This window comes from Rousettus aegyptiacus, unplaced genomic scaffold (genome assembly GCF_014176215.1).
Source record: "Rousettus aegyptiacus isolate mRouAeg1 unplaced genomic scaffold, mRouAeg1.p scaffold_m13_p_6, whole genome shotgun sequence".
In the NCBI taxonomy this organism is placed as follows: domain Eukaryota; kingdom Metazoa; phylum Chordata; class Mammalia; order Chiroptera; family Pteropodidae; genus Rousettus; species Rousettus aegyptiacus.
Window position 1 is genome coordinate 101,710,072 of NW_023416309.1, and position 258,661 is coordinate 101,968,732.

The window sequence follows — 258,661 nt, forward strand, 5'->3', positions numbered from 1 at the left end:
GTGGCGGTCTGATATCTGGGCTCTGAGACAACCGATCAGACAGAGGGTATCCCTAGCCAGATACATGGATTCCTATTTAGGCCTCACCTGGGAGCTAAGGTGAAGAAGCAAAGGAGGTGAGTTTTGTCAGGTGTGGGGCAATGACAGACAGACCTGCCTATGCTTGGCCCAGACGGAGCCACCTGCTCCTGGGTCCCTGCTGGTAAGGTAGCTCTGAGCCCATTGCCAGACCACTGGGCCCCCAGACATGCATCCAGGCTCCCAGGACCCAGGATCCATCCTGAGGTTCCAGCAATGGCTGCTGCGGGCTGCACTCGTCCATGGCGGAAAAATTAGCTGGCAGATCGCTGAAGGGTACAAACCAGGATTTGCCCAGAAATTTCTGCACAAGATAATTATCTCCAAAGTTAATATTGGGCTTGTTCTATCCCATCTCCCTAATGTGCTCCCACCAAAGTCTTCCCCTGAGACCCCTGAGATGAAAAGAATCTTCACAGCTCTTTGTTTTTAAGGAAACATTTATTTGATCATTTGATGGATAGCTATCTCACCAGCAGGGCCAAAACCCGGCCTGTTTTTGGTCACCAGTGCTCACCTTGTGTTCAATGAATATGTGCTGAATGAATGAACCATCACCCCACCCCTGAATACACAGAACACCTACTGCGTGCAACATGTGTGTTGGGGGAGGTTGGATGGGTGGGTTATTAACAAGAAACGCAGGCTTCCAAGGATAGATCATTCCTCCTCGAAGCTCAGCCCTAGGCTTTGCCCACAGCAGGCACCAAGTAGAAAATCGGAAACCCTTCCTTGCCCTTGGAGCCAGGCGAAGGGGAGCCTTAGCTTGACTGAGGTTGGAGAGAGAAGAAACCAGGGATAGCCTTAGGCTACATGCAGGGCTCTCCACCTCTCCTATGCCTGGCTATGTCCCACACACCAGGGAGTGGAAGGAAAACTGGGAGCGACAGGCCTGACCAGGAGGAACCAAGAGGAACTGCGTTTCAGCCACACACAGACACTCAGAGGCCAGGCTCTACTTTCCAGGGAAGGAGCACCTCCCAAGCAGGAAATGACCTTGGGTTAATGCCCCAAGGCCTCAGGCCGGCCAGCCACACCCAGGTGGGGGCTCAGAGATCCGAGGCAAAGGCAGAATAAAGGGCATAGAGGAAGGCGAAAAAGGAAGGGCAGCACAGGCCCACCAAGCCCCAGGTGCCCTGCGCAGCAGGAGTTCCAGACAAGCTGCTAACCCCTGATCTCACCCCACTCGGGACAGGATAGGTGTCATCTGAGAGGGAAGCAGGAGTCCAAAAACAGAGTGCGTTAGCTGGGGTGAGTGGGGAGCTCTAGGGCCCAAGGTCTACCCGAGACCCCCAACAGCTGTAAGGAACCCAGACACGAGACAGTGATCATCCCTTCTGAGGCCTCAGCCCCTGTTCCTCCCTCCCTCCCTCAGCCAGTCATCCATAGTGTTTGTAAGGGGCCTACTATGTGCCAGATGCTGCTTTGAGCATTGGGACTTTAGCAGTCCCACCAGGTTTAGATTTTAGAGTAGGAAATGGACATTAAGTAAGCAACTTAACAGGTATATTCGATGTGTCATATATGTAAGATAAGGTCAGTGTTAAGGGCTATGCAGAAAAATAAAGCAGAATAAGAGGCCCAGAGGGATGGGGTGGGAGAGTTGCTGGTGGAGGTGGGGGAGTCTCTGAAGAGATTTCGAAGTAGGTCTCCGGTGGGGATGTCAGACAAAATTTCCATGGGTAAATCCTCCTGGAGAAGGCTCATAAGAGCATGAGGATGAAATGCTTAGCAGAGCTGACAGGGGTAGAAGGAAGGACTCAAGAGAGAGCAGGCTGTTCCTCAGCCTCTAAAAGAAGAAAGAAACCCAATATTTATCATTCACCATCCTGGGTCTGGCATTCTGTCAGCACCGTTCTCATTTAGCGCTGACAACTCCCTATGAGATATAAAATATTATCTCCACCTCATTCGGAATAGAGGAGGGTCAGAGATAACTGGCAGCTGGCCAGTGGTGCCCCCCACTTCTTTCTGTTGCTCTCTCCCTTCTAAAAGACTTTGACCCAAATCACTTTCCAAAACGCCCTTGGGGAACTAGAGATGACTAAGACTGGAGGAACTACTGTGACAGGGAAAACCCCTCACGTTCTCACAGGTGGCACCTGTGATTCTGGGGTGCGGGTGGGCCAGGCCAGGAAGGACTCGGTGACTTCACCCTGCCGTTTGCAGCCTCCCATATCTCCACAACACAAGCCTGATACAGCCGAAGGAACCGCGCCTAACTGCCTAGGAGTGCGAGCCTGGGACCTCACATCGCCTCAGCCTGCCCTCGTTCTGTATCTGGGACCTGCCCGCCCTCCCAAGGGAGCCACCTGGGTGGGGAGGAGAGGGGAGCCTGAAGCCACGCACACTTTATCCCTAACTAAGCTCAGGGATTGTGAAGTAGATTAACGGCATTCAATCACGAGGACGCTTACTTAACCTGGATCCCCAACGGTCTGGGCTGCTCACCAACAGAGGCGCAGGCTCCAGGCCCACGGGTGCGGAGCGGGGCAGGACTCCTTCCGCGGCAAACTTCCTGCCTTAATATCAGCACCGCCGCCAGAGGGCGCGCCGGGGCCGAGCGATGGAGAGGCTGGCAGGCTTCGGGGCGCCTTGGTGTGCTCCATTGACGTTTGTTGCTTCGCGATGTGCTTACCCCGTGCACGCTACTGGCATTTACAGGACGCTACCTCTATGCTGGGCAGTTTAAAGAAATCTTGTTTGATTATTTCCTGTGCCCATCACCCACTCTATAGCCAGCCTGCGTCCAAGTTGCCCAGCTTTCTAGTGGCCTCCAAGGAGCTTGCCTGAAACCGTTCTGCGGCTCTTATAGCTCTTAGCAGAAAGTTCAAAGCGCCTCTCTCCAGGTGAGAGAGTGCGAAACCCCCACGCTCCCGCTCGGTGCAGTTCCCTGCGTGGGTCGCGTTGCTTTCGGCCTCCGGCTTTCCGCACTTGCTGCTTCCCGCGCCTGCGGCAGCTTTCCCTCTCCCTTCATCCTACCGAGGCTGGTCCTGGCGCCCGGCTCCAGGGCCCCAGCACCCAACAGCCATCGAGCATGCTCTCAGCAGAAATGAATGGCCTAGCTAGCGCTTGATGGGAGATTTCCTCCTCCCTGCGTGCGACAGACAGACGGGTAGCCCCCTGCGGGCGGGCGGGTGCCAGGCGGCAGAGTTCTTTGTCTCCGCGGCGCTGCCGCAGGGGGCGCGGTCGAGCGGCGCTGAATCCACAGCAGCCGACAGCTTGTCCCGGGGGAGCACACATCAAAAGGAACCTAGGGGCAGCTAGAGAGGTGGGGGTGGGATGGGATGGGCAATCCGTCTGGAGATGGGCAGGTCTGAGGTCCCCGATGTTCACATACATAACACAAAGTGCTTCCCACGTGTCAGCCCCCAGCCCCAGGCCCTCGCGCCTTCTTTGCCCTCTTCAAGAGGCCACCCTCCCATTCAGGGAGGAGGCCTCGGGGGCCACCGCATGAAAGCCTCCACCTCACCCGCTCCAGCTGGCCTTGGAGTGAATTGAGCCCGTTCTCCATGAAGTGCAACCCACCCTGCGGCCCGGGGTGTCCATTAGAGAGAGGGCGTTTCCGTTTGTGACTCGTGGCCTGGCGCGGGGAGGAGGCACCCCCTCCCCACTCCCCAGGCCGGGACCATTCCTGTGTTCCCAGTGGCAGCGCTGAGCCGGCTGGAGGAAGGAAATTAAGCCTGTGTTGAAGGAAGGACACCTGGCAGGGGAGGGGAAAGGGCTCAGGAATCCCCTCCTCTGGGGAGCTTTCAAGTGGGGGGGAAATCCCCACACATGCTTCCATTCTCCAGGGGCCATGCAAGGCCACCAGCAAGTTCCCACACCGCCTCTTCAGGCCTCTCCTTTACTTCCTTAGGCTGTGCGGCCAGCACGAGTCTAGATTCCACTCTCCCACCCACTTGTTTCCCTGCCTTTACTCCACTGCCTTCCCTGGGCTCATGCCCTGGGTCTTGCAGTGCTCCTCGGCTGCCTGGAGGAGGCATCGGATAGGAGATGTGACGGGGACCTTCAGAGAATGGCCAGTCTTACCTACATGGCCCAGAACTGCTGGTTGAGCATGTCTCGGCCACCCCCCGCCCCCACCCCAACCCACAGCCCTTAACTCTTTTGCCCCGACTGCTCAGGGCTGCGGAATTTTGGGGCCCAGAAACAACCCCAAGAAGTCATCTAGTCAAGGCTCTACCTCCCAATCACACTGACTCCACATTGGTGTCTTGGCGGCAAGGGAAAGTAGCCCTCTTCAGCTTACAAAAGATGACTATGGGGCTTTGCAGCCCACCCTCCACCACCCCCGCATTGTCAAATAGGATTTGAGCTCCAGCAGATACTTTTGATCAGAAAACCAGCTAAGAGCTCCACTGGGTAGGACAGAAGTCCAGGTGGGACCTAGCAGGATATGAAGGGTATGTGTGGAGGGCTCTCTACCCCTAGAGCCGGGGTCTTGGGGCTCCGCAGTCAGGGACAATAGCAAATCCACTGTGACCCTCTTTCCAGATGAATCAGAAACAAGGTGCCCAGAGTCAGCCCACCATGGGAGCATCTCTAAGGATTCCCATCTCTGCAGTTTCCACCTTTTCCACTGTCCCTGGGCAGGTTAGGGCATTTTCTCCACTGTGCCTGTCCTTCTCCCTCTCAACCTTTCTTCTTCTCCCCTTCTCCCTTCTTTCTCCTTGGGCCTCCTCTGCTAGTCTCCCCAACTCTCCCTCTTCTCTGTCTCTGCTTCTCTCAGTCTCTCAGCCTCTGGAGCGCGCGCTCTCTCTCTCTCCTTCCTCCCTCCCTCTTTTGCACTGTCTTCCCTTTTCTCCCCTTCCCTCCTCTCTTTCATCTCTCCCCCCACCCCGCCCCCTCCAGTCGGGCTAGGAACGCGGCAGAAGCCGTGACAAGCCCAGGCGGCTCTCCCGACCCTTGGTGCCCCGGGCCAGTTCCCCGAACTCCCCGCGCCCGCAGCAGCCGTGTGCGGAGAGGGCTCCCAGGATGCGCAGGGGCAGCGGGTTGGAGCTGTGGGCACAGGTGGCTCAGATCAAAAGCCAGAAACGTCTGCCCCCTGGCATGGACTTCCACCAGCCATGCCCCCCACCCTGGGAAAGCCCCCGCTCCAGGCCTCAGCAGGACTTGGGGGCCGCTTTCGCTGCCCCCTTCTGCCGCGGTGCCCTGAGCAACGGCCCTCGCCCCCTTTCACTGGTCTTGCTTTTTTCACTCCAGGTCCAAGGCTGCTCCAGGGTCCCCAGTGCCTCTTGGGGGTTCGGGTGTCCGGGGAGGGGGATTTGGGAGGCAGGCGGCCCAGGCAAGGGCGAGTGACCCCAAAGTCTGCCCTCCATCTCAGCACCACTCAGGGCTGAGACCTAATTCCTTGACTCTGGAGAGGCAGAGAACAGAAAGAACCCACGGAGGTTGGAAGGACTTTTTACCTACGGTAAAAGAGGTAGGGTATGTGGGTGCATTTGGTGTCCACAGAGGGAAAAGGGGCGTTATCGCCAAACCCTAGGTTGAAGCAAAGGGCTTCAAGCAGGAAAGGTGGGGGGGGGTGCCTGGAGAGAATAGGATCTTCCAGAGGACCCCAGCTGCTCCCTGCTGGGGCCGCTGCGTTTCACCCGCCCCCAAATGGTTCATCTACAAGATCCAAATTGAACTGCGGGTCGTGCTTCCGACTCGAGCTGGAGGCCGGGTCTGAACCCCTCGAGGAGGAGAAAGTGACCCGGCTCCAGAGCAGGAAATGCAACTGGCCGCTGGTGTCAGTTGCAGGAAATGCAAAGGCAGCAGGAGGTCCCGATACCGATCTGATCCCTCACAAAAGACTCAAATGACACTCGGCTCTGTCCCCCGGCGCCGCCCGCAGCCAGACCTTCGAGCCTCCGCGGACGCCTCTGCGCCCCTCTCGGACACTCGGGAAGCGACCTCCTGCGGCCGGGTCGAGTGGCGGGTGCCTCGCGGGCTCGGGAGGCTGGAGGCTAAGAGAGGTTGCATTTCCCAACCCCCTCCGCGACCCTCGGATCTTGTCCTGCCCGAGCGAGGCTTCGGAAACATTTTTGTGCTTTCTACTGTCGATTCCTCACGGGCCCAAGTCCCAAGGGGTCACGGTCCCCCGAGAGAAAAGAAGCCACCCATCCATGCCCACGCCAACAGGGCACCACGTGAACGCCCCCGTCAAAGCCCCAGCTCCCAAAACCTGGATGGCGGGGGGCCGCGGCAGTAGCGAGCCAGCAGAGGGTCCATCGTGCGTGTCCCCCCAAGTTCTCACTGTGTCCGGGGCGCGGGCTTTACCCAAGTTTACTGGGCGATGCCCTTCCCGGAGCCCGACTCGTGGGCCAGGCGGGAGGGGCGCGTGATTGACAGGCTGAACTACAGACTCATCTCTTACCTTAGGCCGCGGGCGCTGATTGGCTGCTCGCTGACATCCTCAAACCCGGCTGCTCCGCGCTGGGCTCGGGAGGGGGGAGGCTGCGGGTGGAGGTGCGCTTCTGACAAGCCCGAAAGTCATTTCCAATCTCAAGTGGACTTTGTTCCAACTATTGGGGGCGTCGCTCCCCCTCTTCATGGTCGCGGGCAAACTTCCTCCTCGGCGCTGCTTCTAATGGAGCCCCACCTGCTCGGGCTGCTCCTCGGCCTCCTGCTCTGTGGCACCAGGGTCCTCGCCGGCTACCCAATTTGGTGGTAAGATTCTCCTCTTGTCTGCCCGCGGCCCGATTTCTTCACCGAGTCCCAGGGTGGTGGGGGGCGCTGGCTGGGGGTGGGCTATGGCAGGGCTGGGGCTCCTTTCTCTGTGCCTCCTTCCAGCCCCCCCCCCCCACCCGACCACCCCTCCTGGATTTTCCGCTGGTGTCGCCTTCAAAATCCAACTCCCGGTTTCTCTGATAATCACCATTTTCCCTGCTACTCGCTGCAGAGGCTAAAGGACTTCCTTCCTCTCAGGAGGTCTCTTGTTTTTAGATCCTAACCATCCACCCATCCCAATAGAGGGGGCCCCCCCGAAGACCCTCCATTTGCTTGCAGTTGGGTTTCTGGAAATCCAGCGCAGCCCCTGGGGCCCAGCCACTCCTTTCTCCATTTTGGGGTCTTCATGGGCAAAATCATCCTGTTCCTTCCTTGCTACCCCCACCTCTGCCGGCATCTCCATCAAGAGATCTCCCCACAGTAACCCCCATTTGCCTTCATATTTCAGACCCAATGGCTTCAGGGGCAGGGGAATGGGGGGGGGTTCATCAGACTCTCCCCACTCTGCTCTAGATTAATCTTGAGCCTCAGAAGTGAATGCGGTATTTGCTGATCCGAGATGCCATTGAATTCGGATTTTATTCCTTTCTTGCTTGTCCATCCTGGCGAAAGGAGGGAGCCTTGAAAATGTAGTTGTTCAGAAGGGGGGTGGATTTGTTCTTTGACCAAAAACCCAATTCTCCATGTCAAATTCGTTCCTTTTTGGAAAACCGAGGATCGAGGAGAAAGGGAGAGAGGGAAAGGAGAATTCCATCCCCGAGAAATGCGGATACAATAGACATTTTTAGTAAATAAGGCCGGGAAACCTAGCACGGTGGTTTTTGGGGGTGTGCGTGTATGGGGGAGCCGATCGAGGAATAAACAACCCTTTAGGAGCTCCAGTTCCAGGGAGTCCCCTTGTTTTCCAAGCAGCCCCATCGCCCCCCTTCCCCTGCAGGTCCCAGAGGCCAGAGGGGAAAGACACACTGAAACCAGTTCTCTCTAAATTACACCGCCTCTCCTCAGTCTCCAGCCCCCTGCATTCCGGAAAACTTTAATTAAAGAATCTTCCCCTCCTGGATGTAGGAGAGCCTCAGCCTGGGGGGTGGGAGGTGAGGAGGAAGAATTTGGGATCCGTGAGTAAGGAAAGGGGCTGTGGCCCCTGGGGTGAAAGTCAGAGAGGAGTGCCACCAGCGTGCCGTGCCACCCGCATGTTCCTCTTTCCCTGCCTTGCCACCCCCTCCTCAACCCAGGATAGAGGAGGCAGAGACAGGAGATTGGGGGGCCACACCCTGAGACTGCCTCCAGTTGTTTGGGGGGGGTAGTGTTTGTGTCTGGGTGTTTGGGGGACGGGATAGGGGCAGGAGCAGGGCATAGCCAAGGGTCTCTGGTTAGAGGGTGCCGAGAGTTGCTTCCAGGACAGACACCCAAGTCTTTCTTCTGCCCAGCCCATCCTTCCTGTGGTGCTGGGCTGGCCTGAGGCCTCCTGTACATAAAGAAGTCTGTGGGGGTGACAGGGGCAGCTGGGATTCTGGGCTGGGGGCTTTGCCGGTTGTGAGGAAGGCCGCTGTGAAAACCAGTCCTGCTGCGTCTCTGGCCCTTCCTGACCCCCGCCGGCTAAGGACGGCTAAGGATGTGCTGTTCTTCGCCTTCACAGGGACCCTGGCCATGGGAAAGGTAGGAAGAGAAGGCTTGGAATGCTGTAGGCTGTCAGGATGAGGAATAGAGACCAGGTTCCCCTACACTATGAGCTGGAGGAAGTACCTCCTGGGCAGCGTCTGTGGGGAGGGTGGCAGTCTGGTGTGTCGTGGTGTATCGGGGAGCATCTAGATAGGCACACCCTATAGAAAGACGTTAGAAAAACCTGGAAAGAAAGGGCATTGGCCCTAACGTAATGCTGGACACATGGGTTGTTTGGGGGTTCGGGGACAGGGATGCTGCTTTGTTTGAGAGGAGAGACCTGTGTGCGTGTGTGTGTGTGTGTGTGTGTGTGTGTGTGTTTTCTAGGTCTGTGAACCTAAGGGGTGCCATCGGTACACGAGTGTTTCTCTGTGTGCGGGAGTATCTGTGCCTGCAACTGTGTGACTGTGGACATGAACTCAGGTGAGATGGCCTGGGGGGGTCTGTGGCTGGTGACAGGGTGTGCTGTGTCTGCATACAAGCGTCAGCAAGTGGCTAATCCTATGAGTGTGTGTGTGTGTGTGACAGAGAAAGTCTAGAATTATCTATGCCCATGTCAAGGTCAGCACCTGTGCCTGCTCATGACATTGCATGACTGTGTTCATGACTGGGCATGTGAATGTTGCGTGTGTGTGCGCACGCACACATTCCTTCATGGCAGCGGAAGGGAAAAGCCCCGCAGATGTCTTTGTGCGTGGATATCAGTGCTCGTGCCCATGACCTGATTGTGCTTGTAAGTATGAGTGTGAGGGTTGTGTCTGAGTCTGCCTGTGACCCTGTCCTCAAGTGCCAGTGATCATGGCTGGGCCTGTGGCTATGTTTGCACACATATGACCCTTGGGTGTGAATGGCATCCCGAGATTGGGTGCTTGGTGGGTGTTCATGGTCTTGGAGGGACAGTCCAGTAGGAGACAAAGGTCTAACAAGGTTCTGCAAGGGGCACGGCTGGGCGGTAAGGGGCAGGGTGTGCAGAGCCTTCCTTGGCACTAGATCATCCTGTCTTCCTGAGAACTGTGGTCAGCAGCCCTCCTCTCCGAGGCCGATTGCCTTTGCTCTTTGAGCTGGGGTGGAGGGTGAGTCACCTCAGGACTGCGGCCAGGGCCAGGGCTGCTGGGACAGGGGTGGTAGAGTGGATAGGCTTCAGATTCCTATTCCCACTCATTCTGTCCTCCCATCTCCCCCTCTTGGCAATCAGATTCCAGTCCTTTTAGCATCTGAGCCTGTCATGGCTGCCCTTTTTGGCCCACCCAGATCACACACTCCCCAGGAGAGACTTATAGGGAAAATCCTTTAGCTGGGATTTCTGTCTGTGCCACCCCTCAAGAAGGCGTTTCTATCCCCATGTCCTGCACTGGTCAGGCCCCAGCCCTGAGAGAAGGTAGACCAGAAGGTAGAGCTATGAGAGGGCTAAGACAGAGAGGTTCATGGAAGGAGATGTGCTCCAGAGCCCTGCAGCCAGGTCGTGGCAGCGCTGGGACGGGACGAGGTGACGGCAAGCCCTGATTTCTGTAACTCTTCTTGTCAGTTGCAGTTAGAGCCTGGTGAAGGAACTTGTCTTTCTTCTCCTTCTTGGGGGGGAAAATGAATTATCTTATTAGGGCCCAGCCCAGTGTCTGCTACATTCCAAAGGCCCTGATGGAAAGGGCTAATGATGGGGGTCAAGAGCACACTCCACCTCTGTGTGACCACCCATCTGGGGCCTCCGTTTCCTCCCTTTTCACCCAGGAATCACCAGCCTGCCCCGACTCACAGCTAGAGGCGGGGAGTCTTCTACAGAAGTCAAGGGCAGTGAACTGGGAAATATACCTGAGAGCCATTCCCCAACGCAAGAGCCTGCCTCAGTTTCCCCATCCATCAGATGTCCTTCTGCCTCCCCCACTCACTCCTAGCTCCGCCTGCCTCTCAGAGGCTTGTGAACATGTTCAGTCAAACCCTGTGGGGGTCAGTGGGCTGGGCCCAGAGAGGCACCTGGAGACTGCGGGGGAGGAAGGCCCCCAGGCCAGGTGTTAACACTTGTAACAGGCAGGAATTACAGCTGGCTGGGCTGGGGCTGGTGAGGAGCTGAGCTGGCTGGAGGCTGTTGATCCCACAGACAGACAGACAGACAGATGGGCAGATACCAGATCGAATGGCCAGGCTTTAAGCGGGTGGTCTCCCTTCCAGGGAAGGCCTTTCCCTGGGGGAATGTGGTGGGGAAATTAATCCAGGTCTTTTGGAAGTGAGTTAACTGCCCTCCTGCCCACCCCACCCCCATTGTGGGTGGAGCTTGATCCAAAGGGAGCAAAAGTGGCAGCTGATCTGTTTGTATTATTCCGAAGGGACCACATTTTGCTTTAAAAAAAAAAAAAAAAAAAAAAGCCAAAACAGGCCAAACATTATAATAATGCTAGGTACCTGTAGCTGAGTTATGTTTTTGGAAGAACCTGCTTTAGTGTGTGGGCAAGGCATGGGGGAAGGGGCAGCTGTCAGGGAAAGTTATCCCAGAATCTCACAGCATTTTGCCAACAGCTCCAGGGCTAAGAGGTAAATCATGGGTGGAGTCTGGACCCTGAGCATCACCCCTGCCCCAGGGATCCTGAGGAGCTTAGGTGTGGGGTGACTGCCCGTGCGGAAGTCCTTTGGGGGGAAGATCCAAAGAGATGGAGGGTAGACCATGGCTCCCAGTCCCAGTGGGCACTCTGTCCTCCATCCCTATAGCTTTCCCAGTGGCAAACTCAGCCAGACCCCACCAGCGCCCACACTCTCTGGCACCTGAGTGCATACTCAGTCACTGATGAAAAGAGAAAGGGCTCTAGGTGGAAATCCCCAAAGAGCAGACTCAGCCAGGCAAGTGTCTCTCATCCTCCTTTCTACAAAACTTAGTGCTAGTAAACCTGAACAGCACTTGGGCAGCCGTAGAATTGAAAAGGTGATATGAACATGAGGTGGGGGGAGGGAGCTATGACCTTGGGGTTTTCTCTCAACTTTAAATACGTCTCTAACTTAGTCTGGGCAGGGACAAGGAGCAGGGGGTTGTGGCGAGAGAGGTGACTCTTCTCAGAGGAGGATGCAATTAACAGATGCTTCCGGGGAGAGTGGGAAGGACAACCTTTCTGGCTTCAGAATGGGGTGAGCCCAGGTCTGAGGAGATTCTGGTCTTCTAGTCTTTTTTATCCACCCTCCTGTGAGCCACAGAATCTATCTAAAGCTACCAAGGAGAGAAAGACATTACCTACCCTCTGTCCTTAGGTGGGAGAGGAGGTGTGCTTTCCTCAAAGGTTAAGGCCAATCTGATATTACATCTATACATTCATATCATCTTGTGTGACAGGAAGTACTTAGAGCCGAGAGTGGAGAGACGTATGTCCGAGTTATGAGCTTGCCACCGACTGGCTGTGTGACCTAGGATGAGTCCCTTTCCATCTCTGTACTTCAGGTCCCTGCCTCCCTCTGGGCTTCCTTTTCCTAGACCGTACTGAGGGGTCGCTCCTGCCTCCCAGAGTCCACAAGGCTATGACCTGATTGATTCATTGCTGTGAAGCATGGAGCTCCACATGGCCCCTGTGAGTCTGCTTTCCCCACCCCTCCACGACCCATTCAGGTATTCAGAGCTCGTCTTAGGCAGCCCAGCCCTTGACTTGGAGCCCCATCTGACCTAAATCCCAGAACTGGCAGCTCCACTACTGCCAAACCAGCCTGCTTGCACCTCTAAACCTCACTTCTCCCTCAATGTTCACATTCACGTCTGGCTTTTTCAGGTACTATCTGGGTAACCTACCGCAAGTTAACTTCTCTGAACCTCAAGTTCCCTATATGTAAGATGATAATAAAGACTGATTCTATCTCTTAGAATTGTTATAAAGATTAAATGAGTGAATACATATAAAGCTCTTAGAATAATGTCTGACATACAGGAAGTACTATATAATGTTATTTTCACCCCTATCTGCAAGCTCTTTTGACTTCTCTAAGTCCTGGATCTAAACTTGCCTCTTCTAAGAAGTCCTCCCAGATCGGCCCCACCTGGCTTAGTTTTGTTCTTATCCTCAGAGTCAGCTTGCCACACTATACTTGGCACTGGTGACTATGAGCATATAGCTCTATTCTTAACTTGAGGGAGCTAGGCCAGGCTGACCTGAACTCAGCTCTTTGCCTGCCCAGAAAGGAGAAAGGAAGGCAGAGAGGACATTGGAGTCTCTCCTACCCTCCTCCCACCCCACAGTTTGCCAGACTCTTGCAGCCACTGCCATTTCCAGCTGGGACCAGGAGCCACCTCAGGCTGGGCCAAGGAGGGGTGGAGGAGGCAGGCTTACTGGAGGGGGGGAGTGGCACTGGGGCCGCCTGAAGCAGCCCGAACAGAAGTTGCTCCTCCAGGAGCTGAGAGATGATTCAGAAGGTGATTTATAGACGGAAGGCAGAAAGCTTGGCTCCTGGCAGAGGCCTGCTGCTTAATTACATTCTTTGGGGGGTGGAGGTATGAGTGGGGCTACAGCAGGGGGACTGACTTCTACCCCCTCCCCCTCCGGGCCTTGGCCCTGTAGCTGCCCCAACTCCAAGCAGGGTCCCTCTTTCTCCTGCACTGAAGAAGAAATTCTCTGTTCTCAATGAGGGACTAGGTTGGGAGAGCAGGAAGGGTGGAGGAGGTAGAGAAAAAGGAATAGGTGAGTCCCATCTCCTGGGACTCCTCCAGGGGAGTCAGGGGTGCAGAGAGTGCTGGGACATAGGACCGGCCTGGGAAAGATCACTTGGTCTCCTCCCACCTGGACAGAGGGTTTCTAGAATCTTCCTGAGGGTGGCAACCTCACACTTTCTCTCCAGTGCCCTATCCAAAGGCTGCTTCTGGGTCCTTCCTTCAAATGTGCTCCTTTTCTGTTGTTGAATTCTCAGTGGGCCACAGGCCGGTGCTGGGGACTGAGCTCTGTGCTAAGAGGTCAAAACCCAATTCTTTGCTATTAGGCAACCTGCGGTATGTGGGCACGATGGCTGCCTTAGATCTAAAAGGGTCTCCAGGCAGGATCAGCCTTGCATTGGAGGGAGAGAAACTTTCCCATCCACATGTTAAACTAACATCTCGGGGAGTCACCGCAGTTCAACGGCTAGAGCCAAAATCACTCACTTCTGCGCTGTTGACAAGCAGCCCCATTCTGTGCAGTCACCTGCTGGAGTGACATCTGGATTTCCTCTGTGCACACTGACCTATGTGGCAACCGCCCCACATCTCTCTACCGCTTTGTTCTCAGGCAGCCTTCTTAGAGGCTTCGAAACCTCAAAACTCCGCCCCTAGTTCTTGAGGCTAGAAAGGTGTGTCGGGGGCAGGGGGTAGGGAAGCCCAGGCTGATAGGGTCTGTTTATTTGTTTGCAGCTTGGCGTGTACAGCCGGGAGGAGTTGGCAGGGGTCAAGATGGGGACACTAGACAGCTCTCTGGTTCCCCCTGAGGCGGGCCTTCTCAAAATGGCCTCATTATGTGTGTGGAGTGAATTCCAGAAATGTTAGGCACACCCATCCATCTCGGGAAGCACGGAGATGCAGAAGTACGCTCGGAGACAAGAGGGGCGGTGTGGGGTGCTGGGAGGCTCTGGGCAGGGAGTGAGGGGACCTAAAACCTGGCTTTGCCACTAGTTATCAGTGACATTAGGCAAGTTAATTCACTGTTCTGGGCCTCAATAAAGAGAGGAGCTGGACAGGCTGCGGGCCTTGGGCTTCCAGCTCTGAGATCTCAACCCCAGATTCTGGTCATCTGGCTATTTGGATTATCCGTGCCTGGTAGGGGGGTGGCACTGAGGGCTGCCCTTAGGGCAGGCTGGGGAGTGCCTGGGCACAAAAATGTACACTTAAACAGCTGTGAGATCATGGATGAGTCTCTATTCCCCAGGCCTCTATGTTTTCATCTGCAATATAGGCGATGATGATAACACCGACCTGTAGGGCTGTTAAGAACTTAAGAGGAAGTACTCCTTAGGAAAGCCCTCGGAAGAGTGTCTCATTCTTTCTAGAAATGTTAACGCCATTGCCGGTCCTACCAGAAAACAGGCGTAAGAGCCAGCCTCTGGTCAAAGGGTGCTAGAATGGACCCATCAGGATGCTCTGAGCCTCTGAGCTTGAGGCGTTAGTATTTCCAGATGAAGAGGAAGGAATGGAGCCCGGACAGGGGATTTCTCAGCTCCTTTTGTGGGGGTCATGAGGCACAGTGGGGAGCACCCAGTGGAGAGAGCAAAGGTTTGAGGCCAGGCGGGCACAGGGCACACCCAAGTTCGCAGCTGAGGGCATGGGGCTTGAGAGCCCTTCTGACCTGAAACAGAGATTTCGGGCCTCACCTAGGCTCAGCCAAACATGGAATAGGATTTCTAAGCAAGGATGCAATGGTGGGAGATGTGGGTAGATGTGAGGAGGGCTGAGGGTAAAGAGCTGGAGCTGGAAGGGGCTCTCCCGAGGCCTGCGGTCACCTAGATAAGGACTTGCAAACTGGGAGACCATTCACTTGAGTTAGGCTGGAAAAACAGAGACGAGAGAGAGAGAGAGAGAGAGAGAGAGAGAGAGAGAGAGAGAGAGAGAGAGAGAGAGAGAGAGAAAGAGAAAGAGAGAGAGAGGGAGAGAGGGAGTTGGGGTGGAGGGGGGATGGGAGCAACAGGACCCAGGACCCAGGTCTGTGGGGAGGGCCATTCTGCAAAACCTGCCCCTGGGCACAGAGTCCCACTTATCTGCCAGAGCCAGCTGGGCCAGTGAGGAAAACCAATCTCTTCGAAGGGCCCATTAGGAATGCAAATACGGCTGCGGCAGTGCGTGAGCCAGCATCCTGCCGCCGGTCCGGCTCCTCACTACTTCCCAGCCTGCTTTCCTGAGCTTGTCTCTCCCCTGCTCTAACACCTCCCGTGGCTCTCCACTTCTTGTCTGGCTCTGAGATTCCCTAGGATTGGCCTCTACCCACCTGTGAGTGGCACGTTTCATAGTCCCCCACGAACCCCCCAACATCCCTTTGTGCCTGTGCATCGAGCTATTCTGCCAACCCATCTCTCCCTGCCCCACAAGCAACTGCTGAAATTCTACTTTGCCTTCAAGACCCAGATCAAAACCTTCTTCCATTGGGAAGTTTTCCTAGATTCCTGAACTGCTGCCCTCAGAGCAGGGAAGATGTCATCACTCCCTCCTCCTCTCCCCCACGGGACGTGCTGCCCTGCCTTCTACCATGGGCTTTGGGGGTCTTATTTTCTTCTACTAGACTGCAGATGCCCTCCCCTTAAGGGAGAGTCTGTGTTTTGTCGCCTCGGTCCCCCTCCCCCGGTGTGCAGCATACAGTAGGGGATGCTAGTAAATAAGAACGCAACCCTGTGTTGCACGTCGCACGCCCTGCAAAGGCACGTGGACGAGGGCAGTTTCCGAGAGTGCCCGTTGTACACTTGATTCAGTGTCACGGACAGACTGAGCGAGCAGAATGAAAAAAAACCTCATCCCCGGGTGTAACCCGAGGCTCGGGGCACGTTGCTTCTGCCGACTTTGAAAGGCACCTGAACCTGGTGCCCGCTGGCCCCTGACCTGAGTAGGCTGCCATCCCAGAGGTTGAGGTAAGCCTTGTCTCCTTAGACTCAGCTTCCCTGGGATTATTTTCTCCGTCCCAGCTCCATTTGCAAATGTTTCCTATACGTGTACTATTTCTAACCCCACGTTCACCAGCTCACACCACCCTCAGGTGTCTAAGCCTGTAGTCTAAAAATCCCATTGGGTGGAACTTGCTTCTCCAGGCAGAAATAGGTCAGTATGTTTGTATCTGTGAGCTGGTCCCTAGTCACACATCATGATTCAAAACCAAGCTCTGCCCATGTTACAGGTGAGGACTTGGGTCACGCAGCCTGCACTCCGAATCCCTGCCCTGTTGGGCCCAAAGCTCTTTCCTTCTAACACCAGTCAGGCTTAAAAGGAGAATTCTTATTTGGGGTAAGAACTTACTTACTTATATTCTACCAAAGGGTGGCTTTGAGGCAACATTGCATTTGGCCTTCAACTTGAGGGCTGCTGCTTTGGGTTTCATAATTCTATTTCTGAACCTCTGGGTGGAGGTATCTTATTTGGGAACATGTGCAAGTCACTGGCAAACTTTCCATATGTCCTCAAGCTGGCAGTGGTGACTAAGTGACCACTGTGTTGCGGGGGGCTAGGGTGGGGTAGCCTTGGGCTCCATTTTCTCCCCTGGGTCTCCATTTTCTCACCTCTGAAACAGGAGGGAAGCAGAGTGCATGACCCCTGCCATTATTTCCAGCTAGAAGCTTTATCATTCTATTCAGTCCACTGTGTTCCTTTGCCTCCAGTCTCCATCCTGCGCATACCAGCAAACAGTTGGAATGCTCTTTCTTGCCTAAACCAATTCTTGTGTTAGTATCTCTGATATAGATAACTTTTTACTTGACCTTTCCAATTCAATATTTAGCTTTATTTCTTCCTGAAAAACTAGCATGTTTTCTCCTTTCAGATAAAGTTTCCCAGTTGTTAGAAAACCCTGTATTGACCTTGATTTGGCTTATTTGTCGTCCCCTTCATCTTCGTGATGATTTTCTATTTTATTTTATTATTTAATCCCACGTATTTTATATGATAAGATCTTTGAGGGCAGCCACTGTCATGCATAATTCTACATTCTCTGTGCCTGGCAAGTACATAGCAGATGCTCAATAAATATTCAGTGTATTTGCTGTCAGCCACTTTAAATCCTTTCTGTACAGAGGCGAGGTACATGTAAATTAAAAACAAAATTAATTTTGCTATATTGGGGAGTTGGCCCTGACTGGATAGTATTGGGCTGCAAGAATTCTAATCGGTTTCTTTCTATTTTTCATCGGCTTTCTCCTCAGGTGTACAAAAGTCTTATCTTCAAGAAGTCACCATCTTTTCTCCATGATCTGCTTCATTCTAAACTTGAAGTCGGAACATCATTTTTCTCTTGAGAAGCTCTCTTGTTTCTGGCCAGCAATCTTGCTTCTCCCCCTCCCCGGCTCCCTTCACATCTGGTTCCTTGCCCTGAAAGCCAGCCAGAGCTAGTGCTGCCATTGTGTAGGTGACGTCAACCGTGTTTCTCCATCTGGACTGCTTCTGCCCCTCCCTCCATCTCAGCAGCCGTCACGAGGACTGCTGGCACTGGAGGGTACAGGCAGGAAGGTAAAGCAGAGAAAGGCTGGGCCCAAGGTCACAGGGTCCCTCACTGCCAGCCAGGCCCTTCCCATTAGCAAAACCCTAGAGGAGCACTGGCTTGGCTTGGGAGGTGCCAAGCACCCATCCACGGATGGAGCCTCAGTGAGGGGCAGAGGAAAGCGGCCAGCCAGGGAGCCCAGGTGTCCTCTCAGCTCTGGGTAGCTTCTCACCTCCCCTCTGTTCCTGCCCTTGGAAGCACCTCCGGAGACCACCCCACCAGCCCTTGACTTCAGGAGAGAATGCCCAACCACAGGCCTGGTGTCCTCTATCTTAATGGAAGCTTCTGCAGAGGAGATTCCAGAGCCTTCCCCGGCTTTTAGTAAGGATGGAGTCTGTGACCACAGCACCATTCTTGAACTTAAAACTGTCCTAAGGGGGTCAGCCTCTTCATTCCCCATTTTACCTGTAAGAAAATCAAGGCTCACAGAGCCCAAGTAAGGAGATGGGAGGCAGAATTTAAGGGCCAGTGACTAATTTGTTGTGTGTGGTACATGCCGAGGAAACATAACACACACATTAACTCATCCTCCAGCAACCTCAGGAGGCAGGTCCTCTTGTTATCCTCATTCTACAGATGAGGGAACTGAGCCCTCCCCACCCCCAAAAAAGCCGTGTTATTGCCCAGGGTTCCAAAAATCCCAGAGCTCCAACCACAGCATGAGCCACCTAAGGCTCCCAGCCCTCTTGATGATGACACAGCCCATGGGTTAGGAAGTTCCTTTTTAGGTCTGACTGCAATCTTTCCTGACTTAGTCCAGGCCCTGATTTTCTTGTTTGGTCCCCTGGGGACATGAGCATCACTGTAGATTTTCAATTTACACTCAAGGACCCATCTAATTCCTCACTGAGTCTTCTCTTTTCCCGAAAAATCCCTCTCAGATGACCTGGCCTTCCGCAAACCCTTAACTGCCTTGTTCTCCCTTTTTACCTGTCACTTGCTTCTCTACATCTTTTTGCACATGCGGCGACTCACAGAACAGTGTTTAGACCAGGACCAAAGGGGTCCTGCTGCAGGCACTTCATTTAGAGGGCTTCACTCTGGTATCTTAAGGCCATGCTCCTCCTCACAGGGCAAGGATTCTGGGGTCCAAGGGGTCGTATCCACTCAGGCCTCCAGGTACTCAGGCCTCTTAGGTGTCTTGCTCAAATGGCCATGAGCCAACTTCTGGGCTGTGCAGACCTCCGCCCGGGGTTCATTCCATCAGAGCAGTCCATGCTGCTGGTTTGGGTGCCCTTACAGCTAAGAGGTATCAAGGGGAGGCTGTTTACAGGGCCTGTGAATGGAGCTTGGGGGTTCAGTGGGGCATCCAGTGTGGAATGGAGCAGGGGTAAGCAGATTGTAGGTTTGGAGCTGATTCTCCCATGTCATTTTTCTAGCACAGAACTCTGTGGAGAACCTCCCCTTCCAGGTGGCGAATGGAGTATTTTACCAAGATAAGATGATAGAATAGATTTTTAAAATTACTATTGAAATATACATATAGGAAAATACATAAATAGTAAGTGTACTGCTCATTGAGTTGGGTAGAATATATTATATTTAACAGTTTGTTAACATGACATGAAACTTTTAAATACTGGGCACACTGTGGATGAATCTTTATTTAGTGCTCTTGCCCCAGGCTCTCTGAATGTTCCAGCCAGGCCTGGGGTCTTGGATGGGGAACGGGGTCTCCCAGTGTCCTTCTTCAGAATCCAGAAGAAGGCTTGCTTTCTCCATCTTTGTATTATCTCACGTTCCTTCCTGAGCAGAGTCACACTGCCTTCTAAGACATCAACACTTCTAGCTTCTTCACAGTGTATGGTCACCTCTTACTTTCTAGTCCCTTTTGGTTAAACTGGGGCTTCGTCTTACCCATTCTCAGCCTCAAAGGATCTTTCTTTGTGTCTGGTGGGGTTTGTCGTTTTTAAATGGCCCAATCGGAAGAGCATTCAGCTAGCAGCTCTGTGTTGTTCCACACTCCTTTGCATGGCCCATGGTGATCTAGCCCCTTCCCAGTTTTCCACTCTAACTCATCTCCTACCCCCATATCTTCACCCTAAGACTTGCTTTCACTCTTCTGGAAAAAGAGTATGGGCTTTAGGAGACATCGGTCCTAGGCTCTGGATGGTTCTGTCCTTAATACCTGGGTGACCTGAACTTCTCTGAGCCTCAGTTTTCTTTCTGTAAAACAAGGGCTACTGTGAGACCGAGCACAGGGCCTGGTGCCCCCATATTTTGCTATCATTAGTCTCGTTTTATAATTTGTTCTTGTAGGACCTCCCATCTCCAGATCTTTGCCATTTGCCCCTGCCTTCCCTTGGAATGACTTCTGTGAACTCCCATTCATTCTTCGAAGGACACTTCAGACTCCATTTCCTCTGTGCGGCCTTCCCTCAGCACCTGGCCCCGGCTCACCCCCTTCTGGGCATATCTGTTTCATTGACTGGACTGTGAGCCCTCTGCAGGCAGGTCCAGGTCTCTATTGCCTTGACACCCACATCATCGCACATAGCATGGGGCACACAGTGAGTCCTCTAAGATGGGTCACTGGAGGAAGGGACACTGTTGAGAGTCACCTACCCATCACAGGCTCAGTTTTCCAACTCCAGCTGGATTCCCATTATCCCCATGAGGTCCTCCTCCTGGGTGGACCTACAGGCTGTTGTTTAGTTACCTCTTCGTGCCCATCTGTCTTGTCTTCCCAACTACAGAGTCAGCCTCTTGGGAGCAGGATTCCGCATTATATGTCTTTTATCCCTAGTGAGTCTCACACGTCATCCTGAATATTGCAGGAGTCCAGTTGGTGATTCTTTTGGTTCATTGGCCAATGCACCAGGCTCACATCCAGGCGCAGCTGGGTCTCACTCTGGGACAGTATTTTGTCTCACTCTGTGATTCCCCTGAGGGTCTAGCTCTGATCTTCTAGCCTCTGTGCTGGGAGTCAGCCTTGTGTTCCATAAAGAGGGTCAGCTTTGGGCCTAGACAGGCCTTGGTATAAATCTCAGATGTGCTACTTTATAGCTGTGGAACTTTGGGTGGTTTCTTAAAAATATCAGTTTGTTGATCTGTAAAACAAGAGTAAAAACCCTAATCTCAGGGTAGTTGTGAGGAAGAAATGAAATAATACACAAGAAACTGAGTTAAGGGTGAATAGTACTGAATGAATTAAGGATTTCTAAAGGTCATCCCAATGTCACAAGGGTTATAAAAATATTCTATCCCAGGCCAGGCTTCTTTGGAACAGAAAGAACTGAATTCCTTCCAAAACTCCAGGAAGCCATACACTTTATCTTGATTTGTCCTATCTAACTAATCTGTGTGAAGAATGAAGTGAGTGATGATGGCATGCGACTCAGTGGATCAAGACAATGTGGACTCCGGCCTGACCTTGTGTCCTGGTGTCCTGTTCAGCCAAAATATTCACAAAGGCCTCTAGTTCTCAGAAAGGGAAGGGTAAATCAAATGTGGTAGCTATTGGAGTCTTTATTGGGGTTCCAAAGACTGGTGCATGCAGGTTTAATATGGCCCAGTTAATGACTTAGACCTTGGCCCTTTCAGCCCTGCTAAGCACAGTGGGTAAATTTGGCTGGGGCTACAGTTTGCCTGGTTGGGATGCGGGCTGGTCCACAGATGGTAGTTATGGTGTGCATCCAACCTTCAGGTGAGAGGGGCCTGCTAAACCACAAGAAAGAATGAGAGGAAACTGAGGCAAAGAGAGGCCACATAATACATTTGGTTCTTTTAAATATTTTTATTGTAAACTGCTAACAATTTTTTTTTTTATTATTATGTGATACCTGACCGACACAAGAGAGAAAACATACCATATACTAGGAAGGACATGTTAATGAGATGAAAACCTGGGCCTCATCACGCCCCTGAAGAACCACAAACCCAATCCTGTCTGCCCCTCCCCTTCCCATCCCCCATCTCTCTCCAGACATGACTGCATCCTGAATTTTGCATATTTATAACATTACTTTAAAATAGTAGTTTTCCCAGCTAAGGCTGCCTAAACAACACATATTTCATTTTGCTTATTTTTAAACATTATAAAAATGGTGTTATACTATATGCGGTCTTCTATAATTTGCTTTTGTCTCTCTGTATTATGTTTCTACATTTCAGACTACGTTATCGGATATTACTGGAGTTTCTTCATTTTCACAGCTGTATAATAGTTGATCATCTGTCTATTCCATCTCCTGTTGATGGATGAGTGTCTCGATGTGTTCGTGTGGGAGAGTGGCTTGCGGGGTACCTACCAGGAGTGGAACTTTGAGTTGTAGGACGTGCGAATGTCCCGTTTTGCAAGTTGATGCCGAACTTTTTTAAAGAGTCTGTGCGCATGTGCACCATCGTCTTTGCGCCACATTTTCACTGACGCTCGGAATCAGGTGACTTCATTTTTGACAACCTGGCAGATATAAAATGTGATCTGTGGTCTTCGTTGGCGGAGGCGGGACTGCTTTAAGGTTCCGGAGCTGGGAGCGACAGAGGCGGGGCTGGGACCCTGGTGTTCATGTGGGCACGTGCATTTGGAAGAACACATGGCCCTTGTCTATGTGTCTGGTGGAAATCCTCCCTGACTTCAGCTTTCGGTCCCTCAAGCTCCTCATATTGTCTACTTAAGGGCCAGAGGGCATCACTGGCCATTTGATGACAAGGGCAAAAGTACCTAATGGAGCTCCAGACTTCTCTTCCCTGCCTCACCTCCCCACTTTCACCACCGCTTCCTTTTCTGCCCCTTAGATGACTCTCATGGGCGATGAACATCCTGCCCGCTATCCAGAAATAATGCCTCTCCTTCTGGGAGGGCCCATTCCACCAGGGCCGGGGCACAGCATCCTCCTGGTCCTCTTCCTGCCTGAGTTTCAGCAATAACATCTCTCAGGTGCCACTTCAGAGAACAGAGATGAATCCTTACCTTAAGTCTTTATCCAAACACTAGACTCCTCCCATTTGTAAAAAAAAAAAAAAAAAAAAAAAAAGCCCTCAGCTCCTCAGCACACATCGGAAACCAGATGTGGCAGCCATCTCCTGCTTGGATCTCTGTAGTGTGACTGGGCCCTTACTCTTCCTCTCTTCCTGCCCTGGGGCAAAACTCCGCTTCCTCTAGCTTCCACTGTAAAGACAGTTTTCCCTATGGAAAAAATCTTTCCCGTTACCGGTCTACCTACCCATGATCTACCTACCCATGACCTTCCCAGGATTTCCCCCGAATCCCGAATCTAGCTCAGAGCTGCCACCTTCCTGGGACTCTTCCAGCCTAACTTCCACCCTTTCTCCCAGCAATTCTGTACGTATTTGGGGGCCAGAGCAGGACACCGCAAAGTGCGCTTCTTACACCAATCTCATATAATCCTATTGAGAGGGCTGATAGGGTCAAATAAGTTTGGGAAGTGCCACCTGCTACTTTCAGCCTCTTAGTGTTAATGGTGCTCATTAGCATATTATGATCTCATTAGCATATTAGCAACACTGAGAGGCCCTGCAGGGATGACCCTTGTTTTGTTTTGGTTTGTGTTTTTAATTTAATCTGTTTTCCAAAAGTATGTAACCTCAAGCCTGTTTTTTTTTTGTCCCAAGTAATAGCTGTTACTCATTTGGGAAATGTGATCTGGAAGATGCTCCTGTTCCTCTCACATGTGTTTGTCCTTGTGGACTAACTCGTCTCAGCAATGTGGCTGTGATTCCAGACTTTTAAAAATCATCCTATGTGAACTAGTTCAGTCCACAACTCCCATTCCAAAGGAGCTTGGATGGAATGCATGTATGCCTGCATGCCTGCATGCCTGCATGAATGAATGAATGCACGAATGAATGAATGAACGAACAAACAAACTGAACAATCAACCAATCAGCCATTCGTCCAGCTGAATCTCCTCCTCTCCTGTGAGACAGTCAGAAACCAGTCCCAGCTGGTCTTCGCACCCTGGGGACGCGGGTCTATCTGGCCAGTGTCAGACCCTCTCTCCGGTATTTCCACGAAGCCTGCCCCCATCGCCTCTGGTGGAATGAATCACTCCTGTAATTTTCTTTTTAGGCATCTATCTCGCTGTGAGACTGGGAGCCCCTGCAGGGCAGGGACCCTGTCACACTCACCTCTATGTGCTGCCATAAGTGGGTGCTCAGTCCCCAGCTGCTGAATGATGGATCTCTCTTCTGACTCTTCCCAGAGGGATTTAGAACACTGTGGTTAAGCCTGCAGGCTCTGCAGCCAGACTGAATGTGTCTCTAACTACCCGGGGAACCTCAGGCAAATTACTTAATCTCTGCACTTCAATTTCCCTGTCCAAATGGGGATGATGATAGCAGTATCTTCCTTACAGAATTGTTGGGAGGATTAAATGAGTTAATATGTGTAAAGCACTTGAAACAGTGCCTGGCACAAGATTGGCACTGGCCTGTGTTAACAGTTATAACAATAGTGGCCACCATTTATGTGCCAAGACTGTGATAAGAGCTTCGCCTGCATTATTTCATTGACTCCTCCCTCCAGCCTCTTTGAAGCAGGGGACATTTCCATCTTTCTGATTAGGCAGCTGAGTCCTCCCGAAGGAACACGGTAGTGGGTGGTAGCAGTGGGACCAGGACTCAGGCCAGCCAGACCAGCCAGCCCCGGCCTGTGTGTTGGCAGTGCTGCTTATTACTCAGAGACTGGGCAGCTCCTCTAATCCTTCCCACCAGTTATTACCCCACTGAGAACCTGATCAGCTTTTTTCTTTTTAATCCTCTATCCTTCCCAAGAAGATACAAACCCATGGCACTGCATGGTTGGGTTTATGTACACGTACGGGCGTTAGCGAGAGTGTGTGTGTAAGGAAGCGAGAACGAGTTATTTGAGAGGCCTAGGGGTTGTCTGCTTTATTGGTAGACCCAATAAGTTAGATACTGAGGCGGGACTCACGTTGAGATACATGGTAGAAAAGTCACTGGTGAGTCCATAGTGCTGCAGAGTGGGCCGAAAGGTCCTGGCGTTCGGCTTGGTGTCATTGTCCCCAACACCTTTCCCAGCACCCTGTGTGTGCCCAGGAAATGTTTGCGGGCAGGACACCCATGGTCGCTTTTACCCAGGCAGTTTATCCAGGCGAAATGTGGAAAAATTCCTAAATATAAGCAGGGATGGTTATAAAAGGGTCCTCGGGACTGGGGGCCCACTCCTGACCCCCCACGGGCCTTCTGCCCTTCTCAATTCCCATAGACTGACTCTATTCTTCCCCACTTAGGAGAAGAACTCCAGAAGTCACAGGACCCACTGTTACCTTCTTTCCATATTGGCCAGGGCTTTATTCTAGCACCATCTCAGTCTGGCTACAAATAGAAGTGAGATGGCGGGGTAATCCTTTGAGAAGGGTTAAATGCAGTGATGTGAGCATAGGGGTTTAAGACGCACATACCGGAGGCTGTTTATCTTGAAGCAGAGAGGTTGGGGGCCTTCATTCTAGGTAGGGGAGCAACTATCCCCTTAGCACCTGAGGACAGACACAGGAGTCTCAGAAAGACAGAGGTGTCACCAGGCAAAGGCACCCATGAGTGGAAGCAGCCGGTGAATCTGGTAGAGGGAGTGAGAAGGGGGCTGAGATCTTTCCGGCCTGGAAAGGAAAGTCTCAGGAATTTATAAACTACTCTATCAAAAACTTGACTAGTGCGAGAATCTGGTTAGTAAGGTGTTGAATTTTAGATTTTTATCCTCTCCATGGTGGTACAGTGTGTTCTGTGAACAAAGGAGACTCTGAATTCCATAAAGACATGGCAGAACCCCTTCTCGAAGTTGGCCAAGTTCATTGGCTCCTCAGCCTTACGGGATCCCAAGTGAACTCCCAGACTGGGGCTACAGACAGAGCCGGCGGGTGTGAACATGGTCCTACCACCTCTCATTGGCCTTTGTTTTGGGCCAGGTGACCCCTAGTTGCCTTCCAGCTCTGACGGGCTCCTTTCTGAGGGGTCTTTTTCTTTCAGGCCCATGGTAGTCCCTATTTCACACTGCCTGTGGGATCTAAACTTATCATCTGGTACCTCAGGCCCTGGCCGCCTTCCCTCTGTGCTCCTTGAATTCTGGTGTTTTGTGTCACATCGATGTCCCCGAAGTGCCCTTCCCCTTCCTTTTCTTTCAGGGCACAAAAATCCACTTCGAAGCCCACCCCCCGCTTTGAGGTCTCGTGGAGTATCTGTTCCCCTTCCCATTCTATGTCCTCCTTCACTCGGCCCCCCTGTCTCTGCCAGGACGGGTTGTGAGCTGGTCTCCTTGCTCATGTCTTCGTTCCTGTGCGCGTGGCTTACTCACCAGATCGTGCCCTCCTCCAGGGGAAGGACCGTGATGCTGTCCTGGTTATTCCCCTTCATGCCCGTTCAGTGCAGAGCACACCGGGAGAGCCAAATAAATGCATTCTGCTGGAACGAACCTGTTATCACCGGAGGGTGGGACCCGCACAGAGCGAAACAACAAAAATAGTAGGGATTCGGGTCAGACAGATGGGGAGTAGGAGGTCAAACCCCGCTTCCACTTACTGGCTTATGGTTTCCTGTCTGAACCTCAGTTTCCTCACTGGCAAAGAGACACTACCTACCTCTCAGGGCTGTTGAGAGAAACGGGTGTGGGGAAATGCTTTGCAAACTGGAAGGTGCTCAAACCTATGTCATTCGCCCTGACCTCTCTTGGGAACTCGATGCTCACATCTGTCAACATCTGCTGGGCGTGGCTTCTTGGAAGAGGTCCTGAAACCATGCGTTCTGTCTCACACACGAATCCCTCCCGCCCTCAGTAGAGGTCCCTTCCCCGTGTGTCAATGTCTTGAGTGGGGTCTGGCCTCGTATGATATAACAGAGAAATAAACCTCAAGTGTGGAGGATCCGTGACAACATTCAAAAGTAAAAAGTTCAGTTGGCAGGGGCCCTGGCGTTTGAATTTACAGGGCTGTAAATCTAGAAAGCTGCCTGAGGAGCAGGACAGACCTGAGTATTTCCTTCCCCTCCTCCATCAGCCCTCCACCAACATGCTCTGCTCAGACCTTGTCCTAATAAAAGTCTCCCCTCAATGCTTTATTAGCCATCTCAGCAACTCTATTTCCTAGCTGTGTGACCTCAGACAAGTTACTAACCCTCTCTGAACCCATGTCATCACCCGTCAAATAGGGATAATAATAAACTCATAGGGTTCTTTGGCAAATTAAAAGATATATTCTTTGTAAAGTGCTTTACGTGGCTCCTGGCACTAGTAAAGCCTCAATAAATGTTAGCTATTATTAATAATAATAACCATTCTGAGTGTCCCAGTAAATTGGTTCCCTCAAGAACTTACTTATAGCAGAGTTCAGTAAATTATTTCCTCATGATCTTATTAACCACTCTGTACCCAAATAAATACAGCTCACATTACATTATTCGCCAGTGGGTATGCTCCTTTATTTCATTTACAGCTTCGAGTGTCCCTATTACCTCATCTCCCCAGTGTTTTCTGGGCGCCTCCTCCTGTCTGTGGTGACGTTGGCCTTCTCTTAGGCCAGGGTGATTCCCGAGGAAACTTTAACTGAAGCCAACCTGCTTTGACATTTTGCCCCTTGTGTTGAACAGATGTCCTATTTGTAGAGAAATTGGCCATTAAGTTTTTTATTTTAAACGTTTGCTATTTGTGTGTGTATATGGTGGTGGGTATGGAGGATGATTTTAATGGGGAAAACAAAGCGTGTTTCCCCGGAGGAAGTTCTTTTCAATGTTTGTAATGGATGTGACTAGAACACGGAACCGAAAATATAGATATTCCCTGTGACACTGCACTCGTATGGGGACGAGCCTGGTCTGATGGGGTGACAGGATGTTCTACACAGTGAGGGGAGATGAGGCAGCAGGAAGTGAGTACAGACCAAGGAGAGGGGAGTGGACAACAGGGGGCTTCACCATGGACTTGTGGAGAGAAAGTGTTTCCTGTGAGGGATGAGTGGGGAGCTCAAAGTCCTAGATATAAAATATGAAATGGAAAAGTAGCTGTGGGCAAGAATGGGGAAAGATGCGGAACCCCAGTTAGAGAAAGGCCTTGGTAACTTGACCCCCAAGAGTGTTTGTTGGCATCCTGCATCTCTGCAGAGAGAGTTTCTGCTTTCTCCCAAACACATATGGCCTGCCCAGCTGCAAGGCTAAGAAAAGTGAGCTGGAAATCAGGAAAAAAGGAAATCAGGGCAGAAACACCAGAGGACGCGAGGGTTGACGGCTTGGGCAGGGGGTCACCAGATAAAACGAACATTAGGTTACGGGAGGAAATGGTTTCTTCTGAAATAGACATTTTCCAGGACGTGTTAGCATGTGTTGTAATGCACGTGGAACGTAAGTGCAGTGGCTGGTGTGTGATTTTAGACCTAAGCGTATGTAAATGGCGGGGCATGCCCAAACACTGCTGCTGGGCCCTGGATCAACAACGTTTTGCTTCCATTGCTGTAAAGATGGAGACTTGTTGAGAGGCCAAGAGAGAGACAATGAGGGAGGGCTACTTCATGAGAGTAAGTGGACAAAACCTTGGCTGGAAAGGATGGACTGGTCCTGCCGGAGGCAAGGGGAGGTCGTGCCTCAAGGGCACGCATGGCAGAGGGCTGAGGAGGCAGGCTGTGCTCTGCGCCTCACCTTACCCCTCTGCCCCGTGACCATGGGCAGGTTCCCGAGCTTCTTCGCCTGTGACCTAGGACAATGCTACTTCTCCCTGCCTCCTCTTCAGATGGTGAAAGGTGGATACCACAAAGAGGTGGGGGCACCCAAACCAATTAAATCCGTTTCTCTGAGGGTGGGGGCCCACGCATCAGTAGTTTTAAGCCACCCCCTTGTGGGGGGAGTGCTATTTGTCGCGCAGCCAGGGGCTGAGAACCAGTGACCTACCCTCTGAGTGCTGGAACATTTAATGAGGTCCTGCCTGGACCCGGAGTACAGCTCCTAATAGGTGCTGAGTAAATGCTTGCAAAACCCAGGCGCCTGTGGTAATGAGCCCTTGAGAAGAAAGGACAGAGGGAGTGACTGTAACGACGCTGCAGAGGAACTGGCGGCAGGCAGGCCTGATGAATTTGGGGGAGCGCAAAGGAAGATGTTGAGGCTCGCTGCAGCTGCCTCGCCTGCGGATGAGGAGGGGGCCGGGAGGGAGGGGCGGCCACCACTTTGAACTCGCGGGGAGCCTCCCTAAGCCGAGCGGGGAAGTCCAGGTGCCGGGCAGGGCTGCTCTCACCTGCGCGTGCTCAGCGCCGTGGGGGAACGAGGCCGAGCAAGCGCTCGCGGGAACGCGGGGAAATACCCACCTGGGAAGGCAGCGGGCGGACGTCGCCCTGAGCGCGCGGCGGTGGCACAGCGCCTCCGCCCGGCCCGCCGCCGCCCCTCCCCACCCGTGCGCACCTGCCGCCGGGCGGGGTCCGGACACTCGCCCGCCGCCCCGCCCGCCTGCCGTTAAGACACGGGTTCGAGTCCTGTGTGGGTTCAACCCAGAAGTCCCCAAGAGTTGTTCGGCGTTTGGGTTGTTATTGTTCCTTCAAAGTTTCATTATGAAAATTGTCAATCAGAAAAACAGAAAAAATAGCATGAGTACGTATATACATTTTTCCTAGTTCAACTGTTTTAGCATTTTGCCACGGTTACTCCTCTTCTCCCTCTCTCCCCATCCCCAACACACACACACACACACACACACACACACACACACACACACACACGTGCGCGCGCACGGTTTGTTTTTTGATGAACCATTTCAAAGTAAGTTATAGTCATCATGACTTCACCCCCATTTCCAAAATTTAAGGATGACCCCCATGACCACATTCCATCATCACACTTAGCAAAATTAATGATTCTTAATGATTGAAATTCCCCCAATTATCCTCAAAATGCCTTCATGGCGAGGACTTTCAAACTCCGTTCCAATTTTTTTTTATTGTTATGTCTCAAGTTAATATTAATCTAAAACACTCCATTCCTCCCCGACGCACACATATTTTAAAGAAATGACACTAATTTTTTTGAGAATTCAGGCCTGTAGCCTTGCGGACTGTTCACATTCTGAATTTGGTTGCTCTCCCATTTGCTCTCTCATTTGGGTTGTTGATTCCTCGTGTTTTTCCTGACAACTGAAAATTACCTCTAAAAACTTGGAGAGATTCAGGTTAAACCTCTGTGGCCAGAGAATTTCCTAAATTCAAAGTACCCTGGTGGATGCTGGGTATTTTGTATTTCATTATCTCATACTGTGCTACTGTCGGGCTCTGGGGGAGGTTTCTAACGATCTAGTTTCCTGGACTCCTCTCCAGAGTCTGATTCAGCAGGGCTGACTTTGGAGACCAGGTGCCTGTCTTTTTTCAAAACCACCTCAAGTGACCTGAGCATCATAAAGCCACAGCCTGCATCCCCGACCCTAGCAGGTGCTGGTAAAAGACATGTCCTTGGTCTACTGCAGGGCATGGTATAAGGGAGTGGATCGGACAGTGTAGGTAGCTGAAGTCCTCAAGGTTCCGACCGACCCTCACTAGGGCCAGTGGCTAGTGCTGTGTAGGGGTGAGGAGGATGGGCTACCTTAGGGCAGTCCCCAGGCTGAGCCGAGAGTTCTTATAAGACTAGGAGTGCCCCATGTATATCTCCGTGCTGCCAGCACCCAGTGCAGGGCCTATCATAAATGTTTGTTGAGTGAGGACACACACCAGGTGTTGGCTTTTCAGAGAGTCATCTCCCAGCTGGGCAGCCTTACTTTCCATGTTCCCTCCTGAGCTAAGAATCAAACAAAGGATTTCCAGACTGTGGAGCCAGCAGCTGTGTAAAAAGCCCCGAGAACTAGTGGGGCCGTCACTTGCCCTTAGCTTGTTCTGGAGGTCGCCTTGGGATCTGGGGGAGGTGAGGAGGATGGCCAGGGTGACAGGTGGAGCTGCTCAGTATGGCAAGAGGAGCAGGAGTGCTGTGTCAGTTGGAGAGCCAGGCACTCTGCTCAACATACAAAAATGGATGAAATCATTCTTCCTCTCAAAAAAGCGTTAGTGGACAGAGAGCCAAAGGACAATTCAATTGAATGTGTTTAAGGTTATCCTGAGGTATGTGTAAGAGCTGGGAAATGCAGTTTAAACTGGACACAATAAGAGGGGATTTTAAGATTGGATTTTGATGGATGAATAGGAGCCCAAAGTGAACACGAGGGCCGTGCAAACTACGTTTATCTTGTACCAGAACTGGGCTCGAAGGCTATGGCAGTGTGGGAACCTAGCAAAATCCTGGCCCAGGAACCAGCAGACATGGCTTCCCAGAACAAGCAACCGAACCCTGTAAGGCCTTCATTTCCCCATCTGTAAAATGGGAGACTAAGTCCTGCCTTATATAACTTAGGGAGGAGTTGAGACGGGGAGAAGTATAAGGCTGAAATGAGCTACAGTTGCAAATGTGGTTTAGGAACAGGTTAAATTAGAATCTGATTAGCGGAGTGGAAGGCTAAGAAACTGATGGCAGGCCTCTAAGGCAGAAGATGTCAGCTTCAGGGCCCAGCTCAAATGCCACCTCACAAAAGAACTCTTCCTTGCTTTTTTCAGTCCTTCTCCCTTAAGCGTTCCCATTCCTTGTGGTTTCCACCCCGAATGGGATTTCTCACAGTCTGCCACTGACGGTGGTCACCTGTGGCATGTTTCTCTTGCACTCAGCCGGGGGGCCTCTGAGGAGGGCGGAGCTGTGTCTTACATACGCTAGGGGCACAACGCTGTGTACTGAATGAAGCTCCGGCCCTCAGATCGGAGGCTTCAGGAAGGAACCGCATGATCTCAGGTCAGAGGGCTGCCCTCTGCTGCCTTCAACCAGCAGAGGAACCCTGGGTAGGTCGCATCGCTTCTCTGGGCTGTACTTTGCCCAGGGAATTGGACTGGATAATGCTCAAGATCTCACTGAACTTGGACGTTCTATGGCCTGATACTGTGACAGAATAAGCAATGCGTGTGGCCATTTATATAATGCTTCTAAAGCCTTTCTAGGGCACTGTTATGTCATCGTCCCCCCAAACTCCCTCCAACTAGCAAGAGACCAGCAGGACAAGTGTCTCAGGTGGAGACTTTTATTCAATGGGCTTTTTTAAGCATTTATCTTGTACTCAATGAGCTCTCCAGACACATCTGGCCCCACCATCGTTTCTAGAATGCTCAGTATCTCTCACTCGGAAAGACTGGGCACATTTGGAGAGGACTTTGAGAAAGTTACCCGGAACTGTTGGGCAGCAGAGTTGTGATCCCAAGCCAGTCTTTTAATGTCTTTGGATCTCAGTTGCCTCATCTGTAAAACAGGGCATGATAATCCTTTGCGTGTCTGAGGGTGGAGGTTGGACCGCAGCTTTCTGCTCCGGAGGGCAGATCTCTACTGAACAAGGGCGAGACCATGTGGGCTCACCCGTGAGTTCTGAACTGCTCAGCAAAGCGAATGCACTTGGGAGGCGTATCCCCTCTGTGGTCACTTGTAAACATTTGTCCCCCTGTGCTCTTGGTGCCTCTCAGGTGACCCCGTGGGGGTCTCAGGCGTAAGGCCCCAGGCCTGGGCCCTTTTCACTTCTCTCTGGGCTCAGGCCCTTCGGTGTCCCCCTGTGAGTCTTCCTGTGCCAGTACCTGCCTGAAAGCAGATAGTCACAGCTCACTGTGTCCTCTCAGGGTGCTGAGGGACCACACGGCTCTGAGGAGGATCCACACTAGAACCGCTGACAGGCCAGACCTGCAGCCCCCACACCCCGCCCCCTTTCTCAGGCCTCTTTCCCTCTCCACCCGCTCGTTCTTCCTCTCGTTCTTCCTCGCAGTTCTCACCCTCCTTTCCTCCTCCCCAGGTCTGACCATTCTGCTCTGCGTCCTGCCTCCCCATTTGGCTGAAGGGGACAATCCCTCTCACCCACCCCCTCCCTCCCCTGCTCTACTCTAATCAACTCCACTTTCCTATGAAATTGAGAGGAAAAAAAAAAAAAACCTCATGCTCACAACACAACAGAAAACAGGTTTAAACATTTTACAGGTTTCAACATTTTTCAGGCCGCCTTGTCACATCTTATCAGATCAGCCGGGAGCCGCGGGCCAGGCGCGCTCTGGGAGCTGCTCTGGAGAACAGAAGCTGTTAACATTCCAGCGGGAGGCTCGGCCCCGCCCTCCTCTCCCCTCCCCTTTCTCCCCTCTGCTCCCCAAAGAAACGTTGCACAGGGCTCCCCGTGATGCAGTGCAGGGCCAGCACCTCCACTCCTTTCTCTCTGACTGAGAACTCGGGTCTTTGACAAACTCTGGGCGCTGATCGTCCGCCCACACCCTTCTCTTGTGGCACGCTAGGTTCTCAGGTGGTTAGCCTTCGCTCGTCTCCTCTGAGCCCTCCCACCCCCCAGCCCTAAAAGGTAACCTCTAGAAGTCTGGCGTGGGGGGTCCGGAAGGGAATTGTCAAAACCACTTACGGATGCAGAAGCAGCCCCATGGCCAGTAGGACCAGTAAGTTGTCAAGCCGTGTTGGAGAGTTTAGGGAGGGAGAGATAGATGAGAACCCCCTACCCCCAACTCTCCTGGCTGGTCCTCAGGTCCACTGCCCCATGGGGGTGGGGAATGGCTTTTTACTTTAGTTTCATTCTTTTTTTCTTTTTTTTTTTTTTTTACAGATGTTTGGGGTTTTTTTCCCACTCATGGCTCTGTGACCCACTTTCCCTCATTTCCCCTCAGCCCCCTACCTTCTTGTTTCTGCCACTGTTATGGTGACCTTGTACACACAGTACAGGTGACAGATCTAGGAAGGGCTGAGCTAAGTCCAAAGGCGCAGATTTCAGCCAAGCCAACCTGAGGGAGAGACCCAGACCCTGGGTCCTAGGCAAGAGGGGAGAGTGGCCTTTGCCCCTGCTGGGTAGGAGAAGACAGGTCGGGCTGGGAGGTCCCACTCTTGTGCACAGAGAGCCTCCTCTATGCCCCCCCCCCCACCATGGGAGGACAGGCTGTGGACCAAAAAGTTAGGGTGCAGGGAGGAAGGTGGGGACAAAAATGGAAGAGGGAAGGAACCGAGGAAAGGAAGAGCGAGGTGACTCACTGTCCGAGTATGTTGGCCTCGAGCCTCCCTGGGACCTGATCAGGGAAACAGAAGCCAAACTTGGGTGCTTGGTGCCTATGTTGGCAGAGCCAGGCCAGACCAACCTGCCTCCTGCACGGTTTCAGGAGAGACTTGCCCACCTCTTGGCCTGAAGTTCTAGCCCTTGGGTGTGAGGTCTGGCCCCCAGCCCAGTGCCCCCCCCCCCTCCCGGGGAGCCCTGCGTTCCTCAAACCACCCCTGGGGCCCCTCCCTTGGCACATGGCACCCAGTGCTCCACTGTGAGGCTTCCAGTCGTCTCACCTTTTCTTATGTGTTCAGTGGGGATGATGAGGCCTCAAGTATCATTTTACTATTAGCTCCAGGACAAAGATTCCCAAATCTGAATTTCCAGCCTCCCTCTTGGGCTCTAGCTCTGCACCTTCAGTGCTGTTGGGACATGGTGCCTAGAAGTCTCCCCGCCCCCCACCCCCAAAGCTTCCTTCTCTTTGTTTCCAAATCTGTTTCACCTCTTTCTTGGTTGATGTCATCTCCATCCTCCTGGTCATCCTGGCTCAAAAGTTTGGTCATCCTTTCTTCCTTCCTCTTGTTTCCCATGTGACCAAACAGCTGCCCGTCCTTACCCACTGCTTCTTCTCCGCTCCCATTCCCACCATCCGGAGACCCACTGCCGCAGACCCTGCTAACCTAGACACGTGGTGGTCAGCCCCGGCCACACAAGAGACTCACCCTGGACCAGTGAAACCTGTCCCCCTGGTTGGGGGTGGGGGGCGCTGTAATGTGTCGCCAGGCCTGAGACTCTCCTTAGACCAAACTGTCACAATGGGCTCTGGAGTGCTTTCCCAGCCTTCGGTCTCTAGTGCCCAGCCCCGGGCCCATTCTGCAGTTAGTGTTTGCCTGACCTTCAGTGGTTGCCCAGGTTGCCGGAATTAAGTTCAGCATTCGGGGGCCTTTTCCCCTTCTCTGCTTCTTTGCACAGTCCTTGGACTACAGCGGGGGTGGACCAGCTGCTGTTCCTGCTCTTGACTCTTGCCCGGGGCTCTTCCCTGCCACCCCTGCTCCTCCTGAGGGAGCCCCAGCCATCCTCCCAGCCACCCTTCACCAGCTCAGCAGCTGCTCCTTCACAGCGCCTTCTTGATCACCTCTGGCTGGGACCCTCTCTCCTCTCCCATCCAGGTTGTCCTCACTCCGACAATGCACTCTCTGGCATGGCGGTTGCTAGGGTTTTAAGTTACAATGGCCTCGGGACCCTCTGTTACTCATTCATGCTGCATGAGTGCCGTGAGTGAATGACAGACCTAGCAGGTGCTGGAAAGGTACTTGTTGGTCTGTTATTGACAGATGCCTCCTGGTCTGGGCACTCCACGGGTGTGACTTAATTCATCTCTGTGTTCCCAGGCCTGGCACTCTGCCCAATTTAGTCATCACTCAAATGTGTATTGAGTGAATAGGCAGTGGTGGATGTGTTTACCAAAGGAAGACTTTAACCTGCTCTCCCAAGGGCAGACACCTCCAGTCACTCCACATAATTATTGCTCTCATGGGGGCCCTGGTCTGCATGTCTGGGACTGAATCAAGATGGGAAGTCCAGCGGGACCCGGGCCTCCCTGGGGTGAAAAGCTCTTGCAGTTGCTTCTTCATTGACTCTTCTCTGGATCCTGGGTCCTAGCTCAGAGTGTGGACCCTTTCTACCTCTTCCCTTCTCTTCTTTGCCCTTCTCATACATAAATAAGGGTGCCCCAGCCCAGCTGGAGACACATGAAAACCAGATGGCCCATATATGCCTGTTGAGTGAATGAACCAATGAGGAAAGGTCCAGAGAGCTCTCCCTGCTTCTTTGATAAAAGGCATCTGAGGGTTATCTAGGCCTCATCTGTGGACCGTGGGACCACATGAGCTTCTTTGTACTCAGAAGCAACTCCCTCCCTACCCTTGTGCTGTACTGAGATGGGTGTAGCTAGCAGGTTGGGTTGGGAGGGCATAGAGCTGTGCTCAGCACCCATGGGGCCCATGTCTGCTCCAGGGAGGACCAAGAGACAGATGAGGAAACTTGTGAATCTTGACTTAGGTCCCTCCTCACACTTCGTCATAAGCTCCCTGCTAAGATACCAGGGTGAGTGGCCCCAGGTCAGAAGATGTGGCCTCCCATGTTAGGACCAGTGATTGCCTCCACTCTGGGTTTCGACTCTTTGGAAACTCCAGGAATTGATGCATCAGGCCCCCCAGGTCCCACCCCTGTCCTTCCCCAGTGGACACATGTTCCTTAACTCGTCAAGTTCCCCTCATGACATTCACCAGCCCTGAGCGGCCTCTTCGCCTAAACTGAAAAGTGGTCATCTTGAGTTCCAAGGCCAATGCTTGGCTCTTCACTTCATGCCCATTTTTTCAAGTTTGTCCTTCCCCTTTTGGAAGTTTCTGTCATGCCCCAGGCCAAGGTGGGGCCCCATCTGAACCCCGGAGCAGGAAGGGCATCGGTCCGGTACTGCCCAGGAGCCAGCAGGTGGAGCACCAAATACTGGGCTAGTGTAAGGTTTTCAGAAACATGATGGTCACTCTGGGGAAGAGACAAATGACCACAAGGGAGGTGGTTTCTGATGCCTTCCCCTTTCCATCACCCTCCCTCCCTTCCGTCCTCCCTCCCAGCCCCCATGACAGTCATTTTAAGAGACACAGGTTCTTCAGGCGAGAATCATAAGGTGCTGGCAGAGATGGTTAGGCCTTGCTATGGGCAAAGGTGAGGGCGAGGGAACCATGGCTCCAAGAAAGACATGACTGAGGGAGGCTCGGCCATGGAGCTTCCGCCCCCATTCCCCGCCACCTCCACTCCCCCACCAGACTAGAGGGAGGAGAAGGGAAACCCTGGAGCCTTTTTCTGGGCTTTGTCCTCTGAGTCACTTTCTAAAGCCCCACCCATATGTGGCCCTGTGACCTGGCAAAGTGACAAACCTCTGGGCCTCAGTCTTCCCAAATAGAGAAGGAAGGGATTAGACTAGCAGTTCTCAGACTGCATACTGCAGAGGCATCATGCATGAGGGTGAGGGTAAGGTTGAGGGATGGGACTCCGGGCCCCTGCCCCACCCCTCACCCCCACCCCCCGTAACCAATTTAAGTGTACAGCTCGGTGGTGTCAAGTATGTTTGCAGTGTTGTGCAATCACCACTATCTCTTTCGAGAACTTTGTATCATTCCAAACAGAAACTCTACACTCATTTAATAATAACTTCCCCTCACCTTTCCCGGCCTCTGGCAACCTCTAATCTACTCTGACTCTTTGAATTTGCTAATTCTAGGTACCTTATATTTCACGTAGCATAATGTCGTCAAGGTTCATCCATGTCGTAGCCTGTGTCAGAACTTCATTCCTTTTTGGCGCTGAATAGTGTTCTGTTGTATGGATGTATATCGCATTTTGTTATCTATTCATCTACTGATGGACACTTGGGTTGTTTCCACCTTTTGGCTGTTTTGAATAATACTGCCACGAACACTGGTGTACAAGTATCTTGTCTGAGTCCCTGTTTTCAGTTCTCTTGGTCTATACCGAGGGGTGGAATTTCTGGTCATCGGGTAGTTCTATGCTTAGCTTTTTGAGGAACAGGCCCCTCTTTTTATCTGTGTTATGTATACAGGGAGGGGGGAGTTTGTGTATTTGGAAAAAATGGCCAACAAATAAGAAACACCCTCACCTAGATGACTCCTGAGGCCCCTTCGATCTCTAAAAATCCTGTAACGTTGGAAGGGTCCAAGGTCAAAAACACAGACACGTGTGGGTGCAGGAGAGGCTAGCTGGTTGGGTCTTCCGTGTGAATGGCTCCTTAAGCGAAGCGTGGTGGGGACAGCACAGTGCGCGCCCTCCTGCAGCACACGGCCCACGGTCAGCTGGCAGCGGGGCACGCCGTTGCCGGGCGGATGGCAAAATCCCCGGGTCACCGGTGCCAGTGTCCCTGGACAGGACGCACTGCACGGAGCACTCGTTGGCGTCTCACCATGTGTTACGTGCATGAGTCAGTTCGGCATCTAGACTGACCTGAATTCTTCGGTGAATAGTTTTATCTCGGCCCTGTGCTCACCGTTCAGGCCTATCTTCGGCCCTCTGGAGACAGAGGTGTCGCTGGGGGAAGGTGGAGAACTTAGGTAAGGGTGGGAGCCCGATGAGGCTGTGCACAATGTGTCGGTCTGGCCTATGTGGAGAGAGGCTTTTGCCCTGAGAGGTCAATGTCAGGGTCTCACGAGCAGCCTGTTGCTTGTTGGCACCTGCTGCCCATCCGCTTGGCTGCCTGTGTCTGTCTTCAGCCCAGCTGGGTGGTGGGTGGTTGGGGTGGAGGATGAGCTGTCTTCAGGGAAAGGGTGGCAGGGCCCTTGGGCAGGGCAGGGCCAGGAGCTGGGTATAAATAGCACCGCCCAGCTGGGAAGGCACGGCAGTGCCCTCCACCCTCCTCCTCACCAGTTGCTCTTGTCGGGCGGGTCCCTACCTCCCTTGGGAGCCTAGCCATTGTCTCAGGTCTTAAACGTAGGAACTTCCTCAGCGGAACCAGGAACCGAGGAGTCTTGTCCTGTGTGTAGGCAGAACCTCCGGATGCCTGGAGGCCTGGGGAATGGGGATGAGGGGCTGCGAGATGGGGGGTGAGCAGATTAGCCTTCTGGGGAAGGACTCATTCCTTCATTCCTTCCTTCAAGAATCAGAAAATAGCCATCATGTGCCTAGCCTTTTGGTAGACCAGGTGTGCGTGTGTGCATGTGTGCATATGTGTGTATGTGTGTGCATGCGTGCGTGCGTGTGTGTGTGTGTGTGTGTGTGTGTGTGTTGTGGGGGAAGGTATTGGGGCAGAATGGGAGGAGACACAACCCCTATCCTCAGGAGAACTTACGTTAGCACAGCCAGATAGAATTGGCAACAAATCGGTTCAGCGCTTGGAGAGAAGTTTCGAATGAGGCAGAGGCAAAATCCAGAGGGAGGAGAGGTTACTCCGGTGACGAAAGTCTTTAGATTGGAGGGGACGCAGGAATCAGAGGTTGAAAAATGAGCAAGGTGTCTGCCTGGGCTTGGGCAGCGGGGAGGCGCTCCAGGTGGAGGGCTCAGCACGTGCACGGGCATGGAGGTGTGAAGCAGCAGCCTGCGGGTCATTCAGCACCCTGGACTTACCCAATCTAAGTCGCCCACACTTTGGGACAAGAATTGAGGAGAATGAGGCTCGCTGTGTGACGTTCTCTAAGGGACTGTGCACTTCAGTAATGCGGACAAGAAGCTTTGAGCTAACACGCGTCTCTGGTGCTGGAATTCCAGACGTGAGCCGTGTGTGGGTAGGAGGCTCAGGCTCAGGGGTGCGGCGGGGCATGTGTGGGGGAGGGTAGCTGTCCTGCAGCAGTCAGTCCCACGGCCACAGTCTCATTAGCCCCCACACCAGACGCCCTTGCTAATTACTGGCAGGATGTCCAGAGCTGAGCTGAAAACCTTGAATGAAGAATCCTGAAAACATCCTTATGCCTTTGCCCTTGCCCTTTGGGTCAACTTTAACACTCAACCAGATCACGCATCTATTCGGCCACCCTGGTTAGGACTGAGCTGCTGGGCAAGAAGTCAGCTTTGCTCTGATCCAAGGCATTTTTCCTAGTGATGCATGGGAAGGGGCTCTGAAAATTCTGATGTGCTTGCTCTACGAAGTCAGAGATGGGAGGGCAGGAGGAATGAGGTTGATGACAGGCAGGAGACAAATTGCTGGGGACGGCCCCTAAACACATGGTAACCCCTGGGACCCCCGTTCACTGGGGGCTTGCTGATACCAGGCACTTTATATCATTTATACCTCCCATCGTGTCTATTGTACAAATGAAGAAACCGAGGCATGAAGAGTTTAAATAAATTGCTTGAGACCAGCAGTCAGCAAATGGCAGAGCCGGATTTGAACTGAGGCAGACTGGCTTCTGGGAGCACAATTGGTTGGACCTGGTGAGCAGGAAGGAGACAGTTTGGTGGGAGGAGGGAGATGAACGCATCATCACTGAGGCCAGGGGTTATTCTCAGAGGACATCATACTTGGAGTCAAAAAAAAAATCCCAGGGTCTGAATTCAGGCAAGTTCCTTCTGTAAGTCACCCAACTTCTCTGTGCCTCAGTTTCCTCATCTGTAAAATAGAATGACAGCACCCACCTCACAGAACTGTTGTGAGGATTAAATGAGAAATATGTGTGGAGGAGAGACGGCAATTGCACCACAGGAAGGACTCAGCTGGCGAGGGCTCGGTGACCCTCAGAGCAGTGGAGGGGACTGTGGCATCTCCCTCCTGGGAGACATTAAGGGAGCAACTCTGGATTGTGGCCGAGCAAAGCATGCCAGCCAGGGCGCAGTGCTCAAGGCTCCGCTGGCTGGGCAGGCTACCTGGGACCCTGCGGGAGGGGATTGGTGACACCAGGGAGCAGGAAGCCCCTTGAAGGGTTGGGATGAGGAGCAGCCTCCCCAGGTAGAGACGATTAGCGAGCAGGGACTTCCCGATGCCTCACCCCGCCTTCCGCGTCTCTTCCATGCAGCTGCAGCCAGCTGACCTGGCTCCGTGGATCTGGTTGTGTGGCCTTAGGCAAGTCACTTCTCTCTGGGGGCCTCGGCTTTCTCATCTGTATAGTGGGCCTTTCGCTCCCTCAGGGTTCCTCTTGTAGGTTCTGATTCTGATCCAGGGCTCAGCCTCCCACTTAGCTTGAGGGTACTCAGTTCTGCAGAGGTGCCAACAGGTGCAGGGCAAATGCTGGGAGAGGGAGGAGAAGGAGGAGGAGGGAAAGTAATGGGGGCGGGGAGAGGAAGGCTCCCCGAGTGCTCCATGGGCTCCTCTTTCATCTCTCTGAGCAAAGGGAGGCTGGAGGCTTAGGAATCTGGCGTGGCTGGTGAGCAGACCAATAAATGTGGGGTGATATGAGGCAAGCACCCCTGGTGCCAGAGGTGATTGTGGGAGAGGCCTGCCCCAGTAGAGCGTGCAGTGGGGACAGGAGGCCAGGCTAAGGGGACAGACAGGGATATGGCCCTCGTGGGGAGACTGGGAAGTAGTCTGGCCAAAGGAGAGGGATACCGAGGCTGAGAGGTTGGTGCCAGGTCTCTCTATGCTGCTCTGGGACAGTCAGAGACCAGATCATGGTACGGGGAGAAAGGAGGCAATCACCACCGCACTCCTTTACAGGCCCTCATGGTTCCACACTTGGGAAGGAACGCAGGCTTGGCCGTGGGGGTGGTGGCATCCTCTACCTCAGCTCCTCTCTCCAGCTGTCCCCATAGAGGGCTGTGTGTCCTAAAGGTCAGAGGAGGAAGTGGAAAAGACCTGGGCTCCTCCTTCCCAGGGGAGCCCCACTCCCGAGCCTCCATCCCAGCATGGCACCATGTGGCTGAGCCATCTGCACTGAACCCTGGCTCCGTTTCCCTCCCCAGTGATTGCAGGGCTGCTAGTGCAGCTGGTTGAGAGCACGTGAAGAGGCAGCCTGAGCGGGGAGAGAGGCTCAGCTCTGACACTGCGCAGCCCTGTGGATGGGCAGGTTACTTAGCTCCCTGACCTCGGGTTTCTCGTCTATGAAATGGGATCCTGACAGTGATAACGAAGTTCCTACCTCACAGACTCGCTGTGAGGATTACGTCATGTGAGCACTCAGAACCAGCCCAGAACATAATCAGTGATAGGGATTTGCCTGTCATTATTCCCACACAAACCTGTTTTGAACTATAAACAAGGCAGGGCAGGGGCGAGTGACTTGCAGGGCCCTGTCAAGGGCTATGTGCCATGTGCCCATCTGAGCCGACCCGCTCCATCCCATCCAGGCATGGACTCAGTGCTAAGGCTCAGGGTGCAGATGCGCCAGGCCTGCAGCCACCCCCACCCCTCAGGAATCAGGCAGGCATTGCCTAGAAGGAAGGGTTGCACAGTGGTCTGTCCCACGTGCTTTGGAGTCAGACAGCCTGGGGACCAATGAGCGCCTCCTTAGCAGCTCTGTGGTCTGTGCTGGTCTAAGCCATCGGAACACGGCACTGCTCTAACAACCCCCCTATGTCATAGAGTTGTAAAGATTCAGTCAAGGAAAAGACTCGGCCCAGTGCTGGCGCTAGGGAGTTCAGGAACGGCCATTCCCAGGGGGAAGTTAGGCCTGCAGGTTGCCCCTCCTCCTTAAAAAGGCTTGACATTCAGTATTTGGCCATATCTCATAAATGTTCCCTCCCAAACTTCCAGATCTGGTTCCCTAATCCCTGCCCCCAGAATAAATAAGCACATGGAAAAATGAGAGCCCACCTCATCTCTCTGACAACAGAGCCGAGAGCCGCCCCTCCGTGGTGCCCATCACGGGCACATCGTGGAGCTGTTAAATGACAGGTGTTTGGTTCATCCCTGTGTCTAGTCCAGAAAGCTTTTGTGTGTTTTTTTCCTGATTTGTCTCCTGGATCCTATTCCCAAGGCGTCTGCAATCACTTTGTGTGGGGGGACTCAGCTAAGGCTTTGGTCAGCGCTGGACAGAACAGGAGAGACGGACCTCGGCGTGCTCCCTCTTGCAGTTCACACTGTCGCTGATTGCAGGGCTGATTGGGATTGGCCTTGAAGTTGACAGTTTCATTGCTGCCATTACTGTGCTAGGGGGAGAGAGTAGAAGAGTTAGCACTTTGATTTTCTGTATTTCTTGTTTAAACTACCGGCTCTCCAAAAGCCTTTCCTTCCATCGACTCATTATAAAACTGGGGAGGTTGATAGGATATTGATTTAAAAATGGGGGGCAGAAGAGTGAGGTGACTTGACCAAGGTCACATAGTGTTGTGTGGGGAAGTATGATCTGAGGTCCTCTTCCTCCTGACCCTGAGCTAAACAAAGCCAAGCTCCAGTCTCTGGTGAGAGGAGAGATGGCACTCTAGAAACTTCTAGGGAGCTGCAGAGTTGGCCATGGAGGCCCTGATGGACAAAGGACAGAGGACCTGGTACAAGGCACCAGTTCCCTGGGGAGACACTGGGAGGCTCTGGGCTGGGGAGGCAGTGTCCTGGGGAAGAGGCTGAGAAGCACTGCCATGGGTGTGTGTGTGTGTGGAGGCACACACGCGTGCACATAAACACATGTATGTATGTATGTACAAGCACCCTCCTGGGACTAAGGCTTGCTTTTTCTGAGATAGGGCCGTGGTCAAACCAGCTCCTGCCATCTCCTGTTTTTAGGTTTGGGTTGCTTCCCATCGGTTGTTGGAAGTTTCATGTGGCCCCAAAAACCTAGACTCCCTAGGAGGTTGCCCAGACCAATCTCTTCAATGCCCATCAGGGAAATTGACCCAGAGCCTGGGACGGGCTTGACCTGGCCTCCGATACCATCTTTCCAGTCCTGGGTTCATGTCATGGTACTGCAATGGCCCCGAGGACCCCCATGAGAGGTTTCTGGTCTCCAGGCCTTTTCGAGATGGATGTGCCCGTGTCAGAGGGCTGATGTTGCCTGGGTCACACCTTTGCCCTTTGAGGGCGGCATTCAGGTGCCCGGTTTCTCAGAGCTGTGGGTTCAGGCTCACGGGTTCTATTATTCCACCTACCCTAGAGGGCTCATGGGAAGAAGCAGCGCCCATGATAGGCCGTGTGCTTTGTGCTTCCAATGTCACTGCCCTCTGTGTGCCCGCAGGTCCCTGGCCCTGGGCCAGCAGTACACGTCCCTGGGCTCTCAGCCTCTGCTCTGCGGCTCCATCCCAGGCCTGGTCCCCAAGCAACTGCGCTTCTGCCGCAATTACATCGAAATCATGCCCAGCGTGGCCGAGGGCGTGAAGCTAGGCATCCAGGAGTGCCAGCACCAGTTCCGGGGCCGCCGCTGGAACTGTACCACCATCGATGACAGCCTGGCCATCTTTGGGCCTGTCCTCGACAAAGGTACTGTCTTTGAGCCGGGCAGGAGATGGATGAGGGGTGGGTTGGGGGAGGGCATTTGGACACAGTGACTCTTCCATCTCAGCATGCCTGAACCCCGAGCCCAGGGTCCCCAGGGGAGGGCGATAAAGCTATGACCAAGGGCTGCACGGAAAGTGGGTCAGGTCTTTCTCCGGATGGAGTCAGGCTGTCACCATGGCTGCCGCACCTTCCCAGGTGCTGCTGGGGGCTGGGTAGCCTTGAGATGCTCTAGCATCCTGAGATCCAGGGCAGGCTAGGAGGCTGCAGCCTTCCTTCCCCTTCTACTTGCACTGCGGTAGCCCTAGGCTTTGATGTGGACATTTGTGACATTTCACCAATGCTGTGTCAAGTGTTATGCAAATCTAGATTTAGGATGCTGTGGGAGCATTGCCGCCCCAAGATCCCTTCCATATAGAAAATTCTGGAGCTGAGGAAGCTGCTTGTTGCTGGTGGCATTGTATTGCCCTCAAATGCTTCCGCGAGAAGTTTCTGCTGGTTCCCACGCCCCTGCAAGCTGGATATGCCCATGGGCTGTGATGGGGTGAGAGGGCATAACTTCTGGCCTCTGCGGAACTTCCACGCCATCTTGCAGCCTGGGAGTCTGACTGGCTGCGCTTCAAATGAATGAGAGTCACACAACTTGACTTTGAACATGAAAGCCAGGGTGAGAGAGAGGGTCAGCTGCTCCCAAAAAGGGGACCTTTGGGCCAGTGAGTTCTAGGCTGAAGATGGGCAATTCTTGGAGAAACCACAGTGTCCAGGAATTTAATAATCCCAGCTGCACCCACCACTCCTTTGCTATAGCAGCTCAAACCCTCCTGCCACCAACAGGGTTTTGCCGCGGAAACCGGCGAACCCTGCCCTACCTCCTTTTAGAAGAGGCGCATTTATAGCCAGAAAGGAAAGGGATCTGAGAGCCAGGGAGACCTTGGTGGGGCTAATGGCAAGGAACGGGTTGGGGAAAGCCGACGCCCCCCACTCCCCGCACCTCCATTTTGGAGTGCAGTCCCCCTTAACCTGTGCCTCAAGAGTGCTAGGTACGTCCGACCTACAGGCTATTGTTATGGGACCGAAGGGCAATTATCGAATCAATGGATGATGATTCTGTTTACGCTTCTGTTACCAAAGCTAATTATTCCTTGTTTACATAAAAGGTTTGGCCTCTAATTGGGGCCAAGTGGCGGCGGTTTGCATTTCAAACCTGATCTTGCCGGCGTGTCAGTCTCACCGCCTTCCGGTGCCCCACCTCGGGCCAGGTAGCGCTTAATCAAACAGCCTGGCGTCTAGACGCGCTCGCTAAAAGCGAGACTCACCTTCTGATTGCTCTTGCCCGCTCGGGACATCAGCCAGTGAAAATCGGGTCCTTAAGCTTATTACCCATTTACGTCTGTGTTTCACGGTTTAAATCACCATTGTAGGTTCTAGAACATGCCTTCATCTCCCAACTGCAAGAGGGCAGTTTTGTGTGTGTGCGGGGGGAGGGGGTCATATGTCAGAGCCTCTGGGAAGCTGATGAAAGCTGAGCGGTCCCGGGAAGCAGGCCCCCGCACGCACACGCGCGCCGGCGTCCAGCGCCGGGCCGCCCCCCACCCCCGCTGGGTGGGCTGCCGGGGTTAATCTCTGCCACCGCTCTGAGACTGAGGTGGCAGGGAGTCGCTCTGCTCGGGGCGCGCATCTTCCGCGGAGGCCGGGGACCGACGCCCCAGGATGGGGCGCTCCCGGAGCAGCCGCCTGGCCCCGGGGCGGGGGGCGCAGGGCTTGACCGCCGGCGGCCGGAAGGCTGGGCGGGGCGCGGGCGGCGGCGCAGCCAGCCCCGGAGCGCCCTCCCCGGGCGGGGCGGGGCGGGGGGCGGGCGGCCCGGAGGGGCTTAGGCTGTTTGAAAAGGGCCCGAGCGCCGCCCCCCACCGCGCGGCCCGGCCCCGCGCCCGCTGCGGCCGCCGCGCCATTCACACGCCCTCTGGCCATTCGGCGCTGCGCGGGGGCGGGGGGCGCCGCTTCAATGGGGATTTCGCGGGCCGGCGCCGGGGCCAGGGGCGCGGCCCGGCCGCGGGAGCCGCCCGTTGCTACGCGGTGGCGGCCGGCCCGGCGGCCCGGGCCCGGCGGCCGCATTATGCGGGTAATGCGGTGTGACACCGCGCGAACAAAGGCGGATTGAGCGGCCCAGCGGGCCCCGCCGGACGGGGACCGGCACAGCGGGGCTGTCAGCGCCGCTCCCAGGCTAATCCCCGCCCCGCCCCCGCCGCCCCCGCGTCCCCCGCGTCCCCGGGGCTGGGAACCGAGCGCGGCCCGGGCGCGGGCGCCGCGGCAGCCGCGAGGGGCCGCGAGCTCGGCCGGAAGCGAGGTGTCCGACCTCGGCACCCCCGTCCCCGGGAGCTGACGGTGGGAGGGAGCAGGGATTGGGGCGCCGTGCTTGGGGGCAGGGCGCAGCGTCACGGGCCGTGGCCGCCCCCTGTCCGCAGTCCGCCCCTGCTGAGCGGGCTCCGCCGCGCCGGCCGCCCCGCCCCGCGCTCCCCTCGCGTCTGGTCGGGACAGAAGACGGGTCCTTTCGCTGCAGGTGTCCCGTGAGGGCGCCGGGGCCTCCGAAAGAGTCAACAGTGGCTACCGGGGGTTACCAGACTCCCTTGTCTGCCAAACTGCCATTTCCCGCAGCGCTCAGGACAGGAGCCCTGGCTTCTAGGCCAGCCCGACGTGTTGCCACCTGCGTGGCCTTGGCCAGGTCACCACCCTGTTCTGGGCCCCTCACCAGTAAGGAGAGAGATGGTCGGACTGCAGGCCTCTCTGGCCTTTGCCTCCAATCGTCTGTAGAATGGGCCTATTAGACTTCCTGCCTCCTGGGGTTAAGAGGATTAAATGGGATAAAGCACACGGAGGGCAGAATCCGGTGCCTACCCCGCACCCGAAGGTAGTTACAATGAGGTGCGTGTGGTGGGGCGACTCCTGGGAATCTGTCCTTTTTCTTCACTGGACCCTGAGGCAGAACCAGGGGAACTGCCCTATGTCCCCCTCCTCCCAGGAGGGGCTTGGTCTTCCCAGCCCCAGCCCTTAGAGCCTCGTCTGGGTGGACAGGAGAATGGGAACGGGGGCTGCTGGCTCCCACCCTCCTGGTCAGGAACTCTGGTGCCAGAAGGAAGTTGTTCCCATTCTATGAAGAGGGTAACTGAGGCTCAGAAACGGGGACTGCCCAGGTGCATCCAGGTGGGGAGTGGAAGGACTCGAGCAGGTTTAGGCTATAGGTTCCCAGGCCTTCCTCCCCGCAGGCCTCTGGCTGTCAGCACTGGGACGGGGCAGGCCTGTGCTGGTGTCGCTGGAGTTTGGGAGGGAGAAGGGCAGGCGTGCCTGGGGCCAGGAGGGAGCACGCCACCTTCTCTTTCGCAGTGTGCCAGAGCTGTCCTTCACGGGCCGTGTCCTGCTAGCTGTCAAGGCCCTGGGTTAAACAGCGGCCCAGGGGTTCAATTTGCTCATCCATAAAGTGGGGACACCCAGGAGCTGGGCCAGCCGAAGAGGGTCTGAAGGGAGTCTGGGTTCCTCCCCCTCCCCTCGCAGCTGGTGAGCCCTCCAGGAGTCTAGGATGGGAAGGCGGAGGCAGGGCGGCCGCGTTCCAGGACCTTGTCTGAGCGACGTCTCCCCACTCTCTCCCCGCAGCCACCCGCGAATCGGCCTTCGTTCACGCCATCGCCTCTGCTGGCGTGGCCTTCGCGGTCACGCGCTCCTGTGCCGAGGGCACCTCCACCATCTGCGGCTGCGATTCGCATCATAAGGGGCCGCCCGGCGAGGGCTGGAAGTGGGGCGGCTGTAGCGAGGACGCCGACTTCGGGGTGCTCGTGTCCCGGGAGTTTGCGGACGCGCGGGAGAACAGGCCGGACGCGCGCTCAGCCATGAACAAGCACAACAATGAGGCAGGCCGCACGGTGAGCCACGGCCGCCTTCGCAGCCACCCTGCCCGGGGCCCCTTCCCGACCCTGGCCTGGACTCTCCTGGGCTGGCTTTGCCCTTGCCCCTGCCCCGCCTCGCCCCTTCCAGCGGTCCTCGTGCCTCCTGGGCTTCCTGCTGTCCTCCCCGCCCCGTACCCCACAGTCACTCCTGTTCACCCTCCTTTCCCCTTGGACTGGACCTTGGTCTTGCCTGCCGCGATATGCATCAGCCTGTGAGCCAGTGCAGGCCGCATGGAGCAGGTCCCAGGCAGCCCATCCCGTGAGCACACGGTCCCATGGGCCTGGCTTTGAATTCAGCCTCTGCTCCTTGCTATGGTTGTTTGACTTAGGGCGAGTTGCTTAAGCTCCCGGTCTCAGTTTCTCCATCTCTTGAACATGGATAACAATCCCTATTTGCTATGGCTTTGAGAAGTGGATGTGATTTCTGCCATTGCTGGGAGTGTGAAGGGGAGGGAAACAGTGGTCACCATTCTTTTGGTCCATGCCTCTGTCCCCCATCAGTTCTCATCCTGGCCCAGGGTAAGAACAGAGAAGGCTCCAGGGATGGGGGTGGGCAGAGGCGGAGCCGCAGGGTCTAGGTGTGTTCCCAGGTGGGATCAGTCTGGGGGCCAGCTGCTACTCCTCTTCCCCAGACCATTCTGGACCACATGCACCTCAAGTGCAAGTGTCACGGGCTGTCGGGCAGCTGCGAGGTGAAGACCTGCTGGTGGGCCCAGCCCGACTTCCGGGCCATCGGTGACTTCCTCAAGGACAAGTATGACAGCGCCTCTGAGATGGTGGTGGAGAAGCACCGCGAGTCCCGCGGCTGGGTGGAGACGCTCCGCGCCAAGTACGCCCTCTTCAAGCCGCCCACCGAGAGGGACCTGGTCTACTATGAGAACTCCCCCAACTTTTGCGAGCCCAACCCTGAGACGGGCTCCTTTGGCACCAGGGACCGGACTTGCAATGTCACCTCCCACGGCATCGATGGCTGTGACCTGCTGTGCTGCGGCCGCGGCCACAACACGAGGACGGAGAAGCGGAAGGAGAAATGCCACTGCATCTTCCACTGGTGCTGCTACGTGAGCTGCCAGGAGTGCGTCCGCATCTACGACGTGCACACCTGCAAGTAGGGAGCCAGGTAGGGTGGCGGGGTGGGGAAGCTGGGGGGCCTCGGTGCAGGGAACCGGGTCCGCCCATCTCTTCCTGATGACTCCATTCTGTTTCCAAGCAACCCAAGACGCGAGTTCCCACAGCCAAACTAGGAAGCCAGGATTTCCCAAGCTCAGGTGGGAATGGTGGTCCTTGGTAGACTATACAGAACACAGGTAATAATAACCAAGTGTATGCATATGAGGCCTCAAGCGAGTGATGAAAATTCTTATCCAAGTCAGCCAATTATGAGCCAGGTCAAATTTTTGCACAGCTACTTGTTCTCATTTTTGAGCATCTGTGGAGCCAGAGGGACACTGTGGGGTTGGAGGCTGGGGCACCTAACTTCTGGTCCCAATTTTGCACCAAACTTCTTGTTCTTTCAATTCTCTGGGCCTCAGTTTTCTTGTTGTAAAATAAGGGAGTTAAAATATTTGCAACCGTAGGCTGAAAAGTCTCTTCTACCCCTGGAGCAGAGTCATTGTGCATCCACCTAGAACTTAGAGGACAAGTTTTTGAACAAGCATAAATCCTACCAACCTCAAGGAGGTGGGTGGGGGGAAGCGGTGTATAAGCCCATATCCTGACAGATCTGAAGCTTGGGTGGAGTGGGGTGCACTCTCACTGAGTTTATGGATGGTGATGGGGAGGAGGAAGGAGTCAAGTTCAGAGTGATGGTGATGAGTAATCAGGAGATCAAAGGCTGGTGGATTATGTTGCCAAGCTTCCCAGAGGTGGCCAGCGTGGGAGACACTGTACCTGGCTCCCAGATCCATAGGTCCTCAGGATAGGTCAAAATTGACATGGTCCTAGGGTGGTCCTAGTCTTGGAGGTGCAAAGTGTCTGAGGTCCATGTGCTCTTTCTCCCTTTTTTATGCCCTAAGAGGGAGCCTGGCATACAGAGGCGTGAACCTTGGTCCAGCGTCCACCGCTTGCCAACCGTTAGACCCAGACAAGATAGTCTTCACACACTTGTCTCCTCATCTGTCATCCTCCCTAGAGATGCTGTGAGAAACAAAGGAGAAAGCACTGAGGACAGTGCCTGGTTCATGGCAGAAGACTCGCTTGCCTGGGTCCTCATTGGCTGGGGCTGTGTTGGGGAGAGCAGCCCACTGGGTCATGCAGTCCTACCCAGGGCACCTTGGAGCTGGGGCACGTGTCTGTGCTGCACGGGGGTGGGGGCGAGCCTGACACCACAGGCAGAGCTCTGGTTGAGGGGTGCCTCACCCAGCCCATCTGGGAAGCCCCTCTATGTAGCTTGTTATATCCCAGCAGAGACAGAGTCTAGAAATGCAGGACTAGGCACCACCTTTCCTGGTGTCTGAGTAAAAGCAGTGTGGTGAGTAGAAAGAGGTCAAGGTGGTTCCCAACCTGCCGCTTACCAGCCGTGGAACCCTGAAGCCTGGTTTCCTCATCTGTGCAGAGGTGGTGATACTGGCAGAATTTTTATGAGGCTCAGGTGAGCCAACAGTCGTGCATGCTTGTCTGAGTTTAGTACTAACAGAAAGTGTGATAAATGCCATCAGGGAGCTGTGACATGAGACAGTCACGGTGTGGTGAGATGGTGTCCTCACTTGGGCAGTTTCATTTACTAACTTTTAAAATGTTAGAAAAAAAAAAGCCAGCCAATGAGAGAGAGCTCACTGGCTCATTAAGGGCGGACAAGGTGGAAGGGACTATTTGAAAGTACAGTGGCCACCTTCCTCTGATGTCCACTGTGGCCAGAGGCAATGGTGTCCCCACTTACCAGCAGGACATGGCTCTGGCCAGTCCGAGAGGGGCTGTGGATGAACCAGAGTTCTAGAACACTCACAGTGGACAGAGGGCCATGCATCTAGCACAGATAGGGACATTGAGCCCAGAAAGCCCATATATGAGTCCTGCAGATGCCCCATCAGTGGCTCGAGGGGGATCTAGGGTATCACATCACAGATTCAGGCCCCCAGAGCTGTGTTCCGGCACTCCCCTCCCTGGGTGGGCAGCGGAGATAAGCCCTCTGCCAAGTGGGGTAAGAGGTGCTGAGTTGGCTCTCAGCGTCCAGAAAGTCCCCCACCTGCAACCCCTGTACTCATGCTGATCCTAAGAAGTCAGTGCTTTCCAACAGCCCTCGTCTCCCCACTTCTGAAATAGAATTGTGTTTTTCCAGTCTCATGGAAAGTGCTACACAGACGTGGTTTTAAGACACCACAAGGCCCCCAGGCTCCTCCTACGTGGACACTCTGGAGCCCTCGCTCTGGGACAGGTGGAGAATTTGCTTCCAGTGGGGTGCCCTTTTGGTAAATACTCAACTTGCTGAGTGATTTTGGGCAAGATGTTTTGCCCTCGGAGCCCCAGTTTCCTCATTTGCAAACTGAGGATAAGTAAGGACCATGTTCCTTGCAGAGACTGGAGGCTCTGGCACCAAGAACCGCAGCACAGGGTTCAAGTGCTCTTGAGGAGGGAACAAAGATTCCTGGGCCAGACTGATCCCAGGAGCAACTTTGCCGCAGGCATGCTGTTTGGTCCCTGGCCGCAGGCTGAGACCCTTCCTCCTGTCCTTTCATCCACACTGACATGCTGCAGGCAAAATGGGAACTCTCGAGACAGGCTGGCAGGGACCACATGGGGCAGAGCCTCTAGCGTTTCTCTTGGCGACCCTGTGTGCCTCAACAGCCAAGGTAGGAGAGAGAAGGGAGCCGCAGGGCAGGACATGCCCTCCACACACTGGGAGCGGGAGGGAGCCCCAGTTAAAATGGCTTTATGCCACAGGAAGGCCAGACTCTGGCCCTTTCTTACGGGGAAAACATCTTTTCCATCACCTGTGGCTTTTGTCCAGTGTCTCAGGATAACCACTGATTTCCTACTGAACAAATACTAGGTTTGCTCCTTATTCAGATGTTAGGAGCAGACTATGCTTCGAAGGGCTCTGAACAAGAGTCAGGTGGCCTGGCTGACCCTGGATGCTGGGTCTGTCACTAATTTGTTGTGAGACTTTGGACATGTCCTTTGAATCGTGCCGAGTGCGTTTCTGACCCTGTGAGACCATCTTCCACGGGCCCTGTCAGCCCCCAAGGAGCGAAAGTTCATTAGGATTGTCCAGAAAGCTTGGGCTCCAAAGCCTTTGTGAGATGCAAATATACACAATGAATAAAATATACAAACACATTGGTGTCCCATGAGCAGAAATTACACATAATTATGTAATTAATAGACTTTTTCCTGTTCGGACAGCTCGTTATGAAATTATCTGGTATGACACAAAAACCCAGGGCTCAGGAGTCTGCTGAGCTGCCAGGTTTCTCCCAGTCTCTGTACAAAAGGGATTCCTCCATTAGGGCAGTTACCTGCTACTGGGCTTCCTGTCACCCGCACCGGCAGCTAGAAGGTGGGGGAGGTGAAGTTTGGACCACTCACCCCGGTCCATGGACACCAAAGCTCTACTGTTCCTGCAGAACCACAAGCCCTTCCTCAATGTTGGACCCCCAGAATAGGAAGGGGCATGGAAAAGCCACTCGAATTTCCTCCCCATTGCCTCCAAGTACCAAAGAAGCACTGAGATCTGTCAGCAGCCTCTGATCTTTGCACCCTTATGGGTGGTCTCCCTGGGAATGCAATTACGTTTCTAATTCTTCTTTATTTTCCAAAGGGCACTGGGAACGGGTGAAGTATGTGGCTGGGCAGATTCACTGAAGTCCTGTGGGGAGCAGTACCTAAGCCAGGCTCGGCTCTCAGCATCAGACAGCAAGGAATCCGGACTGTTGCCAGATGCACGTGTGGTAAATTACCTGGACCCAACCCGCCCGCTGGCTGGGAGGCCTCCCTCCCTCTCTCTCATCTTAAGTTTCTCACCCTACTCTGGATGGTGTGTGGTTTTTAAAGAAGGGGCTTTCTTTTTAGTTCTCTGGGGTCTGATAGAACAGACTCAAGGCTTATCTTTGCACATGTTAAAGAAAATAAAAATGGAAAAAAAATTTCTACTTCAACAGAACAGGCTGGGCTAATGTGAGCTCTTTGCCTGGTGGTTAAGACATCAGCACGGGCAAGATTCTGTCTCCAAACTGCTTCTCGTGGTGACATTCCAAGATGCCTGTGAGGCGGGAGTTATGAAGTAGGACAAACCCCCGCAGCCTCCTTTTCTCTGTCTACTCCCATTCAAATCTGATACACTTTCACGTCCTGATAAAAGCCATAGGTTTAGCTAGGATAAAGTGGTTGGGAGGCCCAAGGCAATTGCTAAGTAGGGTTTTGAGTTTTGAAGGCCTAGGAGTTCTGCGTGACCTGGTAAGCTGTTTGAAGAGCAGCTGTGTGTTCTTCTCAGCCTCCTTTTCTCTGTAACCCTGTTCTGTATGAGAGGCTCTTGTGAACTGCAGTCAGATCTCAAAAATCCTTTTCTACCATCTGCAGTTTCCACCATTAATGCAGTACTTTTTTTTTTTTTTTTTTTTTTTGTAGTGGACGTTGTAAATAGGTTGTGTATGGGGGAGGGGGCCAAGACTTCTCCGGCCCAAATAGTTTCCTATAGAAATGAGTGGTATCTCATGAGTGGTATCGCAGCCCTGGTCACCTGCAGAATCTCCATCAAGACAATGCTAGGGAGCACAGGTGGGCTCTAGGTCACCTTAGTACAAATTAGACAAAAGGTCAGTGAGAGAGTAGCAATCTGTTTCTGAAATTTCCGTTTTGAGACTAGTAGATGGGGAGGTTAAAACCTGATTCCTCTGTTCCTCTCCAGTAAGGGCCTGTCTTCCTGCATCCTTTTCTTGCTTTGTTCTGTGTGAGTAAACTGAAATGTAGAGTTCCTTAACACAGCTCTTCCGGCCTCACCTGCATGCTGATAGCATCAGTCCATGCAGTTACCGAGGATCAGGATTAGGTGTTCAAAGGGGGACAAGCAGTCACCTGCTCCCTTGGGAAAAGCACCTCACAGCTGCGTTCTCCTTGATCCACACTGGTCCTCTAGAGTGTCCTACCGGAAGCTAGCAAAACGGAGGCAAATGGATTTGACGGTATGACCCAATCCAACAACTCTGTCTTACAGAGAATCAGAAAGAGATGCAGCGGAGAACAGAACGAAATTTTCCCCTTTCTTTTCTCCCTTCCCTCACTGGTCTACCTAACTCTGACTTAAGATCCTGGGTCAAGCGATCTTCCCGCTTGCTCAGGCAGGTTTGCCAAGACGGTCATCTAGAAGCCATGCCTGCCCTCTTGAATCTGCTGGCAACGAGCCCTGCTAAAGATCCACATCCATCCCTGCCATAGAATCTGAAATGCCCCTCCTCATCTCACCTTAGACTGAAAAGTTTTAAATCACATCAACCGGATAATGCTTGCTTTATGTGAGAATTATTTCAGCAGAATGGATACAAATTTTCAAAACAGTCTTTTCATATCTATGTATTCTATATTAAAAGTGATAAAGTCATGTTTCTGGGGGCGTATTCAAGTAGCTGACAAGTAATTATTTAGTCTGTGCTGCTGAAGCGAGCACAAGTAATTAATTATTTAATAATAGTACATTGAGTGCATTGTAATCATTCTCGCCGTAGTCAGGTAATAGTATCCAATGGAAATTTCCTACCAACCTGCTGTATCCAAAGTTTTGTAAAAAGTTGTAGAAGTTGTTGATCTTTTTGATTTTATATTCAAAAAGTCTCTTTTTATAAATATTATTTATTATACAATGTATATACCTTTGAGTTAACTAAGATTATATATTATATAAATATATATATATTTGGAGAAAATATATTTCATCATGCAGTTTTTTTCTGTTAAGTCATTAAAGAGAAGGTAAACAAACTTAAAATGGATACATTGTACAATGTGTGGAGTTTCCAGATTAATGCTCAGCAGGCCGAGAATACCAGGTTCGGAGTGTGGTGGCCTCTACTTTCACTCTTAAATTAGTGGCCCAAATTAAGGTCGTTTCCTCTGTTCTCCAAAACGTATCATCTGAGACGTCATGGGCAGTAGGTCTGATCTACTCTAGGACTTTCTTACGGGCTTACTTTGTTCTAAATCAACTTCTAGCAAAGCATTTCCAGTTTTAGAAATAAGTGACATAGGCTCCAGCACTCCCGACACATGAATTAATGTCACTGACACTCAGAGATGTGGCTACAGGCCAGCGGACATCGATGTTGACCACTGACTTAATCCCTTCCTCAACTCCATTTATTGGGAAAATAGGATTTGCTCTATAGAATTTGAAACTTGACTGGAAATGGCTCTCCCCTGCTCGCTCCACTTGAGAGCTGAGCTGCAGAAGGGAAAGGTTGGCTGGGAAGAGGAAACGGTGTGCTCCGAGCTCCGGGAAGTCTAGAAAAAGTGTCACATGAGGTTGTAGACTGGTCTGGGCAGAAGGGACCCGCCAGTGGGCATGCTCTGGGGACTGGCATTCTCCCCTTGGACTGCTGCTTCAAAAGGGCTCGCCTGACGCTCACAAGAAATGCCTTCTCAACAGTGAGATGCTGTCACTCAGTGTTATGACCATAGACACAAAGTGTCTCCAGACCCCCCCGTAAATTGTCATCTTTGGTTTATTTGGCACAGAGAGAATGTTTCCTTTTTCTCGCTTTCTCCTGATTTATCTCTATTAGAAACAAATCTTATCAATCTCATTTCACAGACCAAAACAAAACAAAAACAAAACACACACCACAGAACAATAAAGCGGCCTCCCTTGTGCGGTGCGGATGGACTGCTTGTGCTCCATTCAGACCGCCGGTCTTAGGTCAGAAATGGCTACTAGAAGTTTGTGAACTTTATTTTGCCCGTGACGTGTCTTTACTTAGTCCCTGAAAAGCTTAAACCACACAAGCGGTGGTTTCGGCTGTGCCGTGACTCGGACGTGGCACGTGTACCGATCCAGCTCTGCGTCCTGCAGTGCCGCTCGCCCTGTCTTACGCTTTTACGTGAAGCCCGTGCTCATCTATCCCAGCATTCTGGGTGCTTTTTTTTTTTTTTTTTTTTAACCTATAAGATGGCCAAATATTTAAATGGTTCCTACTAATACTTACCAAGGCCATCTGTAATCCTGATTAATCATACTCTATAAAGAGAATACGGTTTATAGCAGTGCTTGAACATTTAGTTCCTCCATAAGCATATGAGTGAACATCTAAAAACAGCAAAGTTTAAAAAAAAAAATCCGAAAGAAAGAAGAGAGATACTTCAAGGAGATACCTTTCAAAGCAGTATTATTTTATGAAGAAAGAAGGGAAGGAAAGTGTGTGAGAGAGCTCAAGGATGAGGGGATGAAATGCGAGGAAAGAGGGTAAGGAAGAAGCAGAGGAACGCAGGGGGAAAGTGGTGGTGAGATTCTTCTGGGCGTATCCGGCGACAGTGTCCGGGGATTCGACGCCACCCGTGGGCCTCTGGACATGTATGCGCATGGCTGATGCACACGCACACGCAACGACGGCGGCTGCACAGTCGGCTTTTCTCCTAGCTTAACAGAGAACTTTCTAGGAGGCAAAAAAAAAAAAAAAATTTACCTAACCATTAATCTTAAACTCCCAAAATAGTGAGGCGAAGTCAGATGTGCGGAGACTGGAGGCTGGGACGGTTTCAAACATGAATCCTCCTTGCGAATTCTGTCTTCCCTCCTCGGGAATCTTGCCGATCACAGGCGCTAGCTCCTATCTCCTGCATCTATCTATCTTCAGGCCGTGGTGTCCGCGCGCACACACACACACACACACCCTCCACTGGCCCAGCTCCAGGGCCCGGTCTCGGCACCGCTTGCCAGCTGATGAGAAACTTCAGATCGTTTTGCAATAACTTCTGAAATTTACATGCTTTTTTGAACTCTCATCCACACCTTTCCCCGTCACTGGTTTGAATCAGAGGCTTATGGATCAAGTTGCCAGGCAAGGAAAACGAAATCTTGCCTTCACCTTCTGTGTTTGGGCTGGGTTGGTTGTTTAGAGCTGACTCAATGCTTCCACAAGTCTGTTTACTGGGATTTGATCATGATACACACCTGAATCTGTTCCGTGACTTCCTGCTGAAACTTTAAGGGGAGGCTGTTCACTGTGATTCTTAGGATATGAAAAAGACAGCATTAAGGCCAAACACGTTTCAGATTTTAACCATCATTATACAGTTTTCTGTTACATTAAAAGAAGTGTTTCGGCAAAGATGTGCAAATTTAGAAAGGATAAAATAACCTCATTTTTTTTGAGGTTTTAATTATATCTTCTGACAAAAAAAAAAAAAAAAAAAGCCTGTTAACAGTTGAAGAAATGTAAGGCCGCAGCTAGTTGGCGTCTCTTTTGTGTTATCAGCAGACCAGGCTGTCGTTGCGTATGCGCTCTGCCAAGCATCAGCTTTGGAAAGTACTTGGGTGGCTTAGAGACTCCGCCTTTTCAAGGCTACCCAAGGACCACGATGGCCTCAGAGTCCTGAGTCCTCCTCGCAGGAGGATGTGGGCAGCTCCTGGGGAACTCTGCTACCAGAGAAGCTTTGAAGTTGGCCTCTTCCCCCAGAGCTTTGCTGACTTCTTAGGCCACCTTTAGGCCTAACCTGAACCAACACTAAGGATCAGGGTTTAGGCTAAGAGATCTGATAGCTCAGAAATGTACAAAAAGGATGAAGGATACAAACCATGCCAAGCAATTTCATGAAGCAATTTCACCAAGTGTCTTGGTTTGTAAATTTCACAGGAAGGAGTAATTCTACTTGAGAAACAAGTTTCCTTTCTGTTTTAGCTCATGTATGGCTTTAGTACTCTTCAGTTTTTAAAGTTAACTTTAAAACACATGCTATTGATCTGCTTTTTCTTTTAAATAACTATACTTTCAAAATAATTAAAATCAGAGTTTTTAAATAAAAATCATACACCTCATGTTAGTTATAACAAAACATCCAAGAGGGGCTTTCCTGAGCCCTCTCTTCTTCACACATTCATCAGTTATATATGTTGTTTTTGTATAAAATATTGGTCCACACAATGTTTTCAAGTATATATACTCTTTATTGCATTCCTTCATTTGCATTAAACAATATAATTATATTTTTCAATATAGTTTTGAACAAAACATAAAGACATTAAGTTCATTTAATAAGAGACATAAGTTAATACAATGTATGCTACTTTCACAGGAAAAGAGGCAAGATCTAAAACAGATAAGGGAATCCAGGATACTGGCCACCAGGAATCAGAGAATTTCACGATACAATCTACTTTTTGAAAAGCCACAAAATAAGCTATGGATTTAAATCTGCAACAAAGTAGATATGACATACAAGTCTACCAAAAATAAACAGATCACAAGATCTGGAGATAATTTGCCTTCTCCAAAGGGGACAGATGACAAAGCTACACCCAAGTGCCGCGTGGCCACGAGCCTCATGGGCAGTGCGAAGCACGTTCGGATGGCTTCCGACTGCTTGTCCTCACATTTTAAGCAGCAACAAAGAGAGAGTGGCATGCTCCATCACTCTCTCTCATCACCGACCCTGATGACCTATTTAAGTTCCTTCTAACTCAGTTATAAGACAAACCACCCGTTCTCTCCCTTTGGAAGAAGTGGGTGGAAGCTAAAGGAAATGCATTAAATGTGTTGGAATGAACGCTGAAGGACTGAGGGGGGAGGGCTAAAAGCGGTTTATTCTCTTCTGGAGAATAGTGTTTTATTTAGATGCTAGACTGTACAGAGGATTTAAAAGAAAGATCCAATCTAAGTAGGTAAGCTAAGGAAAAGTGGTGATGCTAATAAGCCTTTAATATTATACTAAGGAATTGACCCATTTAGAGTTGGACACTAATTAGTGCTGAGAGGTTTGTCAATTACTTTATTTTAATGACTCCTTTCTTTTTAGGGGTGTACGCTTCCTCCATACATATTTTCCACAAGTTTTTAACAACATCTACCAAGTGGTAATGATTAGCATATCTCTTACCGCAGAGCAAATTAGTTAATTGAGGAGATGTCACAGCCAACACACTAATAATTTGACCTTCTATTAAGAAAGGTCTCCTGATTGCAACTTGGAAATATCTCAGAATGATTGAGAATAGCATGTTAGAAATCCAAAGCCCTGTTTCTTCAGGCAAAGGTAACCACCAGCTTTCTGAGAGAGCCTTTAACCAAATGCTCAGTTACCTTTAGTGTTAGCACAGGGAAGGTGTAAGATCATTCCTCTGGGCCCACATCTCTACCCACTGGTACTGGTTGACCTGTAGAAAGTCTTCCTTCTAATAGGCCAAGTTTTGCAACATCATCACATTTATTGAGAGCTTCTGGGTGGTGGTGGTCATAAGAGAGCTTAAAATGTGTAGTGTTCACAAGTACAGTATACCTCCCACACTTACAGACTGAGGAAGAAGGAAGCAGCTTGCATGGAAAGGTGAGCACGGCACTCTAAAGCAAATGTGTACCTTCCACAAGACGGTAGAGTATCTCAGTAAGCACAAGGAAGGGAGTTTTATTGCACTAATCATGCAGCGTGAGCACGTGGTGAAGGCAGGGAACATTTCGCTTCGTCCAGCATCTTGAGTAAATCTAGGGAAGATCCCAGGCCATCTTTACTTTGGTCACTGTGTGTTTGCAAATAGTCCACTTTCAAAGTCGAGGGGGCTACTGAAAAAGAAATACCCAAAACACACAAAAATAGATGAGGGTCTGCAAAAAGCTGTGGATCGCGAAATCACTAAAAGCTTCTTACAGGCTTTTCTAAAAATTTCACTATGCATTTGCTATTAGATGAACATGTCACAAAAGAAAATGGTCACGGCTCCATGCATTTAAAAGTAGGTTCCAACAAATATGTACCATTGAGTTTTTTCTTGCATTGTGACAAGGAAGTTTTGCGAAACAGGACAGGGAGAGCAAACCAACAGTACAACCAATTTCCTTGCTTGGTCTCTCAGACCTACAACACAGTGAAGAATTCTAATAAATGGAAACAAAGTTGTCCAAGAAAAGCTGAGAATTTAAACTTTCATGCACTGTAGAGCAACTCTTAGAAAAGGTCCTTGGGTCTAAGAGTGGTTACGTCTGCCTGACAGTCTTAAGTGTTACATGTACTTACGCTCCTTCTTCTCTTAAGAGAGCCAAGAATTTTCTCACACGGTATTCAGGATCCATCTAAATACATCGGAAGAAATAAAGACAACAAGTTAATGGCGCCTTCTAATAACTATGCACTTAAACTTCATGCCAAGGAAATGCTCGGTTTCATACTTTCATCAGTGCTCTGCTGAGTCACAGAAATGTGTTACCTGTTCCTTGACCAGCATTCTGATACACAGCGAAGCAGATTACATCACTCAAGAGAAGTGAATGAGATTTCCTAGCAGAGAAAATTGCTATATCTGAGGTTCCAAATGACCCAGCTGGTTTTCAACATCTACCAAGGCACCTCAGCCACGTGCTCCCTTAGCTAGTGCTGTGCAAGGAGGTAGCCCTCCTGCGAGGACCAGGGTGAGACTAGATGGTGGCCATTCGCGGGGGTTCAAACGGCTTCCAATTCATAGGGCTCATGTAAACTTGAAAGAATCAACTGATATTGCTTAAATCTAAAAACAGCTTATTAATTCTTCATGGGTGACAATTTAGCTTTTCTTAGCCTTGGTCTTCCTTGCATAGTTTCTTCTTTGCAATTAATGAAAAAAATTGTGATGAAACTGAAAAAAAGTGAGTCTGATCCATCTGACATGATCTCTGCATGATATGGCTGTCCTGTGACTGAGAACCGTGTCATGAGGCTAAAAAAAGATGGAGGAGCTTTGGTTCAGGTTCTAATCATTATGATTATTTATTCATTTTCATTTTATATTCATATTTATACTAATTTGTTTAACTATATATCTTCTTATTATTGGTCTACCAGAGATGCGAAGTTATCCAAAAAATGATCATTAAAAACATCTTTAATTCCTTAAAATGAATTTTTATTATAAGAAACACACCTAACTTTTAAAAAATGTTCCAGGGCAGGAGTCTGTTTCTTAAGAGGGAACTCCCTGCCCTCCAGGAATAGCTTTCAAATGCTCAGTGCAGCTGTGGGTAAATGTACAACTGGATTCCCCCTCGAACCATTTTTTTAATAAAGATTTCTTCTCTTCTATCCCAGAAAAACATTGAACAGAAGTTTCAAATGTATCAAAGTTAAGAGGTCAGACTACAAAGGACTAAGAAAAAGTGTGAACAGCTAACAAAAGAAACAGTTTTCCTCTTTGGGAATAGAATTACATATGAATCAATTGTCAAGTTCTTAAAAAAAAATGGAACTGGCTTGAACGCAGTTGTAGTCAGTACTTGCAGGTCTTTGCCCATTAAATATATTTAATATGTGTGAGCAACGACTTACTGACTTGCCTGTAGCTATGGAATTAAAAGTCAAGAGAAAGGGAGGAAAAAAGTAATCTAGATAAATGACTTTATTCCCTCAGGTGACATCCAGTCAGAGCAGATCCTCAGCACTGTGCAAGTTTTAACAGAATTGTGTATAGTGAACAGAGAGGTAACATGACTTATATTCTGCTAAACTACATGCCTCTTCACTTAGGCTCCGTCTCTCTAAGGGAGATCTAAAGAGAATTCACTCAGCTGCACGAAATCCATTTGACATGAAGAGGTTCAAACTCAGAGGCCTATGAAGTGTCAGTCGCTGAAGATTAGGCCTGAGTGCCCCACTCTCACTTTCTACCCCACATGCATAAGAGACATTAACTTGATCACTGACCTGCAGGCATGAAAGGAAGAGGAAGAGGTAGGGATTGGGGAGAAAACCTCACATAGTTTCTTCTATGCAATTATAGAAAAAAAATTGTGCTGAAACTAAAAAAAATGCAGAGTAGAGCTGACTATCTGACAGGTTTATCTTTTTCCAAAGAAAGAGCCAATACATCTGTATCTGCACCTTTACCCAGAAAAACTCGAAGTGATTAGTCTGTAACTTTAATTTACTGCTCAAAATGGAAAATAAACTGGCTTCACAATAGTCCAGCTGCAAGTGCAAGAGATTAATCTTTAGGTTTCTGAAAAACATAATTTTAAAATCAATTTACTAGCAAAGATTAAAAAGCATTCACTTTGGGTTTCTAATCTGTTATTTGGTCCAAGAGCCTCTTTCAGGGGTAACCGGAACCGCATCTCTGCCAGCACTGCTCAGTGATCGAGTGGGCGGACTGAGCAGGAATACACGACGCTCAGAACGCAGCCTAGGACCCAGGACAGAGTCACTTAATGCAAGTTTACTGAGCACCCTACTATGTGTCTGGCTCTGTTCCAGGGGCTGTGGATTCAATAGTGACAGCCAACGTCCCTGAACTCACAGAGCTCACAGAACTCACATTTATTATCTAACTCGTAGGATATCAAATAAGGACAAGATGACACAGGATGGGTACGTGGAGGGGTGGAGTTCCAACAAGAGGAAAGGTAAGTTGCCAGTAGACACGAGAAAGTCCCAAAGAAGTTTCATCTGTCTTTGCCCAGGCAATAGCCAGGGGCTCAGTTTTCTATGTGAACTTGGAAGCCTCAACCCTACAGTAAGTAGTTGGCATGAAATGTCTTGGAGCCCAGTCGGGGTAAAATATACAGTGCCTCAGTCTAATCTGCACGACTCAACTACCTGGTCCCTTAAAACAGTCTCCCAGGCTCCTCATGGTAGCTTCCTGACCTCTGATGGACCTCACTCCCCTCCTCCATCAGTTGGTTGTGACCTTGGATAACTCACCAAGAACTGTGGGACACTCGGGGTTCATATCTAAAGTGAGGGGCAGCGGAACAACTATTCTTTGAAGTCCTTTCAAGTTCTAAGATCTAGTGACTCCTGAAATTAAAAGTTAAAGGAACTTTATAATCTTTTCTTCTATTTTTGAATTTTAAGAAGCGGGAAAGAAATGTACCAATGTTATTGTTTGATCTCAGAAGCAGGCTACTGATATCGACTTGAGTTTGAAAATAACATAAGAGAATTATAACAAATCAAAACCTCAGCAAAAGGAAATAATACACAACCTCTAGATATGTTACGAAGCGTCTCTATCTGGATCATATGGAGAGGGAAGCACCTCACCTGTAGGGACATCTCGATCAACATTAGCAGCTTCTTGATTCCTATCCAGACCTTCTTCCCCTTTACTTGCTGTGCAATCGTGGTACGTTCCTTATCCTTGAAGTTGCCCAAAAGCTACAAAAACAATAATGGCAGCATGTTTATAGGAAGCACATTACCATTATAACTTAATTCTCACATTCATCCTTAAAAGAATAGTGATAAGGACTAGCTAGCTAGCTAGCCGGTTCCAGTTGACAGGATTCGCTCAAATTTTAAAATCTAGCCTGACCTTCCTAAACCCATTAGTGTAATCATGAAAGTGAAAACTGGTATCCTAAATCCTGTTTTCCTATAAGCCCCCATTATAATTTAGAGATATATTTGCTGGGGGAAAAGATAGCTCCAATCCATAATAAATATCAGTTAAAATTTTTAACATTCCTTTCTAGGAACAATCTGTATGTGTCAAAGCAGCCTAAATTTAATTCTCTTACCCAACCCCAGCACAAAAGCTGCTCGAGCAGGTAACCTGAAGACATTTATCACATAAATAATTTCAATTCTGTTGGGAGTATGTACCAATTTTAAGAAGCCTTCACCACTGTTGAACTAGTCACTAGATAATATTTTCTAACATATCAAGTCATTTGTGCACACTGATATTAATCAAAAGCTTAATGAAGGATTTTAAAAAAGACTTCGTCATCCTCAAAAATATTGAAGAAAACATTTTTTTATGATGAACTATTGATAGAGCAGTTCCTTTTACTTCTGTAGTTTTTTTTTGATGTTTCTAAGGTTTTAATTATTGTTCCAATTTATTAAATAAATACAAATAAACAGGCCGAAAGCTACTAAAAATGACTGCTTTTTCTATATACTAATTACTTTATCTCCCTCGCCTCCATCCCAAATTTCTGGCCCATGTAATCTACATGCATTACTAACGCTGGGCAGAGAGCAATTCACTTCTGACAGTTTGTATGCTGCTGACCATGAGAAATGGGAAATTCACTCTTATAGTCATCTCTTCTTCCATTAATGACTGAAAACAACTGCAGGTATAGCCCAGGTCCCATGTTCTAGGTTAACATAGAACTAAACACCAGATGTGATGCCTGGCACCCCTCAGCATTATTTCCAGCCTCAACTCCTTTCTTGTAAACAGTGAGCAATCCATTGGCTCATTTTTACCTCCAGAGCTTCCAACAGCTGCTCTCCTGTGGCAATGTTGGGCACGTGGATGGTGGTGCTGAAAGCGTTGAGCATTTCCATCTCCTGAAGGACGTCTTTGCGGCTCGTGGTCCCAATGATAAGAAGCTTGCGGCCCTGATCATGGGAGAAAACATGTTAAAATACACAGGATAAAATTAATTAGGAAACTAGGGCAGGCATGAAGAATATCCATTTATTTAATTGCAGAAATGCAAATGATTCGGCAATAGAGAAAAAAAATTCAGAATGTTCCTCTTGAAATTTCCCAAAAAAGTATCGACAACAGAAAAAGGCAACAGCTCTTTCTTAGTAAAGCAGGGAGGTACATAAACCAAACAGAAAGACACTTCCGTGTATGTTTGTTATTCATTTTTCACAGCCAACATGGTAGGACTTGGAAAAAAATGAAATGAGTAAAAACTCTGTGTTGCCCATTTAGCAAAACTCTATTACACTTTTTAGAAAAAGTAGGGTAATAATAGTTTATATTTTATGTAACACTTAACTGTAAAAGGCATAGTGCTGCATGCTTTACACAATTGTCTCATTTAATATTTTTAAATTTCATTTTTATTTTTAATCCCCAAACATACAAAAAATGTTAAAAACTATACCAGGCTTATGCCACCATTCCTGAGTCCCTCTCTCCAGGGACAACCATTTTCGATCTTAGTTTTTCTTCTGGTAGTTACTTCCTTATCTTTAAAAAAGTTTACACTATTCTTTTGAGATTTTTTTCAGCTTTAAATATTACTGACTTCCTATTATGGAAGATGGTTATTTAATATTAATTTTGTACTCCTCCCCCCATGAGAAAAGGGAAAAACCTTTTCTCATCCTTCCAATATAGTCATTTTATAATCTTCCGTTAAATCTATATTGTGTTTATTATTATTATATAAATGTGATTTATAGCTAATCCATGTAGTATACTACTATTTCCTTTCTTGAGCCACCTTTTGTTTTTAGTAGAGTAATTGCCATTTTCTCCCTTTACTGTTTACCAGACACCTATCACAAGTTCAACCCCAAATACAACTCTGAATATCCTTTCAATACGTTCAAACATGTTAGAGAATTTCGAAGACTTTTGTTTATGTTTTTGTTTTCTCCTTGAACACAGTCCCCTCCTGAGGTCCTCTGTTCTCAGAGCTCAGTCTGAGTGACGGCTCTCTGGCCTGATGCACAGCTGCAGTTCTAAAACTTCCTTCTCTCCTCTGTCAGAACCTCTGTTCCCAGCCTTTTTTCTTCATTTATTCTTTTTTCCATGGTGTATATACTTCAAAAGCTTCCTGAGAAGTTGGTATATGGGGTGCAAAAATTTAAACATTTCCTTGAATGTTTGGAAATGCCTTTATCTACCCTTAATACTGCATACTCTATTTATACTTGATTGTTTGGCTAGGTATAGAGAACAAGGTTAGAAATGATTTTCCTCTCAGAATTTTGAAGGTATTACTCCATTGTCATTAAATTTTCAGTATTGTTGGCTAGCAGACTGATGTCATTTTGATTTTCTGATTAACTTTTTTTAAAAATATAAATTTAAAGGAATCTTTTCTTTATCCCTATGTTCTGTAATTCCAAAATTATGTACTTCGAGATAAGTCTTTCTTTACTCATTTTTCTGGCACTAAATGGGTCCTTTCTAAACTGGAAACTCCAATCATTAGGTTCTAGAAAATTTGGGGGGGATTTTCTTCCACACATTTTCTGTCCCCTGCCATCCTCCCCCTCCCCACCTCCTCAACACTCCAGAATCCCCATTAGTTGGAGACTAGTCTACTATTACTAACCTACTTCTCTTTTCTGTTTTTGCTCTTGTTTTTTATTTCTTTCTCTAGTACTTTATAGGTTAGTATCAACTTTATCTTCCAACTTTTATATTAAGCTCATTCTATTACACACACACACGCACACACACAAATTTCTTCTATCTATATATATACATATATATAATTTCCAAGAGCTCTTTCTTGTTTCTTGAATCCTTTTTTTTTTTTTTAGTTACATCCTATTTTATTTCACGGATACAGTACCTAATTTTAGGTCTCTGTGAATACTACAGACTTTAAAACTGTTTTCTTCTGTTCTCTGCTTTGTCTCTGTTTCCCCTGAGTTCCTTTTTTCCTATTAGTTTGTTGGAAGCTTTCCTCGAGAGTCTGGTGATTGCTGGATGACTATATTAAAGAGTTAAACTAATCACTGGAAGAAGTTCCAAGACTGAGGGCTTCACAACTGGATGAATGGATAAGACTTGTCTGATTATGGGGGAGGAGGGTCTGGATATGTACATTTTTTTTCCCCAGAGAAGACTCTTCCAATCTCCTTCCCAAGGGCTACGAAGCCTAATTTCCAGCATACTGGAAGTCGATGGGGGAAGGGTGTGAGTATCTCACCATTCGACAAGGAGACTTCCATCCATTTCCTCCTACTTGCAGTAGGGCACTTTTTTAGAGCAATTTCATTTAATGTTCATTGTGACACTGAGAACTAAGTACTTGTATGAGCTCTATTTTACTGATGAAGCTACTGAGTCTCACAGATATAAAGTAATCTGGTTCAAGGTCAAATAATTAATGAACAATGGAGCTAGGAATGAACACCGGATTCAGAATCCAAAATTGTATACTGCCTTTCTTCATGAAGAAAAACACATTCAATAAAATGTTTCCTTGGAAAATGGAGGAGGAATAAATTTTAAACTTATGTCATCAGATTTATATACACTCATTCCACAGATAAGACTTTATTTCAATATAATCATTAAAGCTATTCACAGATCTTAGAAGCTCAGGACATTAAAATAAATGTGGAAATAAATTCTGTGGAAATTAAAATGAATGTAGAGAAAGAGTTTAAGAAACTGAAGAACAGATGCTAAAACAATTTCAACTGGGTTTTGTAAATATTACACTACTCCTGTCAATAAGGCATGTTAGCCTGTCTCAATCTTACTCGTTGTTTCTGTCCATCTACTGTGCCAAGAATGGATAATGCAACAACATAAACAAAGGCACGTCAAAAAAAAAGTTGAGATCTTCTGATATAACTGGTGATTGGTACATCAGATGACTGCGCAGACTATGGAACAGAAGTATACCTGTGAAATATACTGATGAAAGGGTAATCATTATTCGTCATCAAGAAATCGACTAGCTACAGATCAAACACATTATCATTAGACCTTTACCAAGCTCCTAGGTGAATAGGGAAGACCTTGTATATATGAACAGATATGAAAGAGAGCATTACAACACAACATGGAAGGTGGAGGTGTTATCACAGGACGTCGTCTCGGTAGAGGGAAGAAACACGTAGCAGAGGAACATCTCCTTCTCTGGAGGAGATAATAACTAAGCCGAGTCTTAAGGATGAGCAGGTTGATTAGGAAGATGAAGGGGAAGGACATTCCAAGCCAGAAGGAACAGAAGTACGTAAGTTCAAAGGTAAAATAACAAGAACAAAAACTGGGGTGTTGAGGTAATTACAAACACGTAAAGACTTATAAACGTCTACCATAACAGAAAAGTGGTGCTTTTATACTCTTAAGTATTTTTCAACACTAAATTCTAGTGGTAAACTTAGAAACATATTCTGGAAGCCTAACAGATGCCAAAGGCTGGAACATCCTCACTGCATTTAAAGGTGACTGTTACTTCTCTTTCTTCCTTAGGTGTCTAACGTTCCATAGCCATAATTCGAACTCCCTCATCTTGTCTCTCTCTCACAGAGGACAATGTTGGCCCTAGTAGAAAAGCCTTGAAGAAGTTCCTTACCATTCCAGAAAGCTGGAATTGCCATTTTTCTAGTGAACTAGGGTTAACATGACTGTGCTCTTCAGAGTGTTGAAAGACTGGGAAATGTAGAGCAACTTATAATGGAGACGCTAATTTATGTTTTGCTTTTCTTCTTGTTTAACAAGACTGCAAACATTGCAGAGAGGTCACGACCCAGGCAAGTTCAGGCCTTGACTTGTAAAGTATCATCTTTAAGAAAACACCGAAAAACATTACCAAATAATTAAATTGTGCTGGGTCATTTTGTATATTAATTAGTGGTAATGCTCATGAGGAGGGTTTAGCATGAAAAAGCAGCTCTGAATGTTTTAATACAATAAATCGCATTGGAGAACGTTGCCTTTTTGGAGGAAAAGCTGCCAGCGGCATGAAACGGGAAGGCCAGCTTTAGAAATAAAAGTAGGGCTCAACCCAAGAGAGTAAATCCAACTTGTTAATGTGTGGCTACTAGTCTTAAGCTTACAGAGAAAGAAACTTATGGGAAGAAAAAAAGTAGGGAGATAACTTATTTGGGAAATAAAAGGAGTTGTTCCCAGCATACTCTTTACTGAGATTTGTTAGTCCTGCTGCAATAAAGAAAAGGCCTAAATAAAATGACTATCTGCCAATCGGATTATGATATACATTGTTCCAAGGTTAAATAAGTATTAGTTAACTAATTCTTAGCACCATAAGAAGCAACTCAGGTGAAAACATTACCATGAAAAAGGCAGGGCTCAGTCAGGTGTTGATCCTTCAAAAAAACACTTCTTTACATGATGAAGAATGAGTAAAGTACTAAGCAGTATCTAAGCCTTTTGCCACACAAAGGACTAACCAGATAATCCACACCCTTTCATAGGTCCTGCCCACTGATTGGCCCCAATAAACTGATTTGTAACAAAAGTTCATGTGGAAGAAAGCTTTTTTTTTTTCTCCTTAAATAAAAATGCCACTAATATAATACTGCAGTGAAATGGAAGGGCTGATTTTAACCTGCGAACAAAAGTAAAGTCAGTTATGCAGTAAAGAAAGGCCATTCTTTCCATATCATTCAGGGCCGAGCAAGTGTGATACACCCTTGGTAAGGAATTAACATGAACAATTGGAAACCCTGAAATGGATTAAGAAGTGAGTATAAAAGTGCAACTCCAAACTGCTGTGTGCTGGGGGCCGTAAACTTTCTGACTGTTCGGGTTTGAGGATTTTGTAAACAAAAGTAAAAACTTGCAGAATATTAGGAATTTATAATCCCGGTAACTATAAAATACAACATATTAGCTGATCAGACCATTAACAAGAATTTTTTCTGTTCAGGTGCTTATGGAGTTATGAGATTTGGGGTTTGTGTCTTCAAAGCGATTATAATTTAGCTGGGAAGAACAATGAATATAGTCAGGGATAGCTACCAAGTAACAAATCAGTAAAGATAAACTCATAATGGCAGAGGGGACACGGCATCAGAGTGGGGTCACCTAGGAAGATTCCGGTAGTATTGTTGACTCTGACCAAGAGGAGGCCCTGGAGAAGGGATGGGTCTCCGTGCTACTAAGTCCTATGAGGGCGGTGGAGGCCGCTAAGCCAGAGCAGGAAGGGCTGCAAACGACGTCTTTCTAGAGAGATGAGGAGTGGGCACTCGGTAAACGGGGGACTCAGAATGCTTAAACTAAAGAAGATGATTTAACATAAAAAGCAACAGGAAACTAAAGAAGGTTCTCGAGGAGGAAGAACTGTGATGAAGAGCAAGATGGTCCTGGCAGCGACATGCGGGACGGTCCAGTGGCCGGCGAGACAGCTGCCCACTAGTGACGGGCCTGAAGAACGCGCATGCCAGGGAGCATCTGCGCCTTTCGCTGATGCCTGGCGTCCTTGAGAACGGAAGGCCAGGGCTGGCGGCGGGAAAAGTACAGGCTCCATCATTCATAGCTGTGTGATTCTGGCTAGATAATTTAACTTCTTAGGACTTGTCTCCACCTCGACCATAAAAATGGGATTAAAAATCCTACCTACCTGTCAGAGTAGGGCATGAGGTGAAAATGTTTGGGGGCGGGCGGGGGGTATTTGCCATTATTGTCAGTGGGGGTAAGAATAAAAAGAAGTGAGAGCTTGAATGAATGGTCTCAAGAGGAATGTGGAAAATCATGCTCAGCCTAGGAAGTCAGGAACCCATAACGTTAGGTCGGGTGAGTGAGAATCCCTCTTCCCAACAACGCAGGCACCAGCAGCAAACCGTACAGAGAGAACACATTCTCCCAGAGGGCCAAGATTCACTCTGTTCAGGGAAGAAGAGAGTGCCAATCTTCAGCTTAACTAGGGTTACTGTGAGGCTCAGACAAGGCCTGAAGCTAAAGATCAAACACTCCCTCAGGAGTCGTGGCAGCGGGTGACAGTGAGGGGCTTCAGTGAGGGGCCTCGGCACGACGCAGTGACTTCTGAGGACACAGTCAGTTCAGGGCAGAGGGTGAGAAAAAGCTTTTTTTGTGGTAAGAGGTGCTTCAGTCTACCACTTATCCTGGCTTCATTGTTGAAATGGGAATAATTTCACATATTTTTACTTAGTTTGTATTATTTAATCCAGGGACTTAAAAAAAAAAAAATCTACCTACCATAGTGCTTTACAACTTTATCGCTGCATTTATTTGCAAGTCTGAATCTTGTTTCTAACCTGTCGACCCCCTGGAGGTAGGAGCCATGTTTTATTCATCTAACTCCTGGCAGTTCTTAGCACGGCACGCCCGATACTCCCGTGTTCCCTCTGCCTAGAATGCTCTTCCCCTACACAGCCACATGGTTCTTTCCCTCGGAGTTGAGGTGTTGCATGAATGTCACCTTTTCCACCGGGCCGACCCCCCACCCCAACCCCCACTGAAAACTGCAGAGCGCCCTTCCTCACCTCCCTTTATCCTGATGTTTTCCCCACAGTACGAATTACCTTTCAGCGTACGAAATGCTTTACTCATTTAATGTCTTTACTTATTTACTGTATTTATTGCTGGTCTTCCTTCATGAGGACAGGACTTCTGTCTGTTTGGTTTTATTGACGCATCCAGGGCTAGCACAGCACCTTGTACAGAGTGAGAAGTTAATAAATTTGTGTTGAATGAATGAATGGTGACCTCAGTGTATGTTTCAAGAGTAGCATATCACTCCTTCCTTGTTACATTCTCTCTTCTGGCCCTGAAAATATGCACATTATACTAAGTGTTCGACAGGAAAATACACCTCTGAGCCCCAAGTACTAAATGCTATGATAACAAGTTTTAAAGAAAATGATCGAAATCAATGGTAGGTATGCGTCATTTACAATAAAGTAGATGCAAAGGCTGTCATAGCTCTTTCTTTTAGTCAATTAATGGATCAATCAATACTTAAGCTATTGATTGGATAAGACAGACTTCTCTAACAGAAAAGAGAAGATTCATTAGAAGCCATTAATTTAATCTATGAGATGACAAGTATTATGAAGCATCTTCTACAATTCTTGGTTTCCACAAACCAAGGGGGAAAAACTACCATTAAAAACAACCAGGAGCCTGGACAGCGAAAGCAGAGGAATAGGGCCTCTTCGCATATCCTGCATGCATTTCTGATTTCTCATGCTCAAATGTCTGCAACTTCTTTTCCTTTTTTGGGGGGTAGTTAAATGTTTAAGTTGAATACCAAAGGAAGGATGTTTCAAATAAATCATGCTACAACTAGGCAGACAACGACATTTAAACTCTCCATTAGACTTTACCCTGAAGCAAATTCTTAGTCTACTGTCTTTGTAACCATCCTCGGGTGCCTGAAGTAGGGCAGAGGACAGTAAGGAGGGGAATTCATGAAGTAGGATGGACATGAAACAAGAATCTTCACCCCAAATAACTGTAAATAATTACTATAGGCAAGCAGCCCACTTTGTGATATTAAAGACTATTTTAGTACCAATTCGTGAAAAGAACACTGAATCATCAGATTTTACGCTTAGAATGACTATCAAAGATTACCTAGTTCTCTCTCCCTCTCCCGGTTATTCTGCAGATGAGAAACCTGGGGGGAGAGGTGAAGTGACCTGTCTCAAGCTTCTATATCCAGGAGAGAGAGAAACTGAGTCTAGGCCTCGCTATTATTTCCACCACGCTTTGCTGTCCACTGTTCTCACTTGTATAATTTTTAACTCATATCAACAACGGCCGATCCTTAATTATGAGTAAGGTAGATATATCACCTAGAAATTATGACCTCTGAGCTCTCGGGAGAAAAGGTTAAAAAAAATAAGAAAATGAAGTTGTACTGATCATGCCACAGTACTCAGTGCCACAGGAAGTTGTGTAGTGTGTTCTCTCACTAGAAACGTAACTAGGATAACTACTGATTAATCCAAACTCCTCAGCCTTGTACCCACAGATTTTTCCCTACTTCTCTCAGTTTTTAGCTTGATATGCCCTAAAACGACTCCTGTGCTCCATCCGGTCAATATTCTTCTTTCTCATTTAATTTCTAACTCTGCGGTTTTTATCCATAGTATTCCTCTTCATTAAAATGCTTTCCAGAGTTTTCTAGTCGTACGCAATTATCTCTTCTATTCAAGACATTTCAAAACTTGTCTCCACGCTCTGCCCTCATTTAACCCTACACAACCTGGGTTGCCCCTGCAGACCGTGACCCTTCAGAACATGGACTTGATGTGCCCAGTAACACCTTACTTAGATGGAGGCCAATCTGTTCAACAATTTCAACTGTCCAGAATACAGACAAGAACCATGAAATAAGCAAAAATCCTCTAATTTCTAGGATCAAAAAATAAAAAGAATAAATAAAGTGAGGTTCCTGTGACTTTACTGACTTATCTATTAGGCACAGTGGTGAGGGCCCACAAAACTTTGAGGTGTTTACAAAGCTAGTCTTTCTTCTTTTAAAATCAGAAAGGAAGAAAGAGGACTTTTAGGTCAGAGAAAATGTTCTAAATACCAACAGGTGGAAAATAAAGTTACTTTTTTTCCTGGTGCGGAAAGGGCCCCGAGGATGCCAGAACGTGGCTCTGCCCCAGCTCTCGCCATAGCCTACTTACTCTTACTTTACAAATGACCCATGAGACCCATGAGTCCTGACGGCCAGCTGCCTTTCTAGTTCACAACTGACTGGAAGTCATAAATTAGAAGAGGGGGAAATTGTCCGAGGCAGGTGGACTGACACAACTCACTTGGATTCTGCAAGTAACAGCTGATAGCAAAAACCATTAAAAACGAGATAAGGTACAAAAATACAAAAACTCAAGACAAAACAAAAATGGAGCACACTGGGCCTCCTTGACGACTACCAGCGCAGTCTTACATATGCCAATAGTTCTTGCTGTTACTCGTGCTATTACTGACTCACGTGATTACGGCTGGTAATGATGATCCTTATTCACTAACATAGTGTTTATTATCCTTTGCTTCAGATGCCAAAGATAGATGCAGCAATTTTTTCCTCTTAGAAAAGACTGAAGTAATAACAATTGATATTTAAAGAGCTAATGTTAAGCTTCAGTCATTCAGAAAAAATGAAGCCTTTGATTTCTCACGAATTCTCATTTTTCTCTCCAGTGCAACGGAATATGCTACATGAAGGCTAAGATACGTAACTGTGCACAAAGCATATCCTTAAATTCCCAAGTATCAGGAAGTATGCAAATAGTAAATTCGCGAGTTAGGCATAGGCACATCCTTCACTCTTTCTCCCCACTGCTGCCGAGCTAGAATTCCTTAGCATGGCACAATGGCCCTCATAAACCTCTCTTCTAATTCATCTTTCAAGATCAAGATCAAGAACTACTATTTGTGAAATGTTTGTAGATTTTCTCAGGTAAAATGGACCTGGCTTTCCTTTATTCCACTGGAATCCATGTAACTACATCCGTCATGTTTACGCATCTCTCTCCCTCACTGGATTGTGATGGGGACACCAGTTAGCGTCTGTATCAGAAAAAAATAACCCTCCTCAGTGAATTAGGAAAAGGCACACAACCATCTTGCCCCCAGCCCCCAAAGGCCCAGCACCGTGTATGAGTAAAAGGCAGCCTTTTCCTCTTCCTTAGCGACAGGGTTGCCAGAGGAAAGCTTGAGTATAAGTATAGCTCAAACACCGCAAGGGCTATGCTTACACTAAAAAATGATTTGACGTCTTTCTGGAATTTGCATTTAGCTGGGTATCCTACATTCTTATCTATTAAGTCTGGAAGCCCTGCTCAGGGCAGATTCAACTCCACACACCAGAACGGCCAGCTTAGTGAGCAGGGTGTGGGCTGGATGTTAACCCAACCTGTGCACAAACTACACAACTGAACAAGTGGTCCAGGATCAGGAGCTCTGAGGGGCAGGTACAATGTCTTATTCAGCTGTATATTTCTATAGTGTGGAACAAATGTTTATTAAATGTGCATCCTAGAGAAAGCATGTATTCCTTAAAGTAATATTTCAGACTTGCTGATCAAAAGAAATATTTTTGGATGAAAAAGAAACTTCCTAACTCCTTTTCATGAAACTCAATACAACTGTCACCATCTATCTTAGTCGGTCTTGGTAACACTGGCATTCAGCTGTCATGAGTTCAGACTGGAAGCATGGCATGGAGCTGAATGCCAGGTGGGTGTCCAAGGACAACTGTGAGTCTTGAGGCACGTCCACACTTTTATGCTCAGGACCACAGGGTGTCTTACAGACTAGACCTTAAGTCAAATCAGCCTTGGGGAAAAAAAAAAATAGGTTTAAAAAGATATACATGGACAAACTTAGAGACAAAGGCAGATTCACTTAACTCTTAGTCAAACAGCAAATTGGTTGGAAGGACTGGAATGAATTTTGACAGTTATGCTGCTAAATTACAAATGAAAGTAATAGCACACACACTACATTTCTATTTTTTCCTGATTATAAAGTAATAAATGCTTATTGAAGAAAACTTATAAAATACAGGAAATAAAGTAAAAAAAAATCACTTATAATCCTACCATCTAAGGCATAGCAGTTGTTTTTAAGATGGAGAAAATAACAGAACTTCCTTTTACTTTCATTTTAAATTTTATTCTTTAAAAATTTTCCTTTTTTGTATATGCTTTAAAATGAACGTCTTATAAAAATAACAGATGTATTAAAATCGTGAAAGGATGAGCTCAAAATTTTTTTACTAGTAGGGGTATGTGTTCAAAAGTCTGGCGGCCATCAATTGCAAGGCAATCACAATAAACAAGTTTGGCCTACTTCCTCCAGTCCTTTTTCCTTTAACACTGAAATCACACTATGAGACTAACAGAGGATTAAGCGAAAGGTGACTTGATAGTTATGCAGACCGTTGCTGACATAGGCCCACTTAATATAGATAGCAGGTCATTAGCTGGGTGGGCCAGCTTTTCATCTGACTGCTGTCCCGTGGTAGTTCATCCTGTCCTTCCTTCCCATTACTGTCCTCTTATTCGGGAAACTGGCCTCCTTCTTCCGCTTGCTCCAGGGCTGGCTAAGGCAGGGTCTGCAGGAGCACACGGCGGCAGCGAGGGGGACAGAAAGCTGCTGTGCTCTTTTCTGTCAACATTGCTAGGGCTGGTTTCCTCGGCAGTGGCCATGTGGAGAAGAGCTCCTTTGATAGCGGTTGGTTACTTTGTTGGTTCTATGTATATATATATTGTGTGAAGAAAGACAAAGTCAGAGTTTTCTTTGAAGTGAATAATAAACTAAGAATTGAGTTGTGTTCTGCACTTTACCAAGAACTATAATAAACATCTTATTTAATTCTCCCTACTTAAATATTACTATTGTTCCTATTTTACAAATGAGAAAATTGAGGCTCAGAAGAGACCAGATTCAAATTCGATCCTCTGAATTCTAACTCCTGGGCTCTTATTTACACTGCCGATGCCAGTTCTACATGTAGTTAAGACTTGCCAACTCCAAAATGCCCATTCAAGATACTATCGTCCGCATGGTCTAAATAGTTTTAAAAATATTTTAAAAAGAAAGAAAAGGCAAGGCCACACAGATTGTCCAGAGCCTCTTTCCATTCACCTAACGTGAGGGGTCAGTACAATTGTCAAGATGAAGTTGTGGTTACAGACCAGGTGGTGGCTTAAAAAAGACCAAGGCCTGATTCCATCTTCATTCCAATAACTATCAGGAATACCGATGCATTGTTCTGGACGCTTTGTAAGGTTCCTCTTATTGGCTCTTTTTACCTAGTAATTGTTATGTCATATAGTATAAGCCCCCAGGAAATCTCCAAAAATTTGTGTATATTGTTTTGGGGACAGGAAGGTAGGAGAGAAGCTGTGAAATACTATTCTGTTCCACCTTGAGTCAGGAGAAAAGGGGAACTTTAGTTACAAGTAACAGGTGGCTGCAGGGAAAAAGCAAGTAGGGGGGCCAGTCCCTGGAGGCTGAGGACAAGCAATGGGTAGTGTCCTTAGGAATCTCGCAATGGCCAGAAGCCCTGGCCCTCCCTCTACTTCTTACCCTGTTCAGAACTAACACTTCTGCCTCTACTTCATCCTTCTTTTCATAACAGGTATCTCCAACCTCCAGGCCAGAGCTTTGTCTTAGGACTTAGGAAGCTTCTCTATTTTGGCAATGACAGATGGGAAGCAGGGTGTCCCTATTTCTTTTTCTAGTATTTCAAATGAGGGAAGTTGTGCTCGGGAATTCCAGGCTGAAGCTCTGAACTCACTTCCCATGAAAATTTGCTATATAGACTTTATTTTCCTATCTTACAAGCTAACGGTTCTGCAGACTATCTAAAGGCATCTCTTTTCTTAAACAACAACAACAACAACAAAAAACCAGGAAAATATATTTCTAGTTCCACATAATAGTCTTAACAAAATACTAGACCCTCTAAAAACTTTGAAATAGCAACAAAACAGAAAGAAATAGAATCTTAGATGTCAATTCTTAGACCTCAAGCAATGGGAATATTCAAATCAAGCAGGACAAACATTATCCTCTTTTTGAAAATTTTGAGATAAGACTCTATCAATCAGTTGTTTACAAATGGTATTCTCTGTGGACAATGGCATATCCTCTCTTTTCAGTAACTCCATGCTTTGTATCTTATATCTGTGCAGTCCACAGGTTTACAGAGAACGTCACTATACATTACCTCAGTTGAGGGATAGGTAAGGTGGGGGGAATTATCTCCATTTTATAGATGCAGAAAGAGACACAAAGGTATTAAGGGACTAGTTCAAGGTATTATAGCCAGAGATGACTGAGTTAAGACTTAAACTCAGGTTTTCTGACTCCAAGTCCAACACAAAGAGTAAGTTCTGTAGAGATGGTACTCAAAACTAGATTTGTGGCACCATGAAATACTGATACTATAATTGATACTTTTCTAAAACTGATATCATGTCACTGTAATATATTGAAGGCGATGGGGCTAGATAAGGACATTCTGATATACCTGAAACTAATATGATATTATATGTTAGCTCTATCTCAATAAAAATCTTAAAAAAAAGAAGTCAAGTTGAAATTACATAAATCAATATGTAGCGAAAGCAATTTGTGATGAACGTGACATAAAGTTGTAGCTAAGCGCATATGGTTAACACAAAGCAATTGCTACGTTTTATTCCTACTTTAATAAAAAAATAAATATCATGAAAAAAAGACATACTGTCAGAGAGGGAATATTCTGTCTCAGCACCATTAGCATTTCTCTGATGGTTGAAATTTGGATATTTAATTTTAAATTATCTGAAAATGGTATGTATGTATGTCTTGTAATTTTCTTGAATTCATTAATAACTATTATAATGTGCTCTCCCAAAAAACTAAACCAAAAAACCCTATTTTGAAAACATGGCTTTTTATTTAGCAGATACCTGTAGCAATGTTTTATAAAAGGGCTTGCCAAATTTTACTGTTTTTTAATGTATTTGAAAGTGTTCTACATACACAGTCATGTGCCACTTAACAATGGGGCTATGTTCTGAGAAATGAGTTGTTAGGCGATTCTGTCACTGAATGAACACCCCAGTGTCCTTACCCAAACCTAGATGGTACAGCCTCTACTGCAGTCATAGGTGCTGTACTTTTATAAGACTAGCTGCACAGCAGGTTTCTTTACACCGGCATCACTACGAACACGAGGAATGTGTTATGCTATGTGATGGCCACAATGGCTATGGCGTCACTGGGCAATAGGAATTTTTCAGTTCCGTTACAATCTTCTGGGACCACTGTGGTATATGTGGTCCATCGCTGAACCAAAAAGTTGTTCTGCAGCTCACGACTGTATATGTATTTCATACTGGTTCAGTTCATGTAGAATTTTCTGAGACAATCTACTATATTAAGTAAAGTATAGTAATAGAGAATTTTATACGATATAGTAGCCATCTCATGTCGCTGATTTAATAAATAGGAAAACTGAGCAACTACATTGTCACTCATCAGACAGCTTTTTTTTTTTTCAATAAAGAAGTCCAATGCAAAAGTCACCACATCAGTGATTACGATTAATGTGTCTGGCAAAATGACTAAACCTCTTTCCTCAAGTGGTTATATATCTTATTGAGTCATATTATAGTCATTAGCTAGAGTTAATTTTGAACAGATAGATGGGGAGATACTCATGTTTAGGCCTGCACGATCTGGAGTCTCTTCCATTATCTGCTTATTTCGCTAAAGCAACCTTAAGCCTGAGAGTTGCTTAATATTACCAAGACTTCCTAATAACATCTCTGAATAAGACAGTACTAAGATGTCATATAAGAATCATATACAAAACTATCTGGTCTAACGTTAAAATGGAGCCTGTGGAGGAACAAATATGTCTGCCTGAGTCCCCATTAGGGGTTTGCTAACAGTTTCTTTTTAGTTCACATGTTATGCCCATCTCAGCTCTAAAACCTACCTGTTCCTTGTTAAATGATACTCCTAGGGGGCCAGGGCAGTGAGCAAGTTATTTTTTCCTGCAACTTTAGCTAAAACGCTAACAGTTAGTTAGGTCTGCGTTCTACTTCAGTGATACTGCTGTGAATTTGTAGTGATCTTCTTTTGTAAAAGTTTACATTTTCTGAAGAGTTCTGCAAACTGGTATGTTGCTAACGAGTTATTTAGGTGGACTAAGATATCGATGCTTGTCAGTCCTTGGGAAAGCTGGGTGGCACCTGGGGTGGCTACATCTCCGGCCAGCAGTGAGTGGCCTCACGCCTTTACCCGAGGTACCTCATCATATGTTCCCATTTCCTATATGCCACGATCTGGAAAAGGTTGGGAAGCACTGAACTGAACGAGGAATGGCTCTCCACAAATTACCAGGCATTCTGCTCCACACTCATGTGGCCTTCCAATGTGATTCCCAAAAGTGTCAAGTGAACCCGGCATCAAGGTGCTCAGGTCAATGGGCTTAACCACTCCCACACTTGTTGAGGAAGCGGGGAAGTCATGTCACTTTACAGCTGGAGCGGTGCCTTTTCAGGCACTTCATTCTCTCCCCCCCACCCCCACCCTAAAAAAGAAGGCATCAGAAGAGATCTGCGAGGAAAATACTGAAGTTGCTGGTGGTGCTGCACGTTGCGGGAAGATCTACCTGGCCTTACCGCTTTGCCACCGACATTAAGACAAGGCTTTCGGCCCCCTGATCTCGAAAAGCACATTCCCCTCAACTTCCATAAATCTGCGAAACTTGAAAAGAGCCCCAGTGTCATCAAGCAAAAGAGCCGGCTTTAGGACTCTCACTGGAAGGCGGGGTGTCTTCGAGCCTCTCACTGCTAAGCCGGACATTTCCTAACACTGGACAAATTGTACATCCAGCTCAGGGAGGGTGAACTGCAGTGGTCTTTTACCCTCCAAGCCAATTGTTAGCTTTTCACAGGAATCAGCAGGGAAGCACATGTGAAACCTCTGTGGTGACGGCGAGCACCCCCACGCCTTGTGTGACTCTGCATGTAGATGAAGCCGGCTGGGGGCTTTCTTAGCTGCCGCTGCTGAGTTCTCAGAGCAGCCCTTTTCTCCGGCGTGGCGCCCTGCTGGGACAGCCCTTTTCAATTTTTCTATCCCCCCTCCATCTCTTCTCCTGCAGAACACAGGGAAACTTGATTGAAATAAAGACCTAGGGAACATGTTTTATTTTCTCCTGTTCAATCCATTTTAGAAAAGCTTTTAATTGGTTTTAAAAAGATGCTAAACAAAATGTGATGATGTTTTTCAGTCTTCATGAACTACAGATACGACTTTTTATACTTTCAAAGGGCTAATAAATCAATCATGAAATTAACTCTCCAGCTAAATTTAAAGCAAATCCACTGAATACTGGGTTCATTAAAAATCTATGCATTTACTTAGAAAAATTTAAAATTCAAAGAAAATTATCCTAGGAACTGAAATCTGACTTGAATTTTTAGTCCTACACTGAAAATCCAGGACCAAAGCAATCACAAAGGGAAAAAAGGAAGGCTTGTGAACCAGTTTTAATAAGCCAATTTACAACGAGGGAGGGGAGTGGGGGAGGGGAGAAGTAAGAAAGAGAATATCTTGATACATAACAACATAGTGCCCCTAAAGGGATTCTTTTATTTGAGCATGTGCGCACATGCACACAATTTTTCTGTGTGAAAGCTGGAATTACAACAAATGCAAAATTAAGGCATTCTGCAACTGATATGATGACGCTATTGTAAACATGTACAGTTCCCTTTTTAAAAGAAAAATGCATACAACTTTTCTGTTTTCTACAACATTCAGATTCATGTATTTTTAATGTTTAATTGAAAATATCTAAAAAATGAAATGCTTCTACTCTAGAATGACAAATATTCTTGACACTGGATCAGCCTGAAATTTCTCCCTTATTTTCCTTAGAGAACAGAGACTAATTTTTAAAAAGCAGGGTGATACAGAGAAAGCATATTTTTATTTTGTTAAATATATGCCAACGAGAAATATTTCAAATGTTAATTTCTTATGCCACTGATGCCCTTACATGGGAGGTCATCTAGTAAGCAGTCCAGGTCAGAGTCACCAAATTCTGATTAATGACAGGATGGTATTCTCTTAAAAGAGAATCCTTGCCATATCGATCTCTATGGCGACCAGAGCTATCTGTTACTTCGCACATATTCCTATGTCCTTCCTTTTCATTCCTGAGAGAACTGTGTTCCACATCCTCTTTTAATAATCTAATTCCTATTCCTATTTCTAAGATTTCTGCAAAGCTGGGCTAGGTGCCTTGGGTGCTCACTCCTTACTTCTAGTTCTTTATATAATTCTCCTTTCATCATTTAAGTGGCTTTTGAAACTACTTTCTTTATTGGAGGTAACCATTTTACTGAGATGTAATTTATATAACATACAACTTACAGATTTAAAGTATATGATTCAATGGTTTCTGGTATATTCACAGATATGTGCCATCAACACCACAATCAATTTAAAAACATTTTCATCACACCAGGAAGAAACTCCATACCAATTAGCAGTCACCTTTCATTCTCCCTATTCACCCCTCGCAATGCTAGGCAACCCCTCCCAAATCCACTTTCTGTCTCTATAGATTTGCCAATTCTGGACATTTCATAAAAATGGAATCATACAATACGTAGTCTTTCACGACTAACTTCTTTCGCTTAGTGTGTTTTCAAGGTTAATCCACGTTGTGGCACGTGTCAGTACTCATTTCTTTTTACTGCCAAATAATATACCATATTTTATTCTATTGGATGAACATCTGAGTTGGTTCCACTTTTTTGGTTATTATGAATAATACTGTTATGAACATTCGTGTACAAGCTTTCGGGTGGGCATATATTTTCATTTCTTTTGGGTAGTTAGAAGTAGAATTGCTGCACTGTTTACAAAGGCTGCTTTTTTTGTATTATCACTAGCAGTGTACAAGGGTTCCAATTTCTCCATATGTATGCTAACATTTGTTGTTATTTGACTTTTTGATTATAGCCATCCTAGTGGGAACAAGTGGTATCTCACTGTGGCTTTGATTTGCATCTTCCTGATGGGTAATGATGTTGAGTATCTTTTCATATGTTTATTGGCCATGTGAACCTTACTTAATTTTGAATCTTCCCACTTTAATCAGACCTTGCCAAATACAAGCTATAGCAATAGTAAAACAGTTAATCCTACCAAAGTAAGGGGACACTCAAAAAATATATTATGAACAGTTATGCCTAAGCACTTAATCAAAATGTTGCAGGTCATTTGTTAATATGTTGTTTATTATTAGCAGTATCTGTTTTGGATTACAAATAATTCTCAGGGATTGTCTCTCTGTTTAAATCAATGTGTATAGTACTTAACAATGTAAAGAACAGGCAGTTTGATAAATACCATTGATAAATTATTTTCCCTCTCCCAAATGACTTTTAGCATAATTTTTTTATAGGTGAAAAAAAAAATTATTACAAGAAATAAACTTAAATGCCCAGAAAAAGCCTCCCAATCTAATAAGTTTTAAAATGCTGACTTTATAAAATAGGATTTTTTGGTGTGTGACATATTTAGCTACTAGGGTTATTTATTTTTTGTTCTAGCAACTTTACATATATCTATTTACATATTTATTGAAAGAATCAGAGAAGGAAAAATATTCTCACTTCTCTAACTTCAGCATTAGTATGAGCTCAAACTCTAATTACTGGGAATGATAGTTTATTGAAAGATGATTAAAAATACTTTCGTAATGCATATATGTAATAAAATTTCAAGGTTGTAGGTTTTCTTTTCACTATTCTAGAAATTAAAAAAAAAACATAGAAAATCAAAGCAACTCTTTTCCTTTAGGTCTAACACACACACACACACACACACACACACACACACACACACAAATTTTAACCGTAAAATTAAAAATCAGACTCACTAACTTAATACTATTTTCCATACAGCTCAGTTTATCTATCTTTAACTTCGAATATGAGATTCCCATACAGACATTAAGCTGGTTTTCAAGTTAGTACTCAACCCTTTTGTATTTGCCTTTGATTGGCATTTCTTCAAGGTTACAGCATGCAAAATCAATCAAGAGAATTTGTGTCATGTGTCACAGCCAAACATGCTCTGGCAGCCTCTACATAATTAACATATTTAACCAAGCCTCATAGGTTAGTTTTAAATGTGTTATCAAAATCACCAGTCTCTAATAGCCACATCAGTAAAAATGCAACCACATGAAGCAAGATCCTGGCTGTGGACTCACTACTTAAGTATGTCATATGCCACAAGAGAAATGACTCAAATTCATCTGTAATTTCTTTTGAAATCTGCCTATAGGAAATAAATTTCCCCAAATACAAATTCTTAGCAAAACTTATGAAATGATAAATGAAACAAGTGGTAACGTGTATTTAATCCTTTCTATATTAATATCGTAATCTCTCATAGGAGATGAAGGGAGGTTAAGGATGTGTAATATGATGGGGAATTTAAAAAATACAATAGTACTAATTGAAATGATGGGATTTTGAAATCTTCAAGAAAAGAAATAAGAAACTTCTTCGATTGTTTAGATAATCATTTATCTTATCATAGTACGCCAGACCAGATGACCTTCAAAATCCCTCAACAGAATTCTGTATGTTTATGATAATCTACTTATTTAGTGTACCATTTAACTAGAAATTTACTAGAAAAACTCTGTGAAAATGGTCCTTATACTATTTTTACCTGAGGAGGAGCCTTTTTCAGTAACACAAGAAGAGCCTGTAAAACCAGATTCGAAAATCGAGGGCCAATAGGGACATAATCTGGAAGAGAGACATTGCTGTGTTTAGGGATCGACGCACATGAGAACATATTCCAAACATTTTCTACATCAAGAGGAAACACAGTCTCGAATAACAGTCATGCAACCATAAGAAAAAATGAATGCTTAAAATATTAAGAACTCTTTATCCGTAAAATTTTTTTAAAAGCTTCTATATACACATTTTGAGTTCATGTAGACATCTTTGTCTGATATTCAGAGGGAGTTTGATTTTTAATGGGGATACCTTCCCCCCTCAATGTATGTACTAAGCATTTCCAAGAAATTACTACAAACGATGGGGATATAGTGAGTACAGACAGAGGCAACATAACGCCATGCAAGAAAATGGATAAAGGGGAAAATGGCAAGTAATAATATAAGCTACTTCAATAAAACTGAAAAGATGATAGGGCCATTAGGCTTGGTCTACAGATGAAGACTAAAAAATTTTCTACTTGTTTAATGTCTACCAATTCTTGAAGATTTAGCCCAAATGACACCTCCTTAGCTCTCTCTACGTACTGCACCTGCATTCCTGCCCTGCACTTAGGACTACCTTCAGACAGCAGCCCTCTGAAGTCAAAAGTGATCCTTCCCTTTTCTGATTATCAAAAATAATGACACATTCTACTTTGCATTAATTTTTGCTAATATGTTATAACAACAGACAGCATCTTACTTAGTTTTGAGACCCTAATAATTCTAACACAGCAAGGGCTCAGCAAATGCTTGTTGAATAAATGAACAAACAAGTACAGAAAATAACTATTCATACAAGTGAAAATATACTCAGAGGGCACACATTCCTGACACAGTAGTGTTGCTATGACCACACATCTCAATTGTGTTTAGATAAAGGAATTTACACAGAGCTATGAGTATGTGCCTAAAAGCTTTTAAAGAAATAATCCTATAAACTGGGCTGAAATGTATCAAAAATAGCAGACCAAAAACCTAAGTCACTAGATGAAACTATCAACTTAAAAAACCCTCACAGATATATCTGCTTTAGTTTATAACAAACATTGCCTTAGGAAATAGGAGAATTAACAACAGAGGACCTAAAACAGGTTTGAAAATTATGGGAAAAATGTAGGCAGAGCAGTTAACTTGAAATCATTACTGCACCATTATGGATAGCTTAAGGAAGAAGGGATTAATCAGGTGTTGGGTGGTATCTTCAGAGGTTTATTAAATCATTTGGCGGGTTCCATTTCAACAGAGTTCATTACAACATCCTGAGCCATTGTTATAATACGTTTATTCCAGATTTTTCTAAATTTTCTAAAAATGAAATCAGTTGAAAGAGTAACAACACTTCTCTGGAGTTGACTTGTAGATTACGCTTTGTGAGGTGACCGCGGGGACTGCCATTCATCTTTGTACCCTGTAGGAGTGCACTTAAACTTAGGAGATATTTAATACATATTTTAAAAAATTATTGTAGTGCACTTTTAACTTTCGCACTATTTTCAACATCATTATTCCAATTTTGTCTTCACGATTACTCTATGGGATAATTATGTAAGGAAGGGAATAGAGTCTCTGTTTTATGAGAGCAGAAACCGTGGTAAAGAGAGCTTGCAGCTTCTGCTCCAAGTGTTATCTCACTCTAATCATAAACTCAGAGGTACTGAATAGCAAATATACCCATTAATGAAAATTATTCATCATTTGTTATGGGCAGAGAACTCTGTAGAAGATACAAACTAATATGAGGCAGGGGTTCTTACAAGAAAGCGGTTTATAACGGAGTTACGATCATAAGGCATATTTAACATGAATAACGTCATTGACTAGAGAGATAAGACATGATGTTATAGTTCCTTACAAGAAAAAGAAAAGTATTTCTATTGCCTTACAGTTTATAAATACCCATTATTTTTCTCTCGCAATTAGTGAGACATGAGCTGTAATGTGGCACAGGCAGTACAACGGCAAATGTTACGACTCACCAAGCAGCCTCTCAATGTCATCCACGACCACACAACTGAGCTGGGATTTGTATGCATCATCAAAGATCTGGAAGAAAGCAAAACCATTTGTTACCTCACTGCTCTCCATAATAACAATTTCCAAGAAGATAAAATTTAGTTAATTCTTCAGCAATGCCTAAATCAAGCACAGTAAAACACCAATACTTCAGACTATACTATATTAGACTTTAGTAGATAGTAAGATTTAAGAACTAAGAGAGTACTTGCAATTTAAGAATGAGGAAATCAAGTCCCAAAGCAGTTAAATGACTTGCCAAAGGCGATACAACTGGATTGTGGCTGTGTCATGCCCGGGATGCGAGGAAGAGCTGGTCATTAATTCACTGATCAATCTCATCAAATTAATTACGAAGGGCTCTATCTATATCAGGAGCCTAAACTCAGTGTTGTGACTCAAGAGTTACATGAGGCTATAGAGATATGTAGGAAAAAACTGGACGTCATTTTATTATCTGTAAGAAATGTGGCCCTGTTAAACAGGAATAACGTTGAAAGAGCAGAAGCTTGTTGGCTCAAATCAGACCATGACGGTCAGTGTTTCCAAAGAATTAAAGTTGGGTATAAACGATCAGAAAGATCTGGTTCTATCTTTAGAACCAGGCAAATGATAAGAGAGCCGAAGAAATGGAAATTAAATGAAGCAGTGAAGGAAGTTGTTATATCCTCACAGGGATGTAGCACTTTCATGGGATGTATGATTCTTTATACATAAAGAATCCATATATGTGTAAGTTGAATACAAGTGCCCAAGGCCTTGAGGCCAGCTTTTTTGTAAATGTTGGCTGTTCCTATTCCAGGGGCCATAGCAGGGGCTCAGTGTAGCCCACTGGTGTTGTCTCTAAGAATCATTCACTCTCCCTGGTTGATAAGTAGGCTTGGTACAGATGGTAACCACCACTCTCCCATCTTGTGTGAAGAGGCGTAATACTCCTTAGTACATATCTTTTGACTATAGAAGATTAAGAATTACGTATAGAAATAAAGTAAATCAAACTTACAATATTAATATTTTTCATACTAAGTTTAAAGATAACCTGTGTATACTTGGTCTTTAAAATATTTGTAACAATTAAGAAAATTCCACATTAGATTAATAAATTAGCCTTACTAGTTCAATTTAAAATATGCGACTGAATAATTAATTTTATTTTGGAAGGTAAAAAATAACTTTAATAGCCTTGTAAATGGTAAAGATAATCTAAGATTAACCATACTTACATTATGTTTTAATTTGTTATTAAATAAATAATTGTATAGGTACTTTGAAACCTAGAATGTTTTATTAGACAGATGAAGTACTTGAAAAATATTTTAAATGTGTAAATATAGTTTAAGACATTTAAAGAAATTAAACCATAAAGGTCTTCTTTTAAGTAATTGCTAAATTTTATCAGATTTACAAATAGAATAAGAGACGTAAGTGGACTTTTTTAACTTTAAGTTTTGTTTGTGTGTGTTGAAAAACTAGGCCTTAAATGATATAATTTTAATATTTTGAATTTTAATTCTTTTTACATCTCAAATTAGCTACACGTGGTCTTTTCTATGTTAAAAGTCAACCTCATACATGCAAACAACAACAACAACAAAAGCAAAAGCAAAAGCAAAGCAACTCATGCTGAAACCTAGATGGCCGGTTCCTCTCCAGCACTCTGTGTTCTGTAGGGTAGGAACTGTCTTCCTCGGTGCTATGTTTTCAGGGTCTGACACCTCACTGGTGCTTAATCCATGTTTGCTGCATGCACGCATAAAATAACGATCTCTGTATCCTCACATCACTTGGTATAAGTATAATGCCTTACCAGAAAATAATCAATCGATATTTATTAAAAGAATAAATTTAAGCATTTTATATTCAAGTAGAAATATCAAGTAAGTAGTTGGAGATGTGTGACTGAAGTTAGGGTACGGAGAACTTCCTCAGGACACTGATTGCTGAAACCATGAGAGGGAATGAGACCTTCAAGGAGAAATGGTAGAGGCAGAAGAATAAAAAGCTAAGGGCTGAATCTTGGAGTGTTGCCCTATTCACTCATTCAACAAATATTATATGTCAAATATTAATGAAGGCAATAGAGAAAGTAGTGAATAAGACAAATACGATCCTATTTTACAAGGTGATATGGTGGTATACAGCAAGGGAACCAGGATCTGTATGGGGGAATATCCATACACATCCTGGTTCTCTTTCTGGCATGTGGTAGGACTGTACTCCTTTACTCTCTCTCACATTAAGTGTGATGATGGGGCTTGCTCTGGTTAATGAAATGTGAGTGAAAATATATCACTTTCTTGAAGGAGCTGCAAGAGGCATGGCATGAGTCACCTCATTCCCTTTATCCCGCCTTGGCTATCATGGAATCTCATGTGAGATGGAGCCTCTACTACCTCTAAGCTTGAGTCTCTGAGAAACTTAACGAGCGGCGTTCTCCCTCTGAGCCGTGATGGATATGTACTGTGAGCAAGAAATAAACTCTGTTGAGTTAAGCCAGTGAGATTTTGGGGTTGTTCACCACTGCAACATAACTCTATCCTGACTGATACAGAGGCCGATGGAGTCAATGCTGTGCTCCTAAATTTAGGAAGTATTTAAGTTAAGACCTGCAGGCTGAACAATCAGTGAAAAAGAGTAAAGGAAGTTATTTCATGTAAAGTATACTGAATATTAGGAGGCACAGAGGTGAGAAAATTCAGGAGCGCTGCAGAAATTGACAGGGAGTAAGTAAGAATTCAAACAAAGAGGTGCTGGTGTGGTGCATGGGGGGGGGGGGGGCGTGTGGGTGAGAGACGATGCAGAAGAGAAATGGAAGTGACAGTGGAAAAGTCTGGAAGCCGTTCCGCTGTGGTTTGCTATGTTTTGAAGACCTGGACCAATACGAAAGCCAACGTGGTATCCTACAAACTCAGGTGATTTAAAGGAGTCACTGAAAATAATGCTTTGTTCTTCAAAACAGTTTTCATTTTTCCACTAAAGGCTCTGATGCAAGTGTATAATTCTGTCTGTCAAGCTGTAATATCACAAAGTAGAGCCACAGGTGCCAGTGACACTATTTTCTACATTTTTCTGCCACTTCTCCCTTCTCAAAAACTGTATAGAGTTTTCATGGCTACAGAAACCTTACTAAGAACACTGCTTGGGTCTAAACCGATGATAAACTGCTCTGCAGTCTCACCAGCTTATCTCAGGTACTGTGATTCATGATGCGTTACAAATCACTTCACAGTCGATTGCATGGCCTACCTATAACATTTTAGAAAAAAAATACCTACAGCAGTCATTTAGTTTTTTTACTGACAGCTCTTAATGTACTAATTACTATCATGGGGAGAGAAGCACTCAAGGTAACTCTCTTAACAACACACTAACCATGACAGAGGCGGTACAATTCCAGTTGTAACATGACCGGTTTCAGTTGACCAGTCAACTGAAACTCCTTTGGGTAGCAACTCTGCTCTAATTTAAATAAACACACCACGTTCACATCTTACACATTCTTTTCCTCATCTAGTCCCCAGTATAATATAAGATCATCACTCTTCCCCTGGATTCATGTTTTCTGCCTGATCTCTTCGGCCCCTTCCATTCTTGGCTTCCTGGCCCAGGCCCCAGCAGACTGTTTGCTAAGGAGATACTCAGATTTGATTGGCACAAACATGGGATTAGCTGTTGGACTAAAATCTACATGAGATATTTACATACTAATCTGGGCATTTCTGCCACAACTTTAAGTAGATAAACCCAAAAAGGAAAGCAAAAATGCAAGAAAAATAAATAAATAAATAAAAAGATAAAATTGTTCGAACTGCCCCGGCTACAAGACCACCACTGAAACGCCAAACCTCCCGTCGGGAACAGCACACAGCAGACACGCAGTGCCTGCTCCAGATCAAACGGTGCCAACACAACAGTGAGCCAGGTGGGCTGAAGCTGTGGCTAATGGTTGTATCTTACAGACTCTTTAATAAATTAATTTAAATTCTGATCCTCTCATTTAGTAAGATGAAAGTATGAAGCTCAAGCCTTTTCTTGCTGGAGGGGTTATCAGTAGGGGATCATACATGTTATCATGCAAACCAGGACACCTGAAAGCGAGGAGGGGGGGGGGGCTGTAATAACCACACTGGAGCAACAGGTAAAAACCAGGATTGCTCAAAGCAAATTGGAGTGTATGATCATCCTAGTTTTATCAGGGAGTTTCCTACAGAGCAGGTCAAATTTCAGCATATATATCATCTTCAAGTCGGAGAAGTCTGAAAGAAAGCTCAAGAAAAAGAACAGGAAGAACTGAAGAAAGTATAAAAAGGAGTGGCTTCACTGAATGTGGAAATAATGAGAAGACCATTCTAGAAGATATAGGACATCTCTAGAGTCTTATAGTCTATTTCTAGCTGTGGACATAACGATATCATCATCATTAAACTCTCTGGTTTCACCTCTCTTGTGTGTGAAGGTAGGTGGTGAGTTGTAAGAGACAACCTGGGATGTGAGGAGCCTGGGCTCAAGGCAACTGCAGGATGGATACGCTCTGTAAGCACTGAGAAAAGGGAGGCGTGGGGCTCCTGATACGTGGGGATGAGGGGCAGGTCCGAATATGGCCCTCAAGGACGATGCAAGCTCTCAAGGCACACAGCCCACTCCTGGAATCTGTACACGAGCTGGGAGGCACCTGTGTGTAGGGGAGGGGCAGCAGCTGCAGACTCTGGAGTCTACATGAATACAGATGGGAACATGCCAGCATTAGCTCCATGTTAATCCCAGCCTTTCAGAATCACAGACCACAGCAAAGCGTGTTCTAAGTAGATTCTGTCCTCCATTTTCTATAACCTCTTTAGTGCTCTGAGGTAAGTGAAGCCAAATTCTCTGCTCCTTTTGGGGCTGAAAGAGTTCATCTCAATTCTGAAGTGGTTGGCGTGAAGTACCTAGTTAGAAAGACTCTGATGACTTAGAAAATCCCTACTGTAGTAAATCTGTCAACAATTAGTTGAAAGCATACTCTAATCATATTTGGTAGCATATAAAAACGTAAATGAGCAAATTCAAATCAGTGCTATCAGTAATAATCTCTAGTTTCTAAAAATAACTTGGGAGTAGACCAAGCAAACATTAGCTGTCTTCTAATGAAACTGCCTCAGGAAGTGGACCTAAACTTTTGGCAAAGCCCTAAAGCTTCCTGGAATGACCTTAAAATCCTTTATTTGTTCTCCCTGCTTTTCAGGAAAAATTCTTACATTTTCACATAACGTTAACCACCAAGTGAGGTATTCTTAATAATATAAAAAGTCACAAGGTCTGAAAGATCTGCACGGTCCTCCTTCAGGTGCCAAACAGAGAGAAATGCCAAAACACAAAGTGCACTAAACAAAATGACAATAAGCGCCTACCCTCCCAGCCATTCAGAGACCTGTAGTCACTTCCGGAGGGTCCACTTCTCTCAGTTAATACATGCACAAACTTCAACAAATCAGCGACGTGATATATTAGGATGTTAACCAAAAACACCCAAATTCTGTTGCTTAGTAACTGCTGTCAAAAGATCCAATTTCCAGCTCTGCTCTTTGTATGGACTAAACCATGAAAAGAGGAGGATTAGGCGCCATGATTCTGTTCTGTGCAGACTACAATTTGCAGTGGGATTTACAGGAGGATATTCAAAGAAGATTATTTCTTTCTTGCAAAGCTAGTAAAAAGGAAAATTTCTTCCATTAATTTTCAGTCCTTTTAAAACAAGGCTATGTTATTAATGAGAATAGTTTCATAAACCAGTGATATTTTTGCCTAATTTTGTTCAAACAATTTAGTCACATCAGATTGTCCTATTTCATCTCGGTACAGATTGTGCACTTGGAAAGCATCAAGATTAGGTAATTAGTTAAAATCAAATTCTATTGCTTCATTCTTTTGTTCATGTCATGCCACTAATAGAACTAGGAAATAGATTTTTTTTTAAAGTATAGATGCAAAAGTGGATAATGGAATTAAATTTTTAAAATAGAATGAAGTTGGGAAAGCAAACATAAATGGGGGAAAGAAGATTTGCGAATACTTCAAATATCTTAACGGAACACATGGTATTCCCCTCAGAATGTGAGGATAATACCTCATACAGACTTCGGCAATACCGAGGAGTTTATCTATGGTAAAAGGACTTAGTAAGCAAATTAAAAGAAGCAAGAGGTGGACTTTAAATTAATTGAGAATAAACTACTTACATACATTTTGACACCATCCATAAGTGAATGAAAAGCAATAGCTTAATTATAAATAAATCTTAGATACTCACCAAAGCAAGCCTAATGACCCTCTCTACTTAAAAAAACTCTTACCTCTTGGTTCAAGTAATAAAATGATATATAAAGATATTCTATGAATTAACTTTCCAGATCACCCCTCTTTAACAAATATTAACGTGTTATAATATTTCTGAGTTTTACAAATTATTACCATTGCAAAACATATTGAAAAATCTTTAAAACTGAGCATTTAGTCGTTAAAATGTAGCTGAAGAAATAATTAAATGCCAATTTTTTACCTATAAAATTGGCAAACATAGACTTACATAACATCAAGTGTGAGAGTCCAAGGAAACTGTTGCTCTCATATGAGGGGCTACTAGAGTCAATTGGTACAACTTCCCAAAGAGGTGGGCTCTTATAAATCATTTATATTTTGACATAAGAGTTTTGATAGCAATATAATAAAAATCTTTAAAATATTCATATTTTTACCTTAATCCTGATTCTGAGAATTTATCCTAAGGAAAAAACCAAAAGTGTATGTACAACAATAATATAAGTAAAAATAACCACTACCCTATTTATTAAGCACATATTATATCCCAAGGCACTGCATGATACTTTACATAAATTACCATTAATTCTCATAATAACCCTAAGTGGCAGCTATTAACATTATCTTAATTTTACAGATGAGAAAACAGAGGCTTATAGGTTAAGTGACAGACTATAAGACCTTATAAATGTGGGGGAGCTGGGATTCAAATTCAGATCTACTTAAAACTTAAGTCCAAGTTGTCAGCCAGTAAAATATGATGCTACTCTAAAAAGAGTCTAATAAGAAAATGGAGGCAGTAATTTCCCTAGTTTGGTAGTTCTACAGAATATTATTTATACGTGTTAAAAAAACCTGGCAATAATCTAAATGTTCAACAAAAAGAGAATGTTTAAATGGATATTATATAGCTATTAATTTAATATAATATTGAGATAAATTTTAATAACATTGAAAAAAGTTCATAATATAGTAAGTGAAAAAAGCAGGTTTACAACAGTATGTCTAATATGATCCCCAATACACAATGCATGAGCGTGCGTGCGTGCGTGCGTGTGTGTGTGTGAGAGAGAGAGAGAGAGAGAGAGAGAGAGAAAGAAGAGAAGAAAACCGAAGAACGAATATGGACTCATTTTTATTTTCTCCAATGTTCTTTTCCACATTTCCTAACTTGTTTTTGCAATCAGGAAAAGCTAGGTTTGGGGGTGGTAGAGGGGGAAGCACTTACAAGGAAAGAACTGTTCTCTTCAGAATGATAAAGAAATTATAAATTGTTTGTGCTCTGAAAAAAATTTAAAACATCTTCCCATCCTCATACTAAAAATGAAGGGAAGAGAACAGTGGTGGGAGGTAGATGAGAAGAACCAAAGAATGGCATTTATGTTTCATTTTCAAAAGCAACCTGGAAGACTTAGCACCTTGAGACTGGTTTGAGCCCTCAGGCTTTTGTCAACCTATCATTAGGCAACAATGTGAAAATTATTTGCAGGGAAAGATTCTGCAGTATTTCTAATATAGTTCTAAGACACCTATGCTTCACTCTTTTGTCTGTTCTATACTTTAGTTACAGAGAATAATATTTTTCCCCAAGGAAAACCAAAAAGTCTAATGTGTATTTATTATATAGTTGAAACAGAAATAATTTTTGTAATTTTAAGGGTGCATGGTTGATCCAGACAGTGAATCATGAATTGAAACAATTTTGAATAAGCTTGTATAGACACTTATTTTCATATTCCTTAGCCTTCTGCTCATTTAAAACTATGCCTTGAAAGGCTTCAACAATTTAAAGATTAAATCATAAGTTATTAAGCCATTAATTTAACCATTTAAGCCTCTAAAATCGGCACATGTTACCTTCCCCCCTCAAGTCAATTTGCAAGAGATTAAAATAATAAAAATGATAATATCTCACACTTACAAAGCAGCTTTGATCTGCAGGAGCTTAAAGTACTTTTTAAAAACTTTATAGAAAACTAGGACCATCCACCCACATCTCAGAGTACATCTGAGGCTGGCGCTGGCAGCTGGCGAAAAGCAATGGAGTAATTTGCCATCTGTACAGAGGATGGCTACTTTTGAACAAGTATAAGGAATAGATGAAGTTAGAGAAATGAAATCGAATTAGCTTTTCAATTAAATGGTAAATTCAATGGACACAGACTCTAAGGGATATTATTTAAACTGTCACCAGAGGAAGTGGTTTAGGGGTTCCTTTTAGAGGGGGAAAAACAAAGAAACTAAGCCCCACCCACAGTAGGGAAGTTACTGGTCCTAGGGATCCAGATTTCCTCAAGAAGGACAGACACCACTGGTTTCGCCTCTGACACAGAATAAACTATGATACTGAAGTTCTTTTTGTGTCTGGTGGCACTGCCCTCTCTTTCACACTCAATTTCAAAGGACCTCACATAGGGCATTGATCTGGACCTTTCTGGTGTGCCAGGCTGGGATCCTGCTCCCAGCTTTGCCTCCTCCATCCGTTTCAGGCACCCTACACAAAAATTTCTGCCACCTGCACAAACAAGAGACGAACTTTTCAAACATATATTTTTGGAGTCTGCTTCTTTTTAAATATTATTTTCTTCTTCAGTCTCTTCCCTAAAGAAAAACAAGTAATTCTATCCTACATCTTTGCAAAGTGAGGGCCTCTGAGCACAGTCAAAGAACACCTGCGCTGTCTTCACTGCGTGGCACTCCAGTCCTTGCGATGCTTTTCCCCGATTCTGGTTTTCCCACATCTCCTTAACTTACAGTCAGTTCTTATTTATAAAAGATCAAACATTAAAAAAAAAAAAAAAGGATTTAAGTAAAAAAATACTTCAACTAGATACACAACAAAATTTCTTCACTGTCTGGGAGTATACAGAACCAGAAGACCAATGGAAACACTGGCTACCAAGTGGGCTGAAACAGCCCTTAAGAACCTGCGTCACTGATTTTTGCTGTTTTTAAAGAGCAGCCACCTACTGTCCCAGAAGCCTTCCATGGCACTTGCTTGAATGTATGAAGGATGGACCAGATGATCTTACAGTCCTTTCAGCTCTAGGATTCTATTCTATGTTGTAACTTTCACTGACGTTCAAAGCAGCCATATTGAGAAGGTGACAAGTGGCACTTGGAGAAAGGAAGAAGGATGAGGACTGTGTTATGTTGCCAAACAGACTCTGATAATAATCTAATATACCACCATCCTTTTGTAGAGGTTTTAAAAAATATCTTTCCAATGATATACCTCTGTAAACAGTCAGCTTAATTGGCCCCCAACAGTTTGACTTTGTACATCGATGAAAGAACTTAAAAATCTTTAATGAATTTGTTCCATGCTACTCAAACACTCTTAAATATATTTTTCAACTAAGTCAATAAAAATTCAAGAAATGAAAATTAATTGTAATATGTACTAAACAAAGCATAATTTGGGAGATAAAAGTACTCTAATAAAATGCATTACAAATTTAAACATGTCTAAAACAGTCGTTCTTTCCCCCGAATTCTGCTGATAATTTAATTCCACTTGAGAAGAACATAGTTGTTATGGCTCATATACACACACATATACACACATACACACACATTTATATATATACATATACAGGTACAAAGACAGATAGATATGTACATGTGTACACACAAACACACACACATCTAAGAGACAGGAAATTAAAATGAAAGTAAAAATCTTGATACCTTCTTCATGGCCTGACACTTGGCTGTCTCAGAAAAGCCAATCATCTTATCAGGAGAACAGATCTTGATGAAGGGGAAGTTGGATTCCTCTGCAATCTTTGCCGCTAAAGCAGTCTTCCCACTGTGAGGAGGGCCTGCATAAAGACATGAGCAAGTCAGGGGAAAAACGCCAACCTAAGCACAGGGGAAGAAAACAAGTTTAAACTTTCATCCACAATGTACTGAGGGCTCGACTGGCTGCTCATTAACATTTCCTGACACGATTTCACAGCAGACATGTTTTCTCTTATTTATTAGCAACTAAACTTAATGAACTGATTACCATTTCTCAAAAGTATGATGAAATACATTACTTCTTTCCCACATAGCCTTAATCTTTCAAACTTCTGGCTAAATGTGTGAAATGCAAGAGTTATGCTTCTTAAAAAAAAAAAAGAGTGCATTCAAATGCATATCAGTATTTATGTTGTTAGTTCTATCAAATCATTTGTCTAACAAAAAAACACTATCTTAGGAGATGACATTGGGGGAAAACTGCCTTATTAGAAGAAATGGGACTTAAAAGGCTAGAATTCTAAAGACACAGGCCTTCTCATAAAGGAAACTAAATCTACAAACTCACTTGTATTTAGACAGCTTCTCCTTCTTCTCTTCCATGTAATAGAAAATGTGTCCCTCTTCCATCCATAAACCGGCCAACCCTTTCCATCTTCCCACCTTCGCAGAAACCTGACATTATTGATAGCACCCTCTACCCTATATATTCCATTTCTTCTTCTTTCCTGAAGCCTTTCCAGCAGCATTTAAACATGCTCTAGTCTACCTGACAATTTAATAAACAAAACAAAAAAGCTCTTTCTGGACTTCATATCCCTCAACACTGCTCTTTCTTCTCCTTTCAAAATGGAACATCCCTAAATAATTATCTACACTGGCTGCCTCCACTCTTCACCTTCCACCCATCCTCAAACCAACCCTACGGCTTCCATTCCCGTTACACGGAACAGGCTCCCACCAGAGTCACCAATGGCCTCCATGTCACCAAGTCCAACAGATACTTTACCTGTTAGACTCTTAATTAAGTTTATTTGATACACTGATAATGCTCCTCTTTCTTTAAACACTTTTCTTGGCCTCTGTGAGAGCATATTCTCTCTTTCCGCTCCCTCAGCACCCCACCTCCCCACCCAGTTACTCTTGCTCAGTCTCCTTTGTCAGTTCTGCTTTACTTAGTCCTTAAATGATCAGTTCTAGGCCCCTTTTACTTCTCAGCCTTATACCTGTTCTGTGACTTCATCCATTCCCTGGGATGTCTTAGCAGTCTATATACTGACAGCTCATGAATGCATGCTGCCAGGTCTGGGCACTGGACCTACATATCCAATGGGCTAATTAACATTTCCAATTCAGTTATCCTACAGGAATCTCAAACTCAACATGTCCAGAACGGAACTCATGATCTTTCTCCCCAGATCTGTTTCTCTACTAGTGTTCCCAATTGAAATAAACAGTACAATTTACCAGGCCAAGTATACCAGAAACCTGGGAATCATATCTGATACCTCTCTCATTATCCATCTGGTTACTTAATATTTCTAAGCTTCAGCTTCCATAACTATAAAATAGGGATAACAGCAGTATCTACCTTCGGGATTGAAGTGGGGTTTAAATGAGATAATCTATGTTAGTGCTAAAAGAATAATGGGCAGACAGTAAGTGCTCAAAGAACGATAGCTTAATTATGATTAATAATTAAATATTTATACTGTAATAATTATATTCTTTTATTCTACCTCCTAAACATTTCTCAAAATGGTCTACTTATCTCCATCTCTACTACCACTGTTTCTTCGAATTACAATCAGCTCTCATTAAGACTAATGCAACTGCTTCTAACCACTGATCTCTTCTGTATCTTTTTTTTGCCCCCCCAATCCTTTCTCTATCACGAAGCAGTTGTGATGTTTTCAAAATACAAATCTGATAACAACACTTAACTGTTTAAAAACCCTAGAAATGACTTCCCACTGCCCCTCTAGATAGAGTCGAAATCTTTAACACGGTCTATGTACTTCTTCAGTCTCACATCTAGTCAATCTCCCTTTCTATTTCAGTCTCCTTCGTGCCCAGGGCTTTTTCACATGCTGGTCCCAAAGTACTCTTCCCTGATTATTTTGCCTGGCCAGCTTCTCCCCATCCTTCAGGTCTTGGCTTTGTATTTTTCTCTCAGTGAACCTCCACCCCCAGACCCCTGGAAGGGGTTAGATTCCCCTGCCATGTGGATTCCACGAACTTCTCTGTTGTACTAATCATAACTGTAAACAAACAATTGGTGAATAGAATGTCCTTCTCTTTTTGTCTACTAGGTAAATTCTAACTGATTCTTCAAAAAGTCTAAATTAAATACCATCTCTAAGCACCACTTTGAATTAAACACTAAATTAAATTTCCTTGACCACTACCCCTGGGCAAAATGGCTTGCATTCACGCACATATTTACACGTATACACTGAAGTCAGGCATTTGTTTACATCTTTTTTCATGACTAAACTGAACTCCATGAATGCCTTTGTTTCCCCAGCGACTAGTTCAATGCCTAAAACATGGTACATGCTCAGTGAATATTTATTTAATGAATACTAAGTGATGTTACACGGTCTATTAAGTAACACAGGAATTTAAGAAAACTAGTTACGATCATTCATCAGTAAGATTCTACCCCCAAGAGAACTTTAACTTGTGCATAATATTGGTACATAGACTAAATTACTATTATCAGATGATGAACAGGTTTAAAAATAAAAAGAATTCATTTTTCTGAAACATGCTAAATAGCTTTATAAAAGTGATTTTTTTTTTTTAAATACCATTTCATCATTTTTTCTCACCTTCCAAAAGGACGCTAACCAGTGGTGTGCGGTCACTGTTTTTAGTTTGCTGAACCAGCAGCTCCCCATCATCTAGGACTCGAGTAACTGGATCACCCCACTTGATTATACCATTCATAATGTAACTGGCATAATCCTCTTGGTTTGTGCCAAATGCCTATGGAGGAAAAGAATAGTCTAAAGCATTCTGAGCATTTAGTATTAAAATTCAAAAATATTAAAAGGTAGAAAAGATGTGTAATAATTCCTATATACTAAAAGCATTGAGCAATAACTCATATTAATGTAAAAAGCCTGAAAAACAAAAACAAAACACCCCACAAAAACACAAAACACTGTTTTATAATTTCTCATTTTGGGAAGGCTGCTTTGAGTGACTTAATGGAATAAAACAATAGATTCGAGGCTCAGATTCTACCAGAACCTAAGATCCCATAATCCCTGAGGAAGGGTATATTTTAATGTGCTTATTTCTGTAAGGGGTACGTAGATTATGGCCTCTGTAAAGAAAAAAGAGAAAAAAAGAATATGGACTTAGAAAATAGAAACCACTGGCTTAGCTGACAAAGAGACCATCCTAACATTGACTGTAGGTGTCACAGATTAAAATGGGACTATACCACAGTAATGAGGTCCTGTCCACAGCAGCCTGGCGGCAGAGTATATATGTTATATGGCACCACGGTAAAGCGTATGTGTATAAATGCAAGGTTTAAAATGAAGTAGAAATGAGCTGCTATCATGAAAGACTGAAGGGTTAGGAAAAGAAAATAGAAGCAATTATTACCTATAATTGTTTTAATTGTGCTTACTATACATCGGAGCTTTGATCACATCATTTTTAATCTCCAATCTCAAATTGTTAACTTCCATCAAACCAGCTGCCAAAAGTAGTCAATAACTTTAGTACTTAGTTACTTAACTGAATTGTATTTCCATAAAGGAAATAGGGGAAAAAATGAGTAGGAAAACATAACCCAATGTAATGTAAAGGTCACATGTCCATTTTTTGGTTTTATTCCCCAGATCCTTGGAATAAAGAAAAGTAAGTTATTACTTATTTTACTTAGTTATCTTAGTTTTTCCCCTTTCTTGTAGCCAAATTATTTGTCATTAAAAATATCTTGAGTAGATCAATTAGGCTAGGATCTCATATTTTTGGTAACTATTGTAAAGGACAACAGTAAAAGATAAACCATTTCCATTGCTCAGTAACTTCTGAAATGTAATATTTTATATTTAAGACACAATAGTCATAAAAAAGTAAACAGGGCTACAATGAGTTGATTTTTGTCTTTAATGGACAACAAATAATTATGGCCAAGAATATATGAAAAACTTAAACAGATCAAATAAAAATAAAGAACAAACAATACGACAGAAAAGTAGGCAAAGACATGAACAGCATCTCACAAGACACTCACATGGCCAATAAATATGGAGAAATGTATAACTTCCTAAGTAACCAGTGAAATGCGAATCAAGACCAAAATGGATCCCTTTTTACATCCAACTGAATGGCAAAAATTAGGTCTGACAATACCAAGTGTGGTAGAGGATGCTGAGTAATTAGGGGAAGTGCTTATTGGTTCGACCACTGGGAAAAGTTTGAAATGCTTCAGTTTGAAGTTGGACGTTCATATTGCCAACAAACCAGCAATTTCATTTCTAAATATATGTATCTAAGAGAAACTCATTCAAGAATGCTTTATAGCAGTACTTGTTTGTAGTACAAAAACCGGTAACATTCCAAATGCCCATTGACAGGAAAACAGGTAAATTGTGGTACTCATACAATGGAATGCTATTCAGCAATGAAAATGAATGATGTATGGCTACAGGAAATCATATGGATGATCCTTGATAATAAAATATGTAATAAAATAGCAAGTACCAGAAAATTACATGCACCATATTTTATTTTACAGACCATGTAGACTAAACTGAAGATTAAAATTAATTCAATTCTGTGCTCTTGAGGTCCATTAAAAACAAACAAACAAACATATACACCTCTTTAAGAGGCCTTTCTAAACTTGGTTTTTGTACTAATATAGGACTCCAAACAATGGTTACTCAAACATTAGTGGTTATTTTATAGGAAAATGGGTTAATGTATTCTAAACTGTATTCTAAAGCTCTAGCAATGACTATTGAATTTTGAGTGCATTTTAAGAAAATTGAAACCTTTTTTTTTAAAGAGCTCTTATGACGGTTAAGAGTTCTTAGAAACCATGCAGTTAGAGAAACCAGAGGTACTGAGCAAGAAAAAAGCATGCCTTGGAGGGGGTTAGGAAAGGGAGAGAGGAAGGTATAACATATGGACAGTGGATGAATTAGGATGAATTTTTGGTTTTGGCAGCTTTGACTGTATAAGAGCTATTAACAACACTAATTCTAGTTCAAATTAAAGTAAGAACTAATATTTAGAAAGTCTCAAAATGGGACTGTATGCCTTATAAGATGGTGAGCTCCCTATCATGAGAAATATTTCAGTGAGTACTGGTTAATTACCCAGCCATAAGAGTTACTGTACAGATGTTTCTTATATTGGACACTTCCAATACTGAGATTTTCTGATTTTTAAAAACTACATATGACATAACCTTCCATGATACTAGGTAAAATGGCACTTATTTTTCTCCTGAATTATTATTATGATTTTTGGCTTATACATTACTTAATATTCGTACTCACTGGTTTGATATCATTCTCCAAAGAAGCAAGGAAGTCCCCTCTTGTCACCTGCAGGCTCTCTGCTTTCTCCATGTCCACTTCAACTTTAGTACTGGCCTAGTTAGAAATGAAAACAAAATGTAACGACTTCCAAGATTTAAGTTTATTTTTAGCCTAAGAATGTAACACCTGAAGATTTTAAAAAACATGTTTTCACAGACAAAAACAGCTATCGCAAATTCACAAACATGTATACATTTGCCTAAACAAAATATATTCCAGTTCTAGGAATTTATCCCATAAATACACTCACAAATGTAGTTAAAGTTATATTATCAGAACATCTACTATGGTAGTTTGTAATAGCAGACAACTAGAAGCAAATTAAATGTCCACCAAGTGGGTGCCAGTTAAACAAATTATGACGCATCTGTACCAAAGAACACTGGATAGCTGTTTCTTTCAACATGAGGCCCAAGGAAGAGAAAATTCACATAGAAGGTCCCTAAGAACAGAGGCTCTCATCCTTGGCTGCATATCAGAACAACCTCTAGAGCCTTTAAAAATACACAGATGCCCAGTCCCACTCCCTTTAGGATTTTGATTTAACAGGTCTAGTAGAGGGTCCGGGCATTTATGTTTTTATAAAGTGCCACAGGTGACTCTGATGTTCAACTAGGCTTTTAACCACTCTTCTAGGAGACCAAGGACCTACAATTTTCATCTGTACTCATATTTTGTGCTTGAGAATCTATGTGCCAGCTCCAAATATCCTGCTTACTGCACCTGGAGCTGACACTTAGAACAGACATCTGGAGAAGCATCAAGACCTTTATCAGCACCTGGAGCTGCCAGGACCTGATGAGTGATTGAGATACCAACACATTTTTTAATGCAACTGGGCTCACTCCCAATAGCACAAGGCAAGTGAGTCTAATTTTTAAAATGGTACTACGGTTTTTTAAAAAGTTATCTTCAAAAAAATCTGATTATAAAACAAAAGTATGTTAAGCAATATCAACCTTCTATCGATTATTATAAAACATGAGTCATGTTCCTTTAGGAACACACTGCTGAGACAAATAAAATGACAGACCTTTTATAAAAGTCAGCTTTATTGGATAAAAAGAACTATGTCAGGAAACTGGAACAAGATGGCAAACAGAACACGTTTATTTATCTCCCTTCTTGCCCCCAAACCCATGAAATGACAGAGAATGAGAAAGGTTAAACAGCATGCAAGACATATCAAGAGGTTTTAACACTGATCTAAGAGGAGTCTGAAGAGAGAAGAGAAAGAATGATGGAGGAAAAAAACAATAAAAGACAGAAGAAAACAAATTTTCCACAGCTAAAGAAAGGTGTGTCTTTGTAGTTTAAAGGGTTCAGTGAATACTGATCAGGATAAATGAAAAAAAAAAACACATATCTGTCTTGGACACACTGCTGTAAAGTATCAGTGTACCAAAGATGAAGAGAAAGATCCAGAACTTTTCTGAGAGACAAAGACAGGTTACCTGCAAAGAAACCAGAATAAAAGTGGCCTAATACCTTTCACTGGCAACACTAGAAACTAGAAGACAATATAAGCATGTTTTCAAAATATATCTGGCTATCTACTCTAAAAAATGATTTTTATATATGTACATAGGGAGACACAGGCAAGCATTTTCTTAACAGTATAATGCGCTGTTCTAGGCACTAGAGACACAGCAGTAAGGGACAAAGTTCTTGTCCTCATGGATCTTACATCTTAAATTGTGTTGTAATAGTCTAGAATACTGTACATTGTCCAAAATAATACTCACCTATACTACATGGAAAGTTATCCAAGACATACTGCCAAATAAAAAATATAAACTGCGTATAATTCGATTAAAACTTTTTTTTTTTTAAGCACATATGTATATCAACGTAAATCTAAAGAAACCCGACCACAGAGGTATATCTCAAATACTGGCTACCCCTGGAGAGGGAAAGGGAATGGATGTCGAAATGGCCTGTCTCGCTTTTCCTTATATACTCTGGCATCCTTGAGTCTTCTAAAGACAACATATTTATGTAGGACTTATACAGTTTCAAAAAGAGAAAAGGTAATAAAGTGGCATTTAAATAGACATTGGCTCATATTAGGTATTTGATAAATATTAATCATATCTATTTGACATCTAAGATGGGGGGGGAATAGGAAATAGTGTTACAGGAAATTAACACCTCCATGAAAGAATAATGATGCTTAGTTCATAATACGTAAATCTCGACTAGCTTTATAGTTTCTAAAGTACATTCAGATACATTATCTCATTTCATCATTCCTGTATTTCATTTTATTCTCATACGAGCCCAGAAGTTTTCTTAAATTAAGGGTAAGGGAAATTTAACTAATGGTAGATATAGGATTTCTTTCTTAAGGAATCTTACCTAAAGGTTTTAAACTCTCATTGATACTTTTGACACATCTATAAGGATTCTACAAAGTGTAAACTCTCAGGTGAAGGTAAAGAGTAAGTTTTGACAGAATTGTACTAAAATCACAGTGAAGCTATCAGACTCACTTTAAACGTCCTCTCCCTATACAGCCATAGTTTTTATTATGATGTTTTCTATTTTGATTTCCTCTTACAGTGAAACAATTCAAATGACAGAAATGTATAGCAATACAAAAGGAAAATTTTGTTTATTTTTCGATTATTGCCAAAAAATACGATAGATTTCAGAACTGAAGCTGGTGTGAAACTTGTCTTTTCACTATTAAGAAAGTACTTGCCCAGTGACTTAAAAGTGAATTAAGACAGATGAAGTACAGTTATTTTAGTTTAAACAAGCTGTTTTTAGGCATTCTAAGAATTTTAGAAGTTTCCTAGTTGTAAACAATCAATATTACAATTGTAAATGATTCTCGCCTCTTCATTAAGTTTTTTTTAAGGATTTCTCTTAGCTAACTTTCACTATTTTATCAAAATTAGTAAAATCTTATTTTTAAAAATACTACAATTCTGCATTTTTAACTCATTCAGAAAACCCTTTTTTCATTCGTCTGAATTAATGCGATTTTCCCCTGCATTTTATTTATAACAGCTAATCAATATAGAAGAGGCGACATCTTTCAGCTTATACCCGCAGAAGCTAATAAACTTGTATTTCAACACTAGCAAATATCAAGTGGTCACCCTTAAATTTCATAACCTTTTAAATCTGACCTTTCAAAGTTCTTATCATTCCTCTTAAATTAAGGGTAGAATGACCTTAATCAATCAAAATTCTACAGAAAATAAGAAATAATTTTATTGAAATTCTGCAAACATAAATCAGAGCTTTGATTTAGTTGTAAAGTGTGTGTGTCTTCAATTTATTTCCTTACAACAGATTAGAACAGAAGAAATTTGGGTTATGAATCTTCTCTACCTGAAGCAGAAATTCCTTTCAAGATAAAAACCACCAAATGTCACATGAATTTTAGTTGACCACAAACATGGGTTCAAGTACAGATGACATGAACATCAGGTGTTCGTGATTGGATTTTCCACTTGTTTCAGAAAACTTGAAAGAACAGTTTAACTGGGAAGACTTGTTTAGTCCACCTGACTTTGTTTAAGCCTAAATCTTTTGAAAAGGAAGCAAAATAACATTACAGAGAATAGTGTTATTCTTTTTTTATAATACAAAGAAAGAACATCATAACAAACAGTTGACTTGTGTATAAAAGTTCCATGCCAACTTTAAATCGCAAGTTTCAAATTACTTATTCATCAATCACTACTAGTAAAGCTATGAATATGGTACAGCAACGGGAATACTAAAACTGTATGCCTTTTGTTCAGCTGAGGAGGAAGCTTGTTGGGAAAACAGTGTTTAAAGAACTTTTGACAACACAGATTTTTTAAAATGCAGAGAAGGAAATAAATGTTAGTACCAATTCTTTTTTGGGAGTGAGGTTAGTGTCTTACAAGTCTCTTACATTATCTATGCCGGAGCCACTGTAAAAGAAATAAAAATAAAAGCTCTTTGGTATAAAAGGTATGGATCACAAGTCAATATGCATTATCTGAAGTTTAAATTAAAGATAATTCAACCGCACGGAAAAAGTGAGAGAAATAATGTCTGATATTTGCATTACCTTTTACTTGCAAATCTGAGTGATAATATATTCTGTATAGAGGCAATTAACATATTAGCTTTACAATTAGAAAAATGATAACTGCAAATAGTCAACAAAAATCAGAAACTCATGTGTTGAAAAGGATATATATAGTATTCTCTCAAATCAGCCAATACCAAAAATGGAAATAACTAACATTTATGAATAGTTTGTAAGGCACTTCTGCATACAGCATTTGATTTCATTTTCACAAAAAATCCTAATGAAATAGGTAGTTACTGCCTCTTGACAGATCAGAAACCAAAAAGTGAAAGTAGTGTAATGCACAACCACACCCTTTGACTATGAAATACATGCTCTTTTCATCATACCTCACTGCTTCGTCTATAAAACTAATGCATGCTTAAAGAAAGCATATTTCCTAGTGAGACGGTGGCTTAGAGAGATTTTGTGATAAGATTGTTGTGGTAAAAATGGCAAATAACTAAATAAGAGAAAAATGTGGTGGCTAATGCATTTGAAAAATCTAATAATTACTAAAGCAGTTATTGCGGATTATATCGAGAAGCACTGATGTGATCTGAGGTGAAGGATCAGTAAGGTGCAGAGCAATTTTCACATCATATACACGATTTTTCTTGGAGTCACCATCACTTCTTAAGACATTTTCTTATGGAAAGTAAAATTAAAAAAAGGAAAAGAAAACCGGAAAGGAAAGGAGAAAGGAAAGAATAAACAGAAAGGAAAGGAAAGGAATGATCCGTCTTATAAAGAACTCAATACTATATTCCCACACTATCTAGACCTTTGGCTTTTTTTTTTTTTTTTTTTTTTTTTTTTTTAATGTAGTTGTACTAGTCGCCTCCTCCCGCTAGGTCTCCAGTATTTTAAAGAGGTTTTTCTTAGCTATCTAAAGTGGCTTCCTCCAGTTTGGCATTCTTGAGCTAGAACAAAGTCACTTCTATTATGTAGGGAAATTATGACTTATGGATAGAGTTTGATTCACAAGACATATACAAGTTTACTAATTAAAAAAATATTTACTGAACACCCACAATGTTCTTAGGAGTTAGACCTATTTGAGACAATGTGGGAGATTCAGAGAGGAATAAGATATGGACTTAAGAAGTCTAGAACATGGGTTGAAAAACTTTTTCTGTAAAAAGCCAGATGGTAAATATTTTAGGCTTTGTGGGCCATGCAATCTCTGTTGCAAATACTCAACTCTGACACTGTAGCATGGAAGCAGCCATAGACAATAAATAAATGGGTGTGGCTGTCTTCCAAAAACACTTTGCTTATAAAAACTGGTGGTTGGCCAGTTATAGCCCATGGGCCATATAGTTTGCTGACCCCTGGTTTAGAACCAATGGTAGAACGTACCCAAATAGCTAGAACATACTCGACCTAACTGTTCAGGCTTTTATTATTTCCTGCAAGAACAGTTATCAAAGTTCCCCTCTCTTGTCTGTTTCGCCAACTCCACTCCCCTAAATACTCCACTCGACACAGCTGCCAGAGTGATCTTATGTTTTAACACTATGCCACTGCTATTCTTAAAACTCTTCAATGGCTTAGCACTACTCCGAAAAAAAGCCCATAATTCTTAGCACAGTATAAAAGGCTCTTTGTGCTCTATCTCCTGCTTTAGTCTCCCAACTTAGCCCTCACAATCTCTCTCTCTACCACCCCTCCCCTAGCTTTTATGCTGCAGCAATACTGAATTACCCTAACATACCGTGCTATTTTATGTCTCTGCTCCTTTGCATATGTTGTTCCTTTTAGCTAAAAGGCCCTACCCCACCAAGAGACACATCCATCCAGAAGGTCCTCTGTGAAGGCTCCTCTCGCCCCAAGCTGATCACATCTGATGCCTTTAACTTCCTTACCTTCTATGTACTTTCTACTACTGCATGTGGAGGATTAGACTATGAGCCGCTCAAAGGTAGGTGATTTACTTCTTTGCAGTTGTAGCCTTAACCTCTAACATAGTGTCTGGCATATAGTAGGTGCTGAATAAATCTATTTTGAACAAAAGACAACCAAAGGTACCATAAATGATACGTTACTATTTCAAGAAGGAAGACTATACATCGTTCTTGAAAGACAGAATCCGAAAGAGTCTGAGGACAGTGGTGGCATATGAACCAGGTATCGAAAAGATAAGTAAACAGAGAGGGTAAAGTCTTCCAATAAAAATATTAAAAAAGCAGAGAAGTGGAAAAATAAATTAATGTCTGATGACCGGCAGGTTTTTCAGTTTGGCTAAAGTGTATAGAGAACAACTGGGAACACATCTGGAAAGGCTGGGTTAGGGTCAGCTCTAGAGGACCTTAAAGACACAACTAAGAACTCTATAGACAAAGGTGAGTCACTGGAAGTGTCTGAAATTCGGTAGAACTGTAGGAAACAGGAAGATTAATCAAACAGGTGGGGAGTGGCAATGAGAACTGAAAGATACTGCCGAGTTAAAACTGACAAAATTTGGCAAATGACTGGATGTAGGACACAGCAGAATGACAGGAATCAAAGATAACCCTGAAGTTTTAAGCCTGGGAAATTGGAGTAAAAGCGAAATGGGAGCAAGAAGAAAAGTAGCAAAAAAAGATAGCAAGTTTGGTTTTGGAATATTAAATGAGACCTGAGAAAACATCCGGATAGAAGTATTAAGTATAAACTGAAAGCAGGAAACATTCTTTCAAGAGATAAGACATAAATCTGGGAGTCATCTCCCTACAGATGCTGACTAAAACCTCGAGAGAAGGGCTGGTAGAGGGTCAAATGTGCTTGATCAAACTTTATCAAAGTGAAAGTATCCTGGAATGTATTTCTATCACAGTATCAACATTACTGTACTTATTTACAAACATGTCCACGACCCTGATTCTGAATCCCTTCAGGGGAGAGGTATGCTTTATGACCTTTGTGTCTTCAGCTTAATAACTCAATAAAAGCAGGTGTTCAGTATACTTGCTGAATGAAGCAGCCCCCATAATTCTAGCATGTAGAAAATCTAACTTCCTATGACGGGTTACAATTCAACATAGCACAACGCCTTAAAAAAATTCTTAAAAATGTTCATCTTCAAATGTATATCTGTATCAGATGGTGACAATTTAAGGTAGACGGGTCAGTGGTTACCAGAGGGCAGATGCTACCATCATCTTTTTTCCTAATTGCTATTCCTTTTACCATGTCTCTTCTCCAACAAAAGTCAGCATTATCCTAGTTTTGGTATGCTTGAAAGGAAAGAGGAAGAACACTGGCACAGTATTTATAGGGCTGCGGACTTTACTGACCTTTATGTGTCTGTTCATGGCAGTGGATTGTGCTGCTCGCACCAGACCCTCCAGCTCAGCACCGCTGAAATTCTTAGTCTCTACAGCCAGTTCCTTAATGTCTACGTCAGCAGAGAGTAACTGATGGCCTCTCATCCTTGCCGTGTGGATGTGAAGGATCTGTAGTCGACCTTTCTCATCTGGTAAGCCTGATAAAATTGAAAATAGAGATTATTATAATCCAATGCTTTTCTTATAGGTGTTCAAGCATGTAAACATCTGCTTCTCACGATATACAACTTTTCTAATAAACTTTAAAATATTAAGTCATATGACTTTGCTCCTGCTAATAAATTCTAAATACACTCGGACCCCTTCCCTGATCAGTGACAGGTCTGCTCACCTATTTCCATTTTAACTTCCAGTCTTCCAGGTCGAAGGAGAGCCTCATCTATCAGATCTGGTCTGTTGGTCATTCCTGAGCATAGATGTTAAAACAACATGCAAATGATCAGAGTTCAAAAATAAGGTAAATATATATAAAAATAGTAATATATTTACAAGCTAAGAGGATCTTTTATAAAAGTCAAATAGAAAACCAAATTATTTCATATTAAAATATTATTTGTTCTTATTGGTTACAACATAATAATGGAGATGTAAAATACAGCACATAGAATATAGACAATAATATTGTAATAACTATGCATGGTGTTGGGTGGGTATTAGACTTATTAAGGGGACAAATTCATAAGTTATATAAATGTCTAACTACTATGTGGTACACCTAAAACTAATACTGAATGTAAACAGTAACTGAAAAATTAAAAAAAAATTTTTAAATATATCATTTGTTCTTGATCTGTTTTAATGAAAATACCAAGACCATTTTAGTATTTCACTACCGTAAAAGCCAATGAAACATAAATGCAACAAAAGCTTCGAAGATTTAAAAAGAAAATTTGAGATTCAGAGAGGATAAGTAACCTATCCGAGTCGGGGAGGGGCAATGTGAACATAAACTGTTTGACTCCAAAGGCCCTTCCCTTTTTTGTAGCTAGTGGTTATCAACTTTCATAAACAGCAAAACTTTCCCCCGAAAAAGTTATTTTAGAAAGAACCTTAGTACATAAAACAGTTAAAAGAAATTATAATAGGGATGCATGATCTGAAGCCATGTCCCTCACAGACCCTGAAGAACCTCTGAGGACTCTTGGATGCCTACAGGACCCAGTTTGAAAAGTACTGCATTATAGTGCGCTGCCTTTTTCATCTGTGGGTAAGCTATACGCTTAAACCCATGAGTCACTAAAACCCATCTTTCATTTGTCTTATTAAGGCCAGATATTCAAATAGTCAAATTCTTCAACATCACATGATTTTAATTTATAAACATTGGCAAAGTAGCATAATTACAACCTACACCATTCTTACTTCAGAACCTGTGCGTCTATTGTTTTTGAAATCACAGTATTTTTTTTTTTTTTTAAAGCAAACACACCGATGACTAAAATGTTGTTCAGCTGCTCTACGCCGTCGATTTTGGACAGCAACTGGTTGACGACAGTGTCATGGACTCCCGTGCTGCCAGCCATGCTCCCTCTCTGCTTGCAGATGGCATCGATCTCATCGAAGATGATGATGTGCAAGCCGCTGTTAGCACCAAGCTAGTAAAGGAAGGAATTACAGAAAGGTCATTATTTGAATATATGATTAAACGAACTAATCGAAGAAGCAAAACAAAGCTTTCCATAGATGGACTTCGCTCCATTTTGACTAAATACAGCAAGTATAATCATAGTTGCTGCCCTCTCAAAGGCGATAAAACTGCATTCTCAGAATTCTGCAGACTGAAAAGGCATTCCAGAACCTCATATCTGACAGCCATAAAACAAAAATACACATTATATACTGATGAAAGTGAATAGTCCATCAAGTTACTGTTCATTTACACATTCTTTATCTCACTATGTGAAAGAATTCTTATACTTACCTGACATATGCATTTTTATGTCAATGAACAGCAACTCCTTCCTATTTTCCCTGAGCTTTGGTGAGAGGACTGTCCCAGAAACAGTAGGTTATAATGTTCATTTGTTTGTCATATTATATAGCTAAATGGTAACCACCCAGAGGTCCAATGAGAATTGTCGAAATGGAGGAAGGAATTAAACAGTTATATCACACGAAAACACTATTTTTCTTATCAATAAAGACAGAACAGAGACATAGTTTATAAAAAGAATGCAGTCAAGAGGGTGCTATTTCTTCTGTTAGTGATTTCTGTTCTAATTTATTAGATGTAGAGTCATCGTTAAAATAAATTAGTTTATATATTTTAAAGCTTTCATAGATGCAAACACTTTTAAATGCTAATAATTCCTTAGGTTACATTAACATGGACCTTCTAATAATTTATATTTAAGCAATTAAGTCTCTTATTAGGAACCACAGAGGGGAAGTGCACTCTGAAATTTTCTTTAAAAAAATTAGGGAGTAACAAAACAGGTGAGAATAAATATAACCTAAATATGACAACATATGGGTAACAAATAATGATCATCATGAGATTCAGGATTAGATATGGCTGGTATTCATTAAATCTCTGGCAAGGATATAACCTTTTTTGAAAAAACGTTTTTTTGGTTGTTTTTTTTTTTAATTTTATTATAAAAGTATTAGAAGTTAACTGAGCAAAAGTTATAAAACTTTTTACAAATAGAAATGTTAAAAATAAACCATATTTATCTTTAACCATAAAGATAAATGCTGTTAACATTCTGCAGACTTGTTTTAAATTTATTTTAACTTAAAAATTGGGAACTCTCTGGATCTTGTATTCTCTTTAATATTAATTGTTCTCTGAAAACAATTTGAAATGGTTACTTTTGTTTCAAACTACAAAATATATATTATAAAAATCCGGAAAAATACCAAAAAAAGTAATCGCAATCACCAAAAATTCAACTAGCTAGAAATAACTCCCCTACTCTACATTAATTACATATGGCAAAAATTTAATTTCTAAGTTTTTAGTATTATGTATGCTGTTGCAATGAACATTTTTATACTTAAATCCTTGACAATGTATATTATTACTTCCTGAAGACAACTTGTTAGATGCCTACAATATAAGCAAGCTGAAAAAAAGGGGAATCAAGAAAACGTAACAAAAATGAAAGATGAAATGTTACATCAGAAGTAGCAAGAAAAACAGTTGTGAAAATGACCTGAAGAAAATTAGACTAGGTCTAAAACAAACCTAAATCTATAAAGTATTTTTTAAAATCAAAACCAGATAAACACTATTTGATCCAGTAATTCTGCCCCTTGGTTTATAGCAGCTCTGCTAATAGGTACCTCAAACCAAAAATAACCCAAATGCCGTTTAGTGGGTGATTGGATAAAAACTATAGTACGTCCACATGAGGGAATATTACTCAACAATGAAAAGGGATGTTTGATACATGCAACAACTTAGATGAATCTCACAGGAAATATGCCAAGTGAAAGAAGCAAGTCTCAAAAAGTAACATACTATGATCCTATTTATATGACATGCTCGAAAAGACAAAATTACAGGGATGGAGAAGAAATCGGTAGTTAACAGGAGTTATTAGCTAAGGGAGAGTGACCATAAAGGGACAGCATAAGGGAATTTTGGAGGGTGATGTAAACGTTCTGTATCTAGGTTTTGGTGGTAGTTACATGAAAACTATACATGTGTTAAAATTCATAAAACTGTACATCAGAAGAAGAAAGTCAATTGTATTTCATACTAATAGAAACATAAGTAAAATATCTTATAATACCTTCTATTATTCATATTTGGAGTATTGTTCATTCTTTAATGCAACTCTATGAAAAATTACTGTCATCTGTTCATCAAGGTTTCCAAAATTTAACTAGCTTTTAAAATTTCTTCCAGAATATTACTTACAAATTGTTCTTCCTGTTTTAACAACTAAATTCAAATTCGAAAAAAATTAATTTCTCGATATATTTATTGAGCAGATGTCTGATGATAAATGATAACTTGCTGTTTAAAAAAAATTTAATACCAAAAACTATTCATCTTTTCATATGTAAAAAAGACTGAAAATGAGGAACTGGAACTTCAGCCTTGGCTGTGCCAAACACTTCTACATTGTAGGGTATTAATTCTTGCCATCTCCTCTGCAAAACAAGGACACTCCTGTTTGTGAAAAATTGTGGGATTCTACATGATTTTTATAAGACATTTTTATTCAAGGTTGTCTGTCAATACAGCATGAAACAAAAGCTGCTATAATGTATGAATTTTGCTGTCAATGTGTCTTGTGCTGCCACTGGAGTCACCACTTCCTTCTCAGGCCAACCTCAAAAATCATCTATGTGGAAGGGAAACCGGAGACAATAAGAACACTGTGTTTGATTAAATGATCACAGGAGCAATCTGTCCTAAACATAATTCAGAACAATTCTGACCTTTTTAGAACCTTACTAATCTTGTGACCTGTCATCAGGTCCCTTCCCCCAACTTAGTCAGTACAATAACATCAATTTTTACAGGTGTGTTACTTAAGTAAAGCCAAGTTCTTATTGCAATAAATTAGGAATCAGGTAAGGAAGACGTCAAGATCAATGTTCGCAGATTAATAGAGCTGAGTCATCAATAAACTCTTTACCAAAGAGTTTAAATTTCCACAATGCAATCCTCTTCAACTTGCTGGCTTCTGCTCTGTTCTTACCATCTGAAAATCTTCTCCCACAGAAGCAGAACTGATGCTGCTGAGCCCCTGGCAACAGACTCTGAAAACCACCATTCTATATTTAACTAGTTTGACCTATATGCAAGTGTTCATCTCCATCAGCCTGGACTGTCCAGAATTACAGAGGTGACACCTTTCTTTATTATGTAATGACTCCATGAGGTCACTAGCTGAGTATACCAAGCCATTTCTGGATGGAAGAATTGAGAAAAGATATAACTAAAAAGGCTGGCTATGATTAATACCTACCTAGAAATTCTTTACCAACTCAGTTTTATCATGTTATTAATAGTGTCATATTTAAATTGTCTGCAGGTTTATTTATAAAAATATCTCGAGTTCTTTTTTTTCTTAGAAGTCTTCTATAAACCAAAAAGGAAAATATATTTTTAAAATAAAATAAAATTCATCCTATCTGGCAACTACCATATGGGTCCAGTGGATCTTTTTATAAATCTAAGATACACTATGCTATTTCAACATTCTACAAATTATGCCATCATTACTCACCAATTCCCAACTATGTTTAAAAAGATTAAAATAAGAAAATGGAGGAATGATGGAATTGCTTAGAGGACTGACACAACAGTGAAATAAACACTACTATGGTATCATCCTTCAGTTTTCTTATTGTGTTGTCCAAAGTACTGCATCATCTTTCAAGGTATAAAATAAGTCTGGAGACACCATTCACCATTTTTATTGCTTGATTTCAGCTTTAATTGAACACAGTTGAGAATTCGGATTTTCAAATTCCCTCTCAATATGGCAAAAAGGAAGTAAAGAAGGAAAGAAGGAAGGAAGGAAGGAAAAAAGGAAGGAAGGAAGGAAGGAAGGAAGGAAGGAAGGAAGGAAGGAAGGAAGGAAGGAAGGAAGGGAGGGAAAGGAAATCAATAGAGGAAGATATCTCACAATTTTTTCACAATTATATGAATCGGAAGATGAATGTGAAGAGAATCAGCACGAGGCTCCAGGAAAAATGGCATTTTTATCCAGTCACTTATTCAACAAAAAGTCTTCACTGTGTAATATTTTGTGACAACAAATTAGGCTGTCTCATTTTTCCAAAAGGACACATGACAGTACTCTTTCATCTTTTATATCATTTGTGCACTAAAATTTCCATGATACTGTTTCTAAGTAGACGAATGCTGAAGGCAGATACCATAGAGAGATGACCAGAAGAAATAGATGATATAGACATCAAAAACTGAATTGATCATTCTAAAAGTTGTATACAAATCTAAAAACATAAATGTTTTGCAATTGTGGAGCATCTGATTTTGTCTTCAACAAAATTATTTTTTAAATTCTTCAAATATTGTCTTGATGATGCAAGTGTAAGAACCACAAGTAATAAGCTAGAATCTATTAGAGATGTATTTGAAATTTAAAACCAGTATACACAAGTTCATGCATGACAACTGATGAACAGTTAGTTACATGCAGAGACCCTTACCCATTCTAGGTATATAAATGTCTTTAAAACCAGAAAAATGTGGAATAAAAAATTGGCTTGCTATATTTAAACTCCTATTAAATATTTTAATAGTCTAGGATTTCTCTTTAATCATGTTGGTAAATTATTTGTAAAATAACTTTATTTATTTTCATCTTTTTTTAAAGCCTACAGCACCTGGTATTCCTAGGTGGTCTCTCATCCAAGTACTAAGCAGGCCCGACCCTGCTTAGTTTCCAACATCAGATGAGATTGGGTGTGTTCAGGGTGGCATGGTTGTAGACTGTAAAATAACTTTAAAGTAAATTTTAAAAAAGAGTTCTTTCAACCCAGACAGTAAATGGTGATGACCATTTTTCTTGGTATACTGAGTGTTAAAAGGTATCTGAAGTAGAAAATATTGTAGCACTAGGGATGAACTGTAAAACTGAATTGGTTCTGTGACTCTGTGAAGATTTGAGAACAGTTACTGGACTTGCATCATCCACCAGGACCTGTGCCTGCTAGGACCAATGTGGCTGGCATGGTCTGTGGCCTGAACATGAACAAGAACTTAATGGGATGTAAGGAAGCAGGGGAGAAAATCCCCTTGTGTAAAATTGAAACAATTAAGCATCCAACAAGCAGACTTGCATTAAAAGTATTATCTGTTATAAAGACAGTGTTTAAAATTTATTTTTACCATCTACAAAAATAAGAAAAAGTAGGAAGTAATTAGATTTAGTAAAGCTTACTAGATTAAAAAAAAATTGGATGTCATGTTTAAGTGTTTCTCATATCAATCCATTATTCATTTCAATATTTACATGATATTCCATTTCCTATCGAAAAAGAATCAAGGTTTCTATTTTTTTCCCCCATTACAAATAGTTCAGCAATCAACATCCTGGTACATGTCAATTTGTGCACAAATTTGAGTATTTCTCTTGGGTAACTGTTCTAAAGTAGAACTCATGTGTTGTGGGATTTGTGCATCTTCCTTTTTGTAAAATGTTGTCAAATTAATCCGCAAAATATTACCTGCTTGTTTTTTCTAATTTATACTATGACTAGTAATGTATACGAGGTCCTGTTTCTCCACAGTCTCACAAACTGTTGCTGCCATTAGTATTTGTAAATTCTGCCAGGTTGTTTATTCCCACATGTGAACATGTTCTATCTTATTACTTATTAGCTTTTGAAAAAAAGACTTTCAACAATATTTATAATTTTCTCCTTTAATTTTCCTATTAGATTTAATCCAAGGTAGCTTATCATTCCGACTGCTGTGATAAGCGAAAGAAAAATTTTAAGTAACATTTTTAGTATCTTCACTGTTTTTTTTTTGTTTGTTTTTTTCTTGCCTGCTAAAGTATCTAAGTTTTTCTTTATTCCTTCCCTAGCTTCTCCTCATGTTTTGGAAAAGCCTGAAGGTTATTATACTATTTTCACATACACAATTAACCTAAAGTTTTAGGTTAGTTAATATTATCTTCTTCTCAAATAATACAAGGATCTTACATGAATTTATTCCACTTCCCATATGTTTTATTCCATTTTAGTTCTATCCTTAAAAAACACTTTATTGATCATTATTACTGTTGTTTTATATAGTATAGTCTTCTTACATTTACTTCTTTTAAACTTTCTTGTGAAGTATGACATACATAGAAGGAAAGGTCATAAAATATAAATGTATGCCCCACAATGTGTCACAAAATGAACATCCACACACATACCATATGAGAAATAGCCCTCCCCTACAATTCATGGTCGGCAAACACTATCTGATTTTTATGGTAATTATTTCTCACTTTTCTTTATAGTTTTACTACCTAAGTATGCATCAGTAAACACTATACTTTGACTTTACATAAATAAAATCATCTAGTAAGTATTCTTTGTCTGGTTTCTTTTGCTCAATATTTATTTGTGAGATTCACAACTGTGTATAGTCATAGTCTTTATTTTTATTACTATGTAGTACTTCATTGTATACATACATGACAATTTATTAGATATAAAATTCGAAGTTGACAGTTTATTCTCTTTCAGCCTTAAAAATGGAATTTGACTGATTTCTAGTTTCCATCATTTCTGTTGAGAAGACAGATGTCAACTAATTGTTGCTTATTTGAAGGTAATCTTTCTTTATTCGCAAGCTGCTTTTAAGATTTTTCTTTGTTTTTTGTTTGTTTGTTTGTTTGTTTCCAGCAATTTAACAATGATTATCTATAGCTGAAAATTTCTTTGTTATTTCTCTTGCTTGAGGTTCATATCACTTCTGGAATCTATGGACTGATATTCCTCATCAGTTTTAGAAAGTTCTAAACCATTTTCTCTTCAGACACTGTTTTTCCCCATCCTCTTTATTCTGACTTTCTGGAATTTTAAAGACATTCTTATGGTATTTTCTATCTTTCTTCATTCTTTTCATCCTTTGTCTCTGGTTATTTTTGTCCAATATCTTTCAGTTCACTAACAATCTCTTCAGATGTGTCTAATCGGCTCTTTAAACCTATCCACTTAATTTTAGTTACTGAATTTCTCATTCCCAGAATTTCCATTTGACATTTTTTTTTTTTAGTTTCCAGTGCTCTGCCAAAACTCTCAATCTTGTTTCTCTTTGAATGTGAAAAGAATAGTTATTTTAAAAGTCTATATCTGAGAATTCCAATATCCAGAGGCCCAATTTCTATCATCTTTTGTTTCTCTTTCTTCATATTTTTTGTCTTTGTGTATCTGATTGCTTTCGATTATAAGCCAGACATTGCATTTGCAAACTACATAAATAATTTGTGGCCTTGCATGATATTACCTTCCTCCAGGAAGGATTCTGACAGATGCCTGGGGGCACTAGTGATTTAGGAACCCTTGATCAAATTTTAGAGAATGACACGATTCAAAGCTGATCTACAGCCTCTTTGAGAGCATGTCTACTTCTAGTTAACCTTTGCTCCTATACTATACCTTTTCGGGGTCCCAACTCAAAATGAAGCATGTACATCAGTTGTTCCCTCTTTGTGATCCAGAGCCTCTAATCTGGGCTCAACAGCTGTTAAGAAGCACACTCCACCAATGGCTAATATCTCCAGAGAAACAGTGACCTTTTTTCTGGTCCACCATATACCATACCAGAATCTTTTGTCCTAGGCTCCCATTTTTCCCCTACATCTTGTATGTTCTTTGATGCTTTCAAGCAAAAAAAAAAAAAAAAAAAAAAATTATTCTGCTTCATATTCTTACAGCAAGCTTCAGTGACTAGTTAATTCTATTAGCCTTTGCTTGAAAAAAATATCTTTACCTCACCTATTTATTCCTGAAAGAGAACTAAACCAGGTATAAAATTTTAAGTTGACAGTTGTTTTCACTTAGCTCTGTGAATATACTATTTCACTGTTTTCTGGTCTCTCTTGCTGTAATTGAAAAGATTGCTGTCAACATACTGAATCTCCCTTTGTATGTCATTATCAATTTTTTGTTGTTGATATTAAGATGTTTCTCTTTTTCTTTGGCATTCTCCAGTTTCACTACAATAGGTCTAGAAACAAATTTTTATTATCCTATTTGAGCTCATGGTGCTACATGAATCTGAGTATTTATGTTCTTTCAATTCTAGAAAATTCTCAGCCATTCTATCTTTTAATATTGCTTCTACACTATTCTATTTGGACTTCTCACTTTAACAGTGTTATCTCAATTTCTCTTTCATATTTTCCATCTCTCTATATCTCTGTGCTACAGTCTGGGTGATTTCTTTAGATCTATTCCTCTGTTTATCACTTGTCTCATCAGCTGAAACTACTGGCTTATGTTTAACCTGGTGCTGAGCTTTAAATTTTGATTATGACATTTCACAATTATTTTATCTATTTTAGCTTCCCCTATGAGAATTTCTTGTGGCCTGGGTTGTTGAAACATCCCTTAAGTCTTGCTTATACCTAAAAACCCTATAGTATCATTAACCCAGGATTCATTTTTAAATTTTCTCAGCTTGGGTCCCTCAGATCATAGATGGATGGGTGTGTGTGTGTGTGCGTGTGTGTGTGTGTGTGTTTTAATCCTAAACTTGAGTTTAGATCCATGGTTTAGAATTGCCATGGGAGATTCCTCAGCTCAGACAGATGAATGTTTTTTTATTTCTTTGGCAAATATTTCCTAGTCTATTTGTTTTAGTGATGCCACAACCCCTTTGAAGGTAGGTTCCAGTTCATAGTCCACACCTTAAGTGGGTTCAAAGACTCATTTTCTGCCCCAGTGGGTGCTAAAACCCAAACTCATACATTACCAAAACCAAAAGCTGCAATTCATATCTTTACCACTCTAATTTTTAGAATTTTCTTATTTCTAGAGATTTCCTTTTTATCCCCTGAGAACTCAATTATGCATTTAAGAAGATTTTAGTTCTATTTTACCCAGCAGATTTAGGCATTTGTAGAGGACAGTTTTCAGGTTGCCTACTCTACTGTATTGCCAGAAACAGAAATGCAATGGCATTGTTTTTAAACTTTCTGTCAGTGAAACAAATATGTTAACATGAGTGTATTAGTCCAGCTTTTCCAGTGACACAGAACCTATTGGATCTATAGACATCTATAGATCCATCCTATTGGTCACCTAAAAAATACAGATATACTGATACAGATGGACTAATATAGAATATTAGTTACCTGAAAAAATATATATCTAGATTGAGATCTTTATCTAAAACTCTATTTCTCTATCTAGCTATCTATAAAGAGATTAATCATAAGGAATTGGCTAACACAATTATGGAGGCTGACAAGTCCCAAGATCTACAGATCTTTCTGTTCTATTCAGGCCTTCGACTAATTGGATGGAGCCAACCCCCATAAGGAAGGGCAAACGCTTTACTTAGTCTACTGATTCAAATAGTAATCTCATCCAGAAATATCCTAACACACCTAGAATAACGTTTAACCAAATGTCAGCACCCTGAGGCCCAATCAAATTGATACGTGTAATTAAATTAACCATCCTGATTAGTAAACTCTGGTTTGATTTCTAATTAATTTTATTTTTTTCTAAGACCCAAATCAAGATTACTTTTGAGACCTAACAACTCACACCTGTCACCCTACAACTGAGCTGACTCAGTGGTAAGTCAGCTAGCTTGCTGCACATGGACTTTACATATACGTAATTCTACAAGTCTCTTTATGGATTTAATGTCCCCCTTTGCCAAAGGATGAGTTCAAGTCTCTGGAAGTGATGTGGAAGAAAAGTGTCACCTGAAAATATATTCATGATGTTTTTGTAAAACCTTTGGCTTATACAATCATCTATCTTTGTATTATGAACACACAGGTAATGACACCTGCTCACATCATATAAATCCCCCATAATCCTTGGTTCAATGACATAACTTAGCACTAAATACAATTTACCTGCACATTTTTCAAAATATAGCTCATAGTAACAATTTTCTACCATAACTCTGGGTTTCATCTATGATCAACTTTTACTAAATTATATTAACATTACCCTCCTTTGCTCCTCTTCAGCATCAGCAAAGAGTTTACGAATGTTAGCTTCTGATTCTCCCACATACTTGTTAAGGATTTCCGGCCCATTGACCACTTTGGGCTCTCTTGCATTCAACATCTTGCCAATCTGTCGAGCCAAGAGAGTCTTACCACAACCTGGGGGCCCATATAACAGGATGCCTTTAACATGTTTGCAACCTAAAAAGGAAAAGAAAACAGTTCTACATTAACTAACTACAATCCGAGTATGACGAGTTTTCTTTCTTCTTTCTTCCTTCTTCTTCATATGCATATTATGAAAATAGTGATGCCATTAACATATATAATATCCAGGTGCAATAAACAGAACAAGAATGAACAACTAAAGCTCTTTTAAAATAGAAAATCCAGAAATAATTCCTACACCAGTACCAATATCTGAGGGGGAAAGCTGACAAATAAAGGTCTTTGGAAAAGTAAGTTTGAACTATCATTTAGAATACTTTTAACTCTGAAAATATCTCTTTGAACTAATATCTAATTAGGAACTATTACTTATTTGTTATTATTCTTTAAAGTCAGGGGGAAAAAAAGAACAGTTTTTTGTAAATTTAACCCAACACAAATCTATTATGATACAGTAGGCTATGAAACCTCTATTGCAGTCATAAAGAATACAGGTCTACCTGTTAATACAAGCACTTGAAGAAAGGGCAAAGATGTCTGAGTTGGATGGTATAGAGCCAGTCCAGATGAATGTTACTGGCTTTATGGGTAAAGCTGAATGTCCTACTTCATGTGAATAGTGCAAGTGAGGCACATGCTTTCCCAGAAACCACCAGATGAAGTTTCAGAAGCATAGTTTTCAATTCTTTTCTAGATCAGCATCACGATATGCCTTAAAGGTATCATTAACAATAGCAAAATAGCAAGACTAACGACCTAGACTCCCAAGGATTTCTTTAGCCAACTCTACATGAGCATTTACTCCATTTCTTAAAACTAAGATGACCTATGGTTTCTGTTTACTCACTCTAGGAATTCTCACCTTTCTAGCAGTTTCACAGTTAAGATGCATGACTCTTTAATGAGTTTTTTCTTTATCCTACACCAAAAAAGCACACTGCAATAATGAATTATTAGGTTTCAGTGTTCTATTCAAAACTACAGATGAAAAAGAAAATTTCTGGAAATGGAATATAAATCATGTGTTTTCATGGAAGATAGTTTGTCCTAATTTGGAATGAAAGTCTTAAAAACTATATCTTTGAAAATATGACAATATATTTAATAACTCACATTGAAGAAACTAAAGGTTCAACCGACTCTACTAGAAATTTTAGATGCTGAAGAAGAAGGCCTTTTGGGTTCCTAGTATGGTCATTGCTTCTATTGTTATATCAAAAAAAAAAAAAAAAAAAAAAGATTCTTTTTTAAGTCCCTGAAAGCAATGAGATCTGTGTGCTTATGGTAAGGCTTTCAGAGACAGGGGAACTTAGGAGAAACCCTTGAAGGCTTAGACTCTTAACCCTTCTCATCGCAGGGTAAATTCCTGTCTTAAGAACCATGAACCAATAAAATATCTTTGTCTTTCAAGCATGAGGGGTAGGGAGATAAAGGGAAAAGCCTTGAGCTTCTCCTAGAGGTTAATACCACCAAGCACTGCTGGCATCTAAGTCACTGGGGCACATCTGATGAGGACTTTTGAACCTGCCTCCTAATTAATCTTGCCCTCCAAGCCAGCTGCTACCATCATGATTTGAAACTATTCACATATATGAACCACCTGCAGAGGCAGGTGATGGTGGTGATGAAACAGGTACAAGGAAAGGAGAGCCAGAAAGAAGAAAACAAAGACGTGCTGCATACCTGCAGAGTACCAGGCCTTATCCTCATTACCAGTTTATTAACTTTCTCCATGTTTATACACCTCCTCCTAATCACACTTCCTTCCATATGAAGCCATACTTTCTACCTTCTTATACTTTTGGTGTACCCATCCCACACGCCCTGAACACAATTTGGCTTTATTATACCTATACAACACACAGCCAGAGAGAGTTACACGACTGTGCTGATACCCTCACAATTTCATGCTATCCAGTTCCAGTTCTACTCTCACCGCTTCCTCAGTACTGCCACCCTTTACTGTTGCTGTCAGTTCATCTCCCATTCCCCTTAGAGATTATCCAGATCTCACTGTTCTTTTCTCAAGTGCTACCCAATGCCATTAATTCTTAAAGATGACCTAGATTAGTACTTTGATTATTTTTAAAGACTATCATGTATGGACTCCCTTCAGCTCCCTGACTCTGTTATCTACATAATTTATCTGCAGAAACAACCATTCTCGACCTCAACATTGGTTCTCAGAGGAAGAGTTTCCTTCCTCTTCTCCAAGGTTTAAATTGCAATTGTTTAGGGTTATATTTTTTCCTCCATTAGACTGTGAACTATTCAAGGGCACTGTTCTCAACAATTCTGAGTTGCAAATACGTAGTATAATGCCCAGCACATAGTATGTACTCAGTCAGTGGCTGAATAAGTAAATCGTGGATTCCTTTCCTAAAAAAACTCAAAGAAAATGAGGGAGATAGGATCACTTTTAAAATTTTATTTAAAGCTCTTAATTTATGGAACAGTGTTTTTTCATAGCTGAACCAATTTAAATACCGAAAAAACACATTTGCAATGACTGGGGCTTTGCAAATTTCGCAAAACAATACACAAACTCTGTTTTTATATGTGGAAAATGCTCAATTTAATGTGTTTTGAATTAAATCGACTCGGAACATACAAAATAAAAAATTTGTAAAATATTACTGTAACGTTTGAGAGAAAGAAAGAAAACGAATATCCTTGGAACTTATACATAATATAGATCTCTAAAATGACAGAATCTATTCAATATAACGTCAACGGAAATGTCACAGACACTCTAGTCTACATTAGAACTATAATTCTTTTAGGATATCAAGAAAGTACATCAAAAATATACACTGACACGTGGAAATTTTCAAAATCTACTTCCACAAAGGAAGCAGTTACTTGAATAAGCAGTGGAAATGGGACTTCGGTATAACTTATTATTATAGCCTATTCTGACTTATTAAATAAGCATTGGTCTCTAATTTTAAATGAGTCATAAAAACTCTACATAAGTAATTCCATTCAACAAAAGTGTATTAAGCTCTGTTTGGATGAGGCACGAAACTAGGTGTTAGGGATACGAACATGAAAAAGGCGTCCCTACCTGCAGGGCATTCTGGTTTAATAGGAAAGACAGAAATAAAAATAGGTTATCTACAATATAATATGACATTATCAGAGATATGTATGAAATGTTTTTGGAACCTAGCCAAAAAAAACTGATTCTGCTAGGGTGATGGCAGAAAATTAGGGATGGACGTAGGGGAAGAGGTACCATTCACTCTGAGCCTTGAAGGATAGTAGCAGGTTCTTGGTTGTGCAATGGAGAAGAAATGGCACTCTGAAGAGAGAGACCGGAACAATCAAAGGCACAGAGGTGTGGACGCAGATAGACGCTGTCCTCTCCGAGCAGCCAGTAGTAACCTGTTGTGGCTCAGCCTCGGAGGAGAGGGGAGTGCCTGCACATGAGGCGGACAGGTTCCCGACTACGGAAGGCCTTGACACCATGCCCAGGAGTTTTTAATACGTTTCGTAAAAACTCTGAGGTTTTTAATCAGGGAAGGCACACAATAAGATATGTGTTTAAAAAGTAACTCTGGTGGTGGAGTGGAGGAAGGATTAGCAAACAAAGAGGCAGAAGGTGGAAGTCTGTTAGGGGGAATAAATGTTCTTGACCGTTTTTCTAAGGATACTGCCCCAATGGCTGGCTCTGGATTTTCACCAATGAAGCTGTGATATCCCTCCAAGTCCTCTGGAATTGCATGAACACATGGGTCCAGAGGGCTCAGGAGGACGCCAGCCTGCTGATGCCCTAGGTTTCTCCTTAGCTTCTCCAGGACAGTAAAGCACAGCTCTGATGTGGGGGAGCCTCTGAACTCTGGCCGCTGGGCTGTCTGACTGCCAAGCTGTACTGAGCACTGTTACTTTTTCTTTATGTCTTACATGCTCCCTCGCCACTCATGGATTAGTGCCCTGGGTCAGGGAACTACATGCAAAGGGCAGGCATAGAGAAAGGAGAAATCAGTAAAAGTGACTTGTTTAAACTGTATATACTCTCATTCTTTTGCTTTCTTTACCATGGAATAGTCTAACGTACCTCCCCAGAAAAATGCACATGTACAAAAATTTGCACACAATTTCAAGGAAATCCTTAGATCCTCTCAGTTCCATTCATAGAATCCATATTAAAAACTCCTGAATGTACAACTGAAATAATCCAGACAAGAGAGTAGGAATGGAAAGAGTTAATAGTGAGAGGTAACAGTAGCAGAAAAAAAAGGAGGGTATGGGAGATATTCATCAGAACTTAAGACACCAAGCGAAAATAAGAGAATAAGAGAAAGAGGGTTGGAGGAGACCTTCAGGTACTGAGCCTGCGAACATGGGTAAAATGAGGATAACCTCAGAAAGTAACCAGGAAGACAGCAAGGGGAGAGCAGAGAAAACCATAATTTTGTTTTTGGCATCAAGGCATTTGAGATTCGGCAGTAATATCCATTAAAAATACAAGTTGAAAGCTCAGAAAAGATATCAGAACTACTAGTTCAATATCTCTGAATGAGTGTTCCAGGCACAGAAAAAGCCACCAAAAGTTTTAAGCAGAGAAATGTGATGACAGGAACCATGCTGCAGAGATAGAGGATGAGGCCTGGAAAAAAAAATACTACATTTAAAACTCAGGAAGTTCACCCAGATCTGGGCCACAGAGCCTCAGGTCGGGTCAGGTCATTTCAGGTCAAGGTTTGCGAAAGGCGCCAAGTAGTATAAGCAGAAACAGAGACCGCACTCTCAGGGACTCCAGCATCACAGAGGAGGGGCTTAGGGAGATAGAGGGCAAGGAAACCTCTGAGACTGGCTAACGAGGGGAGGAGAGGAGGTGAGCTGAGGTTCTGCTGACTGTGTGGAGTAGGGGCTTAGGTCACTACGAAATGAGGAATGAGATGATGATACTGGGAAACACGGTAAAGGTTTGCAAAGAACGTGGGGAATTGGGAAAATGTGCGGGAAAATGTGCCTGAGCAGACAGATGCCATTAGGCAAGTGACCTCAGCACATAAAATTCAGGTCACTGAGGGACTCTACTCTTTGTTTAATTATATAAGCAACTTACAGTGTTAGGTAGAGTCTTACTCTATTCTATAAACATAAATTTCATCAAAGATGGCAAAGAATCTTGACTTTTTTGCTTTTAACCATCTCTTTTTTCCTTAAAGTTTAGCAATGTGAGGTAAATATTAAGTTAATTTAATTTGAAATCAACATATTTACATCTCAATTTTATTATCTCATTTTTTCATCCCAAGTTTGAGGTCAAAACTGTCACATGAATTGTTCTTCCATTTTTCTTCCATTTTCCATGAAGTTTGAGGCTTTAATCCTCATTTCTAAGTCATCTGCCTCTTTTTTCCTTCCTTTATAACTTATGTAAGTAAGAACTATGTGGGCTAATAGTATAATGAAATAGTTCCAATGCATTTCTTCTTTAATTTCCTGTGTTTGATTATTTAACTGCTTGTTTTACTAACTGCTACTATTAATAATCTTCATAAAATTATCTAATTTTACTTGAATGAGGCACAAACATAAAACTCTTGGTTACAGTAACACAAAAGAAGGTGGTAGTGAAAAGCAGAATCTAAAACGGTCCCACAGATTTATTCATATGGCTTTGGAATTTCAGTTGCTAATTATATTTGAACATGGGAGTAAATGAAGTTCTGGGATATCTTATTATTTCACTCATTCAACAAATGCTACATTTGGTAGTGGGAAAGTGATTGCTTCTATTTTCTCCGTGAAATAAAGATTCCAGGTTATCAGCTACAGTGAAATGGAAGAAGGGAAGAGGCGGTATCAGAGGATTGAGGAGAATGGAGAAGAAAAACAAGTCATCCCAGGGACTAGGAGAGTAAATTGACTAGACTGGGGAAACATAAGCTATATTTAATAGTCTGGGTACTGATACTGAGCAGGCAGGTAACTGAGACACACTGGGGGGCTCTGACACACATAGAAGGTAAGAAGCAAGGTCATTAAGGGTGTATATAAGGAAGATAAATGTGGGATGACTATGGAATTTAAGCTGGGTAAAGGGAGGAAGAGAGGACAAAAAGGCTGGGAAGTGACAAGAGTAAATTAGCTGGAGGTTCCCATGGGATCCAAATTGCTGAGGTTTGAATGGGTAAGGGGGTGGCGGGGATACTAGAAGTAAGGAGAGAGTAAATGGGAGGTGGCTAGGGAGCAGGAGACTTAACACTGACACCCCAGAAGTGGTGGTTATTGGTAACGACCAAGTCTTAGGTATGACCCAAGAGTGGGTGGGTGAGAAGGAGTCAAGAAAAGTTTAATGGAAATGAGGAAATCAAAGAACTGTAAAGATAGACTGTTGAACAAATCACTAATGAGGACACTAAAGTCACCAACAAAATACAGATAAACAAAACACACAGTGAAGATTACAGTGAGGAAAAGCAAGTCGGCCGGACAGCTGCCTTTACTGGCTCCCTGTTCATTACTGTCTAGCAGGGCTACTCTTGTTTTCTCTCATTTTATTCTCCAAATATTACTGACAATGAAAAGTATTAATGTTTATTAATATATCATTAAATAATAGCTATTACTAAAGGTACAAATAATTCTAAAAATGCCAAAGAAATAAACACAATAAATGATAATGCTGTTGTTTACTAAGGATCTAAGTGAATGAGACACTGGAATCTCACTATAAGACTACATTCTCTAAAGAATTTAATATAAGGCTTGTTTGTATCTCATTCTAGACTCCTTGTCATAAAGTATTTTTAATGATTCCCTACAATATGAATCACAAAGCCGCATTTCAATTATGTTTCACAATAGGTATCTGTCAAAAGGTTTTATAAAAGCATTTGTGGTCAGGTGTCAGGTGAGAATTGACTGAATTAAATACATTAGGAAGTAAATCAAGTGAAAAACTTCTAGAAAACATTAGAAATTACCAAGAACCCCACTTTTCTGATGAGTGGTTCTCAGACTTGGATATCACAAACTAGCAAAAAAACCTAAAAAACAAAACAAAACAAAATAAAACAAAAAAAAAAAACTAGGGAGAAGCTGCTGTCGTTGAGTTACTTAGTGAGGTAGATTTCTTAAACAAACAAACCAAAACACCATAAACCTGACATCTTCTATCACCACCATTTCATATAAAGTATATTTTAATATTAAAAGTAGAATGAACATAATCTCAGAATAAAGGACATTCTTTTGTAGTAAATAAACTCAGTTTTATGTACATTGTTAAAAGTGGGGGCTCTAGAGTTAGTTTGCTTGGATTCAAATCCTGGTTCTACTTAGTAGCTAGAAGTAATAACAGCAACTACTTCGGAAGGTTATTATGAGGATCAAGTATAATGCACATAAAGCACTTAGCACACTTCTAGGCTTCTAGTAAGAGCTCATAAATATTGGCTATTAAGCAATATCAGCTTATTTTTTGTCATCTTGCTGTAGAGGAGTGATGAAATGGAGCCAGAGTCCCAAAGGACGTGTGAGAATTAAGTAACTGTAAAGGTTGAAAATAAATGACTATTTTGCTTATAAATTTTTTTCTGAGAGTGACTATTGTGACCATCTGGCCCCTTAAAATTTTATCTAATTCTATTGTCATGTAAACATTGCACATTAATGTTCATCAGTGCCACTGATGAACCTCAAGCTCCAAACTAAATATGAGTTGGACCACATCATTTTCACAAAGATTTTACTAGTGTTCGGTAAGTCAGCATTCTCCGTAGCTTTAGCCTCTCCTCCAGGTACATTACTATCGGTCAATCCTGCCTGCCTTTCTCATGCCGTAGGCAGTCAATACATACCTATTTCTCAAGCTTTCCAAGCTCTTTAGGGTTAATATGTAGCTAACTCACAAAAAACCAATCTACCATGATGATCAGTTCCACATGTACACATCTTTCTATAATCTTCCCCGCCCCCCCCACCTGTTCTATCATAATACATATGTTTCTTTTTCAAAATTCTAATCTTCCCAATTGCGACAACCATTCTCATAGTCCCTAACTGCCAGATATTAGAAAGCTGCCACTCCCCTTAGGAAGCACACACCCTGCTGGCACTCGCTTGGGATGACTTGGTTCTACTGGGATGAACTGGGGCTATTTCTGGGTATGTCACCCAAAAGGGTATTTGCAATGCTAGATTATGGCCTATCCCTTGCCTATTAGTTTGAGATAGATTAGTATGATATGCGTTCTCACCTTACTCCCAGTTACCACTCTCAGCTGAATTAGCAATTCTCCCAATATGCAAAACATGGAATACTGTTTTGAGCCTCAGGTGTTGATATCCAGTGATTATAATCATACAAATTTTGGTGGGGAGGACTTTTAAGAGGCTTTAAGGTATATGCTACAAATAACTTGAAATGATTTCTGATCTAAAAGTCTGAGTCGAATAAGACCTTATTCAATATAATAAGGCTTATCCAGCCCCTCTGATGAAAATGATACATGGAAATATTTATATGCTATCTAATATACTAATTGTAACTTCTCTTAAAATATCTCAATGAAAATACATAGTTTTATTCTGTAATGAAATGAATAAACAGTAATCTTTACTGTTTGCCATCTTTCAAACATTGAAAAATGACAAGTTTGTATTTACTGTGGTCTTCTATATTACAAAGCAGTGAAATTTTCTTTATTTTCCTGAGATAATATCGGAGGCAACCTGCACTGAGAAAAAATTGTCAGTCAACTTTTAGGTATCCAAAAGTGAAAACAAAATTATAGCAAACACTAATTTTACACAAGAATGAGCAGAATGATAATAAATCAGAAGTGATCTCTGTCAAATTAGCATCAGGATAAGGAGTGTTTAATTCATTTTGTGGGCAATATGATCTATGAAGAGAGAGAAGTATGAAGTGGGCTTTGAACAATAACTGATGTTTAAAGGGGAATCCCAAATAGCTTCCAGTTCAAATGCAGACAGATTCATCATGTTTGCCAAAGAGCGAGGCTATCAACAGACTAATGGCAAGTCAGGACATATTCGCAAGTCTTACAAGCTTCTCTCTGCAGTTGTGCAAACCAGATTTGAATGCTTATTTTTAAGTAGTGTATGTACTTGTAGAAAATAAAAATAAAACCAAAAATTAATATTAATATTTGATCTTTTGTATTAAAGTTTGCATAATTCTAACTTCTCCTAGAATCATGAGTATTTTCTTAGTTCTATTCAACTTATCATTTTAATAGTATCATTTTAATAGTATTTGATATTATTTAAGAAATAGTTCTGAATTTTCCAGCCATGCAATGAGGACTTGAAGCGTAACTTCCACCAACTTGTAATATAGGAGGGCCTTTTGTTTGTTTGCTTCAAAGACTGTCAATCATCATATAAAACAGATTATTATCTACATTTGTCTAGCTGTGCACTTATCAAATTTTTAAGAAAAGGAAATATTTAAGGCTAAAACGCATCTTCTGACCCCATTTGAGCAATTAGGTCTTTGATAATCCATTCTCCGGGTATCATTTTTGTCTAGTAGAGACTTGCTATTGCCCCGCCAACTTTAAAATTCCAAGAGCACTTTGAGTTCCGTTACAATAAACTGAAAAAGGCCTATGCCCTGAGCACCAAGCAGCTATGCAAGATGTCTACCGACTGACTGGCTATACCCGAATTAGTCAACTGAGATTTAATATAGATCTTCTCATTAGATAGCCTAGAACTAAAGATGGGGTACGTGTAGCAACTCTCCACACTAATCTTTGCTGACACCCCCACCCTTTTACACTCCCTCACCGGGTGTGGCCTGGTATTTCGTGAATTCTTGATGACAAAGATCATGCTTCTACCACAGCAGGTCCTGCCTTGCTGTCATCTGGCAGATGTATCCTTACTGGTTTCGGAATTTTATAGCTTTTCCTTTCTTCTTCCTTCCCGTCCCTTAGCTTTAAACTCATTTCACTTGCTGTGTTATAAGGCCTCTGCTTCAGAATAACCAATATCTTCTCCAGCAGACAAATTAGTCTTTCTTTTCCTGTACCTGGAATTTCTGCTCTATCAGTTCATGTTCTTCTGTTCCTCAGAAATCGCCTCCTTAATTAATGCTGCCTAAGTCTGATCACATCTGTTATTACCATCTAGCTCTGATCACATCTTTGGGTTCCATTCTTCAATACTTACAGTGGCAGTTGTCAAACTCTAATGAACACCAGTAACAATGGAGCTTGTTAAAATGCAGATTTCCAGGCAGCACGCCTAGAAATTCCAATTCATTAAGTCTAGTGTGGAGTTGAGGAAGCTAAATATTTAATGAACATCATCTTACTAGATCACTGGTTTATTATAAAAGGATGTAACTTAGGCACAGCCAGATGGAAGACATGCGCACAGGGAAAGGGCGCCCAGCTACCCTGCGCCCCAAGCACTGCTCTCCTGTATCCTTGCTTGTCCCTCCCTCAGCAGGGGGAGCTCTCCGACCCGTCCTGGGGTGTTATAAAGGCTTCATTATACAGGAATGACTGCTTAAATCGCTGGTCATTGGTGATTTAACGCATTCCCAGCCCAGCTCCTTTCCCCAGAGGTGGGGGGGCGGGGTTCCAACTCTCTAACCAGAAGGCTGGCTCCACTGGCAACCAGGCCCATCCTAAGATGCTCTCCAGTAGTCATATTATTAACATAACACAAGACACTTTATCACTCTCAATACTTATGAAATTCCAAGTGTTTTGGGAGCTGTGAACCAGGAACTGTGGATGAAATATATTTTGGTCACCTGAATGATGAAATATATATTACTTATAAATCACAATATCACAACCCTTCACAAAAACTAAAGCAAAACAGATCACAGACCTAAGTACAAAATGCAAAACTATAAAACTTCTAAAGACAACAGAAAAAAAAAACCTAGATGACCTTGGGTTTGGGGATGGCTTTTTAGATACAACTCCAAAGGCATGATTCGTGAAAGAAATAACTGATAAGCTGGACTTCATTAAAATTAAAAGCTTCTGCTCTGTGAAAGAAAATATCAGGAGAATGAGAAGATAAGCCAGACTGGGAGAAAATTTATTTATGAAATTCACATCTGATAAAACACTGCTATCAAAAATATACGAAGAACTCTTAAAACTCAACAATATGAAAACAAACCATCCAATTAAAAAGTGGGCCAAAGAACTTAACACTTAACCAAGTAAGATATACAGATGGCAAATAAGCATATGAAAAGATGCTCTACTTCTTCTGTCCTTAGGGAAATGCAAATGAAAACAAAGATGAAATACCACTGCACACCTATTAGAATGGTCAAAATGCAGAAGACTGACAACATCAAATACCGGCGAGAAATATAGAGCACAAGTACTCTCACTGATTGCTGGTGGGGATCAAAATGGTGCAGCCACTTTGGAAGACAGTTTAACAGCTTCTTACAAAACTAAACGTACTCCTTCTGTATGATCCAGCAATCGAACTCCTTGGTATTTACCCAAAGGAGTTGCAAACTATGTCCATACTAAAACTTGCACCATGAGTGTTTACGGGACTTTTATTAATAATTATTCAGAACTGCCAAAACTTGGAAGCAATCAAGATGTCCTCTGGTAGGTGAATGAATAACTGTGTCCATCCAGACAATGGAACATCATATAGTACTAAAAAAAAAATGAGCTGCCAAGCCATGAAAAGGCATGCGGAACCTTAAATGCATACTATTAAGTGAAAGAAGCCCATCTGGTTGATTCCAGCTATATGACATTCTGGAAAAGGCAAAACTATTGAGAAAAGATTAGTGGTTGCCAGGGATGGGGGCAGGGGCACAGAGAATTTTTAGGGCAGTGAAAATATGCTGTATGATACCAAAATGATGAATAGATGTCATTACACATTTGTCCGAACCCACAGAACATATACCAAGAGTAAACGAAAAGTTACCTGGAAGGTAAATCATGGACCTTGAGTGATTATGGTGTGTCAAAGTAGATTCATCAATTGTAGGGGACATCGACAATGGGGGAGGCTATGCATGTGTGGGGCAGGGGATATATGGAAAATCTCTGTATCTTCTAAATTTTGCTATGAGGCTAAAACTGTTTCTAAAAAAACAAGTCTTAACAAAAGAATGCATGCAAAGCAAAAGGAAAGAAAATATGACTTTAAGGACCTAGAAAATAAAGGTAACTTGTAAGAAATAACTATTTGTGGGATGGGAAAAATGTTTAATAAATATAATAAAGTTTTGAACATTTCAAGAATTCATTTCAGCAAGAATTCTAATGGGAGATGGTGAAAGCATCTGGAGATATGGCCATATATTATGGTAAAAGTAATCTCAAAATCATCACTAAATGCATGAATAAAAGGACTCAGACTCCAGAGAAACAATGTAGCTTATTTTAGAAAACAGTAAGTATGGCTTCACATTCAGGTTGTGAAATCTAGAATCAGAAAAATCCAGTAACAAATCAAGTCACTTTACGTGGCTGAATCAAGAAAGCCTAAAGTGCTGGCAGTAAGGCAACCTGGATTCCAGCCACTACTGTGACTTTAGCTTAAGTAAGTTGTTTACCTTTCTGGGGCCCCAGTGTCCTCATCTACAATAGAAGAATGACATGGATAAGATCAATGTTTCTCAAACTGGTGTTCTCTGGAATATTAACAGGTGTATCTCTATGCAAGTATGTCTGTTATGTAAGTTCATTTGGAATATGTAGATCATTTCTAAAGTCTCCTATTCTAATATGGTCTAATTCTGATTCAAATATATAACCACCTTAGTGCATTTAAATCTACTGTATCAATAGATATCCTGTCTACTTTTGATTCTCTGATAGAGTATTGCATAATGTAAAATGAGTGACAATCCTTTTGAAAAAATTTCATACCTTGACAACAGCCATTGAGAGCAGAAAGTAAAAAGTCCACTAGCTAAGGGGGTATAAATAGTGTTTGAGACAGAGCTGGGTAATTAAAGTAATAAATGTAAACGTCTTTCATTCTGTTCCTGTCTATCCTTTCAAATGATCTTTTCCTTCAAATTCTTAAATGAGTTGCTAAAAAGAGAATTCCTCAAATTATAAGCCCCCAATTTTTTTAAAAATTCATTTTTAGATAAAATGGAGAAAAGGATTCAATCTTTGGACTGTGACAATACACTATCATCTTTCTCTCCTTATGTTGACATAGTATCCCACCTGGAGCCATTACTACATATAAGACAAGTCTGAATTTTGAACAGCTGAGTTCTATGTCATTAAGTATCCCATATGGTCAGCCTTCTATGGCCAGATAAAGAAAATCAGAGTGTAGAGCATTTGTGACTCAGCAATGTGAATCTTCCCTATCTTTCTTTTTCTAAGCTCATCACGGCCACAATTGGTTGCCTAAATGAAGAGTTACAGAGGAAGCCAAAGTAATCAGGTAGCAGACAAAAAAGCAAGAAGCAATAAAGTAAAGTTTTGTGGAAAGAGAAGCCCGGTAACACAGGAAAAGTGTCAGGCAGAAAAGTCGTTGTGGATCACCATGGAAATGTCCCTGGAATGCACTGATAATCTGCAATTTGGATAATTCTCCTATGTATATTTGAAATTCAACTGAATCTATCTGACGTGTGGATTAGCAGCATACTAATTATAGGTTTATCCTACAGTAACCATTCATTATCAAAAGGCTCTTAAGTCTTGCTAAGTTTTCTCTCTCATGACAGGATTCTAGATAGATTTTAAAAAATCAAAGCACTTCTAAAAAATTATATCATTGTGGATAAATTCAAGTAAATACATGTATAAACAATCTAGAGGTTCAAGCTACAGATGTGTGTATCTTCATATATCAGCTTTTAGTTACTCAAGAACAGGACTCAGACTATTACTTGCCCAGAGAAAAGATACTGTGTTAAAAGCCAGACGTGTTAGTGAAGAACTCAAAGTCACATACATATCTTTGCATACTGTATACATTATCTACAATAACTTTCAATCTCAAATTTCACACTATTAGTAAAATGGTATAGAGGGGATTTATTGTTGTCTATTCTAACTTCTCTGAAAAACCTGAAAGAATACCACGTTAATTATTAAAAAGCAAAACTCAAGTTTCTTGCAGGGCTGTTGTTCTTTTGTTGTTGTTGCTTTGTTTTTAAATTATGGACACATTATCAAAGGTAGATTCTCCAAGTAACAAATCATATGGAACTCTGAGAAAAGTCTTATTTAAATCATGGTAGAAGTACAGTCCTAAATAATACTGTTGAGTTCTGGGCACCGTTTTGCTAACATTACTGCTAATTCTTTCTTCCACTTCTGTTCCTTCAACATCCTATTCTCTATTGTATCCATCGGGATGGTTGTTTTTCCAAGTCAATAAATCATATATAAGAAACTGACAAGATTTATAGAAGTGGTAGAGCTTTTATCAGCTCCTCTCTGATGGAATGTGATAAAAAGTAAATATAAATCAGCTGAAGTATGAGTTCACAAACAAAGAAAAACATTTCTAAGTGTCCCCTTGACTACCTTAACAACAAACACCTTCAAAACGGGTAATTACAAAACAGCATAAGAGGATAATCTAAGGCGTGTTAACTATTTTCAATAGCAACAAAAGTTTAAGATAATGTTTGATTAAAAGAAATGGATAAAAACTTTTGCCTTTTACAGAGCTACTGGCAATACAATAATACCAACCACATACTATCTTATGGAGAGTTTCATAGTGAATCAGGGATTATGTTAGAAAATTTATACACATTAATGCTACCCAGACAGTAAATTTACAAAGTAGATAACTTTTCAGGGGAAGGTACTGAGGCTCACAGAGTTTAGGACCCAAGGCCCCAAAGCATTAAGAGGACCAGGGCCATCCATACAAGCTGCAATGTAAGTGTTAAGGCCAGGCCAACCCAAATCCGGCTTTGTTTAGGTGTGCCCAAGAGCCTTCCTACTGCTGAGGAAACTATGTGAATCTGCTATTACAGGGCTGATTTAGATAGAATTTTGCTAATGCTATTTATCTTTTGGAAAATAAAATGTTATCAATAGGTTCTTTCATGGAAAAAAGTCCAAGATACATTATTAAGTAAAAAGTCACTACTGGTATGATCCTATTTAAACAGAAATCTATACATGATTCACATAGTCAAAAACATGTATGTCCTTAGAAAGGGTTCTGAAAAGACTCACACCAGTCTCTTTTCAGTGACTACTTCCAGGAGAGGAAGTAAAATAGGGGGCAGGGGAGGTAAATGAAGGGAAATATCACTTCTTACTCTGCATATCTATGTCGTTTTATGAGGAGGCATTACTCTTATAATTTGTAAAACAGAAATAGAATATGGCTCACACCTTTACTCCTTCAATGCATCGGCCAACTTTGCTAATTTGGTTCATGATATGCCTTATGCTTTACACCAGAGGTTCCTACACCCGAGGCCATGGACCAGTACAAGCCAGTGACCTCTTAGGAACCAGGCCACATAGCAGCAGGCAAGCAAGCGAAGCTTTATTTTTATTTGCAGCCGCTCCCCAGCATTAGCGGCCCCGCCTCAGCTGTACCTCACCTCAGATCATCAGGCATTAGATTCTCATAAGAGCACCAGCTTCTGGTGCAAAAAAGGTTGGGGACCATTTCTTTATACTATACTGTTTTGGGATGTGCAAAGATAGTGTTGTTTCCAAATACACTGTAAGCATATTGAGGGCAGGACTTGGGTCTATTCGTCTAAGTGTTCTACAACAGAGAGAAATCAAATTCTTGGCATTTGTTCATTTTCTGAAAACTCATTATGAGCTAGGCACCATGTCAGGAGCAGAAAATACATTAGCGACAAAAAAGATCTCTTCCTTACTGAAACCATATTATGCTCTGGGGGTACAGACATGGCAGAGGGGGACTGGAATACAAACATGTACTGATTGACCAGCTAGCTCAGTCGGTAGAGCATGAGACTCTTACAGACGCAGATTAAACAATTATATCAATGTAATAAAGCATAAAAGAACATATGGAGTTACTGGAACTCCTATGTGGGAGGAGCACTAAAGCAGAAACACTCTGGAAAAGTGACGTCAAAGCTGAAGCCGAAATGCGGGAGTTGGATAAAAAGATGCTGAACAAATAACCTCGGATATAGAGGCAGGTAAGAGGCAGTCGCATGGCACACCAGAGGACCTGAAAGGAGAGCAGGCCGGCTGGAGCCCAGAGCACGGGCAGCGGGCAGAGGCTGACAGGAGGGAGGCTTAGCAGGGGCCAGACCACACAGGGCTGGTAAGCCATGGCGAGAGGCAAGGAGAGCTACCAAAGAGTTTTAACTGGTGGAGCGACAGGATCAGACTTGCCTTTTTATAAAAATGGCTCCAGTTACAGTGTGGAGAATGGATTAGAGAAGGGCAAAGCTGAAGGCTTAGGGAGCAATTCAGGCAGGAGATAATGGTGTCCTGAAGGAAGGTAGTGGTGGGGGACATGGGCAGAACTGGACGGATCTGACAGTCTGCTCTGTGGCAGACTGGAAGTGGGAGGTGAGGGAAAGGAAGGAGGAGTTAAAGAAGTGTCCGGATCTTTGGCTAGAATACTACCTGAGAGAAAACAGGGAAAGGCGCATGTCTGGGGAGGATGAAGGCAGTTGAATACGTTTAAGAGAGCAAACAGGTTATGCTGGTAAAAATCCCAAGCTCTAAACTGAGACTGAGAGAGAAGATGCATATTTGAGAGTGAATGGCATCAAGATACTAACTACAGCTACAGATAGAAGTGATCAATTTGGGGTGGGGGGTGGGATAATTATAGAGTGAGGAAAAGAGAAGGTCTTAGAGAGATTCCTGAGGAACTCCAACATGTTAAGGGACACGAAAGAGACTGAAAGGGACGTCCAGAGAGGTACAAGGAAAATCAGAAACTGTTAAGAGTGAGAGAAACCAAGTAGAGAGGATACTTTAAGAAAGAGTGGTCAACAGCATACTTCTTAAACGCATGTGGATTGAGTCAAGCTCCCCTTAAGTAAGTAAAAACGTCAGTAACTCAGGGTCCAGTCCCTTTCCATGGCCATGAAAATATGTGCGACAGTATTCTCTGCTCCCCCCAAATTAGTTCATCCTGATGTTATTTCTAACATTTTCTCACTGAGACCTGAGCCTCACACCCAATTCTGTCACCCGCAAAAGCTAATCGCCACATTCTGCTAATTTCGCTTTTGTAATGTTTCTCTTATCTTTTCTTCTCTCCCCATTGCTGCCACCCTAATCCAGGCTCTAAGGACCACACGGCTGCACGAGCAGAGCCTGCTAGTCCCCCCGGCCACTGTCTTTCACCTCCTCTCCACGGCAATCCATTCCACACAGTATAGCCATATTCATTACCCTAAAATATTAACTAACTGCTTTATTCTACTGAAAATTCCCCAGTGACTCCCGATTATAATCATTGATTCAAAAATTTCATTCATTTAGCAAATATTTACGCAGGGTACTGCTTTGCAAGCTATTTATGCAACAGTCCAGTTTTTTTTGTCTTTCCTTTTAAGTGTCCATCCGTTGCAGATTAGTGTTTTTGTAAAATACAGGAAAAAACACTGTGGTAAAGTTAAATTGCTAAAATATAGTTTCTAAATTCTTACTCTCAACTTCGACGTTTATCTTACAGTGGACTGGTAACAATGGTTCACGGTTCAGCAACAGTCTGTGGACCACATGCCAAACAGCCTTGACGTTGATGAGGCATGGATAAAAAGTCATCAGAGCTGTGCTTCTAAGGCCTCAGAACAGTGGTTCTCAATGCAGGGCGATTTTGCCATCCAAAAGAGACAATGTTTTCATTGGTGTGTTTGGGGGTACCAGGCAGGGAACTCCTGGAATGGAGTGGAGAGAGGCCAGAGATGCTGCTAAACATTCTACAATGAACAAGACAGCTCTGCCCCAAACCCCGACAAATAATTAGCCAACCTAAAAAGTCAAAAATGCCGAGGCTGAGAAACTGCCTTATGAGTGCAACGGAAAGGAATAATTATAATACTTAAGAACCTAGCTAAATTCTAGGTATATACAAGGTACAGGGGAAGGGTAGGAGAAGCACCTGAGTCTGAAAGATTTAACAGGTACAATCCTTACCAAAAAAAAGTCCTCACCTCTTGATTCATAGCTTTCTACAACCCAAACCCAACCTAACTTTTAAATCTAAATTCCTGCTTCTCCCCGACAACAGCTTTGCTAGACTAGTCTAAGTTGTGAATTCCAGTCTGTCACTCTTCCCAGGATATGGACACAACCATTACTTCTTCCCCTATCCAAAACCAAATTCTACTTCCTCTATGAAGTCTTCTGTGATTCTCTCTCAAAATTTCTACAGGACCTACCACTTATACCACTTATTTGGCATTTTATCATACACTGGCTTTTGATATCACTTATTTGGTTATGTTGTTCAACTTCTAAATGATTATTTAATTTAAACATTAATGTTCCATCTCTAAGTTGACAGTTCACTTAAAACAGAGCTTCTGACACGCCCATAGCAATCACTTCCTTCCTGGATTATGCTACAATAGGTGCCAAAAAATATATGAAGAAAATGGACTAGAGTTATTAGATCTAACAGTCCTACCACCAACTCTTCATGTCTCTTGAGCTCATGACTTTTTGAATATATCAGGTTACTAAAGAAGTAGCTTATTTATTAAACCTTAGCGTCTTAGAGAATTCACTAGCTCTCATATATTGAGCAGTTATATTTCTTACTCCAGGCCAAGATGAGTTCACTGATTTTTGACACATTCGAGTTCCAGAAAATCTGCTAGAAATAAGAAAATTAAGAAATCTCAATTGAGGGTTTCTCTACTCAAATTTTGAAACCTGAAGATATACAAGAGATCTTTATGCTTTCAACCAATACATTCACTATCTTGACAAAAATGTCTCTAACCTTAAAAAGAAGGAAGAGAGGAGGGGGTGGAAGAGGAAAAAGAAAAAGGAGGAGCTCTAACTATTTAGCAGAGGAAAGTTTAAACAGTTGTTTAATATCTAAATACAAAGATCAGATTTCTACAGTTTATAACTATACATACAACTATGTAGAACTCTAGCAAATTAAAATTACTAAAATACTAGATAATTTCTAAATGCTAAGGTCGTCATTTATAAAGGCACATAGGAAATGGTGAGGGGTGAGGCGGACCTATAGGCCTTCCGTGTTTTAATTAATTTCTCTCTTCCTTTTTATCCCCCAAACCTATTATGTCTAAGTTCTCAGAACCTTTATATATTAAAAAAAAACTTTGTAAATTTCTTTGAGAATTAATTAGAGAAGAAAATCAAAAATGGAACTTATTTCTCCTCATAGGATAGTCTTTGACACAAAATTCAAGGCTTTGCTTGAATTCTTAGCTTCTACTGACTACTTGATTCTTAGCTTCATCTCTCAATATGTGGAGAGGTGGTTCAGAATGCAGATTCTGGAACCAGCCATTCTGATCTCCAATCCCAGCTCTGCCACTTTCTAGTACAAACTTACTAAGTCATTTCCTTCTCCTCCTTCAGGGTTCCTGAGCCAAGAGAACCAAGTCCTAGTCCCTTTTCTGCCTGTGACTTGCTGAGTGACCTGGACGACAGAGAAAGAGCCAAGGGGATTATATGAGATCAGTGGTTTTCAACCGAGGGTGATTTTGCCCCTAGAGGATATCTGGCAAAGCCCAGGGATATTTTTGGTTTTCACCACAAGGCGTAGGGGGAGGGGAAGTGCTACTGGCATCTAGTGTTTAGGGGCCAGGGATATTGCTAAACATCCTACAAGGCACAGGACAGCCAGCACGCCACGTGCCAAATAATTCTCCAGCCCAAAATGTCAATGGCGTCACAGCTGAAAAGCTCTTGGCTCGAGCTCCCTCAAAGACTGCCTCAGAGGTCCCCAAGGAGTGGGGCTGAGAAGGCCCATTTTAATGGTTTTATATGACGGGCTTTCATGAGAGAAGAACAATATGAGGGTTAAGGGCATGGACTGAGGCCAGACGGCCTGGGTTCAAATCTGATTCTGCCACTTACTAGCTATACGGAGACAATACAGTATCCACACCATAAGGTTATGAGGATTACATAAATTAATATATGTAAAGCAGTTAGAACAGTGCCTGTCACTATAAAAGCATTAGCCACCACCATCATTATCACCAATCTAAATATGGAAGTAAAGCAGGAAAAAACATCAATCATTGCACTTTAGAAATCACGAGTTAGATGCGCAGCGGAAAGGTTCTGAAGACTGAAAACAAGTTCAAGCTGAGCAGTTCTGCTCTCCCTCAAGTCACCTTTCTCACACTTTTCTCTAATGCTCCCACAACTGCTTATGGTCTGGATGCAAATGTTCTCGCAGTTTGGAGAGAATACAAACTACTTACACCTACTATTATAATGCAAAAAGATATGGGAGGAGATAGTTTGTTGCATACCAAAAAACTGTTATCTTTCCATTAGAAAAGGACAGGCACTTCTGTTTACCTTGATAAGGGAATGCCGCCAATGCGCTGAGAATCCAGGCCCTCACCCCCGCCCCCAACTCCGCCCCTCCCACCCCGTTCTCCACAGAAACTTCATGAAAGGCGTGGGACATACCTGTTGCCCTGCTCCCTTGCTGTACCAACAGTGTAGCTACCACATGAGAGAAACAGCCCATGATATTACCTTTTGTTTGTTTTTTTAATTACACAAGTAGAAATCTAATATCACAGTAAAACATTCAGATGTAGAGGTACGCAGAGTAAAAGAAAATCTTATATTTCCCATCCTAACATCCCTTTCACAGATGTAAACAATTTTTTAAACTTTAATGTGTGTCTGTAGAGACTCGCAGTTTTATATACACATCTATTAAAACAAACATGTTTGCATTTTAGAACTATATCACTTTAAATTTGATCTACTGTATTCTGTAATGAAGATGGAAAGATATAGCATAATTTATTTAATCAGTTCCTTACTGGTGGATATTTAGGTTCAAACTTGAACTTCAACTTTATAATGACCCAACTATTGATCTGTAGGTAACTCGACTGGAGGTGCCCATTAATCTAATTCACTGGTGACTCTATAGACAGCTATGCACCCACAAAAGATTTCTTTCTAAAAGTCAGTTTATAAAGAAAAAAATGACAGCTGAATTTGCATATAGTTTGTCTCTGAGATATAAGCACTGTCACCTTATTTCTATTCAAATATAAGTAAGTTTAAAAAAATTTAAACCAATGGGAAAATTAATTCGAAGTTAAAATTTTCAATTTACAGAAAGACACAGATAGTATGTTTTTTACAGTGTGCTTGATCTCTAAATTCTGCTCTAGAAATTTTGGAAATCACATGGTCAAAAGCCACTGTCTTCTAATTTGAAAAAAAAAAATCACTTTATAAATTTCTCAGCCTGAAGTTAGAATTAGTAAATTATGAAATTATGACATTCCTCATGTCCAAGTATCATCTATAAGTACTTTGTGGAAAACCAGAAGGGGGAAACTTCGCATCTCTAACCAGTGAGCAATTGCTTTCTTTTCCTTTCCTAATAAATTACAGGCAGACTTGAACAGATGTCAGGTTGGCATTCAAAACCTAAAATATAGCTGAAAAGCAAGTTATGACTAATACAAGGGAAAAAGATGAATGTCAGAAAGCTTCATTTTTTTTCTTCTTTTTTTCAAATTTCAGATAAGCTCTTTAGCCTTAGGGTTCCTTTTACAGAGCCCTGGAGTTCGCTGGATGTCTTAACCCCCATTTAAATTGCAATCTCGCCTCGTGAGTGGGGGTGTGAAAATGCATTTTAAGAGTGTCAGTGTTTATGTTAATCTTCGCAAGAACTCCCCCTCTCCCAAACATGGCATGCACAAAACCTTAGCGCCCTTTCTTCCCCTGTATTTTATTTGCACCGTTTTTAGCATCTGAAAGATATCTGCATGTGATTGAAAGGCTCCTTATCTCCTGGCAGCTCTACTTCATAAACTGCAGTCTCACTTATGATAGCAGAAAAGAGTTGCTTTCCTCTTGAATTTCAAAAGAAACCTTAAAAATACAGATTGAAAATGGGCTTAGAGAGGGAGGCACAGAGGAAAGGGGACCAACAGAACACTGTCAGTTTCAAAGAATGGGGGCGCAAGACCATAACAAGTGGCTTTCCTCCCCACTAGGTGGCCTGGCTAGCTACAAGGTAGAGATCCATCAAAGGACAGTGTGAGGCTTGAGGACTTAAGTTTCTATAACCTTTTCCTTCTAGCTCTAAAATGGATAACCTCTGTCCCCTTTCCTGGGAGAGATGTGAACCTAGTCCTAAAGTCACATTAAGGGGCACTAATTTTTTTTTTTTAACAATTATTCCACTGTTCCTTCAAAAGCATTTGTGGATTTTTTTTTTGCTCTGACATTTACAGTGTAGAGGTAATTGCCAGGGATATTGAAAAATGAAGTTTCTTTGCAGAAACTCCACCTTTGCCAACAGGAGAGCTACAATGAGAAGGGAGGTGATCAACTGTTTATCCTGAGCACACTCCGCAAAACTGCATGTAAAGGAGTAAGTGTGATAAATGTCTGAAAGAAAGCATATATTCAATTGACACCTGAGTATGCTCGAGGACAACAATCAGCTGTTGAATTTATTCACCTGTACTTTCAGATACTGGTTTTTGAGGCCTACATTTCTATCTGGAACTCAAAAGGCACTTCCTTTATCCCATAAAGTAAGGATTTAAGGTCATTCCTAACTAAACGTCTATCGTTATGGGGGTCGGAGGACATTGTAACTAAACAGCTATTTGTAACCATTAAGTGCAAGGTCCAAGTCTAGTTTTCTTTGCTAATGCTTTCATATACTTCCAAGGAAGAGCAGCCCCATGTGGGCTTGGGTGAGTCCAATGCTAAAGAAAACAGTTATACTGCTTAAAACAACAACCGTCTAAACTGATATTCCCTCTACGTAATCCCTTTTCCTATTTCTACACATGGCCTTTAATGCCCTCTCTTTAGAGGTGTATGTGACTTCTCCTTTAAGGCTTTCCTTGATTTTGATTCTATAAAACTATTATAATAAGAACAGGAAGATATATACTACATACTTCAAGGTACTTCAAGAAGGAAACTAACAGATTGTAAACTAACAGGACACTTATTTTATGTGTATCACCTCATCTAATTCCTAATTTTACTGCATAATTGTATGTCTCTGGTTAGTCCTTCAGTCTTCCTACATCTCATCAGCAACAGTCTGTACGTATCTAAGCAATATTTTCAATTTTAAAAAGCAACGTGAAGTTTTACAACCAAAAGAACTATATTATCTAGAAGCATAATTATCAGTCTCATAAACACGACATAAGAAGAGTCTAAATTTATCATTTTGTGAACTTGAGACTTTGATGTATAGGCAAAAAGATACATTTAGTTAAAATTCCTGTTTACAGAGTAGACATAACCCTGCACTTCATGGTAAAGATAATGATTAGGTTTCAAGCCAAAAGCAAAAAAGTTCTCTGCTTAAAACAAAACAAAACAGCCCCATAATTACTCTTTTCTAATCACTATTTTTTTTTTCATTTGAATTGATTTAACCAACCCAGTGTTCAACTGGATCCCCAAATCATACATCTTTATCTATTTAGTTAACAAAGAGTGAGGAAAATAATCAGCCAATTTTGTTTCCACCTAGCAGGGTAAAAGAACACAGGGTATATAAAAAAAGGACTTGTGTAGTCTTATTTTATATTCTACCCATATGTAGCAATTTGTACTTTTATATAACTTTACTAAAGCCTAATGAGAACTTTATAACCACACTGTACTTGGAGTGCAATAAGTTTATTCTACTATGTAATTGCCTCAAATTTCAAAGGAAAAAAGAAGCCTTTATTGAAAAATAGGGAATGACACATGCAGAGCAAGAGAATTATTTCTCAGTCATTTTACCACAAAAAGATAGCTTTAGGACACTGAGAATCTTCTTTCAGAAAAATAAAAATTGTCTTTCAATTCAGCTTAAAAATCAAGGTAGCTTTACACTAATTCTCTTTTAAATCAAATTGATAATATATGCTTCTTGATGGCAAAGGCCATAACGAAATAAAAATATATTACTTTTTTTTTTTTTAAGAAGAGAACTCTTTTTTGGTTTAGTTAAATTAGTGTAAAATATTAGAAAAATAAATCCATAAAAAAGGTTCTGGAGAGTAGCACTCACAAACAAAATTCAAATCCATGGTCCTTAGTTAAAAAGCATGTTAATAGCAACAAAAGCATACTGTTATAATTCAACTTATTTCAATATGGATCACAAAAATAGATTAATTTCGCTCAGAAATTCCAAATCTGTTTTGGTTTAATTTCAAACTTTTCAACAGCTGGCAAAATCATAATTCAACTATAATGAGTTTTACTCCTTTATGCATTACCTACCAAACATCAGACAGAGGCCCTAATGAGCAGGGTTTAGATAATGCACAAACACAAAACTAGTGTCTGAATAACTGAATCTTCGATAGCTTCTAAACTGTGAGAAAATATTTATAATGTGACTAAGGATATGGCTTTACAGAAGCAGTTATTTTTGTACTTGTTGGCTAGATAGTATAATGTTCAAAGAAATATAACCATTAGACTCTTTCTGCACCAGGGCTCACTCTTGAAAACCAGAAAAAAATATTTGACAAGAATAACTTACAACATTTGGAATTGTCCTTTTATCTCTGCTTATAGCTAAAATACACATAAACAATATTTTCATGTCCTAATCAGAAAGCTTTATAGATTTATTGTATCTCAAAAAGCACATTACCAAGATAGTGAACTATCACATTTTTACTACTATTTTCCAAATTAAAATTCTGTTTTTTATGGACTTGGCCTTTGTATCTTTTAGATGAAAAAAAGTATGTTATTGCCATTTCAAGGTGTATAAAACTAAGGTGATGAGGGTCTCTGTCATTTTCTCTTAATCCAATTCCAAACTCGACCTTTACCCAGTGAACAGGTGTGTGCTGTGCCTGTAATTTATCAGAGTGAGCGACCCAGCAGAAAAGCTACCAACAATAAGAGGCTAATAGAACCAGGCACTTAGTGCCTAGAAAGCAGTTCTCATCTCCACCATTATGAATATACTTTTATCTCCCAGTAGCAATTTAAAGATAAAGAATGATGAGGGTGAAGGGAGTAATATATTCATATTCCTTCAGTTTTTTGGATTCTGTTTTTATCCTAATAGTCTGCCAGCAGCTATAATGTTATAAATTCCTTTCTCAGATATTCTGTTACTCACATTCCAATCCAACCTATGATATGGATATGAAAACAGTCATGACAGCGCTTCCACTAGGGCAAATAACGCCACTTCGCACAGATAAATTAAATAAACCTTCAAAAAGAAAGTGATAAATGAATAGCACATTTCTTTGAATGTAATATGGAAACTCCTACGTATCCCCTACATTTGTCTTATTGGATCATACTTATCTAATTTAAAAACGTGCCAAGTATCCACTTACTAGGTATGAAGAGGTATTAATTGGTAATGTGGCAGCACACGACAAAGAAGCAGCGGCTAATATTAGAACAATGCCCACAGTCTAATAGGTAATAATTATTCAGCAGGGTAAATCTTACCCATAGTGGATCTTTAGAGCCAGATGAAATTTCTAAATATTCCATATAGAAAAACATTCACAAATAACTAAATAAAGTTTCTAAATGTCTTATAGAAAAAAATATACTTGAATAAATTTGAGCGAAACCACAAATATTTCCATGATTTCCCTGTAAAATTAAAATGTAATTTTAAAAGACCTAACACTTCAAGGATTTTTCTAGAAAACTTTTTTTAAAAGAAGTTAAAAGAGAAAAATACTTTGGCAGTTATGAAAATAATTTCAAAACAATACTGAAAAAAGACTAAATCACACTCACTTTTTAGAAAACACAAGATTTTATCAAATTTTCCTTTTTAAACTCACCCATCTGCTCCACAATCTCAGGAGGAAACACTCGGGAAGCAAATGCTCGTCGAAAAATATCTGAAAATTCCTTGTCCAGACCTCCTATCCCCATTTTTTCGAAATTCCAGTCAGGATTGATGATAGACTGGCGATTTTCCTTGGTTTTAGCTTTGCCTATGTCAAACAAAGATAATCAATGTGAGGCAAGAACATCAGTGTCAAAAGACAAAACTCCCTGAGCGTCCTCAATGAATAAAGAGAAGCTACCTTTATACAAAGATGAACAGCATGGTCTTTGCTGATGTTCTAATAAGAAGGATGAGGTTTTCTGTGTTATCTATTTTGTCTGGTCCCCATGTAGAGTCAGTAAAACACTTTCAAAATGACTAAACTCATGACATAGCCCATTGTAATCAATCCATAGAGCTTAGTTGTCTTAACCTCTAATCCCAACCGAGTTAGCTAATTTGGTTGATTAGAAGAAACATCATGTGCATATCTGAAGACAATACTAGCTGGCAGAAATGCAAATGAATCTAACAGTCCCTCGAGGCTCCTAAAGCAAGTGTTTTTAAAAATACATATATTTATCTAGATTAAGTTTACAATTGGGTATATAACCCCTAAGCCTGAGAAGATGCACTAAATAAATTTGATGTCTTATTTGCTTTTTCTTTACTTGCACACAGAAGTGTAAAATCATCCTAAAGTCTTTAATAATTTCAAAATTTGTATTTTCAAATTCTTTCACAGATAAAAATTATTTAATTTAAATGTCACAGTGCCACCTAAAGTAACTTAAGAGAACCACATTATCTCAAATACAAGGAATAAAAGTACCTTACTACACTCTACTATAAACAAAAAAAGAAAGTAATATTATAGTTTTGTTTTGTTTTGTTTTTAATTAGGGAAGAAAAGGTCACATTAGAAAAAGTGTATCCTAGGTGGTAGTTGGATGGTTAGAGTTTTCTGGACTTAACCACTTCCTTTATAAAGCTATGGAAAATATGTTCCTTACGTTCTACTGCCCTCTTGTGGCCAAACTTACTGCATGCTAAATCATTACACAATTTTATTTTCTAATGGGTAAAACCTATCAATCACACCTTTTCATGAATTTCTTAGAAATACCCACATAGTATGAAAATCACAAAACTCCCCTGGGGTAAGATACCTTAACAAAAGGTGTGCAAAACATAAAATACGCAGTAATCAATGTAGAAATGTACCAAACCAATAATGAGAGATTTTGATATATCCTACGTCCACAAAATAAGTCATTAAAAATTATGTTGTAAAGTTGTGTTCATTAAGATGCCTGAAATATATTAAGCAGAAATAAAAATTATAAAACAGAATGAAAACTGACTCAAATTTTTAAATTTTGGAGTTGTGAGTTGTTTTTGAGTATCTATCCATACTTTATAAAATACTTTATAATTAAGAAAAAAATAATAAAAAGGAACAATAATCTATAAATGAAAAAAAAGGGCCACACATTCAAAGCCAAATAACCTTGGATATGAGAGTGTATACTTTCTATTGGAGTAGACAATCAACTTAGTTAAAGCAACCAAAAATAAGAATTATTATACAGTTAGTGGCATCAACATTCTGGTGAGTTAATATTCTTAAAGAACAATTTGCATTATTTTACTATAACAAAGATAGGGCTAACGTAAAAGAGTAGGAATGAACTACGAATCTGTTGGAAAGGCTTTCTCCACCTGTACATTCATCATTCGACTCAATCACTAATAGAAGTGACACTGTTTAACATACAACCAGGTGAGGAACAATCCACAGACTAACTGACTGGTTCTCAAGGTCACAAGAGACTGAAAGCCTGAGGAACTGTCAGAGACTGGAGAAGACTATGAGACTATAACAGCTAACTGTAATGTGGGATCCCGAGTTAGATTCAAAGATAGAAAAAGGACCTGATGAAAAAAACTGGTGAAATCCAAATAAAGCCTGTGGTTTACTTAGGAGCAACGAAACCACATTTATTTCATTTTGGTAACTGTACTATGGCTATTTAAGACGTAACATCAAAGGAAGTTGGTGAAGCATTTACAGTAACTCTTTGAACTACTTTTGCAAATCTTCTGTAAGCCAGAACTTTTACTTATTTATAGTGTGGTTACTAGGAAATTAAAAATTACATGTGTGTGGCTCACATTTTATTTCTATTGGACAATGCTGATCTAGTGAAGGTTTCAAACTTTTTCATCAGCACATCTGACGAATAGGAAATACTTCGTGGTTTTGTGAAAAGCCTTCTCAAGGGCAGGGCCCCTATTCGCCTTCTCCACTTAAAAATCACTGTAAGCTGAGTCGCACATAGTAACAGCGATAGATCCCACTTCATTCTGAATCTTCTAAAAACTGTAAATCTTACCAATAAGATTGAGTGATGAATTTTCTGCTTTTTCAAATGCAACTTGACTGTTTCCAACAACCAGTCCTACTTCAATCTGGATAGAAAAGCAATAAGTAGTAGTTAGTCTACTAGCTAGCTGACTTCTGGACTTCTAAAAGCAAAGCCAAAAATGAAGGGGAACAAGGTCTCTCGGAAAATAGCAAATCTTCCAAACTATCATCCAAGTTACAGTTATTTCTGTCATAACTACCTTCCCATTATTCCTATTTTCTTTATTTCAATGCATATATCTTTTCATAAGGCCTGTCTTCTTATTATTTATTTATAATAAATATCATCTTCACTCAACTAGGATTACAGGTATATATAAAATTTCAAATTATTATTAGGTCTGCAAATAAGTGTAGTTGATGCTACATTTTAATAACAATGCTGGCTATAAAAGCAGAATACATAACATGAAAGAGTACATAACATGAAAGAAATCACTGAGCAAGAGAATGGATAGGAAAATTTGCTTACTCTGCACAATTCACCTCATAAAGACTATCCAATAAAGATTATTAGAAATAAAACATACCTTCTGCCTTTTACCACTCGCAGGCTCTCCCTTTAGGATGCTAGGATCCATGGCTTCAATATCCTTTACCAGCAGGCCAAAAAGCTTCTCATTGAAGCTAAAGACAAGCTGTGTAGAAAGAGGTAAAGGGAGAAAAATCACTTCATGATACAATGGCTTGATGCTCACATCATCACCAATGTTTTCTAATGCAGGAAACCAGCTTTGTCTTGCGTATCCCTCTCAAATATGCTCCACAGGCGAACTACCCACCTAGCCAATGAAAGGAAAAGGGAACTACTATTTATTGAGTATCTGATATGTACCAAGCAAACACGACAGGAGGTTATATAATTAATGGTCACACACTAACTCTCTTAGAAACAGAAATCATTCTCCAGCTTTACTAGTAAGGAAACAGATCCAGAGGAGGGCTAAGCGATGGGACCAAGTCACAGGAAATGACGGTGCCAGGATTCAAGCCTAAATCTGTGACTCTGATATCCATGCTTTTCTACAACCAATAAAAAATGCCTGCCATACAAGTGCAGAGACAGTGTCTGAACATTCACTCAATAGCCAAGTATTTATTGTGTGCTTTTCACAAGCTAGGCCCTCTTCTACATGCTGGGGTGTAACAGGCAAGCTGTCAATCCCGCCACTATTAACTACCCCGCAGGGGACTAAATACTAAGAACAGTGATTTGGGGTGAGATTTATTTCTTCTCTGAATCATGGAGAATTTTCTTGCACGGGTTTATAGACATCTGCATGTTATTAGGTTTAAAATTATTATAAACACCAAAGCATTTTCTATTAAATATCCTTCTAAGCATATTCTGTTAAAACACTAAAGCTAAAAGAGGTCAAAACAATAAAGTTTAATGAGGCGATATGAACACAGCTATCAGTCCAAAAGTGTAAGAATCCAGAGGAATGTAGTATAGTCCAAAAAGCAATGGACAGGTGGTCGACAAATTATCAGCTAAATGTCCTCTCGGGAGGCCTTCTCGGACCATTTAATCCAAAGTAGCACCGCAGGGCTCCCTAGTGCATCATCCCATTTAACTTACATCAAATTACTTAATACATGGCATTTATTTATTTTGTGTCTTCCAAACTAGAAAGTAAGCTCTATGAAAACAGGGATTATGTGTATTTTGTTCATTGCTGGTCTGCAGTGCCTAAAATAGCAGCTGGAACATACTAGGTGTTCAATAAATATTTACTTAATTCATTGATGAATTAACTAGTGGGTTCTTGTCTCAGCTACACCCCTGGATGTTATGACCAGGGACATGTCATTTATCTTCTCTGGACCTAAAATTCCTCATTCACAAAATGAGGAGGTTAGACAAGATAATCTGAGGTTCATTCCAATTCTAATATTTTTAAAATAATAATAAATGCACTGTATCCTTTTCCTGACTATCAGTGATTCGCATCTACTAGCAAAAGTCTGAGATTATAATGTGTGGATTATCAAACCCTTACAGTCTTGTTCCAGATCTGTGCCATTTCAGTTAAACAAGAGAATGCCAAGAAATAACACTTCTTTCACCCCAACAGCTCTTTCCTTCTATAGCGTGCCTCGTTCCTCATTCTGCGTACCTCCCCACGTAGGAGACTGCAAGGGCAGTCTAGGTAGGTCAGTACAGGTCAGAATGCTACAAACAAGGATTCTCAAATATTTTGGTCTCAGGACCCCTTTATAAACCTAAAAATTTTTTGAGGACCCCCAAAGAGGCTTTGTTTATATAGATTAATCTATTGATATTTACCATATTAGAAACTAAAACCAAAACTTAAAAGGCATCTATTAATTTAAAAATAACTAATAAATCCATCATGTGTTAATATCAATATTTCTAATTTATTTTAAGAAACTCTATTTTCCAAAATGAAAAGCACAAGTTGGAAGAGAGGCATGGTCACATTTTCACGAATCTCTTTAATGTCTGGCTTCATGGAAGACAGCTGGACCCTCCAGCAGTCGACGTGCTACACTAGCACGTAGTCTAAACTCCACTGTACACTCATGAGAGAACAAAAGGAGAAAGACACCTTATGTCTTGGTACTAATATGAAAATAGTTTTGACTTCACAACCCCCTGAAGGAGCCTCAGGGACCCCCAGGGGTCTCAGGACCACGCTCTGAGGACCCCTGCTATGGAGCTACGGTAGGAAAAAGGAGCTGGGGATGATTAAGAAAAGTCACAAAGAAGAGAAATATAAGAGCAAAAGAGCAATAATTATTTATATGTACAAATAGCAATTTATGAACTCACACATTTTTTTAGGGTACAATTTTAAAAGAATAGAATTTCTTCCTAAGAGGTTAACAATATATTAAGTGAAATCCAAAAAAAAAAAAGCAACATAAACAATATCATTTTAAAGTGGAGAAAATTTGAGTTTCAGAGGTTCCATGAAAAATCCGAAAATATATAATAATAATTTTCTTAAGTTTCTCAAAGAAGTTCATAATCAAAGAAAGAACTGCTTTTCTGCAGAAATATATCAGTAAAAGAGAAAGACATCCAAAGACTAAATAAATGTGCCACAGTAAGAAAAAAAGAAATCTGAGACACACATGTGTGCAGTGTTTCCAAATTTAGACAGAAAAGCTGCTGTAATTAAATAGGATGTTGAAACCTAAAAGCTGCTTTAGAATTTTTCTGAACAGATGCCTTCCTAGAGGTTCAGTAAACATATCTCCTTCACTTTTTATCACTCACCTTGCATATATACCTGTTTATATGCAAAGCTTCTCTCATTTTTAAAAAGCAGAATTAACTGTGGACAACTACAAGAACTAGAATGTCTATAAAGTGAAAGACATGAAAGAAAATTTCAAACTACCTGCTGTCCCACTGAGAAAGCCTGGTTGTTGAATTGCTGAATAAACTCTGCTGCCATCTTGTCAGTATCATAAGGGTTGGAATCAATGCTTTTTTTCTGCAGGAAATCAATCTCGATGGTCATTGTGCCAATACATTGTTTGGCCTTGTCAAATGTATATAAAGACACTAGAGGGAGAAAAGAAGCATTTTTTTTTTTTTAAATCACAGGGATACCAAATGCTTGCTATGTTTCAAGTAACTAAAAGTTTTACATAAATAAATCGTAACAGAACTTGTCCAAAAGGGGACATTACATGGCCTTCACTGGAGGGACACACACAGGCACAGATTTTAAAACATGGTAATAACCAATAGAGATTTTCTTCCTTGTATCAATTAATTAGAACATATTGAACAACACTTTCCTTCTACTTTTACCCTCTTTATGTATGTGTGTGTGTATGTGTGTATATATATATACACACACACACACACACACATATACACATATATACACACACACACACACATATATATATATATTTAAACTTTATTTTGCTTTTTACTTTTGCAAGTAGAATTTTTGTGAGGTCTTTTCGTTTCTGATTTCTAGTTCGCCACCTTCCCTCATATCTCTACTTTTACCCCTCTTAAGGGGAAATCACAGCCTCCCCCTCCCCAAATGACCTCTGCATCTTCCCCCTTCTCATTTAACAGAGGTTGCTTACATTTACAAGGAGCCGGCAGAACACACTGTTTCTAAACAGATTTTTCTGACGCAAGAAAGAGCTAGGCTGAAAGCTGCATGGCTCTTTTGCCCTAACAAAGGAGGGGAGTTTGCTTCAGAGCAACTAGGAGTCTGACATTTCTTTCTGAATACTATAAAAATATTTACTGAGTGCCTACTATACCAGGGAAATATAGTAATTTCAACATGTAGGACATGTAGAACAGAGTAAAGATCATGTTTTTAACTCATCTTTGTATTTAACAGCACCTAACGGTGTGTGTTAGATGCTTAATATAATCCTGAACTGTTTAAATAAAACAACAACAGCAATTAATTAAATAAATAAATAAATAACCATAGTCTCTTTGTTAACAACAAAAGTGGCAAAACAAAGAAACTTTGAAGTCTGGATGTTTTAATAGATTCTGTTTGTAACTAGAGAAGCATTTAGTGCTCTGTGCCTTGATCTGTCACATATATAAAACAAGAAGACTGGGTTAGATAAGTCTTTACACTAAATTCTTCACACTTAAAATTCTGTTCTAAACTTACTTCTTATAATCTAGCCATTTGAGTTATGTACAAAGATTTTCTGTAAATTCTTTGAATGAAATTGCTTGTAATTATATTTTTATATTTTGGTATGTTGTCATAAAGGGAGACATATGTATTTTAAAGATAAACTTTTTCAAAAAGCAAAATTACAAAGAGGCCAGGATGAGGAATAGAAAACATTCTATCACGGAATAAGTTCTAATCACAGGATAAGTTTGAATTTTGGCTGAAAGTTTCAGAATACTCTCCTGCCTTCGCTTTTGGATGTTTGTTCTTTCTTAACATTTCCCAGAAAGTACAGGTTACAGTAACTTTCATAAGCAAGAGAGCTTAGTTGTTTCCCCAGAGTGAGGATATGTACAGGATGAAATAGTAATGTAAGTATGAATAAGGTGATTCGAAAATTCTATTTCCAGGTGTCTGGTCCTGGAAGACTCTTGTAATCTCGTGTAATCTCCCCCAGAAAGACTAAAAAGATAACTATAGGGAGGTTCATTGCAACATTATTTATAATAGTCAAACACTGAAAAAAATGCTGATCAGTAAGGGAATGGTCAATACAATAAGGGATATTCATAATATGAAATACCATACATAATTAAAATAAAAACTTGATGTATGTTTAATAAAGGTGGATGGCCCATTAAAACATAATATTGAGTGAAAAAAGTATGTTACAGAAAGATTTGTATAGTATGATTCCATTTAATGCATTAAAAACTCCAAAACAATTCCACGTCATAATGCACATATATGTATGTATGTATATACATATATGTGTGTGTTGGGGGCTGCCATCCTTATAGCAAGAAATATAAGTAAGTATATTAAAATATCATTACTGACTACAGTTTCAAGTACATATAATTTAAGGTCCACGTTCTTAAATAGAAAAGAACAAGCTGCCACAATGTCAAATGTTTAGGGCAGTACCATGGACAGAACCAAGGACAGAACCACAGGCAGCACCATGGTCAGCACCATCATTAGCCCCAAAGGGACAGGAGCCCCAAAGGTTTCATCCAGGAGCAAAGGGTGAGAGGTTGAAAATGCTTTCTATTTTATGACTAACATCAATTTAATGCCAAAGATTAATAAAAAAAAAATATTTTTATAGGCAAAAACAATATATAGCCAATGCTTTGAATAAATGTAGACATCACAATGACAGGAATACAAAAGGAGTCAAATACATGTGCTAATTGAACATTAGTCTGTAATTCTTAAATCTTGGCATTTCCAGATGAAAGGAAGACCAGGTGATTCTTCCAGAAGACTCCCAAGTAAAACTGCTGACTTGACTAAAAAATTCTTGCCTTACAGACAGAACTCTGGTTCCGGAATCTTTGAATTAGCACTCTCCTTCATGCCACACCTCCTGCCTCATCTTTGCCCATCTCTCTCCTTACACGGAACCAGCTTTCTACCTTCACGGCCATGTCATCCACATGGCGCAGGCCTGTACGCCCTTTTTCGCCTCTAGCTTACTCCACCCTGGCCCCAGCTGATCACCTGGTTTTACGATTTTGTCCATTAAGTCTGTTTGATTTACCTTTTAAAGAACTGACTTTATAATCGAGATCAAGCATTTCTGGTAAGAGAATGCTTTAAACATAATTTAAGCCACAAAAACATGTTCCTCAATTCATCAAGATTCAACAAGGTGTGAATGTTCATACTTTTTCATAACTGAATTTATCTACCCTAAAAGTTAAATTTAAGCACACTCTTACCCTAATTTAGAAAACTTTAAGAAAATTAGGAACCTAAGCTACATACACACCCATTTTTCTCATTAGACCTGACAAGTGTTCATTTTCATTTCTGCCAGTGTCTGCAAATAGGGAACCCTGGCTTCGTGCACTGACCTACTTCATTTGGGTGCTAAACTCCTGTACCATCTCAGCTTCTCACCACGCTTCTGGTGGTGATGAAGGGAGGTGATGGTGAAGGGAATCACTTATGTCAGCGTTCCCCAAAATGGGGCTCCTGAGAACCACTTACAGGTGATTGTTAAAAATACAGATCACGACTCAGGGGGAAAGGCCTGGGGATTTCGTTTTTTGGTTTTTGTTTTTGTTTTTTAAAGCAAACTCCCCAAGTGTTTCTTTCAGGGAAGTTTGGAAAGCACTCGCATTTTCTTTCCTTCTCTTACTGCACCCATGAAGCTGACATGATGTTATCTGACAAGATCCACACTGCGTTTTCCCAACTTTGCCACACTGCCTAAGAAACAATCCAGATTTTGCTTATAATCCACAAGTGACTTAGTCCTATTTTTCCCCTGAAATCATGAATTGCCTTCCGTGCCCTTCCCTGGTAAATTAATGATGACTTTACAATACTCTTTATTTTAAAAAGTGTATCATATTGCCATCCTTTCTTCTCCTTAACCTAAATCTGACTTCTTTCCAAACACTGGGGAAACATATCTTAGTATACAGTAAAATGGAATCACCAAATAATGCCATTTATTCCTCTTCAACATAACTTAAGACTTTTAAAAATATTTTTCCATAGCCATAGTTTCACAAAATCCTATTCAACACAAAATCCTCATCTAGGCAAGTCAGGTAACCTTAAAGCTATTTTCCTTGACTCTTGAATTCTCCCCACTCCTCACTACACTCCACATGGACATTAAAATCCTTTCCTAAAAGTAGGATTTTGATGGGCTCATTCCAGAAAGTCTCAGGAGCTCCCAATTGTTTTTGCCTAAAATCCAGATTTCCAGTATGTACCGCAAGGCCCTCCACTAACTGCATACTCTGCCCTCACCAATACGAACACTTCCTGAGCACCGCCTGGGATTTGCTTGCTCCCATCTCTGTTTTTATTTATATTATTTCTCATTTTAAAAGCCTTTCTTCCTTATTTCTGAAACCTAACCACTAGACCACCAGGTTGCGCCTTTCTTCCTTATTTCTACCATGGAATATCCCCCCTTTCATAACCATGCTCAGAACTCCAATGCCTAGAAAGATTTCTCTGGTTAATTTTCCAGTCTCCAATCAATCTGGCCACTGTTCTGTCTTAACACTTTTACACAGTGCTCTTGATGGTAATATTTGTGCACAGATTTACCTTGTAAATATTCTGGGAGCTTTAAATATGTGGATATTCTCTTCCCCAGTAGACTGTAATTTCCAGGCAGAATAGCAGGCAAATAGAGAGGTAGAGCTATAGGTACTATAACTATTTACTTCCCATTCTTATAGATCTAACCAGTAATATGAATACGATGGATGTTTAATATCCTGACAACCATTAACAGAAAACTGTATGGATCTCCATAACTATGAGAAAATTATGAAGAAAATCTACTTTAGGTAACTAAAAAATATACCTACCTTCTATTTCTTGCCCAATAGAAAGTCCAGCCCATTTTCGCTGTAAAATAAGAGGGGGGTAGGGGGGAAGACACTTAAAACCAAATCAATCAAAATTAGAGAAATGAGGAAAATAGGAATTTCTATGAATTTCAGGAGTACATTCAAAGACCAAAACATGTTGAAGGCGGAGCCCCAGAACCTATGAATATGCCTGTATTCCAAAATAAGGTCTTTTCAGATGCAATCGAGTTAAGATGAGGTCAGTCTTATCAAGTTAGGGTGGGCCCTAAGCCAATATGACTGGCATCCTTATAAGAAGAGACATAGACACATGGGGAGAAAGTCATGTGACAATGGAGGCAGAGACTGAAGCAATATGTCTACCAGTCAAGGAACATCAAGGATTGTGGGCAACACCAGAAGCGAAGCACGGAACGGATTCTTCCCTAGGGCCTTCAGAGAGAGCATGGCCCTGCGGATGCCTTGATTTCAGACTTCTAGGCTCCAGAACTGTGATTGAATACATTTCTGTTGCTGTAAGCCACCCAGTTAGTGGTACTTTGTTACAGCAGTCTAGGAAACTTATATGCTACAGTTTATATCTGAACATTCACACCAGAGCATACAAAGTTTGCCTTTTTTATAGGAAAGCTGGCACCACTGAATAGATGTTCCTTTGCACAACATAATCCTTCTGAAAACCTTCATGGTAACAGATATTATTTCAGTGCTCCAAATGTACTGTGGTTAGTTACACTGTTATAGTACCACAAGAGGAAAGACACTCGATTGATAAAAACTAAATTAAAACTGGTCAGATAATCTATAATGGAACCTAAGCAGGGATTCAGATCATTAGATGGTCACGACTAGTCCTTGTGTACTAGCCAAAGGCTTTTCAGGCATTTTCGACCAGCCTTTAGCCTCTCCCCAGGTCCTGACTGGCTACAACGGCAATGGCGTATGGGGTCAGCCAGACTGTATTTGGGCAGGAATTCAGGACTGGCTTGGTATAGATTCAAAATTAGTAATTACTGGTAACACTGCAAAGAACAGCGAGAAAAAAATCATTTTTGGCTGAAAATCAATAGTTTGCCTACTCATCTGAATATTGTGGGTTTTGCTGAATTTTAAATATGTGCAACATCGAGTGCTCTCCCTTCCAGCTTTCTCACCATAGGTCACTTCTCTCTGCTCGCTGCCCTTCATGGCCCTCTTTTGTAATATCCCTCCCTACTTGCGGCAACCTGAAACTTAGCAGCACGTGGTTTAGCCCAGACTTGTGGTCACAGAGCAGCCACATTTACATTCTGTACGTCAATCTCAAAAGATGATAAAAATAGTATCTACTGTACGAGGTTGTTTTGAGAATTAAATTAGCAAAAACATGCACAAGTACTTAGAATCATACCTGGCCTACAGTAAATGCTGGGGGAAATTTTTTTAAGAGCAGAAAGCCAAGGGGAAATAGTCAGAAATCCCATTTCTGATCACTAGAATCCCAAATGGGAGTTCTGTGAAATGTGGAAAACCCTGGATGACCTCAAATCTCTGCTCTGTAGAAACAGATGTGAAAAGTGGCCCTGATAATGGAGAGGCATATAGTGAAGGGAAATCATGAGTGAATATTTCCCCTAATTTTTGAGAGCTCCAAAAGGTCTTTAGTAATTCCCAAAACGAGTGTTTGATATCTTTCCCTAAACCTCCAGGGGAGTAAATCAATGCTTATTAGCCTATGAAGAAGAGGAGACATGGGTAATATTTACAATGCTTAGCACTGTGGGATCAGAGGCACAAGCAAGAAGGTAAGGGAGCAAAGGGTACAGACTGGTATTTGTGCTGCTCCTAGATTATGCGTCATTTGTCTGGGGCAGTGGTAGGCAATTTTCCCCTCACAGAAACCACCAACAGTTATCAACGTAGTCATCACCCAGTCATTATGGGAGCCCAGCAAGGTAGGTTGTAATTCAAAATAACAACTACTTGTATCATAGTCTGTAGTCTGGCATCACTGCATTTAAAAAAATTACTATTAATAAATGTCACATTTATAGGTCAATGTCTTTTCTATTACCCTGGGAATTAACATTAAAATAACTTGATATCTTATCTGATAGCTAACTGGTTAATACTGCAGAGTTTTTAAAAATTAGGAAAAAAATCAAGACAATAAAAGGTAAACACAGGAAAATTGGCAATTAAGAAGATATCTTTAAATTTCATATATACTACCTTGATGTTTTTCTCTGATATGAATCAGTACAGTTATAGGTGATGCTTGCTTTAAATGAATTGATTCTTCTATGACTTTCAAGAATAGAAGAGAATAAATTAACACCTGAGTTACCTGAGGTAAGCTGAATGCAATGCTGCCTGGGACCACTGACGGATGGGTCCTCAGTGTAAATGTGTACCTGTGGTTGGGAGAGGTCCTCACAATCACGTGCCTAAAAATAGAAACAGAGTCAATATTTCATGTCAAGGGAGATGAAGAACATCATTCCAAACATGATATTTCCAACGCCTGAGGCTTGTGAGTACTAGGTGGAAACATGGCATTTATAAGAGTCCTGAAGGAAGAGGACCACACATTTCATTTCCAAAAAATGTCACCACTTCAACATGTTTTCCAGGCATGAGGAGCACCTTGGGCAGAATCAGGACCGGGTTCAAGAGAGTACATACCATCCAAAACACCGCCTTCATTACATTTCCGGTTTACATAAAACTGATATTATTTAGAGTCCTCAATATTAAGTAAAAATTAAGTGAATCTTCTCTCCTGAGACTTATTTCACATCCTAAATAGAATAAAGGGAGAAGAACCAAGATAGAAGAGCCAGGATATAACAGTCAAAAGAAAGTTAGTCTCTAGGACTAGGCTTTAAATCTCTGCAGATTCTCACAACAGATTGAAACAGTAACTACCTGTAAAATTAAAAAGATGGTAAAATGAAAACTTTTCACAAAATATATCAGCTTTCATATAAATATCAGTATTTACTATTTCAAAGCATTTTGTGCTAATTCACCTGCTCAGAAGTTACTCATAAACAGATACAATAGCCATCTCATGATAATTTCTTGCAGCAAGAAACTACCAAGAACTGTGTGTGAGTCAGAAGCTTCAAACTGTTATGCAACAGCACTATCTTTTCAAAAGATAATTAAAAATAATCTTTTAGAATGCTATAATTTTTTAATATTAATGGTTAATGCTTCTATATATACCATTTTGTCACTAGAAAACAAGTTCCTTATAACTACTATATTCTAAGTAACTCCATCATGAGTACAATGGACATTTGACATGTGTAAAAGAATTCTATAAATGAATTCTCACACTGATCATCTACACTCCAGCTTCTATGTGGGAAGTTCTGTGTTCAACTTAGAAGCAGAGAATTTTCGGGACTGAGAACAACATTAATACAGTCATGTAATATAGTCCCTTACTCTGAAGTTAAAAATGAAAAATGATTAGCAATTCTAATCCTGTGAAACTCATGTAGCTTAAAAACAAAACGAATTGAAACAAAAACAAAAACAAAGAAATGCTCAGTTAAAGTCCTGCTTCTTTGTTCCTTATTTCCCCGGCCTGCCTTCTGGTAGAACCCCTTCATCTCCTTACCTCTACCAACCTCAGAAGCAAATGGATGGCACTGAACTTGGTAGCAGGGTCTTTATAAGTTCTGGCAGTGGGTGACATGAATCACTTAAAATAACTGACAATAAAAAATGCTTGGGAAGAGTCTATATTTGCTGTGTATCTTTCAATTTTCATGTCTTTTACATTATCATAGTAGTCATGATCGAAATAGCTAACATTTATTGAGGGCTTATTAATGTGCAAGGCACTGTCCTAAGAGCTTTATTTGTATAACTCTATCTTCACAACTACCCCAAGGAAGATATTATCATCATCCCTAGTTTACAGATTAGGGCACCGAGACACAGATTCGGTAAATAACTTATCTATGGTCACCCAGTTTGTAACTAACAGAGCCAGAATCCAAACTCAGACAATCTGAATCCACAGCCAAAACCTAATGACTGTGTTATTTATCATCCATTTAACTAGTATGTTTAGTTCTTCTAAGAAAATCAATAAAAAAAATAATATATATAAAAAGCCACGTATGATTTTAAAAACATAGTTATCAAAGTTTAACACAATAAAGACTTTCTCATTTCTTCCATTTCCTAACTCAGCAAGAGAAATAAAAAAAAATTCTCAAATTTCCTAAAAAATAAGGGCTCTTTAGAAGTTTCTAAAATGCCACCTAGTTGCTTAGAAGAAAACTAAGTTAGATACTCACTGGCCAGACTGGAAATCTTTTTCATTCACAACTGCACAGTTGGTTAAAGATAATTCATCTGTAGGACATCTCGCAGCTTGCATACTCTATATAAATCAATAATTAGGAAAATAAAATTAAGTCATCTTTTTATAACTTTTATAACTTTACAGAATAGTTTATGCTCTCCTGTCCTCTTTACCTCATCATCTGTTGTAAACATGTATTGTTTTTGACTCCCGGCATCCCTTCCTCTGTGATAAAAGCAAATCTTTCCTTTCGGAAACTGTTCCTTTGCTACTCCACATGCTTTTGTGAACATGCTGATCACAGCACACATATCGCCACACAGAGTCCTGTTCCACCCATGGGATCCTATGTACACAGGTAATAGAAGAAAAGCATTTCCCCTTGCCTCTCCACCAAACAGAATGAAACTATCAGAGAAACAAAGGTAACAGAGACATAGGCAGACACCTCAAAACACAGATCCAACAACCAAGTTAAAGACCTGAGTCCTCAGTGTTGGTTATGAGCCAATAAATTCTCATTTTTTGATCAAGTTTATTTGAGCTGGTTTTTCCATCTCTTCAGATAAAAGAATTTTGACTGATTTAGGCCCAGTGAAGTAAATCAGTAAGTCTATAAAGTGTAAGTCGCAAAAAATACCTTTTATAATAGATCTCCAGTGGCTATGAACCACATCCCCTATAGATTGAGAAAAACCATCTTCCAAAAAAGATACTTACAGGGTGTCTTTTTTTAAAATAGCAATTAACAATCTTTTTAATCAACAGCGACTAGCAAAACATTCCTCCATATAATGAATTTAACCAATCACCTTTCCACCGTTCTTAGGGTTTCCTAGTTAGTAAAATGTGACACTTGTAGTCATAGTTTGTTTATGACTAAAGTACTCATTCTTCGAACCTCGAAACAAAGCTGATTCTTCTTAAATTTGTCTCCCAAATACAAATTTATAGAGAAAAATAAATTACTTTTTGCTTTGCTTTTGTTTTAACTCAAAGGCTCATTTCAATAGTTATCCCAGTTGTCTGGTGGTCTCTAAAGAGGAATACGCGCTCCTGAAGGGTTTGCAGGGTAATCCGAGTATCCAAATAAACTGAACCTAGAAACAGACCTCTGAATAGGTGTATCAAAATATTAACCTAACGGTTTGAAGAATGAAGCACTATTTTGCTTTCTGTATTAATAAAAGAAAAATGAGAATATATTTTTCATCTTTAGGTCATTTTTTTATTTCCTTTTGTGTGTTGTACTATGTACATAAACTATTAGTATAAAAGTTATAAGTAAATAAGTACATATATTGAGATACATAATCAAAACATTTACTTATGGGATTCATGATAAATTGATTGGAAATCACTAATTTAGACCATGAGAAGATTAAAGTCTAGGTCATAATTTCGCTTTCTGAATAAAAGTATTTTTGCCGATGGTCACAGGTTGACAAGCCATCTGACAAAAACGGTACCCAGCTTTTTAGTTTCCCGCCTACCCTGGAGTCTCTTTCACCTACAAGCTTCTTCCTCTTACACAATACCCCTTACCCGTGGTTTCACTTTCCTCAGTATCAGTGACCTACAGTCAACCATAGTATGAAAATATTAAATGGAAAATTACAGAAATAAACAATTCATAAGTTTTAAATTGTGTGCATTCTGAGTAGTGTGATGAAATCTCACGCAGTCCTGCCCCATCCTGCCGAGGATGTGAATCCTTCTCTTTGTCCAGCATGTCTACACCGTACGCACCACCCATTCATTAGACGTCTAGTTATCAGATCGGTTGTCAGATCACTTATCAGAGAAGGAGACCCAAAACTTTTATTACAGTGTATTGTTATAATTTTTCTACTTTATTATTGTTATTGTCATTCTCTTACTGTGTCTAATTTATAAGTTAAACTTTATCATAGGTATGTTGTATGTATCTGAAAAAACATAGTGTGTGTGTGTGTGTGTGTGTGTGTGTATATATATATATATGGTTTAGTACTACTATCTCTGGTTTCAGGCATACACTGGGGGTCTTGGAATATAACCCTGTGAATAAGGCAGGGACTACTGTATATTCTTCTCCCTCTCCTAACTCTGAGCCCCCTGCCTCCCAACTCCTACTCATTCTACAATTCTCAGCTCACATATTACTTCTTCTAGAAGACATTCCTAGACATTTTACCCTCCCCACAAAGCAGATAAAATAAACTTCAAATGGAAGCACCTGATTGTGTTTTTATTGCCTGTTCATATGTTTGCACTGCATAAAAGACAATAAACTTCTCAAAAACTAAGACTACATCTTGCTCCAGTTTTTGGTTCTTGGGGCTTGACACTCATTGCTTATCCAACATTTGATGAATAAATGAACTATGGATCAATACAAATCTGTCTCAATCACAGAATAAACAATTCAAATAATATGTATACAAAGGACACATCAAGCTTATTTAGGAAGTGATATAATTAAAATTATCTACTAGATCAAAATTACACAGAACCGATATAGACAAAGTAATAAAAAATTTACAAAATGCTAAGTTAACCTTTTTCATTTATGAACTTGTCTACTTGTCAAAGAGCTACTGTCCTTCAAAAACGAGTGAAAAAATCTTTAGAAGTCATCTGCCTTGCCAACTAAAACAGATGCTGTGAGCAAAAGGCCTCCCTACTGGAATCTAGAAGCACCTGTGTTTTAATGGTAAGCCGAGCAGGGTATCTCATTTTCTCATGAAATTATAAGTCCCTATAAATAGTAGTTATTTACCTACCACAGCAAAGCCAAGGGAAAATTCCACAATTTTTCTAACATTGACCTTACCTCTAGGAAACAATAATAAAAGCCCAGGCACTACAGTCAGGTAGCTATTAAGAAGTGAAAACACAAAATTGATGGGCAATTTTATATAAGTTTAGTAATCTGAGTGACTAGAACATTCAACTGTCTAAAGACTGCAAAATGTTTTCATTAACAACGTGAAAGGTAAAAAAATTAATAATTCGTTGCTGCTCAAAAGAATGAAAACCTCAGCAAATCTTTAATGGAAACTTTAGTGGCAGTAATTATGCCATGGCTTACTTGAGAGCCTCTAAAGTACAGAAAGAGAATTTGCTTCTTTTCATCCAAAAAACTGGGACTCCTCTAGGCAACATTATATGGATTTTAAATCTAAAAAACATACTTTCATCTAAAGTTTCACTTTATAAATTGAGTTAAGTAAATGCTTTATTGTTTACCAAAGAATTTGTAGAGGGAAAAGAAACAGAAAAGAACAAAGAGCGTAGTGCCTGACTAAAAGAGCTCATTACCAATAACGTGCCCCAACCCTAACTTCGACCCTCACGCATTCACTGGTTCTTCCTCTGCGGTGCTTCAGGCTTGGTTACGTGTTCCTAGAGACACACAGATTCCCCCACAGGAAAGGGAAGAAGGACAGAAAACATGAGCGTGCCCTGAAGCCAGCTCAGCTGACAAGTCCCACTCGATTTATTTTTGTCGGACCATCTTTCCTGAAAAATAACATTTTAGAACATACTGTTCAATTGAATAACCAATAGACACATCTGGCTATTAAAATTAAATTAATTAAAACTAAAAACTCAGTTCTTCAGCTGCACTAGCCACACTTTAAGCACCACGTGTGCCTAGTAGCTATCACTGAAGAGCGTTTCATTGGATAGTGCTGGTCTAGAACAATGTGAAAGCCCATCAGTCGATACCCATCCTCAGGCCTAAGGAATCATTCTGTGCTATAAACTCCTATAATGATCATTTCTGTCAAAATTTTGAAGTCGCGTGGGACTAGCTGTGATGGGACAGAAATAATTTAAACTTTCATGTCCTATGGGATACTCCTCACATCATCTATCTCAGACCATTATTCATCTAGTCACATAGATGAATCTCCTGACATCCCTTAGGCCCTTAAAAGTTTTGCAAAAGAAAAAGGCATGTTCCCATTTAGGAAAACAAGAAAAACAAAGAAAAATCCAAAAGGCTGACAACATTAAATATTGGCAAAGATGTGATGCAGTTTCTTATAAAGTTAATGTGACCCAGCAAGTCTACAACTAGTTTTTTAGTCAAGAGAAACACAAGCATGTAGCCACACTTAAACACACATGTTCACAGTAGCTTTATTTATAATAGCCCCAAATTGGAAATGACACATGAGTCTACCAAAGGTGGTATAGCCCAAACAATGGAAAACTTTCCAACAATGAAAAAGAAGCTAACTGCTGATGCATACAACAACATGGGTAAACCTCAAAAATGTAATGCTAAATTAAAAAAACCAGATGCAAAATCCTATATATAGTGGTCCTCAACCTTGCTGGCACCAGGGACCAGCTGCAAATACAGATGAAGCTTCGCTTGCTCACCTGCCGCTCTCCTGCTGCTGTGTGGCCCGGTTCCTAACAGGCCACGGACCCAACTGGTCCATGGCGCAGGGGTTGGGGACCCCTGCTCTACAGCATTATTTTAACAGTGATGAATTAGAAGCAACATAAAAGTCCCATTTCCAAGTAATGGTTATGTAAACTGCAACACATCCCCTTAGTTAAATATCATATTACCATCAAAGTCCTCATAATATATTAGAGATTCATATCACGGGAATATGAAATACATATGTTTATAGTTATTTTTTACTTTACTTGATTTTATTTTAGCTTGATGTTTTTAAAGTATAGTAAACCAACTAAATGAAAACATACCAAAATGTAAAAAAACAACTGTGATTGGATAATATGACTATGGGTGATTTAATTTCTTTCATCTTTTATGCATTTTCTAATTTAAGAAATATAGATAGGTGTTATTTTACTAACCAAATTAATATGTTTGTATTAAAGTTAACTGACAATATATTTCATTTCAGACCTCTGTTTGCTTTTGTACGTACAGACAGTGGTGACTGTGCACAGTAGGAAAATAACTCAAAGTACAGTCGCTGTTCACGAAACACAAGACATAGTCGCATCGTTTGTGTGCTTTTTCTTCATAATTAAATCTGATTTTCCTTGATAACAATGTGCCAAGGATTTTTGTAAATAAATTAAGAAAAAGAATTTTTAGTAATCTCAGTAAGAAGCTATAAAATATGGTCTGAAGCACAGAACCATTTGATAAATATACAAAGAGCTAAAGATTTATTTATACTGGGCAAGTTAATTAGTGATAGCTTCAAAATGAGTACTAATTGATAAGCCAGCTAACTGAGTCCTTAGCTCTGTGAATAATTTTCCTCCAAGACTACATTAATTCGAGAAAGTTCATCAATGCCGTAAAATTCCTTTAAAATTTGAAGAAGTACCTGGACAATATCTAGGCACATAATAGGCATTTAATAAATATTTGTTGAATTTTTTGAAAGTTTAGAGAAATACATCTAGAAAGTTGAAGAAAAATGAATGTCTATCTTAGCAGATAAAGACACAAAATCAAAAACTTTTCTATAAATAGGAAATAGACAACAGATTCCAAGAGAAACAAAAAATATATATATTTTTTACACCTATGACACCTGGTCTTCCTAGGTGGTCTCCCATCCAAGTACTAACCAGGCCTGACCCTGCTTAGCTTCCTAGATCAGAGGAGATTGGGCACATTCAGGGTGGCATGACTGTAGACAAGAAACAAAAAATTTTAAAGCACTAAAAAAAAGTTTGGCAAATATGAAGAAAACCAATGAATGTACATAAAAGTTTCCAAAATAAATGTAGAGATAGATATGATGTCATTGCATGCAATAACTCAATATTATAAAAGTATCAAGAACTGTAAATTAACCTATAAATTTAATGTAATTACAAGCAAAATCCCAATGAGTCTTATGCGAATTCTATCTAAATTGCAATTTGCAAAGCGAATGTAGCAGGGGAAGTGGGAGGAAAACTTTTTTTTTTTTAATTTTTGGAAGTTGTCAAGAAAAATTTCAGGAAGGATGAGGGGGACTGGCCCTAACATCGAAACATGCCATATACAGTAATTAAATGAGGTGGTACCAGTACAGAAACAGATATGTATTCAGTAGAATGAACAACTCAGAAATAGAACCAGATACACATGAGAACGTAATACAGTATATGAGAGCTAGCATCAGTGGGGGAAAGCTGAATAAATTCAATAACCGGCACTGAGAAACTGACTATCCTCTTGGCGACTGGGGGTGGGGGTGGGGATGTTAATAACAGCTAATAGCTAATTACTCATAATAGCTAATATGTTTTGAGAGCTTATTATGTGTCAGACATGGTTTTAAGAGCTTTAGACCTGCAGGCATCCCAGCCCACATCTCTCTTTCCTACTACCAAAATCTAAATAACAAGTCACCTCACTCAAGCTAAATTTTTGTTTCTTGTAACACACAAAAAAATACGTCTCTCTGAATGATTTTCTAAGCATGACTCACTGTGAATACTGTATACTTAGGAGAGAAAAATATTCTAATTTGAAAGTGAATAAGCTGAAGATTCCAAGTTTTCATCCTATAGCTACCTCCAATTGATTCAAGTATGTAATGTAGCTCCATTTTGTCCATTCACGGATCACATTCTATTCTTAACCTTACAGAAGCATCTTAAGGCACATATCTCAAAAGTATAGGAGGCAGAATCCTTCACCTGTAGGTTTGATCCCAGCCCATCTATCCAGCCTTTGCCCTTGCACATCTTGAGTCACTGCCAGTCAGCCTCTCCTTCCCAGAGGCAGGTCCATGCCTCTCACAGTGACTTAAAAAGCAAAAACCCCTTAACCCTACTGTTACCTCAAATTATCCATCTTTTTTCTCTTTGCTTCACAAGTGAACTTCTCAAGTCTCCCTTTCTTGCCTCCCTTTTTCTCATCCTATGGCAATCTCCTCCAACCATCCTTTGAAATTCTCTCCAGCAACTTTACTGCAATTGCCCTGTCTTCCAAGTCACCAATGACTTTCTAATGGTCAAATCCAGTGATGAATCCCTCTTCATGGTATTCACTCTTTTGTTCCTCTTGCTGCCCTTCTCATCTCGGTTAATACCATCGCTATCATTTCAAGTCACTTGAATTCACAATTTCAAGTTCTTCTTTCCTTTACCACCCAACTACCCCCCTGCACACACACAATTGCGGGTCAAGACCTATTAATTCTACTTCTGCACTGTCACTTGCATTTGATTCCTCCCTTCCATCCTTGTAACTGCTAATCTAGTTCAACTCGTATCATCCCTCTTCTTAAAACAACAACGACAACTTGCAATAACCTAATTTATATCCCTGATTCTACTTTCTCTTCTCCAACTGTCTTCTCTCTGCCATCAGACATGACCTAAAACCAAAAATATGACTTCTAAATAATAAAACCCAAACTCTTTATCATAATACTTATAACCACATATGTGGAATCTATCCTTGTTTTTCTACATCATCTACCTCAGTGATTACCCTGACTCTAGATATTTTATATTCCAAACTCCATGCCTTTGTTCACACTATTCCTTTTGTCGGAATTCTCTATTCCAAACCCCTTCCACCTATGGAAATCTTATGCATCTTGCAAAACTAAATTTATGAAACTCCCTGGTTCCTCGTAATATTGACTATCTCCTTTATGCGCGCTTCTTCAACAGTCTTATCACTATTTATCATCAACTATCTTTACGTTGTTTAGTTGAGAACCATGATTCTGAGCTCTGGCACGCCTGTGCCACCTAGTGAATGTGCAATATATTAATTGAACACTTTATTAGCATTTTTTGAGATATATTTCTGCTATGGTCTGAATATAGTTTATGTCTCCTCCAAATTCATATGTTGAAAACCTAATGCCCAGGGTGATGGTATTAGGAGGCGGGAGTCTTTGGGAGGTGATTAGGTCATGAGAGGGCAGAGCCCTCATGAATGGGATCAGTGAAAGCTAGCTCACCCCTTCCACCATGTAAGGACACAGTGAGAAGCCTGTGACCCAAAAAAGGGCCCCCCATTCAACCAAGCTGGCACCCTTATCTTAGACTTCCAGCCTCCAGAACTGTGAGAAATAACCTTCTATTGGTCATAAGTGACCCAGACTCAGGTATTTTGTTATAGCAGCCCAAATAGACTGAGACAACTTCATACAATATAAAATTCATCACTTTCAAGTGAACACTCCAGTGGTTTTTAGTATATTCATCATGTAGTGCAATCATCACCACTATCTAATTCCAGAACATTTCTAGCACTCTGAAAAGAAACCCTGTACCTATTAGCAGTTAGTCTCAATTCTTCCTCCTTTCAATCTCTAGCAATCACTAATCTACTTTCTTTCTATCTATATTTGCCTATTCTGGGCATTTTGTATAAATAGAATTACGATCTGTCATCTTTGTGACTGTTTCATTTGGCATGATGTTTGCAAGACTATCTATATTGTAGCATATGACAGTACTTCATTCCTTTTTATGGCTGGATTATATTCCATTTGTTTATCCACAGACACTGGTTTATTCCCATTCTTTGGATATTATGATTAATGATGCTATGAACATCCATGTACAAGCTTATGTATAAATATGTATTTTCAACTCACTTGATTATCTCCCTGGGAGTGGAACTGTTGGGTCATTCTGAAGAACTGCCAAACTGTTTTTCCACAATAGCTAAACCATTTTACATTCCCACTAGCAGTGTATGGCAGTCCAATTTCTCTACATTATCACGAACTTTTTTTCTTCAACTACAGCATCCTAGTGGATGTCAAGTTGTATCTCATCGTTTTGATTTGCATTTCCCTAATTACCATGATATTAAGCAACTTTTCATGTGTTTAATTGGTCATTTATACATCTTTTTTGGAGAAATGTCTATTTAAATCCTTTGCCCATTTTAAAATCAGGTTGTCTTTTTATTGCTGAGTTGTAAGGATTCTTTATATAGTCTCGATCCTACACCCTTACCAGACATATGATCTGCTAATATTTTCTCTCATTTTGTAGGTCTTTTTACTTCTTGATAGTGTCTTTCAATACATCAAAGTTTAAATCTTGATAAAGTCCAATTTACCCTTTTCTTTGATTGCTTGTGCTTTTTGTGTCATATCTAAAAAAATGTTTAATCCAAAGTTATGAAGATTTTCACCTATGTTTCCTTCTAAAAATTTTATAGATTTAGATCTTTGATCTATTCTAGGTTAAATTTTGTATATGTGTGAGGTAAGCATCCAAATTTATTCTCTTGCATATAGATACTTAGTTGCCCTGGCATCATTTGTTAAAAATGCTATTCTTGCTCCAGAGAATGGTCTTGGCGCCCTTGCTGAAAATCAATTCTATTCCACTGGTTTATGTGATTATCCTTACACTACTGCCACATCATCTTAATTACTTAATTGTAATTAGAAGTGTATCCTTCAATTTTGTTCTTTTTCAAAATTGTGACTAAAATGGCTTTGCAACTCTACCTAAATTTTAGAACCGGCCTATTTCTGGAAAAAGGTAGCTGAAATTTTGATAGGGATTGTATTGAATTTATAAATCAAGTTGGGGAGTATTGCTATGGTAACAATATTAAGTCTTCCAATCCATGAACATAAGATGTCTTTCCATTTTTTAAGATTTCTTTCAGCATATTTTGTAGTTTTCAGTGTATAAGTCTTGTACTTCTTTGGCTAAATTTATGCATCAGTATTTTATTCCTTTGATGCTACTGTAAATAAAACTGTTTTCTTAATTTAATTTTCAGATTTCATTGCTAGTGTATAGAAATACAACTGATTTTTGTACATTGATCTTGTATCCTGTAACTTTGCTGGATTCATTTAATTAGCTCGAATAGTTTTTTTTGGTAAATTCTTTAGGACTTTCTATATAGATCATGTAATCCGTAAATAGAGATTGTTTTATTTCTGTCTTTCCAATCTGAATGCCTTCTTTTCTTTTTCTGGCTTAACTGTCCTACTTAGAATCTCCAATACAGTGTTGCAGTGAAGTGATAAGAGCAGACATCCTTACCTTCTTCTTGATCTTAAAGAGGAAAGCTTTCTGTGTTCACTAGTAAGTATGATGTTAGTGTAGGTTTTGTTAGGTGAATTTCATTTGTTGAATTAAATTTTCAGTGTCAACTCATAAGGTTGCTCTGAGAATCTAACAAGAAAAGATCTGTGAAGGTGTTTTCAAAACTGTAAAATACCAATTTAAAATGTTCTTTTTCTAAAGAGTAACTTAGCACTCTTACTTCAAACATTAAATCCAAACAATGTTTGTAAAGCTTTTTTATTTTTTTAAATTCCCAACATCCTGATGAAAGGTTGGCACCTATGTTCTTTTGAAGGGTGAAGAGGAAGAGAAGAATCTTTGGAAAAAGAGTCAGAACAAAGATCCACGGTCTCAAGCCTCTCCCCAGTTCCAACCCCTAAGTCTTATGTCTGCGGACTCCTCCCTTAGCACCAGGCACAGGGGAAAGCAGAAAGTAGAGACACAGACAGGCAAGAAGCAAAGGGAAGCACAGGACAGAGAAAGAACACAAGGTGTAATGGAAGAAGTCAGTTGTGATTCTAGTTCAGAAGGAAATGAAAAAAAAAAAAAAAAAAGACACCTGAAAATATTAGGTCTACAAAACTTCACATCTTCAAAGTTATGAAATCTACTGACTTACGTCCATAAGTCTGTACTATACTTATCTAAATTGCTGATGTTCATCTGAATCATTATAATTAAACATAACATGCTAATAATTCATGATGTAAATGCTTATAATATTGAGGTTTCTCATTTAACAATTCAGCTTGATGATAAAAGCACAGTAAAATGGCATTATTTCTATTTTTTATTTAGATATAATCGTTTGCCAATAATTCAGTCAAAAATTGGCTGTTGGAAGGCAAAAAATTACTAGCTAACTCTGTTCAATGGAATGAGTATGTATTTAACATACACCTATAATGCCCCAGGCACTGTGCTCTGTGCATATGCTCAGTTAACAATGAAGCTGTAACTACTTTTTATATTTATTGAATACTAAATAAGAATATTTACAAAACATATGTAAGATATAAAACACCATGAAACAAATACCACGTATCTACCACCCAGTTTAAGAAAAAGAACATAACCATTTCCTTAAATCAATGTTTTATTGAATAAAAACATACATACAGAAAAGTACATACATTGTGGTTAGCTCTGTGAGTTCCTACCAAGTGAACACAGCCAAGGTAACCAAGACCCAGCTCCGGAAAGAGAACGTTACTAGCCTTCTACACTGCATGCCCACCTCACCCCCGGGTCACTAGCCCTTCAGCCCCCAAACACAGATAATCACTATCTTGTTTCTATCGCCAGAGACAGAAAATGTAGATTAGTTTTGCTTGGAATCACACAGCAGGTATTATTTTGTGTCTGACTTCTCTCCTCGATACTATGATTGCGAGACTCACCCATGTTGTTGCATGTAGCAATAGATCGTTCGTTTTCTTATAGTATATAATTATATAACTATATACCATTATTTATTTATTGAAGTTGTTTCTAGTTTTTAATTATGAATACTGTTGCTGTTAACATGTTCGTACATGTCTTTTGAATAATATATGGATTTCTATTGGATATATTCTCACCCCATCCCACCCGGACTCCGATAAAATTGCTGGGTCATAGGCATACGTGGCATATGTTCAACTTTAGGGAATTTTGCCTACGATGTACAGTGTAGCATTTTAATATAAGTATACTTGTGTAATGATTACCACAATCAAGCTAATTAATATAACCATCACCTCGCATAGTTACCATTTTTTTGTGTGGCGGGAACACTTAAGATCTACTCTCTTAGTAAATTTCAAGTACACAATTTATTATTGGTAACTATAGTTACCATGCTATCTAGCATTTTCAATTGTTTCTATGAGAAGGTCAATTAAGGTACCAAATCTACTATACTGCAGGAAATAATTATGCTTTCTTAAATGTCTGAAAATTAGATATAGGTGAAAGTATTAACGGGGAAAAAAGACAATAACCATAAAATCTAGAAATAACAAGGTAGAGTATACATTTAGAAAGAAATCTGGAAAAAATATCTTCAACAATTTATAAAGAACTAAATGGGAGAGCTCAAAATACTATGTCAGTGGTTCTCAACTTTAGCATACATCAGAATCACCCAACCTTTTTGACATGAGGGGCCGGCACTCCTATGAGAATCTAATGCCTGATGATCTGAGGTGGAGCTGAGGCGGTGATGCTAGGAGCAGCTGCAAATACAGGTGAAGCTTCACTAGCGAGCCTGAGGCTCACCTCCTGCTGTCAGCCCAGTTCCTAACAGGCCACAGAACGGTGCCAGTTCACTGCCTGGGGTTAGAGACCCCAGACCTAGAGAACTCCAGAGTTTCTAATTTAATCGGTCTGAGGGTGAGGCCTGAGAATTTGCATTTTGAACAAGTTTTCAGGTAACACTAATTAGCTAGCCCACTGTCTCCACTTTGAGAATCATTGAACTTCTAAGGCCATACCACCCTGAATGCGCCCAATCTCGTCTGATCTCAGAAGCTAAGTAGGGTCAGGCCTGGTTAGTACTTGGATAGGAGAATCATTGTACTCAATAAAGAGAAATAAACTTCATAAAAACAGAAAAATATTGACAAATTCATTTCCTTCTACAACAGAAGAAGGCTTCAGTAATGCTCTTGGTCCATTTCATCATTTAACGTGGTAAGTATAATTAAGTTTATTTTGCTGCTTCATAAGTAGCAAACTAATTGGAAGGCTATATAGACAAAACAGTTATCAAATTCAATACCAGCAGATGAAGAAAAAGGACTGTCTGTATTGGAGTCCAGCAGCTGTTTAAAGTTATATGTATGTTATCTTATTAATGATTTAGATAACAGAACAAACAAGAGTTAGAGTATTCAATAACTTGGCAGAAAACATAACATTAAAATTTTAGCTACAGATATTGTCCAAAATGATTATTTATTAAGGTATTCAGAAGTAAATATTCATTCATTAATTTAAAAATCATGAATACTTCCATGCCAAACTCTGTTCTAAACAGTAGGAACTAAATCTGTTATCATCTCACAAAATCTTGTTGTTATTATTCTCTAGGAGAAATTAACTAGGATAACTAAACTTTTAAAATCCCCCAACATAGACGTTCTTTGGAAGACTGAGATTAGTGATAATATTTGCATTGCTTGTCAAATAAAGTAAGAAAATGTTTGTTCATATGTACATAACACTAAAAACACGTCACAATTTTCAAAAATCCACCAGTGAAATACTGACTCTTTATTATTTAGTGATTTTAAAAATAAGTGAATGATGAAGTACAAAAATGTCAAGTTATTTCTTATCTCAAATTAATAATTCCCCATTTTGTTACCAAAGATCTTATTTAAAAAGATCTAGGCGGTTACTGAAAAATACATCAGAATTTTAGCACTTCATTCTGAATTTAGCAAAGGACCAAAATATCCTACATTACTCATAAACAGCTGGTGCAAATTCATTTGGTTTCAAATCTATAGAGCACAAAGTTGTGATAAATTATTAGCACTTTCTGGCTTAATGTCAAAAAAAAGGAAAAGAAAATCAGCTTTCTAGAGTAATTCAACCGAATTTTATTGAAAAAATTGTAGGTAAAAATCGATAGCAATAGATAAAGATACATTTAAAGATAAAGATAATTTTTTTAGAGGAAGGATTAAGTTGCTCCTAAAATTCATATGGAAAAGGGCTAAGAAATTCCAAATGAAGAAAAATGAGGGGGTTCACCCTACCATACAGCAAGAATAGTTTTAAAGCTATGGTAATTAAAACAGTGGTATTGGTACACATATAAACAAACAGAATAATGAAACAGACTAGAGTCCAGACAGAGTGGATATAAAACAGACATAGCATACAAATAAGTGGGGAAAAGGATGGACTCAATAAATGATATTGGGAGAACTGGTTATACATATGGAGAAGATAAAATTAGCCTTCTAATTCACACCAAACACAAAAATAAACTCCAGATGAATTAAACACCAAGCAAAAACTTAAACTTTTTAGAAAAAAAACCTTTCTGACTTCAAGGTGGGGAAAAATTTTCTTAAAAACACACAAGCACATTGATCATAAAAGGAAAAAAAAGGTAATTACGACTATAATAAAATTTAAATCTAAAACTCTATAAACATGAAATAATCACCAATGTCTAGGAAAAGCTATTTGTAACTAACAAAGGATGAGAATCCAAAGTATACCCTACACCCTGCCCTCCCCCCAAAAAGGGAAAATTCTACAAATCCATTTTTTTTAAAAATGCTAATGGCCCCACAGAAAAAAATGGGTAAAGTATATATAAGTGAATTCACAGAAGAGGAAATGAAAAAAGCTCAATCTCACTAGTAACCAGGAAAGAAATACAAATTTAAACGAAAAGATTGTTTTTCACCTATCATATTGTATAAATTAAAATGTCTACAATATTAAGTGTTGGAGGGGACAGTAACAGGCACTCTTATACTGGTGGTATGAGTCCATACTGATATAACTAGGTAGATAACAGTAACTCATCACCCAGCAATTTATGTAGCAACTATACATAGGGGATATATATATGTCTCTAGACACATATCCTAAGGAATCTCTTACATATACAAGAAGACATATACAAGAATGTGCACTCCGGGAAAAATGAAATTGGAAACCACCTAAATTGTCCTCTGATAAGAAAAGAGATAATTGTGGTATATTCCCAGACTAGCATACTACATAGTAGTTAAAAAGAATTAACTGGCTATGATCAATATGACTAAATCTCAAATGTCACCTTAAATTAAAAAAAAATGCAGGTTGCAGAGGAAATATATAGTATAACACCATTATATACATTTTAAAAACACACAAACGATTTATTTTTTATGGGCGCGAACATATGCAGATGTAAACAGAAAGGATCCATGCCAACTTTAGGATGGTTATTTCTGGGGAAGGTTAGTGGAATCAAGAAGGGGTACAAAAGGGACTCAACTGGATCTATAATGTTTTATTTCTAAAAATTAAAAGACGTGAAGCAAATATCAAAATGTTAACACTTAAATCTGGAGAGTGAGCACGTGGATATATATGCTTTGAAATTTGCCGTACTTTTCAGCATACTTGAAATCTCTTAAAGTGTACATAAATTATGCTTCTTTAGAATGCATAGAGCTTCTAGAAATAGTTATAGTCATACAAGAAATATTTAGTTTTTGTCACAAAAAATAAGTTGGAAATTAGAGATTAAATTACTAGGAACTTGAAGGCAGTGTAAGGTAGGCCTCAGAGTCCATTTAATGATATTAATCCTGAAGTATGAAAAAGAATCTCATTAAGAGATTATTACCTAAAATACAAAACCCAAAGTATGGACCCTTAAGAACAGCATTATAGCAAGTTTCCTGTGTATTGCCAATGCAGATGCTTGCAAAGGTTCACTGTTCTGCCAATTCAAGAATTTTCAACAGTAGAATATACTTTCACCTTACACCTTTGCATCTTGCTTTAAATATTTGAAAAAAGAATACATCCATCTTAAACACAAACTTCTCTGGGTTTTGGAAAGCAGCAGCTATTTAATACTGCTGTAAAAAGTTCAATTCTAAAATGTATTGCATTTGAAGATACTTTTTAAAAATATTAAAGTAATATACAAAAGCAAAAACTACTGCAGATCGAGATTGCAGAAATATGGTATGCTTTGGATAGCAAAACTTCGATTTAAGAAATGGAACTACAAAACATTTTATATTATTTGTTTTGACTTGTGGTAGTGCTCATGAGCTATCTCCAATTTACAACTTGTGCTCCAAAACTTCATCTGAAGGTTGGTCGTTTGGTAAAAATGTCATTCACCCATAAAATGTTTTAAATGGCTAAGTTTCTGAACTATGCTACAAAAGCTTTTTCAATATACTGATACTAAATATACTAGCCTGTTTAGTCAAAACGTTGGATTAATTTTACTTCTAACATCTCTCTATACTTCTTTAAATTCCTACTTAACACCATCTTACTCTATTTCTCCACAACAAATCACTTCAACTAGGTGTAAGTACTTGGGAAGAAAGTTATCCATTGGTTTATTCGCATTAATCTACTTTGTATATTTTCAGAAAAGGACTGCTGAATCTCCAGTAAGTGAGATTTTTCAGCAATTTTAAAAGATTACAAAAAAAGTTCAGGCAATATGGAAAGCCTTTCTTTTTTCCTTTTTTTTTTTTTCCCCCCAGTAGTGGGGGGAGGTGGTAGTTTGAGGGGCCTATAAAGCAACACCAAAGAGAGGAGCTTTACTACAGAGCCTCTCCCTATCTAGAGTCATCTCTCCTAAGCTATTAAAGGCTGCATTTCAGATTCTTTCTTTACTTCTGATCCCAGAAGTCCAGAGCAGCTGTAGCACAAGAATTTTGAAAGACGGTATGGAGGCCTGGGGCAATAGGAGCTATCTGTATGTGGGTTCATTTTAAATAAGAGTCCATATTCAATGTAAGTAGTAATAATTATAACTTTAGAATCTGCTATATAACTAGAAAAATTTTAAAACAGCTGAGAAAACCTATTACCCAATTGAATCTTTTTGAAAGGTTAAAGGTAAGTTTAAATCAATTGATCATTTTATTGTATAAGGTATCCGACTCACCATTCCAGATTTTTTTCTCATGTAGGAAATACAATAAGGCAGTAATGACAAAAAGTGTTTTATTTCATGTTCTTTCCTTTTCAGATCACAGGCTTCAAGATATTTTAGAGATTAATCAAGTTCTGATGTCCTTGATTCTATGTACTGAATAATATCACACATTGTACTCTGCAGCCAATTTCCCAGATGAACTGAATGTCTTCTTTTTAGGCCGGAAAAAGCAAAGGACAAGACATACTACAAGTAACTAATACTATTGATGGCAAAAGTCAGTGACACAACACACACAAAAAAATCAATTACAGAGTGAATATAAATACTATTTACAATATGTCTGAATGCCAAAAGTAAGTAAACTAACCAAAACCAATAATAATTTAAAACTACTCTTCTCCCAAGAAATAGAAATACAGAACTCATTTTGAGAGTAGTACAAGGCGAATTCTATTTGCTGAACACTGATAGGTAGTTACCAGAAAATTATGGCTACTGAAAAAAATGATAAGACAATCAGAGATCGGGCAAAGGTATTCAGATTTTCAAAAAAGTAAAAGGTAGTTTTTGAAAATTAAACTTTGACAGCAATCTCCAAAACGTTCTAGGTAACGCAGATTACCCAAAGTGTATTGATGTCTGTCAGCCTAAAGGAGGGTCTCTAGCAGCATGCTCAAGGGCTATTTCTGACCTTGTCTTATTCTACCTTTGATCAATGGCTTGAACGTGGACATAGAAGTCATGATTATTAAACCTACAGATGAAACAAAACAGGGAGAGTTACTATGTTGCATGTCATGAAAGAATCAAGACTCAAGAAAGCCTTCAACAAGTAGCAGATAGGTCCTGACTTAAAAAAAAAAAAACAACTGTGAAGAGGATAAATGTAGGTCTTACATTTATGTTCAATAAAACAACTGTACGATCCCTAGAATGGGGGGAGTGATTTAAAAACAAAAACAAAAAACATGAGCATTTTAAGTGACTGTAAGCTCAGTATGGGAGGAGAATGTAATTTACTGGAGGAAAAAAGCTGAATACAATGTTACCCTGTATTAATAATGGTAGTGTCCAGTTCATGAGAATATACTTCAGTGTATTCTTCACTGACCATTGTGTTCCACTCAGCACATTTTAGAAGAAACACTGACAAAACCGTGAATTTCCAATGAAAGGTAAACTAAATGATGAAGGGTTTGGAATATAGGATATTCAAGGATTGTGACGTTTAACTTGCAAAAGAGAAAATCTGAGGGAGTATGTTACCTGTCTTAAAATATCTGAGGAGCTATCAGATGGAAAAGGAATTGTGTTTAGTTCTATGTAGCTAGCTTGAAACAGAGATATAGGATCTATATATAAAAGTTACATGGAACCCTATATTAAAAAGATATTTTTAACATGACAGTAAAATGGGCTAGCTTTACGGTGATGCATCCCTTTCACTAGAGTATTCAAAGAGAGATTAGATTCATTTTCAACAAAAACGTATTGAGCACTTAGGTCCCAGGCAGTGTGCAAAACACAGATAATAGTAGTGAGTAAAAAACTAACACGGTCTCTACTTTCATGGAAGATAAATTCTAATAGTCAAGGCAAATAATCACACTAATAAATCTAAAATGATAAACAGGTAAATCTCTAAGGAAAGGACTACAGTTCTTCAAGAGCATACAACGATGGATCCTGACTTGTAATATGGGATCAGAACAGACTTCCCTGGAGTAGTCGAGTGATCTATGAGTAGGAGAGAAATGGCTGGGAGCAAAACATTACAAAGAAAGGAAAAAGTACACGAAAAGACCTCGCGGTAAGAGAAGCCATTTTAAGTTCAAGGAACTGAAAGGCTTATATAACCTGAGCACAGTGAAAGGGCAGAGGCGAGAGAAGCAGGAGCAGAACCACAAAGGACTTCATAGGCCGGGTCACAGATTTGGTCTTCCCAAAAGTAATGGGATGGTATTGAGGGAGGGGTTTAATGGGTATGGCAGGAACAATCAACATGGAGAATGACTTAAGGAGACCACTGGAGACCACTATCAGACCAGAAGAAATGAAAGTAGTTTGGGAAAAGAAGGCGAAAATGAAGATGTGAAAGAGGTGGACAGATTGGAGAGATTTTTTGGACCTTAAAATGACAGAACCCATGTGACTAGTGCAGTGGGTGACTTGGGCATAGTTTAAGGCAGCAATGTCCCAGGCCAGGTTCTTTGGCCCTAATACCTCGTGTGGGGGGAGAGGGAATAGAAATCAGTGTTGAATTTTACTGGGGGATGTGCTGAGAGAGAAGCAGTATAAAGGATGACACCCTCGCCCCAGGTTCCTAGCCTATGTAAGTGGATGGATGGCAGTGCCATTTCATAAAATAGAAAACATAGGAAAAGTACTAATTAGGTGAGCTAAGATCATGGGTTTGGGTTTGAACAAGTTAAATTTGAGATGCCTGAGTTCCGAATAGTCAGTTTGACACATTGATCTGGAATTTAACGGCTAGGTCTGGACTGGGAGTAAAATATTGAAAATCATTAATATATAGATAGTAGTTGAAACTGTGGGCTTAGAAGAGACTGATGGAGGAGAAAATTAAGAGTGAGAAGAAAGACTTGAAGAATATCTGCATTGGATAATGGGGCAGAGGAGGGTGAGTCTGCAATGCAAGGTATGAGTAAAAACAGGAGCAAGGCTTCATAGCTGCCATAGGAGAAGCATTTTCCATGAAGGTAGCAATGGTCCACAACGTCACATGCTGTTGAGACATCAAGTTAAGACATGGAATGAAAAATGTCGATTAAGTGTAGGGACATATGTCAGTGGGATGACAAGGACAGAAATCAGACTGCAGTGGATTAAGGGGTGAGTAGGTGGTAAACAAATGGGAGACAATAAACGCAAACAGTTCTACCAAGATTTCTGGCTGTAAAGTGGGAAGAGAATAAGTGACAGCTGTGGAGGTGGAGGGAGGGTTTGTTTTAAGATGGGGGAAGTCTGAGGATGTTAAAACGGAGCAGATGAATACACAGGAGTGGGGTTCCTGAGAAGGTGAGAAAAGACAGAATCTGAAGCACAGGTGGAGGGAGCAGCTATAGGTAAAAAGGAGAAGCTATGGGGAAAAGGAAGAGAAAGAGTACGACTTAAATGACCTTTAAAGGTTTCTTCTCACTCTGGAATTTCATGACAATTCCCTTTAGATAGGACATTTGCGTGTATGCATAAATCTATATAAACTTATTCAAATATTCTAGCATAATCAGTAAAGCACATCTTTATCCCCTAATGACGCAGTTAATGTCCCCAGGTTTACGACCAGTGTAATCTCTGGGCAGGATCAATCCCGAAGAGAGCTTTAGGCTCAACGCACACTGCAATACAGCACAGAACCAGCCCTATCTCCCTTAGCCAAACCCATACTACACCGCGATCTCAGAGGCTAAAGAAGGAAGTAACATTTAAAACCCTGAAACTACAACATATCCTGCTTCATTCGAAATGACTGTCATTCATAACAGCAAAACGCGACACCCCAAATCTCACTGAAAGCTAAAGACATTCCGACAGTGACGGTCCCCCAGATGGCCAGGATTTAACACTAAGTCATTTGCACTCTCTCCTGCATTCCCAAGACCTTTTATTGGGAAGAACCAGAAGTGAGTTCCTAATGATCCTTCCTACGGCCCTCGCCCCAATGCAGCAGGCCGATCCCCCGCAATTATTCCAGAGGCTGCACCTAATAATCCTTCGCAAAGGGGTGCGGAGAAACCCCCAGAGTCCGTCAGATGGGGCCGGGACGACCACGATCCTGCGGCCGTATTGAGCGGCGAAGGCAACAGCCCCAAGGAATGGAAGAAGACAATTAATGGAGACAGAGGGGACCCGCGTAGCGAGGGGGTCACCTCCCCTCGAGCTTTAGGGAGATGGAGTTTCTGGGGAGGGCTATTCTCCGGCCATCGCTCCCCCTACCCACCCTCAAGCCCGTCTTTGGCCAGCCGCCTCCTCCAACGCTGCATTTGCTCAGACCTACTCCCCCTCCCCTGAGGCCGTCCAGACCTCGGGGGGCCCCCCAGATCTGGCGCCCCCGCCTCGAGCCGCGGCCCCGGGGCCGGCACTCACCCGGCCCGCCATCTTCGCGGACACGTCCGGCTCCGCGGCTGTAGCTCCGCGCTTGGTAGAGCCCGCCCCCGCCGCGCGCGCGCCCGCCGCCCGCCCTCGCGCAGGCGCGCAGCCACCGCGGGGCCGCGCGCGCTCCCGGCCGCGTCCCCGGCCCGCCCGCCCCGCCCCCGCCGCTCCGCCGGGCGCGCGCAGCCGCGGCGGCCTCTAGTGGGGGGGGCGGGAGGGTGCGGTGGCAGCGCCATTTTGAATGGGAGCTGCTGGGGTTGGCGACTGCAATGACCTTGCATTTCTAGAGCTTATGTGTCCGCCAGCGACTTTCCCCAGGGCTCCTTTTAAGAATCTCATCACAGCTGGCTATTTGCGCCGGACTCTGTAGCAATGCGTTTGAGGCGTTAAGCAGTGAGCCCCTGCTTATCCCTTTGCCATCCCTTTGCTCTTTGCCCTGCAATGGCCTTTAGCTTTGTGCTTCCAGATCCACTGAAATGTGAAAATGTACATAACGCCCAGTGCGGGTAACTGGGTTGCCCCCAAGGAAGGAAGATCAAGTAATGAGTGATTGGTTTTGAATTCAAGTTCTCTGTGAATTCAGGCTTTTCTCTGTAGGCAGATTTGTTTTCCTAGCTCCTAAAAATTACCAACGTTGGCGTTTATATTTAGCTTATGTGTATCCTGGAAAACTAGTTAATAGCTTCTTCCAATTTAAAAGTGAATTGTGATTATTTTCATTTTATTTTATTAAATATTTTTATTTATAAAGGTAATTTGTGTCTTTAATCTGTCATTCTCAGTGTTGTTTCGTTTTAGACATATATGGTGGACTTTGAAATTTGCCCCAAATTCGGCCTTTTCTTTTTTTTTACCTTGATGTTTCCTTTCCATACAGTACTATTTCTTCACTAGAAACTCAGAATAGATAATCATCAGAATAGATAATCATCAGAATAACAACAATGGCATCCTGCAAGAAGAGAGATTCTGTGGAATGGGTCTTCTGATGCTTTATTACCTCTGCTATTTTATATTTCTCATATTTACAAAAAATAATAAACGGTATAATTTGTTATTCATTTCTTACAGATAATTAAAAAAAATAGTCTCACCAACATGAGGAAAGGAAAAAAATTAGAAGAGCTGGCCATGCATAGTGATTTAAAATTAAGAACTAATAAAACTAGTAAGTGACCTGAAGATGGGCCAGGGACAGAAGAAAGAATTCAGGCCAGTTTCATAAACTATTACAGTGTACCTGAGAACCAGAGTGCTTTGTTAGACAGATTAGATGTTAACTAAATCACAGGTGGGTCAGAATTTATAAGGAAAGATAGGAAACAAGTCGAACTCTTGATTTGTTAACTCACCAGGCTGTGAAAACAGTTCGCATGGATGGGCAGTCAGGAGGCTTAGGTTCTTGTCCTTTTCTGTGCTCTTTCTGCCATTCACTGGCCATGTCCATTCACCTCTTGGAGCCTGTTTCTTTATTTTAAACTGAGAGGTATAGTAATGAGATGAGTTTAATGATTGTACCTTACATTTTTTTCAATGCTTTGAATTTGAATCTATAAATCAAAGAGCTTTTATTCAAATAATTACCAAATCCAGAAGATGACATCAGCTCTTAGTTCAATGATCTGACATGATTTTCAAGGCCAGAGAATAATGCAAATGTATGTATACCATTGGTTTGTTACTAGGTAAACTGGATTACAAGGGAAAATGTCTTTAATCTCTCTAACCAGAAGGAATGTTTATCATCTAGGAAAGGTAGGTCTGTTGGAGAGGTTCCAGTGTGTCAGTTTATAAGCATATCTACCCTTAATAAGAGACCCTTTGTGTCCTCTCACGAGTTGCATAAATGCAGTAGGATGATGTGCACAGCCCTGCAGGGTCTACCAAAGAAATTGTAGGCAAGCAGGAGGTCTCATACCTAAGGTGCTTAGCATCCATCTGGTGAAGATTCTGAGACATTGTTCCAGGCTGTCACATGTCTGCCCATCCCATCTGTGCCTTGCTCTGATATTCAAGGTCATCTTGATATTCAAGAAACAGTGGAGCTGATTCAGCTTCACCTTCTGGGCAATCCTTGTGGAGATAGTTGTCTCCCCTTTTTTTTTACTGTGCCATTTTTTCTGGTCACAGCTCCCTCCAATTCATACAGCCATGGAAGCATTGTCAGAGAAGGTACCCTGCCTTCCCCTGGCCCAAGAGGGAGCACAGAAGTCAGGCGAGGACCTGCACCGCCCCTCTTGTAGAAGATGTCTCTGTGAAGCAAACAAAAGCGGTCTTCAGACCCCTTTTTAAACCTTTCTATAACTGTTGTGGTGCAATCCAATCTTAAGAATCATGGAGCCAATTGAGATGAATTGTGAGCCTTTCTTAGACAGCCTGAGACTGACTCTCTACCACGCAGGGTTAGAGAAGATCAGTCCCAAGTTTCCAGAGGGGGTAGCTTATAAAGCCTAAAACCACATCAAACAAGCAAGCAGGTTTACAGAAGCAGAGGTTGGCCATTAGCATATCTTTGCATAGGATATCTCCTAGAATTACACCCTGATTTAACGTTAAACAAGCAAGCAGATTATAGAAGCAGAAGTTGGTCATTTGAAAATTTTCCACCCTTAACATTCCCCGCTGGTTTTCTAGGGGAATTCAAATCATTGATTCATCAACCTGGAGTAGTGGGTAGTGAGTTCTGAGAACCCTAAGTTTCACTGTCTGTACCCTTTTTCACCATACGTAGTTCACGACCTCCTTCCCCAAAGTAGAAAAATACTTGGGGAACAACATGGATTAATACACAAGAAATTCTAGTACCCTGAGACCAGTAGTTTGAGTTGATACAAGGGGTGAGTCTGGTGTTGTAGGCAAACCAAGTCCCCTTTGGAGCTACTAAGTAGCAGTTTCTGTCCTGGTAAACTCCCAATAGTGGGTTCTCTGTCCCATGCACGGCTCATTCTTTTCATGTCTGTGGTCGCTGCACAGAATCCAATGATGATGTCCAGCTACTGTGACCACGGTGGGTGTTGTGAGAAAAGGTCCATCTGAGTGGGGCTCACGAGTTCACCCAGATCCAATCGCCTGGAGCGTGGTTGTGTGGCTGGACTGGATGCTGAGCAGTTGTTCTGGTGGCAGAGACTAGTTGGTGGGTTTCCTGCCGTGAGAGATGGAGGGCCTGCAAAGACTTAACTTTTGTTAACTTTTCTTCCCCTAACTCGGGGAGGGGAGGTGGGGATCTTCCAATAGGGTGTGATTCTCTTACAGGAGGGGGTGTACCATGCCCTTAATAGGGCAAAGGGAAGGAGGCTTACCTGGTTTTCACCAGTTTCTAATTTAAACTTAGTCAAAGTTTCCTTCGGGGTCCTATTTATCCTCTCTAGCTGTCCTGAGCTCTGAGGGCTGTAAATGCAATGCAACTTCCAATTAATCCCTAGAACCCTGGCTAAAGATTGACTGGTCTGGGCGATGAATGCCGGGCCGTTGTCGGACCCCAGTGTTATGGGCAGGCCAAATCAAGGCACTATTTCTGAGACTAATTTCTTTGCTACTACCTGAGCGGTCTCCTGCTTGGTGGGGAAGGCTTCAGTCCATCCTGAACAATGAACACAAGCAAGTACTTGAATCTGAAGATTCCTGGGCTGGCCTCAGTGAAATCCAAATCCCAATGTTCCCCCCGTGCCTATCCACACAGATGTGGCACCGGGCTGATACCCGTTTGGCCATTCGTTGCAGCCCCGGAATGTAATAGTCTCTTTTTCAACAGTTCAATTAACTTGGTTCCGCCCAAGTCAGTGCTCTGGTAAACCTGGGTTATAAGGTCTCGGCTCAAGGCCTCAGGTACTAAAATGTGGCCATCCGGGAGCCTAACCCACCCAATAGATTCCTCCTTGCCTCTCAGCTTATTGCACAGTTCAACTTCTCCTGAACTGTACGGGTGTCCATTAGCACCCTGGGCGGTAGGGCCGGCAGAGTGTCAATTGGCCCCAATGGTTTTCGGGCAGCCTCCTTTGCTGTCTGATCAAAGAAGGAGTTGCCTTGTGTTCCTCAGAGCCCTGGGCGATGAATAATTGCTACCTTCTTTGGATGCCAGATAGCTTCAAGGAGGCTAAAATTATCTCCTGAAGTCAGGAGGCCTTGTTCCTTATATATGGCCCCATGTACATGGGCAGTGGCAAAGGCATACAGCAGCTGTCTTTATAAATGTTCACAGTATTTTCCTTTTCCACCGCAAGGCCTGGGTCGCTGCTGTTAGCTCGGCCCGTTGTGCTGAGGTTCCATGGCTCAGAGCCTGTGCCTAAATAACAATCTCATTAGTCACTATAGCCGCCCCAGCATACCTGATTCCTTCTGTGACGGACAAAGCTGATTCCATCTGTGATGGGCTGCTTGGGGTCATCATCTGGTAGCAGGGTGGCTGGGTTGAGAGCAGCAGTTTTCAGGAACTGAATGCGGAGATATTAACTTCATCCCGGTTGTTGAAGATGCACAGGGCTACTTCAACTAGCTCAATCAAATTCTTGTCCTCAAACCTCCCTATCCTTTGTTTCTTCTCTTTCCTAATATCTGGGGTCGGCTGACTGACAAAAGCAAGGTTTTATTATTTGGGTGCTCCGGGTCAATAGGGGTGCATAACCGGTAAGGCTCTAAGAGTCATTCTAGAAACGCCGCCAGCGATTCATCCTTGGCTTGGATGACTCGCTTATCTTAGAAAGGTCAGTAGGTTTTCTGGCGGCAGACCGGAGGCCCTGGAGCAGAAATTGGTGATACCGATCAAGAGCCTCCTTACCTTGGTCTGTGTTGGGGTCCAAGGCGGACAGGTGTTCGAGAGAACATGTTGGACACAGGCCGGATTGGTGGAAGGCCACCTGTTGGGCTCTAATACTGCTTTTGCAGCCTCCCTCAGGATCCGTTCCCGCTCCTCTGAGGTAAACAGGACCTGGAGGAGCTGCTGGCAGTCGTCCCAGGTCAGCTATGTTTTTGTCCTTTATTTTCCTCTTTTGTGCCTCAAACGACCTTTAAATAACCTAAAATTATTTTAGAATAAAATTACTCTCCTTTTTCTTAAAAACACATTCTTTATATCTCAAAACACATTTTATTTTCGTTGCAACTTTGTATACCGAGTTTTTCTTTCACTTGTATTATTCCATAGATAATATTCCACGCATGAAAAGCTGTTTGCAGGTAGAGTGACCCCTCTGAGGGCCACCTTGTTCCAAATGTGGGCCAGTCTAACTGGCAGAACCTCCGAAGGTTGAAGGGAGTGACAGTAGCTCCATAGGCTTAGGCCCGTCTCCTGAAATCCTTAAAATGGTTAAGGAGGCACTGAAGCGGGGAGGACGATTCGAAGAAGAAGCCTGACCCATGTTAGTAAAAACAGGCAAGAAAAGAGAAAATCCCCAGGAAAGCCAAAAAAGCCAAGGCCAGGATCAGCCTCTGACCCAGAGTCTAGTCGGACGGGGCCACGGAGGCCAGACCTAAGGAAAATAGTACATTAGACCAGTCTGGACAGACAGACACAATATAGACAGACAAGACAAACTACAGGTAACAGAAAAACCTTAAGTCAAGTCTGACGTCTCAGACCTTGACCGAATTAGGGAAGTATTGCTGCATCGGTCTTCTGCTAGTTCCCTTTAGAGCCCACTGACAGACAGATACCCAGTAACCTGGATACGTGTGGTGCAGTCTGACTCACCGGTGAACTGCTTCAGATGGCTCGTGCCCAATTGTTGCAGAATTGAACCTTTTGTTCACCTGCCCTCCTGGGCGAGTTCGCCTGGCGTCCTGGGCTGAGGAATGTCTCTCAGTGGCCGTCCCCTAGACGGGGCAGGTCCTCGCCCAAGGTGGCTGGGGTTGTGGGTCTAGTCGGACGCGGCCACGGAGTCCAGACCTAAGGTGGCCAAATCTTAGGAGATCTCCCCCCTCTGGAGAGCTCTTGCCGGGGCCTCCAAATGTTGTGGTGCGATCAAATCTAAGACCCACAGAGCCAATTCAGATGAATCGTGAGCCTTTATTAGCTAGCCGGCGACTGACTCTCTACCACTCAGGATTAGAGGAGATCAGTCCCAAGCTTCCAGAGGGGGTAGCTTATAAAGCCTAAAACCACGTCAAACAAACAAGCAGGTTTACAGAAGCAGAAGTTGGCCATTTGCATATTTTTGCACAGGATATCTCCTAGAACTACACCCTTGTTTAACATTAAACAAGCGAGCAGATTATAGAAGCAGAAGTTGGCCATTTGAAAATTTTCCACCCTTAACATAACCTTCTCTCTTTCTCAAGTTCTTTCGGCATTAATAACATAGTAATATAAGACTAATATATTACTCTTCCTAAGAATACATACAGTTTAAGGAATACTACCTGGAGGTGCAATGTCTAACCTAAGGAAACAAATCTTTAATGGCAAAATATCAGAGACCACGACTTTTCTATAGGGAACTATATGTGATTAGCAGTCCTTATTCTTGCCCTTCCAATCGTAACCTCAAATTAGCCAACCCTGCCCTCAGGCCGGGCTTTCAGGAAGCCTTGCTGAAAACTTCATTTTACAGCCCCGTCATAGCCAATTTTAGGAAGATAGAATTGCCATCTGTTTTCTGTCAGAGAAACCTATTTCTCAAAATAATAAGGCTAGACAACAGAACGAAATGGAGAAATGATAAGAAATTAAAAAAAAAAAAACAGGTAGACCAGCTGGTACAATGCAGCCTTCTAGCTGCAGTCAGGTGTTTTGTTGTTGGGGGTTTTTTAGATGAATGTGTCTTTTCTCTTTGGAGGATCAAGGACAAACACCTCTAGTCACAGAAATCAATTTATCCTGGAAAGTCTGAGTGGGCAAGAGAGATGATAGAATCCTCTCTCAGTGGAAAGAAATGAATGTTGCTATGGAAATCAGACCATCCTTTAGTGCAAGCCCCAATGCACTTGCCACGCTGCCTAACCCTGTGTATTAACATTGTGGATCCAGAGAGCTGCCTGCATCTCTTTGAAGAGGGATTGTTCAGATATCAGTCTGATGAACCTTTATGCATCTTGAGAAAGGGAAATCAGTCTCCTGGGAGGGGCCGCACTTCTGAGATCATTAAGATAGGAGAGGCCCACAAACCATAGCTGATTGGGTTGACTATACTGGCTACCTGTGACAGTTTTGAGGGCTCCTGAGAAAAGTAAAGGTATGTCTTAGGGTTTTTCCTAAGGGCGTGTTTACTGGAGGGCTGTTTCTAGGGCAAGGAATATGTACCACAGGGCTTTCAAGAGAGGGAGAAGACATTTCTTGAGAAAAAGTGTGACCAGAATATAGAGATAAGTTCAGTGATCCTTGGAGGAAGGTGGTCTGGTGATATTGTGTGACATTTAAACTCTCTAAATATAAATGTTTTCACATGAGAATTAGATAATTATCATAGAGTACCTATTACATTCAGCACCTGACCCAGTAGTTACATAGCAGATACTAACTACCACTACCAAGAGTGCTATAACTCATACTAATAACACTACTAACCAATTTTACAGTCTAATTCAGAGATGGAAAGCTATCTCCAAATAAGATGTTCCTCAGGGTGAAATGATCTCCCTGCCTCTGCCAAGAGCACTTTGTACTTTCCATGCTGTACAAATGGCATATTGACAAGAAGTATTTTCTATTAAGAAAAAACCCCCACCGAATCAATATCACCATAAGCAATTTATCTTTATGGAGCTTGATAAACTTCCCCTGAACAGCTGTCATGATTTCACTTAAACCTTCTTCCTAATCATCGGTTTTGTATTTTTTAAAAAGTAAGTTAAATTTTGCTTTATAAAATTAGTACATTTTCTCTTGGTCGCTTTAAAGAAACCACAACCCCACCTGCAGCATACAATCACTAATAAATTAGGTCTATTTTCTTCTAGCTTTTCCCCCACATATTTGCCATGCATATTATTATTTTAAAAATATGAAACATATGTATGTATAAAACATATATATGTATATAAACTTTGTGTGTGTGTCTATATGGTTGTAATCCTTTGACGAATTAATTGAGTGCCATGTGGGTAGGGACTTCATTTTATTCATTGGCACGATGCATATCTTGGGAAAATAATGAATATTTCCAGGTTGTAAGGGACGAAGGGATAAAGCCCTATTCTTTTCAGCCCAAATATTCCTTCTATAGTTACAAACAATAGTAGGTAAAAATCTTATCTTTACTATTTTGCCTTTTTTTTTCAGGTTAAAATGAATCCATTCAAACAATCTTCATAGTTGCTAGCAAAACAACTTCATATCTTTGCCTTGGGAATTAGCAGAAGGACAAGAATAGATCATTTGTAGTAGATGAAGTAAGAGTACTAGTAAACATTTGAAAAAAATAACAAGTAATCAAAAAATGAAAATTAAATTAACATGAGATACTTTTTTTGGTTATCAAATTAGCAAACAGAATGTTAATAATCTCTCTTTTTAAAAAGAGTTTACCAAATGATGAAACATGGCTTTCATTTGGTTGATGGAAAGGTAAATTTGCATAATCTACTCAGAAAACAATTTGGCAATGTAACATGCATCAAGAGCTTTAAACATCTTCGTGTTTTGACTCAGCAATTCCACTTATGGAATGCATTCCTAAAAAAATAGCAAGAAATGAAAGAAGGAAAAAATAAGATGCTCTCTACAATATTATTCATAATAGAAAAATTTAAAAACAATTTAAACGTGGAACTACATGAAAATGATAAAATAAATCAGAGTATGTCCGCATGATGGAATATCACACAGCTATCAAAATTGCATAAGAAAAATGTTAAGTAATGTGGAAATGCTCAAATTAAAATGTTATCGGGAAAAAAACAAAATTGTATATATTCATAATCTATGTAAAAATTGCATAGAAAAATGATTGGAAAGAAATAAATCAAATGGTAACAGTGATTGCTCCTGGATGATAGAGTGATGGGTGATTTTTTTTTCTCCTCTTCCTTCTCCTTTCTTTCTCACTCTCTTTCTGGTGAAGAGTGCTTTTTCTTCATGTATTTTTTAAAATGACTTTACTTAAATTTTTTAGTCAGAAAAATACTACTTTAATTTTTAAGGAGTTATAGAGAAAAACCTCTCAGGTGTATTTATGTTCACCCTCATATATACAATCACTGTGACCAGCAAAGAGAGTATTTGATTAAAAAAGATTAAGGTGTCAGGCAGACTAAGGCTTGAATCTCTGCCCAGCTACTTAAATTTCCTCTTTGTGAATACTAATAATAGTTTCTAACTCACAAGGTGTTATGGTCATGTCGATAAAGTCTTCACATTGTTCCTGGTACATATTATGCTTTCAATAGATATTATCTCAGTTACGTATGTCGACAAAAGAATGTACAGCTTATGGAAAAGTCTTATAAATTTATTTGAGCCAAAATTTGAGGACATGCCTGGATGCAAAATCCTGGTAGATTGAGAAAATGGTCCACAGAATGGCAGTTTTGCAGCTTATTTTATACATTAGAATCAAAGGAGGAGATGTAAAGAGGGTTATATGAAATTCATTGGTGGTAGCCTGAGTGGGCAGGAGAAAGCAAAACGTGGAAATTCTAGAATTGGATAAATAGTGAAACAGGGAGACACATACTTCTTTTTCATTGATGGGTACAAAATAGTTAATAATTAACATTTACAGCACATAGAGATGGCATGCAAGGAACAAGATAACAATGAGGGGTTCTGTGGGCTCTGCAGGGCAGTTGTGCCCTGAGGAGTCTGGAAAAGAAAGTTACTCTGACATTTCAAAGGTATGTTATCCTAGATGAACAAAGGCAATAGACAGGCTCATGTAAGGTAAAGATCCCCCTTTGTCAAGGAAGCTACAGGCCTACAATGTAACTACCCACCATGACTTGCTTTAAGTTAAGAATTTTTATGTTCGCACCATCCTATGTAATTACTTTCAGTCTAGGAGTTTGTAAGGCCTGCCATGCAGCGCTTCCCCGAGCTTGTCAGGTTTAGTATGTGGCCCTTTTTCCATTCACACATAGTATTTACAGGAGTTGGTAACCTTTAAGCTAATCAAGTTGCCATCCAGGAGCCCCAGTTATTGAAAGCATTTTTCATGTAGTGAGGATTGTGGTTCTGCAAGGTCTGAACAAACGTGCTGGTGGCTAGTATTTTCAATTGTTGAAAACCTGCAATCTAGCCTCGGATTGAATAGGAAATCTTCGTTATGCATAACTTCGGTGTCTGAGTGTTTGCTGCACCGAACACCGTCCCAAACTAGTTTCTACTTTTAACCCCACCCTGGCAAAGCCCCTGAGCGAAGAACGCTATGAACTTGGCTCTGCCCACATGCCCCAACCAGTTGGTCGAAACGCTCGCGGGTTTAGTTCAATCCTTGAGATTCTTCCGAGTTGATTGGCAGAGCAAATCGGAAATCCTTTTACTTTGCTGATTGGTCGCACGAGGCATGGGGCATTGCACGTGGGCGTGTCTCTCCAGGACTGGGAGAATAGACACTAGAAGGTGAACGCGGCTTTTCCAAAGCTTCCTTCTGTTGCTTAGTTTCCGAGGGAGGGGCCGCCTCGCGTCAGGCTCTTATTGTCCTTTATATTGGTCATATTGACGTCACTCACAGCATCTCGCGCTCATTAGTACAAAGCTCCAAGAGGCTGTGGTTGATTGGTTGGTTGCTGTTCCCGCCCCCGCTTTAATCACCAACCCTCTTGCAGAGAGAAGCGGAAATTCTCCACGCTGAGTTTAGGATGACAATGATCAGCGAGGCGACGGTTGAGTCGCGGTCTGGGAGAAGGGATGGCAGTATTCAAGGCCTCCCTGGATTTCCACACTGTCTGCAGGTGGGGAACTAGGGGGCAGCTCGCGCGTGGCCTGCGAGAAGGGGTTAGGCTCCCTGTTCTTCTCCGCCCTATGTAGGGTGAAGGCTACCCGAATCCAAGGGAGGCTTGGTGCGCCCGCCGCGGGGCCCTTCGTTTCCCGAGGGCCGTCAGGTTGAGAGGGAGCGGCCTGGTAGCCGAGCTGAAAGGGCATTCGGAGGCCTTCTCCGGGACCGGCGCGGCGCCTCGCCCACCTGCTGTTATTCGTACAATGGCGTTTTCGCCGCTGTTTCTCCCTGTTGGACAGTTAGTATTTATGGCAGAGGGGTGTGAACGTGCCAAGAGGCGTCGGGGTCGGAGTCATCTTCCTCCTGAGGGTCTCCGGCGCGGCAGGGTTTGGGCTCCTCTGGCAGAGGAGTAGAAAGAGGAGCAGGAGGGAGAACCTAGGAAGTCTACTATGTGTGGTTAGGAGGGGGAGTCGAACACGAGTATTTGCTCGATTTAAGTGGGAAGTAGCTTGTCACAGCATGTTCCTTAAGGTTTTTCTTATCTGTGAGATTTTTCTTTTGTCGGAAACTAAGACAAGGAATCTCTAGTTTTGTTGCCCAACAAAATTATGAGTGCTGCATTGCCCTGGACTTTTACACTTTTCATACAGACCTTATATAAATAGTTAAAGCATGCATCATTCTTTGGTTGTAGCAGTTCACCTATACCTCATTTATGTGCAAGATAAACGCTGTGCTACTTTTGTCTGATCATAGAATGGAATACTGTGTGCTTGGACATCATCCATAATATTAAACTACTGTAGGAAACCTTTGACTCTCACAGGTGGGGGCCTCTGGAATTTCGTGACCTCCCCTCTGAGGGCAGTCGCACCGGAATGAATGAGAGATTGGCTGTCCCTGCTACATGTGCCCCCTGCTCTGCCCAAGAATAAAGCTTTCCTTTGGTTAGCAGTTTAAAAGGAAAATCTTAGTATTTGGAACAAGGATCTTTTTTTTTTTTTCCTTTTTACAGAATCCTTGTAGACTTCCAGAAACTTGATTAAGGTGTAGACACAGCACTAGTTTTAAGTCTAATTAGAATATCAAGCTCACACTGCAAATAGGCTGATCTGTTAAAAGACTAAATTTCTGCAAAGCTAGTCTGTCTTTACCATTGCCTTCCTCTATAGAATCTATCCTGCACAATACTTAAAAATAAAATATTGAACACATATGCTGTTGGAAGTCAATATAATAATTACTTTTGAAGTGTAATGATGGGAAAGATACACAAGGAAATCTGGGTCACTGGTAATCATCTTTTTGATCTGGACTATGATATTTCATTAAACTGTACAGTTATCATGTATGCTTATATCTGCATGTAAATTATATTTCAATAAAAAGTTTTAAAAATTGGTTGAGAGTAAGCTGATGGTCAACACCAGATGCTAGGGTATGGCCTCAACTCTCGGCTAGTTAATTTTTCTGGTTGCAGGGTGGTTTCCCAATGCTGTATTTCCTCATCTCTGCAAAATTTTGGGTTCTTTTCCGGGTACTGATATTATCTATTAGCCAAAGGCAACTACTAAATTTCTAAGAGATACTAAAATTTAATCTACCTTAAAGGACTTTGCTTCACATGGGTAAAATAAAAATGGTTCTCTGTTTCATTAGTTTTTATTTCAAGAGTGTTTACATGTGTTTATGGTGGCATTGCTTCCATACTGAAGTTGACTGAAGCCTGCCACCATAGGGTAGGGTTGAGACTGTGCTTCCACGTATTCTTCCTGGATAATGCAGTGGAAAAGAGAATTTCCTGGCAAGGAATCAAAAACCTTAGTTGAATTTCCTTTCAAAAACAAGACACATTTACTACTTGTTGGCAAACTGTACTGAAAATTGTTCAAATTTCACTAGGAGCCACCTCTAATAGAGATTTGTATTTTATGTTGTTTGTATATCTCTGCAAAGAACAATTAATTTGATTTGCCTTTCTTTTCATTCAAGTAACAATTCAATTACAGTGGGGAATGTTTTGGAAAAAACTGTTTAAAAGTCTGGGAATAAAAGAGATGTGGATTCTTATGGTGGGTTTGGATGTAGTAGGAAAAACCACCATCTCCTATAAAATGAAGCTGAGAGAAATTGTGACTACGGTCCCTACAGGAGGTACGTTAACAACCTATGGCAAGACCAATTTACAGTTTAGTATGTTATACCTTTACATACTGCTTATATTATTGAATGTTTCTTTTTGAAACTCTTACTCACCCCAAGAGTGCAAAGTTTTTGAGGCCAAAAAGCAGGTAATATTTACTTTTCTAATTGCTCCCCGACACCTCTAACACATTCCGGGGTTTACAGGGGAGTTATATGAACATATTTAGGTTAAGCAAATGTAATCCTATCTGGCTGGCGAAAAAGAAAAAGGTAAAAATGATATAAACAGTGAGGGCAGTTATGCCCTATATTCCTTTCAGCGTATGTTCCAGCCTAAGCTTGGGATGGAGTCAGTCTTGGTTCCAGCTGGCCTTTCTAAGTGGAAGCATTTTTCCACAACGGATAGGCTCCTAGTGTTTAAAGATGCAGTGCGACTCCCCACCACCCACCACCCACCCTTCACTTTGATGCAAGCCAACTACTTGAGCAGGTGTCCAATTGAAGAACCAGAATTGTTCCAATCCTGTAGAACAATATGGCAGTGTAGATCTTCTGGAACCAGGACTATATTTTGTGGGCTATTTAAGGCTTTTTGCAAAGGCAATTTTGACAGAACTTAATCTTTACCTTAAGAACCACCTCCATGTCTAAACTCCTGGGTGAGAATAGGCTCCACAGGATGACATGTGAATGTCAGAGCGTTCTGAATGTTGGATTAGGCACAAGAACCAAATGATCAACTCCAATTTGGGCAGGAGCTTCAGAGATGCAGCATTTGAAGAAGGAGAAACCAGATGGAGAAAATGTTCATACCCACAATTTAAAACACGTTTTTAGTTCAAATGAAAATAGCAAAACTGCTCAGTTTTCTCCAGTTATAAAAACAATTTATGCTTCTATAATTTTATATGTGCAGAAAAACAAACAAATTTAAAGAACACTCTACTATTAAGATTTTGGTGAATATCTTGGTAAAATGATATGCATGCTGTTTTCCAATTTACTTTGCATAAACATAATGTTTGGACCTCTGTTTATGTTAGTTCCTCTCTGGAGTGCTCTCTCGCCTTCTTTCTTAGCCTCGCCCCCTTTATCTTGTTAATGCCAGCTCATCCTTTTGGTCTCAGTTTAAACATTTTTGCTCAGGAATCTTTCCTGACCCCTTAGACTGTCCCCCACCATCAGTTTCTACAACAACTAGAGCTTTTAAGTAACTCTCAGCATATTTGTAATTGCTTGCTTATTGTGTCTCTTCCTCCCAATACTATAAATAAGAGCAAGAATCATACTGCCTTGTTCATCATTGTCTCCAGTGCCTAGCAAATGCATGGCCCATAGATACCCAGGACATATTTGGTGAATGAATTGAATGCCAATGAATCATATCCCTTAGTAGCCATACCCTTGTGCAATCTTCTTCCACAGTGATGCCCAGCTTGGCCTTCTTGACTTGCTTTGGCCAAGGGAATATCAGCAAATGTAATTCAAATATTTGATAAGTGCTTGTGTCTTGGGCCTTTTCCTTTTTGATAACTGCCATCACCTCAATGCTCTTTGGGAGGATAAAAAGACCACCTGGAGAGAGAAGCCCAGCCCAGCCCCCCAAGGGATTCAGTAGCTGAATGAAGCTACAAGAGGAAGCCCAGGCAACCCATAGAATTGTGTGTGTGTGGGGGGGGGGAGTGGGGGGGACGGAGTGTGTGGAATCATTGTTATAAATTGCTAAATTTGGGAGCTTAAGTAATCCAATACAGATCAATATTGTTGTGGTGCGATCAATCTAGGACCCACGGAGCCAATTGAGATGAATTGTGAGCCTTTATTAGCCGGCTGGGGACTGACTTTCTACCACGCAGGGTTAGAGGAGATCAGTCCCGAGCTCCCAAAAGAGGCAGTTTATAAAGCCTAGAACCACACCCTGATTAACATAAAGCAAGAAGATTACAGAAGCAGAAGTTGACCCACTTGAAAATTTTCCACCCTTAATAATATCAAATTTTAGTAATTGGATAGTATTCCATTATATTGCTAAATTTTAAACACACTTTTCGATTATTGGATGATTCACTTTTTTTTTGTAATGGCTTATTTTTGTAAATGACGTATCTTAAACACGTATTCTTCCTCCTTGCAGTTATCCTTAGAGGGGGGGCTTGCCATATTAAAACTGATGGACATTTAAAATGTGGATACACATTGCCAAACTGCTCTCTGAAAAGGATGTGTTACCAACTACAGAAAGTGTTCATTTCTTCAGGGAATTTGCCAGTGTGATAGGTAAAAAACACTGGCTTCTATTGAAATTTCTTTGATTATAAGTGAATATATTCAAACGTCCGTTGGCCATTTGTATTTGTTCTTCTGTGACTTGTTTTTAATATTGTTCAACTGTTTTTCTGATGGGATGTTTATCTGTCTTTTAATGATTTAAAGAGAGACATCATGGGTCAGGAACAAGAGTTGTGGATTGATATCAGTGAAGGCTTAGCTAGTAGAGGAGCAGGCTGAAGGGATGGAGATCTTAAGTTTATTTTTTGATACCTATCCTTATTAGAGCCTTTGAGACATCTAAGCAAAGATGTTAGATAGAAGGTTGGATTATGAGCCCAAAGCTCAGAAGAGAGATTTGGATTGGGGTGGGTAATATAAATTTGAGAGTTGTTAGCACAAAGATAGTAATGAAATCCTGATGGTGAATGAGATTCCTTAGGTGGGTGTGGAAAGAGGAGAATGGATGGGGCGGGACATAATCATGGGAACTCCATCATTTAAGGACCAATTACATGTGGCTGAGCTCACTAAGGAGTCTGAGAAGGTGCATCCATAGAGAGAAAAGGAAAATGAGAAGCCAGGGAAGAGTTGCAAGATGGGAACGAATGGTAGTATCAGATGTAAAATAAAGTTACATAAGAACTGAAGAACATTCATTGGATTTATTGACATGGTCACCATTGCTGACCTCTGTGAGACCAGTTATGGAACATGGTGAAGCAGAATTAAGGTGTTATTGGGTGAGAGATGACAAAGTAGGTGAGGTGAATATAGCTAAACTTAGAGAAGTTTGAACTTAAAAGGGAAAATAGAAGGTGGTGGTGAAGAGACATTTTTTACTCAAATAACTAACCTTGTAATCGGCTCTTTGTTCTGCTTCTGTAAACATGCTTGCTGCATAGGCCAAAGGGCAGAGTGGTCTCAAAATCAACTGAAGACCCACCTTTCCCTTGGATTGTTCTGTCTAGATAACAGATATATTGCCTAGGTTCCTGTTTAAACTGCCCTTAGCTCATAGCAACTCCGGTGGTCTGTAACCTGCTGAGAACAAACCAACCAATCAGCCAACCGTAAATGGCACGTATATAAAAGAAAAATTGTCCCTAAGCTAAGGGCCCAGATCTTCAGAGTACTAGCTCCTCTGGGACCACATGTAATAAATCTGAATTCTCCTTCTCTCCTAGTTACTGCTTGGTTTTTCATTGGATCGATTTTGGGAGTTTTCCACAACAGTAGCAGGTGAAGACATGGGGTTAATGAAGGTTTTTTTTTTTGAAAGATGTAAAAGACTTAATTAAGCATGTTGAGAAGAACAGGTTGGAGATATTTGGAGGCGGGAGAGAGAATAACAATAGCGAAAGTTCCAGATAGCGTGGATGGGTTGGTTCCAGCACATAGGCGAATGGATTTGGCATCAGATAGTTGTCCCCTTCTGTTGTCCCAAGAGGGAAGGAGAACAGTGTAGGTGAAGATGTAGGTGGGAAGTGGAAGTCAGTCCCATTAATGGCTTCTGTCTGCTCTGAAGTACACTGTAAGATCTCTTGCTGAGAAAAGGGGGGGTGTACAAGGTTGGAGGTTGTAGAGAACAGAGAAGTTTGAGACACTTGTCCTGGTGAATGAGAGAGCAAGCCGATTAACACATTCTGTTTTGTAAGTTCTAAAACTTTGACTAGCAAGCTGCTTGGTAAATTTCAAGTCCAAACGTTAAAGCTGTCCAAATGCTGAAATTATTTTGAATTGTCCAACCTGCAAAAGCCTTCATTAAAAATTTCCTCCATCTTTTCAATTTAAGTTTCAATGTGGAGATGGTGGAACATAAAAATATCAGCCTCACAATCTAGGATGTCAGTAGCCATTGAAAAATCAGACCTTTGTGGAGACATTATTTCAAGGACACCCAAGGTAAAGATTATCCAGTCTGTAGCCTTGGAACCATTTGTACTAAATGTGTCTAAAGGGGGATATTTGAAGCAAAACCTTGTGGTGCTCTGCTTTATTTAGACTATCAGTCATTCCTTCCCTTCCGATGGCCCACTTACACTTCCTGGGGAGGTTTCTTTTTGAGAAATGATCCCTGTTGTTCTTAGAAAAAGTACTCGGCTTTAATGCCCTACATAGGAAACTCTTAATCCAGAAGTGATTAGAAAATGGTTGTCCCTATGAATTTCATTTTTTGGTTGAGAGTTATATGTGCCTTAGATGAGGTAACAGTCATGAAGAATTTGAATTCAGTAAACTCTTTTAAACCTGTTGAGAATATCTAAAAATCGTGCCTCTGGAGAGAAGGAGATGAACAGAGATGGCCGAAGCCCCAACTCCCAGCCTCGTGTGGTCACAGTCCCTCTCTGCTGCCCTGCTACTCTACAAGTACGTGGATAGGCATGAGAATCCCAGATGATTACATTCTTCTAAACAAAGAATTCCCTCATTACCATTGGTTTCTTAAACACAGAAGTTTTGATGTGTCCACCCTGCATCCTGCTCAATCAATCAGAGTTGTTTTTTTTTTCATTTATTGTATTTTGGATAAATGATACTTTATAGAATATTGCTTGTCAAGATATTCATAAACTAATCATATAGTTTCCCTGATTCTTATGGAGAATCATAACCAAATGGCATCTAGAAATTACTCTTTAGAATTTATTTGGAGTCATTTAATTTCGAAGTTTCTATTATTGACAGTGTTTTCATTGCATGCATTTCTTAGTAAAGACTTATGTTCTGTCTTTTCAGACCAAATACTCAAGTCAGCTGTCCCTTTGTATCTTATGTCTTTATTTTAGCTATTACCGTTAGCTTTTAGCTCTATTTTCTCATTCTAGATTATAGATTTTAGAATGTTTTTCCTCAAAATAGTGCATTTACCTTTATTTTTTTATTGTTACTGGAAATTTGAAAACAAATACAAATAAAGGATACATAATAAATCCCATGTACCCATCATCCAACTTCAACAGTTATCAATTGATGTTTTGCCCAGAGTATGTTATAGTAAATCCCAGACATGAAGACTTTTACTCATACGTTCTTCACTGTTTATATTTATAACTGATAAGGCTTTCGTGCTTTTTAACATAATCTCCATGCCATTATCATACCTCCAAAATTAATAATAATTCTTTAATATTTAGTACCCAGTCTTTGTTCAAATTTCTCTATTTATATCAAATATGTCCTTTCTACACTTGATTTTTTTGCATTAGGATCAAAGTTCACACATTACATTTTACTGTTATGTCTCTTTTTAGTCTCTGATTCTACAGTCCCCCTCTCCCTTTCTTCCGTGCCATTTTTTTAAATTAGGATTTTTATTCTGGATTTGTCTGATTATTGTGGTTTCATTTAATTTGTTTGTTTCTCTGGAAAGCCTGTAAAATGGTAGTTTGTCTATAGGCTTGATTGGATTTTAGTTCATTTTGGAGGCAAGAATGCTTCACAACTGGTGCTAAGTAAACATGATTCCTATGGTATCATGTTTTAACTCAGAAGTTTGAGTGTCACACTTTTAGTGATGCTAAGTGAATCTCAACCTAATTCCCCTCAAATAGTTTCCCGTTAACCTTTCACCTAATGGTTTTAGCATCCATTGAAGACTACTACCTAGATCCGCTATTTCATTAGGAGTTACAATATGAAGATTTTCCCAAATCTTGTCACCTTATCTGCATTTATTAGCTGAAATCCTTCTAAACAAAGAATTCCCTCATTAAATAATTTGGTTTCCCTTGAACAAGAAAGGCAAGGAAACTAATTCTTTCTCTTTATCGATTTATAGTAAAATGAATTGATACCCTAGCAATTTCCATGATGACTCTTAGATTTTTATGTCATTGTCTTTAACCCATTGCAGATTATATATATATACTCAGAGTATCCATTTGTTTTGGATTGGCACTTGCCATATAGGCCAACCCATTGCAGTTCCTCATGTGTAATACAACTATAAAACATGAGTTTAAACCACAGCTCCACTATGAAACCTTAGGAGAGTTAATCTTTTCTGTCTCAATTATCTATAAAATGGAGGTAATGCCCATTGCGCTGGATCATTTGGTTTAAATGAGATGAATTTTGTAAAATGCTTAGTACCATGGCTGGAAGGTGGCAGGCACTCAGGATAGGAGCCTGTATTTGTCTGGGTTCTCCAGAGAAATAGAACCAATAGGATGGATGGATTTAAATATATAAAGAGATTTATTGTAAGAGATTGGCTCACATGGTTGTGGAGGCTGAATAGTCCCAGGATCTGCAGTGGCAAGCTGGAGACTCAGGAGAGCCAGTGGTGTAAGTTCCAGTCTGAAGGCAGGAGACTGATGTCCTAGCTTTAAGACAGTCAGGCAGAGAGGATGAGTTCTTACTTCCTCCTCCCTGTTCTATTCAGGCCTCTAAGGGAGGGCGATCTGCTTTACTCAGTCTGCCGATTCAGATGTTAATGTCATCTAGAAACACCTTCATGGATGCACCCAAGGTAAAGGTTAACCAAATATTTGGGCACCCAGTAGCCCAGTCAAGTTAACACATAAAATTAACCTTCACGGGACACAAATTTGTTAGAGGCGTTACGTCATTCTTTGGGAGGATTCCTTTTGCCGGCACATTAAATCACCAAGTAGAAATGCCTTTTAGTGGTGGATCCAGATGTCTCAGCCAAGAGTAGATTTGGATACTGTCCGTTTTTTTTTTTTTTTTTTTTGCCACCTTCCCTAAGGCCAGTCCGTCTTTTTTGATGTAAATTTTCTTCTTCAGTATGTTGAATATGACAGACTTGATAAAAGCTTTTCAACTCTGTATTAAGCCACTTAACGATGTGTAGGTTTTATTTGTATAGATGATGGAATTAGAACTGTTTATGTGAATTCTTAGATGATTATATCATATAGAATATATAAAATGGTTCATTAATTCTCATGTGGAAAGATTTTTCTCTTTGGTTGTAGGTTATTTTAATTTGTTAAGTGGCAATACATTTCTCTGGTTCAAAATTCAAAAAGAAATAAAAGTATATAGCGAAGAAATAAAAGTATATGGCTCATTCCTATTCCCTAACCTTCCAATTTCCCTCCTATAGACAACAACTCATTTCTTGTGTATCTGCCCAAAGATATTTTATGCAATACAAGCAGCTCACTTGTGCTCTCTCTCTTTCTGTGTGTGTGTGTGTGTGTGTGTGTGTGTGTGTGTGTATTCCACCCCCCATTTAAAAAACAAATTAGAGTACACTATTCATGTGTAAATTTACATTTTCTTGGTTCTTTTAGTTCAAAGATATAGTAAGTCTGATGCTAGGTTCTTTTGTTTCTCAGGTAAGGATGCATATAAAAACAGCATAAAATAGGACCTAATATTCATAAAACTTTATTTTTATTAGGAGTGGCAAAGGGATAATATGCCAGTTTCCACCTTGTCAGTTTTACATTGGAGACTACTGATCTAAGGATCTCTTCAAATTTCTGGTTTGCTTAGTGATGATCAGAGTCCATAACTGCTGGTAGCATTTAGATCTTCGGGGAGAATTTTGAAGGTTTTGCTTTTTTTTTTTTTTTTTTTTTTGTCTTATGTGCTGTAGCAGACATGACTTTGGCTCCTACGCAGGCCTCAAGCATTCAGAAGCTATGGGAGCTCCTGCCTGCAGGAGTGGGCTGCTCCTGAGCGGCGAGGCAGGCGGCTGTCCAGTGGGCCTGGGAAGCGCAGAGGGAAAGGGCAGAGGGCAGTGCTCGTTTACCCCCCTGGACATAGTCGTGAAATCTCAAAGAAGGAACCTAGAGGTCATCTCATCTCACTACCCTTTCCTTACCAGCAGGGTCCCTTCTGCAGCGTCTCCACGAGTTGTGGCTTAAGCTGAGTAAGAATACCTCGAGTCACAGGAGGCCCTCCCGAAGCAGCTCATCGCACCTTTATTTCTGTTGGCTTTATTTCTGTTATCATGTTGACTTCCTATAGTTTTACCCACTGACCTTTAACCTCCTTCTAGAGCTATATAAAACAAGTCAAACCTCTCTTTATGTTATAGTCCTCTAGATATTTGAAGACAGCCGTGGGTCCCACCAATGACTCTTTTCTCTAGGTAAAACATTCCCAGAGATAGCAGTTATTTTTCACATGATGTGGGGTCTGATTCCTTTGCCATCCTAGTCTTTCTTCGAATCCCTCCAGTTTGCCTGTGTTGTAGAGTGTGGGGTCCAGCACCAACCCCATAACATTCCTAGGATCTTCTGGCCACCATACATACAATACAGTAGGCTTTTTATCACTCATCCTAAAAACTAAGCTACTGTTGATACAGCCCAGGGATCAAATTAGTTCTTTCGGCAACCACATTTTTGTCTCACAGAGGGCTTCGTGTCAGCTAAACACCAAGTTGCTCTTATATTGCCACATGGACCACTGAGAGAATCTTCCCCATCCTGTATTTGGGTGGTCTGTGGGGTTTGTCCTGGGTACCGCCACTGGACATCCTTTTGCCCCACCTCTTCCTGTGGCCAATATGGCAGTGACCAGTTTGTACAGGCTTCAACCACATTTGCTCACATACAATGTGGCGGTAGTTTTCTTCTTCCCGTCTCTTGCTTCCTGGGGTTTCTCTGCTGCTGTGATGTGCGATGTCGCAAAGACTTCTGGAGTTGGGCCAAACTTCACAGGTTAAGGGCATGAGACTCCTTCACTTCTGGCACCAGTTGCTAGGTCGGAGGTCCCCAGACCACCTTCATTTCTGATCAACTGGCTATGAATGTGGTGGTTCCCACAACCCCTGGAGGTTCAACAATTCATTGGAATGACTCATAAGATTTGGGAAAGTGCTAATTTACAATTATAGTTTTATTATAAGGATACAAATGAACCAGCCAAAGGGAGAGTCGCATAGGGCACAAAGTTTCCATTGACCTTTTCTGTGGACTAAGAAAGTGTCACCCTTCCTGGACATCAATGTATGACGTATGCATAGTATAGCCAACCAGGGAAACTTATCTGACCTTTGATGTACAGAGTTTTTATTGGGACTTCATTATGTAGGCGCGATGTAGAAATGGAGAGATTAAAAATGGAGCCAAACCTTTCGTCTATGTATTTCTCTGTATATGCTTTATAATTCGTATAATTCTTTTTCAGAAGATAGGTTAGTTGAGTGTTCAGTAGGCTTCCTAACTCTAGAGATTATTTATTCTTCCACATTGATTGCTTTCAGTGAAACTACACATGTAAGCGGGAAGATCCTGTAAGAACATATGAACAGGTGCCCTTTCCAGGTTCAGCTTACTAATATTGCTTGTGATTTCTTTCCAGATGTGATTTTTGTGGTCACCAGTAATGACAGAGAGCAAGTCAGTGAGGCCAGAGAAGAACTAACCAAAACGATAATGGACTGTGGGCACAGAGACACAGTTTTATTGGTGTTTGCAAATAAATAGATATGTTGTTTGCTTTCTGAATACTGGGATGGAGATTGACTGCCAGATGCTCACATAAAAAATAATAGACATTTAAATTAGATGTCTGCCCCCCTCTCTCCAGTCCCTATCACAACCTCTCTCTCCACCTTGTTTTTAACATGTCTTATATTCATTCATTCACTCACTCAACAAATAGTTATCGAGCATCTACTAAATTCCAGGTACTGGTTAAGTATCAGTGACATCTCAGTGAGCAGGACAGACAAAAATCCCTGTGTTCATGGAGTTTACATCCTAGCGGATTTCGTAATGTGAGGTTGTGGGAGTTGAGAGAGAGATAGGAAAAAAAATTAAGAATGATTTCAAGGTTTTGGGCCTGAGCAATGGGAAGGTTAGATTTGCCATCAGCAGGTTTTGGGGGAAGAATATATTTTATTATATGCATACATTATCTAATGATATACTTGTTGATTGGTTGAACAACAAAGAACTTGCTTTGGAAAGAAAAGAGAACAGCTATGTGCTTCTGCAAGTCTTGAATTACTTTAACATCCCTTTCCTTTTCCATCTTCGCAGGCCGTCTATTGAAAACTCACAGGGCACTTGCACAAAAGACAAACGCAGGGGCATGGTCCTGGCCCCGTGCCTTTAGTAGTGCTCCTCACCTGCACTTTTCATGATGCTTTCAACTAGTCTTTCTCTTTCAGTGGTTTTGGAGCTGGAGAGTTGGGGTAAGTGCGGACACTTCGGTGTAGTTGTTCGAGCAGACCCTGGGGTCTCTGAAAGCCATGTCCACATCCCAGCCGTGTCCCTAACTAGCTGCTGGCCTCAGGCCAGTTACTCTTATCCTCCTGGTCTCTGAGTCTCAGTTTGTTTAACTGTTACATGGGAGTAATACTGACTTCATAGGCTTATGAGGATTAAATGCCTCAGAGCTTTGTGTTTCCTTGGGGCTGTCTTGATGTCCAAGCGTGAACTGGCAGTGGTGGCCACAAACCGATGAGCATTATGTATATAAGAAGTGAAGTGGAATGGGGCGGGGGCTGGGTTTAATCTTTCTTATGCTATTCACTTTCTAATCCTGCTGAATACTCTCCATTTCTAACCATGGTAAAGTGCTAATAAGAACAGCTGGAATGCTTGTTCGAAAAAGCACATTGCTGTGTCCCAAACTTTTTTTATTTTTAAAACGTATTCTGTGGTGTTTAGTATGTTCACAGAGTTGTGCAACTACCACTACTAATTTTTGACTATTTTCATCATCCCCAAAAGATACCTAGATCCATTAGCATCCATCCTCATTCTTCCCTTCCCCTAGGCCCCTGGCAACTGCTAATCCACTTTCTGTTTCTATGGACTTGCCTGTTCTGGGCAGGTGAGGGGCTTGGAGAGCCTGGTGCATGCTTTAGGAAGTGCCGAGCTACTGTTGGCCTGACTCCAGCATCAGTTCAGAAACATCAGTCTGAGTTATAGTTAAGGCAGAGCCCCAGGGAAAAAAGACTGCCCCATAGTTAGGCTACTGTGAAATTTATTATCTTGAGAGGGAAAGGAATGCTCCTAATAACACACACTAATAATTACGCAGGGATAATAGGCATAAAGTGGGAAGTATGGTCATCCTATCAAAATGGCCAGAACTCTGAATCTGGAATCAAAAGCTGAGGCTGAAATTAGAGCTCCACCCATTCACTTGCTGGATTTAGTTGGCCCACTGGACCTCCAACCCTCTATTTCCTTGCCTGGAAAGGAAGTCCTCAGGCTTACCTGTGGGTACAGCTGTGTATGAACACCAAGAATATAGAATAACAAGGGGGCTCCATGAGTCAATTCTGTATATTGTAGCTCCTTTAATTTTAATTATTTGAAATAATTCCTTAATGAAACTAAGAATATTTGATTGTGAATTGCTCAGGACAGGAGGGTTTATATTCTTTCTGTAGAGGCAGGTTTCAGGGGAGATATGACATTTCATAATGACCTGAGTCCTTTGTCCTCCAGTGTCTGCTAGAGTTGTTGAACAGTACACAAAAAACCTGATGATATGCTGTGGGGACGCTTTTTCCTTTGAATATTTTGATTTTTTTCACCTTTCTTTGGTAGCAGCTATATTGAGATATAATTCGCATACCCTACAGTCCACCCATTTAAAAGTGTACAATTCAGTGGTTTTTAGTATACTCACAGGTTTGTGTAACCGTCACTGCAATTTTAGAATATTTTCGCCACTCCAAAAAGAAACCTCGTGCCCTTTAGCAGTCACTCCCCATTTTTCTCATGCCCACCAGCCCTAGGCAACCACAACCACGCATCGATCCCCTTTCTATTTCTCTGGATTTTGTGGGGATGCTTTTTAAACTTCGCTTTTTCTCCACTCTGCAGTCTCTGAGGAGCAGCACGCTAAGAACTTTTCTCTTATTTTGATTTTAATTCTTCTTTTGCTCTAATGCATGGCATAGGAAGGCCTCTGTGTATGGCACATGCAAGCGTTGGATGGACCACTGGACTAGGTGACCTCCAAGATGTCAATGATTAATATGGCCAGTAAGTAGCATGGTGCAGCTCGCAGCCACTAGGTGGTGCTGCTGCTCCGTGCCGTTGACCACGCAGCCCTGGCTGGGGTGGGCCATAGGAGTTGTCAAGGGTAGGAGAATTCATCATTTTGTCTGGACACCGAGAATAACCTGGACAATAGGGACTACACTCAGGGATATACCTGGAAGAGAAAAGAAAAATAGATACCCAGAGCAGAGGACTTGTAAGTGCCAATAATAACAAAGGCGGCAGCAATATTAGTAATAGCAGTCATAACCGTAAAGCAGTAATCGCTACCATTTATTGCACATACTGGACCCCGTACTAAGCACTTTACATACATCACCTCTGATAGTCACACACGGCAAGGCATGAAGAGGGGAACCAAGATTCAGGAAGGTAAAGTGACTTGCTGCAGCCCACGTGGCCATGAGTCAAATGCAAGTCTGGATCACCGGGACCCAGATCCTTCCAGTACAAACTGCTGCTTCAGACTCTGTGTGGAAGACCAGACGCTGGCCTCCAGAACTTGCAGATGGGGAGAGAAGGAAGCAAAAGTGCCCAGGGGAAAAAGTGCCCGGAGGGCGCAGAGCCTTGGGGCACAGAGCGGCAAGTGCGGAACCGCGGCAACGGATGCTTAAGCGCAAGCAGCAGCGGATTCTCTGCTTACCTCCCCCTGGGAGGTCCCAGGAATGTAAACACGCTGCAGCCTCTTCACCAACGGTTCAGTTTGTCAGTTCTGATGTTAGCTCCAATCCACTGACTCCACATCTTATATTTCTGCTAACTAAATCTTACAGGCAAAAGAGGCCTCTTCTCCTTCCAGTAGCATAGCCATCCTTTTTGATTAAAACTACATAAGAAGTATAATGAAATCATTTGAATAAACGGCCCAGTTCCAGCGCTCAATAAACATGAGCCGTTGCTGCTGGGGCAGTGCACATCGGGACCCTCTCTCCATCATTCCTTCTGTAGCCCAGGGTCCCCGCTGTGTTTTGGCAGCCACTTTGTGCTAATGAAGCATACCGAGCTTCTGATTGTTTCAAAGCTGCAGATTTTTTAGGAACCTGACGAATGACATCTTATCTCTTTCCTTTTCAAAAAATAAATCAATTTCTCTCTTTCTCCCTCTTCCCCCCCCTTTTTTTTTTTGCACAGTATTCAATCAACAAACGTGTAGGAAGTGCCTGCCATATGCCAGACATTGGGGAAGGGAGGGTGTTGAGGACACAGAGATGAAATATACAGTGAGCCCTACATGGGATCCTCCAAGGCTCCACAGCTGTGCTCCGAGGCTCTGAAGCCTGAACCAGCCCAGCCCCCACAAAAGACAGGGCTGCTGTCAGCCTCAGCCTTCAGGGAGAGCTGGTGATTCTGAGGGAGGAAGAGAGTCTTCCTTCCCGAGACAGGGGCAGCAGAGGTAGGAGCCGGACTGGGAGTGAATGGGGTTGGTGGCTGACAGCTCAGCTGTCAAATCCAGGAGTTCCTCATCCAGGGACAGCGTGTCTCTGCCCTCTTAATGACAGAGCTGTCACTCACAGGCTGCCATGGAACCGTGCAGGACCAGACACTGAAGTCTCTACCCAGACAGGGTGACAGATGTCATGGGGGCCTGGGGAGTTCTGCGGGGAGAGTTGAGATACCCTCCCCCCAATCATATCACAACACCTGGAGTCACACAGAAATGATCTCGCACACTTCAGTGCTTTTGCACGGGCTGCCCCTCTGCTGAGCCCGTCCTCCCCTACCTCAGGCCTTCTCCATCTGACAATGTCTCATGTATCTTTCAAGACTCAGGTCCCAAGTCACCTCCTCGAGGAACCCCCACCTCCTCCATGCTGCTCTCGTGCCTTATACACGCTTTTGCTACAGGTGACCCCAGTGAAGGATAAGTACTTGTTCAGGTGTTTGTTCCCCATCACGGATAGTATGAGTTCTTGAGACCGAAGGCCAGGTCTCAGCTTTCTCTGTATCCCAGGGCTGAGCGCATAGTTGGCATCAACAAGTGTGTGCTAAGGAATGGATTGTCATTGCTGTCACCATCCACTTCTACGCTAGTTTTGACACTCAGCAGAATCCAGTGGCTGCTTGATGTCTGGCCTAGAGCAACAGACCCACTTTAGTGAGAGGTTGGGGTTCAGAAGGCCGGCTAGATAGAAGAATCTAGAATGAAGAGGCCTTTTCTTATTGAGGACCAAATCTAAGTTCTTTTTTCCCCTGATGAACAAGGAGAAACCAGTTTGGATTTGATTCTAGGTGTACGTGATGAGTTTGAGCTCAAATAGTTCAGCTCCTTATTCTCCTCAGAGATGACCCACAAAATGTGAACCGCACCCACCGGAGGGGGCAGTGAAATGGGGTTTCACAGGTGGAAATCGAGGGAGATGCCTCACTGACCACAGAGGGGGGAAAGAAAAGCAGTTTAATTTCGATTTTACAATGCGCAAACATAAAGCATTTTACATGTTTGCTTTTAAAATGGAGAGTACAGAACATAAAAATGACTTAACTAATACAAAACGTAATTAGAAAAAAAATTCCTTTCGTTCTGTGTGATTGATTGTCTGTTAAGGAAGAAAGACGACTGGCAAGAGAAGACAGGAAGTGGCAAGGGGAAGGAAGGAGAACAGAATGCTGAAATAATAGTGCGAAAGAAAAGGGACTTGTTTTTTTAAATTTGTTTTTGTCTGTTTGTTGCTGTTTTCACCATTTTAAAAGGGGGGCAATTTTGAACTCATTTTTCAGCTTTCTGACTTCTAAAATGAGAAATTGCCAGTGAGAAACAAGTCTGATGCCATTCTTAGCAGCGATCTCTCTTTTTTCTCCATAACTTTTTTTCCTTCTCTAGATCTTCTTTTATCTTCATACACATCACCATGAAATTAGTGCGGGCCTTTATTCTTCCATTGTGTTGAGTGCTCAACAGGCTTTTAACATGTGGAAATGCGGGTCCTTTTTCCAGTACTGGAAAAAATTTTTGTATTCTTTGACAAGAGACTCTCTTTCATTTTTTCTATTCTCAGTTTCTTTTGTTGGGCCTTCCAGGTGGATCTTTTCCTTTCTGTATTTTTTCCCTCTCATATTTTCCATGACTTAATTTTTTCCCACTTTCTGGGAGATTTCCTTGACCTTATCTTCCAAACCCTCTATCGACTCTAATTTCTGCTATCATATTTCCCATGTCGAAGGGCTTGCTCCTTTTTTCCTGATTATCCCCTTTTTTAAAAAAAAATTGGGGGGGGGGAGAATTTACATTCTGTAAGATTTATTCATTTTAAGTGTGTAATTCAATAATTTTTAAAGTAAATTTGCAGAGCTGTGCAACCATCATCATGATCCAGTTTGGATTATTTCTTCTTACATAGTCCTTTGTCCTAGTCTCATGGGAGAAATATCTTCTTTTATCTCTCTGAAGAAACTAGTGACCATTTTTTTGGTGTTTTCTTTCCTTCAAGTGTCTCTCTTTGGTTGCTAATCAGCTGGTTTCAGTTTCCGTCTTTCACATTGGAGACTCTCCTCAAGTTCTTGGTTATCCTTTGCAGTCCACTAATATTTAAGAGTAAAATATTATTATAAAGCTACCTGGACACTCAACGGGTGTCTTTTGTCAATCAATAAGCTTTCCCATAGAAGTTAAATGAGGGCTATTTCTTTGGGGTTCCCCAAATGTCAATAGCAGGGGGTCTTTCTAGGAGTAGAATCCACCAACCTCGTCTCTGGGGTCGGGTGGATGAGTGTGGTGGTGTGGTCCCTTGCTAAGATCCTTAGAGATACATGGCACAGGAGGCTGAGGGTACAGCCACTTGCAGACAGACTTTCATTTAATCTTCTCCTATTGTTCCTGCTGATCTGGTCTTAGACCCGACATTTCTCCACTGAATAAACCTGCCGGAGTGGGGAAAGGTGGGAACTGGGGCATCTTTCTACCAACCCCCTAGTTTCCATTTGGGCTAAACCTGCCCACTTTCCAGTTCTACAAATCATCCTGTCCTTTGCAATCACCGGTGCCTGAAATTCCGGTGTCTTGCCAAGATTCCTCAGCTTGAATTGGCTCCGTCCTCATCAGCATCCCCCTGTGTAGGCACATGGTATTCAGATTTCTCAGCTCTGATCATTCCTCCACCTGCTTTCCATCTTCCAAAAATCTGTTGATGTCTTTCGTCTTCTGCTGTTTTTTTTTTCTTTTATTCTTTTTATTCTCATGGGCTCATACCTTTTTTATATTTTAACTCATATTTTAGTGGAGTTTCAGAAAGAAACAGTGAGAAATCCATGTGCTTCAGTTGCTAGGTTTAACCTGAGATGTGAGATTAAAGACTTTTCAAGCTATATTGTGTTTCTATGACTATAGACATAAGGAGAAGCCAGAGGAGGTCTCCTGCATTCTACACTAAATATGTTATAGATTCTCTTCTTATCAGAGAGATCTTTTTAATCTGGGTCGCTGGTTCTTAAAAAAATGGGGGACGCTGAAGAGAATTTTGAGAAAGGAGTCTGCGATGATCAAAGGGATGGACCTTGGATCCAGGGGAAATTTTGAAAGTATTGGTGCTATTTAACTGAAAGAGGTGGCTTAGGGATGGTTTAGATATTATTTATTTGAATTCATTTTTCTTAAAGTGATTTATGCCATGGTATACTCCCACTGTCCTATTTTGTGTTGATATGAACTTCTAAGTTGCCATAAAATAGGCATCCAAAACTTGCAAGGGATGAGAGGTAGGGGAGAGACTAAGACAGTATTAATTGGAATGGGTTAGGCTCTTCCGTAGTAACAATTAGATACTGAAAGGTCAGTGTCTTACCACAGTAAGAGTCCATTCATTCCTCCCTCATTTCACCATCTTATCGCTGCTTTGTAGCTCCCTCCAAGAGGTGGCCCAAGGACCCACCCAGGCTACGTCTATCTCATGGCTATACTATCTGAAACACATGGCTTTCCAAGGTTCTGCAGAAGGGGAGAGAGAACTGGGCGATCATGCAAGATGTTAAGAGCCAAGACTCGAAGTAGTTTATTTCACTTCTACCCACATCCATTGTCCAGAACTCTGTCACAGGGTCCCAAATTACCTGCAAGGGAAGATGAGGAATGTGGTCTTCCTGTATGCTCTGGAGGAGGATGCAGTGTGGGGAGGATGTTGTATTGTCTCTAGCATCTGTCTATCAGGTTTTCTGAGTGAGATGCCAGTGTTCTTAGAGGAAGGAGAGATATGGCCTCCGCATCCACACTGCCTGGCTGAGAGAAAATAATATTCAACTAGCATAGGAGACAGCAGTCAGATATAAAGAGAAATTTATTGATTTTAAGAGAGTCAAATGAGCAATTGAGAGGTAACATCTACCCTTACAGATCCCTAAGAAAATAGTTCCTGGGAATTGATGCCTCTAGCTTCTGGAGAGATAAACTACATTATCTTTGAGATCCTACCTAATTCTGGGATTCTACTCTCAAATACGTAGGGTTCAGAGTTTGCAAAGCTGGAGGGCCTGGATCCAGGTTTTATGTCCAAATTATGGACACAAAATTAGTTAGGTCCAGGGCTTGGAAGGGGCCCTGGCAAGTAGAGGGCCTCAAATATAAACTTGTTAGCTTCCTAGTAAATCCTCCTCTGGCCAGGACTGAGCCTTGGGTACCAGCAGATTCCAAAGCATCTTCCCCAACAGAATTGCTTTTCCAGATCCTAGATCACCCTCATGATTTTTTCCTCCTCTTCAACTCAGCAAAAAAATTGTTAAATGGCCACCATGTGTAAGACATTGGGCTGGGCCCTTCATCACTTGCCTCTGTCGCCTGAGCTGGGCGCCCGCCCAGAGAACATAGGACCTGGCCCAAGGAGCTCCTGAGTCCATGCAGGCAGCATCAGGGCAAAGCAGGAGGAGGAGGAGAATAGGCGCGCGTGCGCGTGCACACACACACGCGCGCGCACACTAAAGGGAGAGCAGGGCCATGTGTGGCCTGAGGATGCAGGTGGTCGTCTGTGGACATCAGGCCCCTGTACTCGGAGGAGGAGTCCATGCTGCTCTCTGTCTTGCTTATGAAAGGAAACCTTCCTGCAGAAACTGCCCAGAGACCGCGGAAGCCTGCTGTGGAGCAGCAGGCTCAGCTGTTTGCTGTGGCCCCTCTGTCAGACACATCACTCCTCTCCGGGGGCTGGAGTCGAGTGTCACCACGCAGAGTCAGCAGTCTGCACTTGAACACTTGGTCCGGAGCCCAGCTGTCAGCCCTGTCCCCACAGTTGTCCTCGGCACTGTCTGGGCCTTTCGGAGCTGATCAAACTGCAGGGTCTGGAAAAGTACAGAATAATGCTAGGTCGGGCATACCATTTCCAAGTGTTTTCTTTTCTCTTAGAATTTTTAAGCAGCAGAAAATCGCAAAGCTGCAGAGCTGTCTGAGGCCCTCTCATCTAGTTGGAAGACCAGGCCATGGGTTTGCTGTGTGACCTTGCAAGACAACATCTCCGCAGACCTCTCTTGTCTCATCTGTAAAATTGGGACAATAACCCCTGTGAAGGGTGATTTTTGTCAGTCTGGTCAAGGTCGGCATGGGTCTGTGCGAGGGTTGAGGGGGGGATGGGGACAGTGACATCTCACAGTCTGTCCTTTGCTTCAGCTGTGCAGGTGCTAGCCAGGGGTCTCCACAGGTTAGGTGCAATCAAGAGACTTAGGCAGGTCAGAGGTCTTGGGAGGCCTGAATTTGCTTTATGGCTTATGATGTTCTCACACAGTTTGCACTGACTGGGCCTGGAAAGCCTGGGTGGAAGGGACAAACATTAAGCTCCTTAAAGTGATTTGCCTGAAAATTTTTACGTGGAGACACACTGTTCTGAACACAGACCTGAAAATGCATATTAAAAGGCTTTCTAATGAAGCAAATGCAAAACAACTCACGTTAGATAAACCTCCTTGGCAGAGCTATTGGGGGGAGAAAGGCGGCTTTCTCAGCCAGAGAGGTGGGCCAAGGGAGAAGTAGGGGAGACTGTGCAGCCAGAGAAGGTCTGGGGGGGGCTGGTCTGGGCTCCCCTCCAGGGTTCACTATGACCCAGTTTCTACCCAGAACCCCCCATGCCCTGTTCTCTGCGATTTACACTAATTGTTTCTCAAAATTCTTGGACCATCCTCTAATTTAGGGTCTAAATGCCTCTAGGGGCTTCACTGATAAACTTCGGGAGATGCCAGATCTCTTGATGTATATATGAAATGTCATGTGTGAAAAAATTCCACGTGGCTGGGCTCCAATTTTTTTCTGGGAAGGCGTCTGACTTTTCATCGGATTCTCCTCTGCAGGCGAGTGAGCGAAGCTTCATCTGTGTTTGCAGCCTCCCCAGCACTAGCATCGCCACCTCAGCTCCACCTCAGATTATCAGGCATTAGATTCTCATAGAAGCGCCGGTCCCTGGTGCCAAAAAGGTTAGGGGACCGCTGCTCTAGACCATGCCAGGGGCAGGAGAAGGCGGGCAGCGCATGATTCCAGCTGGATCTCTGGGAATGTAGGCCACTCCCAGCTTTAGAGTGAGCTAGTGAGCTAGGCACCCAAAGGAAGGTGGAAACTTGGACCTCAGAATGCATTTGCATCTATGAAGGCTGCTCCTCTGCTGGTCATGCTCCCGACAAGTAGCAAGAGCCCTCTGTGGATGGACCCATTCAAAGCCCCCATTTTGGACCTGCAGTGAGCTTGGAACTGTGTTGAGTGTGAGGGACATGAGGAAAATGAGACACAGTTCTTACTTGCCTGCATAAGCTTCCCATTTTAGGAGCTAGGTGTCCAGAGAAATTCTAATATGATAATATGTGCTATCAAGAAAGGTAAAACAAAGGCCTGGGCCACACCGAGAGAGAAAAGGTTCGCTCGGTCTGTAAGATAGAAGGCCATTCGGAAAGGGGGTGTAATGGACCTTTTGGGTCAAACAGACTAGGGTATGAGTTAAGGCTGTGTGACCTCTGAGTACTTCAGTTTCCTCTTCAGTAAAATATAACGACAGCTATTCAAAGTTGTTGGGAGAGGCAGATGAAGTCATGTCCACAGAGCTCATCCATGGGTTGGACTTGAGATTTGGCTTTTGGGAAGACCTAGGAGCAGCAAGGGCAGCGTGAGCAGAGGCGTGGCTCAGGAGGGTACTTTGTGCCTGCTCAGCAATGCTTTTGCATTATGACTTGGAAAGAGTCACTTTTGATGGTCCAGCAGCATATGGATTCAATGATTCAGCAATTCTCGAATCAATGATGTATGTAGCAATTTAAATGTTTGTGGGTACCAGTGATTAAGTAAGGGGGTTGGGGTGGGTAGATGGGGGCTAACTCTTATCAGGCTCAGGTACACATATCCTTTTTTATAGGAAATGTGATGCACGGGCTTCTGGGTTTACAGTGAGAGGGAGACAGGCCTCTAAATCATTTTACAGACCCCGAAACCATGACTGGAGGCTTCTCAGGCCAGAATACATGATGGGGGTGGGGGCGGGGAGCACCACCTGTAATGCGCCATAAATTGTGGAACAATGGCCGCCCCAGAGGCACTGGCAATACTCAGAGGAGGAAGGAGGAAGGGAGCAGTGCGACAGGATCGTGTGTGTGTGTGTGTGTGTGTGTGTGTGTGTGTGTGAAGGGAGCGCCTAGGCTAGGGACCAACAGGCAGCGTACAGTGCAGTTCCTCATTTTCATGCTTTTGCAGAAAGGGCAGCTGGAGGTAAGGGATGCTGGGGGCTGGAGGCCGAAGGGCCTGGAGGTTGAAGTGCATTTCTAGGTCCCGGGCCTCACCAGGGGAGTGAGGCATTTTTACTTCAACTCAGCGTTCCATACTGTGCTTCCGGTTGCTCTGAGGTGGAGGAATGATTAGGATGGTCCTGCAGGTGCGATGTCCCAGTTGAGGTTGGTCTGAGTTCATTTGTCCATCTGTCCGTCCATCCGTCTGTCCGTCCACCCACCCACCCAACCACCCATCCATCCAACACACACTTTGTGAGTCTTCTGTGTGTCAGACACTGTACCGGGCACGGAGGAAACAGCCATGAAAAAGACCTGGTTCTCATGGTAAGCAGATCCTGGGCCCTCATGCTCCCTCTTCTCCCTGCTGGGAAGTGAGGCCTAGCGTTACGTTGCAGCTGTCAAGGGCCACATAGTAAATATTTCAGGCTCGAGGCCCTAAGGTCTCTATAGTAGCCCCTCAACTCTGCCAGTGTAGCCTGAGAGCAGCCACAGACAATATGTAAATGATGTGTGGCTGAGATCTAATACAAGTTTGTTTACATAAACAGGCCGGCTGTGGGGAGACTCCCGGAGAAGCACAGAACTGGGAAGGGCCTCAGAGACCAGTGGTTTTCAACCATGGCCGCATACTAAAATCACTCAGGGAGCTTTTCAACGAAATGCCCATGTCGGGGCCCCACCAAGACCAATTTCATCAGACTTTCTGGGGATAGGGCCTGAGCATGGGTGTTTATTCAAGTTCTCAAGGTGGTTCTATTGTGCAATCTGGATTGGGAACCACTAGCCCAAACCAACTGTGTCATTTTATATACCAGGGAACCACACCTCGGGGAGAGTAAACAAGTTCACACAGTCAGTCCAACTTGGGGACTCATCCAAGGTGGCGCAGTGTCATTCAGATTTGATCTTTTAACTCTAGCCAGTCCTCTATCCATTATCCGAGCTGCCTCTCGGGGCCGGAAGGAAGGCGTCTGCTGTCTGTCATCTTTGTCTGTAACTTCTCTCTCCTTCGACAGGTGGATCACTGCAGTTAAGATTTAGATGGCCTGGTCTACAAACTCAGTTGAAGATGTGCTATCGATGGCACCCTGAGGACTCTCTGGAAGAGCAGAGTTTTGATCTTACTCATTTTGGGAGGCAGCATAGAGGTCAGTCGTAATCCCAGCTTCGGAGAGAACTAGAACTCCATTTACCAGCTGAATGACTTTGGGCAAGTTGCTTAGCTGCTCTGAGACTCAGTTTCTCAATTTATAAGAATAGGGACAGTAGCACCTGCTTTGCGAGAGTTGTAAGGATTAGAAGAGATCATGTGTATAAAGAGTTTAGCATCACTCCCGGCTACCAGAACTAGTTCTAATAAACAGAAGCTCTTACAGTATTTTTATTTCATCTTGGTATTAGATCCACTTCTGTACCTTCTGTAGAATTCTGGGTGACAGGCTTAGCAAAGTGAGAAGCAGGAACCCAACTGGAAGATAGAGGGCATGCTAGTCATGGGGAATGGTGGAGGAAAGGCCCTGAGGTAGTAATGATTGAGCTGTGATGAAACCTGGCTCCCAGGACCCACTGAGATGTCACCACATCTGCCCATCTCCAGACTTGGCCTCCTAGAACCTTTCCACCTCCTCCAGCTCCTGAGCTCAGCTCTGCTGCTGATAGAGTTCTCACTGCACCCCGTTGTTTTTGGGGAGATAGCCTCAGTGTAAGGACAGGCATGCCATTTATGTTGGTAGCTTCCAAGGTGCCTAGGACCCTGCATGTCACATAATCGGTAGAGCTAGCCAGGCTGGAAAGAAAGTGATTTGTAATAAACATTAGAATAAGTGAGACGGGGTGGGAGGAGGGTATGGCAAGATGGCTAAGGTGCTTCCATTCGATACAGTGGGAGACAAGAAGGCATGGTTAATCCAGCTGGGATCTGTAAACAAGAGCCGCCCAGGGGTTTCTGGGGTCCCTGTACCACTCCACCCCGAAGGTTAGCTGCTTTGGGAGGAGAGTCTCAGCTTGGCTGGGATGGAAGCACTTTCCTGTCCATCACTGTCAGCCTTCCATGTGAATTGTGCATGTAGTAGCTCCTTGCTCACTGCCAAGGCCTTGCCCAAGGTATCTGAGGCCGTGGCAGCCGCTCTGCCTGACAGTGCTTGGAAGCCTGCCCAGGGCCCAGGGAGGTGGTGAGGAGGAGGGGACGGGCTAGGGAGAGGCAAAGCTTTCTCCATGTCCTCACGTGCTGGTCTCGGTGATGGGAGAGCCAGTGGGCCTAGAAGGAGACAGGATGCAATCAAGTTGGAGTCCACCCATCTAGGCCACAGGTGATCATCACTGTGTTCAGCATCCCGATGCCACCCTTTGCATCTGGGATAACATAGCATAATGGTGTCGACAAAGTGCTTTTCCCGTGATTTCGCTCAGGCTTCTCAAGCCACGCTCTCAGCCTCTCTGCTTACTTTCTCAGGGCTTAGAGCCCTTATCCTAGGTGAGCCACCTGGGGAAAAGGTGTTGGCTTTTCAGCTCATGCTGATGTGCTCTAATCTATCCAGGCTCGGCCTGCTGCATCAAGATAAAGAGACCGAAGGGTCCCTGTCCCTGGGCTCTCCTGGGCTCTCCCTGGGATCGGGGTGTCGTGGGGGTGGTACAGGGATTTTCCTCCAGGGATGCAAACCCAGCCTGGAGGCTGCACTCAACCTTCAGCTGTGAGGTTCGTCCTCCCCCAAGGACTCCCTCCCAGGCTAGTGTCCGCTCTACCCTCGGTCCCCCGTGGGGTGGAGAGGTTGCAGGATCCATCTGGATACAGAGAGTGTGGGACCGATGTGCTGTTTTTAGTGCTGCAGGAGAAGTCACAACAAAGGGTTGTAATTTCTCTGCAGTTTGTATCCTCGATGAGGCATCTGTCATCTGAACAGACAAAGCCTGTACCTGGAACCAGCCTCATGGGTGTGAATGGGTCCCAGAGGCAGTTGGTTTTGCAATGAATTAGGGGGGCTGTTTAGGGTCCTGTCATTCTTCCCTCCCTCCCTCTCTGGCTGACTCAAATGCAGCCTCCAGGGCCCTCTGCCCTGAGTGACACCTGCCCAAGTCTTGGCACCTCTTGGTTCCTCCTTTGTGTGAGCCAGGTGTCTTTCTGAATGCCACCCCTGACCCTCAGCACATCTGGTCAGCTCAGTCCTGCCCTGACCCTGTACCAGGCCCTGTGCTATGTCCTGGAAATCCAGAGATGACACCCCCTGTCCCCAGGAAGCTGGCTGCTCGGGTAGGAGGTGAGGCTCAGAGAGACACAATGGGATGCTCGTGCTAATGGCAAAATGAGCTCACAGGGGGAAACCCTTATCTCTTTCAGTGAATGATTGGCAGAGCTAGAACTGGGACAACCATGGTTTTGCCCTAGGCCAGCCCAATATAAAGGGTGTGACACTGGGGAAAAAAATAATTTTAGATTTTATAACAAAAAATGTTGCTACATTTACCTGATGACAGGACATGCCTGCTACCCAGTAAGATGCCTGATAGGAAGAATAATTATTTAAATGGGAAGCTACTAGTGCATACTTAGCGATTTCTCGCTCCCCACCCCCTAGCCATATCAGGAACTGCCAAGCCAGTCTTTGCATTGCCCCAGGCATCAGGGTTGCCAGCGACAGTTCTGGTGGGTGAGGGTGCTGCAGGGAGCAGATGCTGCTTGAGCTGAGTCCTGATGGGTGGGCAAGACTTTGCCAGGCAGGTGGCGGGTGTGGAGGGAGTTCCAGGTGGGGGATAGCGGCGTAAGGGTGCAAGTTGTGGGCACATCCTGTCTCCCAGTCAGATTGTGTTGTTCTGTGTTGGAAGAAGATGTAAAACACAGTAGAGGCTCACACAGGGGACATAATCAAACCTCACAGCCCTCCCTGGGGCAGGCTCATTAATTCTAGAATATCATGGCCCCTTGGACGGAAAGGATCAGCTGCTGCTGCTGCTATTTGAGGTCCCCCATTCTCTCCCCTCCTTTCCTACTCTTCATGGGGCCACACTCAGAGAAGGTTCTGGAGGCAGGGGCTCCTAACTGCCCCTTCATAGTACTACCTGCTTACCCAGCCTGCTTCCTTCGCTCAGCTCCTTGGACCACTCCCAGCTGGCTGCGGCCCATGCAGTTACAGAGGCTCCAGAGGTCTTCTGATTCACTCACCCCTCCCTAACCTTCTGACTGATGGTATTCCTCACCAGGTGTGGAACACACAGGGTCTTGGATAAACCGAGAGGTTAAACATGAACATTCCTGGGCTGTCGAAGCTGGAGGATGATTAATGATGCCCCTCAAGAGGGATTGAGACATTCACATTTCCGTCCAGTGGGGGATCTGTTTGAATCAGGAAGTGACTCTTGCTGCCCAAAGAAGCAAATCAATCCCCTCCTATGCTCAGCTACTGCTGAAGGGAGGACAGGCACGTGGCCTCTTGTGGGCGGTGCAGTCACGGAGCCCCCAAGTTGGAGAGCTGAGCCGGTGCACAAAGAAGGGGACCCCTGGCCCACATCCATCAGGAGCCGGCGTTCTGCAGACTGTATCTCAGAGGGCACCAACCTCTCAGGAACATTGTTGCTAAAGGATCTGTTCTTACATGAACTTCGAGCAGTTGCAGATAGGATGAGAGAACCTGCAAATAGCGGCAAAGGGCGGAGACAACGCCAAGCCCCAAATTTCCTGTATTGCCTAAATAGTATGGGGCCCCCAGAGAAGGCCCAATGTCCAAAAATTAAAGAAAAGATTCTACTTCCACCAGGGAAATAACTGGAGCATCCTGCTTAGCCAGTCCTGACTGTAGGTTTCTTATTAGCTGCTATGGTTCTTCATTACGCTTGAGAGGCAGCGTAGGGTACTGGTGATGAGCTCTACCATTTTCTAGCTGTGCACCCTCAGGCAAGTTACTTAGCTTCACTGGAACTTAATTTCCTTCTCTGTAAGGTGGAAATAATAATTGTGTCTACCCCATAAGGCTGTAAAGATTAATACCTTAGAAGAGGGCCTGGCACATAGGAATTGTTATGTAAGTATTGGCCAATGATGCTAATAAAAATATTTTATGCATTTTTAATTGTATGGGTCTCCTATCCTAAGCCTAGAAGCATTCAGTCATTTGAAATATCAATTCCTTGTCCTTCTCTTGAAGTCCAAGTTGAAGAACACTTCTAGGTGTTAATGGATACCTGGACTAGGTTAGCCCTACCTGACTTTGAGATTCAAGATTCTGGAGAAAGGTAGAACCAGGTAAGTAGCACCCTCTTTCCTAGATGCCATCCTTTTAAGATCCACCATTATGTGCTTGGATTCAGGTCACACAGACACAGCTCACCCTGGATGTTTGGACCAGGCTGAAGGCAGCCCTGCATCCCCACTTCACAACTCTGAGTGTCTGCTTCTCTTAGGGGCATGGCAGAGAACCTCATCTCTCCAGCCTGAAAGCACTGGCAAAATAGAAAGAAAAAAATCTCAATATCTGGCTGAGATATGTTTCTTTTCCATTTCCCTTTGCAAGAACGGGAAGAGCAGGTACAGGATGGATTGTCTGTCATCACTGCTCAAGGTCTAGGAGCCGGAGCAGTGTGGCATCCTTGTAGGTGAAGGTGAGAAGGCACTGGTCAGCCAGCTGCTGGAGGAGAGGAGAGCGGAGGGGCAGGCGGGGAAAGGGTGGTTTGAGGAGTGGATCTGGACCCGATCTGGGCTCCACTGACCCTGCCTTGGGCGTAGCTCCGTAAGAGCGATCTGTGAGCACCCTTGCACTCAGGCAGAGCCCCTGGGCTTTGGTACTTTGTACTCTCATCTTATTTGCTGTATTGTAACCGTTGGTGGAGGGGTGTGCTAGATTGTGTGGGCTCCTGATTGCATCTGACCCCAAAGGCTTCCCACGCTCTTCATCGATCACACTTTGCTCTCCTAGCTATGGAGCAGATGCCCTTGTTTCTTGCATCTCACCCCCTCGGCCCACTTCTGATTCAGCAGCACCTGTGTTGGACAGTTCCCTCCATCTCAAGCAACCTCCACCAGGCCTTGAAGCCTTGGATACTGACTCAGCCCCTGCTAGGAGGCAGGGGAAGGGAAGGGGCACTCTTCAACCCCTGGGGGATAAGAATGGGGGAGAGAAATACTTCAGCCTCCTGTGCTTCAGGGGTCCAACCCGCTGTGTATTCCACATGGCCTCCAGTGCTAGCCAGCTTGATAAGCCACCCTGTTTGGTTGTCCTTACTCCTGCTTCCTGCAGCTACTTCCCAAATTAACTATCTATATCCAAGTTGTCTCCCACTCTCCTTTCTAGGGAATACAAGAGCAGATAGCACGTGACTACCTGTCCTGGCAAAGGTAATTAATTGGTCCAAAAGATGGTCATGTGACCCAAGCATGGCCAATCAGAATGCCCCGCCCCCCCAGACCAAGAAGGTCCCCTTTGTGGGAGCTACAGAGGTGTTGCCAGCGCCAAGCCCCTGAACCTATGGGGAATGCTGATCTGCTGTGTGAGAGAGTGAGGCCCTGGTGAAAGAAGGGGAGAAAAGCAGAGATGAGACAGGGCTGGGGAGTCTTGAGGTTTCGAGTCCCTAGTGTGAGCTCTCAAGATTCCGGAACCAATCACTTTCTCAGCGCTGAGAGTCAGGAGCCTCCCCAGCAACCCAGGCAGTGAACGTCCTGAGGCTGGTGTGAACTGCGGTTCTGTTACTTGCAACTTGGAGAGGCTCGGCTAATAGAATGCTTCTGTGTGCCCCACGGCAAGGAGAGCTCCCTGTACTCCTGGGGTCTCCTCTATCACTAAGATCCTGGTACGAAGCTTCAGGTGCTCAGGAAACTGGGCTGAGTAGATGAATGAACAAAGGAATGAATGAGAGTGGATACATCATGTTTGCCTCTGCTCTTCTTCCTCCCTGCCATCATGGGCCTACCTATGACAGCCTCGTTTCCTATGAAATGGAACAAGATAGTTGAACTTTAGACTGTGTTGAAATTAAGAGTGAAAAATTGACTAAATGATTCAGGTCTCTTGCATGAGGAGAAAAGGTGGGGCAAAGAGAGAAAACTAAATGTACTTAGTATCTACTATAAGCCAGAATCCGTTATTTCATGAAGTTTTGACAACAACCTGGCAGAGTGGGCATTATCCCTATCTTAAAACTGTAAACTAAGGCAGGGCGCGGTCAAGCACTTTCACCAACAGCTATCAGTAGACCTGGAGTTTGATTTAAGCCATTCTAACGGGTAGATGTCCGGTGGTATCTTGCGGTTTTAATTTACAATTTCCTAATGTTAAGCATCTTCTCGTGCTCATTTGCCATCTGTCTTTTCTTTGGTGAATGTCTGTTCAAATTTTTGCCCATTAAAAATTTTGGTTGTTTGTTGGGCTGTTTTTCATTCATTTTTTATTTAGTTTTGAGAGCTCTTTTTACATTCTGGATACCAGTCCTTTGTCAGATATATGCTTTGTAGATATTTCCTGTTAGTCTGCGGCTTGTTTCTTCATTTTCATAATAGTATCTCTTGGAGAGCAGAAGATTTTTATTGTGATAATGTTCAACTTGTGAATTTTTTCTTTTATGCGTGGTCGTTTTTTGTGCCCTGGCCCCAGAATTTGAACGCAGATCTGCGGGTGTTAAAGTCCCTCCTCTTATTTCATTTAGTGTCATGTCTCCTCAAAGTCTACCCTCAGAGCACTGCCAGGCAGGGACCCCACTCCCCCAGAATCACCCAGGGTGTGTGCTGAAAATAAGGTCTTGTGTTCTTACCCTGTAGCGACTTCTTTGGTGGGCCCTGGGCAGACCTGGGAATGTGGATACGTAACAACTCTCCAGGGGACTGCGTGATCAGCCAGCTGTGGAATGGGCTTCGATGCAAGGCCCCCAGCAGACCTGAGCCTTCAGACCTAGCTCTTCTTGGCTTCTAGCTGGGTCCTGCAAAGTGCTCCCACTGGCATGTTTCTTGGTCTATTTGTTATTGTGTCCCCTCCCCTTACTTCCTCCCCAGCTCCTTAGCACAGCATTTGACATTCAGCAGATGATCAAGACAGTGCTTCTGAACTAACCGACCTCCCTCCACCGGTAGAGGAGAGAGGAAGCCCCACTCCACAGCTGGCACTAAATGGAACCAAATAGAAACCCTGTAATTACTGACCTTGGTATGAAGAGCTTGCTTGCAGCTTCCCTGAGCTGTGGGTGGCCAATTAAGCCAGTTTCCTCAACCTCCAGCCCAGCCATAGGGTTTCCCACCTGGAGAGGCTGCTATTTTAAAGAAGCTCTAAGATCGACTCATTGGAGTTGAGAAGGACACTTCTGCAAGTGAACAGCTGTGCCAGCCTCCAAATAAAAGAAGACTCTATTCATTTGCAGCAGGGGGTGGGAGTGGAGAAACGGAGTGTGTTTTGGTTTAAGAGCAAAACAAGTATCTAGAGGTTTTAACAACTTTCTTTGACATGTCAGATTGTAACCTGCTTTCCCTGAGTAGATGGAGTTCTTAAGAGGCAGAAATTATGTTCTCCCTAGAACTGTGGACACCCAAATGCGGTAGCCAGTTAAGGGAACTAAGATCTGTTGAGTCCTGACTCTGAGCCAGGGCTTTATATTTTATTTAATTCTTCCAGTATCCCATAAATCAGTGTTATTATTCATATTTTACAGATGGGAAAACCGAGGTTCAGAGAAGTTATAGAACAGTCAGGAAGTGCTGAAGTTGAGCTGCTGTAAAAAGAGGCCTTGACATACAGTGGCTTGAAGAATGCTGATGTTTATTTCTTTCTCATATAACAGTCCCAGGTCAGTGGGAAAGCTGTGCTTCAGGCAGTCAGTCACTCAGGGACCCAGGATCCTGCTGTCTGTGGCTCCACAGGTCCCTACAGCTGGGATTAGCAACCATTTTTTTGTAAAGAGCCAGATAGTGAGCATTTTAGGCTATGCCAGGCATATGGTCTCTGTCCTTACTAAGCAACTCTGTTGTATCATGAAACAGCCATAAACAATATGCAAATGAGTGAGTGTGGCAGTGTTTCAATAAAATTTTATTAACGAAAACAGGCTGGAGACTGGATTTGGCCCAACGGCCATCGTTTGCTGGCACCTACCCTAGAACAGGGCTCTTAAAGTGCAGTCTCGGGGCACCAGCAGCATCAGCAGCATCTGGGAACTTGTTAGGAATGTGACTTGTTAAGCCAGTCCCCAGATCTACTGAATTAGAAACTCTGGGGGTGGGGCTCAGCAATCTGCATTTTAGCAAGCCCTCCAGGTGATTCTTATGCGTATCTAAGTTTAAGAGCAGCTGTTCCAGAGCCCCGCCTCTGAGCCCTGGCCACACTTGAGCACTACCTGGGGAGAGTTAAAAGTTCTTAATGCCCAGGCAACTACATTAGACTCTCTGAGCTGGGGCCCAAGCATCAGAATTTTAAAGCTCCCCAGCTAATTCTAAGGTAGAGCCAGCAGTGAGAATTGCTGCTCTCGAGCACTGTTACCATCTGCTTGGTCAGAGCTGGCTGGCCACCTGGCCTGCTACCACGCCTGCCTCTCCAGTGGGAACACCCTGTGTTCCTTGAGATGGAGGGTTTGGTGTCTTCCTTAGTCTTACCTCCCAACCCCCTAGCACTCTGGCCTCTTTCTGGGGGACTCTGTATGGGGCTCCATGGTATGGGAGGATCTTGTTTTAAGTTTGCAGAACTAACAGGGAGGGGGGCAGGAGGAGGGTGTGACTTCTAGTGGGGGGTGGGGGAGGTGAGAGTGTGGAATGGAAACAAACCGAGAGGAAGAGAACCGGGAGAGGGAGGAGGGAGGCAAAAGCGGGAGGAGGACTCAGATGTGGAAGCACCTAGCGCAGCGACCTGTCACTGGAGTTCAGTGAAGTCCAGTTTCCATCACCACCCATGACGCAGGGTGACAAAGGGCCGTCTCCAGGTATCCCCGGGCCTTCTTTTATTCCACAAGCACTTATATGGCACTTACTGTGTGCCTGGCAGTATTCCAAGTGTTTTACATAAATTAACTCATTGTAACCTCACAGCAACCCTCTGTGGTAGGGACTATCATTACCCCTGTTTTACACAGATGGGGAGACTGAGGCTTTAAGAGGTTGGGTGACCTGCACAAGGTTACCAGTAGTATGAACTATAGCTGGGATTCAACTCAGGAAGTCTGGCTCCTGAGCTGAGCTGTTGGCCGCTATGTTCTGTTACTTCTCTTCCTAACAGCCACAGTGGTATTTTTCCCATTTCACGATGAAGAAACTGAGGTCATGTATCTTGCTCAAGGTCACAGAGCCAGGAGGTGGTAGAGGCAGGACTTGAACCCAGGTCTCTCCCAGTGAAGCCTGTGGATTTGCCAGTTCGCCCCACAGCCTGGTTTCGGTTCGCCTCCCAGCTTCCCTCCATCTGTCTACCCAGCATATTCTGGGTTTGCACGTGTGCGGCTGACTCACAGGGGAGCGGGAGAGCCCATCCTCTGGAGGGAGAAGGAAGATTTTATTTCTGTGTGGAGCCATGTCAGTTTGGTGCTGGGAGAGCTGCCAAACCCAGCTGACATACTTTTCCCTGCCCAAGCTGCCAAGTGGGTGGGTAGCCCCAGGGGGGCCTAGGGCGCCCGTGGCACCAACTCCTCAGATGAGTCTCAACACCCAAGGGAAAGAGGGCATGCCTGCTTCATCTGCCTTAACTACAATCTCTTTTCCCCAGAGAGTTTACTGGTTCCAGTTGCTAAAATCTCTTTCTCACCTCCCCTCTGCTCTGGTTCATAGCCGAAGCAGCCCCGAGAAGCCCTCCATTCCAGGCCTGCGTTTAGGCAATTGTGGGAATCCTGGTTATTCCCATTGTGCAGGTTCAGCCACCGAAGCTGGCGGTGCTCCCTCATCGGATTGTCCTCTTTCCGTGAGCCCTACAATTTTCCAAATGTATCTGATGATAAGAGTTACCTGGGGTACCTATCAACTATCTAGATCACTATTCCTCTGCTGTGAAGATTCTAATGTTGTGGGTGAGACTTGGGGCCCAGGAATCTGCCTGTTTGTAGGTATCCCAGGTGATTCTCATCACCAGGGATGATGGGAAATACAGGCAAAAAGGGACCCTATGCGTGTGGGATTCTCCCCAATTTCAGGTGTCCTCAGATGTGTGGCTATCTAATCCCCATTTAGCCGAATCCTCCAGATGCTAAGAGGCTCCCCACTAGCTAGAGGTCCCTGGGCCCATTTGTTTCTTGGTTTGTGTAGGAAAAGTCAAAAGGCATTGGAGGGGAAGTTTGTTTCAGGAGCAGTGGTTTTAAAATACATATTCGAATTTGATACGCCATCCTGAAGAGATGGAGCCTGATTGTCCTCCCTCTGATTGTGGGTGGAGACTTCGTAACTTCTTTCTAATGTGTAGGAAAAAGTGGAAATGTCATATGTGACTTCTGAGATGAGGTCATCAGAGGCACTGTGGTTGCCTTCTCTTTCCTGGATTACTGGCTCTGAGGGAAGGCCACCTGCTAGGATTGTGAGGACACTCAGAAACTCTCGCATGGTGAGAAACTGAGGCCTCCTGCCCAGAGCTGGCGAAGAACTGAGGCCTTTGTGAGTAAGCCATCTTGGAAACAGATGCACCAGCCCCAGTCAAGGCTTCAGATGACTGCGGCCCAGGCCAAAGCTTTGTCTGCAACCTTGTAGAGACTGAGCCAGAACTCCCAAGCCAAGCTGTTTCCGAATTTCTAATTCATAGAACTGTGAGATAATAAAAGTTTGTTGTTGTGAAATAATAGAAAATACGTATATTGGTCTCCGCTTCCAGTTCTAGGCACAGAGCCCCTAAAACTTTTGTACTTTCCTAAGTGATAAGAGCACTAAGAGCATGTTTTATTCTAACATTTTGTCTTTGCCTCTGGTTCCTCCATGATAAGTGTCTTTTGTTCAAATGAGGTAACTTTTGGTGGGCTCGTGGGTAGTTTTAGGACGGGAGCTGGGCACTGGAAAGACCGAGCCATGCTTCTCAACTTGACGCTTCCAGTCCCACGCCCATCCTCCATCCTCCGGGAAGGGGAGAGGAGCTGGAGAATGAGTTAATGATTGACCGCGCCCATGAGGTGCAGGGTTTGGAGAGCTTCTGGGGAGGGGAAGCACACCCAGGTGCCAGGAGGGTGGCGCACCCCAACTCCATGGGGACAGAAGCTCCTGTGCTCTGGACGCTTCGGGACCTCACCCTGTACAGCTCTTCATCTGGCTGTTCATCTGTATCTTTCATAATAACATTTATTATGTAATAAACCAGTAAATGTAAGTGTTTCCCTGAGACCTGTGAGCTGTTCTAGCAAACTCTGGAACCCAAGAAGGGGCTCTTGGGAACCTCAGTTTATAGCCAGTTGCTCAGAAGTCAGGTGACAACCTGGGACTTGCAGTTGGCATCTGGAGGATGGGAAGCAGTCTTGTGGACTGAGCTTTTTACCCTGTGGGATCTGGTGCTGTCTCTGGGTGGATAGTGTCAGAACTGAGTTAAATTGCAGGAAACCCAGATGGTGTTAGAGAATTGCTTGATGGGGGAGGGGGGAAATCCCTCCCGTTTGGTGACCAGAGGTGAAGTGTAGTGATGAGAGTAAAGGAGAAATAGGAGTGTCTTTTTTTCTGTGCACGTTATTTTAATTTACTACATTTGGGGTAATTTTTCAAATGCAGCAATAGACAACTAATACACAGAGCAAGAGCAGAAAACTTTAGGAGAGGGCAGGTGAGGGGCCTGAGGCACATGTGATGCCCAAAGACCTGCCGGACAGGAAACCAGTGTTCCTAGATGAAGATCAGTGCTTTTAGGTGTTAATCATTTGCTGTTAATGCTGCTCTTCTTGTTGTACGTGTGAGGAAGCTGGGGCTCAGGGAGGTCAAAGCACTCGAGGAAGGCTGCTGAGCTGGTTGGCAGTGGAGCCAGGATTTGAGCCCCATTTGTCTGCCATTGTCTATGCTTTCAGGCTGCCTCAAGGGTCTTGGTGACCTTGGGCAAGCACCTTCTCTATTGAGGGCTTTCCCCAGAGCTTGAGCAGGCCCCCTTGCATGCCCATGAGAAGATTGAACCTGGTGCTCCCTGGCCCAGGATGCTCTGATGCCGGTGTGTAAGCACTGTCCCAATGACCTCTGCTCTGTAGGGTGCCCGGAGTAGGGCTGCAATCTGTGCTAAAGATCTAGTGAGCCAAGGATGAGGAGCTGGCAGCTTGGCTTTGGGGTCCCCTGTGCAAACAGATAGCAGCCCTCGGCAATGACCCCCATCCCAACCCTGCTTTCCCCAGCTAGACACAGAGACACAGGTACCAGGCCTGTTTGCAATTACACTATCATCATCCTCTGCGCTCGGCCTGTCTCCTCTCTTCACTTCCACCCACACAGTAGGCACTTGTTTAAGAAACATGTGCTCAGGGTGATGAACCTTGATGCCATCTTGTCACCTAGAGCCTCTGGTGTGAGGTTCTCACCACTTACAGAGACATGATGGGGTAAGCATTGACCGAGGAGCTGACCCAGCCCTGGGGGAGGGGTGGGAGGCGCTTTCCTGGAGAGTCAGATCAGAAGCGCAGGGCTAGAAACGTGGATCTTGAAAAATCCTGTGGCCCTGGCTGCTTAGCAGTTGCCAGCAGTTCCCATTCATCTTCCTGGGCCTTTGACTTTACTCCTGGCATCTGAACTCTTTCTTCTGCTCCTCCTTCTGCGGGCCAGGACAGATACCACTCTGGGACCCCTCTCCACAGCTCCCTTCAGGCTTTCGATGGGACTCTCCTCAGCCACATCTCTGGTTCACAGCTTCCATCCCCCAGCCCCCAATTCAGTCCCCTCCCCACGGCTCACACCCTCACAGTTGAGCTGCCCCAGGGAGCTTCCTGTGGCCCCACCCTCTTCCTGAAGAATCCTTGGGCTCCTTGCTGCTTGCTGGGAGGAGCCCAGCCTTCTCCCTTTGATACTCTAGGACCCCCAAACTCTTCCCTGGGCTATGTACTGCACCACCCCCTTCAACAGCCTCTCCAGGTGGTTTGAGTCAGGGCTGAAACCCCTTCTATAGACACGTCCACTCTCCAGTACCCATCTCCCATCCTAGGAATAAAGGCAGATGGAGTAGGGGTACTGCACAGCTTGAGGGGCAAGGTGTGCGGACAGGCAGATAGGGCAGGCCCCAGGATGGACAGATGGACAAGGCATCCAGCTCTTCCCTTTCCTGAATGGCCACCAGAGGAATGAGGTCGCCGCCCCATGCCTCTCGCAGAGATGCTGAGAGTGTGAATGAGAACAGCTTGCGAGGGGCTCGGATGGGCATGGCCTGGTGAAGAGACCTTTCATAACCTTCCGGACCTGGCATTGAACCAGAGAGCAAGTCACGTGACCCACGATGCTCTGCCCTTTCAGTCTTTTTACATTCCAAATGCCCCTATACTCCAAAGGCACACTTTATTCTGGGGATGGTGGGTGGTCCTGGGATTTATTGTGTAAAATTTTATAGGTCTATGCATATATACAATCTTTTTCCTGGAGTGTCTACAGCTTCTCAGAGGGGTCTAACTTGGTACCACGCTAACCAGGCTGGGCTCACGCAGAAGGATGTTTACTCCCAGCAGATTGGGTTTCCAAGTTTAAAGGCTTTGCATATTCACCCTGAAGAAGTGCTTCACTTTGAAACCTTAACACTAAACCTACTTATGGAGGTTTGAGATGTAGCCAGGCAGGTGCGTCTTCCATCCTTCTCTTCCTCCCAGGCAGGCCTCAGTTTCCCTCTACCTAAAAGTGGACCAGCCTCATGTTACAGCCACACCCCAAGCTACAGGTAACGCTCCCAGTGATAAGGAAGTCATTTGCTGCATGCAGACACCCTGCATCTCAGCAGCTCTTTCTCAAAGGTTTTTAAAAATTTAATTGAAATACATGAGCTTCCGCCTTGGTGTGCTTCCTGGAACTGGACTCTGATTCCTAACTGAAGTACAAACAAGGTTGTTCATGTGCTAATGGACTCGAGATCGCGGCAAAAATGACTCCTGCTTTGGTCTTGTAGAAATTCCTCCTCAGTCTTGTTTTAACTTGAATCTGAAAGCTGACCACACCGATGAAAGCAAAGAGCAGAAAAGGGGGATACTCCTTCAAGGATTGCCCTGTCTCGGTAGAACTTTATCTTATTTTTTTATATATAGGTTTCTTAGTCTATGACTATAAACGTATCAAAGTTGGATGATGATCTTATGCTATAGAAGAGGCAGTGTTGCCTAGAGGTTAGGCACATGGGCAATGAGCCTGGTGACACAGGCATAAAGCTGCCACTTCTTGGTGCATGGCTGAGAGACCGCTCTGCCTCTCAGGTGTTTTGGGAAATGGGAATGGTTTTAGTAACTACCTCACAGGGTTCTTGTGCAAATTAAGTATTTAATATATTTAAAGCACTATGACAGGAGTCTTATACACTGAGTGTGTTAATGATTATTGTATGTTTTAAGGTGGATTCTAGATTCAGAGAACTGAAAAGAATGATCAGCTCCCCAATTGCATTTTGCCTCTAAGACACAGTTAGCAACAATCTATTTCTAAGGCTTCGTTTTCTTTCCCTCACGAGTGAATGCAGTCAACTGGCTCAAGACCAATAAGCACTCAGTTGAAGCTAAAGTCTTGCTGCTTTCAACATCCTACTGATTTTAATCTTAGTTTCAATTGTATTAAGTTTGTGAAAATTTTGTTTCTTATTACTAACACCTATACTTTTATTTTCCTGTTTTTGCTCATTTTATTTTACATCGATAAACACATCGGCACATTCAAACAATTGCACAAACATGTCTCCTGACGCAGGCCAAATAGAATGGGACCATTGGCTGGTGCCTTGTGCCACCTTACATTTCAACAGGTTTGCCAGTGGGTGCGCAAAGTCCAAATTTGATAAAGAAAATTCAATTTAGGAATGTCAAAGTCCAGTGTATGATGGTGGTGATGATTCAGAAGTCAAAGACCGTTGAGGCTGGGACATACTTTAGGGTCAAGTCTTGATCTGCTTTTTGAAAGGACAATTTGTCACCGTGGAGTTGGAGATGGGCATTCTCCACTTTAATAGAAGAAGTTCCACTGCAAGAGAGCTGGTATATAGCAACCCTTTATAACATGAGTCACATATTTTAAAAAATTCCATTATGAAATTACGATAGTTTTCTACAGGAAAATGAATGGCTTTGAAAAGTTTTGGGGATGGGGCCAGGTCTGTGTCATGCTGGGACTGTGGTGAGAGAGATTCGAGAGCACTTTTAATAATTGCTGTTCCTTCCTGTAGCAGAAGCTTAAAAGGCGGGAGATTCTTAAATGGAATTGCGGTGAGTTCTGCTGTGTACTCTGCTTAAGAAGTTAGGGGCCTTGATCTCTTCCCTCTTTGTTCTCCTGGAGAGTGTCTTGCCGACAATTCTTACTAACATCTGTATTTCTTTATCCCACATTTCTTTGTCTCCTTTTATGATTGGGGCGGGTGAGACAGAGTTGGGCTTTCTCATTCTCTTTACAGTCAGGGTTTATATAACTCTGTTATTCTCCTTCCTTTAATGTCTGAGCATCATGTCTGGCGCTGAAACACAGAAAGAGGCCTGGCGATGGGACAAATTTCCACACGTCGACAGGATGGCGTGTGCGTAGAAGAAACCGAAGGCCCCAGAGTAGGGGTACCGTGACCAGATAGCACTTCATAGGGACGAAACGCCGAATTCCTTCCTTCTCCTCTTGTGGTAATGCCCCCCTGCTTTTTAATTCTGGGATTCAAAAGTCTAAGTCCAACGTATGATGGTGGCGATGGCAATGAGCTGTTTTGGTGATGGGGCTTGCTAAATTAAATCGATAAGGGATGACAACTGTTATCATGTCAAGTGTCATTTGGATCACATAAACATTTGTGAATGTTTTTTTCTATTTCCATCCCCTCCTCTAGTGGGCATGTGAGGTTAATAATGCCTTCCAAGCTTCTTCAGGTCAGCCTGGCCGCCACTGTCCCTACACTATTCTGGGGACTCCAAGGAGGTCCCAGAGACTGAGGAGAGTCCAATCTTGTGGTCCTGGCCAGATGGGGCTTTCATCATTGACTTTGCCATCCTTATGCTTCTTCAGGCTGTAAGGGCTCCTCCTACCTTGGGGGCTCCTTTGTGTCCTCATAGCTCTCATTAGCATCAAGGTCTCATCAAGTTCTCAGATTAGGTTGTCCCTACCCCCTCCCTCCCAGACTCCTGTACTGTTGTCAGAGCTGACAGAGCAGGATGCCATGTCACACTGCGCCAGTGGGAACGGACACTTATCATGCTCTGCGCTTCCCTTCGAAAGCATCTTAACTCCGGAGCTCTGGAAAATAAGCTATTGCTTACCTTTATCAATCAGGGAACCTCATAGTTCAGTCAAGTTAATTTACTTCAAAGAAGATGTGATAAAATTGTTCAGGCCTACTTGAAAATCCGTTATGAGGAGTTCTGGTATTTAAAATTTTTTTAAAAAATCATTTTCTCTATTATGAGATTAATACATGCTCATTGCAAAGAATTTAAAAATACAGAAAGGTATATAGAAAGCCGAAATCTCCCAGGATCTTACCTCTCAGAAATAACCATTATTAGCATTGAACGGGCCACCTTTTTGTGTGCACACCTATTTATACAATTAGGTGGCACTTTATATACAGTTTTGCTTCTTGTTTTTTCTACTTTATATAACCGGAGCATTTCCCCATGTCATTATCTACTCTTCGAAAACACCATTTTAATGACTATATATTATTTCACCGGTTGCACAAGAATTTATTTAGCCAGTTCTCTATTCGCAGGCATCTAGGCTGTTTCCTAGTTTTCATGATGATAAATGAGGCTGTGGTGAATATCCCTGCCCAGGAAATCTTTATCTGGGTTTCTGATAATTTCCGTAGAAGAAATTCTCGGAAGGGAAATTACAGCGTCTCAGATCTGCTGCGTGGTACATCTCTCCTTACAGATGCGTGTGAGGTCAGTGGCTCATGTCCCCCACCTCCCCCCACCTCCCCCCACCCCCTTTGGGTGGCCTTTGCTGCCTCCGAGGCCAAGATTGGCAGATCTTTAGTCATGCCAGGGAGCAATGCAAAGGCGGCCCGGCAGCCTCCCCGAGGTATTTACCTGAACCTACTCCATGCGAAACAGAGCTTCCTCCTGCAGGAAGCATTTCATAATTAACTTAGAGACTAAAGCATGTTTAATTAACCATGGAAACCCTCCCAGCCATCTGCCTCTGTTTTTATTTTGAGGAAGACAGCAGATCTCTTTTCCCTTAGCTCCCTCTTTTTGGGAATGGAGCTCATTTCCAGCATCTTGATTCTTGTATGGAGCAGGGCCCATGCTTTGCCGGTGGTGCCCCGGAGTGGCAGAGCCAGGGGTTTAGCTTGAGGTGGCCGCCACCGGGTCAGAGGCAGTGCAGGCCCCTGCCTGGGAGCTAGCGAGCCCCGTCAAAGGCAGCACCCGCTATGGCAGAGCACTGGCCATTGGAGGGTCCCAGTCTCTACCTCTTGGCTGCCGTCCTACTACAATCACAAGCCTGTGGAATATTCATGCTCAGGACACCAAGATGAGCTCAGGACATCGAGGGGAGCTCAGGACATCAGGGGGTGCAATGTTGGAGCACTTTAAAGTGTGAAAAAAAAGCACTCCCAGGTCACATCTTACTAGACACTCGCGCAGGTCCCTGAGCATGCCAGGGAGACCCAGGAGGACTTGTGACTGGCCCGTAGTCACACAGCTGGTGAGTGAGCGCAGAGGCTAAGATGGAAACACTAAGTGCTTTGATCTGAATTGCTAATATATCAAAATGCCTTTTATGTCCATGGTATGCCTCAGAGGGCCCTGACTGGGAGCTCACTGAGGACGGGTCCAACGGAATGCTCTAAGGCTTTTAACTTCATGCTGTAACCCCAGTTCTAAAAAAAGGACCTCGCTTCCTCTAGTCAGTCAGTATGTATCATTGCATTCAATGAATCCAAAGGTAGACACAGGTGTGATTGTTTCCTCCCCTCCTTCCCTTTCCTTTTTGCAGGAGGCCATTTGTGATCTGGAGGGTGAATGTCATGTGTTCCTTGGGATGGTCCCCGAGGGCTGCCAGGCTGGCCATGTGTCCCAGATCCTGGGGCTGTCAGCAGAGATGCGGTTCTAGCCCACAAACCCTGGCCAGGTAACATTACCTTTAACAGAGGTGCAGACAAGCCTGGAGGGAGGCTGGGGACATCCACCACCTTGTGCTTTGGGAGCAAATCATTTCCACCCTCTGAGACTCATTTTCTCTTCTATCAGATGGGGGAAATTTGACTGGACCCTTCCATCCCTGGTGCTCCATGTCCTGTGACTCTATTTATAATAACCACTGGCAGGGGCCAGGAGTGGCAGGATGGGGGCCAGGCCAAAAAGATGAAGTGTCAACTCCCGCGAGAGGACGAGACACTGGACCTACTAACCAAGCTAAAATGCATCCTGCATATCAAAGGTGTGAGAAAAACAGGAAAGTGCAAAAATTGGAAGAGCTCTTGGATCTGCTTTAATGTTCCTGCCAGGCTGAAAATCTCTTTCCTTTTAAGATGTAAAAGATTTGCTCCCAGAGACTTGTCTTCAATCATTTTCTATTTCTCTCCAACCACTACAGGAAGCATTGAAGGTGAGGGAATCTATGGAGATGAATTAGGAATCTATAGATATTCCTGCAGAGCTGCATGTTAAACTAAAGCAGGTCTTGGCTTCAGGGAAATCAGATAATCGAATTAACTAAGAAAAGCCCTTGATGGCAGAGCACTGGGGGCCCCCAGACAATGCCGCAGCCTCCAGCAGCACCGCTCACCTCTGGGCCCTGCATGCCCCCCGGGCCAGCTCTTCTCTGAGATACAGTAAAAGGGGAGTGGAAAGCTTATTTGTTTTCTTTTAAAGACATGACCCTCAGAATGGAAAAATAAATCAATGGAAAGAGATGAAAATAAAATGCAGCTTCATTCCAGGAGCTGCAGGGTGAGAGAAATGGAAAATATGTCAGTCATTAGCTTTTAAAAATCAAGAATGGGGAGCATATAACTCCATCTGAGAAGTACACCCAGTAATAAAAATACAATTCAGTTATATACTGTGACCAGTTTATTGGAGAGAGGCCGAGAGGGAGGAGGAGAAAGAGGTTCAAGGACTGGGGGCGGGAGGGGGAGAGAGAGAAGCAGAGTCCGAAACAGGTAACTGGAAATAAAGAAAAAAAAAATCGAAACAGACAGAGAAAAAGGGAGAGAGAAAGAGAGAAGAAGAGGATGTGAGCAACAACTTTCAAAGAAACACAGAAACGCAGACATACAAAGAGAAACATGTAACCAAACCCCAGATGCAGACACCCAGTGTGAAGAGAGACAGACACGCAGAGGCTAGAACAAGAGAGCGGGCCACACATAGAGTGTATGAGAGGAGAAGAGCAAAGATTGAGCTCATGCGGGAAAATAGCTATTTAAAATAAACAACAGGGCCATTTTTTTTTTTTTTTTGAAGAGACAAACATTACCAGAATTACTTCTTTTTTCAAAATTACTTTGTAATGTGTTTTCATTCCTAGCTAACTTTGAGAGGCACAGGCAGGCCTTCTTCAAAACCCACTTTCCTCATCTGCCACCGCAGAAAAGCCCTTGTTTAGAGTTCTGGGAAGGGAGACGTCGTGCCTCATCTGGCAGCCTCTTATGCGGGGGTACCACTAAAAGCCTTTAAAATACTGTTGTATTTTCACAGCTCCCGACTTAAGGCAGTGGGGAGGGTCTCACCTCTCAGTGCAGCTAAATGGCCATATTCAGCTCAACTGTGTACAACCTTGAAGTAAACCTCGTTTGTTCAGAGACCACCAGTTTGGAATTGAGGATGATTCAACCAGAGCTGACCAGGCCACTGCTTGGTGACAGAGTTCGCTGATAAAAGAAGTAATGAAAATAAGATGGCAGTGGACGTGTTGAATGAATGAAAAGAAAAAGCTCTGACAACTCTGGCCACATTGTACCAAGTAATAGCTTCCCAAACCTGCCAAGTACTCTCGTACCTCGCTGCCAGGAACACCTCCTCTTCCATCCCCTGCCTCTGCAGGTAAAACCCTTCCCATCCATCATTCATCAATTGGTTCACGTGTAGTCAGCATCTCTGTGAATCCTTTTCCAACAAGCCCCTCCTCCCTGGGGGTTAATCATTCCTTCCTTTGAGTTCCTGTCACCATCACTGTCACTGGTTGTTGCTATGGTATAGGTCTTAGCATATTCCGTTAAAGCAGGCTTTCTTCTCAACCTTGGAACTCTTATTTGGGGCTGAGTTCTGCTGTGCTGTTAGTGGGGCAGATGTCCTGGGCCTTGCAGAATGTTTCATAGCATCCCTTGCCTCTACCTACAAGATGCCAGTAGCTCCAGCACCCCAGCCGTGACAAGTGAAAATGTCTCAGTCATTGCCAGCTGTCCCCTGGAGAGCAAAATTACACATAATGACACTGCATTAGGATAAGCTGTTTGGGTGTGTCACTCCTCAGAGGGCCATTCTCTGGACCCTCAGTGCTAGAATGGTGTCTGGCACAGAGAAGCCACCTGTATTCTGTGCAGGAAGAATCCAGACACTTGGACTGTGCCCTTGGGCAAGAGACATTGAATTGGCCAGTTGTGCATATTAGCCATATCGATCATTGAAATAGGAGTGTGTGTTGGCACATGAGGTCTGTAACCAAATCCACAGATCTCTATTGAATGCCAGACTACCATGAGCTGTGGGGGACATGCATGAGGAATAGAAAAGAAAGCTTCTACACTTAAGCCATTTGCGATGATCTAGTTCATCAGAAAAGGCCTTGCAGATACAGAACGCTGGCGTAGGAATACCAGGCAGCGTATAATGAGGTTCTAAAGCACCATGAGTTCCTCTGTAAGGGGTTAGGGGGTTAGAGAAGGAAAAACCAGTAGAGGGCTTGATCCAGACTTTAAAGGTGGGGTGGGGAGAGCACTCAGATGAGGAGTCTGGAGTTGGGGTAAGTGCGGTGTGGACTGAGCAGGGAGAGTTCACCTCGCTGGAGCAGATCCAGCCGACCGTGCCCAGAATTTGGGTCTTGAATCAGGGAGGCCAAGTGTCTCCCTGTGTGTCTTGAAAAGCCTGCGATGCTGGCTACAAATTCAGATTCCTGGGCCACCCGGGCTTAGTGAATCGGTTTCACTGGGGTGAGCCCAGGACCGCATTTTTCACATGCCTCCCAGATGATTCTGATGAAGCTTGTTGAAGTTCGAGACCTACTTCCTTGGGCGGGGGGGTTTAAAAAGTCTCAGTAATAACCTTGGTATTCCAGAGTGTGCAGCCTGTAGTGTTTACACATTCTAACAGCGTGGTTAAGTATACAGGCAGTGGAGCCTGTCCGCCAGGGTTCAGATCCTGTTCTGTCATTTCCAGCTGGGCAACTTTAGGCAAATTATTTGAAACCTCTGTGCTTCAACCTCTTTTATCTATAAAATGGACTTAAAAAGGTCCCTGCCTCATAGGATCTTTGTGAAGATTAGATAAGTCAATTTATGTAAATGCTTAGTGTGATGCCTGGTAGTTAGTAAATGCTCACTCAATAAATATTAGTTATCATCATCATTATTATTATTTTAGCACTTGATGCTTATTGAAGTTGGAAAGGGCTAAGTCACTTTTCCTTAAAACATGATCCGTCACCCACAGCCCGGCTCTGCTCACTTTGCCTTGCTTCCAGTTGCACCAAACCGGAAGTTTAACTGGCCTCTAGCCTGGCCCCGAGGCTCCCTGAGTGAGGGGGGAGGCAGTACTGGGATGCAAAGGAGTGTCTGGCAGGGTCAGGTCCCTCCTGGTCCGTGACTCTGAGAGAAGACGCTTCCTGCCTCCGCAGCTCTGGGGCAGACATACTGGAAGCTCAGAACCTCCTCTTGTCCTTGCCAGATGGCAGGGTCACTCCTCAGCTTTCTCTTCGAGGGGTCCCGAGCCAGAGTAAGAGAGAGGGCAGAAAACGGTTCCATCTGCATGAAGGGCCATGCCTCAGCCTTCCTGTTTGCGGTAAGTAGTGTGACTCTGTGTCCAAAACCCTGGCACATACACTTACATCCTTCTCTGAGCTTCATGATGACCCATTAAGTGGGTGGGGAGGCCTTGCACACCCATTAAAAAAAAAAACATCTTTACTGAGATCAAATTCACACTCCACACAATTCACCTTTTTGAAGTGCATGATTCAATGGTTTATAGTATATTCACAGACTTGTGCATCCATCACTGCTACCTAATTTTAGAACATTTTATCATCCCCCCAAAAAGAACGTTTTCCTCATTCCCATTGCCCCCTCCTCTCAGCCCTTAGCAACCGTTAATCTATTTTCTGTCTTTATGGATTTGACTATTTCGTATGGTTCACATAAATGGAATCATACAATATGTGGTCTTTTGTGACTGGCTTTTTTTCACTTAGACTAATGTTTTCAAGACTCACCTATGTTGTACAATGTATCAGAACTTCTTTCCTTTATATGGCCAAATAATATTCCATTGTACGGGGAGACCACGATTTCTTTATTTGTTCCTCAGTTGATGGACATATAAGTTTTCTCCATTTTTTGTTTTTTTGGCTATTATGAATAATGTTGCTATGAACATTTGTGTACAAGTTTTTTTGTGTGTAGATGTATGTTTTCATTTCTTTGGGTATATACCTAGGGGTAGAATTGCTGGGTCATATGGTAACTCTTTGTTTAAACTTTTGAGCAACTGCCAGATTGTTTTCTCAAGGGGCAGTACCATTTTATATTCCCGCCAAAGCATGTAAGTGCTCCAGTTTCTCCACATCCTCGCTAATACTTGTTATTATCTGTCTTTTGGATTCTAGCCATCCTAGTAGGTGTGCATTGGTATCTCACTATAGGCTTATCCCACATTGTAGAGAAAGAAATTAAGGCTCAAAGAGTTGAAGCAACTTGCCCAGGTGTACTCAGATAGGCAGAGGTGATGCCAAAATTCAAACCAGGGATGTCTGTCTCACTTCCAAATTTATACTTTTTTTTTTCTATTACATCAGGCAGCCCTCCAACTGGATGACTTTGTCTAGGCTTGGCCAGTCCCTGAGTCCAAGTGGTTCTTGGGGTTCATATTGGTCACAGGAAGGAACACTCTGGCCGTGAGCTGGTCACTGTTCGGTCTCCCAGCCAGACTACCAGCCAGTGCTCGTGGAACACCTATTGGGAGCCCAGCTCAGGAGGTGTGACCAGCACAAGGAAGGCACAACCCTTGCTCTCAGGATGGGCTGATGTTTTGAACCTTCTTCAAATGAAAGAAGGATTTTTTTAGCCTCTAGACTTACAATGTGCCAGCAAAGGGCAAGAAGGTGGCCTGGGGAAGAGGCAGGAATAAAAGAATGGAAGAGATCTCTGGCAGGGGCCTCGGAGGATGGTGGCTGAGCCCGTTTCAGGAAGATTTGGTGGTAGTGCTGAGGGGCCTGGCTAGGAAGGAGAGAGCCAAGTTAGAGGAGGGTTGGGCTGCTTCGAGGATGAGGTGGAGCAAGTCACTGAGGAGCAGTTAAGAGGGAGAAATAGAGTCAGAAGGAGGAAGGGACAAAGAGCAAGCGCTGGTCAGTATACTACTACCAAATAGATACGTTCCATTGGGCGAGCATGCCAGGCTTAGGCACCGTGCTGAGTGCCGTGCATATCCTACAAGGTAATTCTTATTTTTATTTTACAGGTGGGGAAACTGAGGCTCAGAGAGATTGGGTGCTTCAGCTAAAGACACACACCTGACTTCAGTCTGACTTCAAACCCCGTTCTTATAACCACTCAAATATCTACTGAGTAAATGAGGGGTCTTGCCAGGGAACGTGCCATCAGAGGTACTGGAAATGGGAACCTGGCTCAGCCTCCCCTCTAAAAGGCTGGCATTTTGGGAAATAAAAATGCTCTGGAGCTGATGGTTTTTCCTGTAATGGTTTCAGCCTGTTTGGGCTTTTACACTTCGGTTTATAGCCTCTGCCACTGATGTTTGCTCACTTATTTATTTTATTTCTTACAGGAAAAGAGCCAATGAATTTTTAATCAAATTGAGCTTGATTATTTGATCAGTGAATCAGAAAGGCTTCCAAGTCATAGGGTGCTGGCGGTTGTGGGGATATAAAAATCGATCCCTGTCTCCCCAGAATGGTTAGCGCTTCAAGGAGTGAATCCCTGGGGAATCTGAGCATCCCATCCGGGGCCTGGAGCAGGAGGGCAGGTCAGCCCATCGGTGGCAGGCTCTCGGAGTTATCTGGGGAATCATTTCTCTCAGGGGACAGCAGCTGGCGGATTAAACATCCAGCTGCGTGAGGATGGGCTGGCCCGGGGGTGGCAAACTTTTCCTGTAAAATGACAGATAATTTTAGGCTTTTCGGGACAGTTATGGTCTCTGCCACATGTCCTCATCCTTCCCCTCCCACTCTGCTTTTGTCCCCCCCCCCTTCTTCTCCTTCTTCCATAGCCATTTAAAAATATAAAAGCCATTGTTTGCTCATGGATTATTCAAACACAGACCATGGGCCATAGTTTGCCAACTCCCGGTCTAGATGTGCCTAGAAAAGTAGCTTGGAGGAATGCTTAAATTCATGTAATACATTTATTGAACACCTACGATGTGCATACCTCCATACCAAAGAACATGCATGTTCTTTGCAATGGAAAGAACATGAAGATAAATCAAGAAGCTTAGTTCTAGGTACCGTGGGTATGAGGTAGGAGACACAGCATAGACCGGGAGCCAGAAGACCTGGGTACTTGGCCTCCTTTGGTCCCCAAGGAGCCTGCGGAACTACATCAATAAAATAGGGACAATAATGCATACTTTTTTTTTTTTGCAGAATTAAATAAGCTTAGGAGTGAAGTAATTTTGGAAAGCATATATAATAGGAGCTATATTTAGAGAGTTGTGGTTATACATAACCATGAATAGTTAACTGACAGCATAAAGGCTGTATAAAGCTCCAATACCAGAGCTTGTTAGGAGCATGTCACGTGTTAGGAGAGAAAAGAGACTGAGATGCTGTCATGTGGGACTTACTATGCCGGGTACTTTCATCAGTGTTAGCTGTTGAGCAATTTAGGTGGCGTATCAATTAGGACTGTGTTTGGCTACTTCCTACAGGAAACTCAGAGTAATAGTGCCCTAAACAAGATAGAAGTATATCTCTCTCTCATTTAAAGTGCAGAGGCGGGCAATCCAGAAATTGGAGACAGGCTTACATGTCAAGAAACCAGGATGCTTCTCCTTTTGTTCCATCATCCTTGCATGTAGCTCTTATTCCACAAATGGTCCCAAATGGCTGCTAAACCTCCAGCCATTATTATCCGCATACCAGGCATTTGAAAGGAGGAAGGAACACAGAAGAAGGTGGCTAAAGGACACATATCAACAGCCTTGTAAAAAAGTTTCTTAGAAGCTGGTTCCAAACACCACTGTTTACATTTAATTGTCCATACCTAGCAGCAAAAAAAGCTATGAAAAATCAGATTGCAGGGGCTTTAGTGCCAGGCTCAGAAACTCGGAACTTCCCTTCCGAGCGCATGGAAGGATTCTGAGCAGGTTGTCATGTGATCTCAGTTATGCCTTTGAAAACTTGATCTTAAAGCAAAATGTGGGATAGATTGGAAAGAGTGAGGCAGGTATTTCCCGTTAGAGTATGAGTCCTGGGAAGGGCTGGGGTATGGGAAGAAGAAAGAGGAAGGAAGGTAAAGGGGAAGGAAGAAAGGAGAAAGGAGAGGGGGTGAGGGGGAAGGGATGCTAGAGGATTTGGATTTGGGCCTTCATTTGCTCAACAGGAAGCTCACAATTCCTGAGTGCCAGCTTTGAGCACCGCATTGAGAAGGGCTTGGAGAAATAGTGCAAGGACCATCTGTACATGGTCCTTGTAGGATCTCACTAAGTGGAAGGGAGGAGAATACTGATGGACATACGCAAGGCCCTTTGGGACTTACGAAAGGCCTTCACAAATATCTCACTTGATCCCTGCGTCTGTTCTGCAAATAACAGATAACCGTGCGCCTATTTCATAGATGAGAAAACTGAGGCACAAGCAGTTAACTTGCTCACAATTATACATTATACAGCTGGGTGGGGCAGAGCTGCGACTCAAGCCTAGAGCTCTTTCTGCCATATCAAGCACATACAAGAAAGATACCCAGAGCTCTAGGGGACACAGAGTTGGGCAGAATGACTAAGAGCTGGGTTCCAGAATCAGACCGCCTGGCTCCAAAGCCTGGCTGCATCTCAAACTAGCTATGCATACCGAGGGCAAGTTTCTTAATCTCTTTGTGCTTTAGCTCCTTCATCTATAAAATAGGAAGAAAGGTGCCTACCTCCTAAGGTTCTGTGAGGCTCACTCAAGATACAGCACGTAAAGTGCTTAGTACAGGCCTGGCCCAAAGTAAGCACTCCGTAACTGATTCTACCATTACTATTATATTTTGAATAGTTGGGACAGGGAGAATGCTCCAGGCAGAAGCAATGAGCCACTTCAGGGGGATGTGGCAGGGATCCAGGCCACTGCTGGGACCTTTTGTTTTATGCCCAGACCCTCTATAACACCCTATATCTAATCTTTGCTGCTTTTTCTGCATCCTTCTTCCATCCTCCTCTACCTCTACATTTCTTTGTCAATTTTTATCTTTCTTCTCTGCTCTCTGCTCAGTTCTACTAGGAGCCCTGGGGGCTAAAGACTTCGCTGACACCTCCCCACCCTCCCGCCATGTGACTGTGGGCCAAGAGCCAGCCCTCCAAATTGCTTTGACATCTGCTGAGGAGCACATTCCAGAAATATCGGTTATTCACCAGGTCTGCTGAAGGAGCGTAGTCAGAGCATCTGACTTATCCTGGAGGGGAGAGGCTTCCGCAGTCAGAGGTCTCCTCCTCCTTATGTCAATTCTCCTGACCTCAGTCTAAATGGTCTCCTTTTTATTAAAAGGAGGGAAAGAGAAAGGAATATTATTACAACCTGCCCTCTGGTTTCTCAGGAGGCAACCGAGAAAGAGATGAGGGTAAGCTGGGCTCTGTGGTTATCACAGATATTAGTGGGAGATTATTTGTTCATCAGCCTATAAAAGGTTCCCAGACTCGGTCGAGGTAATTACCAGCCTAGGTGGCTGGCCAGGTTGGGGCACTGGAGAGGTGAGCCTGTCATTTCCAATTCACCAGCCTCTGTTTGCTGCTTGGTCAAGGGGTTCAAATGAAAAGGTTAATTAAGAATCAGGGGATTTGTTCATCAGGTTAAATCATGTAGACACAGAACAAAGGCCATGTCTATACATGAAAACTGCTTTAAAAAACCAATTCAATTCTGCATGCATTTACTGACACACACACACCTCCTACCCACCTCCACCCCTTAACATATTCCTAGCTTCTCTGGACCAGGTGTGTGCTGGATGGTCATTACAGGAATAGGGGAGCAAGTGAGGCGTGGATTCTGCTTTTTTTGATACTCACTTGAGAAATGGGGCTTACACCACAGTGGAGTATGGGCTCCTTCCACAATAGCCACTTGCTTGCTCCATATCTTATGGCAAAGCCCTTCCTTTGTCTCAGAGCAAGTAGGAGTAGATCAGTAATCGCTTCTCATATAATCTGCAGGTAGGGGGTTATAACAGGACCATCTTGGATAACTCTTTAAACTGTGCCTCTTCCAGGGATTTTGATACGTGCCTTCCACCCAATGTCATTTAAACTTGTTGGTATGTGTAGTGGATGATGTGGTGTGTCACCTTGGTCCCCCTTTCAGGACTGAGGTCCTCATTCCTCCAGCTGCTGGGAGTGTTAGCGGATGATGGCTCTCGGCTGAGCCCCTCTCCAGGAATTGACCTCATCCAAAACAGCCACTTCACTCAAGATCACACCACCTTCCTGGGGGCAGCCTGCATTCAACTATAGATGTGGGGAGTAAGAACCCTTCCATTTTGCCTCAAGATAGGAGAACTCGAAAGGGCCATCTCAGCTTCAGAGCTCCCCACAGGGCTGGATGAAAGCTTTGCTGAGACTTCACCCAAGTTCAGCTCTTCTCTCTGCCCAGCCCTGCTTCCTCCACTCTCCTTCCCCACCCTCATCCCCAGTTGTTGATGCCAAAAGCACTCGCGATAAATTTTCCGCATGCAAATCTTTATTTCAGAGTCTGTTTCCCAGGTAACACAATGTAAGACAATACAAAAAATTGAGGATCATCAGATATAATGATCACCAGGACCATCCATCTATTCAGCAAATACGTGTTTGGCACCTGTGATAACTCCAGATGCAGGAATCTTCTCGGATAAGGAAGGGTTCCAAGTGGCCCTTGAAGGGCAGACTGAATATAGAAGGAGGATGAGAGACAGTAAATTTAATGGAATTGTTGTGCCCATTGGGATGGTCTTTATTGTTTTATCTCAGCTTGTGTAGCATCCACCATAGTGTAGATACAGCAAGTGAGTGGATTGTTGAAATTACCATGGATTGCCAAATATACTAATTACAGCTCTGGAGTGGCGCTCTCTGTCCTCGAATGAGTGCCGGGTGATTGCCCATGAAAATTCTGTCTTGTTTCAGCCACATGTGTCCCATTGGCACCCCTCCCCCCACTTTAAAGTATGACCACCGCCACCCCACAGCCAATATCAAACAAGAGGAACTTCCTGGCTCTACGGTATCTTTTTCAGACTTTATCTTGAATTTACCACCCCATCCCATTTTGAATCTTCTATGAATTGTCCCTGGAGGTCTCAACTGCTAGCCCTTTGCTTTACCCCCTGCCAAGGGTTTTTCAGACTCCTTGACTCTGATAACTGAGGTTGCACCCCAACCCTCAGCCTTTCGACTCCCTCCTCACTTACAGTTCAGGTGTGTTATTCATCCCATCTATCTCCTGCCATGTCAGGGTTCTCCCCAGCCTAGCCCAGCACAGGCTCTATTTCGGTTTGACCCAGGTGGCCAGGTGTTCTGATAGCCTAAAAGCCTCTGGCCAAGTTCAGCATTACTGAGAAAGGTATCTGCAGCTCTTGGGCGAGTTGGAGACTGTGGTTCTGGCTGGGGCACATGACTGAGATGGTCTAAGCACAACAAGAAAAGCTGTGGGGTCTCCTCCTTCCCAGGGTCCTTCGTTTTTACTCCTCCCTGATACGGTGTGAATTCTGGCTCCTGGGGAAGTCCTCCTCCCACCCCATCCCCAGAGAAAGATGGGTTTGAGTGGAGTCGAGTTGGCAATGAGGCAGGTGGGGCCTTCTCCTCGAAGGAAATCAGGAGGAAGGCAGAGAGAAAACAGCCTGGGAGGAGGCGGGGTTCTGTCCATGGTGCTGAACACCAATCTGAGAATTAATTAGTTGCTGAGCAGCTCTTCCAGGTTCAGCACTCAGCCGTGCACTGTAAAGAACACAAAGGACGTGCGGAACCCAGTTCCTGCCATAAAAGGTCTTTTAATCAAGTCGGAGACAATAAAACACCAATGTGGAAACCCATAGGAATAATCCTAAACAGTCCATATGATTATGGGTCTCAAAATACTGCATGGGGGGAAGAGTTCTGGCTCTTTTGATAGAGGCATCCCTGGAGCAAGCCACATTTTAGGACCTATGCCCTTCCTTTGAAGAAACAAACACTTCATACTGAAATGTTCTTTTAGTCACTATACCATTCCCTGGAGTATTTAAAGCCTAAAGGTCTTGCATATAAAACAAGTCAATCTAATTGCAGCAGTGCAGCCATTTAAATTTAGGTGCTAATGCTGTTTGAAATGTAAGCATGTGATTGGCTCTTTAGTTCTGTCTTTAAAAAGGGTTGGTGAGCCATTTTTGTCTGGGTGCCTATCCCCAGACCATATGGCCATGGTCTCCCGACCTCTGTTCGTTATGGCCACACTCAGATGACTCTGTGAGCAAGAGGCTCCACGGGCTGACTACAGAGGGAGTTCTGCCCCTCCCTGGCCTCTCCTCTACCCTCAGAATTCTCAGGACCCAAACCTGTTGAGACTATGCCCATTTCCCTTCTCCTTTCTTAGCATGTGCCCTCCTATGCCTTGAAAGTAGAGAGGCTACGACTTTGGACATCCTCTTTAGCCAAGAAGAGCCTACCTGCCTTCCCCATTGGGTCTCAAGAGATAAAAGGAAGGCACCTTGCCTGAACCTTCATGCAGACTATGTCTTTGTGAAGGTTCACGACTCACAGAGGAAAAGAACTGCTTTAGCTCTATCATTGGAATTGGAATAAATAATATTTCATCAGACCAATACACTGATCCCTGAGTAACTTGCTGTATGAGGGGTAGGTAACACCATCTACTGGTCTCTGTTTCTCCTTTAAATCAAGAATGGTTGAGCAGGGTTCCTGCTGGTTCATCCTTACAGCCCCTGAATCAGAAGGTCTTGACTGGGTTCTTACTTACCTTGGACATATATCCACCCCATCTATTCACCTCACTCCCTGAAGTCTTAATTCTCTGAGAGCTAATACTCAGAGAATTCTCTATCTGCGAGCACATTCCTTATTCCCATGTGGGACAGTTGCTTTCAATTTTATTTTTACTAATTCTTACCAATGGAGCTGAGCTAGAGAACATGGACCCTAAAGGAATCCTTCACCCAACTCTCCTCTGAGACCTTAACCAGAGCTAGCCACACTAACAAGCTTCTTCTTTGATTTCCAATAGCTCTCAAGAGAAAAGGCAGGGGCCATGACCAGCCTCAAAGCCTCATCACCTTGGGAGAAGAAATGAAAAGAGAGAAGAAAGAATATATTTTTGCTCCTCCAGATAAAAACTTCACTCTTAAGGCTTCAGGAAGGCACTATGTGATACCAAGAGGAAGCTGGTGCAGACGGGAAGGTAGAGATAAGACATAAACCCCAATCCAGTGTGTGAAAGATTATCTAAGGTTTATCCAGAGAAGCTGTTGGAAGAGGCATTGAATTAGAATGCAGGGAGATGGGAATAATTATGTGTTGTAAGGATAGAAGCAATAATTTCAAGTTGAATGTGCTTGGGGAGCAGGAGAGCTCAGTGGACTCTAGTGGGCCAGGCGAAGGGAGTGAGAGATGTGTTTGGTGAGATGCAGGACTGTGGGGTGGGCAGACATCCAGGGCCTTGCATGCTGGAGTCTAGAGTTACTTCAATATGAACAAGTGACTTGTTGGTCCTAATGCCAAGTCTCTTTGGGTTGGGTTCTGGTCCTGAGACTCTCAAACTTGGGGAGATGTAAAGGGATGTAAGTGTACAAATATGTGTGAAGGAGGCAATGGAGATGGGATTCATTTGGGTCACTATGGTTTGATCCAAATTAGTTTTAATTTGGTCCAGAGTATTAATTCAATGTTTACTGGTAATTGGTAATTAGCTCCAACTCAGCCCTGGCCCCAGGGACTGGCTGTCAGGTTGTGTAATCACTTCCCTGCCAGGAGAAAGGAGAATGGGGTTCGATGTGTAGTAAATGCTGGGTTAGGGAAGAGAAATTATTTTTCTCTCTTCAGTCCATCAATTTTGTTATTCTCAACTGCTATCCCAGTGGATCCTGAATCCCCCACACATCTCTGAAAATTCTGTCCCATCTGGCATGGCTGGGAGAAGACATGCTGGGAGGGGTACCTAGAGCAAAGTCTGGGGCCTCCTTAGAGGGAAGTTCAGCCATACCTGGATAGGCAGCAGGACTGCACCAGCCACACAGATCCAGACATCTCTCATCTCTTGCCTCCAGCCCCAGATTTCCCCCTATTTTCCAGGTGTCATATTGCCTTTAGTAGAAATCCAAGTGCCTCTCCTCTCAGGACCCCTAGGGACTTCTCTTCCAGGTCTCCCCAGCAGCATTAACACTGGAGCCAATGCTAGAATTCACCACTCCCTCCCCCCACTACCCTCAATTGCACCAGGGGCCAGTCTTGAGAGTTGCAGGAAGGATGGGGAAGGATGTTGGGTCTGTTGACGTGAGTGAGTCACTCTGAGTGGGAGGGGATGACAGAGAGAATATGACTCAGTGGAGGGAATACAATGTGGGTGAAGGCAAAGGGTTTGCACATCCTTACCTGCCCAAGGAAATATGCAAACTTAGGGGCCTTGAAGTGGGAGCAGCTGGTACCCACTGATGCCATGTTGACCTCATGGCCTGGCCATTCTCTCTTTGAGTCTCAGGTCTCTCTTTGGGCTGCTCATGTGTATGGTATTGTCTTTCTGATCTTGCCCCACCTGCATCCTTTGGCTCTTTTCTTTATATTTTGTCTTTGTCCCTTTAGCCCTTCCTAGCCAGTGGCGTTGGTGAACAGAAGTTTCAGGGAGTCTTCAGCCAATGGCCCCCCACCTACTGGGTCCATGTCCATTAGAAAGGGGTGGAGCTAGTGATCAGTCCTTGCCTGAGTTTTGGAGCAGATTCTGCCATGGGGAAAGACCCTTCAGGGTCCGTCTTAGTCACTGGAGATGGTAATGGCCTGTGTGGGCCTCTCTTTTTGGAAAATGGGGACAGGGACATTATCCTGGCTGATACGGGCTGCTGCTTTCCTTCTGTGGCCAGCACCTAGAAAGGGAAGGAGGACAAAGTGGTCTGAAGAGGCCAAAGTATGCAAGGAAAAACAGCAAGGAAGTTGCTACCACAAGTTGCACAGGACTTGGCTCGGCCTTTGCACATGCGGTTCCCATCACATGGAAGGCTCTTCCCTCACGCATCTGGACGGCCGATTTTCTCACTGCTTTTAGATCTTCGTTCACATTATCACCTCAGTGAGGCCTCCCTGACCACACCATTTGAAAATGTTACCCCACCCCCAGCACCCCAGCATTTTCTGTCCTCCTTCTCTGTTTTATTTTTATTTTCATATTATTTATCACCATCTAACAAAACGTATCATTTACTTATTTACTACGTTTATGGGATACTTCCTCCCACTAGAAGGCAGGCTTCACAGGGGTCGAGATTTTTTTTTCTGCAGTATCTACTATACCTAGAGAAGCTGTTGGCATAAAAAAGATGCTCAGTAAGTCTTAGTTGAATTAGTGAATTAACAAAGGTAATGCTGAGTGCTATCCAGCAATGGGTTGCCCACTGTAGGGGACGAGGTGGTTAAGGTCTCCAGCTGGGATTTGGGGGAGCTGGGCTCAAGCCTCATGCCTGCCCCTCACCAGCAGTAAAGTGATGATAAGGCAGCTCACCCTGGATCCCTCCAGGTAGCTGTGAAACTCAAGCAAAGTCATAAAGTTAAAGCGTGTTGCAAATTATAAAGGGCTGCCCCTCATGGCCCTTCTCATCCTGACTCTAATCTGAGTCAGGGACTGACCCGAGTGACAGTGTGGTCAAGTGATGTTGTGTAACTAGAGATTTCTTGGAGGAAGTGAGTCTTGAGCTGGGCTCTAAACGTACAGGAACAACACTGGCAAAGGAACCAGAAGATCAAGAAATTGGATGTTGGAGAGACCAGGGCTTCTGTGGCGATTGTTTCTGACGTTAACTTAAGACACAAAGAACCAAGAGAGTGTCTGCCTGCTATGGCCACAACTTCTCAGGCTAGTTGCCCAGGCTGAGCTGTGTCCTATCCAAGGCATGCTCGTTATAAGGAACTGGGACCCACTGCACAGTCTGGGTGTGTTGCTGGTTGGCCAGGATAACAGACAGTCTCAGGGCAGTGCATGGGGGCCTCAGAAGCTAGAGCTGGAAGGTCATGGACACCAGCCCTCTGGGGCCCTGCAGCCTATTCGCTTTGCACAAGGGCCAACTTAGCTGCCTCCACATTCTCCTCATGTTACAGCTTTTCGGTTTCAGCCCCCATTCCTGACTATAGTTTCTGTATTTAATGACAATCTCAAAAGAGAGCATTTCTGGTGCCCTTGTAGCAGCCTATAGATGGAGCACTCACTTGCCCACCCCTCATCCAAGTCCCTTTGGCCTAGAGGGGGACGAAACCATATGATACATGGGGCACGGATTCCCCTTTTAGGCTGGGAAACAGGAAGAATAGATCTGGAAAGGCGATTGGGCAGGGAAGGCCAAAAGGCTTGGCGTTGAGTTCAAGTCAGTACCATCTTGCAGGCTTGGGCTCTGAGAAAGAGAAAGTGTTTCCATAATGACCCCGCCTGAGCTTTAAATTTTACCTTCATTGTCTCTTCATTAACTCGCCAACTCCCCAGTGCTCACCTCTGCTCACGCTGTCTCCCTGCCTGGCTCTTCTCCATTGATTCAAATCCCACTTACCCTTCTGAGTTCTGCTCTCCCCATTTCCTGCCAGAACCCTTCCTTAACCACTCCAGCCCCTTGATCTCTCCCTCCTCTTCTCCTCTCATCCTTGCCTCTCTTCAAGGTTATTCTCAGCCTCGTTGGTCCTTAGTGTGAACTTCCTGGTGACAGATGGCCTTTGCAGGGTCATCTCGTGTTACTGTCTAGTTCTGGTAACTTTTCATGCCTTGTCTGTCCGCTCGTTTGACAGCACAAACGTCATGTACCCACCCCCTCAGACTGGCGCACAGATCCTCAGAACTGCACAGTCATTTACCTTCAGGGCTAGAAGGGGTTTTAACCATCCTCAGGTGAAATCTTCCCATTTTAGAGGTGAGGAAACTGAGGTCCAGAGAATCAGAATGTTTCTCCCTAAATCACATAGTCTGGGTCAGAGCTTGGATTGTTATTCAGGTCTCTTGGCTCTTTGCCCAAGAGAGAAGAATGAGAAAAAAAGGGGCTGTGGCTGTCAATTTGATACCACAAGGTTACAAAGTAAACAAGAGCCAAGGTGGCCAGTGGCAATCAGAGAGGCGTCATGTATCCTTAGGGAATAAGTGGTTATTCACCTGGAGTGACACAGAGATGCCGGAAACCCCTTCCTCCCTGAAGGGACCCAGACCCTGATATTCGACAAGGCATTTCCATGTTTCCTCTTTTAAAATGCAGACCCCTGAGAGATGGGCTGAAGGGCACAGGCTGGCAGAGAGCTCCGCCTGGGTCCTCCTTTTAAGGAAAGGACGGAGTGGTGGTGGATGAGGCTTACGACTTCGACTTCACCTGTTTTTCAAACTGGCTCCGGCCACGGCGTGTTTCCTGATTGACAGGTGATTCGAATAAAAGCCAGACCGGGAATCCAGGGAGAATAAGTTTTAATGAAATGTTTATTATTAGGGTTCTGCTGCTCTATGAGGCAGGAGCAGGTTAAGCTGACAAATAGCGGGCTGAGCGGGGGCTGAGCTCTGCCCGGCCCCTCGGGAGAATCGCGCTTCAGGGCCTGATGATTCCAGCCTGGAATGCAAGGGCCCAGCCGTGATCCTGTTCGATCTCACCCTGTTTCATCTGCTTCTTGTGGAGAGCGCCCTGGAAGACCCTGAGGTGGGAAGAGATGCATGATTATCCCCATTTTGCAGGTGGGAAAAATAAGAACTGCAGTGGCTAAATGGGTACGAAGAGAATGTCGAAGCAGAAAAGGAATTGGATTGGGATTCGGGCCCTGGTCCAGGCTCCACCCTAACTGGCTGTGTGCTTTTGTCTAAACTTTTAATTTTTTCTGCATTTCTTCACTTAGTGGTGGAGGTTGGACTGGATCGATGACTCAGACTATCTTTTTCCATCCGTGACTGCGTGTGCTTGCCCCTCCCCATGGGCTACTTCAGGACCACTCCCGGGGATGTAACAATGCAAACATTTACCTCCTGTCTCCAAAAAGCTTATCAGAACAATTGCCAAGAATAGAATTGCAGGCATACCCTTGCACCTGTCCTAAGTTACATAACAAAATTCAAAGCTTTTGCACTTGATGTTTAGGAATGGATGATCTATCCAGCACTGGGGTCACTGTCCTGAGAAACTCCAGCCTTCCCTGGTCCCTCCTCTTAGAGGCTAAGCTACCCTAATTCTGGGTTTCTGGATGTCCTTAAGGACTCGTGCACTCAGCGGAAGGCAAAGCTGGCTCAGGACCCTTCACTGATCAGGGTCCCGGCTGTGGCCTCTGTCATTACCTCCCCTCTTCACAGACACCAGACAATGGCTGGGAAAGGGGGTCAAGTGCCCTGCCCCACTCCCTGGGGCTCTCTAAGCAGCCTCTCTCCACATCTCCATAGCCCTTTCTTTGCATTTCCAGTAGACACTGCCGCTCAGAATACTCCATGCAGAGAGCCTGATTTCCCAAGCCTTGCACAAGTGTGAGATGCTAATAGACCCCCTGGGGCTGAGGCTGGCACAGGGAAGGCAGATTGCACTGACAGCTCCCACCCAGGCACTCAGCACTGTGTCAGGCAGCTGCTCCGACGCCGCTGAGGCGCCCTAATCAAGGTCACTAATCAAGGTCACTCCTACCCCCGGGTGGACAAGCCAGGCTCAAGGGGCACTGCTGGTTGCCCTGCGGGGACCTCTAGGCAACCCCGAGGGCCTCTCCGAGAACCCAGGTGGGAAGTTCCTCTTGCCCGAGGCCCAATCCTCTGCTGAGTTCAGAGTCTGAATGTGGTGGCTACAAGTGCAGGGTGCACCATTCTGACGGAACTTGAAACCAGAGGAAGAAAAGAGAAAATAACCACCTAACAGAACCTGGCGGACGATGGTGGATGATGATTGTTAAGGCATCATCTCATTTATTCTTCACCTCCCAAAAGCCTACTCTCTTTACGGGCACATAGACTACAATTCAGAGAGGCCGAGCAGCTGGCCCAGGGGAACTCGGCTGGCAGGAGCCAGAGCAGGAGTTCTGTAGGCCGACTGCATAAACCAGGGTGGGGAAAGCCAGGAACTGGAAGCCCACTTAGGGGTGAACAAAAGGGGACCCTGTTTATTCCTCGCCTGGCCCTGGCTGGGTGCAGACCCTCTCTGGCACACCCCCTACCTTGCCTCTCCTTCAGAGATCCTAGCCTGGACAACGTCCTTTCTCTTCCAAAAGGAAGAGAGTCCTCATCTCCTACCAGCAGAAATCTATAATCTATGAGCTACTGCTCCAGCCAGAGCAGTGAATGATTTTTTTAAATGCTTCTTAAAATACAATATTAACAAGTCTTCTAAAAGAGTGAAAATATTTGAATTAGGGGAAATGAATGTTTTATGAGCTGACAGGGATGCAGTCCCCTCAGATGGAAAGGTGGGTGGCTGTGGAGCCATGAGAAAGCCTTAGACTGGGGTTGGCTCAACTGTCCTGAGGTTCCAAGCCTGAAGCCATCATCACTGAAAGTGTCTGTATCCTGGGCAGAGCAGGGGCAGCATCAGACTGAGCAAAGGGCTTTGCAGAGCCTCCACCCCTATGCTTTAGGTGATAGCTGAGTGTACCCCAGTCTACTGTGGATTTTAAATTCTGGCATCTTGGGACCTGCTCCCCTAGAATGGTCCTCCAGGCCATCGGGCCAAGTGTCCATCAGCAGACTGGCCCTCTGCGGTAGACTGTTATTGTTCAGCAGACATGTGCGCTCCCTCATTGCTGTGCAGCTGAGTGTACTGCCCGGCCCCACTGACTCTGGCTTTGACGATGGAATGGAAGTGGATATGACCTATGGCCCAACCAATCAGAGGCTTAAATGTGCTTGTGTGTGTGGTTTGGCCTCCTGGGCTCCCGTCCTGCACCAGGAGAAGAGTTTTCCACATGTAGCCACAGCTCCTTCAACCCGGGTCCTGGGATGAGGGGCCTGTGGAGCAGAGCTGAATCCCACCCACAGCCAGGAGCAGCCACCACAGCCATCTGCAGACTCGTGAGTTCCTTATGAGACACCAAGGCTTGGGGGTTGTTCATTACACAGCATCATCACATCACAGAAAAAGCGATTACGCCCTCCTGGCTCCTTTGCCTCCACACCCTGTTGGAGAAGCAGCTTCTTGCCCCTCCATGAGAATGCCCCACCCCACTGTCAAATTCATCCCCTTTGAAGAGCACCCTCTTTCCTCCCAAGAAAGGCAGAGCAAGCTCCCCCCACCTTTTTCCATCATGAAAGCCGTTTTACAGCATCAGCCATGTCCCAGACCCCCAAGGTTTAGCTGTTGTATTTTGTAGCTGTCCACTGGGACCAAGGGAGGGCTACGGTGATTAAACAAGCAACTAAAATTAGTAACCCGTTGAAATTGATTGTATTTTAATATATGTTTTATCCAATATAGCAGCAGTTGGCTAATATTTGTAAAGGAGCACACGAACATAAAATGTGTGGTATCTATTCTGTCACTGATACTCTGTGAATTCCTTATAATCTGAGACTCTGAGGTCCTGGGGAAAGAGCGTGAATCTTGTTGTAAGACAGACCACTTACCACCAAGCCACGTAAGCAATCTGGACCTCAGTTTTCTCTTCTGTAAAACGGTGATAAACGCACTTATGCTGCTGGGTTTTCACAAGTATTTAGGTAAAAACATAAACGATAAGGCACTTGCCAGACACGGGAGGCATGTGACTAATCTCATTCTTATTTCTGTTCTGTTGTTGCTGCCTGTTTAGCTCTGCGACCTCAGCCCCTGATTCAGAGCTGACTCTCAGCCTCAGTCTCCTCATCTGCAGAATGGGAAGCACGATACTTATCTCAGAGTATTGTTGGGGGATGATCCAGAGTTCGGAATGTGAATGAACTTGGTGCGTGGCAGGTATTAAAATCATTTTCTCCTTTCATTCTTCTCCACTGTCTCCATCCATCTTTTTTCGTGACCACGTTCAAGTTATACCTTCTCCAAACAGCGTTCCCAAGGCCCCCACTTTGCTCAGGAGCCCCCTTTCGGACAAAATTCTCCAGGAATGCATTCATCACAAGCTAAAGACCCGGGCAGCCGATGTCAGGAACAGAGAAGGCCTGATCGCAGATTCATTTAAAATCCTGTTTACACACTTCAACGGCCATCACGTGCTCCTGTGATCTACCGTCCTACACCTTAATTAAAGCAATTAATGCATGGCAGTGAGTGACAGTCTGGATTTCTCAGGCCTCTGCCAATTTCACACTTTCCTGCACTACCTAAGGCCAGGCTGGGTCAGCTTGTCCACACCTGGTGTTCATAATGTGGCCGGGCTCTCACCTAAGTGACTCGATTACTTTTCATAACAGAACTGGAAATAGGATCCCACCAGGCAGGGAGAAAACAAGGCAGGAGAAGTGTTTGGCTGCAGCAGGGACCATACCTTTTTTTTTTTTTTTTTTTTTTTAGCACAGATCTCCTATTTTTACATCAGTAACTGGGCCACAGTGACCTGCATTAGCCTCCTGGGGGCTAGGACATGCTCTCCCCTCTCACACGCCTTCCCTGTACCCTCTTGCCCTGGACTTGGCTTTCTGAGGACAGCGGCAGAATATTATCATTACTGGTAGCTAGGATTGGCTGAGCCTTCATTTGTGCTAGGCAGGGCACAAATGCTATAAGTGTGGTTCTTAAGAGTGCCAGTTTGGGTGTGGGTCCCCAGTCACTTGTGTGACCGTAGACAAATTACTTAACCTCTCCGAGTCTCAGTCCTCTCACCAGTAAAGTGGAGCTGTAATAGTACCGGCCGGTAGGGCTGTCACGGGGGCCAAAGGAGGTGATGCTTACAGAGTGTTCGGTGCAGTGACTGGTACATGAGAGGAGCTCAAAAATGGTCAGATAGATCGAAGTATAATTATCTGCTAAACATCCTACAGGGCACAAGACAACCCTCCACGATAGAACTGTCCTGTGAAAAACGTCAGGAGTGCTGAGGTTGAGAAACCTGATGCTGGATCATCCAACCCTGTTCCCCACGCAGTGCTGACCGTAGGAAGAGGGAGAGCTGAAAGCCACGCATACATTATATCTTTTTTTAGAAAATAATTTTTCCTTATATATTTATTTATTATTTTTTATTTATTTTATGTTTTTACTTTTAACATTTTATTTTTAAATTTTTCCCCTTCCCCCCCTGGTAACCACTAGTCCATTGTCCATGTCCTTGAGTCTCTGTTTGTCCTGTTCATTTGTTGCTTTTAGGTTTATATCCCACATATAAGTGATATCATGTGATTTTCAACCTTTTCTGTCTGGCTTATTTCACTTAGTATGATTATTTCAAGGTTCACTCATGTTGTTGCAAATGGCAGTATTTCATCTCTTCTTAGGGCTGAGCAATATTCCATTGTATATATGTACCACAGCTTCTTTAGCTAATCATCTATCGTAGGACACTTCGGTTGCTTCCACGTCCTGGCCACTGTGAATAATGCTGCTATGAACATCGGTGTGCAAATACCTTTTCGGATATGAGTTTTCAAGTCTTTGGGGTAAATACCCAGCAGAGGTTTTGCCGGATCATATGGTAGATCTGTTCTTAGTTTTTTGAGGAAACTCCATACTGTTTTCCATAGTGGCCATACCAATTTGCAGTCCCAACAGCAGTGTATGAAAGTTCCTTTTTCTCCACATCCTCTCCTTCACTTGTTATTACTTGCCCTGTTGATTATAGCTGTTCTAACAGGTGTGAGGTGGTATCTCATTGTGGGTTTGATTTGCATTTCCCTAATAGCTAGATAATTATATCTTGAAAGATTCCAAAAAAACCTCCAAAGCATACTTTCTCCACAGCCTGGTTACTGGTGTTCTAAAGTAAAATTTGTATATATTATGAATTGATCACCACAATAAGTCTAGTTAACATTCGTCACCATATGTAGTTACAAACATTTTTTTCTTGTGATGAGGACTTTTGAGATCTACTACCTTAGCAACTTTTAAATATGCAATAGATTATAATGAACTATAGCCTATTAACTCCATTTGCCTTTAACATCTTTTATTTGGTTCAATTACCAGATTTACTTTTCAGCTTAGTAGGGAGTCATTTGAGAACATAAAAGTAAGTTTTGATAGTAGGATCGAAGGTGAATGTGGTAGATAGACTAATGACCCTATAAAGATGTCCGTGTCCCAATCCTTGGAACCCGTGAATACATTATGTTACATGGCAGGGGAGAATTAAAATTGCTAATCAGCTGACCCTAAAATAGGTCCTGAATTATTCAGGTAAGAGCCAACGTAATCACAAGGGTGATAAGTGAAAGTAGAAGCAGGAAAGTAAGGGACAGAGTAAAAGGTAATACTAAAAGCAAGATCACAGATACGCAATCTGAGAAAGACTCAAACTGATGATGAGATGACTTCCCCCAACAACCCTATTGGAGTAACTGACTTTATTCTCCCTTTATAACTGAGGGATGGAGAGACTCAGGGAAGTTAAGTAACTTGCCCAAGTTCACACAGCAAACAGGTGTTGAGCACAGCTCTGTGTGGGTGGCTCCGAAGCCCTTGCTCACAGTTGTGGGGAGCCACTCTGTGTCAAATGAAGAAACAGATGCCTCCTGAGTGTTTACGGTGGAGCCCCATCTGGTACCTGTTGTCTCAAGTGAGTCCCAGTGTGGCGTGAGGCCTGTGAGGAAGCAGCGAGGCTGTGAAAAGAAAGGGTTCGGAGGCACACCCCTCGGGGTCGACACTCCACATGCCACCGCTTTGGGCCTTTGCGAGTTGTTGGCATTACTCAGCCTCAGTTTCCTCCTCTGCACCATGGATGTGAATGACACCTGCCTGTGGCGAGGATCATGTGACCACTGGGGTGCACGGCAGTGCAGCACGGTGTGTGGCACAGAATAGATGTTCAAGAGATGGGGACTCTTCTTTCTTCTCCACTTAAGGTTTAGGAGTTGGGGGTCCCTCCCGTCACCTGCCACCCAGGCCACCTACCACCACTCTGTGATGCGTGGGCTGGTCTTAAGCGAGACTTCAGTATATCAGTTCTTGGTCATTTCTGGGGTATCTTTGGCCTGTGCTTGGTCTTCACGCAGCACAGCCTCCACTGTGGGTGACACTCTCTCAGCTCTTCTTTAGCTCTCTGAGTGACTTTGATGAATCACTTGTTCTCTGTGGGACACAGTTTCCCCACCTGTCCCATAAGTGGCTTGGCCTCAATCAGGAGCCTCAGATAGCATCTCTTGGATGGGCTGTATCAGAATCATCTAGAAAAAACATATTAAAATACAGATCCCTGACCCCACCCTCTAGAAGATCTGCCCCAGTAGTGGGGTGGAGACTGGGAATCCATATTTTTAAATGTTTCCCCAAGAGATGCTGATGCCAGTCAGGCTTGGGGACCATCGGCCTGGTCTCTAAGCTCTTTGCAGTTCCCTGGGCTGCTGTTCCAAGTAGGGACATGCCGCCTGTCTCTGGCCCTCCCTCTGGGGCCACCCTGCACCCCGGCCTGGGCTTGGTGGTCACAGCCAGGAATTAGGTCATGTTGGTTGGAAGGAGGAATGACTCCAAGTCAGACAGAAACCTTGCCAGATGCCTTGGGACAATCACAAGCTCCTTGGGAACTGTTCCCATTTCTACTGGGGATGAGGCACTTCTCAGCTGGGAAGACCACACCAGCGTGGTTAGATCCTCTTTCTCATTCCCCCAAGACCCCCCCACCACCCGCCCATCCAACACACACACAAATTAAACACTCTATTCTGAGGCGCTGTCCAGGCCTTGGCTTTGCCCATACTTTGAAACAGCCAGGAATATGAAAATTGCTGGGCATGGTGTGGGGCTAGGGGACAGCTAGACTTTCATTTGTTT

At 43.0% G+C, this 258,661-nt stretch overlaps 2 protein-coding genes, 1 long non-coding RNA gene and 2 pseudogenes across 8 annotated transcripts; 2 read left to right on the plus strand and 3 right to left on the minus strand.

Annotated features, from left to right (window-relative positions):
* The first annotated feature begins 6,539 nt into the window (after positions 1–6,539).
* Positions 6,540–52,338, plus strand: WNT3 (Wnt family member 3). The gene is made up of 5 exons (XM_016139823.2): positions 6,540–6,732; positions 43,221–43,462; positions 47,123–47,388; positions 48,045–48,532; positions 52,169–52,338. Exons 1-4 carry the CDS (start codon positions 6,653–6,655, stop codon positions 48,522–48,524), a joined length of 1,068 nt encoding a protein of 355 aa, XP_015995309.1. The 5' UTR covers positions 6,540–6,652; the 3' UTR covers positions 48,525–48,532; positions 52,169–52,338.
* A 5,140-nt stretch (positions 52,339–57,478) lies between these two features.
* On the minus strand, positions 57,479–181,501 carry NSF (N-ethylmaleimide sensitive factor, vesicle fusing ATPase). 2 transcript variants are annotated; one of them, XM_016139824.2, is made up of 21 exons: positions 181,391–181,501; positions 160,661–160,746; positions 158,689–158,788; positions 156,360–156,399; positions 151,744–151,910; positions 148,903–149,010; positions 148,341–148,416; positions 145,955–146,110; positions 119,855–120,054; positions 109,662–109,827; positions 108,564–108,638; positions 108,182–108,369; positions 100,805–100,900; positions 98,108–98,264; positions 95,220–95,353; positions 85,199–85,265; positions 83,162–83,241; positions 63,730–63,864; positions 62,554–62,667; positions 59,560–59,615; positions 57,479–59,108 (listed from the first exon to the last, which is right to left on the minus strand). In XM_016139824.2, the coding sequence occupies exons 1-21, from the start codon at positions 181,400–181,402 to the stop codon at positions 59,063–59,065; spliced, it is 2,259 nt and encodes a 752-aa protein (XP_015995310.1). In that variant the 5' UTR covers positions 181,403–181,501; the 3' UTR covers positions 57,479–59,062. The 2 variants fall into 2 exon arrangements, with proteins under 2 accessions (XP_015995310.1, XP_036078095.1); XM_036222202.1 differs by lacking the exon at positions 181,391–181,501 and adding an exon at positions 160,842–161,157.
* Positions 114,536–114,654, minus strand: LOC118604543 (annotated as a pseudogene).
* On the minus strand, positions 166,179–166,297 carry LOC118604816 (annotated as a pseudogene).
* Positions 181,502–231,161: 49,660 nt separating the features above from the next.
* LOC107508113 lies at positions 231,162–254,675 on the plus strand. Of its 5 annotated transcripts, none has more exons than XR_001596253.2 (9): positions 231,162–231,281; positions 231,470–231,911; positions 232,991–233,165; positions 234,223–234,357; positions 234,477–234,834; positions 235,929–236,273; positions 238,063–238,226; positions 239,901–240,007; positions 254,553–254,675. It is a non-coding gene; the product is annotated as an uncharacterized LOC107508113 (long non-coding RNA). The 5 variants fall into 5 exon arrangements; XR_004951461.1 differs by lacking the exon at positions 254,553–254,675 and adding an exon at positions 243,955–244,872; XR_001596252.2 differs by lacking the exon at positions 254,553–254,675 and having other exon boundaries at positions 239,901–240,113.
* Positions 254,676–258,661: the final 3,986 nt, after the last annotated feature.

Coding starts and splice junctions, on each gene's coding strand:
- WNT3 (XM_016139823.2), top strand. CDS start 6,653: ATGGAGCCCCACCTGCTCGGGCTGCTCCTCGGCCTCCTGCTCTGTGGC. Junction 6,733..43,220: donor GCCGGCTACCCAATTTGGTG/GTAAGATTCTCC, acceptor GTGTGCCCGCAG/GTCCCTGGCCCTGGGCCAGC. Junction 43,463..47,122: donor TGGGCCTGTCCTCGACAAAG/GTACTGTCTTTG, acceptor CTCTCCCCGCAG/CCACCCGCGAATCGGCCTTC.
- NSF (XM_036222202.1), bottom strand. CDS start 160,979: ATGTGTGCTGTGATCAGCATGTTCACAAAAGCATGTGGAGTAGCAAAG. Junction 149,011..151,743: donor CTTTCTCAGTGGGACAGCAG/GTAGTTTGAAAT, acceptor CTTTCTACACAG/CTTGTCTTTAGCTTCAATGA. Junction 95,354..98,107: donor GGTTAGCGTCCTTTTGGAAG/GTGAGAAAAAAT, acceptor GTCTTTATGCAG/GCCCTCCTCACAGTGGGAAG.